General features: G+C 41.1%; 4 protein-coding genes and 3 long non-coding RNA genes across 11 annotated transcripts; 4 read left to right on the forward strand and 3 right to left on the reverse strand.

Annotated features, from left to right (window-relative positions):
• Positions 1-2,150: 2,150 nt before the first annotated feature.
• LOC110954685 (NALCN channel auxiliary factor 1) lies at positions 2,151-98,585 on the reverse strand. Its single transcript, XM_022199332.2, has 3 exons — positions 97,018-98,585; positions 11,446-11,617; positions 2,151-8,036 (listed from the first exon to the last, which is right to left on the reverse strand). Exons 1-3 carry the CDS (start codon positions 97,747-97,749, stop codon positions 7,735-7,737), a joined length of 1,206 nt encoding a protein of 401 aa, XP_022055024.1. The 5' UTR covers positions 97,750-98,585; the 3' UTR covers positions 2,151-7,734.
• On the forward strand, positions 49,393-53,006 carry LOC127537116 (uncharacterized). Its single transcript, XR_007946600.1, has 5 exons — positions 49,393-49,656; positions 50,488-50,585; positions 50,849-50,993; positions 51,187-51,307; positions 52,328-53,006. It is a non-coding gene; the product is annotated as an uncharacterized LOC127537116 (long non-coding RNA).
• LOC127537117 (uncharacterized) lies at positions 52,962-54,511 on the reverse strand. Its single transcript, XR_007946601.1, has 2 exons — positions 54,088-54,511; positions 52,962-53,769 (listed from the first exon to the last, which is right to left on the reverse strand). It is a non-coding gene; the product is annotated as an uncharacterized LOC127537117 (long non-coding RNA).
• A 19,111-nt stretch (positions 98,586-117,696) lies between the features above and the next one.
• On the forward strand, positions 117,697-123,237 carry abhd13 (abhydrolase domain containing 13). Its single transcript, XM_022199319.2, has 2 exons — positions 117,697-117,893; positions 119,281-123,237. The coding sequence occupies exon 2, from the start codon at positions 119,315-119,317 to the stop codon at positions 120,368-120,370; it is 1,056 nt and encodes a 351-aa protein (XP_022055011.1). The 5' UTR covers positions 117,697-117,893; positions 119,281-119,314; the 3' UTR covers positions 120,371-123,237.
• A 445-nt stretch (positions 123,238-123,682) lies between these two features.
• tnfsf13b (TNF superfamily member 13b) lies at positions 123,683-126,556 on the forward strand. Its single transcript, XM_022199095.2, has 6 exons — positions 123,683-124,154; positions 124,257-124,365; positions 124,854-124,910; positions 125,193-125,317; positions 125,562-125,712; positions 125,889-126,556. Exons 1-6 carry the CDS (start codon positions 123,933-123,935, stop codon positions 125,999-126,001), a joined length of 777 nt encoding a protein of 258 aa, XP_022054787.1. The 5' UTR covers positions 123,683-123,932; the 3' UTR covers positions 126,002-126,556.
• Positions 126,557-133,963: 7,407 nt separating this feature from the next.
• On the forward strand, positions 133,964-247,131 carry myo16 (myosin XVI). 5 transcript variants are annotated; one of them, XM_051958576.1, is made up of 36 exons: positions 143,323-143,554; positions 146,743-146,932; positions 163,134-163,403; positions 174,823-174,893; positions 175,234-175,377; positions 181,274-181,382; positions 184,104-184,228; positions 184,352-184,477; positions 187,714-187,789; positions 190,645-190,795; positions 190,930-191,080; positions 191,608-191,718; positions 195,054-195,119; positions 197,278-197,405; positions 198,914-199,019; positions 200,166-200,283; positions 200,892-201,039; positions 201,837-201,954; positions 204,399-204,516; positions 205,285-205,356; positions 206,212-206,353; positions 207,032-207,104; positions 212,607-212,759; positions 213,034-213,234; positions 214,207-214,282; positions 215,566-215,762; positions 216,700-216,780; positions 218,517-218,722; positions 227,653-227,755; positions 228,470-228,566; positions 228,649-228,922; positions 231,001-231,380; positions 231,490-232,752; positions 235,010-235,162; positions 236,854-236,939; positions 243,776-247,131. In XM_051958576.1, exons 3-36 carry the CDS (start codon positions 163,169-163,171, stop codon positions 243,944-243,946), a joined length of 5,829 nt encoding a protein of 1,942 aa, XP_051814536.1. In that variant the 5' UTR covers positions 143,323-143,554; positions 146,743-146,932; positions 163,134-163,168; the 3' UTR covers positions 243,947-247,131. The 5 variants fall into 5 exon arrangements, 4 of the variants coding, with proteins under 4 accessions (XP_051814535.1, XP_051814536.1, XP_051814534.1 ...); XR_007946280.1 differs by lacking the exons at positions 143,323-143,554; positions 146,743-146,932 and adding exons at positions 156,831-157,395; positions 239,503-239,606 and having other exon boundaries at positions 243,776-243,900; XM_051958575.1 differs by lacking the exons at positions 143,323-143,554; positions 146,743-146,932 and adding an exon at positions 133,964-134,134.
• A 497-nt stretch (positions 247,132-247,628) lies between these two features.
• Positions 247,629-253,729, reverse strand: LOC127537012 (uncharacterized). Its single transcript, XR_007946281.1, has 3 exons — positions 253,462-253,729; positions 248,047-248,189; positions 247,629-247,924 (listed from the first exon to the last, which is right to left on the reverse strand). It is a non-coding gene; the product is annotated as an uncharacterized LOC127537012 (long non-coding RNA).
• Positions 253,730-273,775: the final 20,046 nt, after the last annotated feature.

Consider the following 273,775-nt stretch of genomic DNA (forward strand, 5'->3'; position numbering starts at 1 on the left):
CCAGTGTCCAACTCTGCTTTTTAACTAATTAACGATGCTTCAACATCTGTTTACTTATGGCTCATCCATTAAGCCCTGTGATCAACAAAACCTGATGCTCATGGATCAGGAGCAATGCAGCAAAAATTAATAGGTTCCCTTTTTTTTCTTTTTTCTTTTTTTTTCTCATGTGCCAGCAGTGATGTGAATGAAGCTGCTGTGTCTGATGTGTTGGAATTTCCTCTCAGGCAGATCATCTCCTTTAAATCCCCGTCCTAATGTTGCTTCCCCGCCCCCTCCCTCTAGTTATAAAATCTGAACGAGCACAGTAACACACGCTGCAAAAAGCGAGTGAGAAAAAAAAAAGAGGAGGATGCGCCAGGACTTGGCTTAAAAACTGTTACGAGAGACAATTACATAAGGATTTGCAGAAGCTTGAACTTTGTGAAATATTAAACTAGGATAACATTTTTCGACTGCTCTCAAGATATGCTTTTTCTAGGAATCTATAGGAAGCAACACACTCATGAAAGACACAATAAGTAAGTGCTTCTGAATTAAATCTAGCAGTGGTGAAATATTTTGTGAATGCAGCTTATTATAGCTACTTTGACTGTGACAGTGCCCTGAGAGGTGACGTAATGATGTTCGTGTAGGGAGAAGGTCAGGGCTGACGGATGGGTCAGTGAAACATTGGACTTAAGCACTGGACGTGTTCACCTGACAAAGGTGAAAAAATATCTCTGCTATACAGGAAACACTTGGATAAATTTCAAGTGCAGCTGCGCATTTAAAAATTCCCTGTACCTGCACAGTACTGACCTCTGTTGGTGGCTACGTGACAGCGCAGAGTTGTCTCACCAATTTCAAGACCTCGGACATGAAATATTCACATGCAAGTCTTTTTTTTTTGCTTTCATTGAAGTAAACATGCATATTGTCTACTACCAGGTGATGTTTATGAAGGATTTAAAAAATAGAATCAATGCCCCATTAATCCTTGCATTCATTAGCAGTGCACCTGACAATCAGCTTCCCTTCTAAAAAAAGCAAACACATGGCCTTTTAATACCATACATCCACACAGTCTGAGTCTGTGGCTTGAATGACAGGTGGAATATTGGATGCTGACTATTGGCGGGCTAGTTGAGGATTAGTCAGCTGAGCACTTCATCCCTGCAACAAGCTGAAATAGAAATGAGGGCTTTAATCCGAGACGGAAGGGCCACTGGCACAGAGCGGGAGGCAAACAAGAATATGCAATTTGTTATTGTGCTTTAGTTTTACAATCCATCACTAAAATAACACTGTTGTTTTGAGCCTGTCTATAGACAATGTGGCCTAAAGCTCACACAATAATTGAATTCACACAAAAAGCACAAACAGAACCAATTGTGGCTCCACTTTTTGAGTTTTGTACAATATAATGCAAACTCAGGGGGCACAATGTCACTGATGCTCGATAAACAGCTGAAGAAATGTCTGGGCTGTGACATTAAATATTTAAAGGTGAGTGAGTATGCAATGGACCCAGCTGGCCCCAGCGGCTCTTGGTCAGCAGTTTCATAATGTATGAGTGGAAGATATTTCCAATCCTCTGGGTTAATTTTCATCTCAGAATGTAGATATGCACAATATTTGAAGAATGTGGTGCAATAGCAAATGAGGTAATTACTTTATGTAGAAACTCATCTCTCTGCTGGTGTGCAGGTACATTGAGTCTGGCTCAGAACTGAATCAGCACACATCTGTGAAGCTTTCATTCATAATTCCTGTGGCTATGCAATCTACTGCATTTTTTTCATGATCTATTTTTGTCCCCTTGGAGTTATAACAGTACACACTCCATTTAATGTGCTTTCACTGCCATCTCAAGGTTTCAAGAAGAACTGCATGCTTTCTTTTTTTATTCTTTTTTCCCCGCATGGATGGATACTTCAGTACAAATGTACACTATAAAATATGACAGCTTATGCGTAATATGTATATTCCAAACCAATGATCCCTGTCAGTGGAGTTTCATTGGATCTTTTAAGTTGGGTTTAAATGAGAAAACATGGTGCTGAATGATTTTACTGCTGAATGCATACCCAACATAACCACCTGCCTAACATTGTGTTGTTTTCGTATCTTGACTGGAAGTGGCATCATGCAAAACCACAGCAAAGGAACAGATTATATGTCTGTATTTATTTTCATCAGAACACAATTTTAATCATTGTAGCAGTAGTTTTCATACTTTTCGAAAAGATCATGACTTGTGAGACTGTTTTATAAATCATTTCATCAAAGTTGTTTGTAAAAAAATTAAAGAAGTTACTTGAACTAAAGCATCTATAATATTACAATATACTGGTAGTATAATAGTAATCATAATAATCATAATCGCAATGATACTTCTATATGCCTTTGAACCTTTTTCATTTCTATAATCATAAATCTTTCGCTTTCACACACACAGAACCACAACCTTTCACAATAAGGTTGCGAAGCTGAGGACGAGTCTATTGGTTAAACCTCACCACATTCTCTTTTAACATCAATGATTTCAGACGTTCAAATTAAAGAGAACGGATTAGAAGAAGGAGAAGAAGAAGAAGAAGAAAGTAACAGCATGACATTAACTCAAAATACACAAGGAGAGACATACATTGTTCAGCATACTAGGGAACGTATTTACAACCAAAAAAGGAATGGGCTTCTGCATAGATCCACAGGATAGAGAACGGAACTATTGTGAAAACAGAGAGAGGCTGAGAAAGAGTGAAAGAGGGGAAATATTTGTGTACATACCATTTGGTGCTGGGTGCACAGGGAGGTGGGGGCAAGAGGCATACATAGTCTATATGTGCAGGGGTTAAACACAAAATCAGTTTTTGTAATGTGTTATGGAATGTGACAGACCATACTCTACGACTGCTACAGACCATTGTCGGGGATCTAGACTGAATCTATAGGACCCTACACAATTTCTTCTCAGTATAATGCAGTAAAAAATTTGACAAACTGAAACATAAATAAATAGATAAATCATCACAGAGTAACTGTTGCGTGCATGCCTGCATTACTAACGAAACTCAAATCAGAGATTTACATCAGTCGAATCTAATTCTGTCATCGTTTTGGAAGGAATCTTGCACACAAAAAAATGCCAATCCTTGGTGCAAACACGTGTGAAGGGCAGTGATGGACAACACAAATGCACAGCATTCGCACCCATGCATCCACAGTGAGGACACATTACTGCATGGAAAGCAAACATGCTCTCTGCATGACTTGTGAATGCAGGCTCATTTGTATGAACAACAGCTGGCTTGTGATGGCTGTTACATCACATTGCGACTGGTGGCATGAGACGCAGAGTGAAATCACATGAACGCCGCTTATATGAGATCTCTGACGTGTGGTTGTGATGAGGGTTGCGTGACCATTGCAAGATGCAAACATATATTGCTAACATGGCACATTTCTGCAACACTGGCAGACCCTGTATTCCTCCTTTTGCTCATTTAATTATAAAAAGCACTGTGTCGTGTGTCGATTTGGTTTATTTTACTCAATACAAGGAATGCTTTGGCACCAGTCACTGTCATTGACTTCATGGTCTTATCTGCACTCTCTCTGCCATCCTCTACTTCATTTCATATTGGGGATTGGGGGGATATTCTGTTAAAACAAGGGCAAAAGGAATATAAATCATCCCTGCTGTTTTTGGGGTCCTGGGGCAATGACACAATTACTGCACACTGTACACTACAATGGCTTCATACTACAATCCATGCAGCTTCAAGGCTGCGCTGAGTGATGGGATGGCTAATGCAGCGGGTCCCTGTGCGTCAGAACACAGTGGTGGTTTGCCACATCTGTCCCGCAGCCCCAAGGTCATGGCAATGGCAATGAGTTCTCCAGAGAACATGCAGCAAGTAGAGATGGACACACATCTATGTATATGCATTTAGGCAGTGGTACACACACACACACACACACACACACACAACAGCACACTGTTACCCACAGATGAGTGGGGATTCACATTTTCTTCCACAGCCTTCCTGATCCCTGTATGTCAGACAGTTCTTGTGTAGTCGGTCGTCAGCAGCAGTATCAGAGTAAAAGAATAAATAGATTTCCATCTACTGGTGGCCATTGGTATAGCAGCAGTTTTCTATCACTGAATGCAGTCATTCAAGATGGGCATGGGTGTGCTGTGCCAAATGAGCAGTTGTGTATTTCATGCAAGCAGGAGCGGGGCAGGGTCTAAACAGCAAGTGTCAAAATAAGCCAATATACTTTCTATATAGACACGGTGTGAATAATGACTACTTTTAAATCTTCATATAAGGTGTATAATAAAACTCTTGACATCAGATATCAGATTGGACATCTCATATAAGTAATAAACACACTTGAGAGTGGAAAAGAACAAATGCTTCCAGCTATATCTGCTTGTCTTTATCAGATACCTGATCTCACAGCCATCAGAAAGACACAAAGTAGAACCAGAAACTAAAGAAGAAGTCAGCCCTTAAGGTCACGCCATTCCTTTCTGTTCACACACTGGTCGACATTTAATAAAATAAACCAAAGTGTCAGCTGACTTAGACGAATATCAGGAAATGCTATTAGTGCTCACACAAACAATGACGAGCTCCTCTCTCTGGATTTGTTTCTGTTCCTCCTCTCCAGTAACAGCCAGTAAATGCCTTTGTGTTGAAGTTGTATGAGTTTACAAAGTAGGAAATGAGCCACGTTTTGCTGTTGCTTCTTTTTTTTAATACCCTTTGTCTGCTAACAATTTGGGCGTTTTCGAATGTGTCTGAATGTGTGGATGAGAATGTTTGAACTGTATATCTTAATAAGCCCTTTAATTAATGAGACATTAGTTTGATGTTTGGAGGAGAAAAGTACGAGACAGTGGGCATGCTACAGGAGCTGATTTGGGATCAGATGTGGTGCTTACAGGGGAACGGGGCAGAGGACAGTCAACAAAAGAGGCAGCCATATCCTTGCAGAGCCTCCACATGCAGTTCATGTAGTACACATTTTGATTTAACACAAACAAACAGACTTTTAACCAAATCGTCTCCGTGTTGGTGGTCACATGTAGAGCGTCACTCAGTATGCACTGTATAGGACCAGCTCAATGTAACTGGCCAGAGGAGCAGGATTATCATGTCATAAACCTGTATGCTTGCAGGTAGCAAACTACCTTTCGTAGTGAGATGTTTATCTTCTGTATCATTGCATGGGAATTACAGTTGACCAATCGTGAAAAATCTTTAAAGGTAACATCCAGTCATCATATTTCCTTTGAATAAAAAAGGCCTGAGGTTAAAATTCCAGAAAAGGACAATCAGTAAATTAGGCTTTCAAGTTGTGTTGGTGGAATTAAGTGATGTATTACTCATACTGCAGTCACATTATGTAATTAACGCACATCAAAGAGAACACTTCTAACCTTCGGTAACCACTTTTTCTCCACTGCAGACATAGTTTGACTGGATTTTACCTTTAAAATCTAAACTAAAACCCTTAATATCTGGAGGAACAGTCTTAAATATATTGATCCAATGTTACAATCCCCATATCAGTTAGCTTTGCTGAGCCATGTGGCTGAAAACCGACCAGAATCTGGCAAACTTTCTGGGTTAACACAAGCCAGAGACAGCTTCATATTTGTTTGGTGAGATAAAATTGTCCTATTTGTGCTTTGTTTTTAGTTGAGTGTGCACTCATTAACAAAGGTGGAAGTGATTCCTGGTGTAATGGAAAATCAAGGCAACAAGCATCACATAAGGTTGATAAATGAACCCTTTTTGCTGACTGTGAGGGTCATTAAAAATAAATAGAATTTTAAATGCCCTCTAGAGTCTCTGGAAGTTGTGAATGTGCATTTTAATGATTCAAAGATTTATCTGTCATCATCGAGGTGCATATAGAAGTGTAGTTTTATTTTGTTCTTATGGCTCAGCCCTATGATATTATTAACCTGAAGACTTAATGATCATTCTGCCAGATTACAACTTGGATTTTCTATTTATTTTTTGCAGTTTTGACTATTAGTCCTGTTGGTTGTGATAACATTTTCCACAACATACAAATTGGTGCAATCTTAGAAACATGTCACTAAAATAAAATCTGGTGTGGTAACAGCCACTTTTATTTTCTGATTTGCTGTTAAAGCTGTAAAATGCTCAGAATAATTCCTTCACAGTAAACAGTGAAAATGGATTACTACAGTAGGGTCGATATATAATTGCAGGACTTTTTGTAACATAGTTGACAGGTATCACAGTTGACATTTTTGCTGTTGTTGAACACAATCGAAAGTATTTTTAAATAAGCTCATTTTATGATTGTTTAGCTAGTTAGAAGGTGGTTGTTATTCAATTTGGTGGTTATTTAGTTGACATTTTAGTGAAATCCAGCATTTTTTATTATTAAGTGATTGTTTCCGTAATAAATAATTATGGAATTTGGAAAGACATGATCATAATGAACATTAAAAAGCAGTAGTTTTTTTTTTTTACTTTTAATAAAAACGTATGCAAGATATATCTCACGGACTTCAAATTTCCTCAATTATATATTGACCCATTAAGTCTCTGCAGTGAAGTGGGCCTTGTTTATGCTGATCACTTATGTTTTGTCCCGATTAAACTTAATTTTATTATAGTTGTTGCATGGTTGCATGATAACCACAATGCAGTGATAGGAACATTTGTCAAAACTAAAATAAGTAAATAATAAAGCTCAAGCTGTAATAAAAATGAATGGAGCTATCATTTTTAGACTTTGAGCATTGGTGACGTGATTGCAGGACCGCTTGTCTCCTGATGTTTTTTCACAGTTAAGCCAGGTGTTAGCTTTTCACTGATGTTAATTACGGACATGTTTTGATCCTTGTAAACAGTGTTAATAGGTGAATATTATCTCACGAAACAAAGCGAGGGCATAAACCTGTGGAAAACACAGAGTTTAATACGAACATCAGAACCACATTCAAAACCCAGTTAAGCTTTAATGGGACTGTGGCCAACAAACCAGCATGGCAGAGCTAAGTAACATCTGAGGGGGGGCCTCCATGAAATCATCAGCTGCACCAGCCTGTTAGGTAGACTTTTAGAATATGTGTCAGCAATACACACTCATTCTCACACACACGTATGTAAAGACATGCACACAAGCACACGCGCACACGGCCACGCACACTCGCGCACACATTAAACCTAGAAAAACAAACCATCACACACACACAAACTTGCAGCTAAATTTTTTTTTACACTGTCTTATTTAGAGAACACATTTTCTTCCTGTATGAGAGACCCAGAAACAAAGACAAAGGATGAACATTAGAAAGAGAATATGATTGTGTTATTCCATAGTCAGCCAGTGCAACAGAAACCAATAATTGGAACACAGTGTAAAAAGCGTAGTGAGAGAAACTCAGCCATGAGGAAGCTGACCTTCCCTCTCAACAAAAGGCTGTGGCATTGTCCCCTTTTCCCTACCTAAGGGACTGGTGGAATCCCTTAGCATGTCTGTTTGTTTAGTCATTTATTTGTTTTTGATTGATTTGTGTGTCTTTCATCTCAAAGCGTCCCACATTTTTCCATTTGCCGGAGAGCGTTGCAGAATGTCCACAGGCACACAGCTCCAGCCGTTCACGCAACTGTGGCTGTATTTTTCCACTTCGGTTGCCATGGCGAGGGAATCCCCCACCCTAACAACCTCAGCCTCCTCCTGGCAGCTCTATCACTCCTCGTTGGCAGGGCTCTCCTCCAGAGGCGTGATGGTGGGGAGGCCCAGTCCTGTTGCATTGTGGGATGCAGTGAGGCTGGCAACAGTGTGTAGGAGGACGAGCACCAGCAGGCAGAGTTTGAGCCGGCTGTTACACAGTCTGCAGGCTGCCGAGGAGCTGAGGGAGGTACGGTGCTGGCATGGCGGGTGAGTTCTTTTCAGGGTCCCCCGGGAACGGTTGTCCACTTTCAAGTCCCACCGCACGTCACAGCACTCTGCATGCGGGTCCACACCTGATGGATAGTCCTCCAGCAGCCCTGGAGGAATGAGAGATGCACATTGACTGTACTTGTCTGATGTAACAGAAAGTGTATTGCAACTTGTCTGACCTTTTTTTAGTGGTAAATGTGTGATGCATCTATTTTGTGGTTTATTTTAGTCCTATTTGGTTTTGTTTGACCTGCAGTATTTCTTTTTTGAGATATTTATTTGCAGCTAGAGTTATTTACTTGAGGGCTTAATCTTAAGATGTTTTTGATAATGGTCAATCACTTTTTCAAGACAAAATGCCAAAAATTCTTTTTATGTATTACTATTTGCTTTTAAAGAAATAGTTAATTGAATGTCTTTGGGTTATAAAATGCTGTTTGGACAAAGCAAAATATGTGAATACGTCAATACTTTTTCATTAAATAATCAGTCAGTAATAAAGAATAATGATACACAGCGCCCTAGTGGCACCATCTTTTGCATTTCAGTGTGGCATAGCATGCATTGGTTTTCTTCAGTTGTTTATTTGTTTTTCATGTGTATTCTAAAACTGAAGTGCACCCAACAGTCTTTATTTTGCTCAATATAAGATCACATTTATATTTTCTTTCCCTTTTCTGCTACACCTCAGAGAATAGAGATACACTGACATGCATGATGTATGGGAATGTCAAAAAATAATGTATTTTATGCTTTTTGTAAAGCACCTAGAAAGGCAAAATGCCTTCTAAATATAGCAACAAAACACTGTGTATCAGAAACTACCAAAAGAGGAGTAAAATCACAAACAGCAGACAAATGCAATATCATAAACAAAATGGGGGTTTGTCACCGTCTGTGTGTTTGCTAATATGATGAGTGAACTTAATTCTCTAGTTTGACTGTCAACAGTTCATCTGTAAAAAGATGAACGATGTAATTACTGCTTGTCAACACTTACAGCTACTATGCTGACACACATTCACATTTACAGTGTGCAAAAGCTGTAGATGCAGACTGAGGAGCTGTGATAGCTGCTATCATGTCACTCACTTACTTAATGACATAGCCTACATCATTTATCACTGTTGGTGTGTTCACAGAGAAAATCATTTATTTGGAACAGACTGTGTAATGGGGGAATAAAATAAGACACATGCACTCATGAAGCAGGCTGTCCTCCATCTTGCCTGTTGGATATCTTTTCTTTTGGTGCAGATGTATTTTGCAAATGTTTACATTCAAAGCATGCCTAACACATTTTGAAGTTGGTACAAAAAAATGACCAAACAGTGTAGCTGCACTGAAAACATTTATTTGCTGAAACGTTCTTCAGATTTTCTCACTCTTGCCTCCTCTGCTGTCATTGAACAGGAACTGCCAAACCTGTATTGGAGCGTTCCACTGGTCTGAGTAGAGGGGTTCACAGAGGAGGAGACCAAGTGTGGTGGAGTAGGAGGGGTGTTTTGTTTCATTTGAGGGGTTCTGTCATTAAAACTGTTGTTTTTAATTAAAATATATTTCAACAAATGAATTAATAGCATTTATAATTGATAATATGTTGAATTTGTATATTGTTTCCCTTGTGAACAATTTATATTAGATAATTGATTTTGCCTCTTGAGTAGGCAGAGCCCACCTGTATAAAAGGCAGAAGGCAGGGTTAGAAGTGGACTGATTGAAACAGGGAGGTGCAGATGCAGACCACAGCTCCTGCTCTGGGTTCATTTTTTTCCCCCATTTCCTTTTGTGTACTGTTCAATCTTTGAGGGATGAAGTATTTTATTTAGGATTTCCCCCCCTTTTTCTTTTTGTCTTGGCCAACAATTTTACGCTACAAATATCTGGACTGGACGCTGTAAATGAAATTCACTTGGACTGCGATTCCTTATCCATGTGCTGACTGCTCGGCCAATCATCACAGACTGCCACTGGTAAGACTGTTGCACTGTATAAAAGTCACACACACCATCCTGCCGCTGTTAATACTCCTTGTATTTATTATCATGCGAAAATAACTAAAATTCCTGAAATTCCAAACTGCAGGGATATTATTTAGCATAGTTAATCAATTAGATAGTTGCAGGTAGACTGCCAAATTGAAAGAAAATAAATGTATTTCCAAATGGAATAACACAACAGTGGTATTAGACTTTCTTATGAGACAAATTATAGATTATTGACAGCCTTAACTTTTAATGTCAGTGAGCGACAGCTGTGGACTGAGTCATTATTCTTCTTAGCAAATATTGAAAATGACCAGTACCAAAAGACGCATAACCTGACAACTTAAACATTGTACTTTAAATATCTTGCTATACTTGTGTAAATGTAACTTAATGATCAACATGGCCACCAGAGGGCAGCATCAGCATGTGATACAAGTCTTTGCATTAATCATGTTCTTGGGTGCAAGAATCTGTTCACATGGTCATATTGTGGGGACTCTTCCCTTAAACATGTTGACTGAAGACTGATTCTGACACGTTTAATCATTTAGGTAGGGTTTAAACGAATGCATATTTGCTTCTATGTGTGTTCTGGGCCACTGTATTCACGAACACTGGGCAACAGAATGTGTGTTTAGATGAAAGTGTTCGGGAGCTCAGTTCTCCTACTTTAGTCTCGCTGTTTGAGCATTTGGGGTCTAAATTTGTTCCTAGAGAGATAGCTTTACCCTCTTAAAGTCTCTGCTGTGGAGGTAGTACTTTCTGAAGGATGAAGAGCTGTCCTAAATGTCTCTCATTGGTCAAGTGTGCTAACATTTTATTGGCAGTATTCCACACCTGACATTCTTGAAACTCTGCTTCAAGTTGTAACCAACAGTAATCAGGATGGAGCCGCTCAAGAGATTTTATGATCGATGGAATAATCATGATGCCCAGGTTGTGGTTAAACAAAACGCTAATGCTCTGCTAATCTTTGATCCATGGGGAAACATCCTGGACATTAGCGTTAAGGAATTAAAGCACCTTGAACGTCTGGTGGACAAGAAGTTCAGGATAGATTTAATACCCAGAGAGGCCCATTGTGCAGCTGTGCCTTGCTGCTGTGAGCAACTGGCAATAATTTGTTGTTATGGTGTGTCGCCCTGTTGGAAAGATGATTCAACAGAACATCCTGTAACTCTAAAGTCACAAGTGCTTTCTGTGTGACCATTGGTGGTTTGGTGTCCCACTGAAGGAATACTGACTGAGATACTCTGAGCCCATGTTTTCACTCTTTGTACTGCAAGCAGCAGAGATTAGAGGAGCTTGTTACCTGTAGCTTTGATTCCCATGATTTAAGGAAGCAATGTTCTTTTATCTGTCAAATAATCAATAAAACATTTCAGACCAGTTGCTTATAGTAAAGTTTCACTGGGCACCAGCATGCACTTTAGTCAGGCCAGTCTTTAAAGAAAGACTGAAAGAGAATAAACACACAAGACGGAGATTACAAACAGAATAGTGCATAAAATATGTAATTATTTTGTACCTGTGCATATAAAACTGGGGCTGCCTCCATGAATGAGATCATCATTGTCGGGCAGGACGAAGGGGCACCGCTGTTGCACCTCCAGGCAGTACTGACCACAGGGGATTCGCTTGCTGCAGTGCATCTGGGTGGTCTGGAAGTACTGAGAACACAGCCAGGGCTTATAAACCATCTAGGTGGAAGACAGAGAGGTGAGAGGATATCGACGGGTTAGGGAGGGTTCGCGTTGGATGATGCACACATGCACTCTCTCACATGCATCATCATGACCTCTACAGCTATTGATTCATACAGGACTGAGCAGATATCCCGGTGATCCTAATATCCACTGATTAATGAATGTGGCATGTTGCTGGGCAGTCATCACTTTGTCAGACAATATAGAATATTACCAAACCCCCTCTTCAGAATAATTATTGCTGTGTACGGTGAATGCAGTGCACTGAAGGATAATTTTTGTTGTTACATGTGATCTTTAAGCGGTGGAACTCAGTAGATATTGCCATGCAGTGCTAAATTTTGAAGTTATTCGAGTGCCAGCAAGTGGTTTTGAATATATTAGTACCAGCATCACCAACACAAATGAACAACTCAGACTTTAACCTACTCTCACAATCCACGGTAATAAAATCCAAGGTACAGTGCTAAATCATTTATTTACCTCAGCATGAGGGTTTTAATTTTTTTTTTAAGTATCAGCAAGCAAATGTATATCTCTCTGCCAGAAATGCAAGAGAAAAGTCTATTTACAGCAGACAAACAAGTCTGAGTGGATTCATCTTCTCTTAATAAAGAAGATCACATAAGACGGTAAACAGTGTTCTGCCGTAATGTATAATGCACAAACTCATCTATGCGTGCGTTTCGTGTAACATAATCTTCCCTACATCCCATCCAGTCCATGCATGCATTCATCAGTGAAACTCTTGTGTGACTGTGTGTGTGTGTGTGTGTGTGTGTGTGTGTGTGTGTGTGTGTGTGTGTGTGTGTGTGTGTGTGTGTGTGTGTGTGTGTGTGTGGGTATGCAATTTAACACCTGTGTGGGGGATGCGGCCCCAGCCTGAACTATAAAAATAGGCAATTATGGTGTGCAAATGCACTGAATGGCTATATGTGGAATAAGGCAGACCGTAATTTCTATTCAAAATACTGTGTTTACATTTACTGCATGTTTAAATATAGTTATTGCATTCAGAAGGTTTGAGTGCAAAAAATAGACTTTACACTGTTTCCAGAATGAGTATTATTAGCTCAGGCTATAGGGAAACAATCGCAGGTCTACATATAAACCTATATTTGACATGTTTGATATATATTCCCATCTTCAGTTGCTGCACCTGTGTTTTATCCCAATTAGCTTGCAGCTGAAAACTATTTAAATATTGAATGTGTATTATATTGTCAGATTCCAGCACTTTCTCATCCATGAAAGACATTCAGGTCTGCCAAATGATGATTAAGTGGACCACAGTGAATGAAATAACAGTGTTAGCTTCTTAACTCTTTTCTCCAATTCAGACTCTCACTGCTGCTGCTGCTGTGTTTTTTAAAGATAAATTGCCACACGTAATATTTCTACCTACACTGTATTAAAATGGAGGCTCTGCTCTGTATTTGCCCGTTGCCATGGTGAATCATAATATTGGAGCTCCATTGATGATGGCTTTTGTTCATTCACCATGCACACCCTTAATTCAGAGCAAACATAATCAGTGTTGATTGAACTAACTCTGATCGGCTGGTCTGGATCCAGAAACTAGAAGTTTCCTTTCAGCATTAAGTAAGTTAACATCAATAATATTCATGAAACATGGCAGATGGAAATTAGTCAACAAAACTGATGCTTCTGCTTAAACAAATTACACTGTATATTACTATTTTAACATGTAGGTGAAATGAGCTGCAATGTACAGTGTTTGATCAAAACAGGGCCTTTACTACACAATGTTAATGTTTATTTGAGGTAATTTGGTTAAATTTCTCACCCATTTTCTCATTTCTGCGAGTGCGCGAGTGGGGACAAATGATTTACTTAGCACCTCATTTTTCCTTTTCTCATGTGATAAGAGAGTCGCCTCATTGTGTGGTATTATCACCTGCAGCAATTAACTGGTATTTCCTGTGAAGCACTCCAGGGACTGTGAGGCAAGCTAGCACCTGCTGTGAGCTAATCATCGAGCACTAAAACAGTGCACCAAACCACAGATCATATCGCTCCTGCATGTAGACACACTGCTTGCATGTTGCGTGTGTGTGGGTGGGTGTGTAGACAACAAGATGTGTACGTCGATATCATATATCACATGTGCTCGCTTTGTGTTGCATGATGGTAATAAAAAGTCTCTTGTGAATGAAACATGCAGTGGCTGAACACATGAGGGAAACAATATTGCTCCATAAGCACAGAAAAATAATGGAATATATTAATAGGTTGATGCACAAATCAAAACTGCAGAAGAGGGGAACTAAAAATAGCCTTTTCAATGCCTATTACTGATACGCACACTCCCGAAGAGTTAAATAACACACATTACAGCTTAGGTTTAGGAGCTAATGGTGACAATAATAGTGATATATTTTATTGAAGCCTTTTCTTGCACCGAAGAGATGCTGGCAGTTTCCATAAAATTCTAACGCTCTTCTTAAACATTCTCACTTTTGTTTTGTTCATTTTAATATACACTTGTGTTTCATTTTACACATTATTCTGCATATAAATAAGTAAAAGGCACAAAAGGCGACAGAATGCGTGATTAAATTGTGGAAGAAATAATTAAATTGTCGTATTATGATTTTATAGTTTCTAATATATCAGGTAGCTGTGCCGAAATCACACTTCTTTGATTCATGTTAGCAGATTATTTCCAATTTAGGTGAGCACATATTAGGTTAAAATGTCGTCTTCATTGTGACAAGCAGTGATTGTCTGCTGCTCAAATATCCTTTGAGCTTATAACGGTCTGTCTGACGTGTCATCCTCTAGTGTCTGAAATGTGTAATATCATAATATAAATATTGCTTCACAGCGACAGAGGAACTGATCATCTGTCATGCATATAATAGACTGAGAGGCATGTAATACACGCATGAGCGAACATGCGACCGAACACACGCACACATTCTGAACAATTTACTGTCGAGTAAATTGCTGTGTGCTAATAATTAGATTTCCAGCTAAAGATAAGGCTCATTCCTGGCTACATCACACACACATGCACACTGCCCTTCTCTCTTATCAGCTATCAATATATGAATGTCATGGTAGCAAAATGTGATCACGTGATCTTCTGCACACATTCAGGTAATATTTCAAGATTCTTAACGCCCTGTGTACATTTCTAGATATGCACAGTACTGTTGAAAGTCTTAGGCCGCTTCAATGTTTAAATTCTCGTCCAAGGAAGCATGTGATTGCTCCTGAATTAATTCTGCATAGTGACTATCAGCCTTAATAGGCAGCCACAGTCATAAAGAGTTATCTACAACAACAGGAAGAGCACAATATCCTGCAACAGTTGGTGTGGCCCTCAGAGAGACATGACCTCAACATTATCAAGTCAGTCCAGGATTACATTAGGAGACAGAAACAGCTGAGACAGCCTAAATCCACAGAAGGACTCAGGAAAGTTCTCCCAAATGCTTTAAATAACCTACCTGCCAAGCAGCATAAAACACTGCACAGGGACTGAGGAGAGCTGGTTTGAACTGTATAAACCGCTAAACTTGAAGCAGTTTCTGACAGATTTTTCCTCCTGTCACATTTTTGCTCTTTGTGGCTCATCTCCCACTGCAATATAAAGTCCTGCTCCTCTATGGAAACAGCAGATCCATGGCTAGAAGTAGAGATGATTAAGAAAATGTCCACTGTGGCAGGATATAATGCTATACATCATAAATAAAGAAAAATGCCTACTAGGAAAATGGTAACTCTACATACTAAAGTTGTTTTACTCTTTGCTTATTTTTAAGTTGTTTCTGGCTTGTCTGTGCTCTGCTTTGTGGAAATACAGCCTGCAGTTCAACCAGAGTCCCTGATTTTTCATCACATGACTGTTGGTTGCAGGTGATTCAGTCACGGCTTAGTGGTTGGACTGAGGACTGCAAATGTTATGTATGTATTGTTTTTGTAGATTTTGAAGAAATATCCAGAATTTAAACTCAGGTTTGGCGATGGGAACAGCTGATGAGTAGTTTAAAGATTGTTGGAAAGTCTGGCTCTGATAAATGGTGTAATTTTGGCAATTTTAAAAAGACAACATGTCTTTAAATACATCAGGGGGTTTTTGGTTCAGAGGGTTAAAAGCAACATTATTTCTGTATTTCTGTTCCTGGACTTGATATAGAATTAACAGATAAGTAAAAAATGATGGTACTATTCCTGACAGCATGCTTTCTTGAGCGCTGACACTTTTGCACTGTACTGCACCTACTGTATGTGTGTGTGAAGAAAGACTGCCCAAGAGAGCGTGAGGCTACACTGTTTTGCATTATGCTTGTGCAACACATTTCCATGCCCCCCCTGCTCCTGGGCGTTTGGATCGCTGTTCATCCTGCAGCTGTCAACTTGGGAAGATAAAGACAAACTGAGTGAAACGCCGGGTTTCCTCTTATTCAGCAACGTATCACATTACATTAACAATGTCACGAGCAATGACTGTAAAGTGGTGTCTGTTTTGGTGTTTGTCAGACATTTTCCCAACTCAGCAGAATCTCAGAAAAACGATGTTAAAGTCAAGGTCTGTCTGGTCAGATGCACATAGACGGATGACGCAAAATGAAAAGCTGAATAATCAATAACAACTAGAAGGACCGTCTTTAGCATCACGTAATGCAATCTTTTAGCATTGATTTGAACCCAGGGAGCCCATTTTCCCATCTGTTTCACATTTACCTATATCACAATTCAAGATAATGTTACTGCTGTTTATTTACAGTACAGAGCTACAGCGGGTTACATTTATGTGGCAACCTATAGGCAGCCCACAAGCCCAGGTCTCTGAGCACGTCAGTCAGCAGAGCATCTGTCTGAAATGCAAGAGATGTGGCTGCAAAAACCTCTGCTCATTTTGGCCCTTTGCCACACCGTCATGTCCTTTTGCACTCAGCCCCAGTTAGTGAAGCCACTGCTGCTGCATACGAGATCCATCAACCATCAGTCCACTGTAGAACCGTGACCGGTAATTTATCATCCGTCTGTCAAATATCTGAGAGAAAGAGCAGCGAGTGAAGAGGTAGGGAAAGAAGTATCTTGATAGAGACAGTAGTAGGATGGACTCTTTCTCCTTTAATATAACTTTTGTGTTCTCTCGGCCCCCTTGGGAGAGAATAAAATACTGCCTTCTCCTCAATCACAGACTCAGTGAGTTAGAGGTCAGCCAGCTGGCTCTCAAATTTTTATTCTCCTTTTTCTGTCACCTTTCACTTTCTTTTACATCTCTCATCCGCTTTCCCTGTCACTTGTCACTGTGTTATCGCTCCCACTGAGGACACGCTCACATTATAGTCCCCACGGTGGAAGCATACTTGAAAAAATCCTACAAAATGTAGTTTAAAAATAATGCCTGAGTCATAATATTATTAATCAGATTGCCTTTAAAAACATGTCACTGTCAAGTCTTTGCTTCACTTAGTGGGATAGTGCACAATGTTATGTAAATGTTCCAGAGAGGCAAGAATGGATCATTTCATTGGCAGTTCTGTTGGCAGGTTGATACAATATAATTCCAGGAATCATGTACATATCTCTTTTCCTGTTGTTTTAACTCACTAATTAGTAATAATTAGTAACACATTTAAGTGTCTGTCAACACTTTTTCTGCAGATGTTTTACATTAAAGTGATACTATGACAGGAATTGCCAATCAAATAGATACAGCATGATTGTGTTGTACTGATGATAATAATGCTATATAATGCGCTTTATAATATATAATGAGCATAAAGATCCAAACAACCAAAATGACTCACTAAGTTACTAGTGAAGGTCAGACTATTTTCCAGTGCTATGTTGGACAATCTAAAGGGTTAATAAGATCTTTTAAGTATAAAGTAGACTAGAAATAAACTGTAGCAGAAGAAAACTGCTTCTATAATGCTCACAGGCATGACTTGTTTTCATTTTTGACAAAGTAGAATAAGTGATCAGGATGAACGCATAGTCCCATAAAAAAGTCTACAAATAGCAAACTGCATTCCATGCATAAGGAAAATATATGTCTTGAATAAAAATGTCTTTCGAATATATGTGTGTACATACTGTTAAGAAAGTCCTAATTGAGATAAAGAATGTATGGATGAAGCCGAACATTTTCCAAGTGCCTAAGATAGCCTCTTGGAATTTACACTCCAAAGAGGTGGCATGTATACAACAAAATGAATGGAAAGATGAGGATTCTTATGAACAGAAACATGTTAGCAACAGGTATTGCAAACTTAGATGAAAACACATCTGCTCCAGTTTAAAGTGTTTCAATGTGAATAAAAATAAAGCAGCTTTTCTGTGTTGTTTTTCTGACTACATGAGTGGGAGATCATCCGATTTATAAAAAGGGAGATATTCATGGAAAAGAGACGAAATGGTCTTGAAGAAAATTAATGCAATTGGAATTTCTAATATATAACCTCGGTCCGTCAGCTCTGAGGTGTTGGTGCTAGCAATCACAAGCAAAGGTCAGTCAGTCTTGTTTGTTTCTTGTGACTGAAATTCTGAGAAATGTAAAATAAGTAAAATTGAACTGATACTTCAATCTATTCTTCAGCTCTCCAGTGCATATCAATTTTTTAATCCAAAATGTTGCTACAACCTACTCCCAACCCTACTTTCTGCTGCGTTTGCTTGCCTGTTGGTGATCTGCAGACTTGAGACTCAGCTGTCTCCTGAATTGGATTATTTCATTACGATTAGGCTAATAAGGTTGTAATTGATGGAAGGCCTTATACCCTGCCCGTGGTATTGGTTTTAAGTGCCCCGGATGGCCCTGCCTTGGTCAGTGCCGGTCTTTAATGTTTATCTCGACTTGTGATTGTGGCTAAACTGCTGACAGAGGCTGAGGAAGCTGTAGCCTGCAGAAATGACTGCAGATCATTCCTCTTTAACATACTGTACAGTACAGCAGCATAAATATATGCAGGATCTCATGAGCCGCCTTTTCAAATGCAACTACCCCTTAATTCTGTTTCCCTTCATCCTCTGCTCTGTTGACTTAAATGATCCTTGTCTTACATAATGGACTAGGACATGTGCAGAACACAATACAGTTCTTTTAATTATTTCCAAAATTGTGTCAGAATTCAATGAAGGCTGAATGAGTTCAAGTTAGGTTTTATATCCATTTTAAAAAAAAGAAATACATCTGTTTTCTTTTATTCTCAGATATTTACTCTGTCATAAAACAGATTTTATTTTTTATTTCATCTACATGCAGTAAAAACTTCTGTTTCTTGCATCTACAGTGCTTTGTGCAAAGCACCCAATGGCCTCTTTTCTCTCTTAATTTTAATGTGCTCATATTGAGAATAATTGATGGACCCTATGTTACTGTCCACTGAAGGGAAAAAAAATCCTATATCTTGTCCAGAGAAGCAGAGCTTATAATTCTACATGCTATCTGCAGTGTTGGATGAAATGAGCAGTCCATTCAAAGCAGTGACACTAAGGCTGTCAGAGATAGAAAGGGTCAAATAGAGGGTGCTCTTTAGTGGGAGCCAGCTTGTAAGCTGTCCCCTTAATTTCTGCAGTAGCAGTAGCCAATGCCTCATGGGAGGTTCCACATAAAAATGGAACGATGGGTCAAATAGCAAAGGTTACACTGAGTATAATCTGGCAAACAACGTCCACATTCACATACGCAAACAAACGTGTGCAAGGCTAAACACACCGGTAAGTCAATGAATGTACCAAGCGTGAATGCAAACACAAAGGAACAAACAAACCACTGAACTCTGCAAAGAAAAGCACATCAGTCCATTATCCCTGCGCTGTTATCATGCTAAGCTGTGCAGATAACAATTTAATTAGCTGTCGGATGTATGTGAATTGGCCTGTGTGTACAGTGAATTAATGCATGTGTTTCTACTGCCCAGCCTGAGGCACTGATACCTGGCAAACATGCAAAGCGTGTCAACAGCGTTAGGTTGAGGAACGTAACATAACTAATGATCTGAACCACAAGGCAGACATGAAATAAACAGGGATGTTTAGCCAAGATGGTTAGAGGAAACAATGCAATAGTAAGGAAGGCACGAGCAAAAGGCTGCGGCTACATCACAATTCATTCATTGAAGTGAAATAGAAAGCATTCATGCAACTCACCAAGAGGCAACTATTCAATTTACATTCATGTTACATTGAATGACTGTGTGCACACATGGGGGCCGGGTTCTCAATAATGACCCACCTGCTGCTTGTGCGGATACATAACAAAAACATGCACACGCACAACCACACACCACGTCCTTGTGTCTTTCAAAATCAGCTGCAACATTTGTTAAGCAAAAACCCAGGCGCAATTATTGCGCACCAAGGACATGCAGTGTTGAATGAGGTGAATAAATAGAAGAGTGAACATATCTGAATAAATAAATAAAAACCAAGAGGGACATCTGACAGTAACAGAGCGATTAGTGCACGAGACTGTCATGCTGAGACGTTTGACAGGCCACGTTTTGGTGTGGTGTGATCCTCGGCGAACAGGAGAAATACAACAAGCTTTATGAGTGCTGATCACAAATAGCAGCAGTAAGGGGCTATATTGAAAAATTAATGAATGAAAGATACGGTCATGACAGTGTGTGAATTAATAATGAACGGTGAATTCCTCCATGTACGGAGGTGTTCGCTGCTTCCAATAGTGTGTGTGTAGAGATGGTCCCTTTCGGGTTCATCATTGTGTCTGCACCGCTTAAACTTCCCCAAGTTCCCTCACACATGCCTTGCAAACAGGAATTGTGTTTAAATGGTGCAATTACTGAACAAAGCGTAACTGTAACTTTAAGTCTGTTTGGGTGACAACTGTATTAGGTCCCATAATCTCGCTCTCTGTCTGCTGTGTATGTGCTTAGTGTGACCCATTAGGCATTGTAAGGGAAGAGAGTAATTTGGCCTCAGCCTATTAAACTGGTTTCACTACTGAACTCGCCTCTCCTCATCCTTTCAGTCCTCTAACCACAAATTGGGTTAACTTTCTAGGTTTGTAAGCACACATCGCACCCTATTCATCCGCACGCTGCATTTCATTACCGGCCTCCATGAATCGCATTTTATCCTCTGTGTGCTGCTCTTTTATTACTTACTCGGGCTTTGCTTTTAAACACACATACGTGGGATTTGATTTAAAGGTTAGAGCGCATGCCCCGAATAATTGGATCACGAGGGCAAAAACTGATCTCTGAAAGGTTATTTCTGTCCTATCTATAGTAAACGGATGACAAAAAAAAATTTCATATAGTACAAGTCATATGAGGTGAAGAGCAGACCGTCTTGTTCAGCGGAAAAGAATGAAAGAGCATTAATTAGAGAACATGAAAAAACGTACACAGAGGCTGTAATCAGGCAGTCACGCTTTGAGTTGTATGCCAATATTTTGTAAGCTATTGTGCTGATGATTAGCAATTCACTACGTTTACCTTTTTAGTGTAGTGAAACTAATGTTTGATTGTTTGTACTAAACACAAAGAACAGCTGTGGCTAATAAAAAATGGTATTTTGTGTCAAAGGCATTGCTCATAAACCAAAGCAGTGGACAAATTCTGATTTTGCCATGAAGACATAGCTAATTTATGCTGCAATTCATTCTGATGAAGACATACAGTAAATATTTGTACATATAAAACAAATTCCAAATGGTAATGCAGGAGGAAAAGTCAGATCACCAAAGTCATTGGGATTCATCATTCTACCCACCATAATGTCTGTACAAAATTTCATGGCGATCTGTCCAATACTTGTTTGGATATTTCAGTCTGGACCAAAGTTTACAGTCACAGCTCAGCTGTTCTGTGTGGTGATTGTGCATACTGTAGGCAAACAGCTTTGTTTTCTGACTCAAAAGATAAGAGGAAGAGAAGCTCCTCTAGGAGAACAAAATGAGTAAAGACAGTGGCTGTGAGAGGTAAGAGGAATTATTGATGTGAGGAGGTGAAGATGGATGAAAATGGGAGAGGAAATTTTCTACAGGGGGGACATCCATATGCACAAAACATTTGCCCCAAAACTCATTTTGTTGATTAATCAAGGTTATCTGGATGTAATTCATCGGCGCTGTCATGCTGACACTTACACTGATAATTAATTTGACAAAGATAATTATCAGCAAGATGGGCCTACTGTGAGTGAGAGTGATGAATCAACACCCACTGCAGTTCTGTAGCCTGCTGTTAGTTCTACTAGACCATGGCTGCATGTGCTGTGTGTGTGTGTGTGTGTGTGTGTGTGTGTGTACCTGCAGCTCAGTTTTCAACTCTCTCTGTCTTTGTGGGTTCCCATTACTGCAGCCCCAGCCCTGCACACCTTTTAAATAATGCAAGTAATCTCAACAACAAACTGTTTGCTGTAACTGCACGGTACTGCCGCAAAAAAAATCCCCTTCTCGCAGCGCTGCAATCTTTCCTGCTTATATCCATGCCACCTCCTACCCCACCTCACCCCACTCTATCCCCCTCCTGTCTCCCTCTGCAGTGTGTACTGCAGCAGCTGGATGAAAAATGGCCTAGAAGGGGGAGTTGGTGCAAGGTTGCCAGCAGAGACATAACAGATATACATACTCACCTTCAGACATGCACTGTGGTAGCGCTCCTTCTAGCTTTGCTGTTCTATTTCTCTGGTTCTGACTCAGACAGGCGTGTACCGTAGATAAAGAGTGAATGAGACAAAGACTTGGAGACGGACAAGGAGTAACTGCGGTGTCAGGAGGCCTTTACAGTACTAATAACCTACATTTGTCAGTAGCTTGTTGTTATCAGAGGGTTCTACTCCCATGGGTGCCACTGACCCAACCGGGCCGACCATGTCAGGCCCTGTGCAGCCTCTCAGAGGGGGGCTGCAAAAAAATGGCGCTCATGTCCTGTATTGGCCTCCAGCTAAACACACTTTATGCATTAGATAAGCATACAGTGTGCATCTGCAGCATATGTAGCTTTGAAAGTTCCGATCTGTGAATGCTACACTGCAGATACTGTGTGCAAACCTGCATACGTGTACATGCACATTCACAAAACCTCTGCATTACTCCATCAGCTGTTTTGCTTGTCACATCTGCATAAAAGAAAAAAGAATCCAGGCTCATCTGGCACAGGCGTGAGAGATAATGTCAGAGAGAAAGGAGGGAGGAATCTTCAAAGGTTGACACTGAAGTTTATCTCTGCGTTTGGTTGGGGTGAGAGGGGAATCAAGGCTTCTTCAAAGCAACAGAGAAGGGAGAAAAAAGCTGCATCTTTTAATTAAAAAGCCTGATATAAAGGTAGTGACCACTGGCGACAGAAAAGTGTAAGGTGAAGGGACAGGCAACAGAAAGCATCCACAGGACTTAAAGGAAATTCATTCTGTTGGTCTGCAGTGCTGTTAATGAAGAGGTCACATGACACAGCAAGGCTAAGCAGAAAGTGAGAGGCAATAACACCCTCACCTGATCTGAGAATGAAGATATTATGCTCCTGCTGCTAAATATGCCCATTATAGCACACAGGTCCCTTAAGTAATGCAGAAAGAAAGACACTTAGAAGCAGGCAAACGTACTGGTTGCTCTGCACACCTGTGAGTGCAGAAAACAGCGCCAGCTCATTGTCAGTGTGGTGCAGTAAATGCTAGAAGTTTAAGAGCCACGTATTTCGAGGCATCAAATTCTCCTTCTTAATTCAAGAATTCCTAAGATTATACGATTCTCACTCATATTCTTGTCAAAAATGAGTTACTCACACTAACTTTTATTTGACGGGTTATGAATATGTTGTAGGTTTGTAGTGACTTTTGTGCGTTAAAAAAGCTAAAAATCTGAGAGCAGAGGCTGGTTCTCTATAAAATCTTCATTCATCCTGGAAATTGTCCCAAATGTATACAGAGTCAAGCGATGTTGACGTCATATCCGCATCAGCGGTACACTTTCTGATTTCCATGAGCTTCCACACCTGAGATACACCTGAACATGATATTTAAGAAATCCATTGGTGTGTAAAAAAGACAGCAGTGAAGTACAAAAATGTGTTTGAATCCAAGACAAATTCAAATTTCTAGTTGGCTAATTGTTGAACATTTTTGATCGAATGCAAACATAGCATACTCCTAACAAGGTTTGTTTCAGTTTAGAGCCTATTTACTGCCTCACAATAATGACACTAGAAATGGAACAGTAACATACAGAAAAGATGCAGAAGAAAGACGGAAAACATCAGCAAATGAAGAAAACAATTCTTCTTTGTGTATTTTTCTGTGTACTAAAACAAAGTAAGACTGACAGTCGACCTGTTCCATCAAAATCACTGATTTCTGTAAAGTCTTTGCAGATCAAACTTTAGAACTCCAAGGTCACACAGTTCTTTACTGTCTGTGTTCTGTTTGTGCTCTCACTGTTTCTCATTTTGTTCCTGTTGCTGTAGTGTAGCGCGACAGTTACTGCCTAAGCTTCATTCTTCACAATTTTATCAATGTTCACTTTAAAAATGTGAATAACATTTTTCAAGGTAATATGTTGCTGCTAAACCTTCAAACAAATACATTTAAATGAAAATATAATAACACAGATTCATTATCATTCTGATACAAAGTAAAAAAACAAAAAAACTCAGGGTTGGTTGTATTTTATAAATCATTCATAATAACATTAGGTCTGTTTCTTGGAACCCCACATAGAATTAAGTAGTGTTTATTTATGGATGGACAACCATACTGGGCACAGCTATGCCAAAGTTGCAGCACTGGTTTCCCCTTTGAATCGTGAGCAATGTGAAAATGCTTTGGTGGAGCATTTGTATGCAAGGATGCAAGCACTGTCTGACTAATTCAACAAACAAACAAAACGGCATGATTACATGTTCCAGTCTTTGGCAAAACTTTAAATTTCAATGTGATAGGTTGCTACCTATCATATTTAAGTAATTAAATATATTATTTTGACTTCACTACACTTATTTGCCAGATTTAATTAGTTGTTATTTTGCTCATTTAGAATATTAACAAACGTTATGAAAATCATAGTTTCTGCCTCTGTGAAGGGTTAGAATATTTCTGTAAATCAGAGGTAAATATTTGATTTTTAATAAAACAGGCAAGCATTTCAAAAAAAGTCCTTTCACTTTGTTACTAGTGGTGACTGAGTGTAGATTGAGGATCATAAATGGCAAGTGTATCTATGTGAATTTGGAATAAAATACAATAAAGTGTAATCCGATGTGTGGCCTTTAAAGTCATACAAATAAGATGCTGTCATTATGGAACCTTTCTGATTAATTTGAAGGCATTTTCCTGTGAGGGGCTTATGTATAGAACAAAACAAGTGACATCCATCTCACTGCACATATAAAAGTACCTGCAAAAGCACAAGCATAGACATGACATGCATGGCCCCTTGGTACACAATGGACAACCACAACTATCTGCTATTTAATTATCAGATGAACAGCTAACAGAACTGAGGAGTTATTGATAATGGAAGTCCTGTCTGGGCTGGTTGAGCAACAGTCAGCTGCTAAAGTACATCACACGTACACTGAACTAAGGCCAGCTCCACTGACTAGAGGTCTACCTTTGAGCATTATAAATGCCAAACCACACAGAAAATTGAGCTTGCTGACACAGAATGACCAGATCAGAAGGTAATGCTGTAGAAAAAAATGTAATGCTTTAAACATTTTTCAATTCTGTTATTATAAAGCTCAGACTGTGTCTGACACTGTGTCAGAGGTGTGAGGTCAGTTTTCTAACTCGGTGATTATTATTGAAGTGATGATGGTGTATTGGCCTGAGCAGTAGTAAAACGCTTTCCTGCAAATGCCACTTTGTGCATTAAAACCTAAAGAAAAAGACTATTCTTAAACTCATGTGCTCGGAGCTTTATGTTTGAAGATATAAGTAAGTGATTTAGGGGTTATATTTAGTATAATAATAATATGCAGATGCATTCTTTTTCGTCTGTCTTAAAGAATTATCATTCTTACATGTCAATGTAAGTAAAATGGCTCACAGTAGCAATGTGGAGACATATTTTGCGAGACGTGTCCTTAGACTTAGTCTGAGGTGACAAACTGCTAAATCAGAGACTAACTCAATTAAAAAGCTGGCAAATTAAAGTGTGAATTGAATAAAATTTTATCATATTAAATGTTGAACCAAATTAAATGCAATTAAATTAAACAGTGAAGTGTTACAATCAATTACCCAAATTATGTGAGTTCACGGCGTTAAAATGAAATTGTCAAAAAATCATTTCATGATTATATTTGATCAGCCTGACATTTATTTATCAACAAGAAAATTTAACGAAAATTAAGTTGATTTCGTGAAATTTTGCTTGCCACTGGGCCTTAAAAGTCATTACGACACTTCATTTGATATCACAACCACATCTTCATTCAATATCACTTTAGATCTAACTCTGGTTGATATCTTACCACACAACATTGTGATGCACCCATGCATTTGATAATGAGCATATCTTGCCATGCAGATTTGCGTGTGTATTTCATTCAGAGAGAGCAATCATCTCTATGGAAACTAGGGCATTAATAAAATGTCTCACTGAAACCTTTAGAATGTCTGTTGTTGCCTACATGAGATAACCTATGAACAAACTAGCAGACATTGCTTGAATGAACAGCTGAGCCAAAAGTTTATAGACTGAATCATACATCGCTACATGTTTCCAGTTCAGTGCATATGTAAATTTTTGTCTTGTGTCTACATAAAATGAACCAACCGCCTTTGGCCCATTGGTTATCTTTTCACTATCTGAACCCCAACAACCACAAGTAGGTGAAAAAGTCATGTTATCTTTTTTAAAGAAGATGAAACTTAAACCATTTACCACAGCCAGAAACTGTAAAAAGAGAAAGAATTATTGACTTCCTAACTTGCAGAAAAATTCATGAACTATGAATCCATAGCATGTAGTTTATGCGGAACCGGCAGCCAACTAATCTTAAAGTTTTCATGTTTCATTGAAATAAATTTAGGCTACATGTCTCATTTAAAACTTCATCAGTTATAAATGATTTTAGCAGTCACATGACCAAAATTCAGACGGTGTATTCTTGTGAACTGCAGGCTGTGTTTACGAAGAGCATACTTGGAGTATAAAAGCAAGTTTAAAATTGGAAAAATTGGGAGGAACTTCAACTTTATTATAATTATTTAGGGTACTATAACTGTGTCATACAGCACAGAAGATATTTTTTTTAGTTTTCTTTGCCTCTAGCCACGGTTGTGTTGTTTCCGTAGAGGTGCACCACATCACATTGCAAAAATGAGCCAGTGGTGAGTAAAATTACGACAAGGCAACAACATGGAAAGAAATTGCATGCAGAGGGTTAGTAGACACCAAAATAATTTGTGAATTTAGTCACAAAACTGCTATGCATGACAGTTTATGGGAAAAAAAAACCCTATCAAGGTAAAGTGAAATGCTGTCATGACTCAGCTTGTGTCTGGGAAGCTGCCCTTCAAACAAAGATTTCACTATATAATGATTTTTTTAAGCAAATATTCTTGTTTTAGATGGGTTAGACAAGACAAGGCCGTGCGAAACAGCCTGTAAGTACATAATTCATGACAGGAAAAGCTTGTGTTTATTTTGGGTGATTTTTTTTTTGACTAGCTCAGGTCAAACAAAACAAGCTTTGTCAGCAATCCTACTGAGAAGATTACATTTTAATATTATTAGCTCACAAAGAAGCTGCAAACTCAAGGGCAACGCTTGGTTGTGTTCATGTGTGTTTACGTAGGTATGCAGATAAACAGTACACACACACACACACACACACACACACACACACACACACACACACACACACACACACACAGGTTGCAGTTTCAAAATGAGGATTCCGTCACCCTTGTGAGATTCATTCCCAGTGGTGCAGGGTGTCCACAAAGCAGAGAGGTCAGTAGTGCCTGTTTTTGTTTTTGACCTCAGTGACTCATTAACCTGATCCACAAACCTTTAAATCTTTCAGCATGGCTTCCTCCCATTCTCAAGCACACATTTCTCTAGTTGCAGAGCAGCATCAGCTGATTTCTTCTCACATGTATTGACACACACGTAGGTAGATCTCTGCCTCGACCGTTTTTACCCATCAGGTTTCCATTCTTTCATGTTCTTTTTTGACGTCATCTTTTTCATCACACATATGGTCAGGAAAGTGGGCCAGGACTGGCCAGTGTTTGAAATGCAGGACAAAATTAGAAAGGAATGGCAGAATCTGATGGGGTCACATCGTCTGGGCCAAGCCTGAGACAGAGCCGCTTTGCTGCCCCCAATTAGACTAAAAACTACAGGCAGAAAGTCTGAGTCTGATATATTCAACCAGGCCACATTCCGCCCCTGTGCTTCTATCTGTCAGAGAAAGAAAGGAAGTGGGAGAGCAAGAGAGAGAAATGGGGAGATGCAAACATTAGAAGAGGAGGAAGGAGAGACTGAAGATAAATTGGTCAGCCCTCCCCCCACCTCTCTCCCTCCCTCTGCCTCTCTCTCAGGACTACTGTGTGCGAGACTGCAGATAGATTCTGATGTTCTCATTTATGTCTTAATGATTGGGTTAGTATGCAGCTTGTGCTCTGCAATGCTGCGCTTAGACAGAACGCAAGATCACAGAGGCATACATGAGCACTCATACACACATAGACTGCAAGATGAAAGGATTAACGCAGAAATCTAATGCATGCAATGGCAAATACGCAGATCGATGTTTTAGTGGAGCCGCGGCGAGGACACTATATTTTGCAAACGGCGCTGAGTGTACACCTGAGAATTCAATCATGCATTAGTTAGTATCCTGCAGTATATTATTCAAAGTCATATCATAGCCAAAGGGAAAATACATGCATTTAACACAGACAACCTCAGAGTGCAATTATAAGCCAATGCAGGAGGGGGTAGGGTGGTGGTAAGGTAAAAGTTAGAGGAAGACACAGACAGAGATGGTACTTGTAATGACATGTCATATCAGCATGGGTGGTTAATGCTTGAAATTCTGGGATGAGTATCCGTTTTGGTAAACAGCCGTATCATTTGAATATTTCATTGAAGCCAATTACTAGCTTGTTTACTTATTAATTTGATTGCTGCTGCCAGAATAAGCTCCATCCCTGTATCAAGGAGAGAATGCGAGTTTGTGCAAGCAGAGGAGAGCAGAACAGAGCAGCCCCCGCACTGCTTTCAGGCCTACTGCAGGGAAAAGCATTGAGTTTTACACTGAATTATAATGATAGCTTGAAGAATACTATCATGATCATGTAAAACATTCAAGGTCCTCGAAGATATGTAACTGTTCTACATGTGTATCCACGACCACCATAGACTTATCAACGTGGTCAGAGAATGTGAAAAGTATGAACGGCTGTGGATGAAAACCTTTTTTTTAACTGCACAAGTTAACTGACAGTTTGCTAAAACCTTCAAGCAGTGATTGTTCAGTTGTAGCTCAACAACCGTGACTCGCATGACAAGCCTGTCAAGGTTTGGATTTTAAAGCACGTCAAAAAAGGTGTATACTGGGCTCCAGCAAGAGTGATACTTTAAGCATAGAAAAAAGTGCTAGAAAAGCCACTCAGGAATGATATCGACTGCAGGTGAGCCACTGTAGCATCAGCACCAGATGTATCGACATGCGATTCAGACTAACATCAGCTGTGTTTGATTTTACCTGAGATGAGTTTGCCAACTTCATGGGTTTGCTTTTAAAAAATTTTCTCATGTCAAAGTGAAAAATATTGTGAGAAAATACCACCCCAAAAATATAAATGTAACCTTTCTGTTGCGTGTTTCTTGCATTTTTCTGTTTTGTTTGAAGAGCATACACTGTGTTTTTTTTCCTTTGTTACTGTAGTTGCTTGGTTGAAGAAAAAAAAACTTGAGTAATGCTTTCCATTTTATTTGGATCATTTACTGTTCCTTAAACATGCCAGACATTAACTTTTTAATTTTACTAAAAAAACTCCAATGCAATTCATTGAAATAATAATAATAGCAAAATCTGCAACAACAACCACTGTATTTGTGAAATTCAGTGTACACTAGGTTTGTCAGGTGAATGTGGACCATATGTTCACATCAAGCAGCGACAGGTCCGTTAATCTAAGCTATATCCCGTTACAACTGGCCGCATACGAACATGGTTATGTCCTATTCCCTGCTGGCTTATTACAACTGAAGAGTCCACTCAAACACCTCACCTGTCATCTCGTATCATCAATCTACGCCACAGCATCACATGTTACACAGCACATGGATCACACAATTGCACTTAAGACTTACAAGGGGAAAAACGGAGATAATGGGAAGCAGTGACAGAGAAAGGCGCCCTACGCTGTGCTCTGTCAGGGCTTCCTTATTCACATCCGATAGTTATCTGAATAGGAACATGGCTGTAATTCCATGGGGCTGTGATGACAAAATGGACCATCTAATAGCATCATTGGCTTGAAGAGAGGTAGCCATGAGGCCCAGCTCACCACCGCTTAGGGGGGTTGATATATGAGAGGATGAGGGGAGAGCAGGAGGAAGGAGAGCACCTTCGGGGCAGCACTTTCCTATAATAGTAACACTGCAATACCTGCGATACCCATGATGTTGTGTGCACAGCGCAGGTGCACAGGCGCAGCAGAGTTTTACATAAATGGGGTGGGTGGTGCATGTTTGTCGCAGCATGTGCTTGTGTGCACGTCCCTGGGTCAGGCTCTTCATAATCCAGAGATTTTCCACTCTGTTGCCACCATTGCGAGGAGGAGAGAACACAGGAACTCCTCATGCACTCTGCTCCACTTCCAAACACATGCTCCATGTAACAAAAGCTAATACCACACTTCAGCCTCATCAAGTATATGTGTCCTCTTGAGCTCTAATCACTGTCACCCACTCATAGAGGGCCCGCTTAATGAAGAACATTCTCGCTAACTGTCTGCTGTGATGAAAGTACAACACTCTTTTCTGTGCACAGCAATAATAGATAACCCATATCTCACTTCAATAATTAATAGCCTATATCTCATTGCGGTTCAGGGTCGGCTCGGCTAGAAGTTAGAGCTCAGGGCCCTTCCACATAAATCTTCCAAGAAGATGGGTTAGTGCCAAGCTGTAGTATGATTACAAATCCAGATGTATGACCAAACTCAGCGCAGTTTTACCTTTTTTCAAATGACAAGTGTAGTCTACTACTGTCAATAAGTACAATAAAAAAAGCAACAGTATGTGAGTCCATCTCTGGATGCTTTCTGACTCACTGTGTCTGGCTCTCAGCTCTCAGCCCATTCATCTCAACTGAAAACATAAATATTTAAACATGTCTGAATTCTGTACACTTTTACTTTTAATGACGCTGTAGTTTTTAGCAAATGTTGCTCAAAATGAAGTAAATTTGTTTCAGCTGTGGTTTTGATGGACAACGAATGCTGGTGGCAGCCGAATAGTTTATGCAGAAACATCCGGAAACAAACTGCAGCAAACTGGTAAAGAAGGAACATATCACTGATTGCAATGGTGTGGCACACTGATTACTGTTTTTGGACAACAATGGGCTACAATGGAGCTCTATAGATAAACAATGCCAGGCTTTGACGACACAGCCAACACTGCTTACACCGCAAATAGAATTGGCAGTAAGAAAATTATAGGCTGGACTCATCCATGCATCTACTGTCTTTTCTACCACAGACATAATTCATCGTCTTTGGTCACACTGACCTGCTGCTAGGTTAGTCATTGCAGTAATTTTTGTGAACATATGCTCAAATTGACAAACACCATTTAGAGTTTTAGACTTTCTTTAGAAAAGCTAAACAAGTTTACAAGGCAGAGATTAGAACGAAATTTAACAAAATTATGTAGAGATCTCCTTCCATTCATGTAAAAGCCCTGCACAGAATATTATTTCTGTATGTGGTGCATTGATCTGGTCTAGTCCATATTTTTGCTATGAATAAATGTTGCCTTCAAGAGCTAATTGAGATTTGATCAATTATTCATGTAAAAGCGATGAAGGTTTGCTTACTTATTAAGACCTTTCATGTTCACTGCAGGAACTTGGAATGAAGTTCTCCCACAATGGTGTGCTACCCATGAGGCTATTCACCCACTCCACACAATCCCTTAGAGATGAAACCATCTGTGGGTGTTACACTGTACATTTGGCACCCTAACCTTAATTGCATATCTGTCTTGATCTTCCAGAGATCCACTTAACCTCATTTGTGTCTTTTTTTGTTTGTCTCTGACCTTGCCTATTACTCTGTCCTCTCTTCCCAGTTTCATTTCTCTCACAATTTGTCATCTCCCGTGTTTCCTTTGCTCACTCACTCCCCAAAGTCAGGTGCTACTCCACTCACGTCTGCAAATACAGATTCTGTGCTACCAGAGAAGTGTGGAGATATGGCTTTCCCAGCCATGACCATGTGTTTTATGAAACTGAAAATTTACAGCATATTTCTGCATAGTCACAATCCCCAACGAGTCTGTTCTATTCCATTATGTAAATGAGCCTGTAAGAGTTACTCCCGGGAATTTATAAAAGAAGGGCAGACATTTATAAGGCCTTACATATGCCGTGTCCTCTACCGGTCTGACTGCAGAGTCCAGACTTGTAGCTTATAACAGAGTTACTGTGACATTATTAATGGACAAGCAAGCAACAGCTTTTAAAAACGCTGCTGTTGGCACAAAGACAGCGCTGACCTTCTTCAGGTCATTGTCTGGCAGATGTAATGATCCCACCAGGTCTAGCCCTTGGAGATCTTACTAACAACAGGTAATAATGGGTAATATACTCAAGCCTCTAAACATCCTTGTACACACATCCATAGCCCACTTTTCTCTCTGCACACTCCTAGGAGCTCACATTCCCAAAATTTGCATTTAAATTGAAAACAGAGTAAGTAATTCCTTAATTCCCCAAGTATCCACAGTCCCAGATGACCCCCCCACTCCACAGTGTCCTCCCACACACATCTACAAGAACAGAACAATCTTTTCCTGGATACCACTGTGTGCTTGACACCTCCTCCTCCTCCCCCACATACTATGCGCAAAAGGGTGGACATACACGTGCGCTCATGCACATACATGAACACAAACAGACTGGACGTGCAGGAAACACAAAGCCATGTCAGGAGGGGGTGTGTGAGGATCTGTGCTGTTATTAGGGAGAGCACTGCTGCAAGCTCTGCTTTCTTACTGATGTCTTTATTATGTGGGCACTGGCTGTTGTCTGAGGACACCCTTTGTCTACTGCATTTCATCAACCAGGGAAATTATCCTCAGGAAGACACAATTAACCGGCACAAAATGTCGGGAGTCCCTTTCCCACCATTATGACATAACATTGCCAGGCTACTGCTTTTGATATATCACCCCTGCAAAAGCTCATCTTAGCTGTGTTTCATAACAGCTTGCACTTCCCTCGGCTTGATACCTGCTTACAGATTGTAAAGCCCTCTAACGATTACATAAACAAAATTGACTGAACTGAATTGATGCAACTCATCCAGAGGACCACTGGAAGCAACACTTTCCTCCAGAGCCATCTTACTGCTCACTTCAGACAGGAGGTTTGAAGTGTCGACAGTCACCCGTGTTTCAGTCCTGTGCTATAACACACAGATTTACCCATAACACTAAAACCTGCCTAACGATAGGAGCCATGAATTGAATTTAGTGACTACTGATCTGCACTAATATTAATGAGATTTGTGCTGTGATGCTATTAGTGTTTGTGATTTTGGGGATGGAGGGTAGTGCCACAACACCTGTGTGTTGGGAGAAGGAGAGAGGGTGAGTTGGTAGATTTTTTTTGTTGTTTATCACCATGCCAAGCTACCTTTTGAATTTTTTATATTTTATATGTATAATTTGATACTAGATTTTTATTTATCTATACAGTATATGTTTTTGTTACTTTCTTTCCTACTTTGCAAAGCATCTTTGTGTGTCTTGAAAGGCACAATATAAATATTATGTATTATTATTACGATTTATGTCCATTGTAGTTCAGGTTTTATCAATAAAGGTTGCTTAGACTATGCTTTTGGATCTCAGCAAGTCTTTTTGGTAGCACATCATGTAGAATAAACGAGGCTGGACCACAGGCTCTCAGCAACAACTGGTTTGTTTCCGCAGGTCTCCACATTAACATTGTGTAGGTCCACCAGCTCTGAGAATAGATGCAGGACCTGAAAAGATGTTCCGTTGTCTGGCACCAGATTTTTTCGGTCCCATTGGTTACAGAATGGAGAATCTGTATCAGGCTTGTTCGAATGCATTAAATGGATGAGCAAGCTGGATGTTGTGATGTTCCTTGAGCTGTTCTTAAGCAGTTTTTATGGTGTGGCGGGACATATTATCCTGCTGGGGGAAGATGCTGCGGTCGGGGGAATGCTGTTGCTGTAGGGGTTTGTGCTTAGTTTCGAATAATGTTTAGGTGGGTGGTCAAAATAACATCCAAATGATTGCCAGAACTCAAGATTTCCCAGCAGAACACTGAATTTTAACGAGAGAATCAATGTAATTCGGTCCACCCATCAGTGGTTTTAACGTTGTGGCTGATTGATGCATATGGTTCTGCGTGATAGTTTCTGTGATCATTTTCATATTTGTTGACTAGTTTGTAGCAATGGTAATCACTATATATCTATTTTTTAAAATCTTTTTAACAGCAGTCTCATGTGTAATACACTGGATGTTAAGATTTTAATTGGCTTTGACCAAAGGAAACATCAAAGTCTGCATGGCAGGCAGTGATGAGATCGGATGCTAACTTCGCTGCCTCTAGAGGAAGGTAGTCTCAGAACCCACAGGTGAGCGCTGCATTTCTGCGGTTGTATTTTCGTAATATCACTGCAACGCATTCTATATGAGGATCTGCAACTGAAGCTTCAGTTTTCTGAGTAACAGACATGCAGGGCTGTCACACATAATATGTGGTGCTGGATAAGGTAAAGAGAAGGCGCACCTTGACATGTGACATGGTTATTTGGTTGCCCATTGAGACAGTGACAACATTTAGGGTGTTTGAAAGCACGTGCATGTGCCGCCTCAGGTGCAGTGTGGCCTTAAATGTTCCACAGTGTACAAGCTGTTACATAACGCAGAGATTCCTGGACATGTATTGCCTGCATACCCGCGGGTCTTTGTCAGTGCCAGCTTAGTGGCATCGTGGCGGATTGTGTCGTCTGTATGTGACTGTCTCCCCCTCCCCTCCACTGTCTGCCTACCTGGCAGCTGCGACCTGCAGGCCTCCTCGACAGCATGCTGAAACATAAACACCAGCAGGCTTTGCGTCTCTTATCGTTTCCGACTGAACAAACACGCCACATCTAATCCCCTGAATAACTGTGATTTTCACCGTAGCAATAAGCGCCGCATGTGTAACTCGACAACTTTTGCTGTATCACAACAGAAGCGAATCATTAAAGATGTCTGCAGTAAACCCAGACTCTATTTCCAGCTTTACCTGTCTTTCAAAACTCATAGAGATGTATCTTATTTAACAAGAAGGGTTTGAAAACCTTCTATCAACATTGACAAAATGCAAGAAAAACCCGGCATGGGTGTGTAGTTATTTCCTCTCTATTTGAACTTCTTTTTTACTTCTGTAAAAGATGCAGTGATAACAAATATGTATGATAATAGAGCAAACAAGCGCGTCTCTTGGGGACTCACTCCACTTCCCCACATTATTCGGTCTGATATTATGACTTTGGTCTGCCAGCTTACTGCCATGTCTTAATGTCTCCATCTTCTAAATAAGGTCCCCTGACTCCTTGCTCAGCTAAATGTCATCAGCATGCGAATGCAGTAGCCACAAACCTCCCATAAGTGGCTTCTGCCTCTAAGCCTTGAAGGAAAAGGTTCCTGCCTTAATATGCTAAGTAAAGATGAGCGCCTCAGTGCTTTCCTAGCCTGTATCACTTATTAATAAAAGAGCTAAGTGGTCCGCTCCCTGGGATTCTGATCAATCCTGAATCGCTTAATGCACTTCAGTGGGACTGTGTGTATATGTGTGTGAGCATGTGCTTGTTTATGTTAATTAGTGCAAATATAACTAGATGTTTCTGTTCACATTTGTTTACCATTTATATGACCTTAATAGAGGATTATAATGTTATGAACTTGGCTATCATCGAGGAAAGTTCAATCATGTCTTCAGTATGTAGGGGCTTTGGGTGTTGTAGCAGCTTGGGGATACTAACAATCTTCTGTTTTAAATTAATGCATATTTCACAGGTTGATTCTAGTATTGCGGACTCAGTATATTCAATTTTAAATGATTCAATATTGTCACATGAGAATTTTGAAAACCATATTCGTAATTCATATTCTTTACTCAAGTGCTCTGACCTGAATCACCATATAGGGAGTTTATTTCTACCCTCTGAATTCACGATAATAGAGTACAGATATTTTTCAACTGTGTTTCAGGATAATGTTGCTGGTTCACTTCTAACCCAAATACACCACCATGGTAACCGATGGTGCACACCTAGCCTATCCCGGACCAGGTTGTGTTCGAGATACCAGATCAACACACAGAAAAGCAATACTCACTGACCTATCAGTTCGAGAAGATCTTGCAGAGCTCAATTCGTACATTGTGAGAGGGTCTATTGCTTTTTAGAGACCATCTATACCCTTTTCTTGACCTGTTGACCTGTTTTGTTTTTTTTTAATCTTCCTGCTGACTCCAAGCGATTTCCAAAGACATATTACTGATTTATAGGCCTTTTTATAGCCATATAGTTCAACAAGGATTGACTATAATACAAAAGCCTTGTGCTTGAAGACCTTAGAAAATTCGCATTAATACATTATATATGTTGAATTCAACTCAATTTTATTTATCTAGAGCCAATTCACAACATATATCATCTAATAGCACATCACATGGTAAGGTAAAGACCTCATAAATTTTAAACAAAGAACAGAGAACCCAACAATCCAAAGGCGACTTTGGATTACCTTTGAGCAAACAACCTGCAAGAGTAGGAAGGTACCACAAAAACACCCCCTTTAAGGGGGGGGGGCAAAATAAAACCTCAGACAGAACAAGGCTCAGAGAAGGCAACCATCTGCCTTCTTTGCTTTAAATAGTTCTGTGGATTTATATTTGTCCTTCACTTGTTCCCATGATCTTTTAATACAGGGCTGCAGATGTAAGAATAATGCTACATGTTGGCAGGGGAGTTTCTGAACACAAAGGGGTTGCACTGCTTCCCAGCAATGGACATTGAATGTGCAAATGACTAGACAGCATCATGACAGAGGACTGACGTTGCTCTCCATCAGGTAACCAATTCAAGTTACATCCTCCTAAAACCAAAGCAAACTTTAGCTGCAACTGAAAAAATAAATATGAGACCTATCTACTCGTCTGGTCCCGGATTTCAAACCCAACCAGCACGGCAGCTCATTTTTTATTAAAAAAGCAGTTCCCAAAAATGTGTCTCTGAAAACATGTGCTGCAAGAAATAAGGCAAGCAGTTAATGAGTCTGTTTTCATTTTTGATCAACAACAGGTAATTTAAAAGTTGTTTGGGAATTTCCCAAGGTGTCCAGTGGTGAGTAGATGTCCCTGATTTAAGTAGCCTAGATCACAAGTGTGTACAAATGAGGAGCAGCAAATGAGACTAACTGTGTCTTGCCACATATCACTATGCTCCTAGGATATGTTGCATGGCTGCTTAGACGTCGATAAGACAGATCCTGTGGTCATGCACCAGAGGGATAAAGCTCTCATACACAATAAGAATAGGCTATTCCTAAGCAGCACATATAATGGAATTTACAGTTCTAATCATAGTCAGATCTACACAGGCCTTAATGAGTTATGTTAGTCATTTTTTGATTCCTCATATAGGTTGAAGTTTACAGTTTGTGCTTAATTGAGAAAAATACAAGTCTACACTTGTTCATGTTTGCACGTGGTCATCTGGTGCTAACACTGGCAATTTGATGTGAATGCACTCATAGCTAGGTTTGAAAATACTGGGTAACCAGCTTTGTCTGACCACTGAGTGGAACTGCATATGTTGAACTTGCTTGACAGTACAGACCACAGATGGGCAGAAGGTAGGGAACAGTTATGATTAAAATGATGCTGACTGTAGCAGCTAAGTCACCACTTGAAGCTACTGAAATGCTACACCTGGATGAGGACTGATTGTCGTATTTTGTGATTTAAAGTCAAAACTTGCGAATGAATATTGGATACGTTCATTTTCTTTCCACATTCAATGAGATATTTCATTTTCAACATGTTCTATAGTACACCACAAAAAATCACTTGCAGAAATTTTGCAGCAATGTGTTGTATCAGTTTTCAAGTGGAACACCTGCCAGGATAAAGATTGGTTCCTTTTTTTAGAAATGAGGTCTAATTGGCTCCTACGCTAGCTTTTGGTTTGAAATGAAAAACAAAACGGCAATCACCCCTGGTAAAGTTAAATGTTTTCTCAAGCCATCCGTCCATCCAACCCAACCTCCTCCCTACATAGACATTGTAGTCTCACAAACAATTCTAAGTATGTGTTGTTGCAAAGTTCTTTGACAAACTATTGGACTGTTTTTTAATGGGAGGACAATCTCTCTTGATGGCGAACACATATGGTGTGTGTGTGTGTGCGTGTGTGCGTGCGTGCGTGCGTGTGTGTGTGTGTGTGTGTGTGGGTGCGCACTTGTATCCACACTAGTTCATTTGACTTTTTGGCAGTGGTGGATCATTTTCCAACTGACAGCTTAATATTTTTTCTGACATTAAACTGCCTATGTTTTCTCCATTTTTTCAAAGAGTTTCCACACAATTTACTCCCAGAGTTATGCCCTCTATCTTGTCTCTTTTCTACAGGCTGTTCTGCCCTTCCATAAAGAACTCCATCAGTCCTTTCTCTTCATCCTTTTCCTCTAGCAACAGTGTCACTGTTTTTTGGTGTTTTTTTGTTTTTTTTTTGGTGTTGTTTGTTTTACTCAAAGCCTTGTCTATTTTTTTCTAGACTGGTAATCCACAGCACCAACCAAAAATATACACAGTATGTAGCAAGTAAGTAGCAAAGCATGTCCTAAAGTGGTATTAAGTCAACAGCTCAAAAAAATATGACTATATGTCTTTTCACCATCACTGGATACAGCAACTTTTGACAGCTGTTGAGAGGTATCATGTGGATGAGAAGAGTATAAGCATGCAGCATGGTCGAGATAAATAATCCCATGGGTGTTTCTGAGCTGACAAAGAGACCAGCTGTCTCAAAGACTTCTTTCCGCCAAACAACCGAACTCAGGTGAAATCTGCCCATTCGTTTTCTCAGTGTGAGCTGCCGCTGGAGCTGTTTAGAAATGTTAGCAGCAGTAGCAGGTTATCACTCCCTCGGCACACATAAACAAACTAACATAACAGGCCAGCACGATACGAGTAAGCATTGCTTCCAGCTCCTGAAGGTGTGCAAATGTGTCTGTGTTTTTGTGTGTGTGCAAACTGGGTCCGTTTCTGTGTGTGTGATGCTTATGAGTTCTATTTTCTATTTCTGTCTTTTCTAGTTATATGTTCAGCTCATTTAATATTCACGCATACATATATGATTGCATATTTCAGTTTGGTTTCTCTTTATTACTTTTTAAAAATTATATCATGTGGTATTTTCATATGGTAAAATTCATAATTAAAGGTTTGCTTTCCTGTGTTGACATGCCAATATATTGATGACTTTTCAAGCCTTATCTCAAAGCACCTGTAGCCCTCAGGTAAACGGGTAGCAGAGGAGCCAAAGCCAGCTGTTTGTCTCACGGCTGAGATGAAAACAAAAAAACACATAGAGATCATAGTCCCTGAACTAATATTTATTCAACTGTGTTGTTCTGTTGTTTTGTGTCTTTAAAAGTCCCAATACCTTTGTTTCATTGCCGGGCACAGTTACTGTGAGTATACAGTATCACTTTGACTTTATCTTAGCTGGTAAAAAATCTAGCTCTAAACTGTTAACATTGCTGCAATCATTTGCTTCTTCATATCTATTTTTTTTAACTTTATTGTATTTTTTTAATTAAGCAATACAAACAGTATACTATAAACAGCTTTTCTCACTTATGCCACTTTTGTAGGGGGACCACAGCGACAGACTTTGAAAACCCTTGTTCTATGGTAATCCTCTGGTATTTGTTGGCAATTTGAAGCCTTCTCAGGAATACATTCCTCTAAACAAAAAACTCCAGCATGACTCTGCAGATTGCCCGTTGTTACATTAAATTTTCATAAGGTGAAGAAATGAAGAAACAAAGCTGTGTCTCAAGTGTAAAAACAAATTACTTTGTTTTTTCAGCACTTTCAGGATACTTTTTTGGATTTTTGAGGCCACAAAAAGCATCTTTTTGCTCTCTAGCAAAAAGAGCAAAACCTTTCAAGGGCTTTTATGTTTAATTATCAACATAGAATTTTGTTTCTAATTGAAAGAATATGCAAGCAATATCATCTTAAAAACTTTCACTTCTTGTGGCATGACCTGAGGGATGGCAATGTCAGTTGATCCAATCAGTTTAGGACAAACTGAAATACAGCTATAAGCAAAGGTTCACATTAAAAAAACTGCTGGGTCAGAAATATACATACAGCAAAGTGTCTTTTGGCCATTTTCACTTTGACGGAGCACTTCTGGCTGCCATCAGTATGTTCCTGGCAGTTTAACTACACCAGTTCCTTGACAGATGTCAAACTGGTGTTTTGGCGCGAGCTATCGCGCAATTTCGTAACGAGATTTGCTTTCTAGCGTCCTGAGCTTTGGATACAGAACACACAACAAACAGCGATCACCAAGGAATGTGGAGGTTTTCGTTCACTTCTCATCCCTAGTATGTTGTGGGACACTCGTTGAGACTATCCGAGCCGGTCAGTGTGGGGGGAAAAAGCACATTAGAGCGGACCTTGACACGGGGGGGCAAGTTGCCCCATACTTTTCGCTAGCTGAGCTGCGAGCTGACCTGCGAAGCTGCCTGCCTGGCTAAATACTGGAGCTGTCGAAAATTCATTTCTCCATCACTCACATGTATGAAATGACATATGAAAATAGACCCCAGGTTGAAAAAAACCGAAGTTCCCCTTTAATTCTAACCTCATTTAGCATGTACTACCAGCAGGTTTGGTGTTCTTGAAGTTAAAGGCCTTCCCTTCTCTGCTTCAAACATATTTCTGCAAAATGTATCAAACTAGCTCCATTCATCCTTTATCTACACACCGCTTAATCCTCGTTAGGGTAGTGGGGGGACTTAGGGCGAAGGCAGGGGACACACTGGACAGGTCACCAGTCTATCACAGGGCTACACATAGAGGAAAACAAGCACACTCACATTCACACATCCGGACAATTTAGAATTATCAATTAATCTCCCACAGTTTTTGGACTGTGGGAGGAAGCCAGTGAACCTGGAGAGAACCCATACATGCAGAGGTAAAACATACAAACTCCTTGATCAGATCGGGGATCTTCTAGCTGTGAGGTGACAGTGCTAACCATCCATCCACTGTGCAGTCCCAACTAGCTCAATTCTCAAAAAAAATGAACACAGATTTCTCCATCAACAAACTTGATAATTGAAGTGATGTATGTATAATTTCGAACCAGCAGACTTTGTCATATTTCATATGATGAATCTAAATGCATGATGATTTTTATGACAAAGACATGTCTTTGAATTATTTCATCATAGAAATTTAAAATTTAGAGGAATTATTGGCGACTCGAGACTGCCACGATACACATGGATTTTACAAATCTACATAAACTTCTGCTCATATCTGTATCTTAGCAACCATTAGATTGATTTACCATGGCATTTGCTACACAATTTCAAGCACCTCTCAGGATAACCTGAAAACATTTTGGACTTCTTTTGGCTTTTCAGATAGCACCATCATCAGGTCAAAATTCTAGCTATCACCAAATAACATCAAAACTGATTTCCAGTGGTGTCGTCTGTACATTGTATTTACTGCTTATTATTAGCCTGCTATCATGTACAACTAAGATAGTGGCCATGTTAAAACCGTTGCTTATAATCAGCTTGTTGGCACTGTGACTACTGAGAGCAGCTGAGCTGATCATAGGTTAAAAAAAAAAAGATTCTTGTTCAATATTCATTTCTCAAGAGAACTGACACCAAGACCTGGCATGAGTGTTGTTGATTGAGAGACTAACATCATGATTAACTGACATACTGACAAATCAGCCAACCGGTCGCATAAATAGGATAATTAAATCAATGAATCTTTCAAATATTGCCTGTGCACAGTAATCACTTTGGGCGTATGTGTCTGCTTTATGCATTGCCTTGCTGTGTTCCAAAGCGAAGTGTGAGTGGGTATAATAAGTCTGATGCTCTGAAGAGTGAAGGAGAGACATACAGAGAGTGAGAGCGAGGGAGGGAGGGAGGGAGGGATGGAGGGTTAGCTCTCACAGAATGCACAATGGGGCAAGCAATGAGACAGGAATGTCAATATACCCTGTCAGCATTGCCTGGAATACCTAAACGTGCTGCCAAGTGGAGACACAGTAGGACAGTCTCAGCCTTAAGGTGGTGTGTGTTCGTGCGTGCGTGTGTTTTGCAGTAGTGCAGGAGTGCATCCTCCCTGCGTGTGTGTCAACAGCTACCAGCACCGAGAGCATTTCCCAGACTCTCCGAAATCATCTGCATGCACGCTCACATGCAGGAGGGAGTGACATGCAAGGCTCTCCCTTACAAGGTCAACTCGCAATTTCCTTGTCATCAAAAACAGACTGTAGGACAAACTGCATTAAATAACGCAGTCAGAGTTGATGACAAACACACACACACACACACACACACACACACACACACACACACACACACACACACACACACACACACACACACACACACACACATCAAAACACGCATGTGCAGCGCTTGTGTAATGACTGAGTGAGGGAGACAGATGGTGACTCATACCCCACTTTAGATTGCCAGCACTACATTTCCCATGAGGCCACTCGTAACGCCTGCTGTCAGAGGCAATGTTCTTCCTCTTTTTCTTTGATTGGAGTGCAGTCTCATGGGAAAAGGTCAGATGTCAGAGCAAGAGAGGGTGACCAGAAACAATATGTCACACGGGAAGATTACAAATGGTATCAATTAGTTACGTTCACTGGAGTCAAGATGATATTTTTGAATTACATTGTGTAATTTTATTTTATTTAAATTCTTCCATTATATCCTGCTGTACTTTTACTGCCTACATTTCCCAGAATGACTTTCATTAACCTCTAAAGACAAGGAGTACAGTTGTTCTGCTTTGCTGTCTGTGAAACTGAGCTTGATTTCAGATGCTTGCAGGAGTTTAAATCCAAGATCAGACTAATGTTATACAAGGTCGCATGTGTTAGTGAATGAGTAATATTAATGCAACAGGTGCATAATGACATAATGAGTGCTGTATTCTGACAAACCATTATGCAGAATAAACAAAAAGGATTCCTTATTTGAGTTTTGGTCCACAACTAATGGCACTTTTCATCTGTGAAATAACCTGCTGTGTAGTCACATCTATATATTTGGCTTTTGTGCTTGAAAACTCAATACATAATAAATATAACTCAAAAATAGTTGCCAATGAATCTACACCTAAAATGGCATTAACTTCTGATTTTCAGACTCAGTATCTGACGTTGATTTGTTTTTAACACAGGTTACCATTCAAAATATTGTCTGTTTGCTGAAATACATCACTTAAAAGAGAATATCACTTATTATATTCAAATCACTGCATCTTCTCATTGACTAAAAACATGAAGCAACAGCTACATTAAAGACAATAAATGTACTATCTAGCCTTATTGCTCAGATGTGAATCCACTCTGGAAGTGACCCCTAAAAGTAACATCTATAATGTTTTCATGTAATTAGCTGCAGTACTTTTTTTGTGTCAACAACAGCATTGACAAAAAGCAGATATAAATAACAACATAAAGTTTTTTTATCCGCCTTTCTTGTTTCTCTCTCCTCTCTTTTGTCGAGTCGCTGCTTTTTTCCATTCCTTTTTGAAAGTGTTTTCGCACTTCCCTAACCTACTTTCTTGTTTTGTCAACACTGTATCGTGCTGCTTTGGTATCATGTGAAAATCAGTTTGAAAAAGTGTTCCGTTTTCTACAGTTTCCTGGTTATGTATGAGAATCCAGCAAGCAACAACATCACCCAGTGGCTGATTGTCTGACAGTGTTACAGTACAGTGGAAATAGTAAATTATTTCCACTAAATCATAAATCTCCTCATTTTTTAATTGATGGAGTCGTGGTATGGAAGCTATGGAGGGGCCGAAGGCAGACTGAAAGGCCTTTTTAGCCACTTTGTAAAGCTCTGAGCGATAGCCCTGAGGCGATCGCTTAGAGCTTAGACAGACTGATCCTCACCTTCAGAGCTCAGAGCTGACAGCTGCTGGTCAGATAGTATGAGCGCTGAAGAAGACATCATGTCTACCTCCATAAAAGAAAGTGAGTCAGCTGAAGCCGGTCACTACAATAACACAGAGTCGGAGCTACGATGCCGCATCTCAACAAAATTTACATGTGTATGCTGTCCACAGCTGCGGGCAGATAAGCCGAACAGGCATGCACACATACAATTTCTTCCTGTTTTAAAGGTATTCTACATTTCCGAATTAGCTTCATATTTTCATATTTGGCCTGTGTCCAGACGATCAAGCTGAAATGTCCAGGGGGAGAGCAAACAGGAAGCAGTCATACATCACCCGGCATGAATAGAGCGGTTTCCATGACAACCGCAGACCTAGTTCCACCAACAGCTCTTGATAGGAAGTATGACTGCAGCCATGTTTTCCAGGGTTACACTTTTCTGTGAAAAGCTGCTTGTACATTTATTAGAGTGTATTATTGTGTCCATGGAGGCTGAATAGAGACATGAATGTAGCACAACAGATATTTACAGATTACTAATACTGTAATGTTTTAGGAGATTTATAATATTAAATACCTTATTTACAATAAGGTAGGTGATGTATGTATTGCATAACAGTGCAAAAGGCTCTCCTAATCCACGTGTTGTGGAGCAATGAACTGTAAAATCACTTTGGATTGTAAGTGTAGTTAGAAAAATATTAAGTTTGCATCACTGGGTGTAGTGACTCCACTGTAATGGAAGTGAACTTGTAAAGCATTGTTAGGGCATTTTAAAAGTGGCAATAGGCCTCTGTACACTATATGTCCCACCCCAAATGGCAGGCAATTAGCAAATAGTCACTGAATACCATTACATTTTCAGTAGCTGAAGAAGCAGCTACATGCCTAAGGAGTTTTAGAGACCAAAACAGACCTAAAACATGACACGCATGAAAACAATGAATGACAGTTTACTTCATAATTGCCGCATTTGTAAATAAGCAACTGTTTGCTAACAAGTTCACCAGATCACAAGAGGATGACGAGTTCACCACAGGCTTTTTGCAGCTCTCAAGGGGCCACAATGATCACTTTTAATAAACTGATTTATTCTCTTGCACTGCTCACCAAATGCAACATTTGCTGGGTATCCCTGCTAGCATATTCAGTGTTTTTATTCTTGAGATGTGGGTATATCCCACACAGAGTTGCAAACAGAGTGTGGGGACTGCATATGCCAAGAAAAACGCAAAACATTTGAATAACCAAAAAGTAAATTTGTGTGCAAATACTCAGTGGCAGGCATACAACTGGATCTCTCAGCAATCTGAGTCAAGTTTGGAAAAGATCAGGGAAAGAGAGGTTTCACTTGGCCCAATCCTAAAAACAAACAGTTATATTACCACTGAAGATTTCCTGACAGATTCACAGAATATATTTACTTCTTTGAGCTGTAAATTAGACATAGTTAGCCGTGTGCCATGGAGAGCCCACAGTCTGCAGGGTTTCATTCCACCTCACGGCAGGAGAACTTGTCAGCTGATTTTACTGACATTCTTCCTCCTCTGCTTGACAAAATGACAATCAGTGGGTTGCATATTCAGCTGGAATGAAACCTACACAACTGAAAAGTGTCAGCAAATGACTTTTGAAGAAGAAAAACATGCATGATAATAAATTAACCATTAAAACATAGCCATAGTCCAAACTGTGGAGTGTAAATAACTATGAATATAAATGGATCTCGATTGATTTCTTGCCAGTGTTTGGCACAACCAGCACTGCTGACTGTTATAGACTGAGACAATCAAGAAAACTATCAAGGAAGTACACCCTTTAAAATTTCTCTGTTTTATTATCTTAAAACCCCAGTTTGACAGTGAACCAACTTTTTTTTATGTTGCACTGACAAATTTCTGCTGTAAACAACAAAACACTAAGAAGACAAACAGTTGGAGCACCTCAAAAGGAAGGACGATAAGATGGAAATAACTCCTCTGCACGTCACATCACAGATGTAGTTGTTAATCAAACTGCCTCAAACACTGACCATGACTGTTACAAGGGAGCTATCTGATTCCTTGTTTTCACACTTTTCCACTGATCAAGTGGCTACAAAGCGGCAAGAAAAACACCAAAGCAAGACCAAAAAGCAGAGAAAACTGCTACCCACATAAACATGCATTTTTACTCTAACAGTGCAGTTTTGCAACAGCTGAGTTTGCAAGTGTTTTATAAGAATCCAAATGTATTTACAGGTGTCCCTAAAAGATGCACATGATCTGTTTTGCTGGGAAATGATAGTTCATAATAATACCACTACTGAAACCAGTCTTAAAATCTCCACCAGAAAACTGATTTAAAAGAATGCCGAATTTTGTACTCCACATTTGTTGTGCATAACAAGGAAAGAAGCAAAGACACAGCATGCAGGATTTCTTCTTCAAATTCAGTAATAGAGCTGTATACAAGCCAGATGAGTATTTTTTTCTAGTATGTTCAAAGAACACAGCAGTGCCACTGGTGATGATGTGTGATACGAGGAAGGCAAAAGCAAATGAGACACATGTGCCATTAAATATTAAAAACAAAAAAAGCCATTATGGCACTGGTGGTTTTCTTAAAATACTCTAGAGCTGTGTTCATTTAACACTGTTGAATAAATCCATTCCTCTGTTTCATGTACTGAAATGCAGAAGTAAAGTCAAGGTTAAAATTAGTTATCTATAATGCTATGATCTCATTTACTCAGGAAAAAACTGTATATTGACTGAATCATGCTCTTACATTTCTTCTGCTCAAAGAATATGTTGTTTGCAGGTGCAGAGAAAACATGGAAAAGACTCAAACTAATAGAAAAACATCATATTAGGCGATTTCAATTTCCGTAGATAGTTATTTGCCAGTACTATTTATCCTTTTTCATCCACACTACCCAGTGGAAACTCTTCACTTTTCCCAGAAAAATGACCCAGCTGCTTGTACTACAATCACACATGTTGATTTTCACCACCATGTGAGCAGTCAGCTGATTGGGTGGTATGGATTCACTTGAATACAGACATATACACAGAAGCGGATACATAACACTGGTCTTCTTCTTTCCTGTCATGTCTGCTCAGATTCGTCTTGATTTTTGTATTATAGTTCCCTTTAATATAATTTAACCCAGTGAACCTGAACAAATGCACTATACCATTATCCCATTCCCGCTCATGTGTATGTGTGTGGGCCTGCAGGGGTAGCAGAGAGAGAGCCGGTGAAAGAAGATGCTTATGTGCTGACAAAAGGCATTTATTTTCTCATCATGCTTCTGCAGTGTGGCTGAAGACATGGAGAGCTGTGTGGATTACCATATTTGCCTGCTCATTTAGCGGGCCATGGCCAGAGTCCTCATGTTAAATCCCATATTTTACTTATTTTTCATGTGATAGATCATAACTAATATTGCCAATTGACTGCAGTCCACTGTAATGCTGTGGCAGTGTTGAAGATATGAATACTTTCACCATAAAGACAAAAAAGAAGTCTCTTGCTGCGATCAAACTGCATGAATATGTGTGATAGACATCCACTCAAGCAACAGGAAGCATCATAAAAGTACATTTTTACACAGGTTTGACATGTTTTTGTCAAACCTGTTCTTTTTCTTTTTATGGGAGCTTTTGCATTGGTTTGACCGTAGTAAACCATTGCAATTCAAACTGTTTTAGTAAAATCCTGCACAGACAACTGTCACAGCTATGATGCTTATTCATTTAAATGGATGTCATATTTAATTCACACGTCACACTTGGAGAGACACCTGCCATTCAGTAAAGAGTCAAAAAATACAAATCTGTTACATCAAGTCATTAAAGCAGCTATAATTATTATATTTTTAAAATAGCAAGTACCTATGTGTAATGTCAAAAGACAAACCCATCTGATATTAGCATCTTTCAACTCATTATTTTTGGATTGCTGTTTTGCTTCACACTCAGCCACAGCAGGCAGTTGTTTTATTTTTATTTTTTTTAAAAGGTGCAAAAATCCACTTGAACCCATTGACTTGGAACTAAACAGCTGGCAGACATTTAGTGACTTGATGGTGAACATAAGAGAGCATTTATCCTCAGAATAATCAAAGATGTTTTTCAAGCATGCAAGGAAGCTAAAGACAGGTGGGTCACTATACAATTGCGGGACTTTTTATAACATAGATGACAGGTATCAGAGTTGAAATTTTTGCTGTTTTCAGGCCTAAAATCAACATGACTGCCTATGAATAAAGAAGACATGGCATTTTTACAGAAAGATTCTTCTAAATATTATATGTAAAATTGAAACTGAAAGTTATTTATAAAGATAATGTAGTAAACCTGTTGACATGCCATAAATTCACACTTGACTCACACACTACTTTATATTAAATAACTCAGAAAGCCTTGGAGTCTTTCTAGTCTTTTTCTTCAGGAGGAAATGACATCATGTGGAGCAGGTCACGTGATCTGGAATTAACACACTTAATGTGAGGTGTTTTTGTAACTTAGTTGAAAGTGATTTCTTGGACAAAGATACAGTTTGTTATTTTCCATATAAAATTTGAAATACTGCCTAAAAAGAAATGTCTGTCATGATTATCTCAGCTTAATTAAAAGAACACAACCAAAACAATTTTTGAATCAGCTCATTTTGCTGTTGTTTAGCTAATTAGAAGGTGGGTGTTATTAAATTAGGATTATTTAGTTGACATTTTAGTCAAATTTTTAATAAGTGATTGTTTCCATGATAAATAATTATGGAATTTATAAAGACATTATCAAAATTAACATGAAAAACATTAGTTTTTTTTATACTTTTAATAAAAAATATGCAAGATATGTCCCATGGATGTCAGAAGTCCCTCAGTTATATAGTGAACCCAGGTATTAAGATGAAAATATGTAATTAAGTTTGATATATCAGCTTTAAAGGTGTCACATTGCAGTGTCAGATTTTTGGATAACATTTTAAAGTAAATATGTGCCCAAATTTCTTTAAATTCAAAACATCGCCATAGTCTTACTTCCTCCTCTGTTCACACACACACACACCAGACTGTGGTTAGTTGCGTTGAATAGCTTCTGGGTGTGGCTGTGAGTGTGAGTCTTTTGCAGCTCACTGATTTCCACAACAGCCAAAAGACTGAGGTGTTAACTCTCAGTGGAAGCAGTACTGTTATGGAATTAGATTTGTGCCAAAAATAATTAAACAAAAATAAATAAATTGCAAACAAAAAATAAAAATTTGAGAGTTATAATCTTACTCAAGCAAAAAAATAATACTTGCAATCAAAATATTTGTGTGACTGTGTAAATATTTAGCCTTTTACTTTTCCAATCATCACTTCTTTTGTTTACAGTTCTGTCTTTTTTTCCCTCACTGATCAGACTTTTGTTTTCAATGCCAGCTTTCTCATTTGCGCTGCCTGACATTTTGCTTGTGATTTTTGGCACAAACCTCTCGGGTGGGCGGGCCTTGTGAGGAATGCGTACTCATTGGCTGAATAGTTTTTGAGTGACACCCCGTGCCCCGGATGTTGTTCTGTACAGCGGGTGAATTCGGATGTATGGGATGTACTGTGGTAAGCTACTTTAACGTAAAGAAGTGTAAGTATCTGTCATATGTGTTGTCTGTGTTGAAGTAGCCGTTTTGATGTTGTAGCATCATGCTAATAACATGTTGGAAGCACAGCCAGCTACAGTATATCAACAACAATTTAGCAGCTACACGTTGGCTAACAGAACTTGCTAATGTTATCAAGCGGTGGGGGTGGGGTGGAGGGGCATATGTTAAACAGCTCGGTACTCTTAGAAAAAGGAAACAGCTTACTCATTGACGTTCCGTTTGTCAAAAAATAAACACTTTTCCAGCAGTTAGAGGGATTCTTGGCCTGGGCAACTTAGCCGCAAGACGCCAGATTAGATCCGCTGGGGTACGCTCCGCTACAAACAAGTTAGGAGAGTCCTGTCGTGGAGATGGCCTCAGAGCTTCACTCCGGTGGATCCAATCTGTCATTGAGATTCTGTGTCATTCTGAACAGCAAAGGCCATGGATCTCTCTGCTGGGATAGCGTGGAACCTATTTGCGGATAAACGGGACGTTGGATTATGTTAAATAGCTATCTGTTTTCGGATATTTGGTAAGAATAGTTACTACTGTAGTTTTTTACCTTAAGTAACTCACAGCAACTGTGCAAATTTAATTTAGAGAATAGGAGAATCCTTTTGAATTTGAACTTGTGACCATACCTTTAGCACCACCAAGACGCCAAAGTCCTGTCATTTCATGGTAACAAGACAGAAATAACAGTGTTACAATTGTATAAATAAATAGAATAGGAAAAGGACCTGTGGCTCTTGTTATTTATTGACTGTTTTAGTTTAGATATTAATGTTATTTTAGTGTGGAGAATCTTGAATTTTCTTAATTTCCCCTAGGTTGAAGAAACATCAGACTTATCATCATGCACTGAACAAATTCTCAACTGTGGCTACACAGGACCTATAAATGATGACAACAAAGACAAAATAGCACGGTTTGTATTTATTGTGTTAAACTGTTTAACTTCACTTTATGAGCAAGTATTAATGAAACCCTATGAGCAGCCTTGGTGTGAGGATTACCTTATCGGTTTGTCCATTCAATAATTACCTCCAAAGAAATATTAAAATCTATTGCCATGCATTCAGTTATTTAAAATAATCATGTAATCAAATATAATGACCTAATTTGTTTTTGATTACTTGACAAATAAATGTGGGAAACATGCACATGACAGCTGTTTTTCTGTTGTGAAAGGGCAATCCTGCTGCACTCTGCTGCAAGGCGAACAACCATGCTCAGGCAACTTCGAGAGGGACTACAACTTTACAGCCTCATAGATGTCATGGAAAGGAACAGAAAGCTTTGCCATGGCCTCTTTGTGGCTGCTGATGCTGATAAAGTAAGCTCCTATGATCTCCTGAAGCAGAAACATGTTAGATCCTCTGTGATGCTACATATGATGTCATAAACTCTTAATACAGCTGATATTTCTTTTTTGGTTTTTGAGTAATTAAAAGAAGGTGGTATATACAAAATTCTTGATCATTGCCATGTTATCTTAGACAAATATTTTTCTGTCATATGTTTTTCAGGTGGACTCACACTACATTGTGTCGCACTTGGCCCCAGAGATGAGCGAAAATGGTACACAAAAGCACACAAGGGAAGCACAAATCCTAAACAACTTCCAGGATTTCCTGCAAGAGCTTGAGGGTAAGTGAACCGAGATATACTTTTAAAGTATTCGGTCTTCTGAGATCTACTAGGGGTAAACCTCACAGAAGGTAACACAGATATTAATTGAAAAGCACTTAGACAGTGCAGACCTCTGTCAAGCAGCTCAGTTACATTGTCCTATATTTATTTTATATGCATATTGTGGAATGATAAATGCCAATCTGCATGAAGTGTGATTATTGTGTGCACCATGGTGCCTCCAGTGGGTGATGTGTCCAGCCTGAAGGGACTGTGAGTGAGCAGAGCTGCCTCCATGTTTCTATAATGTTAATGGGCTCACAGTAATGCTGCTGTAACTGTGAGTTGTGGAGGACTGGGATGTTTCTGACAATTTTAGGAGAGTCTGCTGAGAAACCAAGGGTCCAGTTACAACACCGAGCTTTTTCCATCAGATGGTGCCGTGGGTCAGACATTAGACAGGCCAATTGTTCACCTAGAAAAGCACCTGGAGAGCGCAGCCCTCTGCCAACGCAGCTCAGGCTGTGATAGCTGTATGTCCCAGACGGCAATCCGGATCATTCCCAAAATCTCCATTTGTTCCTTTTACCAGTTCAGACATTTCCTGACAATTTCATCAAAATCCATCCTTAAGTTTTTGAGTTATGTTGCTAACAAACAAATGCAGGCAGAAACATGACCTCCATAACCTAATAAATGACTGTTCTGTGATTTGCAAAAAGAGGTACTAAATAAATTTATTGACACTTTTTCCTTTCATACTATAAACTGAGAGTTTATTTCAACATTGGGTTAGTAATTCTATTAAATGTGTTTTCCCTTTGAATTAATTTATATTTTGCGCTAAACGACTTTGATCAGTTTATCAGTACTTTGACTCAGACCCATGCATAATAATTAATCATTTGACATACAAAATCAAGATCAACTAAGACCAAATGGACAGATCTGACCTACTGTAAAGTATTATCATGTCTGTCTGGTTTTGTCCAATTCTAATAATCTATTTTAATTGCCTTTTTTTTTAAATTTCCCCAGATGGAACAGTTGAGGATGAAGATCCGCTTGATGTCCCTGGAGTGATGCAGTGGTTGACTGGACAGTCGCACCGGCATCTTCTAACTGCAGACAGACAAAATTTTAAGATAACTGTCTGTTTTGACCATGGGTGTTTGGAACGGATGCCAGACCACAAGATCTGCTATCCACTTGTCAGCGCATGCACAGAAACGATCACATTTCCAACTGCACACTGTGTGAATTATGATGAGTTCAAGAAAAACATGTTAACAGCAATGAGATGTGGTGCAGGATTTTACAGGGTGTAGTTTGGTTCAAATGGTGCCAGAACACTTAAGATTCTGTTGTGTCATTTTCATGTTTATCTGCATATTAGTTGTTATGTGCCTCTACAGTGCACAAATGTTTGTTACATAAAACAGTGGTTCTCAACAGGTGGTGAGAACCCAAAAGTTGTTTACAGAGCTATTTTCAGTGGATCGTGGATTTAGCATTTGTTGGTTCCACATCCTTGTTTATTCTCTGAAAAGTTTTTTACTGTCTGAGAATTAGTTAATACTTTGATTGGTTGTGATATTCTTGGCAGAGTTTGTGGTGGTTCCTGAAAATGGACCAGTTAAGATCAGCTGATAAAAAAGTAAAAATACACAAATGTGTTTAATATATTTAATAGCAAAATAAAAAAATGTGCAATTCATGAATTGTCTTTAATTCCAAGTCTATTTTCAGCAGTACCCTACAGGTTCATGTGTAGCTGGATAGAGTATTTAGTCAATTTCAACACAAAACACAATATATGGACTTGCTATTGCAGTTTCATCACTTTGCATACAAAATAAGGTACTGAACGAACAACAATTTACTTCCAAATAAAATATTGAAAGTTGACAGTACTTGAAACAATTTGGAATCATGCAAACCAGTAAGTTCCTACAAAATATAATATTTTAAAGGTCTAAAATGTACTTTGCAATGAACTTAATAGAGAATTAATGAAAGAGCTGGGCTTTATAGTTGACCAGAACTGTAAGCAGAATCTCTTTTTTTTTTTTTTTTTTTTTTTTGTGTAGACTAAGTCTTTGCTGGGTGACCCAGAAAAATTCAGGACGAAACATTTTATTATTAATTACATATAAATGTAAACACAACATTTCTTCACACGGGTAAATATTAGATGTGTGTACATTTCATTCCACATAGAAGCATTTCAGCAAGCTTCTTCTGAATGGCAGATAGTTCAACATTTCAGTTGTTGAATTTTAGACTTCGCTCAGTTTCCTCACAAGCTCAAGTGTCTGAATATAGAGATCCTGATCACACAGAGTTGATGTGATGGGATCTATTAGTCCCTGAAGGATACCAAAGTTATGGTCAGACAGGGGGCAAGGGATGTCTGACACCACCACCCTATCATCTTGGTCACCATCAGTGCTGCAATCCTGGAGAAGAAGCTCCATACGCTGAAAGACAGTGAAGTTAAATTACACTAGTGCAAACTGTTCAAACATACCTAGGCTTGAAGCCAGGGTTAAAACACAGGGAGCCAGAGAAATGAGTAAGCTGTTTCCTTTTTCTAAGAGTACCGAGCTGTTTAACATATGCCCCTCCACCCCATCCCCACCGCTTGATAACATTAGCAAGTTCTGTTAGCCAACGTGTAGCTGCTAAATTGTTGTTGATATACTGTAGCTGGCTGTGCTTCCAACATGTTATTAGCATGATGCTACAACATCAAAACGGCTACTTCAACACAGACAACACATATGACAGATACTTACACTTCTTTACGTTAAAGTAGCTTACCACAGTACATCCCATACATCCGAATTCACCCGCTGTACAGAACAACATCCGGGGCACGGGGTGTCACTCAAAAACTATTCAGCCAATGAGTACGCATTCCTCACAAGGCCCGCCCACCCGAGAGGTTTGTGCCAAAAATCGCAAGCAAAATGTCAGGCAGCGCAAATGAGAAAGCTGGCATTGAAAACAAAATTCTGATCAGTGAGGGAAAAAAAGACAGAACTGTAAACAAAAGAAGTGATGATTGGAAAAGTAAAAGGCTAAATATTTACACAGTCACACAAATATTTTGATTGCAAGTATTATTTTTTTGCTTGAGTAAGATTATATCTCTCAAATTTTTATTTTTTGTTTGCAATTTATTTATTTTTGTTTAATTATTTTTGGCACAAATCTAATTCCATATACTGTGAGAGTCTTAGCAGCACTGTCAAATTAAGAGGAGCTGTTTGAGTCAGTGCTTGTACAAGGCAACAGCTAAATTGAACTTTAAATTAAAAGAAAATTCAGTTGTTCTTTCTGAGGGATGGATTCCACTTGTGTCTGTTGGAAGTGAGCAATTAAAAACAAAGCCGCTCACAATGACGCTTGAAATGGAAATTCATCACCTCTCACCAAAAGCAGATTTTTTTTTAACACTCTGACTGCTTCATTCAATTACTTCGGAAATGCTTAGTTTGTTTAGCACAAAACCACACACAGACAAACACGTATTCGCCCGAGTGCACACAGGTGCTCTAACCGGTGGCTGATTGAATTTACGGCAGCCTAAGCCCGGTGAGCGGAGCCCAGAGAGCATCCATGGCGTGTGTTTAGAGGTCCCCCAGGACTATTAAATCAGCCCAGAGTGGATCAGGAAGTCATTGCCATAGTGACGGGGGAAAGAAGAGGCCTGATTTACGGCGGCCCCCACCGTACGCTGTAAACATATCATGACCAATCCCACACACAGACACACATCTGGCTGTTTTTGCTTTTCCTCCCCTTAGCCATTTAATCTTGGGGTTGGTGGTGTAACGCTGGGTTCTGCTCAAAGCTCTGGAACAGCAGCATGTCACAGTTCAGTAGCTGAGGAGAGCAAAGTCGACCAGCTCAGCTCCAGGAGGAGGCCAAGGCCTTCTGTTACCAAGCAAACTCTGTATATTTCATAGATTCATTGATTGAATGAGGGGCTAAGCTGCATGGCAGTAATTTCAGCAGTTCGGCTAAAGAGGGTGGTGTACCTTTCTTTATTTCTTTCACAGCATGAACTTAATGACCCAGAAGTTGAATTGCAACATGCAGATTTTAGTTTTGTTCCTGCTCTTAGCCTGCCTGGGGCATGAGCAAATTGCAAGTTGTAGGTTGCAGGTTGGATGTAGTGCAGTATCTTTCAAAATATGGCAGTTATTAATAGATTGTATTTATTTTATTACTCTTCTTGGAACAAATTTTATTTATTGCTGTCTATTTATTGTAGAGTTCTGTATTTTATAGTTTTTGACTTCTATTTCTATCCATATCTAATAATAATAATAATAAACATAATAAATATTTCAGCTATTCAATTGTATTTATCTATCTTATTTTATATCATTTTACCTCCTCTGGTGTTTCCTCATTCCACATGTTATATAGGAAACCATTTCTCCATTCCTCAATCCCTGTGTTTTGGAGTCCTTTGTTGTTTGAACTGTTTTGTTGCATTTTAATTTCTGCTCTCTGTGAAGCACTAGGAAGCACTTTCCATGTAAACTATAAGCTGTCTGCACACTGTTGGAATGGTGCACCAAAGTTCAACATTTTCCGGTTGTGTTCAAGTTTTTTTTCCAACATTATGCATGCACGTTTTCCATTAGTAAGCTACTTTTCCCACCAAACAGCTTTGCAGAGCAATCATGTGCTGCAATGCTACTTTTTATTTATTTTTTTCTCACAAAAAAAAAAAAACCCATAAATGATTGTGCTGAACTGCAAAATCTCTTCTCTACCAGGTTTCTTTCTCCACCTTCAGAGTCAGGAGTGAATCAAGAAGTGCTTCTTTTTTGCCATGTTTTGGAGTAGCTAAGCTGCCACAAAGAAAACACCTGTCAATGGAGCGCTAGTCATTGTGGGGAGAGACAGTCTGGTGGAAGCCTTGTTCACTCCACTATTGCCTACATTTTCCATTAATTTAATAATACTCATGCTTTGTGTGACAGAAAAGTCTTGACCCGTTATCCCACACCAGATCTAAGCAAGGGATTCACATGATGGTGCATGCATGTAACCCACTATTATCAGTTTCAGTTGCTGTTTACTCTCCTAACACCATACTATAGGTGTATAAAGTTACTGCCAGTGCAAGAAAAATCATCTTGCTGCTGCTAGCTCACATTTAAAGGATGCAAATGGTGATGCACAGGATGACTTTTATTATAAAGCCCATTCTTCTACAATGCATTTGTCACCATGATGGTAACTTTCACACTCTACTGTGAGATGAAGAGGTGCAGGCAACAAGCGACACTCCTCCAACTCTGACTTCTTTTTTTATTAAACTAACACGAGTTTGTTCACTCGCACTTGTTACCTGATACATCTGTAGCCCTGCATGCTGTAGCATCAAGCTTCATTTTTCCACCTCACAGTCTGTATTTGAAATCGTTGGTAACAGGACGGGTTATCGGCCTTCATTTGCCCCGAAGTCAGCCCACACCTGAGCACACGTGAACCAGCCCTGCAGTGTGTTTACCGAGAGAGAGACAGAGAGAGGGGACAGAGGGAGGGAGGTGGGAGGACTCCAGAGCACTGAATCTATAGGACAGGAGGAGATGTTAAGTTGGAAGGTGAGAAATAACTGGTGCAATGCAGGTGAGTGAAAAAGAGGTTTAGCGTAGGGGGTGGAGGGGTGAGAGGAGCAAAAGTCAGGCCTCTGCAGTGTTTTGCTGTAGGAGAACATCAATCCAGAGCCCACTTAGCTGCCATCGCTGCCATCAGACTCCAGTGAGACCCCATATAGAGAGAACAGGAAGGACATGATCCGGCCGTGCAACACCCTCCGCTGCTAACTGCACTATGCAATGGCATAATTCACTCCTATTACTGACCCCATGTGTGCATTGCAACAAATACAATTATCTCGTGTTCAGTCCCTTAATCACCCTTCAGGTCTGTGCATTAAATCTCCTGTGATGTGACATAAACAAAGGTGATGAGGCCCTGTGTTTCTCTCAATATGTCACCGTGGAGTTTTTAAATCATCCCGCTAATTGGTTTTTAATTCTTGAGGACATTTTTGCTTATTCTTTGTTTTCACCAGTTTGCATTGTAACGACCCTCTAAATCCTGCCCTCCTCCTGTGATCAAGCTGCAGCATTCATAATCACATTACAACTGACACAGCCTGTTTGCGCTCAAGTAATGATGCTGAAATGTGACACGAGGAAAAAGTCCACTCCAGCTGTCCACTGCGGATCTTTCAAAACAGCATCCATCATGGAAATTAACTCAAAACGCTCCAGTATGTAAAAACACTGGCCCAGCCTCCATTTACCTCTTGGTAGTTTGTGTATATCCTCGTCCCATTCCCTCTGTGTTTAGTTCGCCTCCCATTAGAGTGTTGACAGACAGTGGATGCTCCATGCTGGGGAGATGCAGAGAACGTGGGAGTTGATGGCCAGGATTATGCCACACAGCGCAGTAGATGCCTGCTTTCTCACATATACCCATCATGGGGAATGCATCTCAAAGTATTAGTGTGAAACGAAATGCGCCTCCTTCCAATGTAGTGTTTTTAAGTCAAATTTGAGGTGGTTTAAAAGCATTCACCTTAGCAATTATCATACACTTTAAAAAATTACTGTTAAAATGCAGCCAAATTCTAACAGCTTGTCCAAAATATGGTTAAATACTGTCAAATCTGATGTTTTTTGCACTGAGAAAGACCATTTTTACTTTTTAAAAAAGTTTATGAATGGATTTATAAAAATATATTCAATAGACTACAATTTGTCACACGTTGCACCTTTAATCAGGTGTTGACAATCCATGAAAAATACTTTCTATTATCCTTTAGTCTTTGTTTTTTTAGGTGTTTTAGTGATATATGCATTTAAACCGAGCTAATCAATCCCAGTTCTCATCGATACAAACAGACCTTCGCATTCCTTGAAGATTCTTGTGATCTGGAATTTTCATTTATAGCATAGAATATGAATGCATACAGTGTGTCTGCAATTCAGAGTAGTCTTTAAACAGTAAACCTCACATTCTACCACAGAGTCCTGTCGTAAACAATACAATAAATACCTGTAAAAATACAGTAAAATACTGTCGATCACAGTTGCCAATATTTTATTGTAGATTCACAGGAACATTTGTTAGTGTATTTGTACAGTACATTGTCATTTTTTAAAAATATTTTTCATTAACTGAATGCCATCTAGTGAAGTATAGACTATTTTTGTTTTATTTTAAGTCCCATTGTCCTGATTTGATTTATCCAAAGTAATTTTTTTCTGCTAAAGTCAATTTTATTTAAACTGAAATGATTATTGTGAGCTTTTTTCAGAATGGCTCCATTTTTTGCTCCATATTTTCTTAATTTTCACAGTTGCTAACTTCCACTATGATATCATACAAAATGTTTGTGCCAGAAACATCTGTGTGTTAATGCTTTACCCAGTTTAGCCTCATACACCTACAGTGCATCTCTCCATTTTTCTTGATCTCCCACACTGCAGATTAATCGAAGCTGCTTTTCTTAACCTATCCCTTCTCTCTCCTTTGCCTCCTTTGTGTCTTTGAGTCTCTCTTCTCTATAAATCTCTCTGCTGCCTTTATCTGATTTTCTTAACCTGCACTCCAATATATAAAAAAATATATACAAAAAGTAGCGTATTAAACAGTTGATAAACCAGATATTCCAAAGTCTGCTGAGTTGCAAATAGATGGCCTTCAATGATGCAGCCTCTCTTGAATTCTCACAAAGAATATCAACGTTTAAAGACACGGAAGATGTAACATTGCTGGCTTGAATTTTTCTGTTAAAAGCGTTATGGAAATCAAACACAAAGCTCTGTTGTGTAAATGTTCTATACTATTTAATTGTGAGATGGAATGTGGTGTTTGGCATCTGGTGAGAAAGAGATGAGATTTAAACTTACTTTGCAACTGAATATTTGTTTATCTCCATGAATTAAAGCTACCTTGTGAACTTTCTGACCACAATCATCCGTATGGAGACATGTGCATGCACGTGGGCAGCACAGTTCACATTCTGCCCTTGGGTTCACACTGTTCCATCGATCGACAGTTGGTGGTAGTAATGCACCAAGGAACAGTAGTACGCTGACAAAAGCAGCAAAGAAGAAAAACCTGCAAGCCAGTGAACATGGATGCAGAAAAAGGAAGATTTTACACTTTTAAAAGTCTTTTGCGTGGAGGAAAATGCATTCGACACATTTTTTACACCTCAAGGATGCACGTCATTTGTGTTAACGAGTACAATTTAATGCAAACGCAAAATTATTCTCAAGATAGCTCCACAGGGCGCTTGTCTAAAAGAGCTACTGCAAGTGTCTGTCATCACGTCTTCTCACAAGTCCAACCAACCTCGACCCGCTAAAACTTTTTCTTAATATGTTCTGCCTGCAATCTGACAACACTCGAGCAAAGTTCAAGAAGGCGAAATTATGACTCATTTAATTTCTATTTTCTCAAAAGTAGCATTTGGCCGGACTATCAAGGCTACTGGAAGAAGTTTACATGAATGAAAGATAAAAGTTACACTGATCATCATTGAGTTTTTTTTACCCCCTTTATCTTTACAGACTCATCCAACATGAGAAGAATTCCCTCAACGAATTAAAATTGGTTCATTTGTGCTGAGCTGATCTTTTTTTCTTTGTACATAGTAGATGATGATTAAATGACATATTTTTTCTGCGCTTTTAAAACGAGGAAAAAAAATTCAGATTTAGTCTGTTCATTTTTTGCCTTGTGCTGCCTTGCTGTGTGTTGCAGAAGCACTCTGGGTCTCTTCCAACTTTTATAGCAAAGTAAGTTTGTGGCTTGTGACAAATTTACTTAACTAGCTTGTCTGACAGGAGCTTCAAAACATGATATTCTATCTTCCCTTCCTACCTCAGAGGAGGCAGCTTGTCTCACTCATTGCCAAAACACAGGCAGTTTCCCTTCTCCTAATTGGATTATCAGTAATCAATAGTGATTATGGGGTGGAGCTGCCTTGGCCTATAGCTGGCTTGTGTGTGCCAGGAGTCAGGAGTCAGTAATCACTACAGCAGAGGGCTGGAGAGGGCCAGAAGCCTTTTCTCAGCCAAATAACACGACTGCCAGGTCATCACTGTCGAGTCCAACATCAGAAATCATCCCAGTTACACCAGTGCACACTCACAAAGGTGTCCACGCCCCGATGACGAAACACATATTTGTTGACACCGTGTGCACCAATGAGTCGAAATGTTGTTATCGCTCACAGATGACGCATTTAACAAGTTATTTTTCAGCTGTTTTTCATTACTTCCAATAATCAATGTGTTGGATGTGGTGTAAAGACACAAGCAGCTTTCACAGGGGCTAAATCATTGTGGGTCAGAACATCTTGGAAACAGCAAAGCTTGTGCTGTGCTCCCAGCCAGCAGTAGAAAAACAATGAACTAGTAACACAGTGCTGGCAATGTGCTGGAACAAGGTGGCTCCAGTTCACAACAACACAACAACATGACTTCAGAGGTCATGTAAAGTCCATTCCTCGATAGATCAGAGCAGTTTTGGCAGCATAGAAAGGACCAACAGCTTAAGTGGTCATAACACGTTGGCACATCGGTGTGTTTTTGATAGAGAAATGTGTACCTAAAAGGATTTTCACACACCTACAGTATACACACATACTGTATTCCACATGATATACCTGGAAGCAAAGGTCTGCTCTAAAAAAGGTATGAACGTGAGTTATCACTCAAGGTTATTTTCTGATACCCCCGAGGGTTCCTTCATGCCATGAAGACAATTAGTAGTCCTGAGTCATCGCTGGCTCGAACCGAGAGTGTAGGAGTGAAAGCTGCTAAAAACAGCAGCAACAACACCCTGATGTGAGAGTGGAAGCTACTGTCGAATGCAAATTTCTCAACGTGAAACAAATTCTGCTCGGTGAAGGTAAAAGCTGAAAACTTGCCAAAGCCCAGATCTGAGTGGAAATTTGTTTGAAGCGCATTGAGGGGCTCAAGTTTATAGTTGCAAAACGTCGAAGGTGCATATAAAAAAGTTGCCTCGGATACTCAGACAGTACGGTGGCTTTGTTGCATAATGCCCTCAAACTTCTTCAGGAGAAACCGTTGCATACGTTTCCTTTGGCTGCAGCTAAACGCTTGAGGCTCACATCAGTTGCATGAAACATCACATAATAAATGGACAAAGTCACCCAAGGCCACTCAGCCAGTCACTCACACACATAGCAAAGTCATGTAAGGTTATATAATCTCATTCAACCAATGCAAAGTTGAACACTGTTGGATTCTGTGAAATATTAACATAAAATTACTTTTTACAGCAATCATCTTTAGAATGTATTCAACTACAAAGATGGAGTCTCAGCCTGTATGTGTGTGTTTGTGAGTGTTCTTTGGCTTTTTCTTGACAACCAGTTTATCCAATATAATGGGACCTGAGTGCAGTGCCCAATGTGAAGCTGTTTCCTCATATTTTGGGCTGAAAGTTGTTTTCCACTGGATTTTGACAACAGTATGTTGGGTGTCCCTTCATCATTAGGGGCTGTTGACAGCTCACTGACTGCGGCTCATTGGCCCAATCTCAGTCGCTACACTCACAGTGTTGCAGTTCATTCCGGCTAAGTGTGTAAGGGCTGGGAGTTTTGGACCTGTCAATTTGTCAAGTGCATAAGGGCTCTGATGTGAACTTTTTGATGCTTTCTGTGAGTTCACATGTCTGCAGACTTTCCTGAGGGACTTCCACATAGGGACACTGGCTATGTATGGACACGATAGTCCTCTTCTCACATCTGGTTGCTTGCTGTTTTAGTTGTCTATTGCACATTTATAGAATTTTTGATTGTTCAACTTTCCTTGTAGGATTCACAGATGTTCATCGCTTTTTTGTCTTTCGGTAGTTTGCTAAAATCTACAGACACTTAAATATCACAATCGGGGAATGACAGCAGCAATTGTCAAATGCTGGAGGTGCGATTTTCTTTCTTTTTCTTTTAAATGGCGATTTGTTGCTTCCAAGCAGCATGTTAATGTGTCCTGCTGCTTCTTTTTATGCCACTTCGAGCCCTCGTGAGCTCACACATTCAATCACTGCAGATATGCACACAGGTGATGCTGTTTAAGTAAAACCCTCCACTTCCATAAAAATTTACATATCAAATAGGTTGTTTTGCACAGCCATAAGAACACTTTACTTTAAGAGTGAGTAACATTGGATTGGAATACACAGTTGCAAATCAAATATGTAACTTTTCACAATAAACATGCAAAAGGAGTGTCGACTAAAGCTTGCTGTGTTTGTTTGCTGATAGAAAACACCAAGAGCATTCAGGTCTGCAGTGATTTTTGACTTTTTTTTTTTATCAAGATATTTCTCATGGTGCACATACACACAAATTTGTATGTTTGGCTTTAAAAAGAGGGGAACAAAGAGGAATCTTAATTTGTTTGTGGTTGGTGTTTTTATGGGAAAGCGAGTCTTTCACATCTATTCATAGTGTCTCTGGTATTGCATGCTTCACAATATGTTAGAAGTGTGGGACTCACACTAGTCTGGTCTTGGTTTTGGCTCAGTTTCTTTCTGCTTTGGTCTTGATCTTGGCTTGGTCTCAATTTCTCAAAGTGTTGGTCTTGTGTTAGTCTTGATAAACTCTGATCTCGGTCGTGGCACGGTTTAGATTTTAGTGGATTTGACTACAGCAAGCAACTATTAAAAGTGAAGTTCACATTGTAACTTATCCATTTTTCACTAAATGCAAACTGTAACCAAACTTATTACGGCTCAGTGTGAATTTGTTTAGGATGCTATCTCTTGTAACCATCATCTCCCCGACTATCGTGGTGTTTATTTACCACATTTGAACAGGCACCGCAGTTTCAGTTGAAGAAATGAAACAAAATACACACAAAAGATTTTTTTTTCCATATCCTAGAACATATCATCACTGGAAAACACTGTTCCACAATAAAAGAACAAAAAACGAAAGGTAGGAGAGGGAAAAAATATGTAAATGATGTGACTTTATGTTTTTATGTTTCTTTGTTTTATATTTTTACATGTGATGATGTTTTAATGTGTTTTTTAGGTGTTTCATATGAGCTGCCGGATATAACAATTTCCCTATGGGGATAAATAAAGTATCTATCTATCTCTATCTCTACAGTCACAACTCAGAAAACACATAATAATTAGGCTGTTAACATTATATTCTGCAAGCTTATATCTGTCAACTTTCAAAAAAGAAATAAAGAAAGAAAAAGATAAACATAAACAAAACTTCCATTATTGTTAACTGTGATTCTATGGACCTGCAATCACATCTTAGTCCCCTAAAGGCCCTTTTTTTGTGTTGAATCACCAACATTCTTGAGCTTCAAACCTCTAACTCTACTAATATTGGTGCTATTTATTGAGTACACATAGTGTGTTTGGGTTATTTTAATACATCTTCTATAGATACTTAGAAACATGCAGGCCTCAGTCTCTGCCCTCTTTGTTTTTCTCTGGTCTTGCAGTGAGAAGAGTTGAAGAATTAGGTTTTCAGTTCCCCTCTGGGTTGATAAGCTCAATAAAGCATCAGCCACAGATCATGTGCATCAGTCTCTCTCTGCTCTGCTCTCAGTGGGAAACTTTATTCAAGGGCTGGGAAGATGTTATCGCGCAGGGGACACACAAAACAAGACAAATCTTCCATTTCTGTATGTGCATTCATGTGTGTTTCCACAGCGTTTTGCATTTAAACGCCTGCTTAGACACCTGATCAGGGTTCACTATTTAAAGCTATTTATTCCAACATCACACACTCTGTATTGTGATACCTGTGATTCATTTCTTTAGACACCTGTATCTTTTTTGGACCCAAAGTGACATTCTCACGTCACAACATGCTTGTTAGAAATAGAAGACTCACTCTCACCTCAGCATCTACGCCCAAAATAGCAATGAGAATTAATTAAGAACTGGCAAATGTTCAACATAAAAGAGACTCCTCTGTCGTCTTTTCTAGCTGCCATGTGTCAAAAGCTAAATCTCTTGCTCTTACACACAAACAACACACATTTTCACTGCCTTCTCTCTTTCAGTGCTCCTCTCAGCCTGAGGTAACTTGTGGCATTTCTATGGTTTTTCACAGAGGAAGCCAACGGCTCCCACTGCTTTCCTTAATGCTGCCCTTCTGTCCTTGATTATCCTTACTGCATGTCCTCACTTTCTCCCTCCTTGGGTTTCTAGGCCCTGTTTTGGCGCAGAAGCAGAGAAAGCAAAGACTTGCTGTCAAACGTCTAATCCTTTACTGTTCCTGTTATTTTGGAGGCTTTGCAGTTGCATCTGTGTGGCATGCTGCATTTCTAGCGTGAACATTTTTTGCATTGTCTGTTAAACATCTGTACAAAACAGATGAAGAGTGCACTGCACAGCCGCATAGCAAAGAAGTATCTCCTTTAAATCCCCCTCATGTACCTGTATAAAATGCAGTTGTGTTTTACTGACTACAAATCAGTAACACATTTATATGTACAGCAGAAATTCAAAAATATGTCCAGTAATTCCAGTAGTGTAGTGTGAAGTTAATGAAAGATGTGAGATGTGTTAATTTCGCACTTTCAGCACCAAACCACACCAGGGAATAGTCACATCAAACTAATTCACCTTGGTGAGCTGCAGCTGTTCTGGTGGCAGAGGAATGACTGACAGCATACTAGGCAGGGAGGCCGTAATTTTCCATCTCATCAGTGAACGTTGAGATAGCGCAGTTGTGCTTGATATGCGTTCTCACATTTCTGTGATGGTGAAGTTCATGAGTTGTCAAAAGTGCTGACTTGTCAGCTCTTGCTGCAGTGAAGCAAATCAAAAAAGATGATTTCAGCATGTTTTTGCATCTCACTGCAACACCAGATCTTGTACGCATTACGGATGCTTTTTTTCAATTCCACATCCATGCTTTTGTGTGTGTTTAGGCTTGCTATTTGCTCCATACTCTTCCAGAAACACTTGGTTACGTGACTGGAATAGTTTACTTTTGCAAATACCTCCCTCTTGGGAGATTATCTCAAAGGTCAGAATTGGACCTCGGCTGTAATAAGCTACATAATGTGGCAGAAGACGTATGGTTTGCTGAGATTTAAAGAAGCACTTCTTTTGAAAAGTATTAGTTCAGGAGACCAGAATGCCCCCAAATGCCACTTGATTTTTTTTATTGTACTCCTACCACTTTGAGTGGTTCCAGTAAAATAACTCGTCCTCAGTGTAATTTTTTTATGTTACATTTTACTTTACCCAGAAATGTGATATTTTCCACAAATTTTTTGTTTCTTTTTTTTAATAAAAATTGACATAGCTATTGTAGCCATTTCACTCGTGGCAATCACAACATGTTATATACCCTATAGAAGCTTGTAATCTCTAGTTTTGGTCTTATATTTTCATTACAATAGAAATGACATATGACATATAATAAAATGACAGCGTGTCACAGGGTAACTAATTTTTTTATTATCAAATCAAATTGTTTATATATATATATATATATATATATATATGTACACACACACACATCAGATTTTTTATTGATATATAGTGTATTCCCATTAGAATATATTTTGTATTGCATATCTGCACTATAATGTCATGTATTGCGATGTTTGGTTGTTTACAAGTAATGACTTGTTGCGTTATCTTTGGATTAATTTTTGATCATTTTTCATTTCTTTGTTCTTGTTACTTTAAGGCTTTATGTTCTGGCTTTGTTAAGGATGTTTCAAAGGCTTTTCAGTAAAGGATAAGGATCCATCATATAAAAAGTTGTTTGCTAACCTATATGCAAAGAAATGGTAGTAGTAGTAGTTCATGCAATGCTAAGTGCTAGTGGCTTTTTGTGACACTACCAGCAAGGAACTGGCAAAATCAGGAATCTTTTTCACATGGTAATTCATTTGTATAACCCCATATTCCTCATAGTTGCTTTGTGAGCAGTTGAATCACCAGGACTTGGATATACTGTATATACCTTTCATTGCACATTTTCAAGCAGCACAGACGCTAAAGTTAACACATTTTGAAAAAGATTTGGATTGTGCAATAAAGCAGGCCTGGTTTTTGTTGTTGTTGTTGATGAATTAGCCATATTTAACCCTCCCTGTATGCAACTACTCCACCAAAACAAGTTCCTCCCAACAGTATTTATGTCACTGCATTTTGGCCTCAGCATCATCCAAGACTGACATAGGTTTAAGGAAACCGAGCCAGAGTGTTTATTTTCCCATAGCACACACGATAATGGGGTGCAACCAGACCATTTCCAGCACTGACACAGAGCTGTGGTGATAGGTCGGCCTCTGCGGGACTACTGAGTCACTTTTTATTAAACAAAAATCACACATCATTAAGCATGGTAAACATGAAATCTCAATCCAGCCCAAAAGTAGCTCTGCATTTTTTCCCCCCACATTTGAAGTCTCTATACAACAATAACTGAATTAAAAAGGTTTTCACTGTTTGATTACTGTGTAAGGTAACATGAAGCCATACAGGAATAGAGATAGAACTTTTCCATTTAGAGAGAGACATGATGCCAGAACAACACCTTAAACTGCACATTATAAGACAAACTCGGGTTCCTTTCCTCTCTGTAACCCCTTTTCCTGAGTTTATCTGACCGCAAAGGAACTGCTCCCGTCCTGGTACTGTATTTGTTGTGAAGTACAGGCCATCGGAAATAGGCTGGTACAGTAAGTGATGACTGTGCCAGCCACAATGACACTCAGGAGCCTAGAGCTACAGCACACTCGCTCAGAACATAGCACAGTCTCTAATTAACTAATGAAATATTAACCACCTCTTCATTTTCCTTCTATTCTGTCTGCCTCCTTCTACACTTTTCTCTCCACGTTTCTTATTACCCATCCTCTTTACCCCCATTTTTCACAAATGTCTCATGTTCTTGCATACTGTATAGATGAAGTCATACCTCTGTAAAATGAGGTGAAGAGAAAAGACGTGCATGTGTATCCCCAGCTCTCATTTTCTGCTGATGATGATTAAACATCACTGTGTCCTTGTTTTTGATGGAATAAATTATGACATTTAAAAATTTGAGCCAGCAGCGCAAAGAAAACGATGTTGACTGAGCTAAGGAAAAAAAAATCTAATGACATGCTGGTTCAGTGAAAATGCCATTGGACCATCCCATGTTAGGCTCACGTTATGAATGTGCTTGCGAATCCATGTGTGTGCAGCCAGGGCTGTTTGGATGCTCAAAAACATTTATCTTACATTGCCACGAGGGACATTTTATCAAAGATGGAAAACAAAAACATAAAAAGTAGAAAGCAAGAAAGTGCCACAATACAGACACACGCAGTACACAAACTGCCCCCGCTCTACACACACAAACACACACACACTAAACGACAGCCTCCAGGTCCATGTGCTGCTGTGATATTGGCAGCTCGGCTCGGTGCCTATCAATAAAGCTCTGGAACAGGCCAGAGGGCCAAGACCCCATACTGTTCTCCCAGGTGCCTGATCTATATTAAGGTGGGTTTCCAGACCAGCTGAGCCAGCAGGGGGTTCACAGTGAGGGTAGAAGAACAGTAGTTGGCTACCTCCTGCCACAACTCTCTCAAAGGAAAGCACTTATTAGCCACACAGGCACAAAAGAGCAAGCAGTTTAATGCATACAGCCTAAAAATTTCACTTCTTGTGCCAGTGGTAGCACAATGTGAAGCATCTCTTTTCTGGTACATGCTAATATGCAATCAGTTTTGGATTTACTCATGTTTATTAGCTCAATACTTCACTTATGCACAGCATTATACACTGATGTAAGGTGACTACTTCTGCCTAATAGGTTACAGATGATTGCATGCCACCAAAATGGCTCCAACCTGCTGTGACGTAGTTTTACAAGACCTCTAAAGGTGCCCAGTCACACCTGTGCCAAGACCTTAGCAGCAGGGCCTTTGAGTCCTTTAATTTGTGAGGTGGAGTCACCTGAGATCAAGCTTGTTCCACAACATCCCATACCGCCGACGCCCTGTCACCAATTTATTGTGTGTCTCTGCACAGGAAACTGTTAGCAGGTACTCAACACTGCTCAGTTTCAGAAATGAGCCTACAATTTGGCTTTTTCCAGCTACAGTTACTTCCTTACAGCAGCCCAATTCTCCTTTAACCAGAATGCCAACAATTAATGATTTTACTTGTTACAACTAATACATCTCTGCCCTTCGTCTGCACTGTTTTTTTACATGATCTTTTGCTTCCTCGATGTGTATTAGTAAAATACTTAGGATCTTTTTGGCTGTTGAAGTCTGATAGTGATGAATGTGGGGCAGACCACTGCAAACAAGGGATCAAGCTGTTTAGGGCTGACACAGTTATTGTTTTAATGCCATCAGGATCAGTCATTGTGATACAGATCACTGATTCATTCCCACTGGTAAATATATTAACAAGCAGCTCCACTTCTGTGTGACTGTATGCCATCAAGTAAACCAGGGAACAACACAATACACATGCTATATGTTTCAGGACAGAGAGTTTATATTAGGTAGCACAGCTTGTGATTCTCTCGCCCTAAATGAAGAAAGTGCAATGTGTGTAGTTAACAGGCTTTTATTGGAGAAAGGTCTCCATATCTGAATTTTGTTAGCACCGTACGTCCATTTATCGAGGCTGGTTGTACTTTTCATTTGGTGTCCATGAAAATCAATGCTTCCAGGACACATATTTCACACTAAATGCTTTCCAGCAGCAGCTCCATGGAAGGCATCGCACGCTGATTTCAACTAAGAAAATAGCAAACATTGATGCAACCAAAAATAAATCTCCCAAAAGCCTGATGAATTTAGAAAAGCACACTGAAATTCTTCACAAGTTCTGGTAACATTGTTAGCTTTAAGCATACGCAGACCCAAACACGAGCAGGGCCCAAGGGTGCACCGGCCTGCCAACAATCTTGAGTCACATTGCAGATCACACAGACTCGAAAAAACATAGTTTAAAAAACTGCTTATTTTACAACCTTTATTTCTAATTGGTGATTTATTCAAGTAAATGCGGCTGCAAGTCCAGCCTCAATAAGTCTCATACTGGATCATAAGTACAATGAAAAGTAATTACTGAATATAAAAACACTGAGTGGTTATTTTTGAAATGCAGAATATAAACAGGATTTGATTTAATGAAAATCTAAAGGATCATAACAGCTCATCTGTGGCCAACAGATGTACACTTAAAAGCACATTTTAACCATTGCAGTGTTTCTCCTGAGATTCAAACTGTCTAATTTACCTGAACGCTGCAGATTGTTGTGTTAATAGATACATTAACTCAACCAGTGCATTTGCATGTACATTACCATTCAAATGTTTGGGGTAGATAGATAGATAGATTTTATTGTCTGCCCCCAATGGTGACAGTGCTTTTTGAAAGAAAAGTGGTTATTTTCATTTACATTTTCTAGACATTGTTAATGTGATAAAAGACTATTCTAGCTGGAAATGGCTGATTTTTAATGGAATATCTCTATAAGGGTACAGAGGTCCATTTCCAGCAACCATCACTCCTGTGTTCTAATGCTACATTGTGTTAGCTAATTGTTTTGAAAGGCTAATTGATGTTTAGAAAACCCTTCAGCAATTATGTTACCACATGAATAAAAGAGTGAGTTTTTGTGGAAAACATGAAATTGCCTGGGTGACCCCAAACTTTTGAATGGTAGTGTAAGTGCAAATAATTACATATAAGAGGGCATCTGTAAGGACTAAATAAAACAACAGGGGCTTTTGAGTGCATACCCAAACATCTGGCATCTTCCGGTTACAATTAATTAGTGGTGGTCATGGTTCCTGGGCTGCATCAATCATTTCAAACCACCGGCATACAGCGTTTCCACTCCGTATCCTCAAATGATTCATGCTTTTCAACATTTTCCGTTCCATCTTAATCCTTAGGAAACCTGCGTGTGTGTGTGTTCACATCCTCACTGTATCAGCGTGTGATGCTGAAAACAACTGGGCAGCAAGGGAACAACACAATGCAACAGCCTCTCTGCTGTCTTTCAGGACACTGAGTTTATATTAGGTGACAAAGCCCCTGCTGAATATTTCAGTGATGCTGCCTTGCTACTGGGAGGAATAATACTTTAAATGAGAAAGCTCTGAGGAAGAAAAAGACTACATGTCACTCGGAAGTGTCATGGTCATTTTGTTTGTGAATAAAGATGGAGTAGAATAGCAGATGTACCTGTGTTTATCTTTTTATTTTATGTTCAGTGAGGCTTGGTTGGAAGACATACAGCATATTGTGGTTTTCACTGTAATGATGCAGTCAACCATTTTTGCACTGCATTCAAACTGCCTGCACAATCGCAGGAAGAAAAACATACATTTAGCGCAGGTTTACTGTTTTTCGTTTCATCACACTGACGTCAGCCTCATTCTCAGAACTGTATGAGGGCACAAACACAAACGGAGCATTTCTTTCTGTTACTGCCTCACATTAGAAGCATTCTCCAGGCAAAACACTCAGTGGCTTTTACTGTGTATCTTTCAGTGTGGTTGGCAATTCATATCAATGAAGATTCAGTGTTCTCATTTAAAAAAAATAAAACATAGGATAACTTACTACAACCCATCATTGCATTTTAATGGTTATATAAGACAGAAGTAGTCATTTACTTGCATTCAAGTGATAAAGCCCTCAAGTGGCCGTAATAATTACAACAGAAGTGTTGATGTTATGGAGCTCTGACTTTTGCCGAGGTTGGGGTAGATGGACGGGACAACAAAACACCGGACTTTGGAATATGAGATCACTTCCTGTTTCCAGTTCAAACTGATAGTCGACATTGTTTCTGCAGATCCTTCCATAATGTAACCATACGGCATCTGTTGTAGCCATGGTAGCAAGGGTGCCATTATTTTAGCAAAGTATTGAATTTAAATGAAACTGTGAGCCTTGGCAAACTTTTTTTAAAAATCAAACCTCACTACACAGACAGCTGACAGCATTCCACCTTTTCCACTACATAAAATGTAATTAGTCAGTGACAGACACATTTCAAAAGGTTGAAAGGAATCCTATTTAGCCAGTTAAGACTACTACGTCGCCAGGCAAAAAGACAGTTATTATTGCAACGACTGTTCAAGGCACTTGGTCCTTTAAGAGATTATACAAAAGACTGATTATAAATCCAAAAGGATTTAAGATTTGCATGAAATAGCTTAATAGCAGGCCAGTTACCAGCGTTTAGCAGGGTCCATGGAGGACTTGAGAAACCGTTCTTTCTTTCTTTATTTCTCTCACAGGCACACCTGGAAAGAACAAAATCTACCTTTCATCACCAGACACTGATAACATCAGACTTCAGAGAGGCCACGCTGACATGGGACAAAATCTACACAGGTGCACAGCTTACAACAGCACTGTGTGTGTGTGTCTGTGAGTGTGCAAAGCAACAAACACAACAACACACTGCACACAAAAAGACACACACAGGCACTCACAGAGGCAAACCTCTGACAGCTAAGGGGAACCCTTACAGTCACAGGGGCCACATACAACCACAGCTGTTTCTAAATGGTCTTTGATAGGAAACTCTGCGCATACAGAGAAACGCTACAACCCTGAATTGCTTTCTTTCTTTTCTTTTTCTTTCCTTTTTTTTTTTTTTTTTTTTTTGGATTTGTGTAGCTTAAAGTGTCAATTGGAGTATTGTTGAAAAGTAAGAAAATTATTGAATCTTTTCTTTTTGTAATTGAACCAGAAGGGCAAAATGTATAATACTGCAGGTATTGGTGAAAGTGAAAAGAAAAATTGGACACACAACAAGCTGTGAAACTCCAAACTACATTTAGACACCTGAAAATTTTGTTGCAAGACTCAGACAGTAATTGCCACGCATTTTACATCTGCATGACTCATATTATTATCTGCATTTTTACAGACATTTCAATACGTAATAGATAAGAGTGAGAAGTTTAATAAGCAAATACATGAGAGTTGATTTGTGATGTTAAAGAGCTCTATGCAAGCACTTCTGTTGACTAAATATATGCAAACTGAAACTTTTGAACTCTACGATTTTCACTATTGGTCAGAGTGTGCAGAAACGTGAAGAATACCAGAGATTGTTGTAACTTTACTGCCTGTATTGCCTCCATGGGTTGTATGCATCTTGTAATATGTTTTCCTATTATATCCAGTGTTTCATATTAGATTCTGCTCTGTTAGATTGATATACTAGGTTTGAGAAAATACATGTTTTCTTATGTCCTCCATCTTCTGTAATTTGGGGGTTTGGACATTTTGGGCCTGTGGATTTGGACGTTGCTGCTAGCTGGCTGGTGGAGTCGGTTTGAATGAGAGTCAGAGATGAGATGGGAGGGGGAGCTGCACGGAGAACTGGTAGCTTGACCAGGAAGTGTTCGGCGAGGTCCTAGTGCGTGCAGTTTCTCATGTTGTTTATCTGCAATAACATTAGGTTTCAGGCTGTAAAAAGTGGAGGGGTCTGATACTGCCCTCTGATAAAGTACTCTATAAAACTACAAACAATGCTGTCTGTTCAGAATCTCCTACATCTGGACAAAACAAACAAATAAGTTTTCTTTTTTCTTCACCCTTCACCTAAAAGTCCCTGCCAGCACGATCTGATTCCAGACCTTGGTTTTGGACATATAATTCCTAGTTGATAGCAAAAATCTCCAAGTGAACTAAACTGAACCAAAGTGATATTTAGAGTTAACAAGACTGCAACCAAAATGAGCTGTGTGTGGGTTCACTTCAGGTAAAGCAAAGCGAGTTGAAGGCACATGTAAGATTTAAGATGTCTCACTCTAAGAGAAAATTTAGTTTTTGGAGCTGCATGACATGTCAGGTAAAGAGGATACAGGAGTGAAATGGATGTCAAAAAGGAAAATGGTGAAAACTGCTTCTGTTAAGTTGCTGCAGCTGTATCACACACATACAGACATAATGCACAGGCACAAAACGTACATTATTAGCTAAATGACTTATTCTCTGTTAATGCAGCTGAAAGGAATAAAATGAGAGGGCTTGCACTGGATGACCAGCTTCTAAAAATTTCTCACAACAGAAGCTTTTACCTCATTGACAGACAAATGCTCTTCTAGTTGTTAGATCACTCAGGGCCCGATCCCTGGAAATGTAAATACAGTTACATCTGTTAAACTGAATATTTTACATATCAAGTAATCATCTGTTAGAGCTATAGGTCATTTCGGGAGAGAAGAGAGAATTTATCAAGTGATAGCTCCTATTATAACACCAAATATTACAAAAGGAGAAAAAAAACTAAAACAATAGATCTATTTCTAATTTCAAAACTAATTTGTTTTGAAATGTATTTGCCATTGTCTGAAATAATTACAATAGGAGAGTGTTGAAGGGTATTCCATTCAGTCATTGGACTGAAAGCAGCCCACTAGAGATTCCAAACAAGAAAACATTCTGCACATGCCTCCATCAATCGTGTTACAGGACTTACTGACTACAGATAAAGCCAAAGCATTGACCAGAGCAGAGATGTGTATATACACTAAAAACTAGCAATGCAAAACACTAGAGGTAATGAATTTATTTTATCGTCCTCTGTAGCATTAGAAATGTTGATGGTTATCTGTCAGTTTTTGAGAAATACCCTTCAAACGCGTTTTGTTGCTCCTCAGGGAGCTAGTAGCCTACACAGCCAGTCCTAGTGCCAAATATACAGAACACCATCTGTGACTATTCAGCAAAGAGAAACCCAATGAAACCTCAGCAGTGGTACGTACATAAACACTTCTATCCAGAACAGGGGTGGAAGTGGCAAGTTATTTTTTTACTGGTATCACTGTAAATCATTTTTGATAATTTATCTCAAATATTGTACTTCATTATGTTTAAAGTTGCAGGGGGATTTATGTTCACTGGTCCAGGCATGGCAGTTTGTTGTCTTTACAAGAAATACACAACATTTTAAGAAAATCAGGGAATGTGTCATGCTAAGATGCTCATGGTAGACACTGGTCCTTCAGATCAGTGTCTGGAATCTTTGAGAGGAACAGTGAGACAGTCAGGTCAAAGGGACTGAACATAACATTTAAGAATTGACAAGCAGAGAAGTTGAACTTTCAGCAGACAGGAGCACTTCATGGAGCGCAAGATTTGCAGGAGGAAGTTCAGACAGGTGAGCACATGTAACAACACAATCACTGTTGAGCAGAGCGAAAGGATCGCTGTCTTGACTGTGCAGCAGCTTTTTGCATTAAAATGTGTGTTAGTGGTAGCAGCCACTGTGGAGTTTAGAATTCTTCCACGCTGCCTGCCTTAATGATGCTTTATTCTGCTGTTCATTCTAAGAGAAGTAGATTGCGATTTAATTAACCAATCCATCTGTCTTTCTCGCATTACATTTTCCCATCACTCGTGAACAAGATCCCTAAATACTTAAACTCCTTCGCTTGGGGCAGTAACTCATTACCAACTCAGAGGGACTAATCCCCTGGTTTCTACAGCCTCAAACCTGGAGGTGCTGACTCTCATCCCGGACGCTTTACCCCCACACCAGTGTGTGTAGAAGCTCACTGCTTGGCTTTGTTTATTGTTGGGATATTTTTATTTAGTTGTCAACCCAGTGAGGCTACACTAGTGGCAGTTTTACTACATTATTTGTGATTGTTACTTGAGACCAGTCGTACACAAAGGCAGCAGATGTCTGTCTACAGAAATGAAATGAAATTTTTAGTACGATGCTTGTTTGGATATAAGGGCACCACAAGCCCACCTCACCTAGCCTAGCCGCGCTAGACCCATGTTCTGAAGGCACAAGGGTCTAGGGAAGCTCGACAGGGAGGGAGGCGGGCTAAAAGGTTGTCTTTCAAATCACTCTGCAGCAATTGGGTAGGTATACAACCAATCAGTGCAACGAATAGGCTGACGTAGTTCCTAGAGCGCCGGCAGATTGTGGCTAAGTCCCATTAGCTTCCCAACCAGCAGAGCCAACTGGTATATTAAGGATTTGCCATATCCCATCGGCATAAGTCCAAATACGTCTTTCTTCTCAATGAAACACTTCAGTGCCGTCCTTTGTTTATCTTTCAAGTTGAATTTTAGTTTCAAATCTTTAAGGGCTGTGGCCAAAGCCGAGCCGAAAGATAACTGTTTATTGTGCGCTGGTTGTTTCTGTCAGAATCGTCGCGCCTCTGTCGTCACTTAGTTACGCCCGCCTTCTGACTCTACACTTCATGGTGATTTGTCCGGCTAGTTTTAGGGGAATCCAGCCTCGAGCCTGATGGAGGGTAACTAGACCCACCCTGGCAGAGAATTAAATTCGTTGCCGTGGGTTGTCTAGGCTACACCTCACCAACTGTCTTACACAAATACAGGCATGCACCCACACACACTGCTTTAAAATGTAGTGCAGCAATATTTACATTCCATTTCAACTGACTTGATTCACATAATTGACAAAGGCAGATGTGGAGAGTCAAGTTCACTGCAGTATGATTGAAGTTATCACAATGGGGTTACTAATAGGCCTCTACTGAATAGTGAATAATATTATATTCAAATTATCTTTGTCCATACTTTAGAATAATAAATTCTGCTAAAGTTTAGCTTGCTTTCTGTGGTGCCGGTGGTGACTTACTAACGGATGTTTTCCCTTTCGGGGGTTCACTGCAAAGACAAGCCTGTTTTATCTCCATTTTTCACTCCACATACATCATTTACATACATTTTCAGCTGTATAGCATTAGTTTACTTAATTACTTAGTTACTTAATTAAGCTTTTCTGTCTTTACCATATTCAGCGTTTGACACTGATAAATGTGACCAACCCAACGGTGGAAATGAGTTTTTCAGTTCTATTATTAGCAGTGATGCCCAATAAAGTATTTACTTTTTGTGCAGGTTACCACTGTCCACATGAAAAACCATGACCTTTTTCAATGGTCTGTCTATGTTTATCTGTAGTGGATTTACAAGGCTGTCCTGAGTCAAGTGATAGAAAATGACAAGAACAGAAGTCACAGCAACAGGAGGACCTTTTTGGACATCAGCACTAATACAATGTTAAGGTCACAGATTATTATTTTTAATCCATTTATTTAAAAAGGGACCATGTATAATTCTAAACATAAATGTTGCGATTTGATGCATTGCACCAGAGTTAGCTTTAAGTTAATTTCCATCTGCAGTCCCTCGGCAGGTCACAATGAAAACATCACATCATTAAAATGTCACAAAAAAGCTGGACTCTAAAATACATAACACAGTAAAACAAAACATGACACACTCACACTCAAAAACACACACGGACACACACTCACACACAAATGCAAATTAAAAAGACATTAGTGGTTGTAGTTCTGAGTGTCCTTAAGCAGGTTTTCAGTTTGTTTTTAAAACTGCCAATAGAAACACAGTTCTTTATGTCATCAGGCAGGGCGTTCCACTGAGTCGTAGCTTTTACAGAAAAAGTTGACTGCCCAAAGGTGGTGTGTCAAAAAAGTACTGAACAATTACTGGTGGTAGATATCTTTGTGGATTTTATGGATTGTGCTGAGCGACACTGAAAAAACTGGTGCAGTGGAGGAGGGGCCAATCCAATTTAAAATTTTAAAACGAAACACATATTTAAAATTAACTTAAAATTTTAAAGCTCAGAAGGTGATGCTTATCTAAAATCCTGCAAGGGTGGTATTGCATTGATTTTTTTGTCCAGAAGATGGTTTTTAGCACTGGATTACAACCCGATTCCAACTAGTACACCATAACGAAACTACCTGTAGAAATTAAATTTATACACAAATAATTTACAACTGAAAGGTTAGAAGGAAACTGCACTGAATGCCCAATACTGAGACAAACTGTTAACAGAAGAATGCTGGGGGGTGACTCTCACTGTCATACAGCTTTTTGTCTGCCACTTTTGAGACCCCATGATTTATTTACATCCCATTTGAGTAACAAGGTTAGTTATGTTGCTGCACACATTATAATATGATCCGCACAAGGATCAATCATGCTCAGAATATGGATTACACTGTAGGAGCACAGCTGTGTCCTCAGCTGGAGTCATGTAGCAGTCAGTAAGTCAATGGGTTTAACAAAAGAAAGCCTATTGAGATTAAAAATAAACAAAAACTATCCACACTCTGAAATTAAAGCAATGTCATTCAGGCAGATCCAGGCATTTATAGGTGGCCAATCAAGAATAAATCCAGATGTTTGCTTCTGGAACGACAGCTGTCAACGTCACCCTGCTGCACTCTGTTAGAATACTAAACAGACAACTTTATGAGCGAGTACCCAGTTGAGACAATAAATATAGAAAGATAGCTTCAGTTTCATTTTCAGATATTTAATAGCAGGATTGCTTTGTACCTCTTTAGACTGATATTTAGAGATCAGCTTTAATTGAAAACATCAGCGTTTTGTTAACGCTATTATTAGGTGTTTTTCCAAACCATGTCCACACTGAAATTCTCTGTTAGAGAAAACACAGTAGGACATCACAGAAACTACAGTGGACATGCATCCTGTATGCATCTTAATGCTAACCTTTGCTTTTAAATAGATGTAAACATTTTATGGCAGTATCCCCTCACCTAATGAGGATGAGGGAAAAACGGTGGTCATATAAAGTTTGCAGGATTTGAAACAATGCATTTATTTACATTTAACTTAGCGTAAATGATTTTGTTGCTAACCTAATCATAGATCCCAGTCTCTCGAGAGTTGTGCGTTTTACGTGCCCATCATCACCCCCAACAACCTCTTTGCCATCTTGTGATAGTGCATCATTCTTTCAGTAATACACTGCAGGTAAACATAATCACGCAATTATCTTCCCTTACAGTCTGAATAGGAAGACTTTTTAGTTTTGTATAAACAGAATTTCTCTAAAACTGCGTTTAAATCGTCTGTTTAATGATAACATGAACAGTTTTTACTGCACAAAATCCCAGATATGTGCCCACTTACATTAAAGAACGGCCATCTGTGCTACTAAAAGTACAAGCTTACAAAAGTGCTCAACAGATTGCAGAAAAATGATCATTATAAATTCCAATTAAACACCAGGGAATGATTTAAATGTATATCTTTTTACAATAGGTGACTTTCATAAATTTAAGATTTAACTTGGACTGAAAAACTTTGCGAGCTGACCTTTCAGAAATCTGCCCTTCCCCTGAGGAAGCATCTCAAAGACGGTTCCTCTCACAATGGTGACAGAGTTCAAAGCAGTTACAGAAGAAAGATATTACAAATCTTTACTTTAAATACACTTCAGCTAGGACGATCATTAGTTGGTTCCGAATCCATTTGCTGGACAATTAATGAGAAGCAGGAGAGGAGGAAATTGGAATAATAATTATTATCCTTCCTGAACTTACACTGAAAGGTATTATTTTGGTACACGGGTAAGTGGTTTGAGCTTGTCAAAGAAGCAGCGAGAATTACTTGAAAAAGGATCAAGTGAAAAGTGATAGCTGTAATTTGTTACAGCACATGCAGAATTATTGTATCAGAAGACACTGTTTAAAGCATAACAGTGACATTTAATTTTAGTTACCTGAATTCCAAATAATCTAACCTTTGACAGCTGTTTTTCCAGATGTATTGTGGCAATTTCATTTAATCATTTCCTTATTGCAACAGACAAGGGCTGAGAAGTTAATTCTGTGTTTCCAACAGTAGGCGTTGATGGGGTTCCTCAGTAGTTTGCATGTTTTTAAAGCCATATCAACCACAAAAATGATCACCTTTTTCTTTTATTGTAGTTTGCTGTTTGTTACTACTGAATCGAGTCCATGTTCGCTGTTTCACCCATTCTGGTCATTCATCACTATAAGGAAATTCAGAATCTGGTGAGTCAGTCACATGTGCTCTATACGCACGCTAGTATTAATAAAGTAGAGGGAGAAAGAAGAACAAAAGACGTAATTCTTTAGAAGAACAGATTTGTTAAAGGCCCAGAAAGACCATTTAAAATTGTACTTCATTTTCCACATTAAATATTGACGAAACTGATATCAAACATACTGAAAGGGAGTGTTCAACCAAATGCTCTTGTATTGCAGGATTAAGTGTTTCATCTTGAATGCATTAACCTTTATTAATTACGCCAAAGTTTTCAGTGGTCCATTTATAGACCCACTCTGACTGGATGAGCTTAAAAATGGCTGGTTAAAATTTTTAAAAGCCAGAGAGAAAGCACACGTTAAATGAACTGCATGTACTTTACGTAAAACATCTCCCATATGTTCTGCATTTGTTGTTTAAGTGCGCTGAAAATGACCACGCAAATGTTATAAATTCCATTAAATATAAATATTGCTGCGTTGTCAGTGTAATTGAGTGTCTGTGTACATGGCTTAAGTGCAAGTCACCGCTGTTAACAAGAGCACCACTCAGTAAGTGAGCAGAGCAATAAAACACTGTGGCTGTCATCAAGTTGACTCTGCATGACTAAGTGAACCTGTCGCTTACCTCTGCAACAGGAGAACAATAGTAATTCATATCATTACGCTTGCTATGAGTGAGAACTACCTGGCAACTATGAGCTTGTTTTTGTTCCACAGACACACGAGACAGAGCCAAAAAATACTTGACGTGCAATTTCCAGCGATATCAACTTGCTTCAGCTCACTGCATCCGTCCTTTAATCTCAGCCAAAACTCTCTAAAACTCAACACCAAAACAGCCGCCCCAGGCTTGTGCTCCCCATCCCCTTACACACACCAACACACACACACACCAGCAACATCAGAAAATGGCCTCAGCACAAAGACAAACTAAGACATCCACCCGTTTTAACAGCAGCACCGCGCCAAGCCCTCACTTTATAGTTCGAAGAAATGTAGAGCTGATATTTGTCAACTTTGCACTTTGCAGTAGATGCTTTGGCGTTGCAGCTAGGATGCTGCATAATGCAAATCAGAGACCCCATTTCCTCCAGAAAAAAAGAACTACTGCAGCAACCTAGTCCCACTGCAGGTGCTGAATGTTCACTCCCTGAGCCTCAGTGTTTGTCTCAGCCCCTGACCCTAGAAATGTATTCTCTTTCTATCTGTCTCTCACTCTTTGTTGTTTCTGCTGCAGAAAAACTGCAGATCTGCGTCACCAAGGACACAAGAGACAACTCTGATGGATCTGTTATCACTCCCTCCATTCCTTTTCTTGCTTTCACTTTCTTGCTGCCTTTTTCACCAAAGCTACCTTTTCTCGCTCACTCATGCGGGGTGAACGATCCTCAACCACAAAATCTAACCTGTTTTCAACTAAGGCTGCATCTAACAACTGGAGAATTGGGTGCACCTTAGTTTCCATTCACACAGTCCATACCGGCTGAATCGGTTTGCTAGTGCTTGCCTTGAATGACCCAGAATAGAGTGTCAGTGAACATAAAAAATATGTTAGCTTGTTAGCATTCTCCTCCCCAGCCAAGAACAACTGCTATAGTAGTGCAGCAGGCTTGTGTTAGCATGCTGGAGCAAGTGAGGACGCGAGGTGTTAGAGACCGATTAGCTGGAACGTGTGAAATCAGAGAGAACCGGCCTGAATGCAGACGCCCATATCCTCCCCTGACCCACTTCTCTCACTCTCGCTCTGGTTCTTTTACTTAATATGCTTGCTTCAACAAACAACTCAGACTAACTTGGTGCAGAGCGCTCAAAGCCATGCTTATTCGAGCAGCGTGCAGAGGTGAGTCGAGGGATGGGTATAGAAATAGGACGCTGGTGGAGGAGAAAAACACACAGAGGAGATTTGCACAGCAGCTTCGGCCATCTCAGGTTACAATAGCAGCGATAGAAACTTGCACTAACTCATTTATTGTGCTTTCCACTCAGTCAAAAGGTCCACACCACATCTTTCACTCAATTCCAACCCATTTCCTGTTACCATAGCAACCCATCTCTTCCTCCTTTCCCAACTCTTTCCTCATTCCACCTCTTCTCTATCATTCATCCAGCCTTACTTCAGCATTAAGCATGGGACAACTGTTAAGTTATTTAATGAGAACGGCGAGATACAGTATGTTTGATCTCGTCTGGTAAATCAGTCGCTTGTAATTTCCCAACTTTTTAATAGTGCATGCTATTAAACGAAGCAGCCGTGTACCGTTTAATCTAATTTTGCCTACATGAGTAATGAAATCAACAGCACATTAACAGCGACTAAGAAAAGAAAATGAGGAGAATGGGTGCGAGGAATCATTCAAACTGTTAACTTAAGCTTCTACACTCTCTCTGCCTGACACACACACACACACACACACACACACACACACACACACACACACACACACACACTCGTGGTGGGTAGACTTTGCTGCAGTGGATGTGTCGCTGGTGTCTTCACAGTGACATTGGTGCTGAGTTACAGTGCTAATGAGAACTTTAATGTCACCCACACACAGAATCCTAGCAGACAGATTAGAGCTGTGATTACACTGGGCCCCGAGAACACACAGGAACACAATTATACACACGGAGACACACACACATGCCCCCAATCACGGTCACGCGTGTCGACAAACAAACAGAAATAGGGTTGAAGTTTCACAAGCAAAAGCTAATAGCATCTTGTGCTCCCCCTCTGATCTTCTGCTTGTGGAGAGAGATTCAGACAGAAAGGTGACAGGGAGGGAAAGTGAAGGAACCCAAACTTTTGGATCAATGCTGGAGCAGATAACACCAATCCACGTTTTTCGTTCCTATATGAGGATGCATCTGAGCTTCTCCCTGCATTTGCTGCATTTTCACGATAATTCGAAGGCTGGGGCGGGCTTTTATTGCGTATTCAGAGGTGTTAACAATGGCTTCAGGGGTTACATTACCAAAGATTTACTTCATGCAGTTTTTAAAATTAGATTAATAAAGCTTGATGAAGGATAATAGCTCAGACAATGTTGCATTAACAACAAACGTTTTGGTCTAGGGGGGAAAAAAACAAAAAAAGCCCCACAAAAACAGAGCCACACACAAACCAGAGCCCCACACAGGTGAAGTGGTTTAGATGTAGAAGCATGTAATTATGCGGAGGGAAGCCCCGATTCTGACAAACAGCAGCTCAGTGCTGTTGTCAGGTCTGTCACAACAGCAGCTATTATACAGCTCTATCCGTGTGTATTGGACAAGCACAGGATGATGTCTTTGTTGTCAGGAGGTTGACGCACTAAATGACACAATTTCATAATCCTTCAAAACAGTCGGAATAGGAAGAATGTGCTGCATGTTCTGTAGCTCTGTTTTTACACAGAGAAGTCGGATCGGAGGGGGAAAAAAAACAGAGAAAGCTAATATGGCATGCAGGAATCAGGGAAATGATGGTACAGTGGTTCGGCGAATGGATGGAAACGGAGGAAGAGATGAAAGAAAGACTCTGTCAGTAATAGTCCGGCTGTCCTCTGTACAGGATATGACCCTAATTATCCCGTCTCAATCAATCACCATCATTTTCTATGCCAGAGCCGTGCTCCCAGCATCTGTGTGTATGGCATCAATCTCAGATGGGGAGGGGAAGGTGTAAGGTCAAGCCCTTCTGCTTCCCACTACCAGCCCTCCCCTCAGCGTGTCCACTCTCCTTCCAGCACATCAAATCATCATGTGTATCATTCTGCTGACAATCTCCAGCCCACCCCCCTCTCTCCACCTCACATCTTCCTTTTTTCTGGAGGACTCCACCTGCCAATCTCTCCCGTCCCGAACTTCACCCCGGCTCTCGAATGGGAAATCAATGAATCCGTTTGTGAAAGTCGCCCTCGTCCTCTTTCTCTCTCTCTCACTTTTTGGCTTATTCACTCACACACTCTCACACACACATACAGTCACATATAATATGCTTTCCCTCGTATCCCACCAGCACTCCTAGCAACGCACACAGAAAAATCATTAAAGCCTAAGACAAAGAAATTTTGAAAATCTGTCTGACTAATTCAGACTTTCCTTTCATCCTGTCCTAATCAAAGACACCGTACTGCAGGAATGAAATAACGCACGAGCTGGATTATACTGTAGGAATGATGCAAAGGTGCTGGAATGCACACCATAATTAACTGATACCATGTGGACACTGAGAAATAATGAGGAGTCTGCAGTTATTTGCCAAATGAAAGTGAGGATAATCATGTTAGGAAAATATTTAAAAATGCCATTGTATAGTACAGCATTCAGCAAATGCTTAATCGTGTCTTTCAAAGTCTGTATTCAAACAAACAGTTCTATACACTACTAGGGGCTTTTAATAGAGATGTCTCTTGCATAAATTACACCCGTGTGTCACAAAGCCAGTTAGCAATCAAAATGTCTCCATTTTCAAAATGTCCTTCCTTCATCTTTCTTTTTTTAATTTCTGTTTAACCCACTAACCACAGTCTGTCCAATTATATTCATCCCATTCAAATGATGGCTAGTTTGTGTCTTTCAGGGATCTACATAGGAATTCTTTACATTGTGCGGCAAAATTTTGTGCTCTCCAAAAGAGCATGACCTTGCAACAGTGGAAGCTACCATAAGAGTGCTAAAAGGGGGATGTGAAGGGGTTCTGCTGTAAATCCTGCCATAAAGAGAAAGGATGGGAGACAGCTTTATCCAGCTAAGAGCCTGCACAGGAGGATTAGGGCTACAGGGAGCAAGATAGAGGAGAGAAGGAGGAGGTGACGAACGGGGGCAGCGTCTGTGTGACGGGCAACCACCTTGATAAAAATGGAAAGAAGGAACGGAATAAATGCAAAGAGGAAATGAGTAGCGGGAGAATGGGAGATGACAGTGTGGAGGAAATGTCAATACAGAGATATAGAGGTCAGACTCGATAGGATTACAGTGGAAAGACGATATCTTCACCAAAACACATGCATGCCCTCCAGGTTAGAGCAAAGCAAACATACACACAGACACACACACTGTGACTGTCCGGACACCAGAAACAGCTTAATTTTAAGAGAGTCTCATCCCCACCGTCTAAATACTCAACAACTGCTGTCTCAGCTGTGCTCTGTGGGATTCATGGCACATGGATATACGGTGCTGCAAGACAGATGAGGAGATTCTGGCGTTTGGAATGATAATTTTGGCACATTAAGCACATATAAATGGGTCTTTCTGGAAAAGAAGCAAAGAAGTTCCTGGCAGAAAACACAGGAACTTCTTGAACATTATGATTTAGCACATTTACATTTATATTTTCTTGATAAATCAAGATCTGAAATAATAGATGAGTAAATGATGTTTGATATGGTGACACATGGGTCATACATAGATGTTTGTTTTTTTTTAAATTTACAGTTGTTTGCTTGTGATGAAAAAGGATGTGCAAGATAATGATGCCTGTTTCCCAAATGGGTTTTCCCGTGCTTTTGTACGTAACTACATTGAAACTGACTAGTTTTCTTTTCGTCGATTCATCCCTCCTTTTTCTGCATCATTCAGAAAGTAATAAGTGCTGTTAGAATATCAAAAACTGTTAAATGTTCCAAATCAGAATGTTAATACAAATTAAATGAAGAAGCTTTACAGTCTAAGTGAATCCTGTACACATATTTCACAGCGGTAAAGGGAAGGCTTGGTAGTTGTTGAAATCATTCTTTTGGGGGCAGTAAAAAAAATATTTTGATACTGAAACATTAGAAGTTCTGTTTGAAAGGATTCCTGGAATCTTGGGAAAGCTCCTGCAATTGCGAAAAGAACATGTGCACATATGCTTCCTCCTGACTTCATGTTTTTCATATGAGCAAAATGTTGAGCTCATGCACATGTCTGCATGCGTAAGTCTGTTTTGGACAAAAAGTGAGGTACAGCAGTGTGTCACAAGGCTGTGGGAGCAAAGGGAGAGGAGCGTTCCAGTTCCTCTTCTGTGCTTTTTGAAAAGTCGGTGATAGATAAATAATTTAGGCAGAATCACAAAAGGCCTGTCAGTGCCACTGTAAAGAAAAACTGCAACAAAAGCGACAAATCAGGACAGGACTGGTGCTCCATCCATATCACACAGGTAGTTTGCAAGTAAAAATATAAAAGAAATATTTAAAAAAAAAAAAGAGAGAGAGAGGAATAAATAATAAATGTGGTAATAAGAAGTTGAAGAAAGAGTGACACAGTTCCAGATAAGGGCAGAGGACAAATGGATGGAAGTGTTTTGCACAAAGAGGTGAACTTCAGCAGGTGAAAAACCCCCACTAACCCCTTCCACTTCACACAGACGCACGCACACAGCAGGTGAAAAACCATTACAAAGAGGTGCTGATAAGAGCCTCAACATCAGGTCAAGCTCCCATCCATTCCTCTTCTGTCTTGCTTTGTTCCTTTTCCATGTTCTATCTGTACCCATCAATAACCCCTCTCTGCTCCTCCCTGCTCCATCCACAATCAAATTACCCCGTCAGACCAGAGGAGGTGCGGTGGCGGTGGTGGGGGGAGGATACAGCTTGGTTAGCTCACGCAAAATCCTTAATCGGACCACCACACTTAGATCCGACATGCTTAAATACAGGCCTGCATCATGTAACAGAGCAGGCTCCTCTGGTGGTGAGGTGGTTGCTAGGTGCCACTGGAGTAATGATGTGAATAATCAGCCTCTTTGGCTTCATAATGAGGACTGTGAGGAGGACAACACAAACTCATTTGCATTGGTTTTAATGGAGGCGTTTAGTGTAATACGCTTTAAATGCTGATTTGGAGGTTTTTTTGCGCCACTTTGAAAAAGTCTTTTTAGTAAAAAAAACACACAAGCACATGAACCACCATTTGGAAACTGCAAAACCACCAAAATTAAATGTTCAACCTTCCATCATGCAACGCTAATTACCAGACGGGGATAAAAAAATATGCATCATGACATCCAGATCAAAGCAATAGTCAGATTTTATTTTCACCCATCAAGAACATCTACATTCACAATCCCACTTTGCTTTTATGTCTAAATGGCACCGCTGGTCAAATTTATATCAGAGCACCGCAGCTAGAGCTAAAACATTTCTTTTTTTGATTGATCAGTTAATTGATAGAGAGGTAATTGGCTGCTGTTTTGCTTTTATTTGATGATTTAAGAGTGTACACTGAAATGTGTTGAATAAAACAAGCTGTGCAGAAGTTGCCCTGAGCTCCCGGGAAATGATAACAAACATTTGTCATTATTTTCTGACTTAAATTAAATTTGATCAGTTGGGGAATTAACCAGCTCATTAATTTAGAATGAGAATCACTTGCTTCAAATGTTTCAGAAAACATAAGACTTTGAAGGAAATTGTTTTGCTTTTAGGAAATATGCTTGTTTGCTTTCTTGTCAAGAGTTAGATGAAAAGATCAATGCCAGTCATGCATTTCTGGTAAATACGAGAGCAGCACTGGCAGTGTTGGCTCTGTCCACAGGTGACAAAATCCACTCTCCTGCACTTGGAAAGCTCACCAATTAAAACCTTAATCCACACAAACCCAAAGAGTTAAAATGACAAACTGCAGCAACGCCCTGCAAAACCACAAGCGGTTCACCCTGCTGCTGCTAATAAGCTAATCATCATCTGGCTTCCTACTTAACAAGCAGCCGTGAGAGTGGTGTCAGTTTTTTGCATCCAACTCTTGACAAGAAATTCAGAAAAGTGCCATATTTCCCCTAGCTATTTCTCTAAAGCACCTTTTGCAAAGACAGTGGAAACAATTCACAACATACCATTTCCACTGTGCCACCATGCACTCATGCATGCACATATGCGCCCTCACTCACCACGCATTCGCTCATTGAGAGAAACACTAGGCTGATTAAAATGGAGAGGATTACGTAGGAACAGGTGCTCAAATCGATTGACAAAACGCAGAGAAAATACAGTATGTCAGGGCACGTCAAGGCTGTCTGACACAAACCCATCATGCTGCACACATCGCTGGGTATTCCCTCTAATCTAACCATTCATTTGTCATTGCCTCCTCCTCTCCAACCCTCTTCTGTTTGCTTCTGTCACCTGATGGCTGTCAGCCTCTCTTGCATGTGTGTGTGTGTGTGTGTGTGTTTTTACAGTATGTGTCTGCTCATGCTGTGTACATACAGTATGACTTCATGGACATGATACTGCATGTACATGTGTCTATCTTTTCTCCCCGTTCTGTGAAGCTCTCTCCGAATCAGGACATGCTGTGAGCGACTGATGATGATGATGACTCAGTAATGTGAGAATGTCACCAGAGTCTGGGAACTGTGACTGGTTTCTGTCTCTCTGCTCAGACTGTAGCTCCCTCAGCACGATTTAGGATTGCTGCTGTAAGTTTCTTTCTGTTCTCCTCTCCTCTCTTGTCTTGTCTTTATATGAGAACAAACTAAGGATGTGACTTATGCTTTGTTTATACTTAAATACATCCCCACTAAGCAAAAGCCAAGTTTTTGGAAGATTCATGCAAATTGGAGTTTGACATTGCTTCAGTCCTAAGGCTGGTGGTAATGCACCTGAAGCTCTTTGGCTAAAAAACACAAGAAGAAAAATAACATTCGCATGACCAGCTCACTTGCAAACTGGTAAAAACTAGCAAGACAGAAGCTGTGCTCATCATTTTGGACTCTCACTGCTCCCTTACAGGTAACAGATCAATGCTCTCTCACCAGTGCTTTGTTTTTACAGCTATGAAAAGTGTCAGTCACTATTTACTCTGTTGAAAGCAAATTAAACTCTCCTGAGCATTCTGTGACAATATTCAAATGTAACACTATTGAACATTCTATGTGCTTTTGGCTTATATAACTGGCAATTAGTTTGCAGAGAAGGAAACAACTGCCAAACTTAAGAAGACAAGCATATGGTTACTTCCTGGATGCCAGTCAAACCACTGCAGGCCCAATACATATCACAAGAAATACCAGTAGCTGGTTATTCATTTGCAACCAGCCCTCTCTCATCACAGAGTGGTGGCACTGATCATAGCTCAGATAAATGCCACAGTTGCACATTGTCTTCTGTCTGACCTTATGTGTTGAAATCTCTCTCTTGCTTTCTCTCGCTTGCTTTCAAGCGTGACAGGAACAGTCATTGCTAATTTCAGTGTCACATCAGCTTTTATTATCATAGGTTAAAGGCTACTTCCATGAACTGCTCCATGGGGCAGTTACACTTGGAAGGACAGAAGGTTACTTACAAACACGTATCATTTTAAAATATGTAATATAATCAGTGTCTCGAGGCTTAGCTTCAAGGTGGCTGAACACAGGTTTGTGGTGATTTAGGTTAGAGTCTGCTTCAGGAGTTGTTCCTCAGGTTGTGACAAAATGCTGTCTCACTAAGTTAAGTGCATGTGCACAAGGTAACCTGCTATCCGTGCATGCGAGTGGTTTGATTTGATAAAAACTGTAAGCTTGTTTAAGATGAATCCCTTCTCGCCTGGAGAGAGGACAAGAGCTGGTGACTGCAGCCGGGGGAGGTGACAAAAAGCTGCAGTCAGCTTGGACGGTTTCCAGTAGTATATACAGGGAGTCACATACGCATTCATCAGAATCAGACTGAATAAAATGGAATTCATCTACTTATTCTATGCAACTTTTACAGCTGTTTAGAACAGGCTGACTGAGAATAGCTGGCATACCACAGGGCTCTTTAAAGGGCTGTTTGTTATTGTTATGATGGTGTTAATGTTTATTCTTTCACCCACATTCATCAAATCATTTCATATTTTACACTCTCCACTTCATATTCATTCATAATTTCGAGTTAAAATCTAATGTGTGGTTCCATTCCATTTCCCCTCCAACATGTACAACACCAGCGAAGCTTACTGATATTACACCTCGAATAATGTCCAAATAGCACATCTTTCCACTCCCTGCTTTATAAATAGCTTCCCCAGAGCTGCTTCAATGAACTTCTGATTAAATGGATTCCATTTTTATCAATGACTCATTCCACTGAAAAGCAAATTTCTCTTCCTTTCAAATAAACAATCAAATCTACAGACCATGGTCAGGCATTTGCACAAGAACTGAATTAACGTGCATATCAGCATAAAGGAGAAGTTTGCTGTGCTGCCATAGTAGCACTTGCATATCTCAACTACTTTCTGTTTTAAAACGGAGCGTGCTTTTGGTAATCCAGCTAATGCTACTTCAAACTGAACTATAGCAGATGTCAACCAAACCCTGGACATAAATGCAAAATCTGCATAGAAGCACTGGTCATTGATATTGCTGCAGTGTTCATGGTTTCATAGTAATATGGGAAGTGAGACGCCTCAAAAGATTATTAGCTTTAATAAAATCCTGATGTTTACTGATTCAAGGCCTTCAATGTTGAATGCATTTTGCACGGAGTCATGGAGCCATTTCCGCTCTCTCGTCCCTCCTCTCCCTTCACTTTGTCACAGAAAATCAAACATAACACATCACCCACTCATCAACTCATTTATCTAAGCATACCAGCAAGAGAGAGAGTAGAAAAAAGACAGATAGCAAAGTGCGTAGTTGTAAAAGTCCTAATTTGTTTATGTCATGAATTTGACTGAAGTTAAAGGAACTTATTGCAACTTTTATCTCATTATGAGTGGTGCTGCAGGCCAATGGCTGAATACTTCTTCTTGCACACAGGCACAATCCACAGTCACACCCATGTGTATGAACGAGCAGCAGCACTGTAATCTTTTAGCTTCCTTAACTGACTCAAACAGTCCCACACGACAGAGAAACAGGACACACACTCACACGCTAAATGTGCAAGGAAAAGAACTCTTTCTGAGTGGCAGCCCACAGAGGAAAAGGAGGGGAAAATATACGGAGAGAAGGAAGCGGTTGTGGATATGTTGATAGGAGCTGAGGCTCACGGCAGCGAAGGAGGAAACTGTATGGTCTCATTGTGCTGTGCAGACAGGGAATAGAGAATGACGAAGAGGCGTTTCCATGGGAGTGCTGCTGTGTTCTTCTCGAACAGACGCATTCCCTTATCTCCTGCCTGGGGAGAAACAAACACTGGCAGCTCATATGAAGGGGAGTTTCCCTGGATCTATTTGAGCTGCGTAGAAAAGCAACGGAGCCCTAATTGAATTTGAGGAAGAGAGACAAAAGTGCAGGACATCCACAAGGGCCATGCCGTCTGTGTTGACAGCAGAACCATCTGTACATTATGTGCCTCTGACAAAGCCTTCTTTCATTTAATTTATATAAAAGCTGTTCGTTTCAAGAAATGTGCCATTAAGCACAACATGAACTTGCATTGAAATAAAATATGTCAACAGAACAAGATGCTGCATCACGTTTCCTTCTTATAGTGTTATTGCCGAATGTGTAGTGATCCCAAACGTAGCGTGAAATACGAATATATTGTAGATTTTTTTAGATATTTTATTTTGATCAATGCATGTATTGCTTCAATATCGCAAAAAGCTAATTTGTGGTAACTGTTAACTGTCACATGATACATGATATGGCACCACCCTGTTGTAATGGACAGCACATAACTTTTATTTTAATTTATGTATACATTTATTATTAGCCATGGTCACACTTATGTTATCTTGGCATTGCAAAATTTTGCACAGATGTTCAAGATGCTTTATTGACTGAACTGATCCACCTCCTTAGTAACACCATGGTATGCAGTTTCTGTCCATATCACACAATCTTCCTTCAGTGATGAAGGATAACCTTTCAGTCCAAACCCACACAACATGGATGAAAAGTCTTCTGCGCTCAGAATACTAGAAATTTTAACATCCACAATTCCATCGTAAATGGGCATTCTCCATTTGTTGAGGGAGATCATGTAATACAATCGGAGGCTTGAGGTAATACTGCCATTGAGGCGAAGAATGAGCTTTTAGTCCCAACTGTTGGGTGTATTTCTATGAAATCTGGAACAAATGCTCCAGCTCCCTTCAGAATGAACTGCAATCAATTTGATGGTGCTCCTCTGGCTTTTTACACAGTGGCATCATCAAGTCAGAATGTCTGTGTACCCAGCGTCTTACAACCAAAAGCATAAAAAAAAACAAAAACCGACATCAGCTCCCAACAGCCTGAACTGTACTCTGCTGCTGTGGAATATGCACATAAACTTAAACAACTCAATTAAACGAGGGCTCAGCTGAACAGTGTTGCAGAAACAGAGAATGATCGAGGCGTAAATGTGACTGAAAAAGCTCAGGGCCAGAGATTGAGGATGGAGGAGCATACAGAGGAATATGTGTGGACAAGCCTGTAATTGAAGGGAAGGGAAAGACTTTAACCTAGATCACTATCTGTTACTCCAGCAGGAAAACGGTGCTCAACACCCACATATTTCCAGAAAGGCAGAAGAGGGAAAGAGAAAACCGAGGCCCCTGATGGGAAGACGGTCGATGTGGATGAGGGAGAGAGAGGAGCAGAGGTGATGCAGAGGCCGATACTGGACATGTGTGATGCTGCTGCTTCCTCAGACCTCTGGCACAGATGGGAGAAAGACAAAGCGGGAGAGGATGTGAAAGTAAGAGAGAGACAGTGACAGATAGAGGGAGAGAGGAAATCAACATGTTGAGACAGAACCCTGGAGACACAGCCACCAGAGAAGCAGAGAATTATGGGAGTGCAAATTAAATTACACCGGAAGGGACAGTCAGGTCTGGACCTGCAGGAAACACTGCACATGGGGCTCTGCGTGTGTGCGTGTGTGTGTGTGTGTGTGTGTGTGTGTGTGTGTGTGTGTGTGTGTGTGTGTGTGTGTGTGTGTGTGTGTGTGTGTGTGTGTGTGTGTGTGTGTGTGTGTGTGTGTGTGTGTGTGTGTGTGCGCATGTATAAGCTTATATGTTTGATTATGAATGTTTCATGTTCTTAGCTGTGTCTTGAAAAATATATCTCAATCCCAATGCGACAACCTGATTCAATAAAGTTTGTGTGTGTGTGTGTGCGTGTGTGAAATAAACAGGTACATTCAGCAGAGAAAAGGTGTGAAAAACACAAGCAGCTTATGGATAGCCAGTCTGTGCGTGCAGCTGTGTCACAACAGAAGTATTAGCTTTATATATATGTGCCTTTGAGCGTGTTTATTGCAAGAGTAAGAGTTTAAAATTGCTTTTACTTGCATGTTTTTAAACTTATTGCTGCTGTACTTTAGAGCACACACCAATCATGCACCTGGTTGAGCTTTTGATAAACCAGCCCCAGAAGAACATCCAATTCAGCGGACATGTAGTGTAGCTTGGAGGAAGCATCGCACCGCCAGAGACAGGAAGATAACCAGCTGGAGGGGTTGCACAATGGAGCGACCACGGGAGGAGAGCAACTGGATCGGCAGCCAACGGAGCAACATGCGAGCCACAACACAGCTGCACGGAACTCGCCGACCCAAATCGACGAAGAAAGAAGGTCTATGACCGCATGGACAAGCCGGGAGGATAAGCAACCCTGTGCCGTGACACAGAGTGTAGACTGCTGCCCAAATGTGTGAGTAGCTCCGGGTAGTGACAGCAGTGTGATGTGTTGATGGGTGTGTGTGTGTGTGTGGGCTGCAGATTTTCAAACTTGTCACTAGCAGTATCCTCTCTTCCCCAAGGTCCCTTTGGAGGCCAGTTGAACCCGTGATAACAGAGCCACAGGGATGGTCAATTCAACAAACAGCTCCGGACAACCTTCCAGTGGACAATTAGCCGCAAAGTTTGCAGACACTTAAGTACCCAGTTACCCTTTTTGTCTTTTAAAGGATCTTTTGAAGAGACTTCACTTCTAAATTAACTTTTTATTGTTTAATTACATATTAATTTGTCTCTTAAACAGCTTAACATGTGACAATTAAAGTTTGAATAACAATTGTGGCAGTTACTAAGTTAGTTTCATCATTGTTTTATTTCAATTCATTGTTGAGGAGTTCTAGTCTTTCCCTTTTACTCCTTGGTCCTAGCACAGTAAATTTCATGTTGCCAGTTTCTCATCTCAGAGAAATGATTCCTGAAAACATCAGCGACTGAGGGCCATATAAAGGAGTAATGGGTGGCAACAAGCCAGGCACTGCCACCAAAAAAAGTGCATCAATAGACCTTGTTCACAAGACACATTTTGATTTGTCATAGAAGGAACATCCCAGGTGTTACAAATGAGCTTAACAATGGCCCCATTTTAGTCAAGTGTCACAGTAAGTCATGATTGTGTGACAGTGAGCCATCACAAACAACACCATGGCCCTGAAACTGAAGCTGCAAAGTGAAATTCAGCTATCCTTCACTTTATTGTTCACCAAATGTGCTTCTCCTACATGTGATAATTTCATGGGTGAAAAATGCCTATGTAAATATCTTATACAGCAGCTTGGTGGCGGCAGTAATCTGAGAATAACTGAGCTAAGGAGGTGGGATTTTATACCCACCAGAGTCAATGGCAACATATGATACTGAAACTTAAACACAATTTCTTCTTTTTGACAGTCTTTATTATCCCCCGCCTCCACGAAGTGGAAAAGGGGGATATAGGTTTGGCCTTTGTCCGTCCGTCTGTGTGTCCGAGATGAAGGGGACAGCTTTTCTCGGAAACTATTACAGCTAGGATTACGAAATTTAGTGTGTAGCTTCACACCATGGACACCTTGATCAAGTTCGAAAATGAGACCTGTGCGATAATATTTAACAGAGTTATGGCCCTTGATCAGTATTGTGGATATAGACTCATAGACATCACATGTGGCGGGGGATATTGATGACCATGTCGTCTTGTTTAAATTAGTCTCAAACATTGTTTCTTTTTAAAGTGATTTTTCTAAACACTAACAGGATATTGTAGTTTTTTTTAATCAAAAGCTACTTTATCAGCGCTACATGTTGGAATCATTGTGGAATAATACACAATTGGCACATTAATGGGTATTTAAAATATACATTGGCAACTTTGTCCTTTTTTATGCTGAAACACAGGATAGCTTTCCAACATTTGGAACTAGACCATGCATATGATCATAGTAAAAAATGCAGGTCAGCACCTGCCTTCACATGGATCAGATTGTAAGAACAGCACCAGGGAGTGTTTTATTTCCACTGACAATGCCAAACCTCTTTTTTTTTTTTTTGCATTTACACACGCTGAAGGTTTGTCCATTGAAGCAGCTCATACATCAGCTTCTCTGACTCACATACAGATACTAAACTCATGCTTGTACAATATTTAGAAGCCTCTCGAAACTCATTTTTTTGGAAAGTCATCACTTTACCTCACAATGTAAAGTTATAGCTCAGAGATAAAGCTGCAAAATATTATGGCTGCTTTACAACATCTGCTTCACTGACACCAAACAAATGTCCAGATATGATATAAGTCAGCTCATTTTTGTATTTATTTTGGATTTTGTTTTGTTAACTTACTAACAAGAAAACTAGCAATGTTATTCTGTCATACAGTAAACAAGCTGGTTCAGTATATCCAGAGGAAAACGATGCATTTGAATGATGATGATGATGGCAGTCTACAGTTTCCACTGTTCATAAAGATTAGTAAGCTATGTTAGCATGTGTGTATGTGCCGCTAAGACATACTGATATTATCGCCTAACTGTGACATTTTCCCATCTTCACTGCAGTTATTTTTTCCTCTTACCTCCTGCAAAATCACCTTTTAACCTCCCTCATTCTATTATCTCTCCCTTCTTTCATCCACTGAAGATGCACAAATTACACAAACAAAATATGTTACACTGTCAGTTCATTTAGTGTTTGAAAAGAAAGCATGGAGTGTTTTTCTTTTAACATGTGGATGAAGAATTTACAAGAGGCTCGAGATGAGAGAAGCCAGAGATAACAGTGAATAGAAATAATTATTGTTTCAAGCTGCTTAATGTCTTTTTATTGTCCAGCAGAGTGCTTCTTCAAGGAGCAGTGGCTTGTGATGCAGGCCTGAGGTGCTGTGCTTTCACAAAGGTCACACGAACACTGAAGCAGATTAGCAATTCAGATTGGGCTAAAGGGGCTAAAAGGCTGCTGTAGCCCTGCCTGAGTCTTATTACATTAGCAAAGAGTAGGAGTGCAAAAGCACACCACTGATTAGATAGCATAATAAGGAAGCAGCTATAAGATGCCATAGGACATGGTTGCATGCACATACATATAGCACATACATATGCATGCACACACTCTCTGACAAACAAGCACAACAATCAGGTGTGACTCACAAAAAGCAAGCTTCATACTACAGCACATGATTCCACTGTGAAGGTTTATCCTTTGTATAACCTCCCACTAACTATCCGTCCTCACACACATGGATTATCAGCACTCGCGGTCCAGCACCCTGACCATCTGCCCTTGTACAACATCTATCTTGCAGAAATGGGTTAAGGTTGCAGTATCATTATGACAGCAGTTTTCAGGAAAGATTTCCTGCTTTCCAAGGTTCATCCTCTGACCTTTGTTATAGTGCTGCTGCGGTGATAATGCAGCTCGCCCGGCGTTGGACACATTTGATAACAACTGCTTCTCCATACCTGAATGTTCAGAATGTGAAAACTGGCCAAACTACGGTGCGTCAAACTCAAAAACATGTCACAGCACAAGAGTGAAAGTCAAGCTGCAGATCCAGTGCTGCAGTCTAATGATGCATGTACTGTATCTCCACCAGATACAGTGCAACCCAGATTAATATCAGAAATCTACTGTCCTTGCCAGGCCTCACTCCCACATATTCACTGCCTTTAACTATATTCTACAGTTTCCAAACCACTGATTCTCATTCCTGCTTATGGAAGTTCCCCACACTGCATATTTTATATTATTTCTCTCGGTGGTGTTAAGCCAGGCAAGTAAATATTCAGGTGTGGGTAGAATATCCTGTGGTTAACAAAGTCCAAGAAATGAAGTTGACTGTGGTCTTTGTGTCAACATAGTTAACTGCATAACCATACTTTGCTGCCATACTGCTAACATAATGGATATAATTGAAGGTTTACACAGCTAAAGAGAAAATGTCCAACTGTCAGGCCTGTGGCTTTCTTTCAGCACCGACAGTGAACACGGGCTCATGCACTGCTGATGGCCAGACAAGCCTGTGCAACAGTCCAGCGCACAACAAATGAAATAGACTAAAGTGTAATTTAACCGATGTATCGCCTCGATGTTTCTCTTTTCAGGTGTTTCACTGTTCAACAGCTGTGGCAGTATATGTAGCATCAGGCCAAATGTCTGTGCCTGTGTGTATATAGGTGGCATAGGCCCTGGTATATTAAATGCTGCTGATTTGCACAGCATGTGTGCAGGTTAAAGACATGTGTTTCTCAGGCTGCTGTGTTGTTGGAACAACAAGCATACTGAGGGACAATGCAAAGCCTGGATTAGTTGGAGAAATCACTGGAGTGCTATTAACGATATTGAAATGTGCACCACCAGACAGCCTCCCCCTCCACTCATCTCATACAGCTGTGGCAAAAACCTGGACCTTTCTCCAAAATGCCAAGCGCCACCAGCACAGTCACAGTTCAACAACAACAACAAAACATCCAATATGAGAAATAACAGGAGTTTTTTTGTTTGTTTGTTTCATGAGGTGCAGCTTGAGTGTTCATGCAGAAGCCCTGACAGCTCCAGCTGATGCTGCGGAGACACTGGTGGCCTACTGGTGATCTGAACTCGAGAAATGAAATACCAGTATCCTGACAGATATGCCCAACGGTTGCCATGACGACTGTGAACCCACCCCCTTAAAAATGCACTTGCGTGTGTGTGTGTGTGTGTGTGTGTGTGTGTGTGTGTGTGTGTGCGTGCGCGAACCCTCATTCCCAGTCCTACCTTGCACTCCTCCATGCACGTCCTAACCGAGTACGCATCCGTCTCGTATTTCAGAACCAACAGTTCAAACTCCCGGTAGTTCTCCTCCGCCCGCTGGTCAAGACGCTGATAAGCCCGGACGCACTCGCTGCATCCCAGCAGATCCACCCCCTTGGCCATATCCAGGGTGCAATTCAAATCGTCCGGACTCGTAAACCCGTGAAACAAATCCAAAAGTGAGTAGGAATTACAAAAAGAAAGGTACAAATCGCTCAGATTCACGTACGCCAACGGTGTCCCCTTTTCCCCTCCGTCAGAGAGGCCCTGGCACACGGTCTCCGCGTCCGTGAAAGTAAAGCAGTCTTTGGACACGCTGTCGGGGAGACAGGTGTCCATTCGCCACAGAGGTTTGGTAGAATTCCCTAGAAAAATAACATCTTGCTCTCTGGCGAGACGGTGGGGGTCGGGTGATGTTGGGATATGGTGTCGCTGGAGGGAGTTTGGGTACTCGCCCATGTCCGTAATTGCAAGCCCCTCGTCCGACCGCTTGTCTCGGGTTCGCGTCAGTTTCGCCTCGGCGCAGAACCACAAGTGATCAGAGAGCAGGACGGTGATGAACAGCAGAGAGGCCAGCGACAGTCGCCATCTCTGGGCCCGCTCCGACTCGGTAAATGGCTTCTCGTTCTCTCGGGGTGCAAACCAGTATTTTAAGCCTTCGTCATGCTGCCGACGCATCCAAGCACCCCTGGTCATATTTTAGGAAAGTGCTGCCCTGGCCGACTCCACCGCGGGGGCTGCTCTGCCACAATACTCATTGACTTGTTGGGAGATGGACTCCGGTTGATTCTCCTCTGTAACGGTGGGGTGCCGTGCCTCCGCCGGTCCAGGGCGCTCCACTATCGCGCCCGCAGCAATCGGTGCTATTCCGATCCAATTAGCGTGCCCGCACAGATTAAGCTTCGCGCTGCCGCATCCCGGTTCTCCATGGCTCTCCGGGGGGAAACGGCGTCCTCTTTGACCGCATGCCCCTCTTCTCCCTGTACCGTCCCTCCTCGGGTTTGTTCTCTCGTCGGGGGGCGCAGGGAGACCAGCTGTTGCGAGCCTCTCGGTGCTGATGCTGCGCGTCTGCCGCCGTTCGCTTTGCAGATTCACTTAAAGGAGAGCGACGAGCCTTTTGATGCAGGCAGGCTGGTTTCTCTGTCCCGTAACTGGGCGGAAAGCCTAGAATCCTTTCTCCTGTTGGCCATTGTCATCTTGGACCGCGGTTAAGTTGCCGCCATGTTCGTCTTGAAACACTTTTTCGGAGAGCTGGGTCTGTTTGCGTCATCTCCATCGTTGCGATAGCTCCATCGTTGCGCAGTGGCGGAGCAGCTTATTATCTATATGCACACCACACACACACACGCACACACGCGCTCGCGGAGAGGGTGAGGGAGAGACCACAGACACGGAAAGAAAGGTGCTTAATGTTGTTTTGGTGATCCACTCAGCTCCTCATGAGTAATAGTCGCCAAATATCCTCCTGGCAGGGAAACAAACACACACTTGTGGCGACATCTTGCTTTTGGTGCAGGATAGACGCAAGTCCATTCACAAGAACAACAATGCAGTTAAGAGATCACACTTACTATTTGCATATAATCATCAAGGTTCACTGATCCGGGCCATTTTCATCACCGCACACCCAGATTTTTTAAAATTTCCTTCCCAGAGGACAAAAATGTGGAATTAAGATGTAGGGCTGCACTACTAAAATACAAATAAAATAAAATAAAGCAACTATTCAGCCTTGAGCCCTCTGAACAAGTGGAAAGCAGCTGAACAAGCATAAGGCTTGTAGGTTTAACAATATTATCTGTTCCCTGCAAGTGGGTCCCATTTTATCAGCAGTGTTGTGTTTGGTCAGTGGGTTTTAAAACAAGCACCTGACTTGCAGTATGGCTCTATATGCAATGTGAGTGTGTGACAGTGAGAGGGGATGGAGAGAGAGAGAGATGGTGGCTGCTCTTAGTGTTGAAAGTAAATTACAGTATTTATCCTTATCCTTAAAGCTACTAATCATTGTCAGTGTACATGGCTTGGAGTGCTACCAAAGAGACAAGAGAGTGTTGCTTAATGTTAATGGGCTATATTGGGGAGAAGACAAGAGATGATTACCTGATTAATTTGTGCTTAAGGCCATGCGAGAGGCAGCTTATTCTACAATTTGTTGTTGGGGGAGGAGGGGAGAGTGCTGGTCCAACACCAATCCAATTAGTTTTAGTGCAGCTAGGGATCCCTCTGCTAAAAATGGTGCAACAACATATTTAATATTTAATTTCATGCATTGTTTGAAAACTTTCAGCCCTGAGTTTCACTGTATTTCAGCACCATGGATAGCTCACCACTTACTGTCTTACCATGCTGCATTTAAAGCACTTTCCCAGCACAGATGCTTTACAAAACTGCTCCCAAACACAACAAAAGGAGGTGCTTGTTCCCTCTTGTTGGGTTGTTGATGGCATTACACCTCTCACTGAGTGTGCTTAAAGTCCCTCTCTGGTTATTGATGAACACCCCAAAGAACTCATCTCTGTGTATCAAAAGTTCTAGATTTAGATGATTTTTGTTTTCTTGAAAACAACCCCTCCCCACCTTAAATGAAACTCTACACTGTTCCCTTCATACTTGCTGCAGCTTGAGCACATCAGCTCACCGACAACTTTGCACAAACACTGTAAAACTACACTACGGAATGGCAAAGTTGAGTAATTCAGTCAAAAGTGTTCAAACTGGAAAGCGATTCTGAAGAAGAAGAATAATAAAGCCCCAAACTGCAAGTTGACAGGATTGGAAACCCCAGAAGTCTGAATCTGTGCTTTTTAATTGGACATCTGTGTCTTCTAGCAAATAAAAAACACCACACGGACGTGTAAACAAGGTAAAAGACTTGATTTTCACTTGATGGATTTTTTTTAAAGCGATGTTAAAGTTCACAATCCAACATAATAAAATGGCACATTTGCATAAACCTGCTTTACAAGCACCAATTCAGTAACATAACTCCTTCTGTCATGTTTTCCTGAATGGACAAAACGGGTCCTGTTGATAACAGAATTGGCAGATTTATTACCAAAATGTCACACAAGGGAGATCCAATTTGCTTGATGTTTTTGAACCCTTGTTCGCTGATTCACGTCTGATTGTTATGGCAACTGAAAGTTTACAATGCAAGGGCCCAGATTTTGATAAGAACATTAGCGGGAATTGAAACCGTGGATGGTGATATGGGAAACATCTGTTGTGCCGTTGCTAGGGGTGCTTGAATGCTCATTCATCACTCATTGGTCTCACATATTATGTCACTGCAGGATGCTGTGATCATGCCTTTTGGGGATAGATGTCCTACTTTGGCTGGGATTGTCTAGTCTGCCTTTAACTGTAGTTGCTCAATTTCACACTCTGTCTTTGACCCTGACTGTGGTGTGTGTGTGTGTGTGTGTAAGTGTGCACCTGTTTCCCCTTACACTCTGCTGGAAGACATATGGATATAAGGATGCAGCCACGAGTCTTATAATATAATTTCCATATCTTTAGTTGGAGCGCTTCTGAACATCTGACTTATGTCGGATCCTAAGAGGGGACCAATCAACAACATATGGAGCTGGTGTCTGGCGCAGCAGAGAGTTGTCAGTTTCACACTACCCCCAATATTTTCCTACCTGTGTGTTTGTGTGTGAAGGAGACGAAAGTAGTGCGTGCTCAAGAGAGAGACAAAGTAAAGAGACAGAAAGGGGGGAGAGAGAGCGAGAGAGAGTAAAGTAGAGAGTCTGAGATGAATGCAGATTGCTGGCCCTTAAATCTGGAGCCATCACAGTAACAGTAAGGGCTGGCAGACATGACTCATCCACTATCCATGCTGAGGAATGTGTGTGTGTGTCCTCTCTGAAACAACTGTAGCCTACATACATGTGTAGAATACATTGTATTTCCTAGAATTGCCTCATTTGTATTTCTAAGTTTCCAGGAACTCGAAAGTAGGTAACAAGTGCGTAAATCAAAAGGACTTTTATGTCTATTTTTATATCGCTGTCCTGTCTGGCTTGTCAAAGGCACTTTAAAGTGTATTTGTGTCACACAGAAGAAGCTCTAATAATCTATTTATAAATGTCTATTTAGAAATGCTTAATAAACAAATCCAGAATAACTGGGGGGGAAGCTTTAGTGGCTTTTGAATGCTTTCTTTGATGCTTATAAAAGTCATTCGTTCAAAACTATTAAAAAAAAGTAGTCACATTCTATGTGTTTTTTCTTCCACAGGAAGTTAATGATTGCCGAGAATGTAGCTTTAATAAGCATTTTAAGTTTTTGTCGAGACCCTTCTGCACCCGGATGTTAACCATCTCAGCAGTGCAATGTGTTTCCCGCCCATGAGGATTCCTGTTGGAGGCAGACAGGGAGGAGGAGAGAGGTGGATGCTACAGCTTCAACCTGCTGACAATCAGAGGAGGAAGAGAATGGCGCGTGAGAGAAAAGAAACCGGTGACATCATCTAACTGTGCACATGGCCATTTGCCAAACTGTGTCAAATCGACAACCTTCACACCTCCTACGCACTGTCAGCATGGAAATGGACCTCTTTAAGGGATGCTGTCACTGTATCTCTTTCCATCCCTTGTTTTGTTCTTTAGGGCAGGATTTAAGATGCGTGTCCTTCTTCCCATTGTATCTGTTTTCCCCTTCTTTTCCTCCTCCTTCTCAATGATCTGTCAGTGTTTTATTCTTCCTTCCCATCATTCCTTTCTCAGCTGACCCTGCAGACTCCTCTGATATTTCTTCCTCTGTTCTTGTTCATCATCAACCTGTCTTCTTCTCTTCTTTCCCTTTGTGGCCTTTCAGCTGCCTGACGTCAGAGAGGAAAAAGAGACAGGCTCAGCATCTCTGATTGGTCAGAGAAGACAACACCCTCAGCCTGGGCTTACTGTCCTGAGTGATTGTTACAAATTGACATGACAGGTGTGATATAAGGTTCACTCAAGAACATTTGTCTTTCGTGTCTCCCATTAAATAACCAATTATAATTATCTTTTGAGCGTAAAAATAAATTAGTTAAAAGTAATTAGCTTTTATCTGTGTCTCACAGTCTCCATTAGCAAATATAGGTTTCTCAGTTGTTATCGCATAAGTATTTACATATGATAAGAGGTCGTATATGTAATAATGAAAGGGCACTCTTTGTTTTTTACACTCAGTGCCCATTTAATTAATAACAGAAGGTCAAATAAGAGCAATCTTATACAACAACCGTGTTTAAGTTAGTGATGGTGCTTTACTGGACAGCTTTATATTGAGTGTTTTCAATATTCTGCCCCCTCATGTACACAGCTAGGTAAGACTAAAAGTTAGAAATGCCTCACAATATATTGCAGCGCAGTGTAACAACACCTTTAAATATGACCAAAATAATAAACACATAGTTAAATTTGCATATTTCAATTAATTAAAGATAAAAACTGTACTGACCTGCCTATGGTTATACAGATACACCTAACAAAGAGCTGACAGCTCTCTAAAGTGCACCATTTTAGATTTAGACATACTGTTTTCTCATATTCCTAACAGCCACTGGTTTCCATTTAGGTATTCTTGAATTTTGATTGACTTAATTCTCCAAGAAGCATTCTATAAACATGCTTGACTTATAACATTTAATGCTATTAAAGCATTAAATCTGCTTTAGCTTTTTCATCATTGTTGCTACTGTAATTCCTTTGAATAGTCTGCACTGCACTGCCTTAAAACTGTATTTTTGACAAAAGAAATTCACATGTAATGTTCACGGTGACGGATTACTCAAGCTATTCAATTCTCAACAGTAAGCCAGTTGTTTGTTAATCATACGGAGGAATTAAAAATGTAAAAAAGCTCTGAAACGGGGCTTGATAAATAGTCTGCGTTGATCTAAAGTGTCACTGAAAGTGACGGTCCAAGACTTCTACATATAAATTATCAGTTATTAAGCGAGTTTCTACAATGCTGAGTAAAGCTATCAGCGAAAGGTAAATCACTCTGTATTCCACTGTATACCAGAGCTTTAAACCTGGTTACTGTGGTGGCGGTCCCACATTGGTGTGTTAACTAGCAGTGATTAGTTTACCAGAGCTGAAGAAGGGAGTAACTCTGGACAGATGCAGAGTAGCTACTGGGAATATTGTGAAGTCTGTGCAGAAAGATGTGGGAAGCTTCCAAGATAAGTTTGACGTTTCAGATAAAAAGAATCTTGGTGTTCAGAGGAGGATTACAGTTTAAAAAATAAAAGCAATCAATGGTGAAACGTACATCATAAGCATCAACAAGGTTTGTGTATTTACTCTCACTGCCAGAAGGGGGAGACAAAAGTTTTATACTGCAGGTTTGAATGTGCAAAATTACAAGCACAACCCTTGACATTGGCATTTATTATGTGACAGACCTTTTTCACAACATTTTCTTGCTACTAAGCTACGATCCACTTCAGGGAGGTCCTAGTCTCCTACATGTTGGTTCACTGTGATGAGTAACAGGGTCGCCTGATGGAATCGACTCCCTGTTTATTCCACCTGTGTTTTTGCTGCTGTTACAAATCAAAAATGTCCATTCCAAAAATAAATAAATAAATAAGAGGGTCTTTTGGTAAAACAGATGCTCATTGTCCAAAGTGGTCAAGTGGTCACTGGACTCGAGGGGGATTAAAGCAGTGATGGAGATACAATCATGCAGTTCAGGCTCCCACCGAATCCAGCAGCAGCACCACCTCCGCTCAGCCTCAGGGTTTTACTCTCGTGATCGATTGACTCACCCCATTTCCATTCCAGGAATCCCTAAGCGGCTTATCAACGCAGCTCACTTTCCCAAGGACACTGCCCATTCCCATATCCACGATCCTGAATTCCTAGCCTATATTCCCATTGTGTAATCAGTATCTACATGTTCACCCAGCCCCCAGCTTCAAAGGAAATGTGCCTGTCAGAGAAGACAGCTTTTACTCTGGCAAGGAAGACATACAGAATATGAATACAGGGTGACCCAAAAGTTTGGAAAGAAAGTTTAACTGCAGTGTCTATATGAGTTGGGGGTGCATGAATTCACTGTTTTACCCATTTTTGTTATAGCATAATAAAATAACTTAAAAGCATAGTATTTGCCGAGTGCAATAACTCGGAAGAAAATTAATAGCATAGCATAACTTCAAAATGCAGATCATCAGTGTCAGATTTCAAAACTCTTGATGGTAAAGTATCTGACAGTTTTAATTTTTTTAAACACTATGAGTAGTATGAGGCAACATTTACTGACCAGTTTGAGGAACCTTCATAAGCATGAATGAAGATACATTCCAGAAGATACCAGTGTAACCAGTTGGTGGAAACGCTCACAACTTTGTATAAGAAACGAACATGAACATGTCGAAATATGTTTGTTTTACACTAATCTGTTACTCTTCTGAATATATCTGTGGTACTGATTTATTGAAATAACATTATATTATTTGGATTATAGACTTTTCATTTGTTTCCAAACTTTTGGGTCACCCTGTACATGGTAGAGGAGACCTGTTGCTGATGTATATTATCATTATTGAGTGAGTCCAAATGCACACAGGTTATTTATTCCTTCTTTATACTTTTCTGTGGTATCATCTCATTTTAAATACTGAACTATCCCTGTTGGGAACATAGTTTCCTGTGGAATCCCAATCACAATAGTCTTCAACTGTTATGTGCATTAAAAAAAGACATAGTTGAATATGTGCAGAACATGTTTAAATGTATTTCTGTGTGTAAGGGTGCGTGTTTGTCTTCGTCTCTTACCCTGGTGTTACATCACTGATGGCCTCAGACTGTATCCTGATGCTCTCTACACTATCTCTTACATGGGGAATGATTGCTCTCTCTGGGAAATGACCAGAAGCTGTAGAAATGATCATCAAACAGTGGATTTAACACTTCTTACTTTAGTTCTAAGAGCCTCACAAGACTGACTCCTTAAGCAGCAAGTTGTTTCCTTATAATGGAATGATTCTGGTGCACAGATGTTTTAATTTTTAATCTTAACCATGCGGGCAGTTTGACTCAAACTCTCCACTTGAGCTGAAACTGAAATATGTCAGCAGCTATTCTGTGGATTGTGATGAAATTGTGGTTCCAGCTGATGAATCCCAATGATTTTGGCTATCCACTGACTTTACCTTTCATTTCCACTGTGAGGTCAAATTTCAGTTCATCCTGATTTTGTTTATGATCAAATACCAGCAAGTTGACAACATTTTCATCAGCCTCAGCTGGACTTAAAATAAAGATAACAAATACGTCATAAATATTTTAACTGCTGAACATAAAGTTAGCTTTGTTTTTGTGAGCATGTTAGCCTGCTGATATTAATGCAATATAAAGCAGCACAGAGCCAGTTGCATGGCTATAAACTTGTTGATTTTGCATCAGGAGAGAGCCACAATCATACATTTTAAAATTCCTCACAAAGCAGCTTTAAGTCAATCAATTCTATTTACCATATTAGATCAATTCAGAGATGTGTACACATTTCTGAGGAGATCTTAAAATCATTGAGTGTCTCCATCTGCATCAAACCCAGGGGTCTGTCTCCTCCAGATGGAGAGTGCAGGCTCCTTTAACATCAGCTTTAGCCTAAATGTAAACAACAGAAGGTAGAGTTAACAGGGACTCCAGAGCTGAGACTGAGGCTCCACACTCCAGCTGAGAAAGCAGAGGCCAAGCCCAGAGTATTTATGTCACCGTGCATCCCTACTGTCATCAGCAACCTGGTGCTCGACCTGCAGAGCCTCATTTGTTCTCCACCGCTATCAATTCTCACTTGCTAGACCTCTCCGTTCGCATTAAGTTCAACTTCCTAAATAGAGATCAAAGTGATGCGAAGTGGCTATTCTTCTTCACCTGCACAGAGCTGTTGGGATCATTTGAATTCTAAATTGCTTGTGTTTTGCGAGCATACATACATGTTTTATGTGCCGAATTTAATAGGAGAACAGGGAGAAGACCTTGGATTTATTAATGCAAAGCATGGTAAAGGTTCAGTGTGAGAGCAAGGAAAATGAGCCTGGCATTTCTAAATGCATTTGCCTCGCACTAATCTGTGCTGTCAGAGAAAAGCACCTTCTGATGAAAGGGATACATCTTCCCCTGTATCCAGAAGGAAAGAAGGGGGAAAATGCATATTTCAGCCTTTGAAGAACTAGGAGTGAAGTCACATCCTGGCTAACATGGAAACTGAATAGCATCCAGAGCTGACATCCAGTCACCTCTTATCCTGTAGGAACTGTATGTTCACAGGCACAAGTGTACAGCTACCCAGACTGCACTTGGGATGAGGCTGGAGGAAGGCCAGTTTAGCTCTGCTCCAGTCCCCCAGCCTTCATCTCTCTTCCCCTTTCCTTTCTCACCTCTGTTTGGAGTGTTTAGTATGCTGAGCCTCAGAACATCACCAAGCAGTCAGTGCCACTGTGTTAAAACACAGCTCACAGGGCTAATCACACAGGTCCACAGCAATTTCTGCTCTTCAATCGTTGTTTCACTCATGTCATCACTGTCTTAGTGTGTAATTGCAAAAATGATCCGCAGTGAAAATTGCTTAAATCAGCTGCAATACATCAGCAAAATGATTATATTTTTAATCAAATATGCCACAACAGCCTTTTTGGAAGCCTTATTGCCTCTCATTTGGTGCTTGACCATCTTCGGTCGGATGGTGGTGTCTCCCTCTGCAAGTCAGTCTGTCAATCAGTCTTTGGTCCAGAAAAAAGCACTTTGTGGATTGCCATTAAATTTGATAAGGATTCTGCTTTTTTCTTGAAGTGAAATCTCTCCACATTTATCACATAGAATGGACCTAAAACCTCAGCCTCAGATTTACTCTTTATCTGCTCATTGCTAAATACATAAATGTCCTCATGCTAACATGCTAACTAAAACAGCTTTTATTACGCCATAAACTGTTAATCTTGTTGTAGCATAGTATGGATTATAGTCCAGTCTGCACAATCGGGGGTCAGAATGCTTCGGTGCCCACGCAACGCACCCTATCTCATTGCTAATGACACAAGGTGGTGGGTCCACTGGGCGGTGGAGCTTCTTTGGGCTCTACCAGATAAGGTTGTGCTGCTCATTAATTCCAGATTCATTGAGGTCTCATTATCCAAGCAAATTAGTTCAGGTATCTCAAGATCTTGTTCGCAAGTGATGGGGAAAAGGGAGCATGAAATGGAGAGACGGATTAGTGCAGGCGTTGTACTGGAATGTCCCAGTGAAGAGGAAGCACAGACAGAAGGCAACGCTCTCAATTTACCAGTTGGGCTGCATTCCAGCATTCACCTACGGTTATGAGCTCTGGGTAGTAACTTAGAGAATGAGTTGCAAGTGGCCAAAATGAGCTTGGCTCAGCCTTAGAGACAGAGTGAGGAGCTCAGAGTAGACTCACTGCTCCTTCACATCGAAAGGAGCCAGCTGAGTTGGTTCATTCAGGCATGTGATTAGGATGCATCCCAGGCACCTCACTCCATCTGGGAGAAGACCCCAGTGTAAACCCAGAACTCGATGGGGAGATTACATATCTTATCTGACCTGGGAATCCCCAGGAGGATCTGGTATGCATTGCTGAGGAGCGGGACATCCAGAACGACCTGCTTAGCCTGCTGCCACTACCTGACCTTGACTAAGCAGAAGAAAATGCATGGATGGATGGACAGGTTCAGTGACATCACAAATCAGAAACATACAGGAGAAAACACCAGCAGTCTCTATATGGTCATCAGCACTGTAGCCATGATGTAAAGTTACGCATCACGCAACCCTTAATGCTCTTGTATAATCCACTTGACATGGTCTGCAAGGCTTTCTTGTTTGTGAATAAAGCCAAGGTTCAATTTTCATCTGATCTGCTATGCAAAGTGCAAAGCCTGGGCCTGTGTGGCACTGTGCTGTACTCAGCCTGGGCCCTTACTCTGCGTCATCTATCTCATCACACAGACTGACCGACCTCAGATGACTTTGCAGACACACTCTGCAGTCTACCAGTCACGTGCAAATCTCTCCCTCTCCCCCTGTGGTGGCTTGCTCTACTTCTGATCACAGCACACATCTGTGCTTCTCCTGGCAATCTAAAATCTAAGCCAAACTGAGACAATCAGACAAGTGCCTTCCATTAGTAACAGTTTACAAGTTGTTTTTTTTAAGACACACCACTGTAAATTCAGTTAGCCCAGGGTCATATTAAATGTAAAGATTGTGTCGCTGTTAATTGTGTTATCCATCCATTTTCAGCTCTGCAAACTGCTCCCTAAAAGCAGCTTTGATGTGAAGGAGGCTTTCCTTCTCCACAGCAGCAAGTCGAAGACTCATACAGTCAGACTTCCTTCTTCCCATACAGCCATCCTCTTTTCTCTCTCGGACACTTATTCTTCTCTCTCCATCAGTCATGCTGCTCTCTGCGAGACTCTGTAAATATCTGCCACAGACAGAGTAAAGTTCAGGAAAAGGTCAAAAGTGATAAATTCTGTGCTGGCTCAGCCTACTGTGTCTCAGTGTAAAACCAGAGTTTAAGAATGTGACCAGAGCTCTGCCTCACTGTATCATGGTTTCAGTAACTAAGATTACAAGACGACAGTGACCCTATCAGCCTACATTTTTCTAACACCTTTCTATCAAGCATGTAAACCATTACTGTAACCATTAAATGGGTCCTCTCAGCAATGATGCATGGAAGAACATCAATCCTTTTTCACTGTGCTCCACTAGGCTCACTGGAGCCGTGATGCATTGCACCACTGAGATGGCTCGATTTGACGGAGGAAGACCACGGCATCATAAATGATATGCCAAAATTATGTCTGTAGTTAAATCAATCAGCTCAAGTAGATCGGCATCATCTGATGTTGTGAGCTCCCATCATACACTGGGGCTAATTTATGGGGTCACAGAGGGGTCATGGCTGTAGCTGCTGTGATGCACTCCAATCAAGCCGGGTCCGGGGAGCCGAGGCCTGGGGACCATAAATCAGCCGGATGAACTGCAGCTATATACTGCCCGGGTGGGGAAGTAGCACAAACATGCACACACACACACAACATAAGAAGAAAAAAAAAAGCTGTGACTCATTTAACCAGGTATCATGTGCTGTCATCAGGATGCACATGCTCACACACAGATAGAGAACCGCCTGCTCTCTGTTAATTCCTACCATTAACAGTGACATTTAAAGATATCTCCCCAGTGCACAGCTGCCAGGGTAAAGTACCTTTTCATTAAGCTCGTATTGTGCGGGCCCCAGGGGTGGGAAGGGGAGGTGCCTGGGAGTGTGCACCTGTATGTGTGTGTGTGAGAGAGAGGAGAATAGCTTCAAACAGACAACAACTAAGAGCCAAGTGTTGCGATAAAGAAGGGAAGATGAGGAGGGGAGGCAGTGATAGATTGCCCAGATTCGCGGGTTGAAACTCTTGTCTTTAAATCACAAGGCTGCCTGAGCAATGGTTATTACACTGACTTACTTCAGGGTCATATAACAGAAAAAAGGAGCAATATAGGAAGGCGGATACGTATATCATGACATGGACTTGTTTTTCTGCCCTTCCTCTCAATCATTCTTGCTCTTGCTTACCATTTTCACACAATCCTCTATATGCCAAGCGCTCACAGAGAACTGACTGTGTATGATGAATATGTCATGTTCTGGAAAGTGCACGCTGACCTGAAATTACTCCCAGATCACTATTTTATCGCAGCCACCTTGCGTGACTTTAACTGTAGCCCTGGTAAGTAATTCTAATTCCTGCAAGGTTCTAAGTGGACAGCTTATTGTTGAGCCTGCAGTGACTAAGAAGGAATGTTTGGTGTTAACACTTACACTATTTGCCCCCTACAAGGCTATTAGTCTTTATTTGCAGCATGGTGCTCCAGGATCTGTTTAGAGCATGACCTGCTGACACACACTGATGAATAAGTACCTTCCTCATCCACTTGCATCACATAAAGCATTACTTTCAAGGCAGTACCACACTAAAGCACGTGGTAGTGGCGTGTACTGGGAATTTACTGGAGCCCTCCTTCTGCTGTAATGCATGTACAGAAACGTTCTTGTAGAGCTTGTAAGCTGTTACCGAGTGTAAATAAGTTTAAATAATTCATTAGCTAATTGAATCTTTCACCAAGATCCATTTTCTAAGTGTTCCAAATTAGTGAACTCAGTCAGCTTCTGTATTATATAAACAGCATCATCTGTTTTACATTTGGCTGCTCATAAGTGTTATTTATCAGACGTGCAAACCAGTTTATGAAGGTTAAAAACAGAAATTGTGGAGATGATTATTCACTCTCTGCATTTAAACCTGCTCTCCTCTTATTCAGCACATATGCACAAACAAACCCCTACCCATGCAAACCCACACTCGAGTGCACAAATACACACACAGACTTCTTAAATGAGAAATGAAAGATGGCCTTTCCGTCCACACAGGATAAAACAGTAACCTTTAATCGGGACCCCAACCCTGTCTGTTTCTACTGGCGACCAGACTCTACATGTCCTCTGGTATCAGCTTAGTCAGGAGTGATCTCCCAAAACAACTAAAACGATCACTTATTACTGGTCTGACTGACCTTCACAGAGTGACTGAGCTTCTCCAGATTGAGTGAATTTGCTCTTTAAGTGGATAGCGTTTACCAGCATGACCCTATATGTACTCAAATTCCTACAGTTTAGCCCACCTTTAGAAACCTCTTGACTTCACTCAGACAACGTGGCTACATTTTTCAAGGACAGTGGGTTCTACTTCTCTGCAGAGACTCCGGTCTCCACAGGTTAAATCGAACACATTGTAATTACAGCATGCCCTTGATATTGCTCTTTCTCAAAACAGCCCTGCTGCTGACATTATTTCATGGTTGCACCTCCTTCAGAAAGAGAATGTCCTTCACACAGAAACATCCTTTGGTTTTTTTCAAATTTATTGAGGTCTGGGCACAATATAGTTGTTAAAATATTGTGCTGTAACTGGGATTAATAATGATGGTAATGATGAGGATGAGTGGTGCACTGTGGTGGTAGTAGCTGAAGTGGTTTTTGCCTCAGAGGAATAGTTTGACATTGCATGAAATGTGATTATTCACTTTCTTGCTGAAACAAAAGATCGATAACACTTTCACATTTGTCATTGGAGCCTGGAGACCTGAAGCAGGGCAAAGTTGCAAAGACCTGTCTACCTTCGAGAGCTCACCATTTAATACCCTGACCACAGTTTTCCATCAAGAAACAGTCAAATCAAGGAATGCTGTGTTAAAGCACATATTTAAATTTTTACATTCCTTTTGGTGTGAATTAAGAGATACAATGTAATAATACCTAGTTTTAGATATGCTGGTAGGTATGGAAAGAGGCAAGCTAGATGGGGCTTCCGATCTTCATGCTGATTGGACAAATCACTTCAGCTTCATACTTAATCCACCGACACATTTTTAATTCTCAGCAAAAAAGCAAATATAGAATATATATTTTTCAAGATGCCTAACCTTTTCTTTCCTTGAAGTCCTTGATGGCAAGATTTTAAAAAATGGTCAAAGACAAAAGCCGGCATTTTCCATCCATCCATTCTCTATACACCGCTTTATCCTCACTAGGGTTGCGGGGGGCACCAGAGTATATCCCAGCTGACTCGGGTGAAGGCAGGGGACACCCTGGACAGGTCGCCAGTCTGTCACAGGGCTACATATACAGACAAACAATCACATTCACAACTACGGGCAATTTAGAGTAATCAATTAACCTCAGTATATTTTTGGACTGTGGGAGGAAGCCGGAGTACCCGGAGAAAACCCACGCATGCACAGGGAGAACATGCAAACTCCATGCAGAAAGATCCCGGGCTCAGGCCAGGACTCGAACCAGGGATCTTCTTTCTGCAAGGCAAAAGTGGTAACCACTACACCACTGTGCAGCCCGCTGGCATTTTCACTTATTTCAAATAAATGCAGGAACACATACTTGGATGAGTGATTTTCCACTTGAAGACTGCTTTATTTAGCTGCTCTGGCAAGTACTGCTGTCCCTGTGGAGACCTTTTAAGGGTCTGGAGAGCCAAAGAAAGCTTTCTGTGAAAGTTATCTTTTCATTTAGATTTTTGGCACGATGGCCAAATGTGTTAATTATCCATTTCTACCATCAGAGGAGGTCGGGCAAAGATCAGAAGAGTGATGATGACTTAGATAACGTCATTCACACTCTGAAGATACTGAAGATATGATGGGGGCCTTTTAGGGAAAATGGTGACCACTGTTCCTTTACGCTCAATTTACACACAATGATGAATAGAAACAGAAGTTCTGTCAAGTTTTGATTGTTACATCCTGTTCATGGCCACACAAAACCCCAACACATATCCAAATTTAACACGACCACACTATTTCCTATTAACATGTAATTACCCTGCGTATTGCTGTTATTGCTTTATTGCTGCACTGAATAGTCTGTTTTTGACTATAGTCCCCAACTCAGCACCACTCCCTGAACTTATGCAAGGAGGGTCCCTTGCTTAACACAGGAGCTCGCACACATAAACACAAGCACGCACAAACCTATATCAGCAGGTTAATTAGAGTGATAGATATCATCATAAGTGTGACAGAAGGTTTATTTGCAAGGGAAATGAGGGGAATGTAGCCTTTATTAAATGTCTACCTCTATGCCACAGGAGGCCTCCTAATTGCTGCCTGAGACATACAGCAATTTCCACCTAATTTATTCCTGGCAACCATCGTGTATAGGGCACACTGCTGCATGCCCACAATGCCAGGTTGGCTTGTCTATTTCACATGAATGTAAATCACTGTACAATGTACAGTTTCATTAAATCTCACTGACTGACGCTACAACAGAGCAATCTGGGCTACAGCAGCTCCTGCTTTGTTAACTATGAATTAAAAAGAAAACCTGAGTCTGATGTCGTACTACACTGGTAACACAGGTAACTTCTGCCTGTATTTACCCTCTCCTCTATGTTGTGTTTAAAATGAAGAGTTGCCATTATGTAGCTGTCCTCTCTGACTCAAAGCAATGCTCAGTCTCCAAGGTGACAACACATTTACATTGTAGCCATGGACACCACCATCTATCACCTTATGTATGGCATCCAGTGACTTGCAAATCAAGAGGCATCGCTTGTAATAATGTCAGACAAGCTCAACTATGTCTTTTACAAATGCAGCAGCAATGCAGTGATGGCAGTTCATACCTGTTAAAGTCACTGCATCAGCCATAAAAGGTGTGGACTGACAGCAATATCAGTGCATGTCCATAGCTTGGCATCAGCATTAAAGCCGAGCGCAATTTCTCATTTTAGCAACAGGAAGCATGGGTGTATTGTAGAATTGTACTGTGCAGCTCTGGTGTCCCGAGGAGGCCATTTGGTGAATGACGTGAGGTGCATTATAAGTTTGACCCTTGGCCTGATGGTATGATATTCCCTGAAGGGTCATCGCAGTCACTCCTCATCCTATAGCAGCTCTGACTTTGTGTTATTGAGCTGGGGCCCTCCAGCTGTTTAGAGTGATATATTTCAAGTAATTTAGTCGTAGGATACGAGAGTGAAGCTGCAGAGCGCGTGTGCGTAAGACTGCACAAGGGTTTGTGTGTGTTAGTGTGTGTAATAGATGTTTTGACTGACATGTCAAAGGTAATTGAGTCATAGGTAAGAGAGGGTGAACTTGCCAGCTGTCAGTCTCTTATAAGCTGAGTCTGTGTGTCAGAATGCAGCACTCTCTTTTCCCTCAAGAGACAAGTGTATGAGAGTGTCTGCATGTGTGTGCGCGTGTGCTTTTGTGCTCGTCCACCATACATTCTTAATGCTGCATAGATACCACACAGCACCTCAAATCAGGCAGGGCCACTGCAGACGAAATGGTCACCGCACTGTGATTCTCCACATGCTGAATAATGAATGGAGTCTGAACACAGACATAATCTTAAAGTCAATCTGTTCAAGCTGAAAAATACAGTTCCTTATCCTCGTTCGTAAGACAGGATGATTAAGTTCAAAGAAACCATTTTCCCTTTGGAGGCTGTTTTCCAAGTGAATTCTTGCTCAAAATGGGGCACAGTGGAGCATTTTACCAACAGAAATGAACCACTGAACATCTACATATATGCAATACAATCTTTTGTGCTGCTTCTTGTAGTCTTACAAGGTGCAATCTGCCCCAGGACTGATCAGTTGTAGTACTGTAAAGGTTGTAGAGGGTTGTATTAATGTCATAATTCTTCTACATACAAACAGATAGACTGTCTGTTGAGCGACCAAATTACACAGACTGTCTATATCTTTCTTTTGATATAACATTTTGGGAGTCACCTGCAGCATACCATCACAGTGTGCAGATTATTACATCATCCATCAACCATTTTCTACAAAGTAAATTATTACAGCCATAAGGTTCATTATTCCTAATTTTGCATCAGTTATATGCTTTAATATGCTGACTGTGTTTTGGGTGCATTATATTCTGACTTAGGCAGCATGGTGGTGCAGTTATTGGAATTGTTGGCTCACAGTCGGAAGATTCTGGTTTGAAACCTACAAGCCCCTTTCTGCATGCAGTTTGCATGTGGGGTTTTTTTCTGCAGTCCAAAGATATGCATGGTACGTGAATTGGCTATTTTAAATTAGTGACAGGTGGGAGCCCTGTGTTAGTCTGGTGGCAAGTCTGTTGTGTACTCCACCTTCTGCCGAAAGCCAACTGCAAATGCTCCAGTCCCAGTGTGAGGCTGTAGAGAATCACAAAGTGTGTATACCTAATGCATGGATGGATCTATTCTGACTTAATTTTGCAAGCTTGTGAAGTTTTTGTCCAACAGAAAAGAACAGCATGCTCCATTCAGAGGTTTCAATGCTGACTAGGACAACACAGAATCAAATCAACAAACCTCAAGGACAGAGTTAAACAGCTAACAGTTGTGCTAGCTTGCACATAATCTGTTTCCTCCAAGGTCAAACTGAGTGTGAGCAAGATGTTATAAAAACAAGACTACAAATGTGCAATCTACAAAGGTAGAAAATATCAGCATGTGCTATGCAAGTTTGTAATTAGCAATCCCTTTGCATTGTACTGTCATTTAAATGTCTGTAAACTGATAAACAGTATGAGTGTAATTACCACCAGTCAGCATAAATTCTTATTTTTTTAATTTGTTTTATTTCATTCATTTGTAAAATAAAAAATGTCTCATCTAAGTACAAACAGTCTCCAAACAGCCGAAAGAAGACAAGTCTTATTATGTCTGCCCCTTTATCCCCAGAAATCAATTACGAAAAGTGAACTGAAAAACAACAAAAAATATCTATCTATCTATCTATCTATCTATCTATCTATCTATCTATCTATAGAGAGAGAGATGCAGATAGATAGATATGTAGATAGATATGTAGATCTGTTTCTTATTAATTTTTCTGAGGTGATTTCCTTTGTATTGCACTGCTAATTTTTATAAACTGTAAAAACTGGTAAATGATCACTTACATCAGTTATCAAAATCATCAGTTATCAAAATCCCACTCACAACTTTTCCATCAACTGCGTTTGTGAAGATATTATCAATAACAGTAGCACTTTTCGATGTTATTCTTGTAGTTACCTCTCCTTTGTTTGTTTAGTTGAACGTACCTTGTAAAATCTGCGTAGTTTGTTGTCCCAGGTAAACAGGAACTGAGGTGGTAGTTGTGTGCAGGCTAACATGCTTCCTGTCCTGACTGGTCTACCTTCACTTTATTCGTGGGTATTTCTGTCATCACCCTTCACCACCAGAGTGTTACGGTTTTCACACCTACAACTGGCCCACTTTTGTTGACTGTGAAATGTGTCAATTCTGACTCCATCGACACACTGTCAAAAAACAACAGTAAAAGGATTGTTCTTAAGGGAAATAATAGATAGTAAAAAGTCTTTAAAATATTCAAGGCCCTCTTTTTTTAATAATGTGCTGATTCGTAAAGTCCAATGTCAGTATCAAAAACATCCTGTATTTGCCTATGTGTTACAAATGATAAGCTTCCCACAATTCTCGATCTATTTGTGCACTGCATTGGCTATTGTTCATGTTCACTAAAACACCCTTAATCTGTTAGATTTCAGTTCACTTTTAACACTACAACATTAGACTTGATTTAGTGAGTTTTCAGGATTATTTTCTGTCGAACAGCATCACCCGGTGGCTAAAAATTGAATTGTACATGCAACACTGATTACACTGGTCCATCATTTTTTGGAAATTGTCTGCTTCCAAGATAAAATTGGCTAAATCTTATATAATTTGATAAGATGAACTGGGAAAACAAATTATAACATTGATGATTGGCTAATGTTTCCAAGGTACTGAAAAAAACATTTGTTCTGCTATCATTGTGATTTATGGGTTTGTTTCTTTTTTAAGGTTGGGGTTTAAAATCTTGACAACAGATGATTTTCCTTGATCCAGCTGGAATTCACGGAGGAGCAGAAGGAGTCAGGTAACCAAAAGCAAGCAGAGGTCAACATAGAGGGACAAAGACGGTCCAGCATCAAACGACGACTGACGGCGATTCTTGTAGGACACCAGGACCTGATTAGCTGGCCTCCACCTGCACATGATCTGCTGATGACAGATGACACACACCTGGACTCCTCATCAGCACAGCACACACCTGCAAAGAGAGAGAGAGAGAGCAAGGCCAAGGAGGAGAGAGCCCTGCCACAGCTCACAACCTAAACTCTAGCTGTAACAAAACATGTGACTTTGCATGTTTTAACACCTTATTTTCCAAAGAAATTCACACATTCTTGCCATCTGCAGATTGCACTTTAAAGAGATAAAATGGAATAAATATTCCCTCTCCAGACTTTACAGTAGAGCCTGGAAGCTGCCTGACCTCAGACCAGCTCTGTGTCCCAGCAGGGCCATACATTCATCATGCCTGTTTGCCTATAGTGGGAAAACAAAATACAGTATATGTAAATATAAGTAAACGGAGTGCGAGATCTCCCTGGTTGATAGAGTGCTTTGAATTTCATTATGCAACAAGCTGCCCGGCCGTTATAAAGGAGGCCCATGAAAAAGAAGTGATCGCTGGATGTGATCAAGATGAAATGTAATAGTTTACACCACCATGAATCTGACTGTAACATCCACACGATTAGAAAGGCCGATAAGAGCATTTATGACTATATGCTTGGTGTCATAAAGGGAAGTGGGCTGTTTGCTTAATACGAGCAGCTGGCCGGTTCCAGGTTCAGCACAAAATCAAGTCAGAACTTGTAGCTCAAACACATACATATCATTTCAATTAAAATCACCCTCTCATTACTTCACATAGAATTTCAATGTTTGACTTAATGTCTCTTGATAACTTGAGTCAACCATCTCTTTTGACTTTTTTCTCTTCTTAGTAATTGAAAGTAGGTAAAGTTTAACTACTTTATTCTGGAAGTATTTTGCTTGTAGACCAGTGTTAGTGAACTCCAGATCAAACTTTGTGTTCAAGTCGTTTGCATTACGCGTTATTAGTATTATTTAATCGATATTGGTATTCGTGTCTGCTGCTGTGCTCTCTCTGTATTTTAACCCCAGTTAAATTGCAGTGCGGACCATCTGTTTACCGGAACTTTTCTCTTTGTGCTGAGCACTACACGGAAATCAAAATGCTACACCAGTAATGCTAACCAGCTGTGTAGCTAGTCTCGCCGGTTGCTGCTGACACTCAGGCACTTAGCTTGTTACTGGAACTATAATTTTGTTCACCGGTACAGAGCTGAATGACAGTGACTGTGCTGTCTGTGTGTCACTGTTCTGTACAAATTTCATGCACCTGAGACGCTAAAAATGAGAGAAGGGTGAGTAGGTGGCTGCTTTGCTAACCATTATTCAGGTGGCTAGGTGGCTAACTTGGACAGCTACATTAACAGCGCTGACAGCACTAGCAGGGTAATGGGAGGAAAGGATAGCTTAATTGTTAGCATGCCTGTCACTGAGCTAGCTTGATTGCAGCTATCGTTGGTTTTTAAATTGGGTTTTGATCGATTTTAGCGTCAGTAACTTCAGAGCTAGGTGTACCTCCCAGGCTGAATTGACACCTTGTTTTGACAGAGCAGAAATGATGCTGACTGATGACTGCCGTTGACTATCATAAGCTAGCTAACTGTCAAAGCTCTCCAAACGATGGTCGTGTAAGCTTTACACCAGGCTTGCAGCAGCTGTCACCATTTCTTCCCTGTGGGTGGGGTCGATATATGTTTTAGTGTTTTATATATATATATATATATATATATATATATATATATATATATGTAAAATAATCTACATTTTGCTCCATGCTACGCTAATTTATTCTAACTCTGGGGACCTGGAGAACCTCAGCAGTGGATCTACCCTCATACTGTGCCTACACCTGGTTAAGCTGGCATTTTCATTTCATCAGGAGTTGGTGCTATCTAATTGGGTGTAGTTACAGCAACAAAAGATGGAAAAACTGCAAAATGATGCAACACATGGGGCTCTCAATGGACCAGCAGAGAGCGTTGCTGTTTAACATTTTTCTAGCTGGTTGTGACACACTGCTAGACAAGGGTTGGTCAAGACTGACTGCAAGTTCTCCTGTCATTACACAGTATTTTGTGGTAGTTTAGAATTACTGTTATTATGGAAATGATTATTGTTGGTTCAAGTAGCTGGATGTGTTAAATTTCAGAAGCTTTAGAACAGAGGTAGTTTTGGATGATGGTTAATGATTGTTAGTGATACATCCATCATGTTTTTTATCGGGCCTTGGCGAGGCCTTTAGCTTTGATGGGATTTTTTTTAACCTTCTGCTTCAAGTAATGCTTTTCATTGTTTTCTGTATCTGAATCACATTTCTACACTGTAAAACAGACTTCTAAATAAATGTGATTGCATTCCAAAAAGTTTGAGTTCATCGTATAATAAGATGATCGTTATCAGGGGTTTTCTTCAGCCATTTATTGCATGAATGTTATACAAATTACAGTATTGTTTAGAGTTTACACATTCTCCACATTGGTACATTAGATTTGGGATTGTTATGACACAAGCAATTTGTTTAACATAGTTTCCATGTTTTTGTCTTAACAGCTAGCCTCATGGATAATGAGCATGATGTTGTTAAAAGAGCTTCTGTATTCTAAAATGATTTCTTTACAGATGTACTAACCCCGTCTCCCCTTTCTTTTCTGTGTACTCTCTCTTTGGACTGTGTATTTGCAGGGTTTGTGTCTTGTGACTCAGCTCTTGTGTAGCCATGGAGAAGCCCTGGAGGCTGTGGGGGGCGATGGAGCGCTGTACCCTGACTCTGGCCTCCTGGTCCTGGGGTGCCTGTCGAGTGTCTCTTTTGGCTCTCATCCTCACCTTCCACCTGTATGGAGGATTTTTTCTCCTTGCGCTCATCCTAGCATCCGTGGCGGGCATCCTCTACAAATTCCAGGATGTTCTCCTCTACTTCCCCGACCAGCCCTCCTCCTCTCGCCTTTATGTTCCCATGCCAACAGGAATCCCACACGAGAATGTGTACATTCGCACCAAGGATGGTGTGAAACTTAACCTCATCCTTCTCCGTTACACAGGAGGGGACGCACCTCCTGGAGTCACCTCTGGCAATCAAAGCAGCCCCACTTCCTCTGCTCCACCCACCATCCTTTATTTCCACGGTAATGCTGGTAATATTGGTCACAGGGTGCCAAACGCCCTGTTGATGCTGGTCAATCTAAAAGCTAATGTGGTGCTGGTGGACTATCGTGGCTACGGAAAGAGCGAGGGTGAGCCCAGTGAGGATGGGCTGTACCTGGATGCAGAGGCCACACTGGACTATGTCATGACCCGCCCTGATCTGGACAAGACAAAGGTGGTACTGTTTGGTCGCTCATTAGGAGGAGCTGTGGCCGTGCGCTTGGCATCAGTCAACCCTCACCGTGTAGCAGCCATTATTGTGGAAAACACCTTCCTCAGCATCCCCCACATGGCAGCAACGCTTTTCTCCTTCTTGCCCATGCGCCTGCTGCCCTTATGGTGCTATCGGAATCAGTTCCTGTCCTATCGGCAGGTGGCGCTGTGCCGCATGCCTTCGCTGTTCGTGTCTGGTCTGTCAGACCAGCTCATCCCACCCGTTATGATGAAACAACTGTACGAGTTGTCTCCTGCGCGGACTAAACGCCTGGCTATCTTTCCAGAGGGCACGCACAATGACACGTGGCAGTGTCAGGGCTACTTCGCTGCTTTGGAGCAGTTCATGAAAGACCTGCTGAAGAGCCATGCCCACGAGGAGAGCGCTCAGCCCTCAGCCAGCGTCACCATTATCTGAAAAATCAGTCAGGAAATGACTGTTGGCCACAGATGATGGGCTGGATGAAGTAAACTGATTGGAGGGACTTCATTGATTTTTGGAAAGAATGTACATTTTTTTATGCTTTTGTCTGGGTTTGTATTTTATTTCACTCTTTTTACCTTTCTGTAAATTTAACATGTTTTCACTATTTCAAGGGTTTGAGAGAGGCTAACGATGCCCTCCTGGGTTCTTTTGTGTTTCAGCTATGAATGCATGTATTTATGACCTTTTATGAATGAAGCCAGAGCATACATGCCCACACCACAAGACATGTCACAGCCACAGAAGAATATGCTGTCGTGAGTCTGCTGAAATTAATCAAAATAAATGAAAGTTTGTCATAGTATCATGACCATATAAGGGCCTATTCTTCATCGAAAAATTGATTATTACTGGAGTTAAAATTACAGATCTTCTAGCATACAAAATTAAACACTGACAATATGTAGGATAAACTGTAAATATATATATCTTTGTTAATACATTGCACTTTTCTGTCCAGATTTGCCCGTGTTTGATTGTGGACTAACATCTTCTGAGCAATACTTTGAGGAGCATAAGGAGTGTTTTTTTTTTCTCTCCCCTTTAGGCAAGGAACATTAATATACATGTGCAGCAGCTTGGCATATCCTGACATTGTAGTGATGAATATTTCTGTATACCTTTGAAAGTTTTGTCTGCAACAATAGCATAAAGCTTACTGTTGAATAATTGTGTTCAGCTACAAAAGTGTTCGCTGAGATGAAGTGGTCAGGAATGTAAGGTGACATGTTTGATACTTCTGCCTTTCAAAAAGAACTTGTTTTTTTTGTCAGACTGCTTCTGTTTACTTGGAATAAGCTTTTCTCCCTGGTAACATGTCTGGGTATAATACAATTAGCACACATGCTAATCTTTATTTTTCAATAGGCTCCAGTTGCTACAGCACAAGTTTGGCTTCTCTAGCTTTTTTAAGGAGTTTTTGCTTCGTGTGGTTTGTTATTTACAGATAAGTTTAGATTTCTTTAAGGCTATCTTGATGCAGTGCTACAATTGATGTCAGTGCACTGAAAGAGTTACTGGTTGCTGTAATCCTCTGGTCCCTACTGATCATTAGAGTAAATCCAGATTAAGAAACAAGTATACAGTCTCTCATTTTGTACATACAGTTCTGCCAATAAGATGAAATAAGGCTTCAGTAGTCTGAGTAATACAATGAAGCTGGTATATTCCACAATGCTTTTTTGAGTAAGAAAGAAAAATCACCGTGTTACTATTACTGTCTACTGCAGATCAACAAGAAACTCCAGTCTGGCGTGTTCCGTAAAAGGGAGTTTCTCAGAAAAAGTACTGGACTATAATAAGTATATTTCTAAGTCGGAATGCTAAAACTTGGAATACCCTTGGATACCCACAGAAACAGAAAGTAAAACATTTGCTGAAAACTGGCCTTAGTTGCATAAGGGAGGGATTTCTGAATGGTCTGTACAGACAGAACAATGAACACAACAAATAGTTTGAAGGTACGCATTCAGTATATGGAGGTGTGAGTATAGTATTAAGATAGTTTTGAAAAAATCCGAGCCTGTCCTTGGAGAACTAGGAGTAAAGTGTGAGCATTTTTAATCTGTTTATTTGCAAGCTTTTTATCATCAGCACTGTAATTGTGAATTGGAGGATTCTGTCACACCATGCTTGTGTGGCAAAATGGCTTTACTCACTTGGAGGGCTTTTAATGAGCTAATTAACCTTTCCTGCATGTCTTCCACAGGGTGGAGCAGAGTCTGACAATTAAAACACTATTATCTGCTCTTGCTTTTCTAAATGCAGCACACTGCACTGCAGTGATATGAAAGCCATTTGAATACACTCAACAGATCTCCTTAGCCATATTTGATACTGTTTGTAAACAGTAAGCGAAACAAAATTTGACGACACCAAAAGGCGAAATTTGTGTGCGTCAATGTGACGACAACTTGAAAAATGATGTAAAGGCTACTGTGAATGTAAATGGTGGTCTTCAATTAACATGCTTTATAAAAATTGTGTAATTATAGTCTTTTCTCCCTTTTGTGTGACTTCTTTTTTCCACTGGTGACACTGAACAATTTCAGGCATTTTTTTTTTGTATTATATTAAATCCATATGCTGAGTTAGTGCACATTGTGCAGTCTGATTCCAACCATGTGAATATTCACCAATTCTGTTCCACAAGCTGTGTTTTATACACTTCTGCCTTTAGTTTGCATTGCACCATTGAGGAACTTACTGCCATTCATTTGATGTAATGTTTTTGTTGGCTGGTCTCAAACAAGTTTAATTCTGAACAGAATATTATCCTAGACAAATGTATTGTTACTGTCCAACTCTCTGCTGATGAAAAGAAATGGAATCAAACTGAATGTCTTTTAATTTTTTTTCAATATAAAATCATTAGCCAGGTATTGTGCAAATGCACTATGGGACATATTTTTGAAATGTTCATATGATTGTGAATAGATTGGAATGAGTACTGTTTAAATTTTTTGGCATAATTTGGAATTTGCAAGTTGCCTTTGCAAACTGGCATGTGATTACATTGAGTCTTGGCATTTTTTTTTGTAATGAACCTGCACAGTGTTGACATACTTTGTGTACATCCACCATAACTTACCGTGACTCCACACTGAACAAACACTGATGGGATATCTGAACAGACAGCCATCTGAATGAGTCATCTTCAGTATGACGCAGTCAGTTTGAGTGATTTTCCATTTCAGAGTTATGTTTCTTTTCTATTTCCAAACAATGTCAACAATTCTTTTGTAAGCACACATTTTCACTTTTTTCTGTACTGTAACATGCAATAAATTGATACATTCAGATTTCTTTTGTTTCTTCTCCCTCTTTATCTTTAAATGTCACAGTATCAAAATAATTTGTGTACCATGGCATCACTTCACTTTTTTATTCTGAGAATTTGTTTGTTTTGTCATGTTATGTTGCTGTTCAAAGTTAAAGGAAAATTTTTTTTTTTGCACTTCCTTCTTTCAGTGCGTGTCATATTCAGATGTTACGGTGTCAATAATGATTATTTCTCCTTCTTAGTCTTAAATTGCTTCTACTGTTTCAGAACCAGGCTCTTTCTTCTGATTCTGCCAAGGCTATGTTGTGTGCCCACTCACATGGCTGATTTGGTAAAATGTGGAGAAGCTAAGATGCATTTTATCATGATGCAGATATATTTGTCAGGACGTCTGGTCAGGCAGGAAGCTGTGAGTGTGGTTAGCTGAGCGGAACAGTAAGAGGGGAAGCTGTATTGCCCTTTTTTGTACTGTGTTTTTTCTGCGTAGTCCCCCAGACTAGACTATATCCAGCCCACGAAGGACAAAAGCGAAAGTTAAGGAACTCCGTCTTGCTTAAAAGCAAGAGTTGAGGGCTAAGCGTGCACCTTTTCAGAAGTCTTGAGGACAAAAGAAAACATGTACCATTCCTAATTTGAGTCTGTCAAAAGAAAGGCAACGTAGTTCAGGCGTGAGACTGGTCATGCTGCCAGCGTGATCTCTGGAGACTATCTGCAATGACGGTTTTAGCAGGTGTGAAGCCTGTGGCTGGACAAGGGGCAGGTGAAGGAAGGCCCTCCTGGCCAATTTTCCTGCTAACGCTAGCTGCTGTCATCTCCTCTTTTCTGTCAGCTTTGTCCATGTACCAACTGGTACATCTCAGATCTGAAATAGAGGGACTCAAATTAGAAGCCTGTCGCAGGAGAGAAGAGGGTCAAGAGGCCAGGTACGGAGACCAGGTGAGAGAACACCAGTCCGGGACATCACAACAAACGGAAAGTTGAGTGTTGAGTTTCACTTGCATTCACTGTGTTTCTAAGGACTGTGTCTTATCTGCACAGACTGAGAGTGGCAGGAGAAGCAGCCAAGAGACTCCACACCATCCTGGGTCTCAACATGCATTCGACCTGATAAGGAGGAAGAGGACAGCAGCTGGAAAAGAGACGTTTGGTAAGACCCAGTGGATGCACTGGAGCCTGACAGTTCACTGTTAACACTTTGGGATGTGGTAATTATTTTTCTGTTTATGCATATCTATTGGTTCACTCGTAACAAGAGTAATATATAGTACAATATATACCTGGCTGATTCTGTTTGTAGAGTTTAATTTCCTATAGTGTATGCTACAATAAGTTTATTCATATGCCTGAAAATCACAATACTGTCTGACAATCCGTCTGCACCGTTTTCTTTGGACCACTGACAAGATAATGAAAAGTTCCCCAAAAAACACTACCAACTGCCAAACACACTAATATCCAAGTGTGAATAACTTATTAGCTTTGATATCCACAAGAAAAATAACAGGTGTCATGTGGTGGGATTTTCCTACCAACTATTAGTTTTGTCCAAAAATGTGAGCAGAAGAAGTCAGAGTACGAGCAATGGAATAAGCGATGTCTCGATGTCTAAGATTCTTCTCTTATGTTTTGTGACAGTTTCTCAGCCTTGTCTGCAGCTGTTGGCAAACAGTAGCAGAAAACCCTTCAGGAAAGGTACAGTATGTCTTATACAGGCAGTGACAGTTGATTGATTTGTCTCTTTCTTGGCATTTCATGGAGTGCTTCTTCACTTTTTGCTCTTTTGGATGACTTTTGTTTGTCTTTTCACTGATCATATTCATGATTACAGAGGAAAAATAGATTTTGCATTAAAACTACATCAACATGTACGCAGGAAATCCCAAGCAACAACACACACAGGCTGACTGTCGGAACAGATGTTTAGCTGCAGGTGGTGTGGCACGTTTTCTAATATGATGTTCTATTTTGGATCAGAAATTTTATCAGAACCATACACAAGTATCCCTTGGCAGACTGGGCTGAAGAGAGGCTCTGCCCTGGAGGAGGACAACGACCGCATATTGGTCAGAGAGGAGGGCTTCTACTTTGTGTACAGTCAGGTAGGTTTTTTGAATTTTGTCATTTCACTGTTTTCCCACCAGGAGGCGCAACTAGTCCATTTAGAATTTAAGTTTTTTTCTACATACAGTGCAAGAGGGAAAGAGGGTGTGCTCACTGTAAGCATGGTTAGGAGACCTTGAGGAAAGGTCAGCTAAAGAAGAGAAAATGCACATTATGCATGAGTAATAAATGCTATAGCACCCATGCCTTATGGATTTAACCCGGTAATTGTGATGTGTGCAGGTCTACTACATGGACAGCACCTTTGCAATGGGCCATGTGGTGATCCGGTGGAAGAGGAATGTTGTGGGAGATGAGCTCTCATTCGTGTTTCTGTTCCGCTGCATCCAGACCATGAACCCTGAGTACGCTTTCAACACCTGCTACACAGGAGGTGAGCCTGTATTTACTGCGTGTGTTCAGCTATGTTCAACCTTTCAACAACAGCTGTTAGGAGGTTAATCAGCATGCCCTCTCCCTCAGGCAAGCTGTCTGTTAGTAGCTGGGTTAGGGGGTGATCAATGTCAAAATGCCAGTCCAAGGTCTGAAATGGGCATGTGAATCCCTCAGGTATTGTGAAGCTGGAGGTCGGAGACTACTTGGAGCTTCTGATCCCGCGGCCCGCTGCCAACGTGTCCCTGGATGGTGATTCCACCTTCCTGGGTGCTTTCAAACTGGCCTGAAATGCATCACCTCACACAGGACCCAAGGGATGCAGCTGTAGGGAAAGAGGTGCCACCGTTAGAGGAGAGGAAGCAACACGACACAGTTCTTGTGACTGAGCCTGACTTTTCATGTTATGAGAAAAATACAGGAAGCAGCCGCTTCTGCATGAGCTGAGCGACAGACTGTGTGACGCTGAGCTTGTTCAGCCTGAGCTGATGTAAAGGCGACAATAAGTTGAGGATATTTTCTTTACTATTTAGCTTTGTTATATTCATTTGTAGCGCACACCAAGACAGAATGTTGTAAAAACTGTCAGAATCAGGTATATTTTCTTCAAATAGTTACAAATATGGCAAGATTCAGCTTGTAAGAGAGGTGTCTGAAATCATTCTTACCCTCTGCAACAGCAGCATCACTGTACCAGAAGTTCCTATATGCTTTACTATTCTAGATATTTGCACATAAGTGTTCTGATTTATCATACCTATTTCATCATTTGCATTAACTGCATATGTGTATGTTTGAGTGATAAATAAGTTGTTTTGCAATAAAGTGACAACTCTTGCACAAGAGATTCTTGGTAAAGAGTTCCATTGTTGGCCACAAGGAGAAAATACTTTTGTGTGACAGAACAAAAGCAAAGAGAGAAATCAAGGTACGCTTTGAGCAGGAACACTGAAAATCCAGCTTACGAGCAAATTTTTAGCTCCAGGCAAAACAGTAGGCAGATGATGTCTGCACTTTCAAAGGAGCTGATCAATGAATTTGTCCTGCCGGAAAACCCAGGAAGAAACAGTGAAATATCTTCAGTGGGTAATTCTTCAGTTTATATTATGTGAAACTAGAGGCGGGGGGAGAGTTAGAGCTAGCACTGGCTTCTTATACAATTTGGACGATGGATTTCAAGGACTTCTTCATCACTTTATACTAATTTTCACTACAGAACAGTCTGTCAAGTTGTTTTATATCATTGCATTTGCATACAGTACTGATTGTATTATGTTGATTGTTTCAGATAGATCATAAATGAATGAATCAAAGCAAATTCCAATTAAAATCCAACATGAAAAGGATTGGAGGTGACTATTTTACATGAGTATTTTACAAATACAAATAATATAAAAATCCAAATATGTACAGTACTTACAAAAACAGGTTTTTGACAGGAAAATCTGGTTGCTATTTGCCTAGGGAACAACTAAAACCACAAGCACTTTGCTGGACAACCAAAGTGTTCTGTTGTGGATACATCATTTTGCTCAGTGGCAAACATTTTATGTCGCAATGGGGTAAAATCTGAAAAAAAATTCACTTTCTTATGTTTGATGTTGGGCTGCACAGTGGTGTAGTGGTTAGCACTTTTGCCTTGCAGCGAGAAGATCCCCAGTTCAAATCCCAGGGTGGGCCTGGGATCTTTCTGCATGGAGTTTGCATGTTCTCCCTGTGCATGCGTGGGTTTTCTCCGGGCACTCTGGCTTCCTCCCACAGTCCAAAAATATCCATCCATTTTCTTCCGCTTATCCGGGGCCAGGTCACGGAGGCAGCAGGCGAAGCAGGTAATTGGTTGCTCTAGATTGCCCGTGGGTGTGAATGTGAGTGTGATTGTTTGCCTGCGACAGACTGGCGACCTGTCCAGGGTGTCCCCTGCCTTTGCCCGAGTCAGCTGGGATAGGCTCCAGCACCCCCGCAACCCTAGTGAGGATAAAGCGGTGTATAGAGAATGGATGGATGGATGTTTGACGTCTTAACATTTCAGACTAAACCTCGTTAGATGAAAGTATTTCATTTGATTTATCTCAGGGAATGTTCATCTAAATGCTCTAAATGAGATAGTATTGATTTAGTAAATTAAAGCATCCTTCGTTTTGTGGTTTAGATTTCTAAGTAACAAAATTACTCCACAGAGCATCCTTTGATATTTTCAGGCAGATATTTTTCAACTTGAGAGAGAATATATTTATAGTGGAGTTTTCCTCTACCTGCCATATTCTGCCCTGTATTTCTGTAACACTCTTTCTCTTATACACAGGCCTTCTGTCTGTTGGGGCAAAGTTAGACAAAGCCCTGTGGGTGGTCATTTCTTCTCCAGGCACTTTGCCCTCAGAGTCATGGCTCCATTTGTCAAGAAAAGAAATCAAAAGAGGGGGAGGGAAGTAGGAAGTCTAAAATAGAAGTCTGGGAAAGAAAGATTTCAAATGGGCTTAATGGATACTATTAGCGAAAGAGCAAGTGGAAGAGAAGAGAAAAGCAATGAGCCTAAAATGCAGACGGAGCGCCAGGCCAGACCCACGGAACTCTCGACACACAAGTCAGAGAAGCTCTTTGATGATCTGGTAAACAGAGCAGGCGACTGGACAAACAGCAATTGGGGGAGAAAAGGAAGGAGGAGGAGAGTATAGGAGAAGAGGGGAGTGGAGCCCGGACCTCTCCTATAAATGTGTCAAGCATGATGCTTCCCCTCCCTCTGGGCTAGAGATGTCTTTGTGTGGTGCCATGGTGACGGCTTGTGTGTTGGCGGAAGCTGATGTCACTGTGGGCCTGATTCTCAAAAGAGAAAGCAGCATCTGACCGGAGAATCAGGAAATGAGACCTGCTGTGTACACATGCTGACACTGTGGATAGTTCACACACTCACTCACATGTTGAGAGTATATAGAGTTGTGTTACTGAACATACAAGAAGAAGATATTCTCAACATCTATTAAGCAAAAAGTTTGACATTTTGAAAAATAAGCTTTTTTACCTTCCTGCTGAGAACCAATAAGAAGACACTACTTTCATGTGCCCATCTTCATATGTGTGGTCAGTGTGAATCTACACCTAACTGGCTACCTTGCAAACTTGACCACAGACAGCTGTGGATACCATGAATGCATGGCTATTGCTGTTAAGGCCAGTGTAAATTTCATCCAAGCGCACCCTTTAATACATGTCCTCATTCAGACTGCAGACTACAAAGGAATAGTAAGCACGCTTGGTAGCTGTGTGTATGCGCGGAGTATGTAGATATAATCCTGTGTGGATGTATGAAACTAGAAAAGAAGCATAATAGCAGCAAGAAGAGCCCTCAGTAGAGGGCAGAACCACGCCCTCTACTGGCGAAAACCCTGTCCTCCCTATACAAATGATGCAATATGTATCAATTCTGATCAGCGTACGTATCTCCCTTCCTACTTGATCTGCTGACCTGTAACTCCACAACTGAGCAGGGGACCTTAGACTGATCTTCAGTGCCAAGTTTGATTATCCTGACTTCAGCACTTGCAGAGATATCGGAACGGACATAGCCACATACATACTTACCCAGCCAGATACCGCACCGAATGCAGTAACCCCGCTGACGTTCGTCAGGCGTAGTTAACAACTACATGACCGTGGGTGTCTGCAGCTGTCCTTGTGAGTGTCCACAAACTTTGATTATAGTCCCTTGCGGATGCACACAGGGTCAGCTGTGGACCCCACACATGCATAGTTTTGTTATTTAACTTTGATCCTACCTCAGTGCAGATGGACATGCGTAGTTGTTGCTACACTACTTATCTACTCCATGGAAAGAGTCTGTTGCATCCATGCACATTAGTGATATGGCCAAGTCTGCCAACGCTCATGGATTGAGGACTCTAGCAAAGCAAAGCCTACCATTTGGAAGTTATATTAACAGATTTATGCTAATTTCAAGTACGCTTGGAGAACTATGATTCATACATGTGTGGTAGTTTGTTGTCTGTGTGTTTTATTCATGCACACTACTGCTGAGCATGCTCATTACAGCGTTCCTGGCATGGTTGCTGTAGGGACACAAATTTCAGGGTGCACACATACATCCATAATGGGGTCCATGTGGATTTTTGCAGACATAGGGGAGGCAAGAAATTTACATCACACACGTCCTCACCTACTTGTGGGATATTTAACATTGGCCTATCTTTGTTAAATATTATGCCACAAAGACTCTAGAAGGTCCTTGCAAACAGTCACGTAGGCATGTGTAACACCGACCTCACACTATTTTCTAGTTCGATTGGACTCCACGTGAAAAGCTCTTTTCCATGCATATGTGGTAGATTGGCATCTACATGTTTTGCTGGACACTACTGTCTTTGTAACATGGCTGCAATGTGGACACAAATTTTGAGGTGCGCGCAGACACCTGCTAAGGGGTCCACGTGGACTCTCATCGACTTTGGAAAGGATGAAATTTGCATCATGCAGATCTTTGTGTATTTGGGGAAATATAACATTGGTCTATCTTAGTTTAATTTATGTCACAAGGACTCTAGCTGACCTTTGCATACTTCACGTATTCATGTATGCAGAAAGTACAACACTGACCTTAAACTACTTTCTAGCTTGCTTGCAGTTTGTTTGTTGGACTCCATTCCATACGTGTGCGGTAGATCGGCATTCCACACATGCACAACACTTCTGAGCATGCATTTTACTGCTGCTGTAGTACAGTAGTCAATGTGGACACAAATTTAGTGCTGCAGATGGACATATGTTAAGGAGTCTGTGTACAGTCTCACAGACTTGGGGAAAGGATGAAATTTCCATCACGCATAATCTTGCGTACCAAACCACTGGCTGGCACTGTCTCAGCTTAGCTCAGAAGCTGCCTATGGCACTTTGAAAGGTTGCTAAATACAGGTTGTAACTTGCTTCTGTACCTGAAAAACAAAGTGCAATAAACAGAGCCAGGCTAGCTGCTTCTCCCTGTTTCCAGTTTTTGTGCTAAGCAAAGTTAGGTGGTTGCTAGATGTAGCTCGATACTTGGTGTCCAGATCCAAGAGTATTACCAGTCATCTCATCTAATTAGCGTTTCCCCAAAATGTCAAAATTGTCCTTTGAGTATTAAGTATCTTTAATTCATGTTGTTAAAGCTACAAAGAGCACATAAGCAAGGCATTAGTCAAGATTACTCATAGATTTGTTACAGTGTAAAAGGGTAAATTGAAGGGAATGATGAGTTTCAGTTTATTCAATTCAGTCTCCATCATTCTCTCATTTTTTAGGCTGCACCACCGGGGCATCTCGGTGCCCCCATCTGCACTGTAATTTCTTCCCTCCTCCCTCTATCCCTGTTTGGTAGCTTTAGGACAGGTCTTACTGATTACAGAGATTAAAGGTGATCCCTGAATCCTGATTATAAAACCAAGCATGCTCCATTTCAGCAACAAGCCACCACAAACAAACACGCTGCAGCTTTTGCAAACAGGCCTACATTTGCACATGCACATCGACACTCATACTGCTACATTTGCACACCTTCACCTTTGCTGCCCTCCAATAAATACTAACTAAATTGGCAGCACTCGCATTGTCTCACTGTGCTTTAATACACCACATGTTTGTTCCATGTACATACTTATGTAGCATTTGGGGATTACTTCGATCTGCTGCAGTCAACCCAAAGTAATCAGGCTGATCCAGAGCCCTCCAGCTGAACTGGCAGCAACACTGCGTGGATTTCTCATTTAAGTGAGGATTTGGTTTATCGACAAACGGGATTGTGCCATCCGTTACTCTAAATTCTAAACACCATGTTCATTGCTTGCCATGCAGTAGTTCTTTTTTTTTTAATCGATTCAGATTGAGGAGACACTAATTGCTTTTGATCCAAAAAACGTGACTGACCCAGTAGAATAAGAGGTTTATTTGTTTTTAACGGCGTTATCGCTTGATCGGGTTTCGTTTTCACCCCCCTCACTACGTAAGATCTGTTGAATATAAGCTGATCTATAATTCATGCGGTTCTGCCTCTGCCTAGTATCAAACCATGATAAGATGGCAGGCGTGAAATCTGCATGTATCCGAGGAAAGTAAGAACAGATTTAAAAGTTACTCAAGTTCCTCTTGATGAATCTTGCTGTTTTCAGGCTTTTCTCTCAAGGACATGAACCTATTACAGAGAGCGGGAGGAACATCAAATGGATGACTGAGGAGAGAGATTTTGGTTCACCACAACTCTGCCCCCTTCATCCTCTTCTTGTCATCCCCTGATTCCCACTTCCTGCTCTGCTTCACGGCTCCAAGATGGAACTTCGGGAGAGGCATAGAGAGCGAACAACCTTTATCAACATACACAGAAACACCTTTAGATGCTGTTGGACTGTATGTCTTCAGGTTGTATCCTCTGTAAGCTGTGTGTTCTTTCATGAGCTCCTTTTGCCAGTGTTACTGTGATTGCTCATCCAGTTTAACAATAAAAAATGTGAACACTAAGAAGAAAGATGAATGTAGATGTAATAATTTAAAATCTTTCATTCATATGTTCCAACATTTCTTTGATTCTCACATTTAGACATTGACTGCTCAGGCAACGGGTGCAAATATTGTTTTTGTCAATCACATGGTGCATTTTTGTGTAAATGTTGTTAATTTCCATTTAGTGGCTTTAAGTGACAAAATGAAGTGTAAGGGGGGAAAATGTCACAAGGATGGCAGGGGATTTTATATTATGTGATATTTTATTCAGTTTATGTGAAAGATAATGCTATTTTTCTTCACTTAGTCTGACTTTCTGAATGTTGATTGGGTGTTTCAGCCACTGACCACACACTTCACATGCATTTCTCCTTTCTCTACTATATTGGCAACACTGTTTTCAGAATCACTTTCATGACAGGAAACTACAACCACATTTTCCAGACCTACAAGCTGGAAATGTCAAGATTTGTCAAAGGTTTGAAACGTGCAATAAAACAACCCTACAGTTTTTCTTTTGTCTTTCTGTCAATTAACCATTTAAATAAAGTGCTTGCATCCAAGTGTGCAAATGTTACCAAAACAATTCCACTATCACCTTTTTGAGTGAACATCATTGGTGCATTCTGTTCTTAGCTCCTGCAAAGACAATTGTTGTGGCAGAGCGTGTTTTCCCCGATAGCAGAATGATAATGAGATGCAGTCAGACATTCTACAAGTGCCACATGAGCTCCAGAGAATGCAAGAGTATTATCTGAAGATGAAACAAGACTAAGAGTTTTAATCCACGCAGCAACTCAATCCTAAATTCAGCAAAATAATGTATCTATAATGAAAACGCAAATATAGGTCTTAGGTTAGCATGGTAGCATGTTTAGTGTTTGCACTAAAAACAAAATTAGACTTCAGGGTTACCTGTATTTTGCTAATATTTTCTCATAAACAAATGTACTGGAGAAATATAAATTCTGATCTGCAGATGGAAGTCCGGGAATCACCAAAGTCATTGAAATTCTTCCAAAAGAAAACATGGAAATGTGTGCAAAATTACACGGGAATTCATCTGGATTATGGTAGTGATAGATGAACTAATGAGTGGCACACTATGCCCTTACCTTTGCTTTCAATAAAGCAGCTAAAAAACGAATACGTAATTTGATAAAATGAATAATATTATCCCCTATTTCCTTCTGTCTGTCTGTGTTCATGTCTCCCTCTCTGTCCAACATGCCTTTGTCATACTGATGTGGAAAAGCACCAACAGAGAAGGATAAACCGAGATAGGTAGGGCGAAGATGAAAGTGACAGAGAAGGCACGCAGTAGGAGCTGCACACCTGTTGGCCACATCTGTTCCATATGCTACCGCTTTTTGTCCTCCTGTTTTTTACTGTATGATTTCACTTTCACTCCATTGTTTTAGTGTTTGGTTCTCCTCCTCTACTACACTGAAACACACATACACAGGCATAGCAGAGTATAGTGTGTATAAAGTCCTGTGTCACGCATTCCCACCATCTGCTTATGGGCTTGTGATAAGCAGTAGTAATTAGAGATTTAAACTCCTGTCTCCATCGCTTTCTGTTTCTCTCACACACACACTCACAGACTCTTACATTTCTCACTCTCTCTCTGACTCTTGCTCTCTTTCCCTTTCAACTACTCCCCTTTATTCACCCAACTGGCACACTCCCTCCTCTCCCTCTCCCTCTCTCTCTCTCTCTCTCTCTCTCTCTCTCTCCCTTTAACTCTCTCTCTGATGGGATGTCAGTGGAGGGTTTTAGGCTATTGGTGTAGATGTAGAGGGGAGCTGGGAGTTGATTTCTCTCTGGCTTTCTCCTCTCTGAGTGTTTCAGTTCTCTGCAGCTGAGACCAGATTGTCTCTGGATTTTTTATTTCCCAGCTGGAAAGAAAGCACCAAGAACAGCGGGGGGAATGCTACAGTGAGGTATGGTGCTAATTGTCTCCTGGTGGTTAGTGTGTGTTGTTCAGCTGCGTGTAAATGTGTGAGAGTTTCTGTTGGTCACACAAGGCCTGATGGCTCACTGTAGGGCCGCTGGCAAAGGGTTTGGATGAAGCATTCAAAGCTATGATTTTGAATAATTTATCCTTTGCATGAATGTTTTTCCATAACTGAACAAACACCTCGCAAAGACTCAAGATATCAGCATCTGTCTGCATAAATTCAGGTTGATATCTTTTCCCGTTTCTTCTGCCTACGTTGTGTTTGTTCACTGTCTGCAGACTGGCCTTTGTTTCTGTTCAGTTTTTTTCTTTCTTGTGTGTCGTCGTTTGCCCTGAGATGTTCCATGTGTGCCGACTGGCAGCGCATAAAAAGGGAAACAGGTTTGTTGGCTTGATCACTGCGCTCACAAACACACACCCCTCCAACAAAAACCTTTGGGGTGCTGAACGTCAGTTGGGAATCGTTCCAGTTTCAGAGGACCTTGGGCAACTTTCACTTAAACACCGTGTGGTTGTGTAGAATGTGTGCCCATGTGTAGACAAAGTGAGAGAAAAAAATGCAGGCAAGACAAAACAAGAGGGAACTAGAGACATGAAAGCCTGCCGTAGTAGTGGGCAGACTGAGAAAAAACTGTGAAGACGCGGAGAGGAGAAAAGATTTTTACGGTCTGTAGCTTTTTCTTGGTGTGACAGAACATAGCTGAGTATCAGACATAACTCTGGCTGTGTCTCACCCCTCCAAAAACTCTGCTTTTGTTTCACAGGAGCTCACAGATGGCCTCATTCAGACTGAGAGTCTGCACAAGCCAGTGTGTATGTGTGTGTGTGAGTGAGAGAGAGTGTGCACATGGTTTGAACTTGTTGGTGTTAAACCCTCGGGATGATATGATACAGAGTCTGTTAAACACTGTGTAAAAATCAATCATGATGTGCAAGGAGGATCAGCCATTTCAGTCACAGCATTTTATTTGAGATGGTGTGCACGTGTGTGTGCGTGCCTGCGTGTGTTGTGTTTGTGTGCGACTGCAACACCCATCTGTCCTCTTGTTTAGCCAGACTGTGTGCCTCTGTGTCTCCCGGCATTATATGGAGGTATCATTCTCTTTTTAAACTGAAAGGATTATCCCCACCACACCACTTCAACAGCACCATTGTCCAGCAGCTGCCTGCCCGTTTCTTTTCTCTTTGCTTTTCTTTTCTGGAGTATGACTCTTTGGGTGTAGCTGGCGAGAAGCTCATGTCTGAACTCTGTAGTCTGCTGGCCTGTGTCAGGACGCCCAGTCCCCTGCGCTGTAGTCAGCTGTTGAGCCACATGGCCTCAAGACTTAGTCACCACACTCCCTCATAATTATGGGTTGATTTATGAGCCGGATAGGACGGTGACGAGAAGAAGGACGAGGAGGGGAGATGGGAGGCCGTGCGAAGAGTTTAACTTGCAAGAAAGGTTTTTTGATGGATCTTCTGCTGTCAGAACTCCAGAGGTTTCCAAAGAAATTACAGGCACCCAACTGTTTCACTCATGTAAAGCAGCCCACCGGCTGTGTGGCGACGCTGAAACCCCGTGGCTTTGGCAGGATTTAAATGACACCTTTCTTGCTTGATTAAGAAGGGGAGATTCTTATTTGCCGAGGTCCGTGAGACACTGCTGAGGAGTTGTGAAAGTCAAGGCTGCATAAAATTGAGAAAGGTAAAACAATAAGCTAATGCCACCACCTGTTACCTTGAATATTTTGCTTTGCTATTTGATCAGTTAACCGGACAGAAATTCCTGGTTTGTAACACCTCAAACTGAGGGGCCTCCAATCGGCAAAAGCCTTTGTCTACATTTTTCTGTGTCTAACCTTTGGTCTCTTCACCAGCTGATCTATTTTTAGTTGGCACTGGATGGTTACCACGCTTACTGGATTTCCTTTGCAGCTCCTCTAACACACAGCCTCCCAATAAGCCCTTCAGAAAAAGAGGCACATGCACACACACACACAGACTCTGAGTAGATAGATGCATTTCATGTGCCTGATGTCAGACGGCAGACAGCTGACTGAGCAGACAAAAGAGGGGGTAGGATTGGATTAAGGGGGTTACTGTTCATCTGGGGAAGCCGTAGATTTATCTCACCCTCAAATCTGATTAGTGCAAACTGTAATCCACACCAATATGTGCTATTTATTATTCTTGAACTGTGACTTGAGACAGATGTCTATGACTTTTAAGTGGAATCCTGTGTTTTAATTGAAGGCAAGAGTGTTGTGTTTAACACTGTAGATGATTATTCCTAATATTGACTGACCCTATAAATTATTTTATAGACTGAATTGTTAATATTCCTGAGACAAAGGAGGTACCTTGCTGTCAAATTGTAAGGATATTCTAGTTACAATAACATAAAAACAGTTCAACAAATTTTAAATTGAAGTAACTGAATTCAGAATTGCGCTGCCTCAGAAACAGAGACATTGTCATTTATTCACACGGTCTTCTTCCTTGTGCCTACATTACCCACAATGCAACACTGACAGTTTTGGAGATTTGAGTGTAGCAGCTAATGCGGCCTCAGGCTGTTAGGCCCAAGGAGAAATGAGGAGCTAGCTGCAGAGGCCTGGTAAGCTCATTTCTTTCAACTCCACATCTCTGATTTTTCTTCATTTCCAGCCCTCAGCCCTGACCAAATCTGAATCAACTGAAATCACTTGCAGTTTATCACATTTTGGGCAGCTTCCTCTGGAGTCAAAAAAGGCTTTATACAACTTTCTTATGGAGGTATTTCAGGTGCAAAATGTTTGAGCACCTGTAACATCAAATTTGTAGTTGTGTACATTGAATTTGTCGTGAAATTCCACCCGGAACTCGGTAAAGCGACCTCAGACGGAATAAAAACCTCTGATTGGCTGGGCGGGCAAAGCGTCTCCCTGACTGGTCGAAAAGTCTGTCAATCTCAGAACATAGAATTTATACACAGATCGGCTCGTTTTGTAGTTTTGCACCAAATATCTCAGCGGGACCGGAAGTACGATTTCTGATTTGCACCTGTAGATTTCGGATTTGCACCTGTAGAAAACAGAGAATGTGTGACTCGTGGGGAGGATTCGAGTGGTAAATTATTTCACATACTTATTGCACAAGTTCACATTCAGATTTGCACATATTCAAATTCTCACCTCAACTTCACTTCTTACAATACAGGTGCACAAGTATGTTTTGCACTTAGTGTCCTGCAACAATAGGTGCAAAATGTGAGCGTGTCAGTGTTGAAATATGTGACTTGTAGAGAAGGATTTGTACACCTGTAAATATGATTTGTACACCTGTAAATATGATTTGTACACCTGTAAATATGGTTTGTGCACCTGTAATTACGATTTGTGAATGTGTATTTTTGTGTTGTATTTGTGGGAAGAAAAAAATCGACACATGCAAAAAATTATTTTACAAGTACACAACTCATAGAGTGTGGGAAATCAGATTTGCTGATACACATACAAATTCAATGTACACATACAAATTCAATGTACACAACTACAAATTTGATGTTACAGGTGCTCAAACATTTTGCACCTGAAATACCTCCATACTTTCTTCACATATCCAGTAGTGCTTCTCTTCCTTTGCACAGAAACTCAGAAGAAATTATTGGGTTTGTATTAAATCACTTAAATAATAATATTAAAGCATCACTGTGTAGGTTAACCCTCTGTTGATTGATTTATTTTACTATTTGCTTTGATAGTTCCAGGGATCATGTCCAACTACAAATTAAAGATAAGCCTTAAAGGAGGCCTTAAAATGTGATAAGCAGACTTTAACTAAACAAGAGACGTCATCCATAACATTTCTGCATTTTTACCTCTTCATATATATCTCAAGGAGACAACAGATCTGTAGAATGGGATGATATCCCAGACTATGCTTGTGTGTAAGGCCCATGGGATTGGACAGTTTGTTGACTCAAACAGCAGCTAAAGCTAATGACAGGTGGTGGGACGCACTGCTGGCAGCAGCAGCAACAACATGTTATTTGCGAGTGCAACACTTCCAGCAGGCTAAGCTTAAATCCAAACCTTTGGTCTGAGATTTTCCTCCCCGTCTGATAAAACAACATCATCAAAGCGGGGCTGCATGCATCTTGAACAGGTGGAGCAGCTGGCACCAAGGTTGACCGAGCCTTAAATGATACTTGTCTTTGTCAGAGGAGAGGGAGGCTATTCCCCCTGTGGCCTCATTTTTTTTTTTTATAGAAGACTTCCTCTTATTAAAGCAGGCGTGCTGCTGCTGGCATGTGGCAGGCGGCCTTGCAGACTTTGTTTCCCTTCCAAGGCTATCTTTGGACACTGTGTCAGTAAGGGACATGGGTGTCAGGGTCAATGTCTGGGCTTGCAAGAACTTGCGTTTCCTATATTTGTGTGTGTGACAGCATGTATTGCCTATCCCCTGTTTACCCTAAAGAACAATGCTAGAGCTGCATTTCCTGTGAAAACCGAGTGAACCGTGCTGCTTGTGAAGAGCCCGCTGTAAGTACAGGTACTTGGTTATGAAGGTAATTTAGTGTGTAGGAGTGGGAGCTGGAATCACTGGATTCTGCGACATGGAGAGGATGGTGCAAAGGGAGGACGGGAATTGCATTTCTCAGCAAGAAGAAAGAGGCTGGAAAACAGGGGCCGAGAGAGCAGCTGGTTCTCTCCCCTTTCTGGAATGCGTACGAGGGCAGGTGCAAGAAATGTAGCCGCTTCGCTGCTCCCATCACTATTAAGGCTCCAACACACACAAACACACATGCACATCCACACATGGACCCTCCCCCTTGCACATCACACACTTGTCCACCTACCAGGTTCTTTTGCCCATAGCCAGACAGCGAACACGAGTGCAGAGTGTGAGCTCAGGTGCAGGGCCATGCTCATGATTTGAACAGGATCGGTTAAGCATTCCCTTAAAAAAAAAACAAAAAAAAACACCAGCTTTGATCTCTACCAGAAGCCACAGGGGGAGTCAATGCTGAGATGAAAGATAACGTCTGGCTGTGATGTTTGTATGCCTGATTTCAAACATGTCATCTCTCACATTTAACCCTAATCAAATTAGACTAATGCTCAATGGGCTGTGACACTCACTCTGACAATGCTGTGATGCAAGCCCACCTTACTATCGTTATTATCTAATCCTTGTCAAAACCGGCGTTTGCAGAAAGCGATATGTGGGTGAAACAGTGAGGCAAGAGTGTGTGAGTCAGATTTTTTTAAGAAACTGACATTATAGCTGGATTGATGGTGGGACATGAGGTGAAGGATAATGTGAGTGGGGAGGTGAGGGGGCGATGAAGGACTGAATGTTGGTCTTGTTTTATTCTCTGTTCCTTTCTGGGAGAGCAGATAAGAGTTCTGAAGGGAAGGATAATGTCTAGGTAAAGCAGAATCTGAGGCCATACTGTGGAGGGAATTGCTTCAGCTTTGGATTATTGGGTCTCTCTTCTGGTGTGTGTGTGTGTGTGCATTCGACTAGCGTGGTAATTTCATGCCCCTGATGGACCTCAATTCCAAGATTTAATACACGCTCACCCCTGAACCTTTCCAACCTTTCCTCTGTGTTCTTACCTCCATCTTCTCCCTCCATTCATCCTTCTTACATTTGCCAATTGACCTTATAGAGTGGAAGGAATTTAGCTCACCTGGAGCTGTGAACACACACACACTTGTGACAGAAGGCAGTAAGTGCAATAAAAAGTTGTTAGGTCAAAGTGAGGTTAGTCCTGAGTGCTGAGCGTGTATTCACTGTTGGAGATTAACATTTTGACACTGGAATATTAGCAGTGACCTCATCTCAGACTGACGGATGAGAGGAACATTTTGCTGCTAGTAAAATTAACCAGTTCAAGCGGTGTGTGATTTTGCAAAAACAGTGGTGGGATCAAATCCCTGCGAGTAAAAACACAACCTATCACATGTAGTGCATGCATTCAAATATGTTTAGTTTTAAATAATAGGCAATTCTAACAACAACTATGCTCTTTAACCCTCTGAGTCATAATCTGCTCACATGCCAACTTCACAGTGAGCTTCAGTCCACCATGAGACGGGCACCATAGTAGCAAGGACAAGAAACGGCGATGGAGGAAAGCTGAAAGTGTGGCCCTGAGAGATCAACCCACTGCAAATTAAGAAAACTCCAACGCAAACGTTTTTAGCAGTTTCACAACAAACATATCGGTGCTTAGGCAAAAATCTGGACATTGAGATAACACTATCACTGGAAAAAAACCTGTAAATCCAGAAATTCTGCAAGCAGAACAAACTGCAGGGTTTCCTGAGGACGCTAAAAAGCGGCGAATACTGTGCAGCATTCATTATTTCTATGGTGACCTGTGCAGATAATGGGGTTCTCTGTGAGTGGTGTTTGAAAATGAGCTAAAATATAAAAGCACTGTTTTGTTTGTTGTTTAGACATTCTGATTACACCGTTTAGATAATATTCCAGTCTGTTATCATTGCAGCTGGAATCTTTATTAAATTGGATTTTTTTGTGCCCGTAACATGTGTCAGCATGTGTTTTAAATGGGTTTTGGTCAGTGTTGCTTCTTTTATATGTTGAAACAGAATGATATGTGTAATATATGATGGTTTTCTTATTAATCTGCTAGAAGTGGAAAGTTTTGTTGAGTTCTCCTGGAAAATGTATACCCAGGATTAGGATTAGTGATGTGACAGTTGGTCAAGTAGGTAACTTCAAGCCTCCCAGTGCTGTGTGCTGGTTCACTGCTGTGCCATACTGGGACACTTCATGGAAAAATTTGCTACGGCAAGCCAAAATGTCTGCTGTGAAAAAGCTTAAAACACTGAGAATATATTTTTGTACACTGTAGTCAAGCTTTTCAAGTAGAAACATTTGAACTTTTGTATGGATTCAGGATTTTAGAGGCCGAATCTGGTACTTGAAGTTATGTTTTTTATTCATCATTGGTTAGGTTTTCAAAGCAGAGGGTATTTATATCTACCCCCAACAGGAAGGCCTTTTTACTTTGCAGATCTGCAGTGCCTTGAGCTTTCAGAGCCACTGTATGATTGTATGCAAGAACTGGAAGAAGTTAATAGGTGTGGTCAGTAATAACAAAGTTTCACTTTTCAGCAACAACTGCACCACTTAGAGAGACCACGGTAATGTAAGTATTAAAGCTAGCCAGATTCAAATTCATTTACAGACTTACTTTTTACAACGAAATGCTGAATTCTAATGAAACCACTGGGCGATAACAAGGGCAAACAGCAATTCTAATCTGTATTTGTTTTTTTGTTTTTTAAAGTACTGCTATTGATACTGCATTTGCTTATTTTTCCAAACTGAGCAGCTGTTGCTACAGTATTCCAAAGCAGTCTGTGGACATACTGAATTGAGTCGTAGTGGGCAAATGTTCCCGGTTGATCAACAGCAAATGACAGCTGGATAACTGTGGTGTCGTGTGGCATGTTTTGGGTCATAATTAGGATGCAGAAATGATCAGCTTCATCAGCGAGTGAAGTCTCTCATTGCCAACAATGGAGGGAGAAAGACGATATGCTTATGTAATCCACTGCAAAATGGTTCTTTTTTTTTTTTTTAAATTTGCTCTGCTGGTGCTCATAATGTCGAAACACTTTCAACAAAACTTTCAACTATCTTTCGACAGTCTCTCCCTGTAATCATAGGGGTAGATTTCAGGGGGAATGCAGGGGATTTGTCTCCCACAATATTATTACATGAGCGTTTGTTCTCCTCAGTAAAACCATAAAAGAAGCAGAAGGCTTTTGTTCTATTACTCATAGACACAACAATACCAACGCATGCAGAGGAGGCACAAATTGGTGCATAAAAATTCATGTTAGAACTAAGAAACTTTCAGGAGAAGGATCGCCCAAATCTTTACGCCTGTAATGTTGTCAGAACACAGCAAGTGACATCGTAATTCATTTGTGACTGTATTTGCTACATATAGAACTGAAGCCTGAGATGTGAGGACTTTTTTTGGGGGTGTTCGGGTGAGAACTCCTATTAATTATGTGAGAAGCAGCCGAGAGATTAAGAGCGACAGGCTGGGACTGATACAGACAGATGGAGAGATTTTCCAGGAGGAAAGCACAGGAAGCTAATTAAAAAACAGATGATGTGTGTAGATATGCAACAAAGAGGAGATCCCTTTTTCTCGGAGGTCCCCTTAAATCTCTCCGTCCCCGTTTAGCACTCTTTTATTTTCCTTTCTTTATTACTTTCCCTCTCTCCATGTCTTTTGTCTCACTGCAATCTATAGTTTCTTCAGTGACTCTATAAAATGTAGATATAGATGATTTGATTACCTCGTGTCTTACTGTCCTAAATTGGTTTATCTGTTCCTCTTCATATGTGCTGTTGAATGCCGTCCAGTGACTCTTTCAGTCCTGCAAGTGAAGATGAAAGAGGGTAGGAGAGGAGATGCAGAAGAGAGATTTCATATTTCAAAACAGCAGGGTGGGAAATGGAAGGAGTGAAATAGTTGAAGTAGGTCAGTGGAGTTTGTGCAGAGAGTGAAATGTGGACCGGGCATGAAGTTGGCTTGTAATTGAATAAAGGCGGTGATGATTATGTGTGTAAGTATGCATCTTTGTTTGATTGAACAGGTTTCCCTCTTGCATTCCCAAGGTCAGTATGGAGATTATTAGCAGTGAAGTGCTGTAGTAATGATGCCGGTTGTCATTAACTATTCATCACCTCACTCTACGCTGCAGAGCAAAGTGTTTGGGCTTATGTGTGAGTGCATTGAGGAGTTACATTGAAATGCACCTGTATGTGAGCATTTAACCTCCATTACAGGCTCAGGTTTTCTGTAAGTAGGCATGCAGCTTATGTCTAAACAAGAGATTTCCAGGTGAACTTACTCAGGCTCTCTCTTGTCTACTCTTTGTCTACCTTTTCTTTCTTCATGTGACAAACTATCCCTGCTTGACCTCAAACTCATCGGGGCATACACGCTACATGAGGTGAATCCGGGCACCTCCCCTCTTGCTCCCTCCTACTCATCTTTTTGCAGAAGCTTTTCGCTGCGATAGTGGAAGAGGAAGCAGTGGGGGTGAGGCAACATCATCAAGGCAAGGGGCTGTAACTGCACCCCTCAGATGGAGTAAGAGGGCCGGGCTCGCTGGGGTCTGGAGAGGGGGGGAGGGATGCAAAAAGAGAGAGAGAGAGAGAATAAGACAGATGTAAAAGAATAAACAGCTCCAAGCGGCAGAGTTGCCATGGCTACGAGGAAGGGGATGAATGAATGACATCACAGTGGCGGGGAGGTGAGGGAGTGTGAAATTGATTTGGTGGCGGCGCACGGGGAGGCGTCTCTCGTTGGGTTTTCGTCAGGCAGACACATTTCTCTCTCCTCCGTACCCTGGTGTCTCCTGTGGACGGGCTCTCACCGGTAAGGCTCTGCTTTCTCTCTTTTCCACCCTCAGTAAAGGTTGAGTGCAAGTGTGACTATTATTATTATTATTTTTGCTCTCACGACTGTCCTCGGGTCTTTCCAGCCTGTGAGACGAACACACAGAGTGGACATGTGCGCGCTAATGTGCACGAATGTCATGTGCCGCTGCCGGTGTGTCACTGGGAATGAAATGAAAGGCAGATGTGCCATGCAGTTGTCACTGGAGCTAAATATACCACGAGATGCTTAGCATAGAGGAATGTGTGTGTTTCTGTCTGGGAATGAACAGCTGACTGTGCAAGAAAGATGTCAGTGTAACATGAGATATCTACGCTTTGGAGATGTAGTTTAACAGTAATGTACTGTGATTGTGTCCTGAAGAGAGGAATGGTATCTTGTGCTGTGTTTTCAATTCTCAAGTAGTCTTTTTCTTTTTTGTCTCCTGAGGGAAACTGTGACTTTTTCACAGGCAGATCAGATCAGCTACGGAACAGCATCCTTGCCGCTGATAAAGTCTTGCTAAAAAAACACTCGACTAGAGGAGCTGATTCTCAGGCAATGGAGTGTGAACTTGGCTCTTCTGATTTAACCATGGTCTTCCCTTCTCTGTACAGCGAGTTCATTGGCAACGCTAGGGCTGTTCAGTTGGCTCTGTGATTAATGAGTAAGTTGACCCTCATTGACCCCTGAGGAGACAAACAGCCAGAGTTGAAGGGCATCGCATAAAGTCAATCGAAAACCCTCAGTTTCTCATTCAGACTGGGGACAGGGAATGTAACAGATTACATTAGCGATCAAAGGATCACCATTTAGGTGATTTGACAGAATCCATCACTGAAACTATCAGTTGGTTCACAGATCTTTTGATATACACCCTGTCCCCTGCTGTAGGGGTGAAGCCGGTTTGTTTCACATCCTTTCACTGGTTTCATATTTGAGCTGCTCTTTCTATTTATGTCCTGGGGCTGAATATGCAAAGAGATACCTTTACCAGTAAATTTGCATGAAGAAACTTAGCTGCGATCCTAACCAGATTATCCTGTTTCGCTCAGAACCTGAGCACAGATTGCAAGAGCCGGCAATAACAGAAAGTGCAAAAGAGGAAGGTTTAGTTAAAAATATAGCAGTAGAAATATTAATCTCAGAATGCTCATTATGTCCAGCATCAGCAGCATTGGTAGGCTCAGGACATCAATTATGAATAGGGAGGGAATGAATATGCATGAGGCTATTTTAGACAGTTTAATTTGAAACTTGAAGAAAAATGTCACTGGTAGTTGCAGGAAATTGTACTGCAGGTGTGGGTCACTGAATGTGTTGGTGTGTGTACATTCAGATGAGGAGAAACCAGTGTTGGTGTAAAGGGGCTCCACTGCAGACAATGTGAACCTGTGCTGGCGTGTCTTTTGAGTCAGTTTATAAGCTCAGCTGAGTGAATGAATGTGAGTGTGCCAGCTTTTTGGCCAGCATGGTTGGGAGCACAAGTAGGTCAGTAGCAAAAAGCCACACAGGATCTACAGTACCTCTATCTCTTTACTCTGAGAACAAAACTGCCCTGTAGCCAAACAAAACCCACCATGCTGTTTTTTTTAAAGTAAATATTCTCAAGTCACATCTCGGCCATTCCACTTTGGACCTCTCATGCTGCATCCTTTCTTGTGTGCCTCAGTTACACAGCGAGTGAGTTTTATTCTATGTCTTGCGCTTCACTTTGTGCCTCTCGTTATGTGTCCATGACCACTGGAGAGGAGAACGCATTTCAAGGAGGTTGCTTAGCGACATGATGAGTTTTGCCTCTGCTGAAGTCAGCTTGCGAGTGTGCGCGCTTTTGTGTGTAATCACTCCCACCTCCTTTTGGTGCAGCATTAGTTTTATGACCCAAGTTCATTTTTAGCTTTAAGCTTTTGACAAAAAAGTGCATTAGTGTTATTTTAAATTAGATTTTCATTTTTTCTTAGCCTGATTTTCATCAAGAAAAACTAAGGAGATTTTAGACTGCTTTTCATCAGTGACTCTTTAGGTGTCGGTAATTTTTATGCCTTTTAAGCATTTTGAGGCAGATCTCTTATTACTGCAGTATCCTGTCATCTCCACCGCAGAGGAAGGAGGAATTAAGATGCACATTAATCATGTGTTTAACTTGATATTTTTTTTTACTTAGATGATTGATTGCTAATAATCCAAGGACTTGAGTGAACTGAGTAGCTTTTTATCTTCACCCCTATATCACTGCTACATTAGCTTACATTACATTAGCTATTTATAAATGGAAGCATGCTACCTGTATGTCTTCATAGGTTACGTCCTTTTCAGATAGCATTACTGACTTACTGGATAAAAGATGCTTCTTCATTTTGATGGTCACACAGAAAAGAAGGTGGAATCAGATTCTGGTACTGTTTACTTGTGGACAAGGTCAAGTGGTTGAATAATCTTCAAAACTACTGAAGCTCCGAGCATTTTATTCTAGGCCGTAAAGGAGACTGTTTAACTCATCAGGAGTTGTGTGTGTGTGTGTGTGACAAGAACTATGGCAATTTGTCATTCAAGTGTTACTTTTTGTTTTGTTTTTGTCATTTGATCATTAAAAATAATGTACCCATTTTTCCACACTCTTTTGGATGGGATATATTATGCAGTAAATGAGCAGTCAGGTCTTGATGTTGATGTGTCGGAAGCAGGACAAATCGGCAAGTGTGAGGATCTGAGTGATTTTTAACATGTGCTTAGCTGTGATGGCTAGATAACTGGGTCAGAGCATCTCCAAAAAAGCAGCTCTTGCAGGATGTTCTCAGTATGTAGTGGTTAGTACTGACTGTAAGTGGTCCAAATAAGTACAAACAGTAAACCAACAACAGGGTCACTTCTAGGAGTGAATGCCAATCTTACAGAAGCTACTGTAATACAGTTTTTGTGAGCCTTAATGAAAGGTGTCCGAACGCACAGTGGATCATATTTTGCTGCATATGGCTTGGCTGCAGACCCATCAGAGTGCCAATGCTGACCCCTTTGTACTGCCGAAAGCACCTACAGTGTAAATGTTAACCTGGGGAAGCAGCAGGATGTACTATGGGAAGAAGGCAAGTGATGCTCTGAACGCTGCTCTGCTTGGAAACCTTGGGTTCTAGCATTCATGTGGATGTTATCTAACATTGTTGCACACCATGTGTACCTCTTCATGGCAGGTTTTCCTGATGGCAGTGGACTCTTAGCAAGATGAGACACCATGCCAAGCTGCACATGCTGTTCAGGATTTGTTGAGGAACATGACACAAGATGATGCCTCCTATTTCCCCGGATCTCAGTCCAATCGAGCCTCTGTGTGATGTGCTGGAAAAACAACTGTGATCCATGGATACCTTTAGAGATGCCTCAGTGAGTCAGAGCTGTTCTCACTCGGGGGATCTGCACAATATTAATGTAATTTTTTTTAATGTTGTGGTTGTTTTAATGTAGAAAAAATGCTAAATAGGCTCTGCGGCCTTTCTATCTTGTTTAATCTGTCTTTTTATTTCTGCTCACTAGCTGACTAACATTAGTTCAGACATCATGCAGTCATGCAACATTAAATTATCAAGAAATGACTCAAAGTGGAATGCGGAACGCTTTGCTTGCGACAGTTGTTCTGTTGCTGTGCCTGCCTTAAGATCTGTTTATTTAGCTAAAGCCAGATGGGAGAACTTGGAAATTGTCAGGATTACATTAAGTTAGGTTGCTTTTTGTTGTACAGATAGATCTTCTCATCTTTGCAGCAAATCTAGCTACAAACTAGATCATTTTACTAGAGGAAACATGACAGTAATGTCTAATCCTTCTTCTGAATTGTTGATCAGTTGATCAGTATCTGCAACATTTATATAGAATCTTCTCAGTGCTTCAAAATACACATTTTGCACTTGGAGTCTTCAGATCATTCCGATTTATGTTATTATTACTATTAATTTTATTCTCTTCCTTCTCTCTCTTTTATCCCCATCTTCCAGTTTGTGTCACTCCATATCACGGCTTTGGCAAATATCTCAGCCTTGCCAAAAACAGCTGGTTGGGTGTAATCGTGCATCTTTAGGAGCTTGTGCCCAGTACAACATGTGTGTGTGTGTGTGCACAGCAGGCATCTTAGGGAACATTGGTACTTGAATTTGAGCTGTTCCGAGTTTAGCATAATAACATACACTAAGCCGAATGTTGGTGTGGGTTTGTGGTTGGAGCCAACTGTGCATGAGTCTGTTAGCTTGCCGTGAGTCACTAATGCAGTGTGTGTCAGCCGGTGGTCACTGGTTTCAGTCACAATCAGCCGGGAACAGAACAAGGTAAGAGGAGGTCTGTTTACTGAGTGCTGTTTGAGTTAGAGCTGTTCTCATGCTGGCTTGTGCTATTCTTCTATTTGTCTGGTTATTTGCCTGTCACTGAAGCTTGCATGCGTCCCTTGTGTTCCTGCGTTGTCCGTTGTGCCAGCTGTTTGGAGCTGAGCGGGAGAGAAGTAAGGGATAGACAAAGGCGGAGTGAGAGCCGGACTCTTCCAGTTTGAAGGATTGTGAAGTGGATGAGAGGAGGGGACGGGAGGTGTTTTGGAGAGGGATTTATAATTATACGCAGAAAGTGAGGCACAGGAGGAGAGAAACTGGCTCATAAGTTCTTAGTTGTTAGAGCACTCCTCTGTCTCTCCTGCATTTGCTATATACTAATTCACTTCATTTGTGTCTCCAATTCCCCTGACTCTGACAGCTTTTCTCTCCTCTCTCATGATTCCTTCTTGTCCTGTGTTTCTTCTCCTGGCCAGCAGTCATAATGAGCTGAATCAGTTGGCCAGTTCTCCAGTAATTTAACGACTGGATGCTGCTGCAGATGTCAAATCTCAGTCCTTCTCTTACCCTCTTCTTGACAGCTGTTGACTCTTGAATTGAACTGTGGAATTAAAGAAATTCATGTTCATCTTGCTGCTGCAAAGTGTAGCCAACTGATGGCACAACCTAGCTGGTGTGTTTCTCTACTAGTCTGTAATTTTGATTTACCAGTCGAAATGAGTCTGCTTTTCATCTTAGCTGTCAGTTTGAATGACTTCTAAGGCAAGAGAATTAAATTTAAAGATGGGGAGCTTCTTTGAATGTGCGTTGGGTTGACTGATCTGTCCAAAAGCGAGTGTTTGTTGTTACTCTACTGTAAGTGCATACATTTATGACTTGACTGTAGCTGAACAGCAGACTAATGGGCTGGGCATACATGATGAGCAGCAGCTCCATAACAGATTGCCCATCCTGTCACAGCTGGTGAAACAAAGGAATCCGCATTCGAAGGCAAGGGATATTACAGAGATTTTTATTTTAATGGTCCCTCTCGTTTCACACAAGCAGGCTATCCTGATTCTAAAAATGTGTCGGAGAAAGGTGTATTTGTTAAAATTAAAACAAATTTCTATCCTTTGCTTTTAGAAAAATGCTTCAAAATAGCTTTTAGTTCCAAATATGTGTAAAATGTTGTCTAAACTCAAACACCCATTAAATAACTTCATGGAAAATAGATGATCAAAGAAGGAGTGCAAAGAGTCAGAATCTGAAAAGCTTTGATGAGATATGTCAAAGCAGCTTTTCTTTGAAAAGTTATGATCTTCACGCATTTTCTACAACATCAAAAAAAAGCATAAAAGCTTGCAACTTGGCCCTTGAAACTGTTGGATATTGATGTTTTATCCATGCTTTGTTTTGGTTGGCGATGACTCAACAGTGAGCTGTTTCTCCAATTAACCATCAATGTAAAAGCTGCTGATGAGTCATTCTCAGGCGAAGGTTTGTTGTTTTCCATTGTATGCGTCTGTATTCATGGAAAATGTACCAGCACAAAATCCCATGAAAACAAGGCATATTGTGGGCCCCTTTCTAAAAACTGAACTCACGGCTAATATTTGTTGTGAAGTCGTAAGAGGATGGGACAAAGGTGACACCGCCTGCTGTGTGACAAGCCCGTAAATCAGAGTTATGAGAGAAAGCTGTAATTCTGCAGTCATGACTGTTGAGTCAGTGACTGTGAGCTGCTGAAACCAGCACTGGCCTTGTGAACACCTGTCTGTCTGACTCACACTGGCAGAACTACAGTCTGTGCAGATGGACAGTGTAGACTGGTCTTTGTATCGATGGCACTCTTAACTTCATCTTTGTAACTGTTGTCCATTATCACGTGTCTCCGCTAGTATATTTGACATCCATGAATAGCATTGATTCTACGCTGTGGTGAGCTGAGCTGTGTATCTGATACTGTCACGGACTGTACATAAAAGATGGACAGACTGTTGCATGATATACCAATTCTAAAAAGGAACTGCGCTTCCGTCTTGCTGAAAATTATACTAAGCTCACTTCTGTTAGTACAGGCACTTTAAGAATGACAGTGCTTCAATAGAAGCTGTATCGAGTTGCCTCTATGTGTGACAGCAGGTCAGTGTGTGTTTGCAGCACTCTGCTTCAACTCCCTGCAGGCAGGTTTTTTTGTGGTGACAAAATGAGAGGCACGGCTGCAAATACAAGCACTCTTGCCAACTATCCACTGACATCACAAAGCCTCTCTGTAAAAGATGTTTTACCTTCACAGACCAGAGTCAACACATCCAACTTGGCAGAGCGTCTAGCCGACAGACACGGTGACAGGATGGCACATGTGGTGGTTTACGTATTCAAATCATGCCTTCAGAGTGCGATTTATTTTGTGACGAGAGAACTTTTAAAGAATTTCATGAAGCTATTAAAGGGGAGTGATAACTGTTTGTTTGACTTATCTTTCTTGTTAATAATATGCCAAACATCTCTGTATGCAAACTCAGCTTTTGTACAATAATCTTTCCATAGCTTGCAAGATGCTGAACGTCAAGTATGCAGATGAAGCAATCGGCTGAATAAAATGTTTGCTGAAGTGCGGCCTGCTCTTATCTCCACAAGGATTTAACCTTTTATAAGCAGCAGTTTGACATGTGGAGGTGGAAAGGCATGAAGTTCTGGTTGGATATCACAATGTGTGAACACATTATGGTACAAATAGTATAATTTCCTCCTGTTGTTTTATGGCTTCTTTTCACATCCTCTGCTGCCTTGTATTGACATTGACTGTTTTAAATTTTTGCTTTGGTATTGTTTTATTATTGGTATTCATACATTTGGTGAACCTGAGGGCACTATGCTCCCTCCATACAGTAGTCCCTGTCCTTAAAACATGACCTACCTTGCACTATGCTTTATACTTGAAACTTGAAGCTACTAGTAAAGACTAGGACTTTCATAATATAAGGTTTTCACATCAAAATTATTGTGGACAAAAGGATTTATGATAAGAATATTATCTTTATCAATGGATTTATTTAAACTATGGTGCAAGTTATGTACTGTATGTTCTTTCTAATTTTTGGCAAATGAATTATACTCAAAAATGAGTGTGTGGACGTGGAGAGAAAGTCTGTTACAAGAGCAGTACTGTATGTTGCTCCACTGTATCTCTTAATGAACCAGATAGATTCCAGAGATTTATTGTCATATGCACAGAAAACTAGACAGTTACACTGTACACTGGAATTCTTACTTTGCTGATGCTTATCCAAATGTACAGAATGCAGAAAACACTAAAGCAATTCCACATAAATAAGCATATTTAAACTGACAATGGCAATGGTCATAAAGTGGACTGCAATTGTAAACTCTGGTTTAAATAAAGGGACTATGGCAGTGGTAAAGTGATTATAAAGTGCATACTGCATCGAGGCTAACAGTTATGCATTATATAGAGTGTGTATAGATAATCAATGATGCTGGATTATTTACAGTATTATCATATGTGCCTTATTTATTATGTACTAGGATGACATCAATATTATTTTAAATATCAAGGTTATCAACAATACCAACATATCGTGACACCCCTGAGGAAAATATTTTCAGAGGTAATAAATCAAATTAGAGCTAGTCATTTTCTCAGACTTTCACACAATCCTCTTTGTGCTTTTTTTTAAACCAGAGAAATCGCCCCCTCCTGGCCACTAGAAAGAATGCATGTTTTAAAGCATAATTTGCTTCACTTTTCAGACCAGAAAACATCTTGAACTATACATAAATGTCCTTGAAAGCTATTCATCTCATATGTTCCTAGTGCAACGGAACAGTTTGTCGACATGGTTTTGAAAAGTAAAAAGAAGAGTTGCATTCAGTGATATTGTGAGCATAAGGTTTCCTTTTACTTGCAGTGCTGTTACTCAGAATCATCAACTCACTCTGTACTTTTTCAGCTTTCAGGTACTTGGATGAATATTTACTTATCTTTCCCGCATTTATAAGCAGTCGGTTTGTCTGCGCTCTGCACAGAAATGCTTAAATCTTCCCCCAGCAGGCAATGATCTACTCTGGAACTGACCGATATTGCTGCTGGGCTATTAACTAGCATTAAGAATATTAGATAGTAATGCCTGCTGCTCAGCTTAAACCTTGACTGAGCTGCTAATTTGGCATAAGAAATGATTGGATTACACCATAATTCAGTCCACAGAGTGATAAAAAACAGATTCCACACGTGCTGTCTGTAGACAGCAAACTGTATCTGTAGTTATTTTTATGTAATTCATCAATCATTCATTAATTTGGTCTAAAAATGTTTGACAAACGTCCAAGTGAATTTAGGCATTGCAAATTCCTCTCTGCTGTTTACAATCTTTACAAGAAAAACGGGCAAGAATATCAGTTGAAAAAGTATAATTTAATTGCAACAGAGAAGTCTCACTGGGATGTCTTCTTCGTGGCTAATCTTTGTTCTTTCTGGGCTTTGTCTTTTAATAATCTTGCACACACTGAACCTTGTAAGATGCTGTCTGAGAGCAGAAGGGGAAACAAGCACGAAACTGACCTTCTAATCTTGTGTAACAACCGGGTGTGACAACAGCAGGTGTAAATTACATCACTACATGACTCCCATAACCTCAATAGCATATGAAGAAAACCAGCATCTACACTGAGGGCCAATTTGTAAACGCAGAGACATTAGCTGAAATACTGTTGAGAAGTTAAATGGGACACATGTAAATGAACTACTATCTAGATGTTGTTTGTGTTTATATCACCAAAGGGTATTAATCCAGTATAATAGATTACTATTTAGTCACAAATTTTACCTCACGCCTATTCACTGGCGTGAACCTTATGGTACAGAGCATCAGCACCCTTATTAATGCATGGTTTTGTTGCTAGCTATTACATATTTGAACGTTTGTTTTAATTAAACTACAAAAATGTGAATAAACTGGCAAAAAATTACTGAAATGCATGTAGATAGTACTGTGTGGGTAAGTTTACGAAAGTCTAAAATTATTCAGGCAACTTGACTTGCAATCTTCACTTTGATTTGATGAATTATGGCGGTTTTATAATCAATGCATGATTGAATACACTGCCATTAAACCTTATTAAGACCTAACACAGTGTATGGGAAATATTTATGAAATCTCACATCTCCACATAAAAAAATAGATCATTTCACTTTTTTTAATGGACACGACAACGAAAACAACAGCAGGGATCGGCAACAAAACAATAAATCGCAATGTAGTGACACAGTGCTGTGGTTGTTAAACTGAAAAGTCACTTTTACTTCAGTTTAACAAGCACAGCACTGTATTGCCACAGATTTTATACAGTGCACATAGTAGATTACAGATTCTGTAAATGTTTAAATGAGAACCTTACGTGGAACAACATGATACAAAATACTATACTATTGTAAGTTTCATTGCAGCTGGAACTTCCCTGCAGGGCAATCAGATGACTTTGACAATGCAGGAATAGAAGAGAGGGGTTAAGATGTAGACAGAAGGAGGCGATACCATAATCAATAAAAGAGCAGTGGATTAGCCTCAGCGGTTTTGTGTTTGTGGGTGTACTTGTCCAGCTATCTTTGTGAGGACCGGTTTGACTTTCAGAGAGGGGACGTGTTTGAAAACGAAAGGCCTTTTTCACACCTCTTCAAAGGGCTTTTTGAGGGTTAAGGCTTGGTTTTAGGGTTAAGATAAGAATTGGTTGGATTAGGGTTAGCCGAGCTCTGGAGTTTGAAAATCCTAACAGATTTTGAAACTGGGTTGCATCACACACACGAGTAGAAACTTCACATATATCCTTCTCCCTAATCTTAGGTATGCACTGCACTGCAAGATTTGAAGATGACTAAAGACCACATATTTCGCTATATTATTATGATGCCACAGAAAGCAGTCAGGGGGCAGTGCACCATCTCATGGGGAAGCGGATGCAAACAGAATGGAGACTAATGATACTTTGCAGTGAGAAAATAGCACAAGCAGAATCGTAAACAAGTCTAGATGACAAAATGTGGTCAACATGGGTTGTCTGTTCTTTAGTAGGAACTGGAGGTGAGATTTTAATTAATTGTTTTAATATTTAACACTAATGTTGGCCTCAATGACTAAAATGTTTGGCAGGGCTTAGCAAAAGTGTCCGCTGCTCTGGGTGTCGGTGCTGATTATGTATTGTAATCATAACCATCCTGAATTTAACATGTAAATATTAAACATGTTTGATATTCAGTTGGGCGCCCTCATAGACTCTGAGTCTACATCTCAAATGACTAAAAACTTAGGTTCAGATCTCCCCAAAATGTTTGATATTAGCCCAGTTTAAGGGCTGTCATTAAACAAATTGTTGTGATGGGTAAGGTTCAGATAACGGGCTAAGGAATGCATTATGCCAATGACATTTCCTTACAAAAATAGCCATGCAAATGTGTGTGTGGATGTGTGTAAGAGACTGTAATCACAAAGTCCAGACAGTACACAAGCTCTTTATCTGCGTCGCAACATTAAGCGATCCTTAATTCATTCAAATAGTATTCGGAATTTAAAATTTGCCGGCTAAAATATAAATAAATATTTATTTGTGTAAACATATCACACTTGATGAATAATTAATTCAGAGAGATCTCCTTTCATATATAATGTATCATGCCCAAACATTCCAAGTGCCTTTGGCTTTGCCGTAATTGGGAACATTTTCTTTCATCGGGCATCCTGCACCGTTCAGTCTCGGTAAGGCGAATCGCATGCAAACGCGCATATGCACACACACCAGGGTGTCAACCACTGGAATGGTGATGGTAACACAGTCACAGCATTGATTGACACCTGAGGGTGATGATGACAGAGTGACAGCTATGTCCAAGAGAATGAAATTTGTCATCTCCTCTGGGTCAAAAGCTGCAATAGTGAGAATCTGTCACTGCTGTAGGGAAGCAGAGAGGAACAATCTCATCCTGGTACTACATGTGTGTTGATTTGAGCTATCATTCATTACATTTGCTCTGACAGAGATGACACATCTAGACAATGAAAAGAACCCACTGAGGATGGGTGTTAATTCTTTGTACAAAGACTCTCTCTCCCCATGTACAGTACTATCATACAAAAACTGTTTCACCAGTAATTGCGGCAGTTTTTTTTCTTTCAGCAGAGAATTAAATAACTTGTGGTATGTTCTTCACCCTCTAATGTCTTTATTGTCGTCATTTCATCCCTGCTCTCTGTCTAACCCACTGCTTAGGTGCTTGACCTAGTTGTAGCTATAGAGGAGGAAACTGTTAGACACCAAACCCATTATCCTGTCGCCGTTCTACCACAGATGAGTTGGCGTGCCTTCTAGCGGCATGTCTCACACTGAGACTTTATATTACCTTGTGTCCCAATGTTCCAGCAGCTCACCCCTTCCAGAAACAGCATCTTAAATATCTTTCGCTGCGGGCACGGATAACAAAATGTCCCATTAGTCATTAAGTTTAATGACATTTGGATAGAAAAACATGTCTTTTCTTGTCAGATTTGCTGCTTTTAGGTCTGTCACAAGTAGAGTTTTAATAGTGCAGTTTTGTATAATCCTTGACCAAAACCACTACATGCTGTAAATGTATTTAGCAATATAAATTATTAAGCACTAGTTGTTGCACGATCTTTGCAAACACCCGGACACATGCATACATTGATGCACACACGCATAAACCTGCCAGCCTGGTGGATGTTGGAGTAGTTGTCCCTAGCAGTGTTTTGCAGAAGATGCAGTGAGTAGTTTCTTTGACCTGATTTCCTGTGACAGGAATTACTCGAGCATCGAGTCTCACACACATACACACACACACAATCCATATCCCAGTCTGCTTTTCCCTCGTTTTCTTTCAAGCTCGCTCTGTTGCTCCTCTGCCTTCACTACCATCACAGAGTCAACCTCACCTGCTTCTCCTGTTTCTTTTATCTCATCTCCACATTCCCACGTTTTGACAGCCACGGTGAAATAATAGCTCCAAATCTCCCACAGAAGATTCGTGCATGCTATATTACCCGTGGATGTGCGAGCACCCTGGCACAGATTTCCAAAATGTGTGTCACAATCTTTGCCTCAGTCTCACACTGCACACCCTGTTACACTCTTGTACGGTCATCCATTTCTTTTTAATCTCCTGTTTTTTTTTTGTTTTTTTTACTGCTTCTCCCTCACATCTCTGTCCTTTTTCATCCGCTCACTCTTTCTCCTTCACCCTCACATTCTCACCCTTCTTGTGCAAATCCTCTTTTTAATACAAAGCATAGTTATTCATATATGCAAATCAGCCTTAAAGCACAAAGTCACAGAGATTGCCCTACAGACACACTAACACTGCAAGCACATAGTTCACATTGCGTCACGCTCTGTGTATGTGTGTGTTGCCATGATAAGTGCTTTCTGGAGTGTGTGTGTGCTAATGTGATGGTCTCAAGCCCTGCCATTGTAGTAAACTACACTTATCTGCTGTTAATTTGCAGCCAGTTTAAACCCGCTCATGAACACTTAACCTGTCACAGCACCAAAAGCCGCACTGCAGCAGCTTCGCCTCTCTTTCTTTTTCTCTCTCTCTCTTTAGCAGTCCTTCTATCAAATTTAACACTCCCTCTCTCTCCCTGTCTCCAGCTATCTCTTGCTTATTTCTCTTTCTCTTGCTCCCCCTGCTGCTGTATCTGCATTCACATTTTCCTTTTTTATTTATTTCCATCCCTCAGTTTTCTCAAGTGACCTCCCTCCCTCGCTCTCCATCTCTCTCTCTCTTTTTGTGTTAAAATACAGGGAAGCACGATGAACCTCCACCCACCGCCTCTTTTCTTTTTTTTTCTCTGTGAAGATAGAGGATAGTCCAAAAGAAATGTGCATCTGTATGAGTCACTGCGTATGCGTGTGGATTTGTGGTGAAAGGAGTCTGGGAGGGGTGTGTGGAAGGAGGTGAAAAGCATTGCGTCATTGGGGGTGTGTTGAGCTGGAGGAGGGCTGAGCCGGCTGTCAGTCAGTGACGCCAGTGGAACACGTGCGTCGACTATGGCTTGGAAGACGTTGTGCAGCGGTTATCTGACTGTAGGCGAGAAGAGCTAGAAACAGCCGCAGCTCCCCGTTGCTGACGGGTTGACTGAGGGAGTGTATGTCTGTGTGTGTGTGAGTGTGAGAGAGAGAGAGTGTGTGTGTGTGAGTGTGTGTGAGTGAGAGAGTCTGGGACTGAGTGCATGTGCTGCATGGGCTGCAACCGGAGCTGCTGCTACTGCTGCTGGTGAATAATGCAGACAGGGGAACGGAGTTTGGATGGCATACAGGGAGACAGATTAATAATGCATCGTGCCGGTTACAAGCTCTGCATTAGTTAGTTTTTCTGGAACCTGTAGCTGCCTACTATTTGCCTGCCTGCCTGACTAACTGACTCCCGACCTGCCTTTCCTTCCTGCCTGCCAGACTTTCTACCTGACTGGCGGACTGTCTGATTTACTCAGAAAATGTCTCACTACCATTTCATCAAATGTTGTAAGTAGCCGTTTCAGCAGCTCTTTATTTGTGCATGCAAGTGTGTGTGCCTCAGCCATGGGTGTGTGCCTGTTGTATTAGCACTTACTATATATATTGATATATATGCAGGTTGTCTTATTGTATGAGTCCACATGCTTAGGAATTCTGCTCCTTTGCTGCAGGCATAGCAGCAGAGTGTAAACTTCAAATGGGAATTTGTGTCCCCCATGAGTGTGTGTGTGTGTGTGTGCAGTAAGTGGGTGTGTGAGCTTGCTGCAGAGAGCTGCTGCAGATGTGTGAAGTTGACCGGTGAATGCGGCAGGTAGCCGCAAAAGGGAAAGAAAGATGAAACCGAGCCACAAAGATGCAGATCCCGTGGTGGTGTTTGGCGTTGTTCATATAACACAGTGACAGACTGACAGGGAGAGAAAGTCACTGCAGAGAGAGGAGGACAGATGGAGAGAAACTGAGGGTGATTTAGAGGAGCACTGGAGAGATGGAGGGAATGGCAGGATGGGGAAATGGAAAGGAGGTGAGGATGGGATGAGTGACATATCAAGAATGCGGCCAAGTGTTGCAAAGAGTGACGAGCAGACTGGGAGAGGAATGCTGGATTGAAAGATGTTCATATTAGAGTGGTAGTTGCAAGGAAGAAGGGAAAGAGGAAGGATAAAAGAGGACAGATAAGTGAGGTCTATGGTATAGATGATGCAGGTTGTCAGTCTCTCCTTGACTCTCCCTGTCTCACCCCTTAATCCATCCCTATCCCTCTCATTGTGTTTCCTGCATATTTATAGTGTCTGCGGTTTCCATCCTGTGTGTGTGTGTGTGTGTTTGTGTACAGGTGTGTGTGTGTGTGTGTGTGTGTGTGTGTGTGTGTGTGTGTGTGTGCTATTTTCTAATTCACAAGCTCCTGCAGTGCTGTCAGTGTTATTAGCTGAAGCCTGGATGGGATGTTCTACATTCAATCAATAACTGATCGCTTGGAGATGGGATGGCAGCAGAGGAAAGCTCCTGCTTTCTATCCTTGTCTCTCCCTCTTTCTTTCTCTTTCCCTCCCTCTCCACTCACTCCATCTCTCTCAGATTCATTCAGCCCTATTTCCCATCAGACCTGCTGTCCTTTCCCTCATTCACATTCTCATTCACATCCCATCAATTTGTTCACATCCGTTCATCATACAGTAGCAATTGCCAGTGTTATTCTTGTATGGCATTTTAGTGCACTCATTAGGCCTTCTTGTAATTTTTCCGTCCAAGCCTTGAGTAAATTGTGTGCAAGCATTTGAATGATTGAAGGATTTTCATCAACCGGTCTGATGGGAATTTGCATCGTATGTGTGTGTGATTTATTGTATTCGTTGTGTCAGGGTTAATTCTAATTCTTACTTATTGATCGTTAGTGTTTCTATTCAAAACCAGAAGACAAAGGGAAAAAATGCCCCTGGAATGTTCTGATAAAGCAATTGATATTTTGTTATCTACACATTGTGCAGTCAAATTGCAGTGAGCAGGCTACGACAAATCATGGCAGATGGATCTTTTTAGTCACACCTTGTCACAGCATCTAAAGCCACATGTAAACCATTATGCAGTTACTTACAGATTTGGATTTGCATGACTTTATGTAAATATCTTTACTGTAGGTTGCTCATCTTCTCTTGATATGGCCTACTACATACTGTATGCACTTCTTGTGTGTGAGTAGCGTCTGCACCAGTATGTCATCTTACCTGATGTCTTCCATGTGCTGGGATTTTATGGGTTTTCGTGACTGTAACCTTGAATGTATGTTAACTAGATGATGTATGAGGGTGACAAAGAGTGTGAAGGATATAAGCGGACAAACCGAGGAGCAGATAACAGCCACAGTGAGGGCAGAGTTGGAGACGGCGCTCACCGCACTGTCGTGTGAGTGACAGAGCTGGCGTGCTTTATCACTGCTCCTTACATTTTCTTAGTCTGGCAAATTTGTCACTCATCTTCACACTCTCACAGTTTACTGCTACACCTTCAGTGAAGACAAACAACATGTCAGTTTCTTGTCGTCTTGCTTGCATCCCCGTCACTGCCGTTTTTAGCTCTGTGACGGTTCTTTTGAAAATAATTAGTCGGTCGAAATGAAAATAAAAAAAAGCAGCAACTATTTTCATCTATTAAAAGCTTGAGTTATTTAACAGAAATCAAAGTATGACCGGTTTCAGATCATCATTTGTGACCAATTGCTGCATTTCTTTGTCCTATGTGGAAGAGAATGATTGATAGTTTAATCAAGAAAATAGCTTTTCTGAAATATTGACTATATATCACCAGAGAGCTCTGTACTCACAGTCATCTGAGGTGTGTGCACGTGCGTGTGCATGCAAATACATTTTGCTTTATGCACCAAAACTGGTAATAAATTGTGCCCTTGATGCACTGGTTTAGCCTTGCAGTAATCTGTATGTCAGTGTGCAATGGATCAGGCCAGCTTATATCAGCACCCACTTCAGATACTAACGGAACACACACTAGAACTGCTACTGTAACTAACATACCAGAGAGGACTGAACAGAAGGTGGGAGGTAGAACTATGTGAGTTGAAGCAAAAATGAGGGAGACTCGGGATGAAGGAGAGTGGAGAATCAGAGGGGGTATGAAATTAGAGAACGCAGCAGTTTGAGTGTGTTTTTGTATTTACATGTGTGTGTCTGCTCAAGCAACGGCCAAGTTCCTAAAATAAAATACAGTTGAAGCACCTGGCATGAACAGGTGCTTTGTGTCGCCCCCACCCTCTCTTCCCTGGAACCTGAATATAAAAGAACAGTTTTTTTTGTCTAACCAGAGCAGATGGCACCGATGTATTGTGCAGGAGGTGTGTGTATGTGTGGCAAAAAGGGGTGGAGGGGGCAGGTGTTTGAATGGATGTGTAAATGTACTGTATATCAAACAGTAAAAAAGAAAAAAGCACATTGAAACACAGCCGCGCCTTTTCTGTGCTTGGATGTCTTTGTCTCTGTCTGATAAAAATCTAGTCCAAACACACCTAAGCCCCTACAGATGGGAAACTGCTGTATAAAGTAGCATCGGTACACTTCTGTCCGTTGAGGAACTGTTGAGGACATCTTTTGTTGTTTTTGTTGCATCTCACTCTTGAATGTTAACATTGTTCAAAGCTAAGCTCCAGACTAAAATTTCACACTAGCGCCAGTAAGTCTCTCCGATGTGAGCACCAGTGCCAGACTTGGCAGCACCGCTTCTATTATGTGTACAAAAGAGAGGGTATTGTCCTAGAGATGCCTTTGATGCCTTTACCATCAGATAAATCTATGATAAATTTAAGGGAGAGAGAAACTGGTGTGGAGAAAAGTGCAAAACTGAGATCATAGACAGATGGCCAAGAACGGACAGGAAAAGTACCCTTGGGCAAATTTAAAAAGTAACACTTTATCAGTTGCCGACCTTCCAGAGAAGATTTTGTGATTTGAATTCAGTATAAGGCATCTCCTCTTTTTCGATGTGGTATGCCATGTTGGATTTGGCACACAGCTCGGCTTTCTCACTCGCCAGGCTCGTTCCCTTGACACTGACAGCTTGTGGGAAGAGAAGCTGCTTTTCATGCAAGAGTGCAGCGTGCAGTTTGAAAGTTTGTCGGGGCTTTTCCAAACCCTCCCGTGAGTCTCGCGCTGTCTCTGCATCGTCTTGTGGCTCATCTGCGTTTCGTACAGAACCTTTAGATGTGCCAGACTCAGTCGTATGTTTCATCACAGACCATGTTACCAAATGTTACCAGTAGTCTTACAATACTAGTTCCTATTACTAATGTGTGCTGTTGTTAAAGTGTTGAAGAGATGCGGATGGTTGATTAAGCCTTAGATGCATAAATGATTTAAAAATGAACCAGTGAGGTCGTTTTCTTGCAGTACCTTTTTATAATGAAAAGTTTTATCATTTCATATTCCAGCTATTCCTCAACAAACATGTTTTTGATGCCATTCCATTTAAAATTTTAAGCTACCTTTTCTACTTTTAAAGAAACGGTAATATTTGTACTACTACCCCGAGTTCTTTATCACTGATAACATCATACAAGAGGTGAATCTATTAGTGAAAAATAAACATATTTCAAACATGAAATCATTCTTGTGTGGACAAAATTACATCGAAGGGTTAAAGGAAAAAGCTGAGCTATTGACTTCTACAGTGAGTTTTTGAGTCCGCTTTTATCCTCAGAAAGAGTTACAGAATGGTTTGATGAAAAGAATGTGAACCATATATTATTACCTTGACACTCACCTGATCCCAACCCATTTGAACACCCTTGAGAGATTCTGTATTAGACTCCCCACAGTCATCACCAAAACACCAAATGAGGGAATAGTAATGCTCCAACCTGTCCAGTAGAGCTCCAGAGACTTGCATCAGTGCTAAGGTGTACTGGTGGAACATGTTGGTTTTTCCTTTAATTTGTCACCCATCTGCTGTTTGCACATAATGCACCCATATCATTATAACTCTGTGCCGATGGCTATATCAGTCAGACCACAAATGTGATGTTTTTTTTTCTGAACATTTATTCTCGCACAAAAAAGCACTTTGACTGAATTGGTGGCTAAACCCAATCAATCAGTCACCGTCAGGAGCCCTGCGATAACAACTGCATGTCAGGTTTATTTTAAGGTACGATGAAGTAATGAGAGAGAGACAGACAACACGTAGTGCTTCAAAGGCATCCCTCTGACAATACCTCTCACCTGATGAGCAGACTGATGTGTGCTTATTCACACTAAAAAAGAAAGAAAGAGGTGCTGTGATAAAGAGTACAACATTCAAACAGATCATTGAACAGAAAAAGAATGCTCCAAGCAGTGGAGAACAAATACCAAAAGGGACAAGAGCAACAAAAGAAACAGCAAAGATGAGTTTGATAAAAGAAGGAATGAGATATAGAGACATCAGGTCTAAAGAGACAGGACTTGGTAAGAGAAATACGACATGCACTGCGTCTCTGCATCCTCGTCTTCGTATTTTGCTTGTCCTCTGGGCAGGCGATGACCTGAATTTGTCAAATTATCAGTACTATCAATGCCAGATCCAGAGTCCCTCCTTCCTACAGTACTACATGCCATATTTCTTCTCAATAGCATGCATCTCTCTTGCTTTCTGAATGAACTTGCTTCTCATTGGAGGCCCACCTGCTGCACAATCACTGTACATCCTAATCATCCAAGCAGACCCTAATAGGTTCAGCAGCTGCCTTGTGATGAGATCTGTTTGGCTACGTTCCACCGGGAGGCAGAGAGATTATGCACAGTCAGGAGGATTGCTGCACTCTGTCGGGACAGGAGAAACAACACATAAAATGCTGTGAAGCCTCACTCAACACACCCCAGGGCTAAACAGACAGCAGATATCCTTTACAGTAAATATGCTAAATGGTTGCCCACACGGAACTGGGCAAACTGCTGACAGAGACATGTTCCGCATACATGCACAAAACAATAGCAAAAACACACAACTGGGCCTGGAGGTGAACCTGACGGCGTTTTATCATGCAATCCTTGTCTCATTCACTCAGTATCAGACTCTAGAGTAAAAATTAGGGATGTTTTCTCTGATTGGCCAGATAGTCTTCCTCACTCTTAGCATGGACAGCTTGCCATCAGAGCTTGAATGAAAACAAATAATGTGTATGTCAATTCAATTTGCATTCAGCGTTATGCAGCTCTGGCACTTTTCTGCCACTAAATATCATTATGTCTCTCTCTTTCTCACTAGGTTGTTTCCAGCTATGTAATGTCTTTCGTCAGAACATGGAGATAGACCAGTGTCTGCTGGAGTCGCTTCCCATTGGCCAGCGCCAGCGGCTGGTCAGGAGGATGCGTTGCGACCAAATTAGGGCGTACTATGAGAGGGAAAAGGCCCTTCAGCGGCAGCAAGGTGGAATCAAGGTTCGAGCCCCGCCCAGCCACCGCAAGAAGCACCGGGTCCGCTTCGGCCTCGCCGATGTTATGCAAGACGCCATTATTCACCATGACGACAAAGAAGGTGTGTAGTGTGCATGACTTTTCATGTGGTGTAATGAAGAGGTTGTAGTGTATGAGGATGGACATACAGTATGATACAGTGCTTAACAAATTAGACAAATTAATTACTGGTTACCAAAATATTTCTTTACGTTTCTGTGTTGGTTAATCTGCCACTATGTGCAAGCTCGTAATCAAAATGATATCTTTAATGCTAAAACATAATTACTGTTGTTATCCATGAATTAAAAAAAAATACTGATTTGCTTACATTCCTGAACAGAAAAATTTGTTTTAGTAATTGTATGTTATTCTTGATTAATTTCTGACTTCTCAGAGAACTCCATTGTGCTGGCTTAAATTTGGATATAAAAACATAAATTCAGTTTGAAATTCCTCACTCCTGTTCAAAGTGATGAAGCATAGGGAACTCACTGAGAAAGACAGAGTCTGAATTAAAGCTCTTCATGATGCCGGATCGTCTTTGAGACAAACATGCAGTGTTTTCACTGTGTGGCCAAGTATACCTTAGACTCTATTGCAGAGGCTGGTAGTTACAAAACAGCATGAGTAAATCAATTAAATCAAGCTAATCAATTAAATCAATGGTGGTATGAACAAGAAGGTCTACCACAATATCTTGGTGCATCATGGAATCCCGTCTGGACTGAACTCGATTGGTCGTGGGTTCATAGACCAAACAGACAACCACCCCAAGCTTACTTCAAAGCTGTGCAGAGACTACTTGACCAAGAAAAAGGAATCTGGAGTACTGGAACTGATGGACTCATCACTGATGGCCAAGTCAAAGTCCAGACTTGAATCCTACTGGACAGATCTGCGATTTTTTTAAAATTCAAAAACAGATTGCACAGAAGTTTCATCCAACGCAATTCTGTGGGAACAGCTAGAAAGTATTTAGAAGTCAATAACCAAAGAGACTGCTGAAAAGTCCATGACAACAATGCCAGGTAGAATACAAGCTGTTATCTGGGAGGTCGTAGGAAAATATTGTGATTTTTGGTTAACATATGTGAATAGCTACTATTTAGTTTTTCGAGTTTATTTGCCTAATAAATAACAATGCAGTTTTTAGTTTGAAACAAATTTTGGACGGATTTCTAAAATATTTTCTTGTTTTTATGACAAGTGGTCTAATAAATTTGCTAAGAACCGTATATATGGATGGCAACTGGTTACTAGTTTTACAGCATTTTCCCATTTATATTGAAGGGTCACACACTTGCAGCAGCAGTGGACCTAATCAGTGCTGCTCACTGCAGGTCACACGGTTTGTTCTGCTGGAATCTGCCCACTTGACTGAGAGGAACACACCGAGGCTTTTATCCTCATACAAACACTTTTCAAGGACAAAAATACCTCAGCAGAGATAATAATTTCTGTTGCTGAGAGGAGAGCAAAAACCGCAATTCCACCAGACTGGAAGTCACTTTTTCTTGAACTCGAGGGAAAAAACAAGCCCATTTGCGTTTGTTTTCTGCCACCTTTATACGTTCAGTGGCACTGACAGGGCGGCTCGAAATGTTCTTCAAAGCGAAACGAATACTAAAAATAGCGAGACAATATATGATCCGGCAGCTTGTTTGGCTTGCTAGACCTGGCTGACACAGCCGTGAATAGTTGCGGGTTTTGTGGGATTAATATTGCATTGTTTACGGTTTCATGTGTGCTCATATTTGCAACACAAACACAAGTGATGCACCAAAACATGAATACTGGGCATTGTTTCAGCCATTCAGTCTTTTGTTTCAAACAGCTGGTGGCTCGCCAACACTAAATGTACTCCAATGATCTGTGTTGTCGATAAATACAGACGACCTTCAGGATGATGAACAGTCATAATAGATGCAGCAAAGCGTTAAAAAATGGTTTAAAAAGCCCTTTCCTCCTGCTTCAGTTTGTGTGTGTTTTTCTGTGTTTGTGTTCTAAAATGCTTCTTTGTTCCTGGCACCGTGTCTGTGTGAAGTGCACATTTGTTCATTTTTTCCACTGTCAGTCAGAGTTAGAGGACTTTGCAAGCTTTCCTCTGCCCTCGGGGCTTGGGTTTAAGCAGAATCTCACCCTGCGAAAACACCCTCAGATACTCAGTTTGTGTGATATCATTTAGTCAATAAACTCATGAGATTTAGAGGGGCTTCACACCTGACACTAAAAGGCATTGATTTTCATCCAACCTCACCGTCTATCTGTTTGTTCATGACGCTCATTTGCCAGTCATTTACCCAGCTGTCCGGACGTGTCTGTGCCAGTCCCTACCAGCAGCCTTTGCAGGTCAGTGTGTTAATCTCTGCTCCCTGGCTGCGAGTGAGATTCATCTGGGGTCTGTGGGAGCAGCTGGTGTGCAATTGCAACAGCCACACTAAAAACAGGGCTCCTTGGCTTGGCATGAATCAGACGCTCCTCTGCCTAATCACTCCACCGTGGCACCAAACCGGTACCAGGCTACCATTTGTTTCGCTATGTGAAGGCCTTTCCGACCTTTTGGTGGTGTGCAAGGCAAGAACTGGATGTAGATTAAACAAAATTGAGGCTCGTGCACAGAAGTCACGGCCTGAGCGACAGGTTTACTTCTAACAGACTCTGCCAGTCAAAGGACTGCTTGAGAGCTTTAGTGTCTATTCATGTCAGACTTACTCCTGCATCTGTTTCTTTGTGAGGACTTGTGGGTCTGTTCAAACCACTTGGAGGTAATACCAGGTTTTGCTGGATCAGCACTACAACTTGACAATGGTTCTTAAGTAGTCCTCAGTGGTGCTGGTACTCTGGGTGATAACAGTTTTTTTCTCAACTTTGGTGCCACTACAGAAGCATTTTAAGAGAAAAAAAGAATATGTCCCAACACATGTTGCACTGAGATCTTTTAGAGATGAAACTGGTGGATGGTAGTAATTCATGGATGCCTAGTTTTGCCTAGAGAGCATTCTCCTGGCGAATTGTTAAGCAAGAATACAGTCTGTGATGGCTGATTTCTTGATGATTGGATGCTTTTTAGGATTCAACAATTTCATCATATATATAATAAAACATGAGGATTAGAAAAATGTGTCAGTTCCCTGATTATTTTATGCTTCCTCTATTACCATTAAAGCTTCATCTCATGGAACCCTTCAAGGGTGAAGTGTGAGATGTAACTGATAGACTGTGTCTAAACAGCTTAGCCTAACCGAAATAAGTGCCTTGTAGCTGATTAGTAGATTAATTAGATCTGCAACATTGCTGTTATCTTGAACAAACTGTGCAAGGCTACAGAAATAGTCATACATATATAGAGATATATATGTATACATCCACACGTACACACATACACAAACAAGCACAGCCACAAAAGGATTTCTTTTCTTATCATTTGTCTTTACAGGATGTAAGACGAAGGAAATGAGATAAAGAGCTAGCAGGGAAGGGTGAGCACAGAGAAAATGAAAAATTGGAAAGCGAAAGAAATTGAATAGCAGCAGGAAAGAGACATCGGGTTAGGGAGGATATTGTAGGGTTACGGTAAAAAAATACCAATAGCACACAGCACTATGGTTAGATAGGAGCATATACTGCACCTCATCTCCCTTCTCCATTCCTATCTGTCATGCAAACATCTGCCTCAGTTGCATTTTGACATTTGGTGAAATTGCTTTTTCCCCCAAACCAATCTCTTAACTTCATCAAAGTAAGGCACATGTGGAAGAGCAGCAGCTGTAGCCATGAAACATACAATCATTTTATAAAATTTTGTCTTCTTTTTTCGATAGGTTATGTATAAAATTACATTTTGTATCTGTGCCTTGAACTTTGAAGATAACTACTGACAAAACACGATGTAAAACATCCCGCGTGGCATAAATAGTTCTGGAATTTTAAGAAAGGTTTGCATCAGTTCAAGTACATTTATTACAACAGAATTTGAGTCATCTACTGTTAATGTAACATCTGCTAACAACAGTCACAACTCGGCGCTTACTGAATTACTCAGTTTAAAAAGACATCTTGTTCCAGCTCCAGTGTTACAGTTTTAGTTTGCACCGTGTTTTCTGTGGCGCTATCTCACACAGATGAACATAGGTTTGTAGTTTCAGTATTATAAGGGCTTTCATGCTTTTATGTGATTTGCATGTTTGCTTTTTGTTGTTGTCAAATCCCCACTTCCAGCTCCAGAACGGTCTGTCAGTCCAACACTTGGGCCCAGAGGGAAAAAAGGAAAAATCTCAACACCCATTGGATGAGTATCCATGAAAAACATTAATGATCCCCAGAGAATGAATGTTATATCTGTGTTGCTTCACTGACTTCTTTTCATCTCGCACATTCCTCTCGCCAAACCTCAAAGTTTTCCCCACTGGCAGCACTGCTGCACAACCATAAGTATTGGTATTCTCTTCAGTGGGGACACAAGTATTATTGGTGGCCTGTGCTAGTGGTGTGTGTCTGTTCAGTGTGCACTTTATGGAATTGTAATTACTGTTTGAAGTGTGTCTGAAAAGCCACCCTTCATTATTGATCAGTGTGTATAGATCCATCCTGCAGGCGCAGCACAAGGACTCACACTCCAGTCACTTTACCACAGTGTGGAAATGAAGCAAGTTAGAGGGAATAGTAATGACGTTTAGTCTTGTGTTGTATTTTGGGGCATTGCTTTAGAAACATGACGAGTAAGAACACATTAACTCAGTGATGTGGAGTGCTACATGTTGTGATGTGGGTTGAGCCAGATGAGTGCAGCAGCAAAGCCTCTATGCAAAGTTTGAACAGTGCTGTTGACTCTGAACCCTAAATACCTGTTGTAAAGTGGAACTGCTGCAGTCAGCATTGAAAACAGGTAAATATTTTATTGCCCATTCAGTAAATTAGTATATAGTGTGAAGCAGCATTAAAGAATATGCTCAGAAATACTAAGAGACTGTATCTTCCTTGTGATGTTGTTACATGCTGTGTGTTTTTGAATTTCTCTGAAAGTCCAGATTTATGCTGTGTACTTATATGTAAACCTTTGTTCTTGAAGTTTTCAGTTAGCCTTCCTTCCAAGTGTAATCTCCCTCGATGATAAAACTCAAACCAGAGAGGGAAGAAGGAAGAGAGAGGAATAAGTGAATATGGATGTTAGGGGAATACATTGATATTTCTCTGCAAGACAGCATGCTGGGATTAAAGGCACGTCAGACTCTTGTCATGTTCGTGATAGAACAGAGCCTAGACCCACAGAGGTGCAAAAGAATGATATCTCAATCTTTATGCATTTATTTATTTTCATCTTTTACTTCTTTTTTGGCATCAGGTTGGTTTTTCTCTATCTAAATAGTGCAGTGTAGAGAACAAGAGCAGAGGAATGACATGCAGTGAATGTTTTACCGTTTGTCAGACTGGGGACTCATTGCTGGCGGCATTTGCACCCCTGTGTCCTCACCACTCGACTTTTGGGTCGCACAGATGTCATAAAATCCTCTCCTTCAACTGCATTTAAAAGCTTATGAGTCTCCCTAAATGTCAACTCCATCACCCGGCAGTGCACCGGAACTTTTCTGCACTTCTGGTGTTTATCCGGGCTTCTAATATTAAACTTTGGGTTCGTTTGATGACTCATCGCTGTTCCTTTAGAGGTTTGGCCACACAGGTTAATATGAGAGGGAGCAAAAGGGATGAAAGAGAGTGCAAAAATAAAAGTGCTTTGTGAACTCATTTTCTCGCACAGGTCTGCAGTGTTCAGTTTGAAGTCGAAATTCAATTTAGATGTTTCCATCTATGTTTGAGCATTTTAATTAACGAAGAAGGAGAAGTATATAACAAAACTTCTTCCCCAAATACAGCCGGCCCTGAAAACTGATTAAAGCACGTTCACTTTGCAGTCCTAGTTTCTTTTTACTGCTCACAAATAAGCAATTACATTTTCTGGTTATGGACTGGAGGGTTTTATGAGGAGACTTAAAGTACGTAATAGAAAAACGGACAAAGCAATAAAATATCCACCAACTTAGTACTTGCTGGTCTGAAAGGAACACTGCAGCTACAGTACTGCAAACCATGCACAGTATGCGATAGAATAATATGTAATAAGTGGGGGCCTTTTTAGAGGGATTTTTTTCCCTCATCCAGGGACTGGTTTTTACAAAGTTGTGATTTTACATGTATGGGTGTGTGTTTTTTATATTTCCTTCAAAGACTTTATCCATGCACTTTGTCAAATGCATGGACAAAAGTGCGTTACCATGCTGTGGTTGGAATGTGCTGGAATGCAGGACATGCTGCAGAGACTGAAATCCATGAAATCGCCTATCTAGACAAGAGCTCAGGAGAAGCCTGTTTCATCTTACCAAACTCATTACTGAGATAATCTGCATTCAGACTTAAGAATTATTGGAAGCTGTACTGTACATTATTTTTTCTTCAGGGTTGAAACAAAGGAATAATGGTCAAAGCTCATTTTAGAAACATGGGCCAGTGAGGTGAGACAATCTCTCTTGTGACTATGACTGTGTGATAAGGACCGAACAGACAGAAGCATTCATAAGGGCGAGGGATTTGAGCAGAATCTCATACGGGGGTTACCAGAGGATGATGGGGAGAATATGTGTGGCTGCTATATGAAGAAAATTGGCAATACAACTGTAAGAGGCATATTACGAGGCGAGCATTATTGGTATTTGATCAAATTCATAGAATATCATGGTCTGGTAAGATAAGGAAGGGCCGAGGAATTGAAAAGAAGGGCGTAAAAAGTGTATGTTTAATCCTGTACTGTGTCTGCTTCAGCATGTGCATCTGCTCCCAGAAGTTCAAAGAAGAATAATATTATCACTTCCATGGCTCGCTGCGGAGGTCAGCCATAGTATTTAGTGTAAGCACATCTAAATGGACTTCCTCCTGAGAAGAGATGGGCTATTTATTTAACTGGAAAGTGCACTTATTTTGTAATTTTCTGTTAAGGCGAGCAAGAGATGCTAAAGAGCTTCATTCAGGTGTGAAACACAAATACAGATTAATGGCAGCATAGATTTCTCGGTGAGCAGGTGAATGTGAAAGCAGCAAATTAACTTTTTGTACAGGGTTTTAGCTGTAGGTTCAGGCTTTTTGTGATACTTTATTAAGCAATGTAGATGGGATGAACTCATTTCATTAGAGAGGATGGCTGATTAGGTCTTAAAGGTTGTACTTGTAAGAATCTGGATGTAGGACATCGAGATGGTAATTCCCGATTCATATCCTTCTGTCAATCTTTACCTAATTTAGGTTTCTCTCTCATCTTCACTTGCTCTTTCTCCCTTTTCCACTCTATCTACCAGTTCCTATCCGGTTACCATGGAAACTCCACATATGTCTCGAACAGCTGTTTTGCAATTTTCCACAAAATGACAGCCGACTTCGCTTTGTGCCCACTCTCCATTTCCCTGTCAACACTCCCCTGATGGAGGAGTAACACGCACTCTGAAGAGCAGAGCCTGAGATCAGCATATAATCAAGCAGCGACTGATATATGTAAAGGTTTAACATGGTGAGAAAATGACTGCTGCTGTGGGACGAGCATCCAGCTGTTTTACTGTACCTGTGTAAATCATTCAGTGGATATAAATCACTAGGATTTACAACCAAGGTTCCTTTTTCCCTTTCACTTACATTACAGCAGAGATAAACACTGTCATTTGTCACTATAAACCTGCATCGCCACCTTATAACATCTGATAGTGTTACTTTTTTTAGTTCTACGCTGAAGAAAATGAAACCTTACAACATAATAACATGTATTTTAACTATAGAAATGTCCCAAGAGCTTGTCTTGCTTTCTCGTATTTATCAGCACTGCTTAAATTCTTCTTAAGCTTATCAGACTGGTAGACATTTCCAAGAGCTTTAGAGCTTTAAGACAAGAAAGGCATTTTATCCATTCTGGTATTGATCTGGCTCTCTCTCTTTGTGGTTAAAACCTGTTTTGTTGGAATTATGGAATCATTGAGAACTAATTCAAACTGCCAAGCCAGGCTTTCAAAGATAAGCTCGTGTTGTTTCATCTTCCATCAGTCATGTTTGCTGTAATCATACAGACCCTTGCCAAGGGGCTTCCATTGGGACAGGTGAAGGACAAAATCGACAGCACTCACTTTGTGAAAAATTATGCTGTATTTCAAGAGTTTTCTGCACAGTTATGAAATACCTACTTTGTGTTAGTGCCATTGGAAGGGAATGTCACACTGAAAAGCCTAACCACGGAGGACGTCTGCATGATTCGTCCTTGTAGGACTGCTCAAGTTTTATTCAAGATTTATTTAAACTTGAGAATGCATTGATGTACAGATCGAGGTCAATGGATGCTGTCCCTCATCATTGGAAACACATTAGGAAGGGATCTTTTAATGGCCAATATGAACAAGAGTAATGACTACACAAGCAAAACCTGGATCAGTGTTCACATAGCCATCGGACACTGTAAAGTCACTGTATGGCCTTTCAGTTAGACTAAACATATAGCTAATACAGCTGGAGCCTTCACTACTAATGCAAATACTAAACAGACCTGGTTGTTGGTCCAACAAATCTGCCAATTGTACAACTGTTCTATTGATTCCTAATGGCGATATTGCCCCACAAACAATTTGCTGTTCTTCCTTTACTGCCTTAGGGTCAATCTCTACCTCTTGACCCTCGACCTCTCTTTAGACAGATGCAATAATGTGCCATAAAACTCAGGCAGGTTCCTCTATCAAAGCCTCACACTAAATAACTCTGACAGATGGTATATTTTACACACCAGAGAGTCCCCGACCAAGGGATATGCGGCAAACTTCAGATCATAGCGTATCTGTATTTGGATGCAAGTCAGCTACCTTGAATATTTAAAAATCGCAGCTCCATGTTCACAAATGAGCTGCGATGTACAGTACTGTTTGATAGACAGGAAAGCAAGAGCATTATCTATTCCCCAGTAACTACTTTAGCAGTAGATGAGCCTTAATTGGTCCTTTACAGTCCTGGGCCTCGACAGTATGTTGAGAAATGACGAGATAATTATTCTGATTGGCTCCAAGGTTGGTCAGTTTGTTTTCTCATCGACCATTTAAAGGCCATTAAGCACTGAAAGCCATTAGAGGATGGCAGTAATGTATTTGTATTGCATGTGTTTGGCTTGCGTGCATGTGCAAAGCTTCTAAAATGACACGTCAAATAAGCGATTAGTAAACCGACGGAAGATAAACCATAATATTAATGTTTAATAAATGTCAAAATAATTAGTAATTAAAGCTGACATTTGCTTCCTGTATGTTTTTAATTTAATACTTTCAATTAATTGGTTGAAGATGATAGCGGCAGCAAATTAATTCCTGTAAATTTAGTCCCAAAAAAACGTCACCACAGGTTACCAGAGCTGATGAAACTGCGATTGCTTGTTTATCACAAATATTTGAGTAGTGTTCTAATCAGGTATTCTTAAGTGTGTAATTTGAATAATACTTATTTTAGTTCTAAACATAAGCTCACTGTATGCCATAACATGCAGTCCCTATAAAATGTATTCATGCATACTTAATCAGTTTTCCACTTCTGCTTTTCAACACTGAATCATGGCCAGTTTAGATTGGCTGTTTTTGACAAGAATGTAGAAAAAAAAAAAACACTTTCATGTCAAAATGAAAGCGGATTTCAATCAAATATTGCCAGTTCATAAAAAAATAGAATATGAAAAATGAGTGAAGTCATAGGTGTCTTGGTGGTCTCTCTCACTGCTCTCTTTCTTGCATTGTCACTGAGTTTTTTGAAAATAGCCTGCAGATATAAGGCCATTTTTAGGCCGATTTACATGTGTGCAATATTTTTTCTGTTTTTTAAATGATGGATTTAACTGTACTCCAAGGTATATCCGGTGACCTGGAAACTTTCTTGTATTCATTCCCTGACTTCTGCTTTTCAATAATCTTTTCACAGAGTTGCTTGGAGTGTTCTTTTATCGTCATTATGTAATTATAGCAAGGAGTACCGACTCATCAGGGACAAGACCTTCCAGATAGAGGTGTGGTTGTTCTGCAGTCACTTGAGACACATTCACTGCACTCAGATGATGTCTTAACTGACTGCAACTTTGTTCAATTAGGGGAGTCACTTTGAAGGGAGTGAATGCTTATCCAGTCACCTATTTTAAGTTTTGTATTTTTAATTATTTAACATTAATTTGTAGAAATCTGTTTTTACTTTGACGTGAAAGAGTCTATTTTTGGAACTTCTTGCCAAAAGCCAAATGAAATTGACCATGGTTCAATCTTGAAAAGCAATGGGGACATACTGGACATGGTTATCTGGGTTAAAAAATATCTAAATGTTGTGCCAGTGAACCTATACTTGTGTGCACACACATTTTGAAGGCAGTTTCGGTGTAGTGTGTAGCTCTGCCTTCGTCAAGCAGTACTATGCTCATACATTTCTCTCTGTGCAGCAGTAATTAATCATTTTGAGGGATCAGTCAGAAACAAAGTTTGGCATTTGATCTGTAGTAGCAGTGCAACAGCTGTTGTTTGTTAATCAAAGTTAATAAATCATAAATAGAGAGGCACAGGTTCAATTGTTATTGCTACTGTGTTAAAGGAGTGTTGATTTAGTAATATGCTCACTTAGTTATTGAGGCTATATAGTGCAGGTGCTTTCTTTATTTTTACTGCATTGCATACTATTATAATGCTTTATAGTTGCTGTACTGTCTCCTATACAGAATACTGGAATGGTTTTCTGGTTTATGTACTTGTTAGTAATTGTAATATGCTTTGTAAAGTGGCTATATGAGGTTATTTCAGCATTTCTCTCTCAGTGAAATGACCTCATGAGGGTCATCAGCAGGGCTCGTTATGTAGAATTGATGTGGTCGCTGTCTTCAGAGCCACTGGTTTTGCTTAAAGACGCTTGTGTCTGTGAATGTGTGTGTGGTGTGCAGCTGGATTCGGTGACAGCTGTGGCTTTTCCAGACCACAGTTCTCCACATTTGCTCTCCTCTCCTTTTTTGTCCATCTCTCTTTATTTATCTGTCACACACTCCAGTACGCTGTCCCTCTCAATGCTGTACTCGATTTAAAAAATATATATATCAAGCGTTTAGTAAAATCTGTGACCTTGTTTAGCCTGTTACTGTCTGCTGTCTGTGGCTGATGGCGTGAACTTGCTTGCGTTTCCTTCAGTGGATCTGTGTCAGTGTGTTAGTGTGTTGTGTGTCACGCTGGAGCTTATAGCATGTGATGGGAGTGCGTGTAAGCTTTCTGACCTGCAGCTGGAGGAAGCAGATACCAGGCACGCACAAACGGACCTAACGCTGATCCACACTGACACACCAAGGACAGTCAGAGGACATTTATTGGTTTTGATAGAGAGTGGCGCAGATCGGTGCGTTTGCTGTAGACGCCTCCGAGCGCTCCCTGTCCACACATACAGCAGGTGCTAACGTGTGTGTGTTTACTGTGTTGCAGTGTTGCGACTCCTGAAGGAGGGAGCAGACCCCAACACTCCCATTTCCTCTGGAGGATCCCTGCTGCACCTGGTAAGAAACACCGAAATGTTTTTAGAAACAGTAATCCAATTTTTTTCCCCCATAATTCTATCATTTATAATTCAACCTTAATTCACAGCATGGTGTTTCTTTGCAATGTTGCTGCCCTAGTAACCGTTCTGTAGCCCTTTATCATTAGCATTTTGCAAACTCCCCTGTGGCAATACGAGAATGTAATTAATACCTCTTCAGCACGTTACATTTTCCCATACATTAATTATTGTACCATATGCGCTAAACCACTTCCTGTTTATAGTTAGCCAGGCTTCTGGAAATGTGCTTTATTATGCAAAGTAGCAAAAAGGTAATTCGTTGTCTCTGCATTCTGCAGTGTGCTCGCCATGACAATGTGTTCGCCGCAGAGCTTCTGATTGAGCGAGGCCTGAACGTCAACCTTCAGGACGAGGACCTGTGGACAGCCCTGCATGTAGCGTGTGTGTGTGACCATGCAGACGTGGTGCTGCTGCTGCTGGTGGTGAGGAAAACACACGCAAACATAAACATGCAGTAGTGTGGAAGGGATGGATCTCGCAGCAACACACATGGACGTGAAAGGACACACTTGCAAGAGTGGGGGTAGTTATGATTTTCTATTGATCCTTGTAATTCCAAGTGTGCCAGCTACAAATTAGATCATTGTTTCAGAATTGGGAGGCGTCCAAGCTTCATTTTGAATTCCCTTCAAGCTACCGGTTCTATTCACATTAGTCATCAAGAATTTTCCGTCCAAGTGGAGCATTTTCTCCATTGATGAGGTGCTTTTGTATTACAGACGGCCTGAAACGCAGCTTTCCATTCACTCACAGACCCAGCTGAATCTCTGAAAAGGAGAATATTTAGAAGTTCTGCATTAGCATGATATCAAAGAAAGGGGCCTATTCTGTGGAGGATGTCTTGACAAGAGCTGTGGTTGTACTGATTAGGTCCATAATGAGAGGCGCGCCAGCTGCAGGGGGAGGGCATGCACATCCAGCCCAGTCACTCCGGGCCAGGTCTGCTCTGATTAGACCCAGGGAGGCCCGACTGAGCTCAGCAGAATCCTGCACAGCCTGGTTCTGCTGATTGGGTCCTGAGTGATTGGTGTAGCCTGTCTGTGGGGCAGGACAGACATGTTCCTGTGAGGAATGGATACGTTTGAAGAGCTCCCAGGCAAAGCGGGTGCAGAATGAATATGTCAGCCAACGCATGACTGCTGGGTTCATGTATGTGTTGGGTGTTTGTGTATTTGCATGCATCTAATTTCCCCTCCAAGCAAAAATTCCCACTGGCTGCTTAGTCTGCAGAGGGGGGTGGGATATAGATATGCCAAATTCAATTTAATGCAGTGAGTTATGTTTTCATGATGGGCAGCACCACGAGAGGGAGGGAGAGATTTAATACCGCACCCCTGGGAGACAGTAACTGAATGTTTCCCAGTAAATTAGGCCGTATTGATGCAGAACTGAACTCTGCTGGAGGAGTGCAAGGGGTGAAGAAATAAAGAGGAAGAACGTTTCTCAGGAATTCAAAAATCTGATTCAACACTGTCAAAAGTTCAAGCATGTTTTTACAGCTTACTCTACCAACAAACACCAAGACACTTTCGGCTTTCACAGCTTGAGTGTGCTTTGGTACTGAAGGTTTATTTACTTGACTCTGCTTCTGCTTTTATGTGAGCGCGCCCTGGTGCATGCTTGTGCGATTGTGGCAGCATTTGCATGAGGGGAGACGAGCCAAGTAAGGCAACATTTCAAACGCTCCACATTCCAAAGTGGTGCAAATTTGCTTCGGGTGCATTTTTTCTCTTTAGGCTAAGTTAAACGTTTGAGTTTCTTGTCCTGGTAGAATCAGCAAGGGAAGACGGTTTCTGAAACATGAGCCCAAGGCACTCTTCCTGTCTAGCGTGGTAAAAATAGCTTCTGTCAACCCATATTTATGATAGAGATGTAATATCTCTTTTCTTCTATTTATTCATTTTGACACATATCTCCTCCACCACAGACTCTGCCAATAACCAAGTCTTTCTGCTGCGTTTTTCAGCTACTGCCTCATCACTGCTATAAGTGGGAGATCTTGCCTCAGAATGGTTGAATTTTAATGGGAAAATGGAACAATGGTCTTGATAACGGAGCTTGACTGGCATCCTTATCTTTGTTTGGCACAGGAAGGAATCGTGCCGCTAATATGTACTAATCTATTGTGTCCTACTCCACCATCTCTTTCTCCATTTCCCCTCCCCTTGTCCTCCGTTTCTCTGTCCTTGATTTCCTCTCTCTGTTTTCTACGGAGGAACAGAGTGGTTTTTGCTGACAGAGATGTTACCAAGCTTGTCTTGTGGGAGAAACGGGGGGGTGGGAGGGAGGATGGGCAGCGCTGAGAAGTCTGAGAGAATTGTTGCTCTGCATCCGGATCCGCGCTAATGTTAATTCTCTTATCTCGTGCCTCCAAACAGCAGGAGAGTTAGCCATTTCTAAACTCTATCATTCCCAACCCATTTTCAAACCCATTCCTAAACCTTTATAGCTCCAGCTCTGGTTAATGTTTGTTATTGAGACCCTGGTGGGATTAACTAGCAGCTCATGGGCGCAGTGGATTCCTACTTAGCAAATGAAAAACATGACGGGGTGTGTAGTCTTTATAAAAGCTTCCACCAAAACATCCGTCTATTAGCGTAATATATCTGGTGAAAACAGTCCGATTATCAAACAAAACCAGACTCGGCTTTCTGCCTTGCCTTACTGATTTCAGTGTCCAACACTCTGCTCATGTACATACAGTACATCAGGATGAATTAACACAGGTTCTTGATCTCCGTGTTACATCTTGGCTGACCTTCTCATAAAATCCGCAAGATACAAATCGAATTTCTTCTAGTGGCTTAATTATGACGTTATATCGTCTCTTATAAAACCTCAGGAAAAAAAAAAAGATGTGGGTAGTGATAAATGTTAATTGCAGGCTTGTCTCACTCCGCTTTGGAGCCTGTCTCCATTTTGGACTATATGGACTACTGTAGAACGTGTAAAGAGAATTCTGCTGTCTTAAACCATTAACACAATTCTGTTTTCTTCCTTTTCTTTTCTGATAATTAACTGGCTTTTTATCATTAAAAATGTGCACAAGCAGATTGCAATTATGTGATCCCCAGGAAACGGGTTCTGTTCCAAAATGTTTTTTTCCTCCTATCCTACAGTTAAAAACCCAGCGGTGGTACAGTTGTGGAATTGACCCACTTTCCGTGCTTGTCAACGATGAATTTAAAACTCCTGAACTCTGAAGTGCTTTGAAGTCAAATGATTTGCTGCAAGCCTCTGGCTACACTGAACTCAACTTCACATTAGTTGAAATGTGTTCTGTTTTTTTCTGTTAATAATGCAGTTGTCCCGCCTTCAAACATGACAGTGACTCATCAAGCAACCGTCGCAACTCCTGTGGTATTTGACCTGCTTTTGGTTTTCTGGAGAAAAATGTCGAAATATTATCTGGGGATGTAATTTCATAAGTTGGTGAGCAAACGTGATCATGCGCGTGTGAATATGGATTTGTTTTGCAGCTTGTTTGTGACTCTACATTCTAATCTTTGTGTCGGTATCTGCCTGTGCTTCATGTGCAACAAAAACAGCAGCATAAGACAGGAAAAAACAGTTTTATGTATATAGTAGGAATTGAGAAAAGTTTGCCCATCAAGCCATATTAATTAACATTATATTACAACACAGTGATTACAACGGTGCAATCACTTGAGAGTAATATGTGCGTTTCTCTTTCTAAAACACGCTGCCTCCTCTACATTTCTTTGTTGCTAAATAATCCTGAAGTTGAGAAATGCACTTTTGTGTATATCACTCACATTACAGGCCAGCCGGTTGTATAGTCGGCTGCACTGATTAACATAGAAAGCTATTGTTCCATCAGATGTGCGACTCAGTGTATATGCTTGGTTAGATTTCTGCTGTGAAGGTGTCCAGCTCAGCAGTGACCGCCCCAGGGACAGCTTTCAGTGCGTATCTACTAGTTGTTATTGATTTTCTAGCAGTCACTGTGTTTAACAGCTGCCATTAGTACGAACCACAGGGAGCAGGGTATTAGCAGATTTCCATCACTGGGTGGACGTCCTGGGTGGATTCATCATGCTGCTGCTGGGTCGGACTGGGTTCAGAAGTCAAGTTGTTAACCCCTTGTAGCGTGTGTTAACGCTAAAGGCGCCGAGCTCATTTATATCTGTCGACACTTATCATGCGAACCGAGACGTTTGATTTATGTCTGTGAAAGAATGGCCCACACATCATGCTTTCTTCACTGTAATCTGTGTCTGGTGGCTTTGTGCGCCATAATGGAACTTTCATTATTTCTTCAGTGACAGTTTTCTGTTGTTGTCAGATTGTGTACGACTAAGCTCAAAGTGTTTGCAGTAGATTTTTCTGTGTGACTGTTATTGAGAAAAGCTCCAGAATGAGAACCATCTTACAGCGCTGTATGTTGCAGAGCCGTGTTCCACTGCAGAATGTAAAATTTGTTTATGAATATTTCACATTCGTAGCAAGCACCAGATAAACGTCAAGGACTATCCGGCTGCTTTTGGTGCAGCTGTGAGCGAAGGTTGAAAGCGGTGAGTGTGGCCTCATGACCAGAGTAAGATATATTTGTCTGTCATCTGATGACTTCATCCAGCCAGACTCCTATTGACTTTTACCGGACCTTGAAGTGAATGGTCCAGGTTAAAACAGCCCTTCAGACCCCACTATGCAATACACACATGCGCGTATGCGTACGTATGCTATGTTATAACGGAGGCGCCCTGAGAGGAGCTGTCAGGTTTATGAGGAAGTTCTGCAGATTACTGCTTGGAGGCAAAGCACACATCTAAAGGAATATAGATGGAGCAGTCCAAATATGACATCGGAAGGGTACGAGGAGGGATGTGGAGGTGGGAAGTGTTTGCGCCTGTATGTGTGGTGCTAGGGGTGGGCAGAGAGGGCATAATAATATTGCTCACATAATATGCTCTCCCTCCGACGCACTCATCGTCTCATCTCTTGCTCTTCAAACCGAGCTTCACAGTGTGATAAGGTTTCTTGTTTTTTTTTCCCCTTCTATGAATAGTCATGAAGCAGCAGCTGATAGTTGTTCATGTTAATTAATTCCCTTTGTTAACCCCTAACTAACCCTCATAAGTGAGCGAAAATAGCTCCCACTAGATAACACAGATGGGCGCACAGTGAAACCGTAAACCTCGCTGGAACAGATAATCGGATCGAAAGCATTGTTCTGATTTTATCACGCAGTAATTTCTTAATTTTCTGACTGGAAAATGTTTCCTCTGTGCGGCTGCAAAACAGATTTAGAAGCTGGGAAAAAATAAAAAACCAGTTGCTTAAATAATAAATCAATAGACGAGCTGTAGGTTGCTTTGAGGTTTTAGGACTTCTTGGTTTTGCTGATGGCTTTCCAGAGCACTAAGGTTAACAATTTTTCGTGTTGCTCTGTCAACTGGCTCCCTCCTTGCATTCTTAGCCCTCTAATTCCCTTTTTTTTTAAACTTTCCCCACCCCTTCCCTCTCTGTCTGCCTAAGGACGCGGTCATAAATCTCTTTGCCGCACTGCAACTGGGTCGTTAGAATTCTATTAGCTGTAAATAATAAGCAGGGACCCTCACTTGGAGTCCCCCATCCCTGTTATCAGGCCTCGTCCAGCCATGATCGTTACACTGGCTTGTCTTTACGGTTTAGTCAAACAACAGCAAACCATTTATGGCTGGCTGCTGACAATTGCCACTTGTATGTTCCTTGTAGTACCTAAACCCAAAGTGGGGATTATAAGAATGGAGAAAAAAAAACAGCAAGAAGGCCCTGTCGGTGTAGCTAGTTGAACATATTGCATAGCTTGCACACCTTTCTGCTTTACTGCATCATTTTTACAAATAATGAGAACAGTGGAGTTCCCCCAAAGAGAAGCAATCTATCATAACCATATTGTGACCAACGACTGTGCTGCTGTCAGAGTAACAGTCATTAAAGGACCCCGAGGGAAAGCCTCTTGTGTTATCTCATGCTGTGACAGAGCACTGCTCTGGCAGGGTCCATGTTGAGTAAATACACATTAATCTTGTCACACACACTAACCCTGACAATCCCAGGTAACGGTAACCAATGCCCTCACTCTTAACTGCCCCACCCCCTAGGCGGTTATTTAATGAGTTCTTTAATTCACTGTATTGTCTGTTAACATCTCCATGGTTCTCTTCAGGTATACGCCTCTGGGAAGTCAAGATAATTAGTCCCACTTTATCATCGATTCAAGTCTGATGAATGGCCCAAGCTAAAATACAGTTTGTGTTTTCTCTGCCTTTTTTTTTATTGTGTTTTTTTTTTTTGTGCCCTGTTGTCTGGAAGGCCGGGGTGAACATTCTGCTGCAGGACATCAACGGAAACATTCCTCTGGACTACGCCTTCGAGGGAACAGAGACCAGTTATATCCTCCGAAAATACCTGGAGGAAAATGGTAAAACTCTGCACACCTCTTGTTTATTCTGTGTCGCACAGTGAGAGAAAGACGGGGAGGTAGCTTTTTAATTTAATATTTAATCCTCTCAACCACACGCGTCTTTTTTCACTTTTGTGTAGTCCTGCACCTCTGTGGACACGGCACAACCAAAGAACCTCAGAAGGTTTTCTGTGCAGTACAGCAAAGTAGTGATGCCATAAATCTTAAAAAAAGAAGTTGCATGTATTTAATTATAATTTTACCAAAAAAAATAATGAAAATGGAATTAAGCTTGTTCAACACTTTTACAATTACCCACATGTTACAAATACTGGAGAAATTTGTACTGACTGACTACTTACATTTAAATGTGTTTCTGTATTTGTCTCCTATCTACACTGTGCACAGCCTGCAGTTCATCCCAGTTAAGCCAAAAAGACATCGAATTTTTATGAAATGATTGTTGCTTGCAGCTGAATCAATAAAGGCTTCTTGGTTGCACCAAGATGCACAGCATTTTTTTGTTTTTTACAGAATCTGGTTAACGCGAAGGAATTATCTCTGGTAAATTTCTGAATGAGACATGCAGAATTAAATGACTGTGGCGAATATCAGGATTTTAAGTTTAGATTTGGTTAGGTTTCCAGACTGAGCAGCATGTAAAAGAAGAGCAGTTCAAGGACCAATGGAAAATTTCTTGATTCTGTCTGTTTTTACAGTTTCTGTGCCTTTCAAACCTGCTAACGGGAGGTTTCAGGCATCCAGGTCATGGTAATTCTCTGTAAAAGGCAGAAGGAGAATTTTTTTCTATGAAGTTCCTCTGAGGTTTAAAGGGTAATTTCCACATTAGGCCTTCTCAATCAAATTAGGTAGCTCCCTTTCATGTTACCACAACCCTTTCAGGAAAAAAAAAAAGATGAATTCAGTATAATTAATAAATATTTCATTTAATCTTTCATAGTGGAAGAGTTTGTATGATCTAAATGGTTAATATGCATTACCTGCAGTTAAACATGAGATGCTGTGTGTGTCTGTGTATGTCTCTGTGTGTGTGTGTGTGCGTGCATGAAGGTGAAGTACACCCACAGGCCTAATGATGGCAAATTGTGATTGGGGCATTTGCCTCCCACAGAGAAGAGAGAAGGTCAACAGTGGAGCTGGGAATAGAAGCGATAAAGGCACAGGGAGAGGAAAGTGGTAGAGGCAGAGACATTAGAGTGACAGAGGGAGAAGCTGGGAAAAGTGCCAAAGAAATACAGAGGGACATGCAGTGAAAGAGGAACGGGAATCATGCTGACAAAGCTAGACAGAAACAGATACAGACAATGATGGAGGGTTTTCCCTCATCCATCTGCCATTGGCCACACATGAGCCTGCACTGCATCACATGACAAGCTTCAAACTGCAGACAGCCAACTCATCAAAGCTCAGACCACCTGACACACACACAGATATAGACTAATTCTGTAACTCCCCAGGGGATGAATTTTTAAAAATCTGCTTCTATCTGTCAGCCCCTGAGGTGATCTTTTCCCTCCTGCCTACCTGCAGCTCCTCTGGGTGGGGGTGGGTGGGTGGGTGGGGTATCAGATGGCTTTGCCACCATGAGACATACTCTTACTCACACAGGCTCTCTGTTGCTATAGCAACTTGGCTGGAAGTTCTCTATCCCCCTGAAGTTTATGTGGTTATGGGAAAACACAGATTGTCCATGTGTCTCTAAATTAGGAAGAAAATGGGTACAAATAAAAAATGGGCTTGTTTTTATTTTCAATTATGCCACAATATAAAATTTTTAGCGAATTCTACGGTCCTGAGTGGCTGGTATTTTATGTTTCTTACAGGTTTTGGCATTGTGGAGACAATAAATTCTCTTCTGTTGCCATAATGCTTCTAAGAAAATGTCTCGCGTACCTCCAAAACCCCGAGGCTGCCATTTGTTTTGCAAAGACAAACTTATTGATTAACCGATTCAACCAGTCTATTTGGAAAAGTCCCATTAGTTTGTGCCCTGGAGCTTATTTGAGATATAGATTGACTGATAATCAATCCACACTATTACAGCAACCACAGTTGGTTCCAGTGTGTGTGTTCGTGTGTGTGGTGCATTGATCTTAATAGCTTGCGATACATGCCCTTATAGACCTCTGTTTGTCTGTGTCGACCAAGTAACAGAGGCCTTGAATCGTTCAAGTTGGTGTTTCAGTGTCATTGTTAGACGTACGGCCAGCATCCTCCAAAAAATCATATATTGTAGCTGTACTGTGAATCAAAACAGACACTATGGGACCAATTGCAATCATATAAAACCATAAAGAACTCTAAGAAAATATAGTTAAGCAGTTTTAACTCTGCGGAAACTGGTCCCAGCTGAGCAAAACACGCCCTTGAATGTCTGGTATGAATATTTTAAAAAGTAGTTTGACTTTTAGGAATGAATACGCTTTTGATTGATAACTAGGAAGTCACTGCTCCTTCCCAGTAAACAGTCATAACCCTTTATTAAAAATTCAACATTTACATTTAGTTCTCTTAAAATGAAATAACAGAGGTTTAGTGTGCTGTTTTTTTTCTTTTCTTTGGGTAGGCTACCTGTTAAATCCGTTTCTCTTCTTAGTCCAACCATCTGTTATTCATTATCTGGTTCCAGCTTTGTTTTAACTCGCAGAAAATACCATATCTTTTAGCATGACAACTGAATACTTACTTTAATAGAAATCTTTTACTTGTGTTTTTAAGGTGTGGATGTGTCATCTATGCATGCCATGAAGACACAGAGGCCCAGCACCATGTTATCTGATGTCAGGCAGCTTGTAGCCACAGGGGGAAGCTTTAACCAGCCCAACGATGATGGGGTTACTCTGGTAAGTAAGGTCACATGTCTGTCACTGTCTGGCATTTCTAACCTTCCTCCAGTCGTCTTTATCAAACTTTGCAGTCTTACAACTCACCTCACAATTTCTTTTCCTCTCTCTCTGTCTCTGAAGCTCCACATTGCCTGTGCCAGTGGTTACAGAGAGGTGGTGTCAGTGCTGCTGGACAATGGAGCAGACCCTCATCCTGCTGACAACAACTTCTGGACCCCTCTCCACCTGGCTGCTAAATACGGACAGGTATCTGACAGCTGCTCAGACATGTCAGGATGTTTTCTATGTTGATTAAGCAGAAACGCCAATTTCAACTCATCTAGCTGCATCGGTTCCAGAGTGATTGTAGCCGTGAATGACATAAGGAGGAAATTATTGATGCATTGTTCCTCAGTGAGACTTGCTTCTAGATACCATGCACACACCCTGACAAACTGCTGTTTTTGGGGCTTATTGATCAGAAAGAGTCAAACTGCCAGCATGGAGGAGAACTGTATATGCATTTGTTTCAGCCTTTTTGATTAGCAGTCTAATGATCTCTCTTAGAGCAGAGGAGATTGATTTCCAGATGGGCTATTGGAACAGGATATGAATAGGATCTGCTGGTTTGGTGAGGGTCCAGCTATGAAGAGGGGGAAATGATCGCATTCAGATCCTGCTGACCCAAGTAGATATTTAATTACGTTTTGGGCTGTGCTCTTGGCTGCTGACAAAGAGAATTTTTTCATTTGGTATTTGGAGTCACTCGCTTTAGTTAATCTGTCCTCAAGCCATGTTTTTTCCTCACTAGAGTGGGTTTTTAAAAATGACTTCCTTCCTCTGCATTACCTCGCAGCCTGTTTCATTTATACAGATCTTCTCTTTTCATCTTCTCTTACACAATCCCTTTCTGCAGTTCTTAGATGATCAGATGATAATTAATTAGCAGATCTAAATGCACACAGCCAGACTGCAATGTTATAGAATTGAATATTAACCTTCTTGTGGCCCTTTTTTTTTTTTTTTTTTTTAAGATTTTCTGCACACACAATTTGACTGTGTGTGTGCGCGGGAGTGTGGAGTGTGATATGTAAGTGTATCTGACTTAAGAGTGGCAGTCCAGAGGATTGGAGAATCGATTAGGTTTCCCTTGCAGTGTTAAATCACCTCAGCCATCGGTTCCTCTATGGTGCCTTTGCTTTGCCTCCCGCATACAAACTACTTCCTGAGCCTTCTTAACATTTACCGTCTGTCACCTTCTTCTTATAGCTCCTCTGGCAGTGACACAGGAGTAACGCAGGAGTATGTGAGGATTATGAGTCCCAGATATGTGTGTCTATCCAGCCAACTGAATCCCTAGTTCAACTAACAGGAAGGTCTCTGGTATGAGGCGGACACAAACTGTTGCTTGGAAACGCTCGCCGGCAACCGTAACACTAGCTGGTACATTAAACCCAAAGACCCCTTCTGCAGTGTGGCATGCGTTCTAGAGTGACCCTTTAAGAAGATGTATGACCCTATTACTGCAGCTAATTAAGCTTCCCTCTCTTGGTCTTGTGATAAGTTAGACCTTGGCTCTCGGCTTCCTTGGTTTGAGTCGGGTCTTTTCAAGTTCCGCTCTCTTGAGGGAGGAATTTTTAAATAGTTTTGGTTGGATTTTCGAACAAAAAAAATGACAGGGAGTTAAAATACAGCACTGCAGGGATTGGATTAACTGTTTTATAATGCCAGTGCATGTGAAAGCTGTGGCAATATAGCAACGGCAAAAATTTATGTGACAGTTTCATTTTCAGAGGCTTTTTATTCTAAATCTCATGATTAATTTTTCTGTCAAATATCATCAGGACATCTGGGCCACCTACCCAAAACTACCTTGCTGTCTGTGTGAATCTACGTCAGCATTGAGGCTTCTTTGTCCCCGTTGATCCTGATGTACTGATAACCTTTTCTCTGGTCCTCCTTCAAACTCTGGCCCACTGACGAGTTCAGATCTTGTGGTGCCACTGACGTGTTGTCAGTATTTATAGAGTGTGAGTGCTGCTGACAGGGTTTGTGGGCAGCAGAGACGCTGTGGACTTGGAGCTGAACAGCTGTTGGCATGGGTCGCTGCTGAATGTGCTGAGTCATTTTCCCCTGTACTTCGAAGATGTCTTATTACTGTGCTGCACTACAAAGAGTGTCTGCTGCTTGCAGAGCAGTTTGAACAGTGACTTACAGAAAAGTACGTTGGTATGTTTAGTGTGAAACTTACATAAAGTCTGGGGACTTGCAGAAGTTGTATTAAATAAAGCCAAGATATCCTGACCTCTAGTCCCGAACAACATTCATAATACAATATGTTAGACCCTCCTTGATTAATAAATGTCCTCATATGTCACTGTTTCTTTCTTATGACTACCTTATTTTAAATATTTGAAGCCTTGGAAACCTCCTCCAGAAACATATTGCTGGAAGTGCTACTCCTGATGATGAGCAGAATAAGGTTAATGCATAGAATCAGCAGAGTGGCCTTTTATTGATTTTTGTTTATGTAATATAGACTTTAGTCAAGTGTCTGGAACGCCCTTTGAATGAGTAAACGGTAACACATTATACATATAATTACTTGGTTTTTAAGGACACTTTTATGTTTTATTGGTAATTAGTTCTACATGGCAGCTGCCTAGCTCAAGCATGATGCTTAGATTTATTGCTGTTTAATTCTCTCTATACAACCAGGAACGACAAAAATGTTTAATGCATGATTGACAGACAGTATTAAGCTCACTTTTTAAACAGTGTTTGCCTTAAAACATCTATTTGTACAGTGAGAAATAATGAAAATGCTTTTCTGTTCTTAGTAATTTCAATTACACTGCTAATACCTGATGTACACTTATCATAGAGGTATTCAGATCACATGGTGCGTCACATGTTTGGTGCAATTGATGTTCTAAGTAGGCAAAAGCGGTGTCAAAAGAGAGAGTGCAGAAGATAAAGGAGCAATGAGGGGGAAAGACGGGGAGACTAAGTCAGAATTCAGTGACTGAGAGCTTGTTTGTCTTTAAGGAAAACCTAGACAGAACAATAGAGGACAGAGGTGTCAGCTGTCACATGTCAGTGTGTGTGGAAACGAGCAGAGACAGCTATGGGGTTCTTCCACTCTGACATGGGATGGAAGATAGGCTCATTATTAAAGGATCTCCTCAGTTGGAGGCACCACTTGTACAGAGCTGTTATGTGTGACACTGGCTGTCTGCATGTTCTGCTTAGTGTTTAAATTCCAGGTCAATGTCACAGCATACCATCATACACTTTTTTTTTTACGCTTGTCTGCACTATAGCTGTGAATGTGGGTATAACCTCCACATCTCTCTTGACCCTGATCTTCAAAAGCTACTGAGAATCTACAATGATTTTTTTTTCTTGTTTTTCTTTATTTTATTCATTTTTCTTGTTCTTGCACTGAGCTTTGCTCGGACGTAATGAAAATGGATGTGCGTGTTTCTACCCCTCTCTTCCAGACAAGCATTGTTAGCCAGCTCCTAAGGCATGGAGCAAACCCGACTCTGTTGAACTGCAACCAAGACAAGCCCTCCGGTAACGCATTCACACATTCGCACAAATACGCACACGCACACACACGCACACACACGCACACAAAAAAATATGGCAGCTGGAAGAGGCAAACACATTCAAGCAAGTGGGAGGTAATGAAGCAAAGAAAAAATAGCAGAGACATGAATTTTGTCTTATTCCACTGAGCCTGTTCAGATACATTAATAATCACTGTGATTATAGAAAGCAGAGACTCATACACACACAGCCACATATGCAATGTATTCTGTAAATGAGGTCTCATGTGAGTCTTTTTGCGCATATCTGAGTGTGCCTGCAAGTGAGACCTCGCTTTTTAATGACTGAAAACATTAACACCTTTCAGACACATAAACGCATATCTGCACTTATTTAATCTGGGTGTTGGCAGTAATTATAAGAGGGTGGTGAGAATAATTTCCTAATGGGCATGAAGGTAATATATCATTATCAAAAAGCGTATGTTGTTATTTTCAATAATAGAAAAACACAAAGCTTTATTAGAGGTCTAAATTAAGGCAATTTGAACCAATTATTTTTTCTGGTTTTGACTACATCTTAGCAAAACTGTCATTAGTTGCAATTCAATACACTGATCATCAGAAAATGATGTCCACTCCTGATGTGTATTATAATTCTGGATCTCTTTAGAAGTGGCCACCGATATACACTGCCTGGCCAAAAAAAAAAAAACAAGTCACAGACTAATATTTTGTTGGACTGCCTTTAGCATTGAGTATGGCCCTCATTCGTTGTGGCATTATTTCGATATGCTTCTGCAATGTCAAAGCATTCATTTTTATCCAGAGATGCATTCATTTTTCTCCAAGATTTTACATTGATGATGGGAGAGTCGGACCACTGCACAAAGTCTTCTCCAGAACAACCCAAAGATTCTCAATTGGGGTTAAGGTCTGGACTTTGTGTAGGTCAATCCATGTGTAAAAATGACGTCTCATGCTTCCTGATCCACTTATTCACAATGTGAGCCCCATGAATCCTGGTATCGTCATCTTGGAATATCTCCATGCTATGATGTAAAGACCTGGTCATTCAGTGTATTCAGGTAGTCAGCTGACCTCATTCGTAACGTTGCTGAACCTGACCAACCCCAGGTCATAACCTTAACCCTGACAAGCTGGTAGGCACTAGGGATGATGAGTGCATCACTTCATCTGCCTCTCTTCTTACCCAAATGCCCCATCACTTTGGAACAGGGTAGATCTGAACTCTTCAGACCACATTTGTTCCTGGAAGACGATGGTTCTCCACTGTCCTTCAGGTTTTAATTATGCGTTGGACGGTTCTTAACCTGATTTTAGTAGGATCAGAAATCTCTTTAGTTGTTTTCTTTGCTTGATGCAGGTCAATAATTTGACCCTTCTGAGGCAGATGAGCATCCTTCCATGACCACAGGATAGGTCTTCCAACATGGCAGTTTAAGAAATGAGAAGCTCCTCACTGCATCAGCTCGAGTTAAATAAGTTGCTGAAACGTATTCATCACTGCAGTAATTATCCAATGGAAGGCTTTTACCTATTTGCCTAGTTAAAGCCACGTGGCAGCTTTTCTTTCCCAACAGGCAGTGTATTTTGAACTCAAAAGAAGGCAAACAGAGAGAGATAACTGACAAAACCTTCGCAGTTGCCCACTAAACCTGTATGTTAAACCACTCAACATGACGATGGGAGAGGCTGGCATTTACCTCAAAGACTGACCACGACTACTATGATATTGCTCGATTTCAAGCTAGTCTATAGGGCAACAGTTGGAGAAGATAACACTCCAAGAGACATATCACTATGTCAGCAAAAAGCTGGAAAGAAGATGGCAACATGTAAACCCTGCATGTGTCAGATTTTCCACAAAAAATTGCTTTGGCACTGTTTTGATATGATAAATGTGTAAATGCAGACACATTTGTTCCTATAACATGGAGGATATCTCATACTTGTGTCATTTTATCCAGAAAAGCTTGCTTGGTGTCTCTCTGGGTGTGATAGTGAAGTGTCCATTTGGATATTTATATGCACGTTTATTGATGTTATGTTTGCATTGAATTTCATTTTCACACAAACTTTAAAAGAACCATTATAAAGCCAGCCTTTGAACAAGGCTGCTGACTGTAAATGTTAGTGGTGTTTCCTGTTTAACTGTGATGGATAGTGTCATATGCAGAGGACTTTGGATTTAACTCGTAGCCTCTCTATTGTTGGATAAAATGTCAAAGCTGCCTCCAACCATTTACTCCCACAGTTTAATCGTGCCTCTGGCTGCCTCGCTCGGCTCCTAATCAATAGCTCGTTCTAGCACGTGGACCTAGAAAAGATGTGAGACAAGCCCTTGGAGGCTGACACAATCCCCCACCTCTCTTCCACTCGGAGCCGCATGCTCTTTCTTTGGCAGCCACATGATGCGAGGAAGACGGCACAGGAGATGGGCGTCTAGAGGACTGTCTGTCACGCAGAAATAAAAAGACAGGATGAAGTCATTTCCCTCCCTAGTGCCCTCTTAGACCTCATTACGGACAAGGAGGGATCTTAACAGGATTGATCCACAATGGGGTTCACGTTCTGCACCAGTGAAGGATCATTCACATGAATTGGGAAGGTGGAGTGGGAGGGGGGTAGCGTGATATAAGAACAGATAGATGAACCTGTGGAGCGTTGCAGTCTTTAGATAACAACATTAGCACAATCTCTGTCTTTTCACAAACATCTTCACTAGAGTGGTGCAGAAAGTGGAGAAAATCTGTTTCGGAGCTTACAGTTCTGACAACTATGTCAAATTGAACTTATCTCTGTGAATTTCACAACAAATCCCTCCACTGACAAGGCCGTCTTGTATCATGTCGTTAGATATTGCCGTGTCAGAGCCCATCGCAGATATGCTGCTGAATGCAGAGGAGAGCTGGCTGCAGCGACTGAAGGATCCTTCTGCTCCTCTACCCTCCACTGACCAGCGATACGATGGCGGCTCCCACGATCTCAACACTCCCATCAAGAACTTGTAGGTTAACAGTTAATAAATGTTGTCTTGTGTGACCTCCACATAATGTATATCATGATTCATGCTTCACTTTGCCCTGAATCTTCTTCTACTTTGTCTCTTTCCCACTCCTTGACTATCCATCTATCATACAGAAACCCCCTGGGTCTATCTATTTCAAAGCGGGACAGTCTGCTGGAGAAGTGTGCCATGTTCAGAGAGGCAGGCGGAGCACTGAGCCGACAGCCCTCTCAGGATAATGGCCTAGATGGGCCCTTCAGCTCCGGAGCCAGCAAACTGGAGCAGGTACCCTGTTCTCTTACTGCTCTGCTCTTATACTACAAAAAACAGTAAGTGCACAGAGGGAATCAAATATCCACAGGGGATACACAAAAAGAAGGTTTTCTGATATTGCATTTGTTACTTTAGCTTGTTTTTATGATTAAAGAAAGAAGTCAGATGGTAAAGAAACTCAGCTTCGGACCATCTTAAAGTGCAGCATTTTGACATTATTGTCTATTTCAAATGGAAAATATTCACTGCACATTTCAATTAGAGTCAATGTACTGAGTAGTTCATCCTGTTTACCGGATTTTTATTTAAGCATTTCAGCAAGGAGCAAATTTAGTCTCTGCTTCACCGATGATATTCAGAGAGCTCTCCTAAAATGTGCTTTTGTACATCCTTGAATTAATTTCACAAGGCTGTTCCCTGTCTCCAATGTAAGGATAAATAGAGGCTAACATTAAAAAATATCTGTCTGTGAAGAGTTTGGAACTACAATCTGCAACATAGAAATTGCTCTGAGATAAAATCTGACGTATTTTCTTCAGGTCAAGCTGATGCCTCCAGCCCCCAATGACGACCTGGCATCCCTCAGCGAGCTGACTGACAGCAGCCTCCTCTACGAGATGCAGAAACGCTTTGGCAACGATCAAATCTACGTAAGACTTCTGTGTCCTTGACGAGGAATCCCACTCATATTGCTTTAAACACGCAGCAGAACCCAGAGCACACACAAAACACAGTGTCTCGCGGGCATAACTGGGGCACTGTGGCTGTTTATTAGTAGCGGAGTGTGCTTTACGGTCTGGGAATTTCAGGGTGTGATGTTTGGATCACATCACGCAATCTTTATACCCATGAGCTCAACAGTGGCTTTCCCTCTAGCAGATATACAAGTGTAGTCAAGTGTAAACATCACAGAATGCATTACAAATACTGTACCTGTACCTGAAGGCTGGGATGTAGATTATATGATTTTATCACGTCTAATAGTAAGAATTTTTCTGAATGTAGCTAGGGGATGACATTCGAGGTGACATTTTATATAAAGACCCGAACAAAACTATGAAGTATTGCCCATGTAGTCAAGCTTATGGCTTTCTTCTGTGTGCCATTGATGTCTATGGTCATAAACAGGCTACTGTTTGACAGGGTGTCATGTACCTTCACTGCAAGGTGCACATGGACACGTTCTTTTAATCAATTCTCTGAACCTCAAGTAGTTTTTGGGCATTTACTGACTGTTGGCTCCTTTTTCACAACACCTCTATGGAAACAGCACGACCATGGCTAGAAGTAGAGGAGTAAAAAGCGTCTTTTGTGCTGTAAAACCAAGTCCATAAATCATTAAAAAAGTAAAACTGTTTTTGCTTTTTTATGTTACAAATATTGAAAAAAATGGAATCAAACATGTATAACATTTTTCCAACTGTCCCCCAGAATTACCAGTACTGGGGTACAATAGTGGCTTTTCATACTCTAGATAATTTACTGTTTACATTTTGACAACCTTTGCAAATTTGGCGTTTTTTGCATCATTCTGCACAGCTCTAGAAGGATATTTCACCATGCTGAATGTATCTGTCTGCAGCATTATCCACTATTTACAGTTTTTGACTTATTTTGTTGCTCAGGTATGTTTTATTTTTCCTCTCAGTCTCTCTAATTCATTTCAATACTTGTCCCCTTACTGATCTGTGGCAGCTGAGTCACTGATGGCTTCTCCGTTGCAGAATTTCTTTAGTCTTTTACAGAATCGGGCACAGTTTATTTTTGGTGAATTTTTAATGAGACATGCGTGTATGCATGTAACATGATTTTGGTTAAATGTCACAATTTTAGATTTGGTTCATTTTCTTAACGTAACCCTACAGTATAACTTCTAACATGATTAGTTTGAGGATTGTTGGAAAGCTTCAAATCTGTTTGTTGTTGTTTTTTTTATACTGGATCTGATATGTTATGTAATTTCAACAAATTTGTAACGGAATTTTGAAGAGAAAATATGCTTTTTGAAGGTTTTGGGGTTCCGATGATTAAGATAGTCCCAAGTATATTGTTCTGATGCGGTAAAAAACTCACTAGAGAATGAAATTCATTTGATTCGGGAGCTGAAACTATTGCCTGACTACATACTGTTTTCTCCTGTTAGAGCAACTTTTGCTGAAACAAGAGAAGTTGGAAAGAACTGAGATGCTGATTACAGATTTGGTTCCTGATTAACAAAACACAAAAAAATACAAAACAACACTATTTTTAACCTGTACGTTTTAAATAGTCCCAGTAGTTTGAAAGCTGATTCGCCGGCTTTTTCGGTTCCAGCCAGCTGACTTTTTGTGTAAGAGTGGTACCTCATTTTCACACTCACACACATACTTACACTGGTGACAATGGCAAAATCAATATCATTTGTATCGATCGGGAAGAAAAATCCATCACTATATTCGAGAGTAAAATGCCTTCATCTCTAACAATGGGTCCATTTTATATCCCTGTTTTTTTTCCTTCCTCTTCTTTAAAACTCTAGTCTGGCTCCAATGGGGATGGAGCTCTATAAAGACTGGAACCAGATCAATGTGGAGCTATCGGTGCACTCTCTTCTCTGTGAAGAGGCAGTAATAGTCTGTTATTACAGAAGCCCAGATGGGCAGCAGACAGTAGGGTTGATCGCAGCAGGAGACTAAGATAAGGGGACGACAATGAAAGGAAGTACAAGTGGTGGACGAAGAAAAGAGAAACGATTAGAATTCAGAATAATGAGGGCAGGAGGCAGGAGGTGGAGTCCATTTGGAAGAAATGGTGAAAAGAAAGGGCACTGAGTTAATAAAGATGGATATATCTGATCTGTATGACACATAAATGCATCGGACTCAGTCATGCATTGTGCATCTTACTGTTTGCAGCAAAGGAATTTTGAAACACAACTAAGTGTGCAAATATTGGCTTGATTCATCAAAAGTAGCAAAAACAGAGGTTGTTTGACTCCTCCCAGTTTTATCTTTCTCGATTCTGTCACTAATGTGCTTGACCTTATGAGCAGAATGGAGTGAATGCTAAGAAATAGGTGAACAGGGATATGGTGAAGGACAGAAACGGGGGGAGAACAAAGACAGTGAGTGCTCCATATGTTCCCAGCAGGGTGGTCAGAGATGGGCTTTGATGAGTGGTCGCTGCCTTCTGCCAGGATAGAAGGACCAGTCCACCGCTAAAATCCCCCGAGGAGAGCGGCAAGGAACTGGGGGAAGATGCAACAGAAGACACTGATGAAGGCTGGATTACTGACAAGCGCGTCATGAGATTAAACCACAGAGTTACAGGGGGAAAGTGGCTCAACTTATCTCCAGACAAGTTTTACTTTGTTAAAAAGAAAACAACAGCAATAGGACAGTAGTGTGAATTTGCTGTGTGTCTTCAGGCGGTGGGAATTTGTTCAAGTCATTAACCTTGAGCCAGGGCCTAAGGACAGAGGAGCGTGTTACAGAATGTTAGCAACGCCTGCGCTCTCCCAGGGGACACGCCGCTACCCTTCAAACTGCCTCCGGGGTTTCTTTGTGAGAAACGGGGAGGTTAGCAGTTTAGTAGAAAAGGGGCAGAAATTAGGAGTTGGTTATTTTTATCTCAGTGGCCTTGGGGTTTGTGTGTGGAGGACAGATTTGTTGTCTTTATTAGAAAAAGGTCATTACTGAGGTTATCAGTGGAGGGGCCTCCTTGACCTTTCCCTTCTCTACATTAGCATATCCATATAGCAGCAGAAACACCATGAATATTGCCATTAAGGACAGAGCAGGATGGCACTTCTAATTCCAGGTCAGTGTTCGCTTTAGGCGGCCTGTGAGTAATTTTAACCCAACTTCAGCCCTGTTCATGTCAAAATGGTCCGTCAAGGCAGAGCTGTGCCACATCACACACAAACGATTTTATGATATTAGATGCAACTCCTTGTTTTCAGCTGATTTTTGTGTTTTTTGAAGTGTGTTTTTCTGCTCCTTTTTAGACTTACATCGGACACATCCTTCTGCTGGTGAATCCAAACAAAGAGCTGCCCATCTATTCCACTTTGGTAAGACCGCCTTTCGCCTGAACTCACAAGATACGCTGCACTTATCTATCCTCATGTTGAATTTACACGTTCTAAAAACATTTGATGAGCTGAGTACCGAACATGCAAGGTTATGTCATGGAGGCGGCATAGTATTTGGGTGTATAATAAGCAAGGCATGCACAGATGAAATGGACTCTGTGGTTGATAAATAATGCATTCTTCCTGTTAGTGATACACAGCATAAGGCTGACTCTGCATCAGCCAGGAAACAGAAGGATCCACTTTAGGTAACAGAAACACTACTCCTTGTCAGACTATTACACTATTTGTCCACCGGAAAGAATTCATTGTAAAACTGTATCACAGCATATTCATGCAACACCTAGAGGAGCCTGTCAGCAAATGAGGAACAGGCTCTAATTCTGTGTGATCATTTGTTCAATGCTGTGCTATCAATCAGCAACGGTGTGTGTCAGCTTATTTTAAATAAGAGATAATTCATTTTGAAACAGCTGAATTAGTGCCAGTCAGAGGCTGTGGACCCAGAAGGGGGTTGTATGGAGGAGGAGGAGGAGGTGGCATCTTCTTTTGCCCTGACAGAATGAAGCCAAGCCCCCCTCTGGCTGTCCCATTCCTGCCTCTGCCTGGATTCACTCCAGGCATCTCTACCCAGCAGAGAGGATGTGTGGAGGATCAGAGAGGAGCCAGTGTGAGAAGGACATATGTCACAACATGTGTGATCTGCTGGCCGTCTGTCGCCCCCTCTGGACTGCTGGTCCGCAACCCATCCTCCTTCCCTTTTCCACGGCCTCAAATACAGCACTGGCACACATGCTGGGGTTACAGTTCGGTGTGATAGACAACAGATGGTTCACTGTCTCATGCTGTACTCTTAGAATGTGTTCAACAAAATCAGAGCCCTGTATGTATATATATGTTCCTCTTGGGCATAAATCACACAACAAATGTGTTCATAGAAGTTTTTTCTGAATATTTTAATGGGTTCTTGTGTAAAATGCAAATTCCTAAATGTCTTAAATGTGAAAATAAACTATTTGTAGAAGCAGATCTTCATCTCCATAGAACTGAACCGAGGAATAAAAGTGTCCACAATAGAATTTCCTAGAATTTGATTGTTGTGACACTCTCCAAACGACATAGTTCGTCATGAATCCCAAAATAAACATCTTCACGACTACTTTTGATCAAACGCTTGTCAGTGTTTTCACACAGCAGTTGAGATCTGACAGCTCAGTGTTAACAGATGATTTTTAGTTTCACCTCCTGGTAATAAGAATAATAATAATAAATGACACTTGGGGGTTGATAAACACATGTTTATTTAACCCTCAAAATCCCAAGCAGTTTCTATCACATTTTTGCTCACTGTAGGTACTTTTTTTTTTCCTGCAATATAAATTCCTACACCTTTTGGAAACAGCCGTGGCGACAAGTAGAGAGAACTCAGATGTGTCTTCTGTGCAGTATGACACAGTTGTGATGTCGTAAATCATTTAAACAATATTGAATTCCTTTGATTATTTATTTTACAAAAGTTAAGAATAACTTAAATCAGCATGTACAACATTTTTCCAGTGTCCACAGATAGTACAAATACAAGAAGAAAGGTTGAGAGTCTGCATATTTTAAATATCTTACTACTCACATTTTTGATTTGTTTCCATACTTGTCTCCTTTTTATGTTCCTGTCTGTGTAAACACTGCCTGCAGTTCAGTCAAAAAGTCATGACAGAGCTCAAAAGCTTTGTGTTTTCTACTGAATCTAGTTGGTACAAAAAGTTTAATTTGGCCATATTTTAAATGAGACTTAGAATAAAGTGATTTGGGTGAAATATTGTAGTATTAAGTTTAGATTCAGTCCAGGAAAATCACATGATTATTTCTGTTTTCACAGTTAAAAGAGTGTAATTTGGAAAATTTCATAAACAAAACATACAATTGAGGTGTTTACATGTTCAAAAAGTTCAACTGATGTCATCCTTCTTAGGTTGAATGTCAAACAACTCCTTTTCTGTGAACTTTTCAAACATCTTCTCACACTCGCAAAGAAAGTGATACCCACGATGGTTTCGGTGTTTTTGCTGCAACTTTATCTTCTGTCTTGCTCAGCCTGGGTGTGTATCCACGTTACATAAGGTCTGCTTCTCTTTCTCAGGTGAGTCAGCTGTACCTGAGCTCTACAGGCCGTCTGTGCTCCTCTCTGCCTCCTCACATCTTCTCCTCGGCAGAGAGGGCTTACCACATGATGCATCAGGAGAGACGCCCACAGTGCTTCATCTTGAGGTACAGCCACCACCTCCAGCTCCACATACATCACTGAACTGCATGCCTTGCAGTTATGAGACAAAAATGTCAACAGAGTAGCGGGAATAATCGAGGCTAATAGCCGGCCACCTGGTTTGTCCACACCCCTTTTGCCACACACCTGTTAAACACACCCTGAGAGATTAATGGCTCCCAGCCTGAGCTGAGCTGGAGACCCGTTCAGTGTTCATGCAGAGATGGATGTTTGCTGGGAGCTTTGTCGCGTCTTGCTTTTTTGTCCACGGCTGGACTGGGGCGGTTCTCTGATTGCAATTAAATCCCGTTCCGGCTCTCCAGTGACATTCCCGCTGAGTCGTAACCAATCTGGCAGAGAGTTAATGCACCCTGGCCAGAGGCTATCTATCTCACTCACACACACAAACACACACGTACACAGCGACAATGTTGTGTGTGCTCATATGTACACGCGTTCCCGTTTCCTCCGTTCCTCTCCTGAACGCACTTTATCGTTGCTTTTCTTGTTTCTCTTTTTGGTAAAGCTTTCTGTTGCGTGCTCTAGCTTTTCACTTTATTGACACACATGCCCAGAAGCACACACACACACACACATATGCACTCCTACACTTTTACAGGCAATCAGTGTCCAACATCCCCTAAGGCAAGTGCTCTAACAAAATGCCCTTGAAATCTAATAAAAACTGGTAAATGAAAAGACAGTGAAAAGACCCTTGGACTTCACACTCAGCAGGGCTGTTAGTAGGAAATATTGCTGCACATAGACAAACAGCGCATCACGGCATAGCGCGGTCATTAGTAAAGGCTTCTGACCTTCTGAAGCCATCTGCTTGGTGTTACTATACAGGTCTCAACTCTCTGCGTGTCGGTGAGTGTCAGTGCATGTGCTGTAGAGGTACCTTATGTCAGACTTAATATCCGTTCAACAGAAAATTAAAAAACAAAGGCCTCCGGTGCCAAACAAGTTGTGGCATTAACAGTGTGCTAAAAGTGGCGGTGAATGTAGCGATGTTAATGGCATTAGAAGGAATAGGTTTAAGGGGAGGAGGGGGTTCCTGAAGGGGTGATGTCATGTGGGTGTAGATGCTAGACTGAGGTGACACCCTGATGACTAACATCTCACACCTATTCTTCTGAGACGCATACAGAGCAGTGCAACACAAAGATGCTTGATTTTTGCTTTTTACTCTTTTACCTTGCCTGTGTTCATTTGTTGTGCGGTTCTCAATAAAGTTTACAAAAGAAAATTAATAGAACATGATTATGTGGGGAAATCATGAAGCAATGCAGCAAAATATGCCTAAACCTTGAACTCTGTAACAAATTGGTGTCATCTGCATATTGCCATGTTAGTTAATATTACATTGTATTGCTGCAATAGTACAATTACTAAATTTACAAAACACTACAATGCAATTTTATTGTTCATCATACTGGAAATTTTGTGACTACACCTCAGCAGTGTAAAACAGAGACAATGACAGGACTGATTGTTGTTTGTGTGTCTGCAGTGGTGAGAGTGGTTCTGGGAAAACGGAGGCATGTAAACACATAGTGAGACACCTGACCGCCCGCTCCAGCCCCAAAGGCTTTATGCTGGAGCCCAGAATGAAGCACGTAAGTCTGGACAGATCTTATCCATAAGATCCTCTCTTGTGTTTTACCCTTGGAGCAGTCAGTGGAACATGTGATGACTGTACATCCAGGGCGTAAGTCATAAATCCTTTGTTGCGCACAAAGCCACAATGCTCGAAATATAATCTTGCAGTACACATTATTACTTTATTTCAACATTATTTAATATTTGAGTGTTTCTTCTGGTCTCCTGTTCTCTCACTCTCCTTATTATTTCTTTCCCCTTCATTCCCTATGGTCAAGAAAAATCAGAAAGCACAGAGTGTAGTGTGTTTACATATCCTGCTGTTCTTTTATTGCAGTGACAGAAGAGATAATAGATGTGTGGATTAGCGCACCACAGTATGAGGCATTTACTAGTCTTTTCTTCACTTCTTGATAGCTGTCACACACACCACTGGAGCAGTCCAACCTTGTGTTTGATTGTGTCAGCATTTACAACCTTAAAAGGAAGTGTTGAATTTTAAAAAATTATAGAAGTGTACAGAAAATCAAAACATACCCATATCCCCTTTGTGGCACATTTTCTTGTGAATCAGTAGGTTACAATCTGAAAGCATTTCCTAGAACAAACGGAACAGAGAAGCATTTTCTAGAAGAGAAAGAACAAAAATAAACAGTCAGGAATAAATACCCTCCCACTTGTTAAATAGCAAAATCATATTAATGCCTGGAAAAAGCAAAAAAAAACTTTTAGGTCACCACACAGTGTGTTCCTGCTTCTCATGTTTCCAGTGGTGGTTTTAGGTTTGATCCTGCTGCTTAACACATGGTTCACCTGCTCTGCTCTCAGTCTAGCTATCAGTTAGTCTATCAGTATGCCAGTTGTGTAACAAAGCAGTGTGTAGCCTGGAAGGGCTGCGTTCTGATGAAGTCATCATTATGTAGTCGATATCTGGGTCAGCTCACTCTCTTATCGTTCTGGGACACAGAAAATGTTGAGTGTCCCAATAATGGCTGTATGTTGACATCTAGTGGTAGAGAGTAGAATAGAGCAGGACTGCTTTTTGTCTGGAAAAAAGATGCAATGTGTAAATTAAATGGAGGTTTTATGAAAAAGAAAATAGTCTTCAGTGAAAATCATTATAAAACAGTGGTAACATGTAATTTGATTGATGGGATATGCAGGTGAACTGTATTCTGGAAGCCTTCGGTCATGCAAAGACTCCGAGGAACAGCAACTCAAGTCGCTTTATCAAGCTGCTGACCATCCAGTACTGTGAGAAGAGGAGGACGCTGCTCAGAGGTAGCCTCAACTTCTGTCACTATAGCAATGTTAGTAATGTTTGCTTTCAGTTTTGTTCAGATTTGGTCCAAAATACAATACTTGAGTCTTCAAGATGTCTACCTTCTGGTTTAGTTTTGCATAAGTAAAAATAGTCTGTTTACTTTGAATTTTATTCCACAAAAAATTATCTTAATGATGTTAATGAATGTAAGTGTTACCAGAGTAACCAAGGAAGTAGTTTTCACAGTCTAGATTATTATTTTCATGATAATGGTGTGTGATAATGGCTCATTATTCTAATAATGGGGCACTGACCGTAGGCATAAACTACTCCAGATGTACAATACGTCTAACACAGTCCAATAATATTTCTGTAATGTATGGATCAGGTGCACAGTAGTAAAGCTCCAGCAGGGGGCAGTAAAAGCCCATATGTTCAGAGTTGGATTTTTTTAAGCTCCATTTTGTCACCTTGTTTTACTCAAGTTAATTTTATTCCGTTAAATTTAATTTTAATCAGTGAGCATTGGTCATTTAGTAAATTTTACTATTACTATAATCAGTACTGTTGAAACATGCTTCGCATATTTTTGTTAATTAAGTATAAACCACGTTTGATTTTTAAGCGCATCTGTACACCTACATGCTGGAGAAGGCCCGCCTGGTCCACCTGCCTCCTCAGCAACACAACTTCAGAATCTTCTACCTGATGGCTGAAGGTCTTTCAGCTGAGGAGAAGAGTGCACTTTATCTCAACAATGTCCTGGCTCACAGGTACGTGGCTGTCGGGTGATATTATATGTGCATACAGCATACATGTGTATATGTATGTTGGTGTGTGGCTGCTGATCAGGTCAGTAAAAGTTGTCCAGTTTTGTGGTTTGGTACTATCACAACCTGCACTTGAGACCAACCCTAAAAATGTAATACATTCATATTTGATATCTGCAAGGATAGTGTGAGTGTGTGTGTGTGTGTGTGTGTATGCATATGTGAGTTTCTAAGCAATTCGACAGTGGTGTGTATGTGTACAGCCATGTGTGCAGTTTTTGTCAGATTTTTATTTGAATCTGTGTTGTTGTTGACCCCAACTCGTGCATTTATTTGTAGAAGTAACGTGCAACTGAGTTATTGTTACTATACTGGGAATCCGCTGCTGCAGGTCTATTGTGATAACCACTGACCTCAGCCGGTCTGTTTTGGAGTCCGAGAAGCACGCCGGCTCTTCTGGCATGACACCAACCCATTGTATCTCGATGTATCTCTGTTTGATGTGCGTGATAAAGTTCCATAGGTTTAAAACCCTGTTCGCCCGTTTGCCTCTTGCTCACTACGAACAGTGGCTGGAACTGTATTTAACTGTGCACAGAACTGCCTCATAAATCTTTTGGATATAGGTCTCTCTCATCCAAAGATATTCACATAAATTCCTGCCGAACACACGGGCACATATTTGGATCCGGTGCACCTGTCATTTTAGACTCAGCCTCGCTTTGTTCTCTCTTTGTATTTTGTTTGCTTGTCTGTAATATTTGTCAAAGTTGCTCTTATATTTCTGTCCTTGCTTCCAGGTATCTCAGTGGAGGACTTGCAGGAGAGAACCCTCCGGTGGCTACAGCTTCTACCCAGAGCAGGGAACACCTTGCGGCAGTCAAGCAATCCCTGCGAGCGCTGGGCTTCAACAAGCAGGTATTGATTTGCACAGCCTTCTGTTGAGCCGAACGTTACTGACAGCTGGGAGATGTGAAAGTGTTAATGTCACAGATCCTGAAGTCACATGCCAATTATTAGGCCATTGATGAGATTTTTCACCAGATTTTGGTTTCTAAGCCCCGAGTCTAGGGGCTGGATCCTCTAAAGAATGGAAACTGGTCCAAACTCTAAAATCCCAGAGTAAAAGTAACGATTTGGAGCCTCTGAGAAACCTACAGAGTTAAATATTTTAGATTTTTTGACCAAAATGTTGTCCCAGGATTACTTCACATTCACATGATGAGGACTGCCCAAACATTATTCAGTTATCAGCCACTGAACAACAGATTTGAGCCTGAGGGCAGCCAAGGACCCTGCTCCCAATTCAAGCACAAGAATCATTTGATCAAGCATCTGTTTAAAGACCATGTTAAATGTGTGACCAAATGCAGGTGACAGGGTGTTGATTTATGCCCACAGCGAGCATATAGTGTGCATGGGTACAGTCCGTCCTGTGCACCACCAGCTGTGCTCCCAGCCCCATTATCAGCTTCTATACTTAGATTCCCAGTCAGCCTCTATCAGCAGTGAGTGACCATCATCTCACCTTTTAATCCGGCAGCAGTCAATACACACAGACAAGGCATACGGGACAGAGGAACAGAGCAATAGATAGCAGTATTATCAGGGGGCACTACTGTCCACTGGATAAGAGAGCGAGGGAGAGCAGCAAGGGCGGGGGAGTCGAAGCGATAGACCACCCATTGGTCTCTGTCTCAGCTCTCATCAGGGGATGACTCCCAGTCCAGACCCAAAGGTCAATCGTCATTAACGCTCCCTATCGCTCCTTTTTCTCTCCCTCAGCCCCCTTTCTTCTCCCCCTTGAGCGAAGTGGTGGGGGGGTCGCTATGTGTATTGAGTGTCAGACAGAGACTAATGCTTGTGTTTATCTCTGAGATATCAGCTCCAATATCCTGTCTTGAGAGAGTTCACACGCCGACACATTCACACGCACACACACGCATGAGCACACGTCTTCAAACTCAAACTTCCCCCCTGTCGGAGATTCAGAGCAGTGGGTAATGGGGTATTCCATGAAGCGTCCTCTACTCAAGGGCACGAGGGAGAGCGTGGCAGAGGAAGGGAGGAAGTGTGTGAACGAAAAGAGGAGGGCTGACGCATCACAAGTGTTGGATTTTCTGATATTCATGCCTTTATTTTGCATTTTGTAGTACAATTCTGGCTATTCTATATTTGTCTTATCATCTTGAAAATCCAGAAATGCGTAGGTCAGTCTCTCAATGCTGTCCAACTTTTCTACCCTGTCTGCTACACTCAGCCCATTTGTTCCTTCTAAAAATGGAAATCTTTGAAAATGGGTCTTGAACAGCTTTTTTAAAAAATCAAAGTAGTTTGCCAAGGCAGTTAAACAGTGTGTTTTTAAGCAATTTTTTCTAGCGTTTGTTACTAGTGCACTTGTTTGGCACTATATTCAGTACCAGGATGCATGTAGGACTGGTATAAAATAAACTCCAGGGGTCACTGTAATCAAAGAACCCAGCCACTAGTTAACTCCGCCAAGGAGGTTATGTGACACCCAGCGTCTGTCTGTCTGTCTGTCTGTCTGTCTGTCTGTCTGTCTGTCTGTCTGTCTGTCTGTCTGTCTGTCTGTCTGTCTGTCTGTCTGTCTGTCTGTCTGTCTGTCTGTCTGTCTGTTGCAAGATAACTCAAAAATGCCTGGGCAGATTCACATGAAATTTTGAGGGGATGTAGACTATGGTAAGAGGAAGAGCTGATTTAATTTTGGTGGCAATCTGGAAAGGATCCTGGATTCTGGATCACTTTGAATTTTTTGGTATGTTTGAGTATGTGGTCCAAAATATGACAAAAACATCATAGGTTAGTATGTCGTCCAACAAGTTGGAGCAAGGTGTCCAGATAGCTCAACTGGTTAAGAAGGTGATTCATAAACAGAACCGTGTCAGAGATGCAGGTTCAATTCCAGCTCATGCTCCTGTACTGCATGGGTTTCCTGTTTTCCTCTCTATCCTTGGCAGAAGTCTGCACTTTCTGAGTGCTTTTCTAGTGTGAAATTGTGGTAAATGTATGTGTTTTGGACAATGATACAAGTCTGCGGCAAGTTGACTAAACCTAGTATTGTAGTTTTCACTCCATAGGCTTACCAGAAGGACCATTCAGTCTTTTTTTCAGGACTTTTCTTGTATTTGTTGACATCATGACAAGTATAGAATAGGCTACTTGTGTCCTTCAAAGTTTGACTTAGCAACAACAACAACCTTTTATGTTGTGCAAGTTTTTATTGAGCATTGAAAAAATGTTTTCAGTCTTTCAGAATTGCACATCTCCAGCTTGCAGTAGTTGATGTTATATTCTCTCTAACTCCCCCCTTTCTCCTCTTTCTCGTTTCCACTTTCTGCTAGGAGGTTGACTCAGTGTTTACGCTGCTATCTGCTGTGCTCCATATTGGGGATCTACGTTTCACTGCGCTGACAGATGCCGATTCGGCCTTCCCGTCTGACCTGCAGCTGCTGGAGAGAGGTCAGTGTTTCCCAGGGTCCCAGCTGAGCCCACATTTCCACCCTGTGTTTAGGTGGGACACAGCGAGGGAGGAGGGGTTCATTGCTTTAACTCATGTTGTTTCAGTCATCATCATAGCTCCTCCCTCTCCCTCTCTCTTTCTCCGCCTCGGTGTCCTGCTCGGCAGCTGGCCAGCAATAGAAAAAGGCCAGTCAGTCACCTGTTTGGTGAGCCACATTTTCTGCCAAAACGTAGCCATGGTGAGGAGAGATCGCCACTACACACACAGTCTCCCATTAATGGTCTCAGCGCTTTCTCTTTGTCTTTCCTCCCGCTCTCTCATTATGCAACCGCTACATGTGCTCCTGTGACCTCTGACCTTTTTGTTAGATGGTAAACAAATGACATCAGCGTCTGAATGGGGAACAAGCCACTCGTTGTCAGGGAGATGTGATGTCATGACTGGTGATGTCAGCAAAGGGGTTTCTGGGTTGCTGTCACCTGTTTTATTTTTTTTCCTGCTTGTTTATGAGTTCTCTTCCGAAATCCAATGATGACTAATTGCTGCCAGCTCCACCGATCGGTTGAATCAACTGTCGCAGGGTTCAGGATGTTGCGCTCTCAGCGTGATATCATCATCAGAGCTGTGCCAGAGCAAACTGGGTTCTGGGATGTTATCAGCGCGACCTCTCTGATGCTCAGTTAATGTTTAATGCTGTTATTTTGATGTTTTTCCATCCTGTGATCACTTCAGTTGCCTTCTTTTTCTGTCTGTCTTCCTCGTCATAGTTGCTGGATTATTGCAGGTCTCCTCCAATGACCTGAGTGCCGCCCTCACCTCTGATGTTCAGTACTTCAAAGGTATCAACATACCTGTTTTTGCCTATGTTTGACCCTCCTTGTTACTTTGACCAGATGAAAAACCTCCAGTTATATATTCTGCTTTTAATAAGGTGCAGAAACTTTGCCTACAGGCTGATATGTAGGGTCACTGTGACATGTTTCCACCTGGTAGGAAACCATAGGATAGACCCAGAACACACTGGCCTGGGATTGGCAGATGAGCCGCTAGGTGGAGCTTGAAAACTTCGCTGGAGAGAGAAATATCCAAACTAGCATGCTTTAACCAACTTCATATAAGCAGCAGATAACAAATGGATGGATAGATGTATAGGTTTTTGTTTAGAAACAAAATAGGGGCGAATCCCAACAAGGGCTGCACAGTGGATTGGTGGTTAGCACTTTCGCCTTGTAGCTAGAAGATCCCTGATTTGTGCTCCGGCCTTCCCGGGATCTTTCTGTGTGGAGTTTGCATGTTCTCCCTGTGCGTACGTGGATTTTCTCCAGGTACTCCAGCTTCCTCCCACAGTCCAAAAACATACTGGGATGAATTGGTAGCCCTAAATTGTCCGTAGGTGTGAATGAAGGTCTGTATATGTAGCCCTACAATAGATTGGCGACCTGTCCAGGGTGTCCTCATGCCTTTGCTTTAGGTCAGCTGGGATAGAGTCCAGCTCCACCGCGACCCTAATGAGAATTAAGCGGTATATAGATGATGGATGGATGGATGGAAATGCCTGCAAGATTTTTACTTTCAAAGATACATGAATATTCTCCTGTAAAACCTTTACAATTATGCCTATTGTCATGTGCTATCATCTGAGCTGTCAAGTGCCAGAACGTGTGTCCTCACGTCCTCTTTTTTTTTTTTGTCAGGTGATGTGATCACACGGCGCCACACGGTAGAGATGTCAGAGCAGTACAGGGACCAACTCGCCAAATCCATCTATGGACGCCTCTTCAGCTATCTGGTCAACAGCATCAACGACTACCTTCAGGGACAAGATGACAGCATTGGGTGCGTGTGTGTGTGTGTGTGTTTTTGGGGAGTGGTTTGTGTTTATGCACATGTGTACCAAGGAGTGTGTTTACTATCGATCATGAGAAAAAATTCCTTGGAAGCCCAGACCGTTGATGTCTGTTATCACAAACGCTACCAATGCAGCGTCTCTGTCACTCATGAGCTTCGGGGAGAAACAACACTAATGTTGTAACATGACACATAGTTTAGATTGGAGGTTTGTAATAGTTTACATTGCGTGGCATGCAGGTTTAGGCATGTGCACAGAAATGAGAATACTGCAGAGATGGAGGACACACCCAAGGATTACACAGAGGTCACAAACACACCAGAACTTAAGTCCAAACACACATACTCCCAGGTGAAGGTCGTCAGATCCTTGCTCTTGTTGATGTTGTGAAGTCTTATCACACTTTGACAGATGACCCAGGCTACATCTTCTGGAATGTGTTTGTGCTTTGCCTTGTTTACACACCGACCGCAGAATGTAATAAATTTGTCAACCATACAGTCATGGCACACCCCTTTCAGATGTTATTGCACACACAGACACACACTTCACACGAGCGTGATAGTTCTTGTCAAAGTCACACAAGCAGAAAAGTTCTCATGTTAGTCCTGGAAAATAAAAGTGGTCCTATAATAATAAGCTTTCTGTTTATTTTTTTTTTCCAGTGACCCTGCCTTGGAAATTGGGATCTTGGACATATTTGGGTTTGAAGAATTCCAGAGGAATGGATTTGAGCAGGTGGGAAAGTGTTTTATGTTTTCCATTTCACTCTTTTCCAAACAGAAAAAAAAAAGAAAAGATCTATGTTGTGTTCCTCCTCCTGCCTTCGAAATGACACATTATTCCTCCTAATCAAGCCGAATGCATTCGCCGCGGCTGTACTGAGCTACAAAAAGATCTCTCTAAATAGTAACTTGTAGTTTCAAACAGATCCTAATCAAATTGTGAAAATATTTGGAGCTCTTATCTGATTCTGGCTGTACATTTTTGACAGTAATTGTAATGAATGGGGTGAGGTCTGTGGCTGACTGTGGCGTGATTTCCAGCTGTCCTCAGATGAACCGTTGACACAATGACTGTCTGTGTGCAACATGTTAGCGTAATAGGCAGCTTCAAAGCAACGTGTGCTTGTGTGTGTATTACAGATGGGAATCCTCTTTATGCAGCAGTGTTAGCTTAGATTTTTAGAGTCACTATAAATCACTAACGATTAGAGTTTCAAAATCAAATCTTAGCCCAGTGAAGTTGCTTCAGTTTTCCTTATTTTCTAAACAAATGTTTGTTTGTTTGTTTGTTTTTTCTTAGGGCGTACTGCTTATATGATTATGCACCACCAGAAACAAAGGCAGTTACTCCAAATTAAATAAATTGTGAATGCCACTTTTTTTTCCAGGACGTTTGTTTAATCATAATCATGTGTAGCTAAAAACACAAATAAATCAGTCTTACATTATTTCTTAGTGGCAATCTGAAAATAGCACACCAACAGTTTCCTCCTCCATAATTACGTACAATGAGGATCATAGTGGTTGACATATTTTGGCTTCTCCACAGCGTTCAAGATCTACATGTGACAGCAATTTGATTTAATTCAGTTCTATTTATAGTACACCAATTAGCAGCATGTCATCTCAGGACACTTCACACAGTAAGGTCAGGAACGTAATGTAGGAAAACCCAGTGATTTTATTTGAGCATCACTGGAAAGACAGAAAAGCTCTCTTTTAACAGGAAGAAAGCTTCAGCAGAACCAGGCTCAGAGAGGGGAGACATCCGTCATGACCAGCTGGGGTGAGGGGAGAGAGAAAAGATGAGCAATTCAAAATAGACCGATAACTAACGAGAACAATAAACACTGGACAGGATAGCCAGTAATTACAATCAGAACTGTGCGGCTCCAAACACAAACTACAAGGGAGAGGAGATGTGATGGAGCTTCGTCATGTGCGTCTTTTATGTGAGGACAAAGATGTAAAATCTGTCTTCCTAGTTTCTGTCAGGACAAAGGTTGCTGTGTTTTGGATCAGCTTTAGATTTTGCGGAGTTATTGAGTCATCCTGATAATAAAGAGTTACAGTAGCTCAGTCAATAGGCAACAAATTCATGAACTAATTCTTAAGCATCAATCCGTGACGGGATGTCCCTCATTTTGACAGTGCTGCACAGGTGATAGAAGGCCATCCTTGAGGCTTCTTTTATGTGTAGCGGCATGTCCTGGTGTAGAATAGCTTTGAGGTGTTCCTCCTAGTAGGGCCAAGACAATGCCATCTAGAGCAACTGTATAGTTAGTGTGTTTCTGAAGTGTTCAAGGCCAAATACAATAACTGAAGTTTTGTCTAAATTTAGAAGAAGAAAATTCCAAGTTGTCCAGGCCCTAGTACACATGACACATGCGATCAGTTTGTTTTCTTTGGCTTTACAGTTAGATTTATATTCGCTGTTCAAAAATTTGTGGTCATTTAGAAATGCCCTTATTTTTGAAAGAACAGCAGTTTTTTTTTCAATCAAAATAAGATTAAATTAATCAGAAATACAGTCTATACATAGTTAATGTAGTACATGACTATCCTAGCTGGAAATGGCTGATTTTTAGTGGAATATGTACACGGGGGTAAAGAGGCCCATTTCCAGCAACCATCACTCCTGTGTTCTAATAGTACATTGTGTTTTCATTTTCATGGAAAACATGAAACTGGGTGACCCCAAAATTTGAACGGTAGAGTATATGTATGTAATGACAAGCATTGGTCCTAGTATGGAACCCTACTGAATAAAACCTCATACTACAGTTACTTTACCCAAAAACATCCTCTGTAATATAATGTTGTGATTATTAATGCGTCTGTTGTCTGACAGCGATGAGTGATGATCTAAACCCTGACTGACACATACAGCATTTCTGTGCAGATGGTCACATAACTGACTTGCAATAATTTAGAAACTAACAGTAAGGTTGGGTATCAGTCTGTGGATTCTTAGTGCTTTAATTGCCGCAACCCTAGATGGACAGATTGGCCAAATTTAATGTTTAAGAGTTAATTAAGTGAAAGAAAACATCCATCTGCAGTCTGGCCGAGATGGAATCTAATAGTCATGTTGATGGTTTAGATGAACATCAACATTAGCTCAGAGAGGACTGTATGAGAGAATCAGTCCAAATATAAATCAGGTCCCACAGACGCCTCCAAAGCCACTACACTTGACAACAAATCCGTAACAACTGTGGGAGGAATGCAATGGATTTTTCTTTTCGGTAATACATAAAAGTAAATTTGTAAAGAAGCTCATGAAGTCAGAACTTCTGAGAGCTAAAGGAGCACAGTGTTTTATAAAGCTGTGACTTTGTCTGCCTGGCTAAAGCAATAAAAAGGAAAGAGGATTTTTCTTATTTGCCTTTACGACTGACAAACAATATGCAGTTCTGGCATAATGGAAGGTTTTTATGTTACTAGACTGTTCTTACAGGCTAAATTCATTTTTTTTCTTTAGAGTACACCGTTGTGAATTGCATGAAGGAGCTGGCCTCCTCTTGATTCAGTGTTGAGTTTCTTGCACAGTGAGGCTGAAGTACTATTTACAAGAAAATTGACTTTTATGAGAGTAGTTTTGAAGTGGCTGCCCTCCATTGTATTGGCACATGGTATTGAAGTAAATCAGAATAGAATAATTTCCTTAAATCTTCATTATTCAAAAGGCATCTACTATAATTAAATTATTTCTCAAATGCAGTGTTGTCCGTCGGTCTAAATTTAAGCATTATTGGTTTTGGTGACTGTTTTTTTTTTTTTGTGTGTGCAATGTGTATTCAGTGAGAAGCGGAAGTTACATTGCACTCAATGGGATTTTTTACAAAAATTTTGATTTTAGAATTTAGTTTGATTCATACAGAACAGGAATGCTGATTTTTCTTTATTTTGTTCTAGTTTTTGTCTGTTTTCCTGACACTGTGTGCTTTTACATATACAGGGATGCTCAGCTTGTCTGCAATGTTTGGTTGTTTTGCCCGTGTGTGGGTGACTATATTGTATATGCACAGAGTACAGCATGTACAGCTCTATGCTGCTCACCTGTTAAGGCCTGTAAATCTGTCATGTGCTCATCAAACATGCACTGTTAATAGACTACTCCATTGTAAGGCCAGTGGGGATCAGGCAGACAAATCTGAGTGTGTGTGTGTGTGTCAGTGTAATTCATGGTGCTCAAGAGGCTAAGTGCTTATTCCTGCTACTCAGAGCTTACACTTCCTCCCTGTGGAGCTACTGGTTTCTCCCAGCTTTTATTAAGTGCAGGATGTGTTCGTCTTTGTTTTTGTGTGTGACTTTGGCGTTTGTGTGTGTCAGTAAGGTAACAGTGGTCTTACTCATCTGGATGTTCTCTAATCTAAATGGAACTTAGAGACTGTGTAACCTTTCCTCTTCAGGTCAGTGAGAGTGCCAAAAGAGAAAACCAAGGGTAGCGGGGCAATAAAACTAGAAAAAAAGAAGAGAAACCGTCACAGACAGCTCATGCCTCCTTACTTCAGATGTATTCTCCACTGAGATCTGCCTATTAATAACCGCCTCCTCAAAACACACACATTACCCACCACCCACAGATTACAGAAGGGGAGGAGCCAGCTCTGAATAAACAAACACGATGATCTCTTACAGTAGACGCGACACATCGCTGACAAACAAGCTCTGACATGTTTGTACACACTTGTGCACGTATACAGAAACCTACACGAGTGCGCTGCACATGCCCAGCATGATCGGGGTCATTAGAGCTTGTTAATTAGAACTGTGTTTGTCAGGGATGTGTTGTACCTGCTCAGCACTTTGCTAATGAGCTAACTCAATCAACCACCTGCTGGGACTAAGCCTTTAATGGACGAGACTAGGTCGGAGACAAAGAATAGGCAAACAGTGATGAAAGGGAAACAGGACTGTAGCCGTCTGCACCTTAAAGCAGCTCCTGGATCAGCACTTTTCAGTCAAGGGAGATGGGACCCAAAATGTGGGTCGTGGCACTGTTCTGACACCATCACATGACGGTGCTGAAAGGAGAAAAAACTCTGTTCGCTGGTTGTTGCTTTTCACACGTTCAACAAATAATCCTTTATAGGGTCATGGTGGTGTGTTTCTGATGCAATCTACTTTGTGTTTTCTTATACTAAGTTCAACATTCACCTCAATTATGGGAACAGTTACTGTGGCTGTAATAATATGCTGCCACTGTAGAGCAACTACAGAAAGGAGAGATGATGTGACACTTTACATGTTGCATTTATTACTCATCACTCCTTTAAAGAGGCCAGGCTATGGCAGTATGTTGCCGCTGGCTGTGAGTGCAGCTGCTCAGCCTGCTCTACTGTGCTTATTGAAATTGTGGTTGCTGCTTGGACTTCTTTTCTGATTAAATCTATGGGGCAGTGGATTTATCTGCAGTAGCTGTACTGTCACTACTCCTGTTAACAACAGCCATAATGGCATCATCGATTCACATGGGATTTGCATTGGCATCACTTCTGTCAAATATGACGGATGTATATTTCAGGAGTTCAGAAATATAGCAACAAGGAAACAATGTTCACTGCACACTCATCCCCTGCATGTAGTTAGTGTTGCACCCATTTTCAAAAAGATTTCTAACCACCATAATGGGAAAACAGCCCAGCCAATGCTACAACCACAATCAAATCAAATGGAAACAGAGGCACTTCACTCCGATGTTCCAACTTTTTTGTGTCTGGCTCTGAGTTCAGAAGAAGTTCAAAGGGGACTGCTGTTGCTCAGTCATTTTTCTTTTGCTGTTCCACCTCTTCTTATACGTAGTTTCGCATGATATCAACTTTACAAGTCACATTTGTGTCTCCCTGCTGAACCCTAACCCATCTGATTGACTCCTTCATGTTCTGTGGTTGACTCCTCCCAATAAACAGTCCTCATAATTTCATAGTCTGCAGTGTTGCACCAAGAGTGAGTTCATTTATGCCCTACTAACTGACCGTGTTGGTGCCACAGTCTGCTCAAGATTGTATTTCTGCATTGTTTGCTTGAAGAACAAACATTCAGCAGCATGTCTCTGAGGAGCTGCACCATGTGTCCTGAAGTGTTACAGCGTGGTGTGTGTGTGTGTGTGTGTGTGTGTGTGTGTGTGTGTGTGTGTGTGTGTGTGTGTGTGTGTGTGTGTGTGTGTGTGTGTGTGTGTGTGTGTGTGTGTGTGTGTGTGTGTGTGTGTGTGTGTGTGTGTGCATTCCAGCTGTGCGTGAACATGACCAACGAGCGGCTAAGGCAGTACGTCTCTGAGGTGCTATTCCAGCAGGAGCAGGCTGAGTGTCTGCAGGAGGGCATCACCATGGAGACCCCTCGCTCCCCCAGCAACCACCCAGGCGTTCTGGACTTCTTTCTTCAGGTACTGTATGTTGCTGGTTTGGACTAGTCCAGTCCAGTTTGGTCTCTCTCCCTTTACCACACTTTTTTCTGTCTATACCATCTCTAATTTCTCAAATAAACCTAAAAAACAAATGAATATGACTGAATTCTCTTGACATCAGAGGGACAGGTCTGCTCTACGTGGACCAGTAAGAATGTCACAAGGACATAATGAATGCCTAATGTTATCAATTGTGCTTTGTAAATATGGACAACATAAATAACATATGAGCATCTGTTTATTCTTTGTCCAGAGGCCTCAGGGACTGCTGTGTGTGTTAGATGAGGAGAGCCAGAGCCTGCGGCCAGTGGAGCAGACCCTGTACAAGAGGTTGTCTGCCCAGCTGGACTCCAACCCGACTCACGCCCTCTCTCTAACCACCAAGGATGGCAATGGGAACCCCCCACCCAAAGACCAGGGCCCAGCCTTCACTGTCAGCCACTATGCAGGACAGGTCTGTAATCTAGAACAAAAAAATCTGTTGATATAATGTGGTAAGGTTCCACACTAGAACATGAAATCTATATCGGTGTGTTTAATTTTTATTGCTGCACACTTTAGGCTTTTATTTTGAACTGTCATATGTTAGATTAAGAACACACATTAACATGTTTACTTACATAATCCACAGTTGTGTTTTCTGTTTGCTTGTTTGCCTGTGAATCTCTTAGTCACAGATTTGTATGCAGTTAATAAGGGAAAAAAAAGACAACAGTTGGTCAGTAAGTTACGATATTAATGCTGGACAAGGACACAATATTAATTCAGGCCTTTAAATTTAACTTTAAAATTGGTAAATAATCCAACCCAACAATAAACTCAACATTTTACCTCATTATCTGCCCTTGGTAACATATTTGCAGTTCAGCAGTCATGTTTGTCCTTTATTTTGGTGGTGATTCACTGAACATTTATGACACATACAAGCTATAAATAAGATTTTTTTTGACTCTCTGTGGCATAAAGACCTCCTTTAACTCTCTCATTTACTGACTGTTTCTAAACTTGCACATTTAATAAATGTGATTTTTAACACACGTGCTATTATGTTTGGACCAGACATTATGAAAGAGGTAATAGTAATGCATTTCAAAATGACAATGAATAATAGACAATAATAATAAAGTGATACAATATCTTTGGAATAGTAGCTGTCTGAATTAAAAGTGTACCATGCATCATTGCAATAAAAGGAACAAAAATATTTTAATGCATGTGTGAACTTGCAGAGAAGACACTGCTGTGTCTGGTCAACATCCTAATATTAAATCAAAATACAGAATTTTTACCACCACGTCTCTGTCTAACTTGCTTTTACAAAGTATGTCAATGTAAACTGGTATATTGATAGTTTGTCGTATGTAAGATTAAATGTGCTATGTAAGCATATACATGAATGCCCATGTATGATTTCCTTTTCTCCCAGATTTCATATGACCTCACAGGGTCGCTCATGAAAAACAAGGACTCCCTTCCTCAGAATCTGCTGTTTACGATGAAGAGTAAGTGCCCAGTGAATAACACACATATGAGCACATTGTGACGTCAGAGCGCACTCCATCACAAAGATGCACTTTTGTATAAACAAACAGAGCACAAAACCGCCCCTTGTCTAAGTGTGGCTGCGTCTGCGTGTGTGCACGTTTCATCCCATATGTGGCAGACAGCACCGTCTGTGTGTATATTGTCTATAGAACGTGCCAGATGTGGGGTGTTGTGGTTAGCGGGACACAGGCAGCCGTTGTGTGACTGCCAGGCTGGCGTTGTGTCCAGCAGCCTAATTGCTGTAATTTCCATGATGAGGCTAATCGTCTAAAGGCTAGCCCTTCACTCACACTTGGCTGTTATCCCGCCGGCTGATGAGTCGATGCATGGCTGCCTTTCATCCGTACACAGACGTATGCAAAGTGTTTCGGCCTTAAGTGTAAGCTCAGAGGAGGACAGAGGGACACGGTTGTGGACACTACAAGTAGGCGAGGGTGCCTTTAAAAATGATGCCATCGATATTTTTCATCAATTACGTCCATAAACAGTGCAGTAACAGTTGTTCTTCTTGTTACTGTCGATAGATTTATGATCCTAGCTATGTGTATGCCACATAATGCCATTGGCACCAATCAGAAGCCTCCCTGATGGTACTGCTCGATGAATAAGACTGTTAAAATGCCTAAAACTATTGCACCGGTCAATATTCAGTCGGTGGCAATAACTGCTTTAAATGAAAAGACAATTACCCCTGGAGCCGTGAGTAATTATGTGCTTAAATGAGTTCTGGACCCATGTTTGTTTTTCTTCGCTTACTACGCCTACCTGCCGCCATCCTTTACCCTATCTCTCTCTTTCTTTCTTTCTTTCTCCCTCTGTTTCTTCTCTCTCAGCCTTTCAGATGAGAGCCACACACCCACGTTCACACACATGTTGTTTGGCTTTCTGAATGAGCTCATTGTTGTTGTGGACCACTCCACGTGTTGTGGAGTGACATGGTCCACCCCCTCTTGTTGCCTGACTTGATTGTTTACATGCAGCCTAACTTTTTGCCTTCCTCCCCACCCTCTCTGCTCCTCTGATCCCTCTTTCCTTCCTTATTTACATCCTGCTTTCTTTCTTTCATTCTGTCTTTCATTCTTTCTTCCTTTCCTTCATATTTGCCTTTTCTTGCTTTCTTTCTTTCTCTTTTCATCCCACCTCTCCTCATTCTCCTCCACCCCCTTTTTCCACCAATGCTGTTGCTTCTTTTACCCTCATTTTCCTCCCTCTCTGCGTGTATGTGCTTTGTGCCCGGCAGCCAGTGAGAGTGTGTTACTGCAGCAGCTCTTCCAGTCCAAGCTGACTCAGACTGGTTCTCTGGTGCCAGCAGCCCAGGGCCGCATAGGGCTGAGGGGGCCTAAAGCTGCCTTGTTGCTCCACAGGATGCCATCAGCCTCCCTGGTCAATGCCAGCTCTATCCCCCAACAGCCCCGGAGGTACCATGATCTTACCAAGGTACAGTACATTGTTCACAGAGGGACGAGTACAGCGTTGCAGACCCAACTTCTACACAAACTAGGTTTAAAATATATTTTCAGCATTTGGCTAAAAAGTACATTTCTCACACTACCACTTGAAACTCTGGTGACCTGAAATAACAGAGTCACTCACAAAGTCACACAGTCAATCAGATGTTTTTTTTTTTTGTTCCAACTGACTGTCATTCCAATCAATGGAAACAGAGGGAAAGTCCAATTTAAGCTACTTCCCACCACACTGCTATATATACACCTCTGGGAATTAGATTTGTTTGTACATCCGTGCAAGAGATAAAAACTCCACAGGCCTGCATGCACATACACATAAAGCCAGCGAAAAAGTTTGCGTATGCGCTTTCCTCATCACATAGAATCATTAAAACACAAATGACACACATGATAACTATATTCTTTATGAACAGAGTTCCCTTGTTCGGTCCATCCACCCCCTCTCCGTGTCTTCCTCTCTATTTGATCTACCTTAGTGTTTTAGAAAGTAATGCACATATGTGAGTAAAAGCGCTTGCTGGTTGTGTAACCTCCAGGAGGTCCTGTCTGCTGTCTCTGTGGCTCATTAGCCATCTAGAGCAGCGGCTTACATAAGGCCCCGTTCACCTCCCTGATCTGTCCCAGCAGCCTTATACGGTAACATTAGGTAATATTGCTGCAATGCACAGGGTGTAAGACGGTCAGCACAGTAGATGCCATGAGTGTCTTGAAACCATAAGAAGAATCATAACTGGGTGATTACAAACACCCTACAGACTATCAAAGACAGCTTCATTATGCTTTGATCGCCAGTCACAAGTGATGATAATATGTGTTGATCATGTTCTTTGCTCCTCAGTGACCATTTGAAGATGCTTAGCTATGTAATATTGCTTCATTTCTCTGTTATCTCTTCTTGTTGCTAGATCTTGAAGAAAAAAGGCTCAAGCTCCTTCCTCCATCGACTAGAGCGTTGTGGACCCATCACAATAGCTGTCCAGCTGAGGGTACGAACTGTTCTCATTGCATAATTACGACAAATGTCAAAATCTGCCGGCTGCAGGTTTCTTGCTCTGTGGGTTTTGTATGTCTTCTGCAAAAAAATCAGCATAAACATTTAGTTTGCTGTTTTTGTGACAATCGGATAAACCACTTTGTTCATTTTGTCTTTCTGAGTATCTGTTTTCTACACAGGCATCTGCAAGAATCTGGATCAAATCATGCATGATTCCAAATATAGTGCATGTCGAAACTCCAGGGTTTGTGTGAATTCAAGCTATAGCTACAGTGATGCATCCTTTACAACAGCCGTCACAGCCTTTGCGACAGTACAACCCTATTCACAGTAGGCTACTGTGATTTTATGACTATATAAAGTAACAATAATGTTCAGTTTGATGAGCGAGAGCAATTCAGTGTCTACTGATGACGCAAGAAAACTGAAATGTGGTTCAGAAAAGCAGTACCTTTGGTCTGAATGAGACCAGTGTGTTGCACAATCAGAGTTGTGGACTTGTGGTCGACGAGTCCCTCAGGGAATGGCAGGGAATGAGAGAGTGGGCTGAAGAATGATGCTGTACCAAGCCAAACATGAACCCCTCCACATGAATGAATGAACAATGAACAACAACCACTGTGTGCTGTGTGCGCATATGTGTGCGAGTGTGTGTGTGCAGCATGCGTAAGTTTGGAGGCAGGACGGCAATGCTGATGTTGTTGTGAGGTATTGAGCATTGTACCTTAGGGTATGCAGTGCACAGATTGACGTCAGTTCGAGGAGTGGCAAGAACGCAGATGTAAGTGTTTACGTGCATGTGTCTGTGCGACCTTGGATGCAGCATCTTTGAATTCAGGAGTTTGAAGAAAAACTCTTGCACACCCTCAGAAAGAGAAAAGAGCTCTTTGTGTTTTTTGCTTCCTCTAGAGGCAAAACGCACGCCCAAAAAATCAGAGCACTTTGTCACAAACATGATGTAGTTTCACTTCAGTCGCTGTAGCTCACAAATCAAGTTAGAACATCAAAAGAAGCCAGAGGGCTTCACTCACACTTGGCTGCTATCCCTCAGTTTGATGAGTTGACGCAACGCTGCCTTTCATCCACACACGGTTACGTCGAATATGTGTTGTTGGTTTTTTATGGGTGCCATCACCTCTTTATTTTAAGTTTAAGCCCTAAAGCTAAACGGAGGACAGAAGGGTTTATACGCATCGCAGTATGAGAATTGCAGGCATTAAAAGTTAAGGTGTGAATGCTTTAGAAATGATGCCATGACAGTTTGCCACTCTTGATATTGCTCTGTGAATTTGGCTGTAAGTTTGGGTTGTTGTCATGCTGCAGAATGACTTTGGGACACCTTCCTGATGACACTGCTTGAAAGTGCTTAAAACTTTCTCACCCTCAATTTTTAGGTAAAGGTGATAATTGCTTCAAATGAAAAGATAATTATGCTTGGAGCTGTGAGTAATTAAGTCCTTAAGTGAGTTTCTGGCTTTGTACCTGCTATCATCTTTAATTGCCTCCGTTTCTTCTTTCTTTCTTTCTTTCTTTCTTTGACTTGCAGATAAGAGCCACACACCCATGTTTACACACATATTGTTCTACATTTACCATGCACAAACAGCCACAGAGCTCTTCTGACCCAAACCAAACAAATGTTAATTTGAGTACAACGTGTTGCCCATTTGGTTGTAAAATTACCAGAGACTGCCTTTGACTGTTTCTCTCTCCTTCCTCCTCTTCCAGAACTCGCTGTCAGAGATGATCAGTAAGCTACAGGCTTGTACTCCCCATTTCGTGGAGTGTGTGCGCCCCAACTCCACCGGTCAGCCGGACAGTTTTGACAGCTTCCATGTGTCTACCCAGCTGCAGTACATCGGGGTGCTGGAGATGGTGCGCATGATCCGTTATGGATACCCCGTCCGCCTGTCCTTCCCAGGCTTTCTCAGCAGGTCAGTGCAGCAGTTGTATAATTAATATGCTGTGTGCTGATTCATTAACTTCTCTCTCAGCTTCTTGTTTAACAGAAAGGTCTTAAAGATGATGCATTGCTCTGTTTCTTGTCTTTGTCTTGTCTCGCTGATCTCAGTTATTCAGATGCATTACGCTCCCAGCAGGTCACTGTGATCTCCATCTCTTTTTATATGACAGGCCCAGCGGGTCAAAGTAAGCTGAAAGTTGGACAGCATGTGCCTCCACTACATTTGCAAATGAATGCATGGACATATATGATACAGGCTCACGCACTTAAAAGCGGGCAGACACATTAGCATTGAAAAGTCACAGCAACCTTTATTGTTAGAAGTGCAATTTGACCTTGAATGTCCTTTTTTTTTTTTTGGTGATTGCGATGGGAGACTGTTGCTGCTGATGACTGCCACTATCACATTTCCCGTGTCAGCCTGACACACAGGCATTAACCAGTCAGTTGTGTGTAAGGTCACTTTGTCCTGCATTTAAATTTTTGACATTGTTACGCCCCATCACCTGCTTTCTTGATTCTTTCACTGTGTTCCCAGCTTTCCCGCAAAGAGGCATATCGCTTTTACCCTCCTTAAATTCACTCCTCCTCACTATCCTTATACCTTTTATTTGTGTGTGTGTGTGTGTGTGTGTGTGTGTCACTGGTTTCCCCTTTTTTGTTGAAGCAGAGAAAATGATGAGATTCTGCTGTGCCACCTCTTCTCCATTCCTCTATCTCACTTCCTATCCCTACTAGTTTTTTTCCTATTTGTCTCAGTCTTCCTCTACTTGTTCATCTGATTCTGAGAACCACCAGAATACTGGGAGGATTTAGCTCTAAGTCTCTCTCTCTCTTCCTCCCATCCTCAGTCTGTCTCTCGGCCTCTCACTCCCTCTCTTTTTGAGGATAAAGGGATTAACATGAACATTCCTGCCAGATAATAAGAAACGACAAAGCTGGTCACATGATCCCCCAAAAGTTTCCACTACTCTGCTGTAAACATCATCACATCACCACACACACACACACACACACACACACACACACACACACACACACACACACACACACACACACACACTACACAGTAAAAAAAAAAAATAATCTTCTCCTCGTGTCCCAAACTTTACGAAAAGGTACAATGAATAAAGATCCTTTTTATTGCTTTTATTAATACAGACGTTTAAGCAGAAAGACTTCTCTTAATTGTTCAAATTAAATCAGAGGGGATGAAGCATTTTAATTCTGAGGAAAATCCAAGGCTTTGGCTCATAGTATAATTTGTTTAGAATTTCTGGTCAGACATGTGGTCCCAAATTATTTTTCATTTGGACTGAGAGGCAATACTTGACTAGTAAAGGCAATGAAAAAAGAGAAAGCAGCTACACAAACACTTCTATAGGTACGACGTTTTGCTGAAACATACACACAAGTGTGTTTGAGCTCTGATAAGTCCTTCGTGATTGAAAACCTGAACAGTGAATTGAATCTGGAGAAGCAGATTCATGTCAAATGATAAAGTGAATTTATTATAGATTGTCGTCTCGTCAATCCATAAGCCTCCTTTGTGCGTTTTTTCATCATTCCTTTAGAGTCCACACTGTCATTGTTCAAGCTGTAATTGAAGCATTGCTGCCGAGACTGTGTTTGTTAAGCCGTTTGTGATAGTTTTAGGCAGCCATATGTTGTATGATAATCTCCATGTTAGTGGTAGGTAGAAACCAGCGGATAACTGAGCACTACAAGGGCCAACTGGTTGCCAGAAAGGAGAAACTGTTGCTGGGCTGGGCATGACAGGAGTGACCATGGGATGACACTCGTGAGAGAAAAAAAGTGTGGCAATAGTGTGTTTGTTTTATATGCTGTCAATAGGCACTGTAGTATGTGCTTTAATGATTTGATCATCAAGACAATGTGCTTAAAATAAACTTAAAATTTTGTGACGAACATAAGTCCCCCAGGCCCAAAATACAGCTGGGTCATTAACCAATCTGAAATCTAAAGCAGCTTCCACTTTTTCTCCCTCCTAATGCTGCGGAGGTTGATTTTAATAAACCAAAATGTTATCACCCCACAGATGTTCAAATCTAGAGCCAAGATGTAGGGTGCCCAAGCAGCTCATTGATATTCTATAGAGGATGATATTTAGTGTATGGATGGAGAGAAGCATAATTTACATCAACAAAGAGGAAACCTGCACCAGCTGGTGAAGTGGTGGATGCATAAACCCCACCTCCAGAACCTCTTTGATGTATTCCTCCATGGCAGCTGTCTCTGGACTGGAGGTGACCCAGAAGTGGACAAATAATGTACCAAAGTGGAGCTCTATTGTCCAACAGACAGTGTGATGGTATGGTGGTTGCTTGTTTTTTTTTTTGTGGTACACTTCCTCCACACTGGAACCTAAATCACCCTCTTGACTTGCAGAGGCTGTAAGACCCCCTATATGGTTCAATCCCAAAGTCCACACTCATGACTCAGAGACTTTGAAGTGTGTTCCCATTGAATTCATGACAGCTGTCAGTGTCCCGCTATCAGATCACCGGGTGCATGGAGCATTTCTGCAGACTTTGCTTGAGGGAATTACTCATGGTTCATAGTGTTATAATGTTAAATGCTAGGTTACCAGGGGAAGCCCCAAAGCATAAAAAACAATAGACTCACTGATAATTCAAAGCTGGAACTCTATATACTTTTTCATCTAAGATGGCATGATAATGAACCCCAAGGCTGTGAAGAAAAACAAACAAAAAAAAAAGTCCCACGGTAATATGAAACATACTTTGATGTAGTCATGGTAATGTGATATGTCACAAACTGCTATTCCTGTTTTTACCATTTCAAGCCCTCGCAGCCTCTCACACTTTTACCAGGAGTTCTCACTGAGGTCTGTGATGGTTCAGTGCTCAGGATTTAGGGTGGAGATTGGGAATTGGGTCTAATTAACTAGTAGAAATGACCCAGGACAGCATTGATAGCAGCACTCTGGCCACTGGGGAGCAAAGTGGTTCTGTTTTATGTGACAGACTGCTGTTATAAGCTGCCCCGTTCTGTCACTGAATGACATTCAAAATTCATCCATCCATCCATTTTCTTATCTGGAGTCATGTCACGGTATCACCAGACGAAGCGGGTCTTTCTAGACATCTCTCTCCCAGTCTATGCCTTCCAGTTCCTCCAGGGGAATCCAAGGTGAGATGGAATATGAAATTTCTCCAGTGATTTCGGGGTCTCTTCCCACTTGAGAGAGCAAAAACCTCCAGAGGAATGCTTCCAGGAGGCATCCTAATCAGAAGCCCAAACCGTCTCAACTGGCTCCTTTCGATGTGAAGATGCAGAGACTCCACTCTGAGAAACTCATTTTGGCCCCTTGTGTACATGTCATTTATACTGTTGCTATCCAACCTGTTTGGTGCATAAATGCCACAAACTGGATCGGACACAACATGCAAACCTGACCAAATACAACCGGAAACGTGTTTGACCTTGTGCAGAGAATTCACACTCTCCACATTCAAGATGAGCAAAAGAAAAAAGAAAAGACATACACTACTGTTCAAAAGTTTGGGGTCACTGAGAAATGTCCTTATTTTTGAAAGAAAGGCATTTTTTTTTAGATGAAGATAACATTAAATTAATCAGGAATACAGTCCAGACATTGTTAATGTGGTAAATGATTATTTTAGCTGTAATCGGCTGGTTTTTAATGGAATATCTCCATAGGGGTACAGAGGAACATTTCCAGCAACCATCACTCCTGTGTTCTAATGCTACATTGTGTTAGCTAATGGTGCTGAAAGGCTCATTGATGATTAGAAATCCCTTGTTCAGTTATGTTAGCACAGGAATAAAAGTGTGAGTTTTCATGGAAAACATGAAATCATCTGCGTGGCCCCAAACATTTGAACAGTAGTGTACCTTTAGCTTTGTAGAACTCCCACTTGTAAATGTTTAATCAGAGAACAGGTGAATACTTTTTTGTATTTTAAAGGAACAGCAGAAAGCGATACAATACAGAAACTGTCAGTGTGTGGTAAATTACTTGAAAAATGTAATACGTTACTGATATATGTTACAAACTAAAGACTTTATACTGCTGATTAATTAATAGTGAAAAACATTAGTTAAATCGCCTACTACTTTATGTAACCAACTCTGTTAAAAGGAACTGCAACTGTATGAACCCCAGATTCCTCTGAATTTAATGTGCAGAAACATTTCAGCCCCAGTTTCTGCACACAGACAGGAAGTCCCGTTTTAACTGTGCATAAAGCCTTGGTTATATCTACTTGTAGGCTGTAGTTAAAGCTGCTGTCCGGAGTTTCCGTTTGTTTTCAATTTATGTATCATTTTTTAACAAAGCTTAAATGTGTTAGTCAAGTTCAATACTATAACATAAAGTTAGTATAACGCGATATGAAAATTTATTCCTGAGCTCCGCCTTCCTCTCATAGACCCCCATGTTATTCCAAAAAGCGCCGGTCGCTGCCGACCAATCAAGTTCGAGCTTCAGCTTTGTCATGCTGTCAATCAACGGTTACGCGCACAGCAAGCAAGCCCATGCAGAGGTGGGCGAGCTACGCACTACGCAACCGCGCGCACATTTGTTTTGCTTGTGGAGGAGAGAGCATCAGGGCTCAGCAACTTCCAGAAAAGTTACCAATCCCACGGCTTGTCAGGCCAAGAGACTGCAGGACGTTTTTTGGCTCGGGGTGCTCGCGTCGCTCCCCGACCACGGCCTCCATAGCCCGCCTGACGGCTTCGTTTAGATGCCCGACCTCTGGAGGAAGATGTTGGGGCGTCTGGGACATACTCTTCGTCAGAGGAGTCATGCAATTCTGAACTCTAGATAGAAATAAATAAACAATGTAACACATATACACGCGTAAATGCACTAAGTTTGATAAACAACGTCATCGAGAGGGATACACGAGTGTAATCACATATTGAAACTTTACTCGTTCGTCCTAGCAGATTCATGTTATTTTGGTATTAGGACAAGTTAGACTCAATACAGCATTCTAACGTAATTCCTTTATTATTTACTAAATGTACTAAATGTAGAAGAGGGGAAAACAGCACAACAGGCGAGATGCTGCAGCACTCCGGGCACTCCTCACGTACTGCGCGCGTGCACAAATAAAGGGGCGAAATCAGAGGGAGGGACCAACAGTGTTTTGGGAGACGCTGCGATTCAAACTCCGGACAGCAGCTTTAAGATGACACAACATGATTTTATGACCACTTTTAATTTAATTGAAGCATTCCCTCCAGCCCCTGCACCAAGCCGATGTGACCCGAACCAGTCTATTCAGCAAACACCCAGAGATGGAACTGTTATCAACCCTCCCCATCGATTTCCTGATAAAAACAAGCTGAACCTTAGAAGCTACACAGTGCGTTACTGAGCAAATATGACTTAATTGTTGAATTTCAAATTCTAATCCTACTCCCTACTGAAAAAGGCATCAAATTGCTGTTATGCTCCCATCAGAATTGCATTACTGCCCAGCAATGATCAGCGTACTTGTGTTTTGTGTTCATACAAATGGCTCTTTTTGTGTGCGGCTTTTGTCTCTGTTCTGCTGTTTATACATTAAAGCGTGCTTAACTGAAGTGGCTGCCACAGACACCCGTCAGCCCAGCCCAAGTGCCATTCATCTCCCTCGCTCTCCTCCGCTGGGCTCAACACAGACACGACCAATGAATGAACATAGCTTCGGCCAAAGAAGGGAGCTGCTGCAGAGCGGGGGTTGACTTACACTGTTGTCTTCACAGAGCTCTTTCTCACTTGATTTCATTCTTTCCTCACATGCTTTCTCTCTTCTGGTATTTTTCTTCTCTCATCTTTCTTCCTTTATTCCAAGTATTTTCTATTTCTTTCTGCCTTTCAGTCCTTTCACTTCAGTCAATCTTTTTTTTCCCCTTCTCCATTTCTCTCGTGCACATGGGCTAATCTCAATTTTGTTCCGTATTCTTTGTTTTTCTCTTTCCATTTGTCGCTCACTCAAAATGGGCTCTGGCCCTTGACTAATCAAAAAGACAGGGCAATAAATCAGCCATTAATCTTAACGCTGTCATATTCTCCTCAACACAAACAGACCAGTGTGTATATGCAGACGCACACTTGCGCACTGGAGCCACACAGGCCTCTTCACCAAGTTGTAGTGGCTGCCTGAAGCAAATCACATTAGTGTCCTGGTAACCAGAGTGATTTATGAGGAAAGCTATTTTACTGTTGCTTTTATTTGTCTTTTATGATACACTATGTGTTTTGTGGCCGGGTTTATTTTCCGCCAATGTGTAAGGTCAAATACAACCACTTGAACCTTATTTGTTCAAATCCCAGCTCTCCATGTGTGTTGCTCTTTTTAGTTCTGAACTCTTAGAAAGTGAATGGAGAGGATGCATCAGTATTTACAGAGCAGGTCAGAAATGCAGTTTACGAGCACATAGGTCATGTTTTTATATTGCAAAGTGTCTTTTCAAAACCTGCCGCTGACATTTCTAGGTTTTTAAATTACCAGCAGGAGAATATTCATCATTTAGTCAGACCAGTGTGGGTAAATATCCGAGAATGAACAATGTCAGTAGACTCAGATGTTTGAGAAAATGATAGTTTGTCTGAGGAGCAGCTTCAGAGCAGAAGTGAGAGTTTAAATTAAAGATGCATCACCATTACCAACTCCGCTAAATCACAGGGTCAGTGATGGCCTTTCGGTCACACTGAATCATGTAGCCCTCCATTTAAACTCTTATCAAAGGGGTTATTTCACTTCTTTGACTCCACGTGAAGCCCCCGTGGGTCTTGTAAAAGCAGTAACCATCGATAGTTTTCATATCCTCATAGGAGAGGTCATGGGTTTACAGAGTTCCTTTGTGTTTTATGAGCCCGGGGGGACAGTGTGTGCTGTCTGCAGGACTGGTATTACCATACAGAGAGAGGGTTAGGGAGAGTTCAGACAGAGCCCACTTCTGCAAATCAAACATCTCACATTCACGTGCACTCACTTACTCACTATTGACAACACAAGTGGTTTATGTTTCCAGCCATCTGCTTGTTATATTTGCCTCATATGACGTGTAACATCAGTCAGTCTTCAGCTCTCACCGACAGCTGAAGACTGACTGAGAAAATAAGCTGAACAACAGATATCGTTTTTCACATTTTCTTTAACCAACATTATTATTTAGTTTGGAAAATGTCAGAATTGCTGATTGATCTGTGCACATATGGCACACTTTTAAATATTCCCAAATAAATTCCAGAATCGATGGCTGAAATATTATGCAAAAGGGGCTCGAGCCACAATGCGACTTGGCAAAGCCAAAGATATGAGACGCTTTAACATATTGACCTGCGTGGGTTGCCCCTGTACCAACCATGTCTACCAATGATCGCATAAACCTCACTGCAATGTAGTAATATATAGCAATCATAGTAATATGAGTAACACTGTGATTCATCTGTTGCTGGACAAGCTAATCAAACATACGTCAGTAAAACTTCATGCATACAAAATAAAAGCGAATGTACATTTTGTTATCAAATAACCTGTTATTTCATTTTTATTTTTACCATGTGAGGCTCTATCATATGTATCTTAACTCCCGGAATATATGATAATGTAGCTATAGTTTAATTTTGTATGATTTAATAGTTGAAAACATGTCAACAGTGTGTTGCGGTATTTATTTTGGCAATTATTGTTGCAAAAGCCTTTTTCAGAAATGTGCAACAAATTAAACTTGTCAGAGTAATAATATTGAATAGAACGGTGGCTGAATTTCATTTAGCTACTTCAGTTTCACTGGACAGAGAGCCATTATTAATGCTATTAGTAATGTCTGAGCTACTATGGAAATTCAACATATGTTCTAGTTTATACGGTATACACCTTGGCAATAAAAACAAAGCAAAAAAATCATTTTAATGGTCCATGAAGTCAGACAGCTCCAACTTTTAAACCTTCTGTGCACACATACTGTAGCCGACATATTTCTTTTTTTTTTTTTTAAATGCAAATATAATTTGACAGTGAAAGTTTAGCAGGGTGATTTATCAGTGAAGCCACAGAATTAAGCAATACAATACAATTAACCTATTTGCTGTATATTAAGCATCTCCACCTTCATGTAATTGTAGATGAATAAATTTATTGTCTAGTTAGAATTCAAGTAGTTTATAGTACCAGACTTTCTGTTCTATTTTTTCTAATCAGTATAATATTATTAGTGACATATACGACCTGTTCCAGGAGATTTATCAGCCAGTAGTCTGTTAGAAGTGGTGATGCTCTGAGCTGTCAGAGCTGCACAGCGCAGATAGAATATTTACAACACGCCTCCATCACTATCGCCACACCCAGCATGACAGAGTGGAGCAATGCAAATGAATGATATCATGACTACTACGGGAAGTACACACCACTACTTGCTTCCAGTTACACCATTTTGTCAGGCATTTTAACATCCTTTAATTAGACACCAGCAATATGTTTTAACGTAGATCATTTTTAACCTTATCTGCAAAATTCAAATCAAGCAACTCCTCATTTATTCACACATTCAGGATTGCCACCATATGTAAAAACATCAACAGTTAGATAGATAAATAGCTACATATAGTGTTTTCTGTCTGTGAAATCGGCCTAGCTCTCTGTCTGTTTTCTCCCCCACGATGCGAGGCACAAACAAACCACTGACTCAATCCAGCTGACCATTCATAGCAACGGTTGCCCAGGACAACACCAATAGGAACAGATGCTGTTTGGTTGGTCTGCCGTATGACCTCGCTAACCTTTGAACCCATTGTTTCCAAAAGAGGCCGACACTCTGTCTCGTCCAAATTTATTTTTGGTTCAGCACGTTCATCCCACAGCTCTAATGTTTTCTTGCTTTTTTTTTTTTTTTAACCAGATATAAAGACCTTGTGGTTCCAACTTTGGGAGACAAGAAAAAATTGTCGCCTGAGGAGAGGTGTCGCTCGGTCCTGCAGCAGTCGAAGCTGCAAGGATGGCAGGTGTGTTTGTGTCCTGCTTCTTTTTCTGTCTCCATCGATAACAAAAGGTTGGCCAAATGACTTAATCCCTGACCCCTCTGTTTGAAAGACCCCATGGAATCTTGACAACTCGTTCCAGCTGTCCCACCTCATCATAATTCTGCTCACATGCAACACACACACAAGGCAGCATGGACACCCCCCCTTCGCTGGCCTGTCTGCCAGACTGCTGTTGTGTCTGAGTGTGTGACCTGCGGGGTCATACAACATACGCAGTCCTCCACAATGCCCTGCAGACACTTTTCATGCAGCCCTGCTTCACACACACACACACACACACACACACACACACACACACACACACACACACACACACACACACACACACACACACACACACATTACTCCTACAAGTAGCATGTGTTGGAATGAATGGTGCTGTCAAGTGGAAGTATGTCCCCCCTCTCCCTCGCAGCTCTGTACACCTTGTAAAAGAGTGACCTCTGCCGCCACCCGAATGGCCCCTAAATCCAGGAAGTGAATGCACTATCAACATGCAAACCCGCACCCTGTCCACGCTCCACACCCACCTATTATCATAAATCACTGCTGCATCACCGATCTCCCAACTCCCAACTAGCAAATCACATTCATCTGAGGTTTCCAACAGCCTCACAGCTCTTTGAAGCTGATGGCAATGGACTGAACAACCATGTGTACTTGTTTTGTGTTTAGATGGGCAGCAGCAAAGTGTTCCTGAGGTACTGGCAGGCAGACCAGCTCAATGACCGCTGCTACCAGTTTCATAAAAAGATCATCACCTGCCAGAAAGGTAATATCAAAATGACAAACCGTCATGTTCTTTTAGAGAGTGTCTGTCAGTCTTTCACACCTCTGATGTCTTCATCTCTCAGTGGTTCGAGGCTGGCTGGCCCGACAGCGGGTCCATCGCAGGCTGTCCTTGCAGCACAAAGAGGAGTGCAGTGTGCAGCGTTTCCTGCAGGGGGCCGAAGACATGGGGCTGCGAACCTACGACCAGCTGGTCATCCAAAACGCGTCCGATATTGCGCGAGAGAGCGACCGACTGCGCTGCCATGGCAATAGCCTCCTCAACAACTTGGGAAGCAGCCCACCACTTGGCGAGAGGCCCGAGCCGGTGGGCAAGGAGGAGGATCAGCCAGTGAAGAGGTAAATTAGTCAACACATCCACAAATACCTTAATTTAGATCAGACGACAAGGAAGTAGACAGACTATAGATGTACAGTTATTCATTTTGTTTCCATTTGTATTTTGTCTGCATTCCAACCTGGTTTTCATTTGATCTCAATTGTCCACCATGATGCTGACTGGAGGTGTAACCGTCACTTCACTACAGTTTGTCGTAATTCACTGCTCTTCTTTATGGCTGACTGTAATCTGAATATTTTTGAATCTGGACTGTTGAGAAAATGAGACGGTTTGAATACATCATCGTACTGGGCTTTGGGAAATTCCCGTGGGCACCTCTCATTATTTTCTGACATTTTATAGACAAAGCAATTAATTGTCTAATCAAAAAAATAATTGAAAGATCACATCTATTATCATAATATAGCAATAATAATGAAAATAATCATTAGTTGCTGCCTAGTTTACTTCAAGCTAATGCAGTCAACCAGGAGCCCACTGAAGTAGGGCTTTTATTACTCACTACAAAATAATTGGTAATGCTAAATGTGATAACCTGTAGAAATATTTCATCTGGAGAATAACAAACAATCCACAGTTATTGCCGTTCACAGGATTTATGACTGTGTGAAGGCATCATTTTGGTTTACGAACGTGTGTGTGTGCATTCATGTGTATGTGTGTTTCTGATGTGTGCGCCTGCGTGTGCACAGCATGTGTTTTGTGATTAATGATGTCATTGTATACCTGTGCGCCGCAGACTTTTAATTGTAACTTTCATGATGGATAGTCAGATAATGAGCTGCGTTATCAGATTGTATCCGTTGCACCCATGGAACACTATCCTCCTCTGCACCTCGCCTCATTGTAATTTGGCACATATGGAATAACCCTGGAGGGCTCAGTTGGGAAGTGTAAAAATGGTAATAAGAAGCACTTTATATGTGGTGCTAAATTAATGATCTCCATTTTGAAAAGCGCCTCCCTATGGGTTGAAAAATGATGGCTTTCTTTATGGTAATATGTGACTCGTGCATTTCAGCACCAATAAACCCCTAAATGTGTATGTGTGCTATGTTGTAGTGCTTCTTATGGTATGCTACATAATAAATGCATTTATCATTGCAATATAATCTTTCTTTCTCTGCAGACGAGCTTCATTTTTGTTGATTATTGCTGTCATTATGGAATATCGACTTTCATTCCAGGTTGACAGTGATTGGTGACTCGTATGCTAACATCACAAAACTTCTAGACAAACACACAAAATAGTTCTGCAGTCAATAACTGACTTAATTCAAGATAGTCACAGGTGTTTTGCTTGAAAGGCTCACCCTAAAGGAACTTTAAAGTGCCTGAAAAAGTCAAATTACAGTTGATACAGTGGGAAAATGTGTTCTAATGACATTCCCTGCAGCTGAAAAACAAAAATGTGAAAAGTAACCACACAGTTTTGACTGCAACAGCAACATGCAAAACAGGATTTCGGCTTCCCTTACGTGTCCGTGTGCATGTAACATCTGCTGCTGGGATGGCAGACTGAGCGCAGGGGGGCCTCTAACAAGAAAATGGTTGTCAGTGGGCAGATTGGGAGACGAGTCTCGCTTGCCGTATTGTAGAAAGGATTAAAAGGCACTTACGTGCTCACATTTAGCCAAACTCTCCTAATTTGTGCAGATTTTTTTTAAATGCGTTCCCTGATCCACAAATGCTCTGTGACTCCCCCTCCTCCCCCTCCATCTGCAATCGGGGAACTAACAGATGGCTCACCCAGATTAGCCAAGGAAATACCAAACTGGGTGTTATCAAATTACCACAAGGAGATTATGTTTAAAGCATAATCTCGCTTGTCGTTTTTATCCAATTGCCCTCTTTAGTTCATCTTTGTGCCATGACAGTTGAAGAAAGCATATATTGAGTTTGAGTATAGCGATGATCACAATCCTATAACTAATGCAGCCTGGATCAGGAAATGCTTACATGGAAAAAATAAGTTATTCCTGTGGCGAAAGTATTAATGCCATTTTATTATATGAAGAATGTATCAAGCACAAATGATGACCGTCATATAAATGTTATTCCTTATATGCATTTCTAGGGTGGTGGAGAAAAGTGGGAAAGTCCACGAAGGCCCTGTCAACGGGGGAAGTCGAGTTATTCGCCACTTTCGTTCCAGCTCAGTACCCATCCCCCTCGCCATGGATATCGTCCATTCCTCTGCCAGTCCACCAATTAAAGCAGCCTTGCAGCAGGTGACCCATACCAACGAGGAAGGAGCAGGTGGGGGAGGTCTCTCTTCTCCACGGAAGCAACCTCCTCCCAAACCAAAGAGGGATCCCAACACCCGCCTGAGTGCATCTTATGAGGCAGTTAGTGCAGGGTTGACAATGGCTGCCAAAGAGAGCTCCACTCCAGAGGGCTATGGTTCTCCAGCTGGAAGCCCCCCTAAATCCCAACTGTCCCCCACAGACCCTGCAGGTACATCACTTCTACTGGTCTTTCAACAGATGGTGCCTTTTTTGATTCCTCAGTGCTGTTGCACACTGCTTTGACTTGTGTTTAATTGCTTATTCTGTGATTTCCTTAGCCTTGGCGAAACCCCGTCCCCACAGTGATGACTACACAACTATGAGGAAGGTTCCTCCCCCGAAACCTAAGCGCAGTCCCAACACTAAGCTCACAGGCTCATATGAGGAGATTAACGCCGTAGCACCCCATCTCCACCAACTGCGCCCCGCTGATGTAAAGCTGGCCTTGCTTTCCCGTGGTGGGGGATTTGGAGGCTTTGGAGGTTTGATGCAGAGAGCCGCCTCGATAGATACCCCGCACGGCGTAGCGCTAAGCCTGTACAAGGGCCAAGATGAAGAGGATGTGTACATAGAAATGCTGGGATCTCAGCCGCGGGCTCGGAGCCTCCAGGAGCCGCCTGATAGCCCAGAGCTGGCTGAATCGGAAGCTGTCTACGAGGAGATGAAGTATTTCCCTCATGAAGACGGTGGAACATCTGTCACTGCGGTCAGCAAAGCAGCCAAACTGGAGGCCCTGGGCTTGGGCCTGGTGGGTTTGGGAACATCTCCTCCTCCTCCACAAAGTGGAGAGCCCAAACGTTTGGCACTCGGGCTGACTGCTGCCATGGACATCGCTCTCTCACAGAGCACATCGTCCAACAGCGGAGCCCCCAAAGCTCAGTTTGGTAAAGACGGCAGCTGTGACATCCCTGCTCCCTTCCCCAACTTGCTCCCCCACCGCCCACCTCTCCTGGTGTTTCCCCCCTCACCTGTCACCTGTTCCCCCGCTTCAGATGAGTCACCCCTCACCCCTCTGGAGGTAAAGAAGCTGCCGGTGTTTGAGACAAACCTGAATTATGCTACTGGCCCAGACAGCCCCCTATCCCCGCAGTATTCCCGCCAGAGGGCCGACTCTTCCCCCAGCCTCACTGTCCTGATGCCAGAGAAGAAGTCTACACCTCCGCTCACCCCTCCACCTCCACCCCCTCCCCCCAGCGCCCCACCTCCTCCCTACAGACCTCCGTCGCACTTTCCCTTCCCACCTGAGGCCAGCTTCCTGGCTCTGACCCGAGCAGCATCTGTCACTGGGAGCTCGGATTCCCCCAAAACATCCTCACAAAGGGCAGGCGGGGAACCACTAGGGAAGCCGCCCCCCTACTCCCCCGTGAAGATGACCCGTCCCGAGCCTCGGCGGGCCCACTCATGCTCCTCCTCTCCCCTGCTGTTTAACCCAGCCAATGGAAGACCGCTGACCAGCCCCCTGGATGAGCTGAACACTCTGTTCAGTTCTGGCCGCAGCCTGCTGAGGAAGTCGACTTCTGGCCGCAAGATGAGAGATGGAGGTTTGTCAGTAATACATACTTATATACACACATATTCCCAGTTACACGCATGTAAAACCCTAACAAAGAGAACATCATAGCATATATAACATAGAAAAACAGCTTGTCCCTCCTCTTAGCTTTTTCCCATTAGTCATTATATTATTTGTATCCACATTCATGCTTTATTTGTGTCCTTACAGTTTGCATGTCTGCGCACATTTCTGCAAGAGTGCATGTGTCCATTATATGTTCTATCCACCATGATGAGTTTATGATCAAAGTCTCAGCCTGGTGTTTGCGAGATGATTTATTGGATACTGGGTGATGACCTTCTGTACAACAATCATAGTATAGGGCTGCAGGTAAGTAATAACCCTTGTTTCTTGTGGAGGTGTATGACACACATGTTCTGTATGTGAGCGGTGAGAGAGGTGAGATGCACCAATATTCAACTCTACTGCCACCCTCTTTGGCCTACTTGAGGCAGCCAATTTGTTACAGTTTCCAGTGCAGTGCCCTTTGGCTGCTGCAGCTGCTTCTAATATGTTAGCTAATGAGCTACCTTGTGTATCCTACTTAGCATCACACTGCACTGTAAGTCTGTTCCTGCTGTCTTGCTGTGTTCTGCAACTCAACGTGTTATATGCAGAGCACATACAGACGATGACACTGATGCAAAGGTTAACCTTTGCGAAAGCGGGTCAAACATATTTGTCACACATTTTCAATGAAATGGGTGTATCCTCGGGTCAAAGGTTTCAACCCTACAAAGAACTTTGCAGCGCTCCTATGAAAGTCAATTTTTCATTGATACCCCATCTTGAGAAAACACCGACTCGTCAGACAAGATAGCAACTGTGTTATCCCGCTGTGTTTTTATCCGAGTCTCCGTTTCCTCGAAGTGTATTAGTTGTGGCTGGGTTAATAATGCATGAGCAGTAGAACGATGAGGATGGGTATCAAATATTTAGCAGCTCACTCATGTTCTACTGAAGGGAGTGTGACTGCTCAGCAGCAGTGAACAGGACATCCTGGACAATTATCTAGGGGACAAAAATTACAATCAAGTGAAAGTATAACGCTGCTGATGTCAATAGTCAGTCATCTTTCTGGAGTCTTATTGTGGAGCTGGTTGGTTTGTGTAAGAAACTGTTGTGTCATACTTCTATAACTGTACAGAGTTCAAGGGGCAGGAAACTGAACTCCTTATAAGAGACGGTTTGAAAGCAAGTGCTTACGCATTTGTTTCACGTGACACCTTGCACTTGACTCTTGGTCAGCACCTGGACCTGCGCAAGAAAAGCGCTGGCGTCATGGAAATAGTGTGTGTGACAGGGGAACCGGGGACTGGGGTATTTTGAGTGGGCAAAGCACGGCGGCTCTCTTAGATCCAAGCGCAGAGGGATGCCGATGGGCTTAACAGGACGGCCTACTTCCGTTCCCTCTTGGCTGTTAAATGACTGAATGTGATACCTGACGCTGTGGGAGTGGCCAGGGGTTACAGTTGCTATCCCAGACATCTCTGTGAAGAGCAGCTGACTTGCCCCCCTCCTCTTACCCTTCCTCATTTTCAGGGAATGAGAAAACCGCAGGAATGCCCGGGAAAGAAGGCAGGTGGTTTTGGCAGGCTTCAGGAAATCGGTGTCATAAGACACTTCATACCTCAAGAGCCACATAAAACATTGTATAAGTCCAATTTCTTTTATTAGTGTCTTCATTGTACAAATCCAAATATCCACTGTCACTCATCAACATGAAACCCTCACTTGGACTCTCTTACCTTTTGTCCCTCATGACTAAACACCTATCCCATGCGACCTATAGTAGAGTTTGCCGCGTTTATATTTAGGTATCTTGTGACCATGGGAGGACGAGGAGACACACATTCTCAGTGTGGAACAGCAGCTGATAAATTCCCATTCACAGTGGCTCGCACATTTGTACCTCACGGCCTCTTCCCCAGTGCAGTGTGGGAGAGCATGTGAGCCCCAAGGAGCAAGAGCAGGGGCAAAGTCGAGCCACGTGAAGTCACCTTCTTACCACACAAAGCTAAATAAATACTTTAATAGAGGAAGAGATACTCGAACTTAGAACATGATTTGGTAAATTATAAAACTGCTTAAAAAATTAAATATGTTTTCCAGTTTGTTGTGACTCAGAAGTGCTGTGAAGATGCTGTGCTTCATGGAATATAAATAGTTATTGTACGTGATGCCTGCTGTATATGACAAATGCTGACGTGTAATGTGTTTTCCTCTGGCTATGTTCCTTCTAGGATTCAATTCTAATATCAATCTGCCAGGGAGGGAAGACTGCGGCTCTGCCCCCACCTCACCATCTCTGCAGCTACAAGACAAGAACGCCAACAACCACTCTCCCCACTCCCCGAACCCCGCTCCTATAGAGAACGGCAACCAGATCTCCAATGGTAACAGCCCAGTGTTGTGCATTTATAGTCAGAATTCAACTTCCTGTCCAGCAGCGATGTCTTGCTGTATTATTCAGGTGAATCAAGGTCAAAGTTGAAGTGGATAATACTGAATAGAGACTCTCCTTTAATGTAAAAATGTCAACGTCACAAATATAAATATTCAAGGATGCACATGTATATCGTTGTGCAGAGAATATAAAATCCAGCTTAACTCGATTTTAACCCACTAAACGCAAGGCAGTTTCTCTATTTTTTTGCTCCTTTCACAACAATATAAATCCCTGCACCTCTGTGGAAACAGAATAATCATGACTAGAAGAGAGGCCTGTCCTTTGTGCAGTATCAAAAAGTTGTAAATGTTGAATTTTTGTGATAATTTATTATACAGAAATATATTAAAAAAACATGCAATCAACATACTTACATTTTTAATTTTATTTTTTTACTCGTACTTCTCTCATATCTGCTGTGTTCAGGCACATCCTGCAGTTCATCTGAAAACTCCCTGAATTTCTGTCCTATGACTGTTGCTCACAGCTGACATAGTAATGACTCCCCAGTTGTGCCAAGAAGTGCAAAAGTTTTAGTTTTTTTACAGAATTTTTTATGTGCAAACAATTTCTCTTTGGAAAATGTTTAAATGAAACACGTTGAATAGTTAACAGAATTTATTTTGTTCAAATAATACAATTTTAAGCTTAGATTTCTTTGGTTTATGTACCCAAAGGAGCTACACGTCAGAGATGTCTGATGGTTCTCTTTTACCGCAGTTTTTGTCTCGGATAAATGGTATAACTGTGCCAATTGTTTAAAAGATAACATACCTTTAAAACCCACCAGAGGGTTAAAACGGATTAGCCCGGTCTGTACACTGCATGTTTGTGCAAAGAGGTAAAGTAACCTTGTGTTTTGGCCAATGTGTAGTGGCACAATAAGCAAAGTTCAGGTAACCCTAACTGCACCTGGCCCTAGAGGTGCCACTTCTCATTTCAGTATGACACATGATACAGGTTTCATGAACTGAGGCCACAGCCAAGTTTTTTAGGTACTAGAGAGGTTTAAACTGCAGCTCTCTGTTGTTCACGTGCTGTTCAGGAGCCAGTTGATAACTTGATTTACTACTGTTGGGTCAGTCGTGTAAAATATTAGGAATAGTGTACAAACTGTCATGCAAAATATTGTTTTCCCTACCTCCTAAAGTTATGTGAAAGCTAAAAGGATATTTGATTCTACATAAAGAATACAGTCCTACCGACTGGGAAGTAATTTGCCAGGCCAAGCTAAACTGCAAACTCGCGTTGTACTCTGTCACAACAGTCACTTTAAACTAAACTTAGAGATGCCTGAAATAAAAGCGCTGTGCAGGTGGAGATGACAGGCAAGGAGAGTTGCGAAGCATGAGAGGGAAATTACATGACCTATTCAAGTGACCTAAGAAACAAAGAAAGAATACTCACAGAAACCATAAAAGAGGATTTTAATTTATCATCACTTGCAGACAAAGAAGGATTGCAGTAGTTCATTAAATATACAAAGAGATTCACATCTCAGAAAGTTCAAAACTCCTTCCGATTGCTTGAGTTTGAAAAGTGAGGCGTCCTTCAGCCTGTACATGTCTCTGTGTGGGCGTACTTCCAGTCAGATGCTGGTGATGTGTAGTAAATAGACTTGTGATGTTGTGTGTTCAGGGTCGCTGGAGGATGAGAGTCACGGCAAGTCAAACTCCTCCAGCAGCACCTCTCTGCACAGACACATGGACAGCCATCATACTCAGGTAAACACACAAAAAACGGCATCTGAATACACACAAACATAGAAATTATGCATGTTATAAAATGCGCACATGAGAATGCATTGTATATGTCTGTGTAATGCTACCCAATATTCATTTCAGCTGAATACAAGGTGTAATTTCTGGATGCTTTGTATCAACAGGTGCCATTTTAATTTGCTGCAATTTTACATCCTAACACCTTATGTAACACACAATCCCTCTGTGTCCGGTCTGTCATTTTGTTTAAAACCTGGGACGAGTATGTTTACACACACACAATTACAGCGCAAGTATATGAGGTTTCCATTGTGTTTGTTGACATTCTGAATGGACAGGAAAGTGGCCTCCTTTGAGCAGCATGTATCACTCATGACATGTGAGCTTTTTCTGGCTCTGCAGACAGGTGTACAGTTACAGGATTGAATTTATTGTCCTGTACACTTGCACCCAAGCTCACACACATGATTAAATTCATGCACACAGACACAGACACACAGACACACACACATGCTCCTCATATGGAACTGATAAAACTCCAATGACCAAGTGGAAACCGTCTTGAGTGAAGGGGAGCTTTTTGAAAACTGAGACATAGAACTAACTGATAAACATGTACGTTGGAAAGCTTTAATAATTGAAAGATATTACAATAGATTGGTGCGGGGGGGGGGGGGGGGGGGGGGTTATGAGCAAGATCACACTCACATGATCGACCCAGCACACAAGATGTCCACGGGGAGGGATGGTCACAACCAAGAGAGACATGCTGTTATGATGATTATCATGTGCTGTACCTTCACCTCAGGCAAAACCCTTCAAACACTAGAATTAGTCTTTTATCTGTTAAAAAAAACCACTCTCCTTTATGTAAATTGTCAATCATTAAACCTAAAAGATCTTCAAAAAATGTAGCTTCTAGTGAAGAGCCTCAACATTCTGAGGATGCTCTTCATCCACTCAGCTTACAGTATGTACGTTGCATTCTTCAAATTTCCTCTTTAAATAATTGCATTTCATTGGCGTTAAAGTGCCACGGTCTAGCAAGTATTCTCTGGAACAGAAATGAGGAGATGTAATTACAAATAATACATTCACGACTCCCTAATTGCCAGGGTACACGGCATTTGGCTCCATAATTTTCTGGCTGCCGTTTTAGCCACTGTATGTGTCTAATGTGTCCAGGCTCTGTGACCAATGTGCAGCTTTTATCTCGACTATCTCTGCATGATGGATGCGTTTTGCAAGATCAGCTCGCATCTCTGAAGCATGAGATCTACTCGTGAACATCTGTAAATGTCTGTGTACATTGGCAATTCACTTGAACGTGTTTATAATGATGTATTTCATTTGCACGTTGAATTTGTTAGCGCGAGAGATAAAAGGGAGAAAAGCGAGGCAGTTTGAAGGCCAGTGACCATCTGTTGTTTTCAAGAGGGTTCACATGTTTCTGTGGTCTGATAATAGGACAGATATGAAATTTGATCTCAGCTCATGAATACTATACTGACCAGTGATCATTACCAAGCTCCTGAGCTGCAGATATAAGTCGTTATTTTCTTATTTCAGCACATCACAGCAGCTCTGAGATCAGCTGTGGTACAGTCCGTGTGTTACAGTCCAACAAAAGATGTTGCAAATAAGCAAATGTAGCTTAAAAAAACTTTGCTTTTTTTTTTTAAACGCCTCAAAACTATATTGAGCTCGTGGCAGCATAAGAACTGTACTAAGTGCAGCCAGCATCATGTTTTAGTATCAATAAAATCAAATCTGCAGGCCCAGCAGTGAATCCATGAACTGCAACAACAGGAATTTGTATGCTTTTCGAACATAAGCTTCAAAACAATAATTGACCTACACATGTTGCCATTGTAGCTTAAATGCACAGTTGTACATTGCTTTCATCTGGAAGACATTGTATAATAATGCAGGTTTCGTGGTTAATAGTGTGTGCGCTGCAAATGCTCGCCTCAGTGCTTTCTGTGCCACTGCGTCACATGTTCCAGAATCAAATTGTTTCACTCAAAACAAAGTTTAATCATGTGGAAGCTAATTGAGATTCATCATAGACTGTATCAGTGAGTGACTGAGTGTCACTGTCAGTGGTGCACGAAGCACAAGAATGAGCAAAGGACATAGTGTCCCACTTCCGAGGATCTCAAGACACACTATTCATAAGGCAGCTCCACTAGAGATGTGAAGGCACGTTGTGTACCCACTTCACAGTCCTCAGGCTAATGAAATGTTGTACCTCTGCATTCACAGCCGCGTTGACTTTACCTATGGATCTTTTTGAGGCTTGTTTGTGTAAGTGGAATAAAATACCGATGTGCCAGCACACTGTGTTCAAGGCTACTTTCATTCAGTGTTTTCAAAAAGTCTGAAGCACGTTCCAGCTTTTAATGTAACAGTTTACTTTATCAAAAGGTGAAGGTTCACAGTGAAACATTCAAACTGTTGAGCTGTTCTCTTGTATCTAAATGACTCCTTTTCCTTCTCTCTCTCTTTCCTGTCTTTGATTCTAATGAGCCTGGCTGTTGCTCTCACACCTTACTTTATTTTCCAGAGGGGTCATCTCAACTTTTCTCCGTTCGGTGCGGGGGCTGCCCTCTAAAACAGCGAGGGGGGGCAGGGGGCTCACTGGAAGCCCCGTCCACATGTAGGGATGTGGTGAGTGTATGTCATGCCACTCCGCTCCCCACCCTTAATAGCAGTGTTTTTCATCGACCCAGCGTGCAATCATGACAGTAATGATCGTCATTTCACAATAAAGACTTCAAAAGTCAAAATTTAAAACCACACAAAAGTCTCTTTTTTTGGAGTATGAAAGCCTTGCCTCATGGAGAGAATGGCTTTAAAGATTTTTTTAGGTCTTTTATGGAGATTAAAGACTGTGGTCAGTAGTTCCAAGTATTCATGGATTTAAAAAAACAAAGGATGAAGTGTTCTGTTTTGATGCAAAGATTGAAATGATCTGGAAACATGGGTCGTCGGAGCAGAATTGTTGAAAACCACTGCTTTTGTAGGACATTATCTCAGATTTACTTGCCATCTTTCTTTATTTTTCTTGTCGAAGCAAAAAATCTGATCCTGGAATCAGTGTCTTTGCTGCATTCACCCCCTTTTTTATCCTTCATTTCTGGAAACTGCAGCTCTTGGGTTTATCGATCAGTATACCAGCGTATGTGGACGAATCATTTGGTAATTACAGGTCTTCTCTTTGGCGGTGTGCTTGGTTCAAAATATCAAAATAAAACTGCATACCAACATTGATACATGTGGAATTTACTGCAAAGTAGAGCTGTAACGACTGATCAAATAATCAATTAGTTGTCAACAAATACATTAATTGCCAGCTATTTTTATCATTTTATTAATCAGTTTGAGTAGTTTTAAACAGAAAAAGTCTAAATTCTCAGATTCCAGCCTCCTAAATGTGAATACTTTCTGGTTTCTTTACTCCTCTATGACATTTTGAAATCGATTAATCAAGAGAAAAATCTACAGATTAACAGTCAAAGTAAGTTATCGCAGCCCTACTGCTAAGAGATACTCAAACTGGAGCTGCAGTTTTTATCGTTGCTCATCCATCTGCTGGAATTTTATGTTGCTGACTTCATCACTTGGTTCCTGTTTTAACCCTCTCTCGGCCTCCTTTTCTATCATCGTTGTTGTCACTGATGTGTGTAAAAATGGTAGTACTTTCGTAGTTGTTCCACAGCTTCATCCTAGTGTGTGTGATATCACTGTGAGCGTCGCAGACAATGCATCTTATGTACATGTCCACTGTTAAATGACAGCCTCTTTTATCTTGGCTTCTTACGTATCAAACAGATTCATTACCATGAGTTTATTCATGACCATGACATGAAAACAATTCTGTGAGCCAGTGTACCTTTCAGTTAGCTGCATTCCACGCTGTGTTTATGTAGGATTCACAGAACTAACACGATAAATGAAAATGAAAGGATGAAGGAAGGGGTCAACTCATTTAGGGAATGAATGGTTTGTTTTGGCCCCTGTAGTGAGTATAGACAACAGCAGTCTAGACTAATTATCTAAAGAATTGATGTACTGTTAAGTCACTGAATGGTTCAAAGATTAATGTGTTAGTTTATCACTTTTGGCAATGTTGAGGCAGAAGTGATGGCATTCAGAGGAGGAGGAGGAGGAGTGGTCCCATGTTTGATAAAGAGCTCTAATGTCTAGCGTATCCAGAGAAATTTCCAGGAAGGAGCTCACTCATACTGTAGGTCATCAGTGACTGCCGGCATCTCTTCCTGTCTGCAGTTCCTCTCTTTCTGTGCCAACTGCACTTCCCGCTCTCCTCCGCCAGTCTGAGCGAAATGATTGAAGAATTACAAGCTTTTTCATCACCTCTACATTAAAAAAAACGTATAGAACATCTTTGATTTTCTGTGTCCTGTGTTAGTGCTGCTGTGCGATGTACACACAGCTTTAGATGGGATCAATCATAAAATATTTTAGCCCTTTGCCAGTGTGTATACATGCATATGTGGGTTTACACAATTGCACGCATGCTAGTTTGAATGTCCAAATGTGTGTGTTTTTCTGTGGAGATGCTCAGAGATTGCTTTCACAATCGGTGGCCTCAGGACATAATGTCTGCGATTGTCCGGAGTGACCGCTAGTCATCCTACATTATCATACTATTACCATAACATTACCAGTACGTTAACATGGTTGGTATGGATATTGGTACCATCCCCCACAAATGCAACGGGTGTGGTCAATATTTCAGGGGAGCATGTGTGCTTCAAGTCAATTTCCTTAATCAGGGTGTGTTTTATTTAGGCTAATGTATGGAGATGGGTGCAGCAGTTTGTTTTTTTTATACCACTCGTATCAGTTGTGGCAAATCTTACAAGAGAATAAATCATTGCAGGTCAGTAGGCTGCTTTACGTTGAGAAAAATGCATGGGTGTCCAATTCAGATAATAGATCGAAGAATTTGAAATCAGACGTACAATAGCAACTGCTGCATAGTGATTTATTTTATTCCAATATCACATTGTGTCAGACGCCCAGCTAATTTGTCTTGCTGTAATTTCAGAATGCGACATTTACCATCTTAACTTAATGTCAGGCTGACATTTTCAGGAGGAGTATTAAAGTGTTTTACATTTTCGGGAATCGAGGCCACAAAGTATGAATCCCTTCGGAATTATTAATAGTCAAACTATCTGATGCTCATTGCATTGAGTGTGTGTGTGAGAGTGTGTGTGTGTGTCCATGTACAGTCATGCATTGCAGAAGGACACGGTGTTCCTACTGTTCAAGTAGCTGGTGTTCCTGCCTGGCGCCACAGCAGAGAACAGCCTGGCAGGGAGGTGTAAATTATGGATTAGACTGCTGAGTATTGTACTTGTGCAGGCAATCAATCTGTATGTGCACATATGGATATTTACAGGTCAGGTATGTGGTTCCTCAGAAATGTGCATGCAAGTACGTGAAAGTATTTAATGGGTGCAGTGAGCATTTATTGGTGTGTATGTGCCTGTTGCTGTGTGGAATGCATCACTAAATGTACTGTATGCTCGGTGATATACCGGAAAAATGTTGCAGTTGTAAGTACTGTTCACTTGATTTAGCTCACTGACCCAGCTCCAGCAGAGTGGACAAGGGAGCAGAAGTGAAGGGAAACGCATAAAAAAGCGAAACAGATTTGTTATTCCTCTGTTTTATAGATATCTGTGAGTGTCCAAAACCTATTTAAAGCACATCAGTGAGCCACACTGTTAGACTGGGTGTCATGTTCCTTCGTTATGATTGGCGCTGTAATTTATTTTCAGTCAATCCTGCTTACTGTGTTCTAGTGCTTTAAAGCCTCAATGCAACATGAGGTGTTTTATGCTGCAGATGAAATTAGTTGCCAACAAATGCACAGCTTACTTCTTGTTAATACTGCCTGGTGAAAGCAGACAGGGAACCTGTAGAAGACATTTGTTGTATTTTTGGTGCTTTTGTATAATTTGTTGACGGAACACTGTACATTTGAGTATTGTCTGACTTAGCCTTTGGATCTCACCTCTGAGCCAGAAAGGGACTGTTTTTTGCCCTTTAGCAGCACATCAACCACCACCACCACCCCCCAGTTCCTAATCTGGTCTGGATCATCAGGGCTTGGTCCTGTTGCTGGTATTACTGACTGAGAGAGATTGGAATTCCTGTCTGATTGATTTACCTGGATATTGACTCGCATATGACTGATGATGTGCTCTATAGAGACTGGTGTGTGTGTGCGCGTTTGCACACTTTCAGGTTTCTGATCTGAGTGTCTGTGAGAAAATAGAAGAGCCACTTTGAGCTTCAGAAGAGTCCCTGCTGTGATTCACACGCTCTTGGAAGTGATGTATGTAAGCTCCGGAGACAGACCATCAAAATGGACGGCTGTTAAAGCTGTCATTCAAAGGGATTCCCCTCTCCATGTTTCCAGCTCCATCAACTAATATGAGATGGCTTTGTGCCAGGCCCAGATTCATTTCTGTGTTTGCAATGATTCAGGAAGAAGAGTGACCCAGTTGAAGAAACTTCAGAATCAGACCAAGCCTTGTCTTATTTTGCTTGTAGGTGGTAATCTCTAATGGATACGTGATTAGATTACATTGTTGATGCTTACGTAGTGAATGGTAAGACTGAAGGTGGTTTCTTTTTATAGTAGTGCTGTTTGTCATTCTCACTCCTCCGATCATAGCTTGGTCATGTCCGCTTCCTTCCATCAGTCTCGCTGAATGTGATAATTCAGTGTGTGATCTGAATGTGGAGATGCTCCTTTTCTTCCTCAGCTAAGCCCAACCTGCTCCTTTCTTCTGCCCCAGGTGTTCCAGCGGTTACGTCTGTCCAACGGGGATGAGAGCGCTGCCCTGGCGGAGCTCCTGCGATGGCGACGAATGCAGTGTGAGGGGCGGAGTGACTGGAAGCACCGTCCACCTCAATCCCCACCCCTGCCCCCCACGCTGCTCTGGACCAACAGGAAGGCCTCTCCATGACAGAGGTTGTGTGATACAGTCACATCTATTGGCTATGAAGTTCCTCCCTCGTTCTTCAGCCACACTCGCACATGCTCTTAATTTTGTTTTTTTGTTTTTTCCAATCTGGGCCAATAACCTCAATGCCCATGGACTACGCTGAAGCTCCCGGCCCTAAAGCCTGAGCCTAGTCCCTGGGCTGAAAGTCCTGCTTCCCCCCTTTGTACTTGATTTTGGAGGATGCCCCAACCTCTATAATAGAAACTTGGCATTATGTGACACTGACAAGTGTTATCCATGAAAATGAGTGGAAAGCAGACACAGTAGATATTCATGTGGAGGTGAGGGTTATTTTTAAATTATCTTCTGAGATATTATGCACGATGTCCATCCATGGGAGGCTGAATTTAAGAGCAAGGTAGCAGTGTTTTCATGGTGGTCACGATACTGAATGGTTCTTTTATTCTGTCTGTATCCAAGCCTATCATGATGTGCTGCTGCACACAAAGGAGCTCCGCCCCAAAACATGGTGCTGATTATACTTGACATGCTGTCCTGTGATGCTCCCATGAGTTCTTATGTGTGCACCCACCCGAGACTCTGACCTCTAAAGTTTACACGTCAGCCAACGCCTTTGGAAACCTCCGGTTCTTAGCATCAGTGTACGGGCTTAGACATGGGACCTTTTTCAGGTACACAGCTCTCACTTAGCCTCTCATGTTGGGGCTCTTAAGTGCTACTGCAGCCCTGGTAACGAGCGACCAGGGGTCAGGGTGACCTCAGTATTATCCCAAGGTGCACTTCTCTTCCTCTTTGTTACCACCAGCCTTTGAGGAACGAAACCCTCTGGCCAAATCTGAAACTACTGCACTTACCTTTACTGTGAGAAGGGGATCTAACAAAAGAACCTGCTTTGGTTTGAGGTGTAAAGCTGAAAAATACAAAGCTTTAGTTGACAGGTATGTGGTTCATGTTGTGAACATGAAACTCTGTGCCAAAGTGATACATTGTGTGAAAGATATATCTAAACCTACAGTTGAAAACTGATGTGTACAGTAGTCCCTGTAGACTCATATATACAGACTGACATAAATGACCAAATCATAGCTGTTACTGCGGTTCAGTGGTGATTCTGTGGACTGTTCCTTTATGGATCAAAAGTACATGTTGAAAACTGGGGAAAATACAGTCTACGCGTATAAAGTAGCAACTTGACTCTCATCGATACCTGAACCGGCTCGTGTGTTTGGTGTTGTTCGGGAGACATACAGACGAACTTTATTGTACAGATTCCTCTCAGTCACCTCCTGTTTCTTCCTGTCGTCTCCTTTCTCGTCATTTGACCACAAACGAACAGACCTGTTTCCTCACTTGACCCCACCGAGCCCGACCCTTCTCACCCTTCCCGATGGATCAAACCTGGCTTTACGGGTGTTTCCATGGTAACCACATTGTAAATAGTGACCAGTGTCGTACGTTCTAACTTTTAATATGGCAGAGGAGCGCAGAGGTTGAATGGAAAGACAAAGGACATGATAGAGGTGAGATAATACTGTCTGTGATGGTGAAACTGGGATCGAAGAATGTCTTGGGTTAGATGCAATGATGGAGGTAAAGAGAAGAGGTTTATTTTAAAATGTGAATATCCTTTTTTTTCAAAATGACTGTCTATGGCTATGAAATTCTTTATACTCTATTTAATATTATTTGTTTATTCCCCTCTCGACCCTGTTGTTCTGTTCCTCCGATGCAAGGCAGGTGTTTTTAAGCGTATATGGATGTTTTATTGCACAATGTTTATGTGGTGTTGTGTTGACTTCTGTAATGGGCTGGGTGTGTCCCGACAAGCTGTCTGATCTTCGCAGATCAGTCCGAATTGTTAGAGCCGCAAAGTATCAATAGGTCTAATTGATTTCTCATTCCCACTGATCACCCACAATGTGTCTGATTGATTCAGCCTTACAAATTAGCAGCACCATCAAAGGATCGATCTCGACTGCTGTCAGTGTGTGGAGGTGCACAAATATTCAAGAGGAATTAAAGGATGCCGCTGATATTCAGGAAAGAGATGGCAAACTAGCTGAGCTGCGTTTTCGACTGACTGGCTGAATGTATAAATGCAATTTTTTTTTTTAATTTCAGTACCTGTGCACATCTCGGAATCCCTTTGTATCTTATTATTGGAACATACGCCTGTAACTAAAGAGTGTACCTAACTGCTTAATGTGATTATTGTCTTCAAAAGTTATGTATGCAGTTCATTTTTAAAGCAAGTTGATAACAAAAAGATATTGATTTGCTCCATGATTCACACCTCGCGTGCTGTGATTGGGGCTGCATGAGTACTTGCAACAGAGAACTACGTCAAACATTTTCACACGAGGATTTGAACTCATCCGTGATCAAATGCAGGAATCGACATCAAGCTGCTCAACCTTGCCAACGCCAGTGAAAGAGAGTTTTCTTGCCTCGGTATTTGCCCTTCATTATGATCCGAGCTCTGGTTAGTCATGTGCAGTTTTGTGTCTACCCATGTTTTACAGAAGTCATGAAATGAGGACATTGTTTTCGTCGTAATCTAAAGCATATCAGTGCTTTCTACCTTGCATGACCACATGTTGGGCCTCGCCCCTATAACATGCTCGTTCTGAAGAGATAAAGGCTGTCTAATGTGAAGAACTGCTTCCCGCTGCACTGTGAATCACCACCCTCCCCTATGTCTCATCGAAACACTTTAATCCACCTTCAGCTGGATTGGCCCGCAAACGCGTCACCTCCATCCCATTCAAAGCCTTGGAGAATTAGCTCAGTCTGTCGTAAGCATCCCAAACTCTGGCAGCCAGGTTACTGCCAGTCATCTTTGTTAGTCAGGAATCTATAAATCATCTGCTCTGAGATCAGCTCTCTGGTGCTTCAGCCAGTGCAGAGTGGTCATCCTTTTGTCCCCAGTCCATATATAGTTGTCCCGAGCAACACAGTATTTCAGCACCTGATAAGGGTTATCTCACTGCCTTTCATAGTGTTGGTGTTTTTTGTTTGTTTTTATTTGTAATATTTCTTTTGTACATGACATACAGTATATTTTAATCTGCATACATATGTGTTTGTGGAAAGAAAAAAAAGATTGTGATATTTCATAATTATTATGTTCCCAATGTTTTATATAAGTACTGTACCTGTACAGCAATAAAGCACAATTGTGTCAATGCCAGTCTTTCTGTGTGAGTGTGTGTGTGTGTGTGTGTGTGTGTGTGTGTGTGTGTGTGCGAGAGAGTGAGTAGTGTGTGCTTTAGCCTGAATTTTAACCTATAAAGCAAATCGCACCAATTTTAGCCATCCAGCTGTTAATACTGCACATGTAAGAATTTTTGTCCTCTAACAGGACATCAGTTGCCACAATTGTAACCTCCTGCTTGGTATAATCAGGGCTTGGTTCTTGGTCCTCCTCGTATTACTGACTAAGGAAGATTAGAATTCCTGTCTGATTGATTGATTGATTTACCTGAGTATTGACTCACAGATGACTGATGATGGTCTCCATACAGACTGTTGTGCATGTGTGTGTGCACTTTTGTGTTTCTGACCTGAATGGGTTAGCATACCAGACCTCAGTTTCCCACTTTTCTTTCTCTTCTTGATTCTAGAATGATTTGTGTGGCCTTGCAGATAATGTCGTTTTGCAATGGTGGAAGAATGCATGGAATAAAACTGTCACTACTTCTGCTGCTGATACTTTATAAAAATCTATTGAGTTACAGGATTGCAATGCTAATAATTAACTAGCAATGTTGCAATATAAATGTAGTAAAAAGTAAATGTATTGAGTGAATGTACTTGGATATATCTCACTGATAGCTCGTTTTTTGTGTGTATGTTTCTCTGTATTTGCATGAAGCACCAAAGCTTGCAAGGAATGAGCAATGTTTAGCATGATACCTGTGCAAAGTGACATTTCCCAGGATGAGAGGCTTCCAGGCATTTTCTGTCCTGCGGTGGTTTCTGTTAACAATCAGGTCAAGACAAGCAAAAGTCAGTTGCCTATTTGTCTTCCAACATATATAATTCGCTGAAGTAATTTGGAGGAATGTTTCCCCCAAGCAGGAGTCACTTGAAGGCCTCACCTCAGAGTGTGGGAGCCTGCGTTTGAAGTTTATGTGTCATTGTGTGTCACGGCAAACCGATTCCACCCAAGGGTTCTGACTCATACACTGCCAGGTGAATGTGCTTTGAAATCTTAAGTATATAAAAGCTGAAAAGAAAGAGACTGATGGGGGAAAAAAATGTTTATATTACCATGTTAGGCAACACTATCATTTTGGCATGGTAGTGGCATCATCATCTTGCCGCTCAGTTCAGTTAACACGTTTCCAAAGACACTACTTCACGTGTTAAATCTTATGTAGCAATCTCACTATCAGCATAAGACCACAACATTGGCACGGCATGCAAATAATCATTTTTAGATTGTAGTAAAACCAAGTAAACATGGTTTTAGGTACAAACAACCAAACACAGTGCAGCTCTTCTTGCTTGTCTCTTTAAACCCCTTGTGATTTGTTATTGCACACACATATGTATAGTCACAAGTCACTAAATTGTGAACCATCTGGAGCTCTTTCCTGCAAACAAACATAAATTTAAAAGTGTTTGCTTATTTTTATGCATGCCAGGCACTAGAGTAGCCCAGCAACTGTGAATATTTATACCACTAATTTGTGTATCAAAATAACATCTGTGCTATTATGTCTCTCTTTAAATATCCTTTTACAAAATGTTGCTCACAGACTGAATAGAAAATCCTGCTTTGGAGTTTGAGCTGACATGTCTGCCAAGTCTACTTTGCATTCTAGTCTGACTCTGTTTGGAGGATGGTGCACGTTTCAACATCAACAGTCGCTGCTGGTTCCAGTTTATTAATACACACATTGCATGTGTTAATGTGTGCAAACGGCTTTTCTCAAAGGTAATGAGTTGGAAATGCCCCACTTATAGACGATGCTTAACAAATTTATTAGACCACCTGTCATTAAAAACGAGAAAACTGGAATCGTTTAGAAGGCTGTCAAAAACTTGTTTCAAATTAAAACATTTATTATTTATTTGGCAAATAAACTGGAACAACTAAATGGTCCTTATTCATATATATTAACCAAAAGTCTTAATATTTTGTATGACCTCCTTTGGCCCTGAACAGTTGGCATTCTTGCTGACATTGTTTTTATGGACTTTTTGACAGTCTCCTCTGTTATTGAGTTCTAAATAGTTTCTAGCTGTTCCCAGTGACTTGCTTTGGATGACATTTATTGTTGAATACCATAAATCCCAGATCTGCTCAATAGGACTCAAGTCTGGACTTTGACTTGGCCAGTCCATCAGTACTCCAGATTCCTTTTTCTGGTCAAGTCGTCTCTGCACAGCTTTGAAGTATGCTTGGGGTTGTTGTCTGTTTGGTCTATGAACCCATGACCAATCAGGTTCAATCCAGAAGGGATTCCATGATGCACCAAGATGTTGTAGTAGACCTTCTTGGTCACGATACTATCGATGTTTACTAATTTGTCCATGTCGTTTCCACAAATGAAACCCCATACCATCATGGAATCTCCACCGTGTTTCACTGTGGGTGCAATGCATCTGGCATCAAAATATTCTCCAGCTTTTGTGCAGACATAAACACAACGATGGTGAGTTCAAATTTGGACTCATCCGTCCAAAGTACCTTCTTCCAGTCATCTGCAGTTTAGTGTTTTTGGATGTTTACAGGCTTCAATAATGGATTCTTAGCAGCTATTCTTCCCTTCAAGCCTTGTTTCGTCAGTCGTCAGCTTATGGTGATTCTGGAGACTTTCTCAGATTCTCATCTAGAACCATTATTCTCTGCCTGAAGATCAGCAGTGGTCTTCCTTCTGTCTCTAGTACTTCAGATCTTGAGGTGCCTGACATCTGTTTCAGTTAGCTTTCATTTTTGGCCTCTTCCTTGACACATTTTGTAACTGCCGGTCTTTGCAATTGAGTCCACACGGTGAGAACACTTTACGTCTTGCTCTATTTGTCTCAAAGACCATCCAGCATCATGAACTGCTTTAATTCAGACTCTGTCCAGTGATTTCCTTACGCTTCACCATGTTGAACAGGAGTGAGGAATTTCAAACTGAATTCATGGTTTTAGACCCAAATTCGAGCCAGCACATTGGAATTCTATGAGAAGTTACAGATTAAGCAAGAATAACATACAACAACTAAAACAAATTTGCAAGCAAATAACTGCAGTTTGACATCTCAATAAAAAACAATGTGTTTTACTATTTTTTCAGCTTTTCTGCACAACAGTAAATTTGAACATTAATGGATAAAATAATTATGTTTGAGCATTAAAGATATCATTTTGATTAAAGAACTTGCACATACTGGTAGATTAACCATTACAGAAACATGAAAATATTTTGGTAATCAGCAATAGTGTCAATTCAGGGCAGCAGGGGCGAACACCTCACACTGGGTGGTGGTCTAATAAATTTGTTAAACCCTGTATATGGATGAGTTTGGAGCAATTAGACATTTTGAGAAGAAAATCAATCTAAGTACCACCATCAGTGACTATGTATGTTTTTTTCCTACTACAGAAAATCAGCATTCCCATAAAACTCTACATGTCTAATGAAAGTGAATATTTCACTAATCTTCCTGTTGACATGCAACCATGCATACTCCAGGTTCCCTGTTCTTAATAACATCTAGTCCATTTGAGGGGCTGATGAATGTCACATCAATGTCATTCTTGGCATTATTTGATGAGGGTCGATGCCCTAACGTGCCATTTAGCGCATCAAAATATGGACGAGTGGGACAGCAGGGGCCACTTGTGCCAATCTGCCTCTTTGTGTCAAAACAGAATTGCTTCAAAGGTTCCCACTTGTTTCAGACTTGTGCAATCACAATCTCCCTCTTCATTCCTGCACTCCCCTTTTTGAAGGTTGGTGTTGCAACATTTGCAGATACAAAACATGTTGACTTCCAAGCCTTTCATAATCTTTAAAGGTACTATAGGTGTGTTTTTATATGCATCTTTTTCAGTCTTTTCCAGTCTCGCAAACTATTAATTTGTTGGTTTTGTGTACAACACACAAAGCTGAGTGTAAAATCAACTCATGAGTAACTACAGTGCATACTCCATTTGAGATACTTATTATGAATGCATAAAGAATGTTTCAAAACCCAAATGACATTGGTGTATTTCACATATCTCAATGGGAAAGTACTACATTTGAGATAAAGCTTAATTTAGAATATATAACATACATGTGCTGACCTCTTATGTTCTATTTTGAATGACTATGTGCTTATTTCTTTTGTGTAACGGTTCTGTTTTTTAGTTAAAATGAAAAATCTGTTGCTTTAAGTAAATAATCTATATATATATAAAATAAGTCCTATTTGCCACATTCATCTCATCTCAGATAGGCTGGACCAGTAAAGTCAGAGCATAATAACCTATAATTAACCACAAATTTTTCCTTTGTTTTTGTTCAAAAAAGTACATTCTGTAAATGTTCACATTTCAGCAATTATCTTTTTATACAACATTACGAACCCTGAGAGTTTTTAAGGAAAATAAATTCAATTTCAGCAATATTATTCCCCAGTTTATCATTTACACATTACAACTTACAGATCAGAGTGTCTACAAGGACACAAAACATTTAGTTATCTAGAACTGAACAATACAGTGTTTTAGTATATGATCAAAATGACAGAAATCAGACTAAAAAAGAGAAAAACAACAAAAACAAGACACAAAACGACAAAAGCGAGAAACAAAATACCAAAAAAGATAAATTACACGAAACAAAGCAAAAAGTTACAAAATGCAACAAATATTTAATTTTTAGTTTTGCAAATGTACAATCTGCAGTTAATGTTAATTTTTAGACTTCACCAAGTCGTCCTGTGGACCCGATTGGACCCTCTGGTGGGCCGGTTTAGGCCCCCGGACCGCATGTTTGACTGCCCTGTACTAAACGGATAAAATAACATCTTTTACTAGATTTATTATATTATTATTATTTTTATGTGTTTTGTGAAAATGAATATAAAGTTACCATTTAGGCATACACATAAATGATGCTTCCAGTTAGTATTTGCACAAAATATTTGCATCCCCTCATGCTGCATAAAACCACATCGTTCTCGCTCTTAGGAAGCAATGAATGGCTGCTCCACAGAGCAGGTGTGTGGGAGTGATGGTAAAGACAGAACTAATGCATGTGGCATGCGCAGTCAGAAGGAAAAGCATCACATTGATCGTGTATGTTTGTTTTGGTCTTGAAACCACCACCGGAGACAGACTGACGTGCAGTACTGTTTGTCCATGTGTCTATATGTTTGTGCTTCAGAAAGGACCAAAGTCAGACAGGGGAAGCTGATGAAAGCTGTAAGAGTCCCTCCATCTGAGACATTTCAAAGGCCATGAAATACAGGAGTAAACATGATTCCCACCTCTATTGATTAGTTGAGCACTGGTTGGAGGGTTGGTAGGTTTATGTTGACTTACAAACAGCCTGGGGACTGAGTTGCTCCAGTCTGATCGATGCTTTGAAGAAAAGGCACAGGTTTGAAGGGCTGCTCCCTTAGCTGGGAGACTTCACCAGCTTTACGATAGCCAAAGGTTTAGGGTTGTTCTTGTAATACACGAAGGGTGGTGCCTCTTTCCCAAGCATTTAAAGACCTCATAATGTCCATTTCTCAACCCCAATTTACTGCCCACCCCGATGATCTCTGTCACACCTCCTGTTGCCCTTTCTGTTCTTCCTTCCCCCCACATCCCATTCTGACCATCCTGCTTGGACTCCACTCTTGTTTTCACCTCTTCACCTATATCTCGCAGTGCTACAGCCTTCCATGCACTGCTCGCTGTGAGTGTGAAAATCAATAACATCATCTCAACACTGCCTCAATTTTCAATTAACGACTTTGAGGTCCGTCTCTCCAGACACATCCATCACATCAGATCAGTCTTTGAAATATCAGATTAGACAAACTCGCACACCAAAGTGTCTCTTGCACTCACACAGCTCCCATACTGTATTTGTACACCACCTCTCAGTGTAGAAAAACAAAAAGATGAAATACTTGAAGCCTCATCTCAAAGGTACGCTTATTAATATTTCATATAAACAGTGGATCAAGAGTATGTGTAATGTAAAAAGGATTGCTTGTAGTGACAAACCTACAGAGAATTATATCCAATTCTGCTGTACTTTGCAGCTCTAAGCACCATTTTAGAGTGAAACATCAAGTTCATTTGATTTTATGACCGACATCTTATCAACTCTTTTTCTAGCCACTACATTAGAATGTTTCCAGGAGAAAATCATGTGATAAAGTGACTCAGTGATACCTGACGAGCACCAAACAGCAGACAGACAAAGTTAGCAATTAACTGGCAAACATAGTGGAACAATTATCAACCACAAAGCCTTTCACAGGGGTTGGTGAAGACAAAAATAGAGCAAAAAGAGAAAGAATACTGAACTTACATTTCTCTTTGCCTTTGTCACTTCTCCAGAGGATGTATAAAGTCCTGTATAGTCAGACCATTCTCTCGTGCTAACACAGTGCTGTGTAGAACGGTCTGACTACACCTCATGATTTTGCTAAAGGGGTAACAAAGATCTTTGTGTTTGCATCTCTACAAACAAATCACAATTGTCTTGGGATGGGCTAAGAACAGGATGCATCAATGGTGGAATTGTTTTGGGAAAACATTTGCATGCAGGGAGGGAAGCACTGCCCTTAAAATGGATCATTCAGATGCTAGCAGGAGTGCATCAAAGCTGTTTCAAACTATTGGCAAAGCTTGAAATTTTCTCTGCACAGGTTGCTCACCTGGAGGTTGTTATTGTCATTTGAAAATGGTATTACGTGGAGCGAAAGAGGAAGAGAAAGCTTTGTGAAATGCACAGGAAATAGCAAGTGTACACCCATGATCTACTGTTTGCTAATTCATTCACTAGATCAAAGGATGCATCGCTGGCTTCTTGAATCTGTTTAAAGTGATTCCCTTTTGTCAATGAGACATAGGTCACTTTCACATTCATATTCTTCATGGTTTCACTGAGACATACGTGCGACAGAAAAGAGAAAACCACAATTCACAATTCAGCTATGTTCAATACATACGAGATTCAAGTGGATGCTTCCACCCGGATTAGGTCACAGTTTTGAAGCATCTTTTCCTAGACTGTCGTTCACAATACATAACAGCATTCTACAGCAGTATATTGCAATATCATGCATGCCTAAGTTCAAATTGTTGAAAAAGATAAGTAAATGTTATAGGGTCTGACACAGTAAGACCTTCATGGAAACGTGACCAGGGTGGACATAAAGCCAAACACAATTTAGATGCTGTGACATTAACAAAAGAGGTGCAGGATCTTTAGTGACGATAAGCTAAATGTCGCTAGGCAGCTTAATCTCTTTATTTTTATTGTTTGTTTCATTTCTTCATAGCAATTGCTGTATTTAATAGCCACTACAAATTATTACACTATTTAATGTCATAAGTTAGTAAATTTCCCTTCAGTAAGTATTTCACAATTACTACAATACTTTACTGAATGAAAAAATACAGTTTTACAGTCATGGCTTTCATTTACATGCATTTGTAATATTTACTTATTTTACTTTCAACTATGAAACTATCCACAAGTCCAGATAAGTATTGTGACAGTAGCTCCACAAACATGCTCCTCACGTACCTTCATCTGAACTTGATAAACATCCAGTTAACGCTCTAATGTATAAACACAATAACCCAGTGCTCATATGCTTTTAGATAAAGGAAAACAAAGTGATAAATCATTGACAATAGATCAGTAACACAAGATGAATCCTGTCTGCTCCACCCCCCTGCATCCAGACAGCAGCAGCTGGAATCATCTTCCTTCCATTTTCCTTTTAGCCAGCAGTCAGCAGAGTCGAAGGCTGTCTTTGATAAAGCTAATTAACACGGCAATTAACAAGGCTCCATACTGCTGACAGTGTCAGACAGACCGAGACACACTTTTTTGCTCATATAGACACAGGACATGCGCATATATAAGCATATATCTGTCAGGTAGGGCACTCACAGGGGTTATGAGGGAGCAATTAACAGTAATTGTGTGTGACGTTGCCATAGACACATAGGCCTGTACAGAGCTGATTCCACAAATGTATTGGGAGAAATTGTTAAAGAATTCAATTAAATTTTCTCATATGTTTAAAATACTGTTACACGAGTATGAATTTAGAAGCAGGTGCTTTTTGGTTCCAGTTCTTTTACCATTGGAGTGTGGAAGGAAATTGACATAATATTAGCAAAGGGAGAATTCCTGGGAACTCTCTGAAATTATGTCAATAACCTCTGTATTGTTGCCGTGGCAACCGGAGGCCCTGTCAGTGCAGCGTAACCATTGTGCTGCAATGCTGCTTCTCTCCCTTGGGTCGTTTCGCCAAGGACCTTCCTTTGCTTCTCTTTGATGTATTTCATATTTACATTAATACCCCCAGGCCACTCCCTCAAGCAAACATATGCCACTTTATACCACGGTCTATACATCCATGTGCAGTGGCAACAAAAAAGAAAATCTGCATGCCCTTCCAGCTCACGTGTACTTTGAAGGAGTTTGTGAAAATACCCATCGATTCCATGGACATGTACATTTGGAGGTGAGATAAATCATGCCTCCCTTGGATTCAAAAGAGACATTTATCCGTTAAAATCTCAGGAATATGCAGAATTCTCAGCAAGCAATACGGCCCCGGTCAAGGGGGAAATGTCCGATGATCCTCTGCTTCGTCCCATGGGCCTCGCCTTTGTATGGTGGCCAAGCTTTCTTCCTTCATTTGTCTCCGCTGTCAGCAATAAAATGAAAGATTAGAGGAAACCCCACACCATTTATACACTTAACATCTGAGGGAGACACAGTGACAAATGTGGAGAGGAGAACACCCTACAATTTTCCCTTCAGTCCACCGCATGTTTATCTAAAAGGATCTGAGTTCCTCTCGTGCTTCCCCTCCCCCAAATGTAAATGACAATCAGTGCCACATAGCGCTGTAGCAGTTTTTAATCAAGGATTAGTTAACTATCTAATCAGCCATTTGCCAACTAATTAAATCTCATAATTGCCCTACTTTAGAGGTATGAGTAATTTAATTAGCATGGGTGGCTCCTCTTTATGGGTGAAAGAAGAGCTGCTGAATGGTGCTACAATGAGCTGCCTGGACCATCCTAATTTACCTTAGAGTCAGCTACAGGACATTTGCATTCACTCTCAAGAAAATGAGGGATTTTGAAAGCATATTCCTGTGATAATGGGCTGTCAGTTGTCACTGCGAATTCTTCTTAAGGGTATGTTTTTCAACCATGAACTACAATATTTCTGCCTTATTACCAGGAGTCTCAACAAGTTCCATTAATATGGAACATTTTATGTGGCTAGATGATTTTTATAGAATAGGTTCAGGATTGGTGCTACTTTGAAAAAAAGAAAGGTGTTTCTTTGATATAAAGTTGTAATTGTCACTTCAAATTATGTTTTCTGTACATACGTCTTGCATTATGCTTCCATTTAAATCAAGAAGCATGCAACAAACTGAACAAATTCTGCTAAATTTAGTTAGTATAAAAAAGTGGAGTATGCATAATTTCATGGAAGCCTGTGAACACATTAGCAAATATGGTCATCCATATTTGAGCATCCCCGTATGCATTCAAAGCTCCCTCAGTATGTTTGCATACAAAACAGCATGGCAGTCATGCAAATGCACAAGGATTATGTTTCTGTGCAGCCATTCAGTCTTCCATCCATTCACTCCGTTTGCATGTGTGAGCACTAGAACTGTTCAATTCCAAGTCCTCATGGTCCTCATCTCCCCATCCCATCAGAGTGGTCTAATCCCAATGAGCACACTCCGCTAGCTCTTTGTATTAGTATACAGCAGGCATAGCACAAGGCTTCTCTGCTACGAACACGCAAAGATGCATACACACGAACTGTAACGCAATCCTCTATCATCTGATTTGTGTCACATTGAGAATCCTGCTGTTTAGGGTATTAGCATGGGGAGAAAAAGAGCATTAGGATTAAATACTTGTGTTGGATCTGCAGCATTATCTACATATAATGATTATTATAAAGCTCACTGTAAACAGACGTATCCACTGGGGCTGGGCATTTACGAGTGTGCTTGAATTAAACTGTTGCACTTTGCGGCACTTGCTGTTGCATGTGGAGGTTCAACCAGCCAGATAGAGACACACGATGAGGGGTTGGGAAAGAATACAACACTTGACTTCAATGGTAAATGTGCATTTACTGCATAAGCTTTAAGAGGTTTGGTTCCTGTTTAATTGGAATATTTAACACTTGCAGCAGTGAGGATTGCCCTTTTGTGTGAAACTGCTTAGAAACACGCAGTAAAACAATTAAGTGTCACAGTTGGTAGTGCATTCTCACTTGCAATGGCAGTTAGCATGACTATCTCTTTGTTCCTAGACAGTGCTAGACATGTTGAAAATTTCCACTCCACAGTGCACTAAATAGCATACTAAACGGTTGGAATATTTCAGAATTGACCTAGCAGTGCAGGGCTCAGACTAACCTGTTTCTATCTTTTGCTCCAAGTCAAGAGTTAAGAGATAAGGGTAACCGAATCATGTTACTGGTGCAGTGTTTACAAGGAACACAAAGGGGAAATATGTGAATCATTGTAGTTAAGGAACCAACACTGTGCAACAGTCATGGTCACATTTTAACTTATTATGGCGCTCCTGTTTCAACACAGAGGCCCAACGTGGCTTCCAAACAAAGCAGCGCAACACATTGCCTTCCAAAACATCCTGTACTGTAGTAGAGGTGTTTTCTGATGTGACACCCACCTATCAACTTTTGTTTTGTCTCTGTCTCCAAGACCATTAGAGATGACACCTTGAAAAATGATAGCGCTAAGACACATGAGATTTAGTTTTAGGCAGAAAAACCACATACTTGATTAATGTTGGGGAAAGGTTCAAAAGAAAACGAGCGGAATGTGAAGTGGAAGCAGAAAAAGAGCAGCGGGTTTCTCACACTCCATCAAGTAAGCGATACAATAATGACTGATGAAGTGTTTGGCACTTTAAAGAATGCACAGGGGCACCACACAGAGAGTTTTTTTTTTTTTTTTGTATGTAATTGGTTTGTAATTGATCTTTCTGTATCTGCACATTATAATTCTTGTTAGTTCTGCTAGGCAACATGTAGGTGGTATACCAGTTATTGTACCTGTACTGTTAGATAATACTGCACTATAGGCACATGTAGCAAATGGAAGGAAAAGGTAAGATATTGACTTTAATATTCTATATTATGCATTTATGTCTAGCTGCATAATACTTGTGCTTTCTCTTGGTTGCTGTTTTTCTTAATGTTTTCAGTGGCACTGCTGAGTTCAGTGAATCTGTACATTGTCAAGGAAAAGCTTGATGTAGCACTTCCCACTTTTTATTATTTATAATAGTGAGATAGGGTGCTTTTTCAAAGGATTTAAGGGCATAATAATTTTCTACCGCTGTCTTAGTCATACAGACACCTACACAATCTCCACTGCTCTATTGTTTTTACATGTATGGCCCCATTTGGGCTCATCATTCTCCTTCCAACGTCTATTAAAAAACATCCAGGCCACTCCGGACTTGCAGGTGCTTTCCTGATGAAAATCAGCTGCTGACACAAAGACTCGCTCCGCCACAGCTCAGTTATTATGATGGATCTCTTTTTCCTCAGCCTGACAGCGGATATGTAAAAACAACTTCATGCTTCATGTTGTAACTTTCCAAGCTGCTTTTTATGCCTGTATTCTACCGACAGGCTTATCAAGGTGTTTTCCAAAAGAAACAAAGCTTTTAATTAGGTTGTTGTTGTTCTGTCATAGTGGACTATTACAATATTACAGTGTGTTATCTGGCAAGTTAGGACATCAGGGTGAGTATGTTGCTTTTTTAGCTAAGATTTTCCATCAGAATCCTGTCAAGTTGCATATTGCTGTTACAGAACATTTGCTTAATAGACACCACTGAAAGACCAAAAATCATTAGTTTTACATGTACAGTCCAGCTACAGTCATTGCTCTTTAGACTGTGTCTCTGTACATTCAGTATGGAAATCTTTGTGCACTCTGTATGGTAAGGGTCATATTTTGCACACTGCTCTTTCAATACTGATGTAATCCTACTCAAATTAAAACCAGGATGTGGCACTTTAATTGAGCTGATGAACAAATAGAGTGGACCTGTCCAAATACCTGTGTTCTGAACTGTATAGTGTTTCCCATTGCTGAAAAGGGCTTATCTGTCTATGTTTGTTTCTGGATCTTTGTCTGGATCTCTATCATCCACATGAGTGGTAACACACACCCCTAGCATTCACAGGGAGAAAGTACTCTCAACCCTCCTTGTTCCACAAATGGCTGACATGACACTAGTAGGTCACCTTGCTCTGCTTGGATAAGGTGTTGAGAAGCACTCAGACTTATGTCTGACTCTGTGCCAAAGGGTCTCATCGTGCCCAGGTTGGGAACAGAACATTATGCAGCTGAAGGCGGGTTTAATTTGGACTGCTTAACAGCTGTGTTCTCCAGAGCTGTCAAAATAGCATAGAGAGCATCTCTTTCTCTGTCAGCTGAGCTATATGGGGTGAAGCATTTTGCAAAAAGATTAAACAAAGAGTAAGACGGAGTGTTCCTTCTTCAGAGCAAATGCCACTCAGGAACTTTTCGATAAGTGAAGAGATGTTTTTTCGTGTGCGCTGACTGATTTCTTTAGAGAAGTGAATATGAGCTCAGTCCTGCAAAGTTCACAGAGATTTTTTAAAAAGTGACCATTCTGAGAATGAGACCAAACTTTGCTATGCGACGAATCACTTTCATTATGCCATAACTGCCGCTGCACCGCCGAACAAAGCTAAAGTAGTTAAGCACACTTTGGACAAGGTTACATTACTGAAGCTCGGTTAACAGGCACAATATCGACTTACAGCGACTCAAAACAATTTCATTACAAGCAATTATAAGCATGAGGTCAAGCTGAGTAAAGAGAAGCAGATCACTGGCCGATTGTAGGCCCCAGTTCGGACATCTCATAAACAGCTGCCGGCAGCATTAACGTCTGGAAGCTTGATAGATGCCGGTGAAGAAGTGGCGTTGTTCATCAACAAGATTTATTCCTTTGAGATCACACTAAACACAACACATGTGCCAAGAACTCTGCTGTATTCTACACTGAAAAGATATTTAGAGTTGACATGTAGTAATGTTAAACTCGACATACAGCATGATTATGACTATGTACTCACACAGGCATTCATACAGGGACTCTCTCCAACAGAAATAGGTGTGCTTCTAGTTTCTAAGATCCAACAAAACTCAAGGAGACCGCATCAGTAGCTTCTCATTCTACACTACACTGAGCAGTGGTCAGTCAGTCTCCCCTCATCTCTCTCTTGATATACTACATCACATGCCGGGGTGGAGCTCCTATGGCCAGACACAGGCGTAATTCCAATGATAAGTTAAGTGCATTGACTAAATGTTGAATGCAGCCTCTGACGTTGCTGCCTCATGCCCATGCGCTCATACAAGTCCCCACATTCGCACACACATACGTAAATACACGCATAAACTCACTGCAGTACAATTCATGGTCATGTGTTTTTCATAGCTGAAAAGGGAGATAACGCACAGCCTTATCTGTAACCATGACAACTCGCTGAATCCTTCTGACGCTTGTTCTGAATCTGCAAAGTGTTGTGAATGGCGTCTAGATAGGGAACAGAAGCCCGGTGCTGTGGGAAAACGGCGAGATAACGGGACCTTTGATAATTCATGAGATTACACGGTAAAAATCAAGAGTGATTTTCTGGGCTGCTTTATGTTCTGATGACCTTGGATTGTATTGTTCATACTGACCTCAAAACCTTTAAGAATACTGGTTACCCTGGAGGAGTTGAGCTGAGATGCGAGAACTGTATGAAATACATGCAGATCATTCAGGACACACTTGACTTACTGGTGTTAACAGTGGCCTTCATCCAGCTGTCTATGTCTGAGTCCAAAGCAAGGTCTGTTTTTTTTTTTTCAAGTTCGCCATAACAAGAGGCCGACACCCAGCCCCCCACACTCTGCCGTGCTCCGCAGACAGAAAGGTCAACCTGAGAGCACCATAAAGAGGAAACACAGTCTTTGAGTTCTTCTAAAGTTCAATCAGATTCAGAAGAGGCCCACCTCTCTGTGTTTCCATACCACTGTGGTTCTGTGTGTGCTTGAGAGAGATTTTCAGATTGTGTTTAATAAGCGAAGGGGTGCTGTTGGGGAGAGACACACTGACCCTGAGGCAGAGTGACCCTAGGGTCAAAAAACAGGAAGGAAGTCACATGACCCATTCAGAACTCGCTGAGAGACAGAGAGCGAGTGGGGTGGAGGGGGTAGAGAAGGCAGACAAACCGAGAGGGAGACGCAGGAGTAAGGGAAAAAAAATCAGAAAAAGGAGGAAGGGGTGGGATCTGTTCTTTTCACTCTTGTTTTTCTCAGTCGGTCTGACGCAGGTGTCTGCAGACATGCTTGGCGCCTGTCCAGGTGTGGATTACAACATCAAGACCACTACAGGGAAAACAAGAGGCAGGGTGAGACAGAAGGAGAGCCAGTGAAGGTGATAGACAGAAAGCAAAGGGAAGATTTTCTTTCCCTCTCTGCGCTCCATATTCTGTCACAGTCATGATTAAATTTGCAGGACTTGTTACCAAGGGAAGAGGCATTATCAATAAAAACAAAGAGATGTAGCTGCCTAGCAACATTTAGCTTGCTGTACCCGAATATGCCACATTTGTGTGCCTGTAAAATAAAAACACAGAAAATAAGATGGTTGGATGTTGGAAGAGGAGCTAGCTTGAATAGAAGAGAAAAGGGGGGGGGGGGGATGGGAGGGACTGACTATTCTTTTATGAGAGATGTCCAGGTCAAGAGTCAGAATAAGCAGTAGTCATTAATGACATAAGTTATTGGCCCCTTAAGTCCTAACAGAGTGGCAGTGTGATATTGGGTCATATATAAGCAGGTTGTAAGAACTGCTGGTTTATTGTTGGGTTGTTAAACTTTGGCCTTTTGATGTGTCCTGTACGGGACATCTCTCTGAGGTCATTTACCAGTGGACAAGGAGAGTGGATCTTTGCTGTTACCACTGAGTGAGCATCAGAGCTCATCTTAGGAAGATTAAAGATAATGCTGCTATAGTAGTATCCAGAAATGTGAGAAAATTACAGTTTGCTGAGTTTGTGAAAACTTTTGCTCGACCTTAATTGACTCATTAGGAGCTGCAAGGAGGGTCAAAAAGTGCCATTAGGGATTGTCAGCGGATTATGATTCGGATAATTTTTTTGAAAAACTAGCCAGAAAGGTAAAACTAAAATCCCAAATACCAGAAAAACACCTGCCGGAAAACTGAAACGGGCATCGTGGTGCACGGTTCTACTGTATGGACTTAATGCACAAGCAGGTGCTACATGAAAGACTCCCAAGAAGGAAACCTAAGTATGTCACTGTGACATCTACCAAAGAGGGATTGCACTTTTGGTGTGCTAGTAGTTTTTTTCTGGTTACAAGATGTGCATGTGAGATCAGCTCAAAATAAACTACAGAGGCGACCCAGTGATTGGAGTCCGTATCACATGGGCGAAGATGCCTTTAGCAGCTCAGTCCTGGTTTTGATTCCTGACGCCTGACTAACCGAATCTTTGCCAAATGTGATCTCCTCCCCACATTTCCTGGACAAAGGCAAAATGTCCGCAAAAATTTTAAAACCACAGTATTCATGTTCATTGTATTTTAAGAACATGTCAACCAGTGATCCATTGGTTCGTTGATGTGTTTTTATGGTTTCTTGAGAACAGTGGAGGCCTTTGTTCCAGGAATAACCTAATCAGCCTTTGGGTGTGAAGGCAATACTTCAATTCATTGCTAATTTTGGGAGTGTTCTTTCGCATTCTATAAATTAAGAAATATTCACTGGCAACCATAACCTTAAAAAGCAACATATCATGCCCATTAAATTAACAGTTCATTTCAGGCCACTAAGAAACCAGAAAAAATGTCATGTCACGTCACATTAGTTGTAAATGTGTGTGTGTTATTTTGGATTTTTTTTTTGTAAATGTTAGGCTTGATTTGTGACACAAATTTTCTTTGTCCTCACATCCCCTCACTTCTGCATATTTCTGATCTTAATCATTGCCTTGCTCTGTTGCACTCTACCATGTCCTCTGCTGTACTCTGTTCCTCAGAATGCACACGTAGTAGACTGGTTTAACCCCAGCAGCCCTGTTTAAAATAACATTATTTTGTCACTTCGCTGGAAGAGCTGTGCAGACTAGAAATGAGAGCTAAACAGAACTGAGCCCAGGTAGTCTGTCAGATCCTGTGCAGTTAATGGAATTCTCTATCTGCCAGAGAGATGGTAGCTTGCATGCAACAGTGCACACTGGGGTTAATCTCAACAAGGAAAAAACATGTCAGTGATACTGTCATGCAGCCACCAAGCTGCATGTTTTTATATTAGAAGGGCATAACCACTGTTTTTAACTGGCACCAGCTGACATTTAGTGACATTTGTAATAATGCGAGTGGTATGTGGAATCTCCCAGCCTCTCAGGCAGCAGCTTTGTCTCAGTGTCAGTACAACTCTGGTCTAGTTTTGCGTATATACCCCGTGGCTGTATTATCTCTCCACTCCCTCTGTCTACACTGATAGTGATCAGCGGAAGTCTTTATGACTTCCGTTATGGCTGAATAATCATTGTGCTTGGGCTTGCACTTACACGTAAAACTCGTGCACATGCACCCGTCACATGCGGGCGCTGCTGCCGGCCGCCGCGTCCTGTGTCAGACACAGGAAGGAGATTATTAGCTTCCTGAAGAGCTGATGGGACTGGGGGTGGTGCGGGGGGAGCGGCAGACATAGACGAGAACAGGATGAGGTCAACAGTGCTACGGAGCGGCCAGTTGGAAAGTCTCACTCTTATAACCTCGATGTATTTAGAATTTGTGAGTTTGGAGGCAGTGGCTCGGTGGTCAGCACCATCGCCTTGCAGCTAGAAGATCTCCAATTTGCGGCATCTTCCTGCATGGAGTTTGCATGTTCTCCCTGTGGGGGTTTCTCCGGGTACTCCAGCTTCCTCCCACAATCACAGATGTGCTGAGATGAACTGGTCATTCTAAATTGTCCGTAGTTGTGAATGTGAGTGTGCTTGTTTGTCTCTATATGTAGCCCTGCGACAGAATGGCGACCTGTCTGGGGTGTCCCCTGCCTTCGCCCCAAGTCAGCTGGGATTGAGGGCCAACTATGGAGTGGTGGAGCCACCCCTCCTGCAACCCTACAGAGGATTAAGCGGTGTATAGATAAAGGAAATGATGGAGTTTGAGTGTGAATAGATGGACAAAAATGGGAAAAATGAAGATGGGAAATGGCAACACAGAGGGTCTGTGTTGCCATTTCCCATCTTCATTTTTACTCTTTTGCACCAAAATCCATTACAGTGGAGCTTGGAGACTTATGTGTAGCACATAGGATATGGAGTGAAAGTGATATTGTTTCAGGCAGGATGTAGAGGTCAAGAGGCTCTCAGACCAAAGATACATTACGGCCAAACCACTAAAACATTAAAGCTGCTCTGACCTTCATGCTGCCACCACTGTCAGAGACGGTTGTTTGCATGGATAATTATCAAGGTTTTAGTGTGTGTGTGTGAGTGCAGACGCCGTCTCCACAACAAAGTCGGACAGCGCCAAAATGTCCAGCACTCCTGTTATCAGCTGTCCAGTGGTAATTATTGTGTGCGTAGCCAAAATATGTGTGTGTGTCTATCCGTCTCTGTGTCGCCAGTGTCCAGTGCGCATGTTTGTGCAGCAGATACATGAAAGTGCAGGTAGTCCAAACAAGGTCACAGTGTACCTGGGGATTATGTGACCTGGAGCACGCATGAGAGAAGGATAGAACAAATGAGAGCATATAAAGTGCTGACAGGCTTTTCAGTTGGAGACATGAGCCGATCAGAGTCCAATTTGTTTCATTTATATTTTCATTACGTATATTTCAGGTGGTGTGTCGGGGCGGAGGCTGTGCGGTGAATTGCTGGTGGAAGGGTAAGCTCATCACAATGTCATTACCACAGAGAAAAACAGAACACATGCGCGTCGGATTCTTGTAAACACAAACACATCCCTTTCACTGTCTCTTTCGCACAAACACATTTGCCCAATCCTGCCCTCAGCGCAGCTTTGTTCCAGCGAGCAAGTGGGTTTAAAAACAAATGACGTGCTTGGCCTTTTATTATGTTCCGGACACTGTTTTTCCTGAGGCTGGAATGCGGACAGGAATGTGTTGTTGCTCTGCTAGCGCTCAAAGGGAGAAAAACCTATCATGCTATCATGCTCAAGGAGAAAGAAGAGGACAAGAGAGACATGCAGAGAGAAACACCGAAGAGAGGACTTGAAGAGAAGCAGTGGAGAAAAAAAAGTACTTGGAGAAAAAACAGGCCATTACTGTTAAAAGTGAACCAGGGGAGTAGTGAAATCTTTTCAGTGTGGTTGGAGCTGTGATGGAAGGTTTGCTGCTTTTCATTGGCCTGCTCTGTCTCTCTCTCCATATATCTGCCTCTGGTTTTCATTACAGCTGTTATGATGCTCTGTGCGTATGCCATGCCAACACTTGCATAACTCCCTGCCTGTTATTGGGCTGCTAGTCTCAACTTTGCTGCTGCCAGATTCAATCTATTCTAATGTACATTTGTACATATTGCACTTGAACCAGGCCCAAGTGGAATTCAGCTGTCAAAACACTCAGTTGAGGCTTAAATCCTGCTGACAGAGAGAGAGGAGAGAGGTCTTAATCTTAATATAGAGGTAACAGTCTGCTCTTGAAGGCATCTGTGGAGTTACAATCAAAATATTTCCATGTAGAGTTTGAATAAGACAGAATGAGAGAGAGATTTAAACCCCGCTGACATTCTCAGCTCTACAAACCTGGACAATCACTCCGAATGTTTTGGAAAACTGCAAAAAAAAAAAAAAAGTGGTAGTTTTTGCAGGTTGTCCAGTCCTGCTGATTCTAGTTGGCCCTCAATCTTTCAATTCAGCTGGATACATGGCTATATGCCAGGCTAGGCTTGTTTGCTTTGTTCACGAATACAAACCTCTTGACAACCATTTTTTCCACATGCAAGTGTGTACATGACCACCCACGTAAGCAAGCAGCTGGTCACTGGCTTCTGTTTTTGTGCTCACAGGAACTTTTTCCACACTATTTATGCAGCAACATGAGGTGACATGAAGCATTTAGCAGCCAGTAATAATGCCACTTCTTTCAAATATGTTTGGTTTGTCAGAACCCTTTACCCTTGCAGTCATGGTGAGGCACTCGGAGTAAAATGTGCATGGTGGTGTGTTGGAAGAACGGCAGCATCACATGTTTCAACAACCAGCCCCAGTCCATGTGTATATTTACATTCAAGTGACACTGCCTTCTGGTGTTGTTGAGATGATGAGAAGAGCTAATAAGAAATCAGGATTTGTGTCGTAAGAGTTTTCCCCATAGTGAGGAGGTTGGGGTAGAAAAATTATGGTCCTGTACAATCAAATTTATTATTATTACTATAACTGTTATTTCTCAAATTTGAGGGAAAAACTATTTCATTTGGGAGAGAGCTGCTTTGTTCTCATTTGTGGCTTCATAGAAAAAAGCCACAGGCTCTGTTTAAGGCGGTAGGAGGGAATGATGGACGTTCCTGTAAGGAACAAAGGTCCTTTATTCTTAGACTTAGGTTTCATTTTTAATCATCGTTTACCGTCAGTTTTCAGTCACTTTCTGTTTAGGTATTGACACCAAAACTACATGGTTGGATTAAAGAAAATATGACACTTTGGTTTACACTTTTTTAAAGATAAGTGCTTGTTAGCAGCTTGGTTCAGTTTAAGCATCAACATTAGGTAAGACAAGGAAAGACGATTAGGAAAAAATAGGATGGGATAATGAGTTCTGCCCCATCTAATGTATTATATGTGATTACTTGGCTGGAAAAGGAGCAACAATAAATCAATAAAATACATAGCAGAGATGCATTGATAAGAAACAGATTTGTGTTACATTACAAACAATCTGTCAGAAAACACGTTTCCCTCACAATGTAATTGAGATGGTAGTGTAGTTGTGTAGGAATGTCACTTTGTGGAGGCAGGGTTGATGGATGAGGGAACAAAACATCAAACTTCAACACAGGAGACATTTGATTGTTTATATAATCCAACCAACAATCAACATTGCTTCTCTCTATAGCTTCAAAGTATAAAATTCTCTTACCGACCTTTATTATCTTAACGATGTCAGCTAAGGTGCCCTGGCATATTTCAAACCATGATTTGTTGTTTGTGCGGCAAAGTTGATTTTTAAGGCACACACAAATGATGTGAAGAACCTATTGAGCATTCTGCCGGTGAACATTGTGACAAAGACACCTCGAAGACAACAAACTTACAAATATCATTCCGCAATGTATACAGAACATGTTTTTTCCAAGATTGTGATATACGTTGGTGTGGATTTGGTTTGGTGTGATATGATTAGGCATGCACAAGCACGTCCTTGTGTCACATATTTTGCTTTGTAAAGTAAATAGGAGCTATCGATGTGTTTGAAACAAAGCGAGCATCGAGCACAGAGGCAGTGTGGTAAATGTGTGCCATGCATAGGTACCTTTTGTGGGTCAGATGGATTGTGTAACCTTTATAAATGTATAAGGTACGGACGACATTTTTCCAGATCTCTGACAAACCACTTAGTAAAGGATTCAGTTCATGCATTTGTATGGAAATGGAAGCTGAATTTCATATTTCCGAACGTGACAGTGCATGCATGAGAGCCCAGGATAAAGGAATTAGTAAAGAAAAAGATGGGAAAAAGAAATGGTTGTATGTGTAACAGGCTCATCCTTCACCAGGGGCGCTCAGGGACCTGTTTGTCCCAGCAGGGAGAGCCCGGTGAGGGATGATGTCTCGAGCCCTTCAGCCTGTGTGGAGTTCAGGGAAGGGCAGGAACACCCAAGATGGATGAGAGAGGTTCTAAACGAAAATAGGTGGATCAAAGAGTGGGAAAGTCGAGGAGCAGAGGAGAGAATCGCTGGGAAATCGGAGGGAGAACACAAGATGAGGGATGGCTGGATGGTCTTTCTTTTGATCCGTCATTGAGTGATGCTCCATTCAGTGTGTTGACTGAGACCACCTGGGGGACTCCGGGGAGGCTGTGTGTTTGTTTATTAGCGCTCAGGGGGAGGGGTATCATTCCGCTATAGATGGCTGTCAGCTTCACGGCCTTACACATTGGGTTGATTGAAGGAAACTGATGGCCCACTTCCAGCCAGTGTCAGTGTCTCTGGAGCACTCATTAAACCTGCTGTGCGATTTCAATGATGGAAAACAGCTTTCGTTACACTGATATAGGAGAAGCCAAACAAGGAAATCTTTTGTATCTCGAGTCCCATTTTGTTATTGTTGTCAATGAAATGAATAGTGAAGTGGGAAAATTAACCCGTGCGTCCGTTTCATGAATGACTGTGCTCTTCCCCTGCTTTGCCTTGAAAACAAGAGGCCTCGTTTTGTTGAATTGTGTGCTTTGCTAATTATTTATTTATCTCCCCTTCACCGCTGCCAGCCTCCATCATTCATATAATAATGTGGTAATTCCCAAATGAGTCTCCCATCCCCCCCACTCACATCTCCTCCAACTCCACATGGGCTCTGCTTTCTGCACCCACCCACCAATTCTGTTTTTTCGGTTCTATATTTCTCTGACATACACACCAGTGACCTCATGTAGGGGTCAGCACAGACTGAATATGTCTTTTATGACCACAGTTATTGTCAATCAGAATATAAATGTAAATGTTTGCATCATTATCCTGCAGTTCTCACTTGTTTTGTATCTCTCTTTACATCTCTCTGTTGCTCTCAAATATAGAAACATGAGAGAAGAGCATGGAGTTATTCTGAGATTGACTGTTCGAGGACGTTGTCGCAGTGTAGCATAGAAACTGCATGACCTTGCTCAGCTCTGTGCGTCATACAGAGAGAGGCCGAGATAAGACATGAGCCCGGAGAATTCAGAATATTATCAGAGATAAAGAAAAATGTAGATTTCGGCATCGCAGAGATTACAGGACGTGAAAGAGTTGTTGTCATCAGTTAAGATGACAAACGCATTTCATTAAGAGGCTACAGAGAAAACAGTGACTGGACAGAAGAGTGGTCGAGGTTGTATACAGAAAGAGAAACGCATATTAAAGATCTATTTTCTGTTTTTTCTGGAATATAATGTACAAATCTTACTCCTTGAATTTTCTTGATTAGGTAGCACAATGTTCCACTTGTTCATGCAGGTGGTTATTAAACAACATTAGCTGTAATTGCTTTGTTTGTGCGTCCTCAAAGTCGTGCCTGGTGAAAGATTTAATACCAGGTACAAAAGATTTTGATAAGAGTACATTTTCTGCCTCATCCTGTACTAAATTTATCTTCAAAACAAAAACAAAAAACACAACAAAGGCACAACCGGGTTAGTCATACAGCTGTAGGAAGACAATGGTTAGTATTCTCCTGTTTGTATGAAGGTCACCCAACTACTAACCGTAATTTGAAGAGCAGTAAACACCTGCATGCTGAGACAGGAAGCTCATTTGTGGTTATGTGGAAGATATGTCACATAAATGAGTTTCTTGTGTCACTATTAGAGTTTTTTTTCCAGGTTTTGCAAACATTTACTCTTACTTAAAGGCCCAGTCTGTGATTCTGGAGATGGATTGTCGAGATTTAGCAAACTCGCCTATGTAGTCATTCTCACTGCGCTCTTTCCCTCCTCTCTCCTCTTTCCCTTCCACGACCATGAACGCAACACGCTGGAATAGTGCTGTGTGGATTAGTAGGAGCCTCTTCATTGGTTTCCCATTTACAGAGCCAGGGTTTTGTTTACACATTATAGTGGACACATTTTTTTCCAGCTCACACACAGAATAAACAGCTAGTTGACCATGAGGAGATATTCCCTGAATATGACAAAAAAACTGAAAATCACTAGAATGGAATTGCATACTCCACCTTTAAAGCGCCTAACTAGAACTTTTGAAAAAGGAAGACACATTCTTCCTCTTCCTCTTTCAAATGAAAAGATGAATTCATAACGAATAAAATGCCCCCTTTCTCAGGTTATTACACTTTACTATACTTTGTCATCACAGCCTCACCTGGTCTTCCATGACATGAGCTTTAGCAATAAATGTTTCCTAACTTAAGATAAATATAGCTACTAATACTAAAGTTTTTTGTTTGTTTTTTGCGGTTGCATGGTGCTACTCTTCTGCTATTGTACAGCATGTCACAAATACAGACTGTATTGGCTTTAGCTAAACAAGATGTAGGCACGCTGTACTTCATTCTAGCAAATGACTCAAGAAAATCTCAGAAAACATGTCTCACTTTTTAGGACATACAATAAGTTGCACTGGATGGCAGAAATATGTGGGTTTTATTCCACTGTATGCATTTTTAAAATGGGAATTACCTCTTCAATCACTGATCACCTCATCTTCTTCTGCTGTAAAATGGCTACAGGTAGGATCAAAATTATCTGCAAATCACCGTTTCATCTCAAATTTAATAGGAATATGTGATTTATTCATGTCCTCGTAAATAATGATGACAGTCTTTTGCAGGAAGCTCAAATAATGATGGTATATTCATCGTTCCAGATACAAAACTTTTTAAAGTTTTGGTAGTTGTATTTGTTATTGAGTAAAACTTACAGCCATGGTGTGCTCTTGCTTATTCGTCCTTTTGGTCTAATTGTATCACAGTGCAAAACATTATTCATGGATATTTTCAGACTGACAGATGTTTAATAAATGAAGTGCTGCAGAACCTTGTAAACGGTGGAATTACCACAATGTCAGTCAACAGGAATTTCACCAAGGTTGACCTTGTGCTGTTAGAGAATTGTTGGCAGGTTATGATGTCCATGACAGTGTACAGTTTTTCACTGTTTACTTAACTTGCATGTTTCCACTCACCAGGGTTTTTCTTTTTGTTTTTTGTTTTTTCCAGAGTGGAGAACCATCAGCTGACTCAACTAGACGGATGCATTTTGCAGAGTGGCAACCCAGCCACTAAAATCCAGATCTCTGGGTTAATGTGTCATCACCATACGTTCTCTCACCACCTTAAACACACACACACACACACACACACGATCACGAACTGAAATACGCGCATGCAGCTCATTGACACTCAGCAGCCAAAGAAGCAGATGGCGTTTCCTTCTAAGGAGCTGGTGGCTGTCTGCAGGTTGTGTGCTGTCTCCACCAACCACATCCATCATGCAGAGGCAAAAACAGGGAGGGGAACACAAGACTTGGAGTAGGGGCCTGCTCCTAAAAATCTCCCTCATACTGCACTCTCGGGGAGGTTGTGGTTACTTTCAAGGGACTGCATGCTCGAGTGTTTCCAAGTTTGTAATCCTTATATCATAAGCTCTGCAGGGCTTCTGTTTTCAGCATTTACACGCCGCAGAACTGGTGTTTTGTTTTGTTTTGTTCTGTATCGCTCATTGTCACTTTGATTAGGCAGTAATAAAAAAAAAAAAGTGCTCTACCTGTGCTTGAGAAAACATGTTCACCAGTACGGTAATGAGGACACACCCTGAGTTGACCTGCAGCTGTAAACACACACACACAGACACACCTGCCAGGTATGAGTCACACACAGTGGGCCGGGCCTGGAGTTAGCATGAGCTCATCCTGAATATTCTCCCCTCTCCGTGGCTTTGTCTTTCCACCTCTCTTACCTGCCTCTTCCTGTTTCTCCCTCTTCACCTCACACTTGTTCCCTCTCCCATTATGCGTGTTTGTTTATGAGCATGCTTATTTTCCACCGTCCTCCTCTTTGTTGTGGCTGCTTCTCTGTCATCAGACACAGGAAGGGGTGTGTGTGTGTGTGTGTGTGTGTGTGCTGAATGTGTGAGGTGTGTTTTTGTTCACCTGGTGGCCAGTTTAAAAGGCAGAGCGATATGTGTGTGTTGGTAGGGATTACAGTCAAAGCAGTCAGCGTGAGAGACAGGAGATGCACAAGAAGCGTGGGAACACTACCTGGAAAACAGCTGGGAATGTCTGCTGAACAAGATGACCAAGCACACATGCGTACACTTACAAACACGCACGTACACACTGATGCATGCAAGGGAGCAACAGGCACTCCCGCACAAACACACACACATGTGCACGCACACACACACACATACATTCCTGTAAAATACACTCTGGGTCCGACCCAACTGGGACTTCCATACTGACTCACTTCTCAAGGATCATAGTTTCAGAGTCTGGGAACAAAGGAGTGAGCTCTCTCAAAGGCCTGGAAGACATTCAGTCATTGTTTGTAGCTTTGAATCAAACATTATTTTGTATTATCAGAACTTCGAAGAACATCCACAACCCTACCAGCACTTTATCATCTCCGTCTGGCTTCTCTGTCAAATAGTCATCGGCTTCCCTTGTTTAGATGCAGATTTTGTTGCAGTGTTTGACGGGCTCCTCTAACAGGGGTTCACTACAGTACGTGTTTGTTTTGGTTTGAGTTACAGTACACGTGAGAGTGTAAGAGCGGATGGGAAGAAACCATTTCTGTTTTCTCAGATTTCACTGGAAAGAGGAAGTTATCCTTTTGTTTACTGCACGTTTGCTGGCAGATTATGCAACACCGAAAAGATGGGACAAGTGTGAGTGTACAGTTGTGTGCGTGTGTGAGAGAGAGAGAGCGAGTGTCAGAGAGAGATAAGCATTTATGAGCATTTGCCACTGACTATGGTGCAAGCTCATAAAATAGGAAGTGCTATTTGAATAGGTGTCCACACTGTTAAAGAGGAATCAGTTAAACTCACATAAGAGTAAAGTGGGCGTGTTTCAGCTCACACTACTTGATGTGCTCTCTCTCTGCCCCCCCCCCCCCCCCCCCCCCTCTCTCTCTAGTCTTTCATTACCTCCTGTGCATTATATATACAAATATGGAGAAAATCTTCTTGCATGCAGAAGTGTCCATTCCTTCTTGCTGGATCTGCAGGAAATTTCTGGGAACCTTCTACAGGCAGACATAACGGAGTTTGACAAAAGCCAAATAGTTGTCCAGTGATCATCACAGAAGAACAGAATGACTCTTCTTTAAAAGGCTAGCTTAGGAGAATACTAACTATGTTGAATCTCTTGCTGTCATTCTTTTAGATCAGCCTAAAACTTGATGGTTACACTCATGAGAAGCTCAAAAAATCATCAGATCATTCACACCTCTGGCAGGTATTCTAGGAAAAATGTCACCACATGTGATTGTAAGCTAATAGAAACAAAAGAAAGAAGTGATAAGAGAAACCTGGTGAATGTTTTGTGGTTTTGCACTGACATGTTCACCGTTAGCTCATTTTGACCAGAGAATGCTGCTTTAAAACTCGTGCAGTGGGACAAAAAGTTATGAAGAAATCCTCAAAATGTCACTGCAGGTTTGTCTGTCATTTTTAAACCAACTAGCACATTTACATCTGCAGTGTCTCTTGCCTGTCTTTCAAACTGCCTAAGAATTCATCGCCCTATCTGACATTCCTCACAACTGATAACACAGCACAGTACAGTCTGTCACAGATTGCTAGCTACATTCTATTAGACACATACTGTACAATGAAGCACCGAAACTGCA

This window comes from Acanthochromis polyacanthus, chromosome 14, assembly GCF_021347895.1.
Source record: "Acanthochromis polyacanthus isolate Apoly-LR-REF ecotype Palm Island chromosome 14, KAUST_Apoly_ChrSc, whole genome shotgun sequence".
Taxonomy (NCBI): Eukaryota; Metazoa; Chordata; class Actinopteri; family Pomacentridae; genus Acanthochromis; species Acanthochromis polyacanthus.

What these genes read in the sequence shown, in the direction of transcription:
- LOC110954685 (XM_022199332.2), bottom strand. Translation starts at nt 97,749, where the DNA reads ATGACCAGGGGTGCTTGGATGCGTCGGCAGCATGACGAAGGCTTAAAA. An exon ending in CGTGCATGGAGGAGTGCAAG is followed by an intron (nt 11,618 to 97,017) that starts GTAGGACTGGGA and finishes TCTTCCACCTAG; the next exon opens with ATGGTTTATAAGCCCTGGCT. An exon ending in CCCCAGTTTTATATGCACAG is followed by an intron (nt 8,037 to 11,445) that starts GTACAAAATAAT and finishes TCATTCCTCCAG; the next exon opens with GGCTGCTGGAGGACTATCCA.
- abhd13 (XM_022199319.2), top strand. Translation starts at nt 119,315, where the DNA reads ATGGAGAAGCCCTGGAGGCTGTGGGGGGCGATGGAGCGCTGTACCCTG.
- tnfsf13b (XM_022199095.2), top strand. Translation starts at nt 123,933, where the DNA reads ATGACGGTTTTAGCAGGTGTGAAGCCTGTGGCTGGACAAGGGGCAGGT. An exon ending in AGCTGGAAAAGAGACGTTTG is followed by an intron (nt 124,366 to 124,853) that starts GTAAGACCCAGT and finishes GTTTTGTGACAG; the next exon opens with TTTCTCAGCCTTGTCTGCAG. An exon ending in CAACACCTGCTACACAGGAG is followed by an intron (nt 125,713 to 125,888) that starts GTGAGCCTGTAT and finishes TGAATCCCTCAG; the next exon opens with GTATTGTGAAGCTGGAGGTC.
- myo16 (XM_051958573.1), top strand. Translation starts at nt 157,368, where the DNA reads ATGTCTCACTACCATTTCATCAAATGTT. An exon ending in ACGATGATGGGGTTACTCTG is followed by an intron (nt 184,229 to 184,351) that starts GTAAGTAAGGTC and finishes CTGTCTCTGAAG; the next exon opens with CTCCACATTGCCTGTGCCAG. An exon ending in CGGCAACCAGATCTCCAATG is followed by an intron (nt 235,163 to 236,853) that starts GTAACAGCCCAG and finishes TTGTGTGTTCAG; the next exon opens with GGTCGCTGGAGGATGAGAGT.